The sequence below is a fragment of the Trichosurus vulpecula genome, chromosome 7 (assembly GCF_011100635.1).
Source record: "Trichosurus vulpecula isolate mTriVul1 chromosome 7, mTriVul1.pri, whole genome shotgun sequence".
In the NCBI taxonomy this organism is placed as follows: Eukaryota; Metazoa; Chordata; class Mammalia; order Diprotodontia; family Phalangeridae; genus Trichosurus; species Trichosurus vulpecula.
Window position 1 is genome coordinate 96447633 of NC_050579.1, and position 288358 is coordinate 96735990.

The 288358-nt window shown below is 38.7% G+C and overlaps 5 protein-coding genes across 8 annotated transcripts in view; 1 reads left to right on the top strand and 4 right to left on the bottom strand.

Annotated features, from left to right (window-relative positions):
• The window catches only part of SYTL3 (synaptotagmin like 3), an 81306-nt gene extending 58308 nt beyond the window's left edge, over window positions 1-22998 (bottom strand). The window contains exons 1-2 of the mRNA XM_036767692.1: window positions 22778-22998; window positions 18181-18399 (exon numbers count right to left, since the gene is read on the bottom strand). Of these exons, the coding sequence (XP_036623587.1) occupies window positions 18181-18399; window positions 22778-22887 (329 nt within the window). The 5' untranslated portion in view covers window positions 22888-22998. The remainder of the gene's footprint in view (window positions 1-18180; window positions 18400-22777) is intronic.
• Window positions 22999-54654: 31656 nt separating this feature from the next.
• DYNLT1 (dynein light chain Tctex-type 1) lies at window positions 54655-67325 on the top strand. The gene is made up of 5 exons (XM_036769176.1): window positions 54655-54796; window positions 58453-58494; window positions 63481-63604; window positions 63704-63781; window positions 66883-67325. The coding sequence occupies exons 1-5, from the start codon at window positions 54770-54772 to the stop codon at window positions 66951-66953; spliced, it is 342 nt and encodes a 113-aa protein (XP_036625071.1). The 5' UTR covers window positions 54655-54769; the 3' UTR covers window positions 66954-67325.
• A 1056-nt stretch (window positions 67326-68381) lies between these two features.
• TMEM181 (transmembrane protein 181) lies at window positions 68382-171303 on the bottom strand. 4 transcript variants are annotated; one of them, XM_036766570.1, is made up of 18 exons: window positions 171120-171303; window positions 129994-130080; window positions 125673-125776; window positions 106422-106480; window positions 100517-100607; window positions 100020-100141; window positions 97545-97664; window positions 94071-94151; window positions 87031-87130; window positions 86102-86232; window positions 85714-85805; window positions 83790-83847; window positions 78519-78621; window positions 77857-77908; window positions 74066-74148; window positions 72909-72998; window positions 72684-72750; window positions 68382-72243 (listed from the first exon to the last, which is right to left on the bottom strand). In XM_036766570.1, the coding sequence occupies exons 1-18, from the start codon at window positions 171248-171250 to the stop codon at window positions 72165-72167; spliced, it is 1650 nt and encodes a 549-aa protein (XP_036622465.1). In that variant the 5' UTR covers window positions 171251-171303; the 3' UTR covers window positions 68382-72164. The 4 variants fall into 4 exon arrangements, with proteins under 4 accessions (XP_036622465.1, XP_036622462.1, XP_036622464.1 ...); XM_036766567.1 differs by lacking the exon at window positions 171120-171303 and adding an exon at window positions 146649-146806; XM_036766569.1 differs by lacking the exon at window positions 171120-171303 and adding an exon at window positions 127784-127836 and having other exon boundaries at window positions 129994-130037.
• Window positions 171304-196723: 25420 nt separating this feature from the next.
• Window positions 196724-288358, bottom strand: part of TULP4 (TUB like protein 4) — a 205579-nt gene continuing 113944 nt past the window's right edge. Inside the window, exons 4-14 of the mRNA XM_036766111.1 lie at window positions 251486-251666; window positions 247860-247994; window positions 243743-243909; window positions 227149-227373; window positions 225719-225953; window positions 221243-221387; window positions 219267-219411; window positions 218351-218444; window positions 212633-212776; window positions 202893-205480; window positions 196724-197165 (exon numbers count right to left, since the gene is read on the bottom strand). Coding sequence (XP_036622006.1) covers window positions 197049-197165; window positions 202893-205480; window positions 212633-212776; window positions 218351-218444; window positions 219267-219411; window positions 221243-221387; window positions 225719-225953; window positions 227149-227373; window positions 243743-243909; window positions 247860-247994; window positions 251486-251666 — 4176 coding nt within the window. The 3' untranslated portion in view covers window positions 196724-197048. The remainder of the gene's footprint in view (window positions 197166-202892; window positions 205481-212632; window positions 212777-218350; window positions 218445-219266; window positions 219412-221242; window positions 221388-225718; window positions 225954-227148; window positions 227374-243742; window positions 243910-247859; window positions 247995-251485; window positions 251667-288358) is intronic.
• LOC118856406 (eukaryotic translation initiation factor 1-like) lies at window positions 282637-283114 on the bottom strand. Its single transcript, XM_036766693.1, has one exon. The coding sequence runs from the start codon at window positions 282994-282996 to the stop codon at window positions 282637-282639; it is 360 nt and encodes a 119-aa protein (XP_036622588.1). The 5' UTR covers window positions 282997-283114.

The following is a 288358-nucleotide window of genomic DNA, read 5'->3' on the forward strand; positions in this document are numbered from 1 at the left end:
TTTTTTAAAGCAATATTGAGTATCGAAGAAGGGATAGCACCACTGATGAAGGTAGGTAGGAAAATTATAAGCAATAATGCAGGCAAAGGTAGAACTGGCCAATTTTTATTGGGCTTCTGTCTCCTCTGCCAAGGAGATGGATATTTGGCTTGAAAGGAAGAGAACAACAGTGGCTAGAAGAAAGTTGATACCCAAGATAATAGAGAAGTCAGCAAGAGAACACCTTGTACCCCGCAATGAGTCCAAGTCACCTGGCCATTAGGATGCATCTTAGGACAAGGAATGAGGCAGCGGCAGGTGGGAGGTAGCGCTGAGCCATTGTTAGTGATCTTGGAAAGATTGTGGAGAACCAGAGGTGCCACAGGAACAGAATATAATAAGGGTTATCCCAGTTTTAAAAAAAAGCAGGGAAGGATATGGAATCTGTGCCAGTAAGCTTTGCTTTAATTCCTGGGAAAATTCTAGAGCTTAGGATTCTAGAGCAGAAGTGTCAAACATGTAGCAACACATTCCCTAGTGCAGCCAGAAAGGGACTAAACTGTAATTGGGAAATAAGTAACAAAATAAATAAAAATACAAAAAACATAGACAACATTACATTTTTAAACTCTCAGGGATCCTTATGTATAGATTAGTGGCCCTGTTCCTGTTTGAGCTTGACACCCCTGGTCGAGGTGACGGTTAATGAACACTTAGAAAAGGATGTGGTGATTACAAACAGCTGGCATGGCTTCATCAACAACAGGTCATGGCAGACTTTACATAGAGTTATTAGCCCGGTAGACAAGGATTCTGTACTAGAGATGTATTTTTATCTAGATTTTAGCAAAGTGTTTGATAGAGCCCATCATATTATTCTCGTGGACAAACTAGAGACACAGAGTAGAGAGCGCCATTAGGTGGATTCGGAGTTGGCTATATTGCTAGCCCAAAAAGAGTTGTCATTAACCATCTGATATTCACTTGAAAGGAGGCTCCAGCTGAGCAAGGGAGCCACCTGTTCATCAGCTACACCACACCCAGAAGTGCACCTGGTGGGGGAGTGTGTTTTAAGTTTGAGTAGACTTTCCCTGGGAACCAGGTGTCCAAGAGGTCTGTGTTTGGCTCGGTGGAAATATTTTTGTTAATTTCAGCATGGTGTTATGAAAAGAGCATTGGATTTGGAGGCAGAGAAATGGGGATTGAAATCCTGCTTTCTTCATTTATAACATATATTACCTTGGGCAAATCATATAATTTATCTGGGCCTCAGTTTCTTCATCTGTAAAATGAGGTTTGGATTAGAGATCTCTTCCAGATCTAAGGCTATGATCCTATGACTTGAATAAAGGGTAGGGGAGGGAATAAACATTTGTAAAGCACCTACTATGTGCCAAATGCTTTTATAAATATTATCCCATTTGATTCTCACAACAACCATGATAAGCATGTGATATTGTTATCCTCATTACATAGTTGAAGAAACTAAGGCAAACAGAAGTTAAGTGACTTGCCCAGTCATACAGCTACTAAGTATCTGAGGCTGGATTTGCACTCAGGTCTTCCTAACTCCAGGCACAGTAATCTATCCACTGAGCTACCAGCTGCCTCAAGGTAACAATACCATATTTGTAAAATTTTCAGATGGGAGCTGGGAGGTATAGTTAACACATTGGATCAGGAGTCACAGAGATCTTTCAGAAAAATTTAATAAAGTTAAATTTAATAATTCAGTAGGGATATATTTGAGTTAAAATCAAGTTTGCAGGTACAAAATGGAAGGAGGAATGTTTAGATAGCAGTTTGTCTGAAAAAGATCTGGGGATCTGGGGGTTTAAGTGGACTTCAAGTGCAACATGAGTCAGCAGTATAATATGGTAGCCAAGAAGCTAACGCAATCATATGCTGTGTTAAAAGAGGCATCGTGTCAAGAACCGGGAAGGTGATGGTTCCACAGTATTTGACCCCAGATGGACCTCATCTGGAGTGTTATATCCATTTCTGAATGCCATGTTTTAGAAGATGAGCTGGATAGTATGCAAATAAAGGCAACCAGGATGGCAAAGCACCTTGACTTCATGCAAATTGAGCGTCTTTTAAAGGAATTGGGGATTTTTAATCTGGAGAAGAGAAGATTTGGGGTACTATCAGTCAAAAAGTCAATAAGCACTCACTAAGCACCTACTAAGCGCTAGGGATTCAAAGACAAACAGGATAGCTCTCTTCAAGGTTTTTAAGGACTTTCAGGCAAAAGAGGGATTAGATTTGTTCTGCTTGGCTCCATTAGACAAATCTAGGAGCAATGTGTAAAAGTCTCAAAGGAGGTAAATTTAAGCTTGTTTTATAGCAAAAAAAAAAAAAAAAAAAACCAAACACAAAAAACGTCCTCACAATGAAAACTATCTAAAAGAAAAAGTGGAGCAGGTACCTGGCATATCATAGACACTTAATAAATGCTTATTCTCTTCCTCCTTGCCTTCCTCTAGTGCCTTCCCCTTTGCTAGAGATCTTCAAGCAAAGGATGGTCAGATATCTTGTAGAGAGAATTATTTTTTAGATATGAGTTGAATTCAGTACTCTCTGAAGTCCCTTCCAATTCTGAGATTTTATGATTTTTCTGACAAGTATACAATTCACATTATATTTATTTAAATATTGATTTGTAGTTTTTTATTAGTTGTTTCATATGTGTACATTCTGTTTATCCCAACTATTTTATAAACTCATTGGAGGGCAGGAACCATTTCTTCTATTTCTTTTGTATTCACATAGTAGGTGCTCAATATTTGCTTATTACGGAAACCTTAGATTTGTCCATTGTTAATTTCCATATGGTATCCTCTTAATAAGTGTTTGTCGACCTGAACCAAATAGAGTTTCTCTTTTGGCTTACTGGAGACACCATAAAGTATTCAGCTGTCTTGAACCTCACTAAGATCAGACTAATAATACCCCTAGGAGTGATACAACAAACATTTTTCTAAGCACTTGCTATGTGCAAAGGAATAATAAAAAATCATCATAACTCACATTTATAAAGCACTTTGAAGCTTAGAAATTGCCTTCTCCACAACAACTGTGTGATGTAGGTGATCCAGAAACAAATGCAAAAACAAAACAAGTGCTGTTCTCTAAAAGCTTGTATTCTGGCCAATGAGGAACTGGCCAATGAGGTCCCAGTCCTTAAGATATATACAATATTCTCTGCCTATTAGATTAGCCTGTTTCTGAAAATGCATGATGCAGGGGCCCTTTTCCTCATTGCTTTGGAGCAAGCACCATCCTAGATTACTTCAAGATGATGAAAAGTCTTTTAACTGGTTGCTGAGGCAGAAGTGATGTACATACAACAGGTTTGAACAGACGAACTTCCCTCCTTTTCTCTGGGGGCTCTCAAGTTCTGTGGGTCTCTAGTTGGGGGAGGGGCCTCAGGTCCTCTGTCTCTCACCCAGCTGCTATGTGGTTCTAAATGCATGGCTCTAATGCTTCTTTTGTCTCATAGTGTTAATCTTTTCTGATCATGGGAAAATGAGCGTCAGAGACAGAAAGGACCAGTTTACAACCTTGTGAGCCTAAAAAGGTTGAGAGAACCATCAGAAAGAAGTCCACCAGCTGGAGTTGGTAACAGAGTCTACCGGTAGTTTCATCATCTGAGCTTGGTGAGGAGACTGAGAAACAACTGATTTACTTGCTTGACATAGCCCACTGAGGAGCCAGTTCAACTGTTCAAGAGAGCCACTCATCCTTTAGCTACATCCTACCTAGAAGTGAACATGTTGGGGAGAATGTTTTGCAGGGGCTGCTTTAAGTTTGACTTGATTGTCCATAGGAAGTGAGTGGGTATATAGAGAAGTGAGTAAATACTGGTAGGAGATATTGCTGTACTTTAGTCCTTGCTTTACCTTCTCAATAAATATCCCTTTATAAAAGCTAATTGATATTAGTTGGATATTTAATACTGGGGAGAGATTAACTGACCAATTGATATTGGCAGGGGAATATCCCTAACCAAGGCTTACCCCTAGATCCCCAAGAGGAGAAATAGTAATCCCAGTCTGGGAACTTCTCTTATCCTTGTGAGTGGGGTTGGGAGAATGAGCCCAGAGTCTGTACTAGAGTTACAAGAAGGAGGAAGACTGACGGTGCTCGTTGTAATGATGGTAGTGCTGGTAGCAGAAGTAGTATCAAAAGTTAACAGCAGCAGCAGCAGCGGCAGCAGCTAATAGTTACATAGCTCTTTAGAATTTCCAAAAGGCTTTATAAACATTATCTCATTTGATCCTCACAATAATCCCGTGAGGTAGGTATTATTATGACTATTTTACAAATGGGGAAACTGAGTCTAAGAAAGGTTATGATTTGACTAGAGTCATATAGCTAGCTAATGAGGTGGAATTTGAACTCAAGTCTTCCTGACTCCAAATCCAGAGTTTTATCTGTTGTAGCAAAAATAAGGCTGAGAGTTTTCATAGGTGACATATGCGGAGAGCTTTAAATACTAAGATACAAAATTTATATTTTATCCTAGTCACCAAAGGTTTTTGTACAGGGGACCAATGTGGTTAGAACTGTAATTTAGGACAGATGGACTGAAGGGGAAAGAGAAAAGACAATGAAAAATGCGTGGGTTGGCTCTTAAAATTGGCCATAGGTGATAATGAAGATGCCTGTGCTGGGGTGATACCATTGCAAATAGAAAGGAAGAAGAGCTATGAGACATCCTGAATGTGCATTGATAACAGCTGGTAACTGCTGAGTATGAGATTAGAGGGAGGGATGATGCTAATGCACAGATATCAGTGTGTGTGTGTGTGTATACATACGTATATACAAAAATGTGTGGGTATATGTATATATGTGTGTGTGTATATATAATATGTAGGTATATATCTGTATATATAGGTTTATGTGTATGTATATTGCACATATATATTATGGGTATATACACATATGTGTGTATAAATATACTATATGTATGTTACATATATGTTATATAGATATGATGTATATCATATATTGTATTACGTATATAATATATGAATGAGAGACAGAGCTTTTTGGTGTGTTGTGTGGAGGGGTGGTAATACAGTACAAAGGCTATTAATGTAAGTAATAATAATTTGCCAGTTTTCATCAGCCTGTCTGTCCACCACAGAGTCACACTAACATCAAACACACACACACACACACACACACACACACACACACACACAGAGCTTCTTTTCTACTCATCTGGCACAAACTGTCAGAGTGTATTATGCATCAGTTGGCTGGTGACCATTCTCATTTCCGGGTAAAGGGTCCTCGGGAAATACTCATAGAGCATTTATCAGCTTCACAATATATTTGTAAGACAGTTCCTGCAGCCTGGAACTAAGAAATGTAAGGTTGAACAAAGGCATTGGCTCAGCTCTGATCCGTAGCGTGCAGAGGGTCAAACCCTCTAGGGCAACCTCAGGCTCCACACCACTCACATCTATTCCTTCCCTCTACAAAAGCCATTACCCTACTTCAGACCCTTACCACCTCTTACCCGAATTATGGCAATAACTCCTAATATAATAACTAATAACTCTGTGCCTCCGGTTTCCACCCTCTCCAATCTAGCCTTTATTATTTTGTCACCAAAATTATATGATGAAAATATAGGTCTGACCATGCTGCTCCCATGCTCAATAAGCTCTAGAGGTTCCCTATTTACCTCTAGAATAAAATACGAATGATTCTGTTTGGCAATGAAAGCCCTTCACAAGCTGGTTCTAGAGTCTTTCTAGCTTTTTTATACATTAATGCAGGGTCCTGTCGAACTCATCTTCTTGATTATCCTCATTCGTCCCATGCTACTTCTTGACTCTGCTCTTCTACCAGGCCTGTCCCCTTGGAATGCACTCCCTCCTCGTGTCTGCTTCTCACTTGCCTTAATTTCCTTCAAAGTTCAGCTCTGAAATGATCCCTCCATATGAGGCCTTTCTTGATCCTTCAACTGCTAGCAGCTTCTCTCCCCTCACCACCATAACTACCTTGCATTGATTTTGTCTATTTTGTTTCTATTTCATTGTGTCCTGAATAGAATGCCTTTCTTGAGGGCAGAGACTGTTTTCTTTTGCTTTGTACACATGCCCAGAACCTACCACAATACCAGGAAGGTAGTAGGTGCTTAATCAATGTTTGATTGATTTATAGAAGCTGCTTCCAACAGGAAAGAAACTTGACTCTCTATGATCTAAGCTAATATATTAATAAGGGCATATGAATCCAAACGTCCTCTTTTTCTTTCTAGCACTTAAAGGGAGGAACTATGCCAAGAAAGTGCAACAGAGACTAATGGCGTAGTAAATGCATTCTCATTCTAAGTGCCCTTTCTCTTACTACTTTCTATTACTAAGAATGTCTCTTTCATCCTAATAAACAGGACGTATTTCATCAGAGTGAGAATAAAACCAGCGTGCTGGACTGAGAAAACCTCCATCTGATGAATAGACTGACTTTCACATTCAGACATGACACTTTGGCTCTGGCTCAATACCCTTAATATTGGAGTTCTTTTTCTAATAGTGGTGATGGGCTCGGGGCTGATCCATTCAGCATCTTTCATCTACTCATCCTTGTGACCAACAGCATACATGTGTGAGACAAATGGATGACAAAGAATAGGGACGTGGTCTATGACTGTGGAAGAGCAAAGCTAAGTGCCCCGACCAGGAACTGGCCCCAAGATTTATAGCATTATGCAATTAAAAGGGGCCTCTAATAGGCCGTTTAGTCCAATGTAACCTGTTCAAGAATCCCTTCTAAAATGTTTCCAACAAAGGGCCATCTGGCCTCTGCCTGAAGATATCCAGCAAGAGGAAAAAGCCTGCTTCCACCAGAGGCAGCCCATCCCACTTTTGCACAGCTCTAACTGGACTTGTTCTTATTGTTATCAGGTTATAAACAACTGTGCAAACAAGACAGGCATCTCATAAATACCACTTATTCATCCTCCTAAAGACAAGAGCACCATGGGAAAAGTAAGGGGTGAGTATGTGGGGAGAAAGAAAATCACCTGTGGAGAAGCCACCCAATTTGCTAATGGCCTTCCTCTGATTCTTTAAATACAGGGTATCTTAAAAGTCTTAGGGCAGTCTGGTGGTACAGGGAATAAAGTGCTGGGCCTCCAGTCAGGAAGACTTGCCTTTGTGAGTTCAAATCTGGCCTCAAACACTTGCTAACTGTGTGATCCTGGGCAGGTCACTTAACCCTGTTTGCCTTAGTTCTTCATCTGTAAAATGAACTGGAGGAGGAAATAGCAAACCACTCCAGTATCTTTGCCAAGAAAATCCCAAATCCCCAAAAGAGTCAGACGTGATTGAAAAACAACTAAACAGCAATAGCACCCCTAAAGCTTTACTGCACTAAGACTTTGGGGACACACTGTATTTGGGAGTATCAGTACAGTATTCAGGCTGTCCATCTGTTATCCTTCATTCATCCTACATGATATCATATCTCCCACCGTATCTCCATTGCTCTTTGGTTCACCTACAATTTAGACACTTCTGAGAAAGATCTTCTGAGACTCACCGCCACATAGCATCACTAGGATAACCTAAGGCTTCAACCATCGGGCTTCTGTGGCATCAAGCAGATGGAGATTGTTAAAAATACTCTGTGCTTTCTCCAATACAATCCAACTCAGTCTTCTCCTTCTCAGTCTTAGCCCCAGCTAATCATCCACTTACAGCACTTGCAATTAACACAATGTCACCTTGTAAAGAACACTTTTTTTTTTGCAACACAAGAGAGCAAGTCAGGCAAGCATATTGGTACTCAGTCTACCATTTAACAGCCCTGTAAGTTGCATCTGTCAGTCATAAGATTTTAACCCATATGTGGAAAAAAACCTTTTTGAGGGCAGTCTTTAAGAATAGCCTTTGTTCTACCAAGTCATACTTAAAAAAAATAAACAAGGACTTCCAGCTAAAATGGCCAGCCTAGGACCTGTAAATCAAACCTCTGAAGTCCCAGCGCTGAGATTTTTGTCATCCTCCAAGTTAATTCATCTCTACTTAATATTTATCTGTAGGTTAAATTTGTGCAGAAAATAAAGAGCAGAGCAGCCAGGCTCTGTGAACTGAGATATGGATCAGGGTTGCTTCCTTTCCAATCTTGACTTACTACTGTATGACCTCAGGTGAGACATTAAATCTCTTTTCCAATCATTCAGGTATTTCTGGAGCTTATTTTCCATACTTTCCCCCCTCCATACACACCATATTTCTTGCCCAGTTACCTCAGTAATAATTTTTAAAAGCAGATCATTATCTTATGGGTATTTCAGAGACATGACTAGCAACTCTGATGTCCAAGATAAGTGAGGGGGAGGAGGGAAAGCACTCTAAAGTCAAAATTTAAAGACAAATTCAGTTGAGTTGGGGGTAAACTTCAGGTATAGGGATACAAAGCCCCATGGGGTGACACCATGAGGCTGCTACTGAGGAGATTATCACCAAAGAAAAGGAACAAGGTAGGATGAAAAGGGGAGGAGCTCACTGGGGAATGTGGAAGGAAGAAGGTAATACCATCAATCAATAAATAAATATTTTTAAGTGCCTACTCCATGCCAATTCTGCTAGTGGTTTCCAAATGAATCAACTAGCCTTTCTAACCAGTGCTAAATTCAACTGTTTCTACCAGTTGAAGTACAAGTACTTTAAACACCCTCTAAATTCCAGTGCTCTAGGGCAAAGCCCCAGTTTGCCAACCTTAGTTATGGCTCTAGGCTAGGGTGTTGTAAAGAATGATAGCTGAAAAAGTCCTTTGTAAATTTTATTCAATAAATATTTTCTAATAAAATGAATGAAGGTCCCCTAGCAGGAACATGAATTCCAGAATATTACCATTGCCAAACATGGAACCAAAAATGTTCGTAGAGCAATATTTTTATTTTACATCTGAAATTACTGCCTTTGGCAAGAACTTAAAACATCACCTCCCTGTTTTGCCCAGCAGGAAGATTCAGCACTTCATCCCTACAGTTCCATCAAATACTCCCATCATTTACTGGACAAGAGTAAAGAACCTGGTCTGCAGAGCTGGCATTCTTTAAAAGACTGAAATAACATTAGGCCTCCTGACTATGGGTTTGCTCTTTGACTAATATTCTAGCAGCTAGGAAACCCTGAACACCAGCTGGTCTGCCTCATTAGAATGGTTTAAACACCAAAAGCTTTTCAACATGATAGAACACTGCCAAATGGAGCCACATGCCTCTTTTATATCCCACATGTAGAGGGACATACTAATTTGCAGTAAGCTCAACAATCAACAACTAAAATAATTTTGTATGCATACATATTTGGACAATATCTTATGCTAAATTATCTTACATCTAAGTCAGTTTCCTTGTTACAAAAGTAACTAGGTTTCTCCCCATGCCCAGATTAGTTAATATGATATCAATAGTTTGTAGGGGAAAATAACTGATTATTGTGATTAAAACCCGGCAACTGTGGCAGGAGCTTGAGAAATAAGATGAAGATAAAGAAGCTATTTTTCTCAAGCTGATGAGGGAACATTCTGCAGTAAATTTGACAACTGCCTTCTATCTGACACCAGGGATACAGCTTTATCCAGCTATATCAGATGTGAAGAAACAATTCCACTTCTCTTAGTCACTGCCTTCTGTCAGCAGGCAGTCTTTCAAAAAGTCACTCCTTAGCAAAAAATTTCTAGGAATGATGATTTTCTCCCACCCCCAACCCCTGCATCTCTTTAGGTCACAATAGTCAGAGATTGCATTTAATTATATGGAAAAAATGGAGCTAAGGAAGAAGAAGGTGGAATCTGCCAAAAGCTAAAGAAGGGAATCGCTCTGAATCTGAATGGAGACAGTAAGGTATAAGAGAAAGACAGATGGATTGGAATCAGGAGGACCTGGGTTTGAATCCTGCCCCTCACATTTAATAACTATGTGACTGTACAAATTATTGAACCTCTCAAGGTCTGGTTTACCTTACCTGTAAATATGAACAATAATAGCACCTACCTAGCTTAATGTATGGAAAGTATGTTGTAAATCAGAAAGCATTAGATAAATGTCTGTTAATATTAATTAACTTAAAAGGAATGGATGTGCAATGAGAAATGTTGATATGTCTAGTGACTTTTTTTCTAAGAGTTGGTCAATTAGAAATGGTCTTTTGAGATATAATATATAAAAACCACGCATTTTTCATTGTGAAAATGTTGAGAGTTTTGTGAGGCAATTATGACATTGGGGAAAAATCTGAAGGGTCTCTCTGCTCAAAAGATTAGAAAATGAAAGCCAGAGGATCAAATTCTATAATGTATCTCTTATACCACCGATTACAGTTTCTTGAACCCAAATATCCCTCTCCACTGACTAATATCAATACAGTTCTGGCTCAGTACCGGAAAGTACAGCTCTAGACCCAGGTCCATCAATAGAATGTAAACTTCTTGAGGGCACGAACTATTTGTCCATAATTTGAGTCGTCAATCCCCAGTCTCAAAGAATGGTAGGAAACCAATTTGCTTTAGGGACTTATCTGAAAATGTGTTTCTACTCTGCTTTTAGAAATGCCAGATCCTATCTAGTTTGAAACCTCTGTAGTCATCCCAAAATCAGGCTCAGAAAGGACCCAAATTCTTGGCTCAGTTTTGGAATTGATCAGCCTTCCTACAAATCCAGGCCCATCCTCTGATGACCTGACATATACATACAACACTACTTTAAAAAATTCCAATTTCCTTTCCTTCTTCTCCTCTTCCTCCTTTTTCTCCTCTCCTCATTCCCAACCCTCACTCACCATCACAGCTAGAAGGGGCCTTTTCTACTTTGTCCTGCCCAATCCCGACTACAACTCAGGGCCAAACATTTTGTGCTTAGTTTCACAGTTTGTTAGGACTCCTTCACTTGAATAGTTTTACCAATAGTATTTCTGATAAATATCAGAGGGAAACAAAACTAAAAAGAAAACTTTCAGGTATCTGGGGTCATATATTCAATCTATTTTGGACCAGGACAGAAAAGCAAATTTCAGAAACTAGCTATTCAGTTTCTCTTTTTTCCCTCCCAAACCTCTCGTGTGATTTACAGTCATTGCCTCCACTTCCTAGCTATCCAATTCCATCATTTTAAAGTTATTTTTTTCAATGAGCAAGAATTTATTTTCTCTCCTTTCTACTTCCCTCTACTCGGGGGATGAAAAGAAAAACAAAATCCGTGTAACAAATGTGCATAGTCAACCTACCCTGTATTGGGGGATATCTGCTTTGCAATATTAAAACTGATCTCCCAAAGTCATCAAAGATTTTCTGGCCAAATCCAATGACTTTTTCTCATTAATTAACTAATTATTTAATTTACTCCCATCTTTCTGAACTGACTTCAAATTATTTACCCCCTCAGGCTTACTACATTTCAGCTAACCTGGCCTATTTGCTGTTCCCCAGACGTATGACAAGTTGGCCCCCATTCCAGAAATTCTCTTTCCTTCCTTCTCTTCTTGGAATCTCTCAATTCCTTTTTGGTTCAGTGGAAGTTCCAGTTGCTACATGAGGCCTTCTACCTGGCTTTTGAGACTCTAAATGATCTCCTTCCCTCTGCTTCCCCCCCAGTATCTAGCTAACCTTATTATGTCCCACTGCTACCAAGATTACAACCTCAGCCCTAGTCAGACAACTCTACTCAGGGTCCCCTCCACACACAAAGCCTGTTTTTATTGCTGTGCCTTTGCCCGTGCACTTCCCCTAACCCAAAATGTCATTCTGTCATTGCCTTCCGTGGCAAATCTAGATCTCATCCATCCTTCAAGGATCAACATGAGTTCCTCCTCCATAAAGCCTTTTCCACTTATTGAGTTTGACATTGATCTTTCCTTTTGCTGAACCCCTGCTGCCCTCCCAGTCAGCATCTCATAGCTCAGCACTTCACTGATATCTGATTTTTCCCCTATATATTCGTTTTCTCTCCCCAAATAGGTTGTGTGCATCTTGAGGCCAGTGAGTATGCCTTCTCCTTCTGCAGTATCTCCTTTGGTTTCTAGCTCCATTCTGAACACTGTGATTAAAATTTACAGACACAGCCCAAGTTTGCTATTCTCAGGCAATTTTAAAGTTATGTTTTTTTATTAGTATAGTTATAATTTTTAAATTTTCATATGTTTCATATGTTTTTCCTCATCCTACAACTGACACCAGGGCCCCTGTCCTGAAAGCAAACAGCCCAAAGAAGGGAAAAAACACAGAATTAAAGGAAAGGGTTGATGGTGAGACTCGCCATCTCGTCACAGTTAGGAGCATATTAGTATAAGACGGTAGCAGATACCAAATATTAAGAAGCTTTTAAAAGTTTAGCCTTCATTGATTTAAAAAAAAATTCTTTCCGAGTCAAAACAAGGTATGCAAAGTCTACTAGGAACAAATTTCCTTTTTTCTAAAGTGAACGGATTGAATGGGATACTCACACAACTTCCCACCTAGCTATAACATTCTATGATATTATAAATATTTTGTCAAATGTTAGAAAAGGCCTATGAGTAAATAAGTGAAATGGACACATTTCTGCTTCAATAGCAGAACCTCTGCAAGTTCACTATTGGTACTGCAACTATCTTGTGGATTTTGAAAAGTCTTATTTCAAAATAAGGAAGCTGGGGTTTTAGAAATCACATCTCATGTACTAGGAGGATAAAGCTTTAATGACATCTAAGCCCCAGTATATAGATTTCAAAATGGCAGCCTTCCTGGGAGATTGCCTCACCTGGTTGTTCAGTTTTGATTTCAGCATATCATCTCCGAGGAACAAAAAAAAATCCCTAAGTGTTATTTGGCACTCTACTCTTCAAGGTCCAGGAAACTTAACCTCAAAAGATAAAGTGCTCTTTGGTATGTGAAATGGAAAAATAAGATCTTGAAATCCTTCTTAATCAGGGTTTCCTAGAATTTTTTACATCATAGACCCCTCTGACAGTCTATTGAAGCCTGAGGATACATTCTCTGAATAATATTTTTAAATTCATAAAATGAAATACTTAGTATCCTAAGGTAAAGGATAAGGTAAAGGAATTAGATTGAAACACAATTATCAAAACATATATTTTTAAAAATCAAGTTCACAGAACCCAGGTTAAAAACTCCTATTCTAAACATTATCCAGTGGAATTATATATTTTCTTCAGAGCAAGGACCAGCCTGCCATTCAATATAAGTCCTTCTCATGGACTTGGCCTACCACAATAACTTTGTTTTTCCTTCAATAGATATTTAATTAGCTGAAATTAAGCCTGGGGAAAACTGAGTTGGGACAGAGAGGCACTTTACCTACATTATGTCATTTGATACTCATAATAACCCCATATGGCAGTTTTTTATGTGGAGCATTAGAGAGGGAGCACAGGGGACAGTACCACCTCGGGTATAGTTGTTCTGGGAGATGGAGACTCTCCCCCACAGAATCCTTTGGGACCAACTCTGTGCCATCCTTCTGGAGGAACATGAAGCGAGATTTGGAGATTGGAATATTCTTAGGGGATGGGAGCTTCCCATGGTAAGGAAATGTGCCTCCTAGAAAGAAAGCTCATTCCTTCCTCCAACTCCATTCCAATATCTGCCTTCTGAGCCAAAACCCTATTTGCCTATGCTAGTTTGGACTCTATTGTGTTTATTAAAGCACAAAGGGCACTAATCTAACCAAATCCAAGAAAAATGAGATATAGAGGGGTAGCTGTGTTACATGAGAGGCAATATGGTATAGTGACTTGAATGCTAGACAGACATAGAGTCAGGAGGCCTCAGTTCAAATCCAACCTCAAAAACTTTCTATCTTTGTGATACTGAGTAAGTTATTCAACTTCTCAGAGCCTCAATTTCCTCACCTATAAAATGAAGATTAACTATAACATTCTGTATAGGACTATTGTAAGGATCAAATGACATAATGTAGGTAAAGTGCTTTGTACTTACAATGCAATAGAAACATGAATTGTTAAAGGTCATTTGCTGTGGTTCAGTTGTGTTCAGATGACTTTTTGTGACTCCATTTGGGGTTTTCTTGGCAAAGATACTGGAGTGCGCTGCCATTTTCCTTCTCCAACTCATTTAGCAGAAGAGGAAACTGATCAGGGTTAAGTGACTTGCCCAGGGTCACACAGCTAGTAAGTGTCTGAGGCTGAATTTTAACTCATGAAGATGAGTTTTTCTGATTCCAAGCCCAGTGCTCTATCCAGTAGCTGCCCTGCTAAAGTTTATAGTGAATTGGTATAGTATAGAAACAGAGAAGATAGTTCCAATGGAAGAAGGTTAAACAATTTCACCTTTCTTTTTTGACTGAATGATTGAAATGAATGAAGCACCTGAAACGCAACTTAAGCAGATTTGTGTCATGAAGTCAATGAGTATAATACTTAAGGATTTAGAAGAAGTTAGAATTCAACTGCTATATCCACAATATATTAATGCCCTTAATATTCTTGTTCCCAGTGGGCCTCATATAGCTGTCGCTGCTTTATTTAGGGCACGTTTTTAAATCCTAGGGTTACAAACTTCTTTCCGAGACTCAGGCACTGTCAAATTCTAGCCCTTTTTCTTATTCTCTATAATCACACAAGCCACAGATCAAAAACACTGAAAAGCAAGCGAATTATGCCCTTGTGTACACAAACTCCTATGGACTCATGCACTGACTCTTCATTGATTAGCTGGCAGAATGCGATATAGGTTTGAGCTAAACACACCTTTGATCTCAGGACATCTTTGAATTCAGGATTCCTTGAATGGGTAATCCCCCAAAAGGGAATGGAAAACAATTCCTTATTTTAAAAACAAAACAAAATAAGGCAAAGACAATAATAAAGTTTTCTAGCCACTCCACGACAAAACATTTCCATTTTTTTACATGTATTATTTCGTCACTACTTCATAGATTACCAAGAACATAATCAACTATTTTTCTTTAAGTTTGAGGAAACAACATTGTCCCTTTGGGTTCTGACCCAGTCAATCACTCTACATAATTACTGTATACAATCAAGGAGGCAGTTCTCTGCATTAGGGCAGAAAGGTCATTCAAGACATGTCCTTCTGATTTCACATACAAACCCCAGCCTCAAGCACGCACCCTCTCTAATAAGATGTAATGAGGTTTCATCACCCTTTGTGTTCAAAAACCATGTTTTCAGGGCATCCCTTAACACAGCTAGAACTTAGCTGACCTTAGGCAAGTTGCTTAGGATTTTAGCTTCTTCATCTATAAAAGTCATCACAGTTCATGACAAGAGTGACAGATTTCATGTCAAAAGGCCTGGATTCAAATCCCTACTTTTCCACTTATACCCTATATGATCTTGGGCAAGTCACATCTCTTTTCTGGGCTTTAATTCCCTCATCCATGAAGTGATGGGGTTGGTTCTTGACAGAGAGAGATGAATTCGAGGTATATTTTTCATACATCAAAAATCTTCGATTTTCTTTTGCTTGAAAATGCATATTTGATACATTGGTTTTGATTCTTTCAAATTTTTGGAAGGGAAAGTGGGAAGAGGAAAGAAGGCTAGTGATAAGGTTACAAAATAAAATAAAGTTAGAAAAGAAGGTTGTTGAAGTATTTTTCAAATGTATAAAGGAGAACAGAGGGAAAGTGAATAGGAAATAGCCAAGCAGATCAATTTTGAAAATAACGTGTTAAGACTAAGGGGGTGCCCAAAAACTGGGAAATGGCTGAAAAAGTGTGATAAATGAATGTAATGATATACTATTGTGCTATAATAAATGATGAAAGGGGCAGTTTCAAAGAAATCTGAGACGACTTGTAGAACTGATGCAGAGAAAAGTAAGCAGAACCAGGAGAACATTGTATACAATAACAACAACATTGTAGACACAAACAACTTTTGAGAGACTTAAAATGACAACCACTACAACAAGGAATCCAAAGGACTGATGATGAAGTTAGCTGTTTACCTCCTGAAAGAGAGGTGATGAACTCAGGGTACAGAATAAGATATATGTTTGGATATGACTAACGCAGAAATCTGTTTTGCTTAATATGCATATTTGTCACAAGGGGTCTTTTTATGGGAAGAGAGAAGGGGGAGAGAAAACATATTTTTGTTCATTGAAAAAAATATTTTAAAAGCCTTTAAAAGAATCCATAAAGCATAAAAAAGAAAACAACAATAAAAGAATTAAATAAATTAAATTTATAAATATAATATAAATATAAATTTAAAATATATAACATATATGAAATCTATTATATATAATATAAAAATAAATATGAATATAATAAACTATACAAATAAATAAAAGAAAGAACTCAACAAGCTGTATATTACTCATATTTGCAGCTTCATGTACAGTCCTCTTTTTCTGTTCTATTTTGTATATATAAAATTTGCATATACAGAACTTGCATATGTCTCATTTGATCCTTGTCAAGTTCAGAATTTTTTAAAAAAAATAATAAATGTTGAAAAAAATAAATGAGTGGCTTGGATTAGATAGCCTCTAATATCCCCACCTACTCTAAATTCATGAGCCTACAAGCTTATGACAGGCCTCTTCCAGCTCTGGCATTCTGCATCTCCACTTGCATTCTGCCCTGATATCTGATTGTGTCTGGAATGTCACTCTGGGTCCTTACAGTGGAGCCAAAGCCCTGACAGATCTTTCCAAGCTGGAAAAGCTTGAATGGTCTTGTGACATAGGATAATTCTGTCGTCCCACAACCAGACTGCTTAGATCTGGAGAGAATCCACATCAGGTGATGAATTTATTTTGGGCACAGCAGCTCATGAAGGTGCAGAAAGGATGTAATCTCTGTCCTCATTCTCACAGGGGAAGTCACAGAGCTTCTGAAGTACTAAAGCTGAAATGTTAAAATCTGCACAACAGATTCCAAAGATCTCTTCCCTGATAGAGTCTAACCTTCCCAGAAAATAGTCAACTTTCTTCTAATGTAAGGGCTCTTAACCTGGAGCCCACATGCCCCAAGGGGTTTCTCCCAAGATTTCAGGGAGTCTGTGAACTTGTCTGGGGGGAAAATTCAAGCTCTGTGATTTCCCCACTGGGGATGAGGACAGAGATTGCATCCTCTTCACACTTTCATGAGCTGCTGTGGCCAAAATAAATTCACCACCTATTAAGCAATCTCTCCAGGCTGGTCATGGGATGACACAACAGATTTCAAAGATCTCTCCTTCCCTGATAAGAGTCTAGTCCTCCAAGAAAATAGCCAACTTCCCTCAAATTTGGGGGCTCTTGGGGGTTTATATGCCCCCAAACCCCCCCCAAAATTCTTGGAGGGTCCATGAAATTGTCTGCAGGGAAATTTCCTTTTATAGGCTTTACCTCATTGCCAAAAAGGTCTTTGACACAAAAAAAAATAAGAAACTCTGTTCCAATGTATGTTCATATGGATGTAATGTTAATTTGCCCTTCCCTTTATTTGTGTTTTTCACCTAATAAAGTTTCTATTACAACATTAGACAGCTAAGTGGTACAGTGGAAAGAGTCCTGGACTTGGAGTCAGGAATTCCTGAATTTGGATCTTTTCTCGGATACACTCTATGTGACTTTGGGCAAGTTACTTAACCTTTCTCAACCTTGGTTTTCTTGTCTGTAAAATGGGAATGATAATAGCACCTACCTCACTGAGTTGTTGTGGAGGTCATATGAGATAACATATATAAGGCACTTTGCAAATTTTAAAGCTCTGTACAAATGTTAGCTGTTATTTAATGGATGTTCCCCGTGCTTTGGGACCATAAAGCAATTAAGTGGAACAGTGGCTAGAGAGTCGGAACTGAAGTCAGCGAGACCCACGGCAGATGTACTCAGAACACTTGGAAAAGAAGTTCTTGTTTTCAGCTGTTTCTGCAGTGTTCTTTTCCAACCCCCAACTCTTTAGGGTCATTAAAAGATCAAGGGGAGAAAGAACTACACAAAGTCAAAGGAAGAGAAGAAGGAGCCGATCTACAGATGGATTCTAAGATATGGCTTTGCTATGACCAAGTAAAAGAACTTACACATGGTACCCTCTGTCTACATACCAAGATTAAGATAGATCTTTTGGATACCACTGACTTTGTTGTCCAGTACGTTAGCTGCCCCTCCCAGCTTTATGTCAAATAGACTTGGTAAGCACAGCAACAACTACCAGTTTGTAAATAACTTGGTTAACCAATCTGAACAGCTTACCCATCAGCAAAGCAGACAGTGCATTTCCACATGTAGGTTTTCCTCAGGAAGACCCGACACTCGGAACATACTCGATGGCTGCAGCCCTGGCATACACCTCCTCGGTTTATCACCAAGCCTAGAGATTTCTGGCATCGTGCACAGAACTTCTCTTTGTATTCCTGCTTTGTGTTCTTTGCTGGTCTCCATCGAAGATCCTGCAGGTGCAACTTCAGTTTCCTGTGAACCCAAGGGACCAAATGATAAAACATAATTTAGCACAAGTTGACACTACTCCTCAATTCTGTCTCTGAAGGGTAATTTTGTTCCATTCTCACCCCTTCCAAACAAGGCACGTAGGAATACAGAAGTAATATAGTATAATATATTCTTAATAACACTAATCTTAATTAATCTTAAAATGCCTTAATAGCATTACAATTAATATATGTAAAATGCATTGCATATTATAACAAATTATAATGCACATAATAACATAATTACACAATATATTACCTATACATATAAACACGTATTTCATGTTATAATATGTTGCAGTACATGTAATAATGTACTTATATATCATATATGTGTAAAATATGTATTAATATATCATAGTGCATATAATAGTATGCTTATAGTAATTATATAACATTAATACAATATATATTTGTATATTGTAAATTTATAATATATTATATTATGTGAATATATAAATATAATAAGCATATAATAATATGCTTACATAATATATTATATGTACATGTAAAATATGTGTTGCATAATTATGCTGAATATAATATAATTATATCATATAATATATTCCATATACATGTAATGATATGTATTATATATGATAATATATTACTACAATGCATAATAATATATAGTAGTATTACACTCCCCCCAAAAGAGAATAGTGAGAAAGAAAAATAGGAAAGACACGAAAAAAAACAATATAGTATTAAGTCTCAAGGGAAGGACAAATTTGCAATTCTCTAAGTCCCCTAATAATGAGAACTTGCATTACTATTTAGCTTACAGTGATGTTTTTTTTTTTCTCATAATAAGCTTATAAGGTAGAGAGTGAAATTGCTATTATCTCTGTCTTATGGATAAGTAAATTGGGACTTAGACTTGTTCTGAAATTTTTTGTATTGCTATCCAAAACACTTATGCCTAGCATACTTCAAACCTTTCTACTCCTTCATCAAATATTTATTTGGTGCCTAATATTAGCTTAAAGAAGTAACATTGTATGATAGAAGATTGACCTCTGAGTCAGAAAGATCTGGGTTCAAGTCCCACTTCTGAAATCCATACTGGCTGTGAGACCCTGGGCAAGTCATTTACCCTCTTAGTATCCCTAAGTTGAAGAACAGTTGCTGATCTGCATTGGTAGAGTGAACCTCCCTACATCAATGAAATCAAAAGGCCAGAACTAATGATAACAGCTTCTATTTATGTAGCATACAAAATGTTTTCCTTCCCAAAACCCCATGAGGAAGGCAATACAAGTATCATCCCCATTTTATGGTGGAGGAAAACAAGACTCAGGGGGGTAGTGTAACTTGCCCCCAACCTCATTAGGATCCAAAGCTTGCTGACTCCATCTTCTTTTCCACTCTGCTATTGAAGGGTTGTGTTTGGGCTAGGGGCATGAAAAAAATTAGCATTTATAGAGTGATAAGTGTCAAGCACTGTCTTTAAGGAAGATGGAAGTCTTATACTATAAGAGCTTTAAGGCACCCAGAAAAAAATCACAAGAAACCAAGCTCATATCAGGAATTTCTTTTTAAAAAAATTTCCCCCTAGATTATGTACTGGGGTTGGGATATTCTGAGAACAGTCTTCTTTTAGCCAAGTCATTTCTTTACTTTAGGTCTCAGTTTTGTGATCTGAAAAAAAGAGGGGACTGAGCTGAGTAATCTCTAAGATTGCTTCCAGCAAACAAAGTAGATGCCTATCAATATAGATGAATGTAGTGAAACATAGATGTGATGTAGGAAATAATGGGCATGATAGAGAGAAGCACAGAAAGACTACTATGAAAATTAACTGTGAAGTAAGCAGAACCAGGAAAATAATATACACAGTGACTATTATAATATGTATGGCAAGTGGAAAAAAAAATAAAACAGTTCAAACTGAATGCTACAAAATTATAATGATCTAGCTTGGCCTCAACACAAGGATGTGAAAAGGTATCTCCCCCACAGAAGTGGGGAATTATGGGTAAGCACTGTATATAATGTTAGACTTTCTCATTATGCTGGTTAGTTTTTGTGACCTTTTTCCCCCTTTCTATTAGAAAGGATACTTCTCTAGCTGGGAAAGGAGGAGGATACATTGGAAAATTAGATTATGTAAAAATAAGAGACATCAATAAAAATATATTTTAAAAAGGATTCTTTCCAGTCCTACCATTTTAGGATTCTATAATTCCTTTTCTTCTACAGCTATCTGTGTGACTAGATGATGAGAAATAATACTCAGAAAAATGGCTCCAAGCCACTGACAGCTTCCTGATGATAAAAGAAGACCTGATCTTCTCCAGTCATTCTACTCACTGATGCAGAAAAGTCTATGAATACATTTGGAAGGTTTTTCAATAGTAAGAACTGAAATTAAAATGGTTCACTGGATGGCTTCCAGATAATCAGAAAATTTGAATACCCTTTCTCTGAGTATTCAGATTCTGCAATGACATTATAAGCAGATTTCTTCCTTCGTATTTTTTCATTGTATCGACAGAGTCTAAAACTTCTGCCACTTAATCTGATGAAGAAAGGATTCATTGTAAGTGTTTTTCCCCTTTAATACCACATCTCTTTCAAAAGCATTAAGCACAAAGCACCAACATAATACTGGGTTTGTCTGAAAAAGCAGCATGTATATGCATATGTATTCGCACATACGTAAGAGCCCATATCTATTCAGTTATGAGCAGAAAGGTCAAAGGATCTACAGACAGGAGCGTGGAATTCAAGTTCTATCATGTACCAGCTGTATGGTTTGGGCAAATTATTTCATCTCTCATAATCTAAGTTTCCAAATCTTCAAGATGGGGCTAATAATATTTATGCTTCCTACCTGATGGGGGCCAAGGTGAGGGTCCAGATGGAAAATGTACATATATATATATATATATATAAACAAAGCACTTTGTAACTTTGAAGTACTTCACAAATGTGGGCATAGTTTAAATATGTACTAACATGGCCTTATTAAATGACAATGTTTGTTAAATAGTGGAAAAATGCTTATAATGACAGAAAGATGGAAGCAGTTTCTAGCAATAATTCTGTTCTCATTCATCTTTACAGATCAAGGAGATTTACATGCAATAATCGCCTTCCTCCTAGAAAGCAAAGAGAGAGGCAAGAAACATGAAAAAAAATGCCTCCTTTTATATTTTAAATAATATCTCCAGGCTGCTTGCTCATTTCATTGACCATTCCCCCACCCCACTCCTAAGCCTTGCTCCTGTCAAATGGACAAAAGAGCACACAGAATGACCTCTTTGAACGCCAGACCAGCAATTTTTAAGAAAAGGTCATTTTTTCACATTCACTCAATCCCTTCTCACTGTTGCTCCAGCTTTTTCTCCTTCCAATTCAAATGCCTCTCTAGGTCTCAGTTTTCTCATATGTAAAATGAAGAGGAAGCTGGACTTTATGATTCCCAAGGAGTAAAACTCTTTAAACTCTTAAGAACATACTGTAGAAAGAAGAGCAATAACTTTGGAGTCAGAGACCCTGGGTTTCTGTCCTGTCTCACCTACTACCTCAGTGTCCTTGAGCAACTCACTTAACCTCTCTGGGACTCAGCTGCTTCATCTGTAAAATAAGATTAGATTAGATTAGGTCCCTTCTAGCTCTAAATGCATAAAATCCTCCATATTTCCTTTTAAGTGAGCCCTTTAAATGAAGAGAAGACTAAAAACTGAAAAGGCAAGTCTACAAACTGTAATAGCTCCTCTTTTATCGGCTGGTAGGTATGGGGAAAAGTAAGTGTTGGGATCATATATGAATAAGCTTCTACCTCCCCCAAATCCAGAAGCTATGCTCTGCTGCAAAAATGAGGAGATACGGGCTTTGGGCTGACAAAGTGTTGCATGTCAAACTGGGTATTTCCCTGAGAGCTTGTTTATCGGTATGTATTGGCCTCTCACCACCTGAGTTGGCAGCCTACTCAGCACCAGGTTCCAGCTTTCTCTCAAGCAGTTTTGCACCTTTAACCAGCAAACTGCCACTTCTGCCACCAAATATTGGTGTGAAGAGTCCGTAACTGCAGAAGACTTGTCCTTTGAAGTATACTGAAGGACAGCCCCAGTCAGTGAAGCAACATTTGTTAGAGCACAGCACCATTGGAAATGGCTAAGAAAGACAGACCCCTAGTTCCTTGCCCACCTTTTGATTTCAGATAGACAGGGATGGTGACTTCCACCCTAACTCCTTCAATCTATGGACTTTCTCAGAGGCTAAGAACCACTTCCCCAAGTAACCCACCCTCTTGTTAGTTTCTCTAAGAGTAGCAGAAGAGAAAAAAAAATCCTATAAAGTGTGACACCAAGAAACAGAAAACAAAACCAGGACATGCTCAAATGCCAACATACCTTATCCTCTCCTCCTCAACCTTTTGCACCATCTGATCTCGGTAGAGGACCTGAAGTATTATCTCACGTTCCAGTTCCTTGAGGGAATTCAGGTTAACTTCTTGGGTCATCTTATTTTCCTTTATTTATCAGGTCCTGAACTTGGTTAGTTTTACCTCATTCCACCAAACAGTTCCCCCTGTTGTTTCGGCTTCGAAGCCTCCGAAGAATAGTGACTAAGAGTTCTTGAAAGAGCTAACCTCTCTTATTTCATTGGTGATTGTGGTTTTGTTCTTTGTTTTTTGTTCTTTTTTTTTCACTGTGTCATGCTCTTTGGGAGGGGAAAATATCAAGAGTTTGTCTCTGCCTAAGTCATTATTTCCAAAACTTCTCTGCCACCTGGGGAGTGTTTTCACTGGTCATCCTTCAAAGACAAAAACACCCCCACCTTGGGGAGGTGGTTCCAAAAGCAAGGTGTGGTCCCAGATAGATATTTTAGCAGGCAAAAAGCAATCTGCAAACTAACGGATATTTAAAAAAAACAATATAAATAGCTTATTTTACTTGCAATACTTCATCGAGCTCCCCATAGCTGGAAAAGACTAACCCTGCCAGGCATGATATGGACAGTAGACTTTCATGGGGTGGAAAGTTGGGCTAAATGACCTCCAAATGATCTTCCAACTCTTTCAGGAGTTTATATCAGCTGCCATGCAAATAAAAAGGTAGTCTGGTTCAAGACCTATAGGAAAACAAAGAAAAAACATTTTTTTCCTCTCATTTTCTTCACCTACAATAACCAAAGCCTTACTGAACAAACAGGTTGAAATGTTATGCACAAAGATGGAACTTTTGTTTTCTGATTCGCTGCTCTGAATTTTCAGAAGTATTAAATAGATGATCCCATATTTTAATGAACATCAGATTGCTCACATTTTAACTCCATGAATGTGTATGCTGGGACCTTAATACCCAAGTAGACATCTGTATAAAATATGATCCCTCCTGAACTTTTTGGTATTAGGAATTAGAAAAGAAATATTCTTAACCAGTTACTGAGTTATTATGTCAACATATCAGACAATACTATAACAAGCTTTGTACATAGAAGATGCTTAATAAAAATATTTGTTGAATTTAATATTTGATACTAAAATCATTTTTTTAAATCAAAGTTTCCCCAATTGGGAGTTGAGAATATAGAGATATTCAGAGGCATAAGGAGGCAGGGAGCCATCTTCATGTGGCAATTCTATCAATTATTATGGACTTTTCCAGTTTTTGCAGCCTGTCACATGAATCATGCCTTTTTTACTTCTGTTGGTACTAGATAAAAAGCTTTGCACATATTCTGCTTGCTATCTTTTCAAGCAACTTCTTACCCACATCCCCTTCCGTCCTTTCCTATCTCCGCTTAAAATAAAGCCAAAAGGACATTTAGTTCACGGTACAATGGATAAATGCAGGCTAATTAACTCATTTCATCAGATGCATTTGCTGCAAATAAGCATTTATTCCAGAGACCTTATCCAGCAAAATAAATACATTAGACCCTTTGGTGCTCTCTCCTTTCTCAAATGATTTACAAATAATTAGCAGTTACTTGTTGCATCCCCACTCATTCAACTAGCATTTATTAAATGACTACTATGTGCCAGGCACAGTGCTTAGTTCTGGGGCAGGGCTGTCCAACCTTAGGTTTTTATTGAAACAGTAGACAATATATTTTGATGTGCCATTTTAGTGAGAGCTCTGCGGTAGCTCAGCTTCATTTGCTAAAGTATTTATGTAAATTTCTATGCTTGTAGGTGGGCCGCATAAATCACCGCATTTTGGACAGCTCTGTTCTGGGGATATAAGGCAAAAGCAAGTCCCTTCTCTCAAGGAACTCAGTCATTACAATGGGAGAGGTTGAGGGGAAGGTATATTCAGGGTATAGGACTAAGAACAGGAACATTTCAGAATTAAACAGCCAGCACAATCATTGCTATTTTACAGAGAACAGAGAGGCTCCTGGAATGAGGATAAAATCATTTCTTTACTACGTCTCTCAATCCTTTTGTTTGGTTGAGGAAGTAGAGTTCTGGGGGAGATTTACCTCCGCTGAGGGGTAGGCAGGAGGGGTCTGGTAAGACCTAAGAACTACCACAAGTTTCTGACCATCAGTTATAAGACACAGCTGGAATAAGAGTCCCCAGGGAAGCGACAGAGGACGGTTTAGTTCAATTCAGAGCTGAAAAGGAGCAGTCGATAGAAGAGTTCTAAGAGAAGTTCAAAGGAGAGGTCTGATCTCAGCCTCTTGTCTCTAGCTCTTTGTACTTTCTGGTGCAGCCTGGCTGAGGGGAAGAGTGAGTTTCATAGACTTTGGCTGAGAATTATGTCTGAAGAGAGCTCCAGCCCTCTCTGGTTAGGAAAGGTTGACTAAGCACAGAATCTCCAATAGATGGACAAGGCCCAAGTATCCCTGAAGATGAAACTTGAGTTAAGGACTGCAAAATAGAAGTTGGACAGAGGATTGTCTTAAGAACAGAGATTGTCTTCCTTTTCCGCTTGTGTTCGCAATGTGCAGTGCAGGACTTGGCACATTGCAGTCACTTAATCAATGCTTTATCATTCCTTCATTTGTTCATTCATTTTTCTCCATTTTTAGATGTCTGATACAATTCCTATAGAGTATACCTCCTATAGAGAGAGGTACACTCAAGTCCACTCTCCCCACTAAGGATCTATATATTTGTAGGAGAGTAAGTTCAAGGTACGTTAAAGGAACGTACTGTGATGTAATTCATTAAACTGATATTTAATTGAAATACCACAAACTAAGTGAGTACTGCAGCCCACTGGTAAAACTAAAACGTATTGGTGGATGCTCAGGAGTATACTTTGGAGAACATTTTGACCCACAAATGCATAGAATCTGATGTAATTAACGGGAAGCCCAGAGTGGTGCTCCGTTGGCCACTTATGTGTATATAAGAAAATAATTTCTTAAATGACAAATCAAATGGCTTATTCTCAGTGTTCATCTTTCCTGAACCCTGCAGCATTTGGCACTGCTGACCTCCCCGTACACTGGGATATTCTCTCCTGCCTGGGATTTTGTGACACTGCTCTGCTCTGGTTCTTCTCCCATGGGACTGCTTTTCGGTCTCCTTTACAGAATCATCATCCATGTACATAACATACACATATAAAACATATATGTATATGTGTGTACACACATATGGGCCTGTGCTTTCACCGGTGTAGGGAACTTCTACCCATGTAGATCTGTAATTGCTATATAGGTTAGAGACCTAGAGAGTTGCCTGAGACATTGAGAAGTTAAGTGACTTGCCCAGGGTTACAAAGTCCAGAGGGTCCAAAAGTCAGGATCTGAACCTAAGCCTTCTGTATGCCAACTGGAGTCAGGAAGACCTGAGCTCAAATCCAGCCTCAGACACTTACTATCTCCATGACTCTGGCAAATCACTTAGCTTCTGTTTGCTTCAGTTTCCTCAACCATAAAATGGGGATAATAAAAGCAACTGTTTTGCAAAGCTATGAGGATTAAATTTGTAAAGTGCTTAGCAAAGTTCCACTTAGTTAAGTGGAACATAGTAGGCACTTTACATATACTCTCTCTCTGTCTCTCTCTTTCTCTCTCTCTCTGTCTTTCTCTCTCTCACACACACACACACACAGACACACACACACATATACACACATACATACATGCTTATTCCCTTCTTTCTTCCTTTTCAGTTCCTAAGTGGGGATTCTATCTACTGCCCCTCCTTTTCCTCTCTCTTTCTCCCTCTCTGTCTCCACATATATGTGTGTGTATGCATTATATATGTATGTGTATATGCATTATATATGTGTGTATGCATTATATATGTATGTACATGCATTATATGTGTGTGTATGTATATATACATATATCTTAAATAGCTTCTTCAAATAAATGGAAAATGAGCTGAAATCATAACCGAATATGGGGGGAAATGGCATGTGGTGAATATATAATGATATTAGAACCTCTTGGTTCTTTTGTTATTATTTTATTTTCTTTTTCGGGATAAGAGAAAGCTGGGTATATTTGTAGACATCAGGGAAGGAACTAATAGATGGTGAGATTAAAAATGGGAGAAAGGAGGCAAGCTGCTGGGTGAGATGGGTGGAAATTAGATTAAGGGCAGAGAGGTCTTGATCTTGGCTAGAAATAGGAACAAAGGAGGAGAGAATAGGGAATAATTTTAATGGATTTCGAGGTGTAGAATAGGTAAGATGATGGCCTCTATTTTTTCTATGAGATGAGACCTGGGTTCAAACCCCTATTGTAACTTCTCTGATTTAGACTCCTCATCAGTAAAATGAGGATAAAAATAGCAACTGTACCTACACCACATGGTGGTTGAGGATCCAATGAGATTATGCAAAACATTGTTCAGAACCTGAGTATGCCATAAGGTATCAGTTATTAGTATTAATTATTATTATTCCTGAATCCAAGTCCAGCATTGTACTCATCATGCCATACTTATGTTCACTACAGAAAGATGTACCACTAAAAAATGAGAGAATAGAAGGTTATATCCTTCAGAAATGTGGATGGGCATGAATTTAAAACTAGCACTGACATACTGAATATTATAACATGAAAACAGACTGTTTCAATTATATAAACATAAAGAAATGCAGCTAAAATACTAAGGAAAAATATGGACTGTGGGAAATCTTTGCCCAGAACATGACTGATAAAAATTTGTCATCCAAAATGCATTCGGAATTGACATAAATCTATAAAACTAAGAGCCATTCCCTAACAGTTGTGATAAAAGAATGTTAACAAATAGCTCTCAAAAGAAGCACACAAAACTACCCCCCCAAAATTTTAAAGTACTCAAGATTGCTAACAGAGAAATGCAAAGTAAAACAACTTTAGTAACACCTCATACCAGAATCAAAGCTAAAGTAGGCCAACTGGGGCTTTGCTCTAGGATACCTGACATTTTAGGGGTGGAACAATGTTTCCCACTGGTGTTTCTCCTGTACCTCTTCTGGTCCTTTTTCGACTTTGTACTATGACTCCCTCAATCTGTAGCACTAGCATTGCCACCTCCACCCCACTCCCATATACAGTGATGCTACTGCTGTATGGGTCATCCAGAGTTTAGTGACCCTCTGCTGTACTCAAGGCACAGTCTTGTTGCATCTTAGGTTGAAGGAGATAATTCTTGCCTCGATTTCCTTTACCATTCTGTTCTTGGCCTGATACCAGCCTCCTCAGGTTAAAGGCAGGTTTTCTGGGAAATGGGCCACCCCTCCATATACCAGACTGTGAATGACTCCCACAAAGGTTGCCTGTGGGGTAATAAAAGTGCGGATTGGCATATCCCAACTGTTGGATCATGAGGCCTTCCTGCAGCACAGATATACTCCTCCCTGCCCAGCCCACCCTGCTATAGCAGTGGTTTCCCCAGAAGTAGCCTTAGGGCATTCTTAAGATTCTATCTTCCCACCATAAGTAGTGTCCTGGGGTCTTTCTCTTAAGTTTAAGGTCTCTTCCTGAAGTCTCCAGGTACCAAAAATGCTTATTCCAGGTACTGGAATTGCTATTTACTTTTCTGTCTCATCCCTGTGGAGTTGGCAAATACAGCAAAAGTTGTACTTGTGGAATACTATTAAACTATAAGATTATGTACCATTGGTCACAATCACTCAGCTGCTTTACTAAACTGCTTTTTCATAATTATATAGTACATCATGAAAGATTCAGTTGGGAGCACACAGGAATTTTGTATGAGGTCTCAAACAAAATTTATCAATAAAATAAAATTTAAAAGGTAAATAGACAAAAATCCTACATGAAACCTACATGAAATTCAGGCCATGAAGGTCAAATCATTGTAGAAATGATGCCTCAAAAAAAAAAGTATGCAGGTGCATTGAAGCATGGTTCTGACAGGCTTGGGAGGTTCCAGGTGCCCATGTTGTCATTAAAAAGCCACTATTAACTTTATGTGGCTCTTTCTGTTGAACTATAACATCCATAGGACCACCTGACTGATGAATTTACAAACATATTCCCAAATAAATATAATACAAGATAATATAAAAGAGGCATGGAGTCCTGTGTGAAGTCCTTGAAAGACCAATCCTGACTGGCTATGGGATAGAAGAGAAACAGGAAAGGTTTTGTCAAAGAGGTGACATTTGAGCTGGACTTTAAAAAATGGGCAAGATTTCAACAGAGATGTGGGGGAAGACATTCTGGACATAGAGTACAAACAACATGTGCCAAGGTGTAGAAACAGGAAGGCATGGGGGGTGTATACAAGGGAGAGTGAGTTGTCCAGTTTGGCTAAAGCATAGATTATGAAGAGGGGAATAGCATGAGAGACTATTAGGGTAGGGTAGTGTCAGCTTGTAAAAGTTTTGAATGACAATCTAAGATGCTTCACCTTTATTTGGCAAGTCATCAGGGGCCATTGAAAGATTTTGAGCAGGGAAATGTCATGATCTATTTTTTGTATAAGGAAGATAAATTTAGCAGTGATGCAAAGAACAGATAGGAGGTGGGGAGGAAGTGGAGGTCAGAAAATTGGTTCAAAGACTGTTGTATCAGTGTAAAGGGGTAATAATGAAGGCATGTACTAGGGTAGAGGTAGTAGACAGAGAGGAGACATGCAAGAAACTAATAGAGTCCTAATGATTTGAGGCGGCCCAAGGTCAGTTTAAGGCTGAGAAGACCTACCTCCAGTTGGACCCGTCTAATCCAACAGCATAAGCTTCTTTTAAGGAACCTTGCAATGAGGGCTATTTAGACCCGAGTGCCTACATTGCGGAGCATAAATTGATGTTCCTTCACCTAAGATGGACAGTACTCTTGGATTTCTACTGTCACCCTGTAGTCTTTTTAATGCCCTTATGAACTAATAGTCAGCTATAAATTGGTTTTTGGATGATTCAAGTCATCTTTAAAAAACACCACCTGTTACATTTCAGAAGTGTAACTTCTTACTGTAGAATCTGATTGAAAGGGAATTATGAACTCACACCTGGGGAAAAAAACCCTCCATAACATACTGAAGCAGCAGTTACCCAGAATTAGTTCGAAGATCTCTAATAACAGGGAACTCAACAGAGGTTAAGTGACTTGCCTAAGGTCAAAAAGCTAGTAAGTGTCTGATGCTGTATATGATCTTGGGTCTTCCTGATTCTGAGCCCAGTACTCTAACCACTGTGCCATCTTGATGCAGATCTTGAATTTGTGCTGTAAGATGATTGGTTGAAGCAGGGAACTCACTGTCTTCTGAGGTAGCTCTAAATATTAAGAATTTTCGCTGACATCAAGCCTTCTTTTGTCTCTCTGTTTGCCTCAGTTTCCTCAATGGCAAATGGGGGTAATAATAGCCCCTAACTTCCCAGGCTATTCTGAGTATCAAATGAGATAATATTTGTAAAGTTCTTAACATGGTGCCTGGCATCCAAGAGGTACTATATAAATATATTTATAAGTGTATGTAAATAGAATTTTTTTTACTATAAATTTGTTGTTGAGCCATTTCAATCTTTTCTGACTCCAGTTTTCTTGGCAAAAAACAATGGAGTGGTTCGTCATTTCCTTCTTCAGCTCATTTTACAGATGAGGAACTGAAGCAAACAGGGTTAGTGACTTGCCCAGGGTCACACAGCTAGTAAGTGTCTGAGGCTGGATTTGAATTCAGGAAGGTGAGTCTTCCTGGCTCCAGGCCTGGCACCCTATCCCTGTGTCACCTAGCTGCCACTATATAAATGATAGCTAACTATTACTATCATTTTGTCTGCCGATCTCTGAATAATCTCCAGATGATAAAGACATTTCCTACGTAGAGTACCCAGAACTCAATACAATATTCAAGACAATTCCAGTTCATGAAATGACAGTCTACTAGATAGCTAATTTTAGTGTCTTGTAAACTCTGCTAGATTCAGACCACTTTTAAGAATACTGAGTCTTTGGGCTGTGAGGTTGCATTGATGTATTATGAAGCAATGTCAGGACATAAAGGTGTAATCTGAGGTCATCATGTTAGGGGTGGCCAAACGTCTGGATGCTACAAATAAATTACTGATCATGATAGAATTGCATATTTCTTTGAATGTAAGCTATGACTCAGAATTGTAGCTCTGAGTTCGTATCAACTAGGTTCAGTTTTAAGGGTTTTTTAATAAATATCTCTTGGTCCATTTTTCCACTTAGGGTTTTCCCTGAGAACATCTGAATTTGTCTCATTTTATCCTTATTTGTGGTTTCCCCTAGCAACATAAGAATTTGGCTTATATACAATTCTACCAAAAAAAAAAACCAGGCCCTCAAGTTTCTATGTATGTTCTCAGGCTAGTGACATTGAATGTAGGATAGGCTTTATTTAACCAAACAAAAAATTGCAAAATATCTGCATCTGAGCCCATAAATAGCTTAAGACATCTCCCTTTCCCCGCTTTCTCTGCCCTCCCCAGGGACCTATATAGTTCCCTAGACTTATAGTACTGTATTGGATACCTCAACCACCAAGGGAAAAGACTTAAGAAATTGCTGGAGAGTAAAGCTACATTTATCTCTGGTGAGCCTGTGGCTCCCTGTAGCATGGGGCCACAAAGGAAACCGAAAGTTGAATAGATTGATACAAACACATCAATAGCCCAAACTAGAAAAATGATTCAAAATATATAATATAGTCTTAGTATATCCACAGTGCCATGTCCACATAGAAAAGATGGCTCTTTGTTTATAAACTATCAGCATAAGTATGACATATTTGCCACTCAGCCCAGTATACTCCCCCATTCCATTTCTGCCTGTCATATGGCACCTTATCTATGAAGCCTTTCCTAATCTTCACTGGGAACAGGCATCTCTCCCCTTTGAATTCCATGGCATTTTATTTTTATGTCTCTTAGAACACTTATCACATGTTGCTTCGTATTAGAGCTATTTCTGTATACTTCTTATCTCTCCCACTGGTTTCTGAAGTGCAGGAATCATGTTTATTCATCTCTGAGTCTCCTTTATTGCCTAGCATCTTTACCTAACTCATAGTAGATGCTGAATAAATATTTATTGAATGAATGATTATAATGAATTTGAACCTGAGTATGAAACTACCTTATAAGAATATATATACACATATACAGTATATATGGACAATAGTGAATAAATTGTGGGAGAGCACATTATCGAACTCAAAAGATTATCAATATATATATATATTGATATATATATTGATATATAAAATATATATATATCTTTTCATAATGGATGGACCTAAAATGAATATATATGTGCTATATAAGTACCCTTTACATGTCAGTGCCCTGGGACAAATCCTGGATCACCCCTGGATCACAACCTTTTTTGATTAAAGCTTTGGTTTCCCATCATTTGAAGCAATTTAGTTGTACTCCTATGAAACTTCTTTATCTATGTTATACCTTTCTTGATAACCTTCAGAATCAGAGTCATCTACAGTATTCCAGCAGTATTTCTTTAAAAATAGAGCAGAATCATGTTTTCTCTTTGAAAAATGAGCTCCATTGAGGTTAAATGGCTTGCCTGGGATCATATAAGTAGCACCCAGCAATCAAATCCAGGGCCTCTGACATCAACTCCAGGCTTTTGAATTGTATCACTGTGCTTCATGATTTAGAATATTTCTTTAAAGTCAACAAAGTTTTCCTGGGGACAGTGAATAATAAACTAAGTTATAACTAGTTAGTTGTATTAAGTACTATGGGAATACTAAGAAAGAAAAGGACATTGCCTCAACCCCAAGATGCCCTATCTGTGTTTCTAGAGACAGAATGAGGTATCTAGGGGAGAATTTTTGGAGCTGGGAATGAAGGCTTAGTAGAAATGGGTGAGTCTCCATTAGTAGACTAGACCCCAGGGAAGTCAAAAACAGAAAAGTCCCATAGATACAAAAATATTTATAGCAGTTCTTTATGTAGAAGCAAAACAAAATAAAAAATCACTACCCAAACTAAACAAAACTAAAAAAAAAACAAAATGGTGCTCATTGATTAACAAATGACTAAATAAATTGTGGTACACGAATATCATGGAATATTACTGCACCATAAGAAATAGTAACTGTGGAGAAGCACAGCAATGTACATTATGATTATAACTATGTAAATGGAAAGGACAAAAAAAGGGAAACTACGTGTTCTGAAATTATAATGATCAAGCTTGGCCCCAAAGGAGAGATATGAGAATGTCATCTCCCTCCAATCTTTGCAAAGTGGAGGACTATGGATGTGGAACATTACATACACTATCAGAAGTAGTTAATGTAGTTTTGATGAACTGTTTTTTTCCCCTGACTTTTTGGTTTTTGTTAAAATGTTTAATCTCTGGTTGGGGAAAGGATATGTTGGGAAATGGAGGTGATATAAAAATAAGAGATATCAAAGTTTTTTAAAGTATGAGGGTAAAGAAATATTTTAGCCCCATTCTCTACTCCCAATGAAGCTGACAAAGCATCTAAGGCTAGATGGAAGGCAGATGAAGTAATTTCATAGTCATAGTTTATGTAGGAAGTAAAGACTTTAGTAGTCAGACACAAATCTGCAAATAGAAGTAAGGACACAGGCAGAAGTCAAGTTCCAAGGGAGCTAATAATGTTGGGAGGAGAGAAGTGAGAGAAAGTGGAAGAGGCAGAAAAAAGCACTTTCTTTTTCCATTTTTTTTACTCTTCTTTCCCCTGTTATTTAGTAACAATTCAGTTTAACAAATATTTCTAAGGACCTACTTTGTGCAAGGTACAAAGGAAGCAAAGTTAAAAGACAACAACAACAAATGTTTTCTTCCCTTGGGGAACTGTCATTGTACTGGAGGGATACAACATGCACTTATGTAAGGAAATACATAGTGTATTCAAAGTAATATAAAATAACTTCCGAAAGAAGAGAGTGCCAACAAGTGAGGAGATCATGAAAGGTTCATGAAGGAACATATCCCTATTTGGAAGGATATGTGGCACTACATCTAGTCACATGCTAGAATTTTGGAACTGTAACAGATTTTTGTTTTCAGCTAAAAGGAAGTAGAATATAGTGAACGGAATGTCTTGCTAAGAGTCAGAAAGGACTACATTCAAGTCCTGCCTCTTACAGAAACTAGCTTTAAGAAAATGAGCAAATTATTTAACCTCTCAGGAGCCCAGGCACCTTTCTGTAAGACGAAGTTATATAAACAAATTGCTAAGCTTTCTGGATGATTTTTCACTGATTAAATGGCAAATTGGATCCCCAAATTCCCTCCCCACACACATATTAGCCCACCTTTACTTGATTTGACAAATTGGAGAAAATATCAGGGCTGAAAGCAGGAAAAGCCAGAGTGGGAAAAAAAAGTCTTGCATTCTCAGGTAGTAGTTTCCTATTCTTTTCATCCAATAGGTCTATTACATGTGAAATTTTAGTCATCAGACCAAGGAAAAAGAAAGTATGACCAGGAAGTTAGAAAAAAAAATGACATTGAAATTGAGAAAGAACAAACTGGAGTAGATTTGTATAAATAATTACATTTTACTGCTGCCCAGGCCTTTGAGGAAAACAACAACGTACTCTCAAAGAGCACAAACCCACAGCCTCACGTCCACTCATATGGCAGATCATTTCAGAGAAATGGCCGCCCACTCCTTAGAATGGTTGTTCACCACAATCACTTCTGTGAGAATCTTTGCTGTTGAAGAACACAGCCATACCACTGACTTACAGTTTCAGAGGTCTGGGGAAATTTTGAATGACTAAATTGGCCTTGACATTTTACCAGTAATTGATGTGCATCATTTTTGGTTTTCTGTAAATGTGGTTAATGGCAGTTCTTGAATGTTCAACCAACCAAACCAGAAGAAGATAACCAGTGAAAAACTCTTTTCTTTGAAATCCCATAATCCCAAAGTTCCAAACCCAACTAGGATAAAATGTCTCTCTTCAAACTTACGTGCTAAAAGGGAGATTTTTTAATTTTTGTATTCCAGCTGATATTTTCCAAAGATGACTGATCACAAATACACATACAACTATGCCCTATATTTGTATCCTGATTAATGTGGTAGGACATAGATGACAATTGTACATAGGAGACTGAGAAGGAGTAGTGAGATGATTAGGAGGGGACCTGTATTAGGAGAGAGCAGCATTATAAAATCCAGAGGGGAAGAGAATATCTAGAAATTATATATCTAGAGTTTTAAATAACTTCATGGAGGTTTTAGTTTAGATAACATGGTAATATTAGGTGACATTTTGAGAAGACATTTGTTTCCTAAAACACTCTCACCCTTTCTTATTCAACTAAGCATATTGCTGTTTGAGAATCAGAAAAAAAAATGAGGACATAGAAGACAAAATGCGCTTTAGAGAAGCCAAAACATATAGATTTCCATGTGTTTATTTATAAGCTATAATTTTAGCCTAGATGAATTTGATGGGAAAGTTTCTGCAAGTAAAATTAGTTACAAATATGTCTATAGTTTTCCATATGTCAATGGAAGTAATTGAAGAATTTTTTCAAGACAGTTTCTAACTGTTATCTCCCAATTATTTATTGAAGTTCAGATTTACAATTGCACCATCTCAGATCAGCAAATCATCAATAACTTAGACAGGGGTGAGGAACTAGCAGCCTTGAGGCCACATGTGGCCCTCCAGGTCTTCAAGGGCAGCCCTTTGACTGAATCTAAATTTCACAGAACAAATCCCCTTAATAAAAGGATTTGTTCTATAAAGCTTGGACTCAGTCAAAAGGTATCACCCAAGGATCTAGAAGACCACATGTGGCCTTAAGGCCACAGGTTCCCCATCTTTTATAGGATCTTAAAGAATTATCTGGAGCCAACCCAGAGATTAGTTGACTCACCCAGGGTTAGAGCTAAGACTTGAACCTGTGTTTTTCTGAGGTTGAACCTCTACTATAACATATTTCTCAACTTTTTAGTAAATTTCTAAATTTTAATCTTCATTTTTTTTCCATTTCCCTCACTTTTCTTTTTTCTTCCTCTCCCCTATTAAGAAACATGGTAGAGGGGTTGGTATGGAAGAGAGGTGTTATCAACACTGAAACAAAGTTAGGAGGCAAATGCCAGCTCTTTGCTAACTTAAAAAAAAACCTCTGGTCCTTAAAATTGTGTATTCTTATAGGTTTGAGAGGTTAAGTGATTTGCCCATCACACAGGTGATAACAAAGTCAAGATTTGAACTCAAATCTTTTGACTCCAAATTCATACATCTATAATCCTGAGCATTTATAAAGCCTCTAGGAGAGAAGAATATAATGAGGCTGACTGATTCCTGAATATTCAATAATAAAATCCATCAAGACCTAGAAATCAAAGAAGTATCCAATAATATTGTATTAACACCTTTTTCACCTATAGCTACCAGACATGACATTTTCCTATTAATTTTATAAGAATGGACTTCAGAAGAGCTAGAAGGAACCTCAGAAGTCATCAAATCCATTTGCATTCATTTTATGGATGGGAAAGCGGAGGCCTATGGAGATTAAGTAACTTGCCCAAGATCACACAGCTACTGAAAGGTCAGATGTGGGATTTGAACCCAAGTTTGCTAACTCCAGAGCCAATGCACTCTCCATCCTACCATAGTGCTACCACCAATACCACTTCTTCCATGTCATTACAACTCTCCTTTTTCCATCTTATTTTTCACTTGGTAAGGTAAAATATTAAGGACATTTTTAGGATTCAAGACCAGGTCTTGTGCATCTACATCTAGCCACCTTTTCAGTACATCACTTTATCTCCCACCTAACCTACTATGTATTCAAGTTGCCAACTTAGATTGCCTCCCCTTTTACCAACTCAGCGATCTGGAAGATTTTACAGAAACAGTCTCACCAGAAAGTTGTTAAATTAGACTGAAAATGCCTGTCCTACCTTTTGATGTGCCTTAGGAGTGGAGCCCAGGGTAGCATGCCCTGGAGATGAGGAAGTCGCTCTTGCTTTTTGGTTTGAGAAACTGATTGTGTTCTCTTTCCTTCCTGTTGGGTCCAGAGCAGGGGTAGCACGTCCATGAACCACAGACTTCTAGCTCATGGGAGCTGTGACTACTATGGCTATTGTTGTAGATGGGGAGCACTCTATGTTGAATCGTTTCTGCTACCACAAGAACAAAGCAAAGACCAGTAACCACACCAAGGAGCTTTATAAGTGCCTATTTTTAAAAGTGAGGCTGGAGGAAGTACACAACTGATGTGAGCAAAATATTTTACTACTCTCAAGGAAATCCCAACCAAGCTCAGAGATTGCAAATATTCAAATCTTCTCATATTCATCATGCTTCAGGTTCACTGCAAGTCATTAGCCTGGTGTGGTGGAAAGCATCAAAGATTTGGAGTCAAAAGGCTTGGATTTGAATTTAGCCATTACAAGCTGTGTAACCTCGGGCAAATCTCTTAACCTCTCTGGTCTTTAGTTTCCTCATCTTCAGAATGAGGGGTTTAGAGAAGTTTCAAGGTCTCTTCTAGCTCTAAATCTTTCATCCTATAGATTGTACTTTTCAAAGGACTTCTCGGAAAACATAAATTTTACTTATACTTAGTTTCATGTAAATTTTATAATAATCTCAAATTAGTTTGCAAATATAAACTCTATAGAGTTTAAACTGCCTTAAGACTGTGACTTTAAGACTTTTTTGTGTCATTAATTTAGAGATGTTTCCTCATCTGTTATGAGATTATACTAGATCAAGGGTGTGAACCTGCAGCCTCAAGGCCACCCAGGTCCTTGGGTGAGGCCTTTTTGAGTGCAAGTTTTACAGAACAAATTCTTTTATTAAGGGGATTTGTTCTGTGAAGTTTGGATTCAGTCAAAGGGCTGCACTTGAGGACCTAGAGGGCCACATGTGGCCTCAAGTCCACAGGTTCCCCACCCCTGGACTAGATAATCTCTAAGGTTCCTTCCAGTTCAAAAATTCTAAAATCTATGATCTAAGACCATGAGGAGGAGAATGAATCATGGGTATGGGGTAATCTAGGAGACAGGAACTAAACCGAGAAATTTCTAAGAATGGATTTCGGGGGCAGCTAGGTGGCACAGCGAGTAGAGCACTGGCCCTGGAGTCAGGAAGACCTGATTTCAAATCCAGCCTCAGACACTTGACACATGTACTAGCTGTGTGACCTCGGGCAAATCACTTAACCCCAATTGCCCTGACCCCCCAAAAGAATGGATTTCAAGTGATACTTAAGGGGGATAAAACTTAACTAACCATATTCAGTTTGGGCTAACTACAGAGTCTATTAATAGGACACAAAACCATTCATGGTATGCACGCACATTCAAGGAGATGTGCTAATATATTTTATCATCATATAGGTCTCAATCTTTATTCTAGTTCTGAGAAATGAAGCAATAGACATCATAGATCAAAGAATATGGCCCTGCCCAGAACTACAGGCTAATTCTGAATTACCTACTAGGGATAGCATGGTCTCATGCCTAGAGGTATTAGCTCCCTTTACAAACATATGAATCAGTCAGGCAAGTCAGTAAATACTTATTAAGCACATACTATGGGGCAGACACTGCGCTAAACACTGGGAAAACAGTGTTTGCCCTCAAGGGACTCACAATCTAATGGGGGCGACAATAAGCAAACAAATACATACAAACTGTATACAGGATAAATGGGAAATAATTAAAAGAGAGAAGGCAGTAGAATTAAGAGGGCTTGGGAAAGGCTTCCTGGAGAAAATGGGATTTTAGTTGGGACTTGAAGGAAGCTTTGGAAGCCAGTAGGTGGATATAAGGAGGTAGAGCATTCCAGGCATGGGGACAGTCAGAGAACATGCCTAGCACTGAGAAATGAAGTGACTTCATGGAATAGCAAAGAGTACATAGTAGGGAGTAAGATATAAGAAGACTAGAAAGGGAATGGGGGCAAGGTTGTAAAAGGCTTTGAACACCAGAAGATTTTATATTTGATCTTGGAGGTGATATAGAGCCACTGCGGTTTATTGATTTTTTTATTTGCACCTCTACCTTTGAGCACAGTGCTTTACACATAGTAAGCACTTAATAAATGTTTTATTCATCCAGTTATCCATTTATTCATTCAATGTTGTACCTTTTATCAAATATTTATTTTATTTTGTTGGCATCGCTTTGTAAAATGTACTCCCAGATGCCAGGAAAGGCAAGAGAGAAAATGATATTTACCAAACCTAGGATGAAGCTGTCTTTGTATCTGAAGCATAGCCATGCTTACGTAAGCTCTCCATTATCTGATACAGAGCCTTGCACGTAGTAGGTGTTTAATAACTGTTGAAATGAATCAAAAAGTTGTGAAGGGTTACAGATTATAGCCAGAAGAGAAGTGTTGTCTGGCACTATTTCTTGTTAGGTCTAATTAATATCATCAGATTGGCACTACTCCTTAATAGAAAATAACTTCAAATATTGAAAACAGGCTCTTGAATCATAAAGTGAACACAATTATAGAAGCAGGTAGTAGCAGAGTTTAAGGGCAGTCTCTTACCCTCCAAAATCATCACTCATGAGTAGATTAGAGGGAAAGAGTTCTAGAGAGGGAGCAATGTATACTGGTAAAGGCCCCCCCCCCCAAATAATTCTGCTTGGATCACAAAATATGTTCTCTACTTCTAGAGGCATGGTTCACTTTAGGTTATTGATTTCTCTCTGCTACCAATGCTCCTGCTTATCACCTGACTAAAGAATAGTATCACAGATGCCAACGTGTTCATGATAACCAGGAGGAAATTGCTCACACTGCTATCTCTTTGTGGTATCTGTCTGGTTTCTATAGACTAGTCACTAGCCCATTCTTCCAAATCTTTATTGGCTCCATTAACATTAACTAAGCAATGAAGCCACTTTCTGTTCTTTACATAAAATGGGAAGAAGGGTAGCAAAAGGACGAGAGCAAAGGGGAGGGGTTTGGTTTTCTAGATATGCAATCAGGGCTGAATGCTTCTAGCTGCATAAGAAGCTTGTTGCTTTTTCTCCCTTTTCCTCTCAGGGGAGAAATCAAAGAAAAACTCCAAAAGAATAGGGCGGTTGCTTCCTTCCCCAACTTATCATGACCAGAAAAGGAAGTTGTTTGGAGGGGACTCGTGTCATCTCACTCACAAGGTCTGCATCAGTCCAGTAGCACACAACCATTACCCTTACTGCCATGACAGTAATAGCCACTGGTCTCAGTCTCCCTCCAAAGGGCAAAGTTGGGGAGTAGAATATGATTGGTGATGCCCAGTCACTTGATCCCAAAAGATGAAGCAAACTCCACTTTCTGTATTCCCAACTCAGTTCAACTCCTTCTGGCAACTTTCTCTCCTAAAAAGGAGTCAAAAATCAAAAAGTCAAAAGCAGGCTCCCCCTAAAAGCCCCATTGCCAGATTGCCATTAGTTGGTAGATTCTAAGGTAGCATCTCCATAGCAACATGGGTTATATTAATAAATCATTAAAACCAAGTAGTAACCAAAATAAGTTTCAAAATGTATATATTCAGAAAAAAAAATTTGGACCATGTACACTATTTAAGCTAGAAAAAAAAAAACTTAAGAGGTCATACAGTGCAATACCCTCATTTTACAGATGAAGAAACAGCTCCTGAGAAATGAGGGAACTTACCCAAGGTCACACAGGTGGTAGAAGTAACAAAGTCAGGATTTAGACCCACATCCTTATAAAAGATAAAAAAAAAAATTTCAAAAGTCCCTTATATTTTGAATTTTAGAAAGAGAGTTGAGATACAAATGCCACCTCTCACACTGTAACCTGTCCTGCTTCCAGTCCCAGGCCAATACAGGGGTTGGAATCGGAGTTTACTTGACAGACCTTCAAGCTGCCATTGCCATCTAGCTGAGGTCTCAGTTACTCCTGCTTCTATCCCTGTGAGCTAATGGACAATAGCATTTGTAAAAACAGCATCTAACCATCTCTCCCATCACACAACCCAAGTGGGTGGGGCAGCAACCCTCGAAGTGCTGCTACCGACACTGTCAACACCACTGTCCCAGCTTCAGCCATAGCCCCTGGCCAGGAGCTAGGATTTTGGTGGAGAGGGATGGTAGAGTAAGATGGCTGTGTGTTGCTTGAAGCTAGCAGCCTCCTTCACCACACAATCTTCTCAAACACCAAGAGCACTGACCCTCTTATCACCCATTCCTATCAAATGAGTATCCCTAATTTATGACACTTTTCCAGTCCCATTGCTAAGACACAAGGTGTCCCTCTAATGCCTGTGATTTGGGAATCACTGTCTACCAAGGCAAAGGCCCCTTTCCACCTGTGGTAGCTAGCTAGCATAGCATAGAGTGATGGACTTGGAGTCAAGAAGAACTGAGTTCAAATTCTGCCTCAGATCTCATTCTGCAACCTTGGGCAAGTCACTCAGCCTTTTTTTAGCCTCAGTGACCTCATCTGTGAAATGGGGATAATAATGGCACCTACCTCACAGGGTTGTTATAAGGATCAAGTGAGATGACATATAAGTATTTAGTAACCCAACCTTTAAATATAAATGTGAGCTATCATTATCATAATTTCCCCCAGTACCTCTTCCAGCTCTCTCCTCATTCAGAAACCCATCCTTCCTTGACGTTTACTTCATACACTTACATCATCTTGTCCATTTGCTGGTCATTGCCATCTGCCGGCCTCCAAGTCACTCTTACTTTCTCAAGATATTTAATTCTTGATTCATGGTTTTCCTATCTGCCCTATTTTCCTGCTTTGATTCACAAGGATGCCAGTATTCACACTGATGTTTCAGTGGTCACTCTGTTTATCTCAGTTTATCAACCTCTTTAACTCCCATGATCTCCACCTCAACTTTACTTAAGTTACCACAACGGTGATCATACCTTAAGCTTATCATCACCCCAAACCGTTCCACCTCTGTGATCTGGAAATTTCCCTCTCTTAAGCCTTAAGCAAGTATTTACTAAGGACCCACTACGTACCAAGTATTCCACTAAGTGCTTAGGACACAAAAACAAAAAAAATATTCCCACTCTTGAGTAGTTTTCCTTCTATTGGAAAATAATAGTGTATACAAAGAAAAATAAATAGATAGATAAATAAATAATATAGACAACATAGTTGTAATATGATCAGCCCCCTACTCCAACACATACCTCTTTCAAATCTTCCCTCCTAATACTATGCTTCGTCTACACCATGATCTCTGGTTCTTTCATCTCTCCTTGCTTTTAAAGTTCACATTTGTTTTCTGAACTAATCTTCTTTCCTTCAACTTTGACTCAGTTAACTGCCTTGACTCTCTTTCCTCTTTGACATTCCATTGTTCACACACTGCAATCATCAACCTTGGGCCTCCTCCAACACCTTCCTTTTCTTCTACTTTCAAGTTGTTAGAAATCATGTAGCTATGCTAACTGCATCCACTACAAATTAATTTTCTCTAGTTTCAGTTGAGTCCCCATTACTACATGACAATCCTTCAATGCTCCCCTTAGTGATTCTCTAATATACTTCTTTCCCCAAAGGGTTTTTATTCTATTTCCAATGGCTTTTCCAAACTATCTTCTCGGTCCTAAAGCCTTAAATACCACTCTAATCCTCTCTCCCTTGGCAGATGACCCTTCACAAACTGTTAGAAGGTATCCAACTCTTCCCTCCTTCATTTCTTTCCCATCTACTCAATTCTCAACTCCTACAATCTAGTTTCTGACCTGAGAATTTTATCAGAATTGCTTTCTCAAAAGTTACCAACATCCTCTGAATGTCTAAATCCAAAAACTTATTCTTAATCTTTATCCTGCTTGGCCTCTCTGCAGCTTTTGACTTGGCTGAATTCTTCTTGGATATTCTTTCCTTTGTTAATTTTCATGATATTGTTCTCTTCCAGTTTTCCACCTCCTGTCTGACCACTTCTTTGTGGTATGTTTTGCTAGACCATCTTCCATCTTCAACTCTGTAAATGTGGGCATCCCCTAAGGTTCTCTCATGGACTCTCTTTGCTTATCTCACTATACTTTCTCAATTGATGGTTTTATTAACTCCTATGGATTCAATTATCATCTCTATCCAGAGGACTTTGAAATTTATGTATCCATATCTATCCATTTCTCCTTCCTGGATTCTAGTCTCAGCTATCCAGCTGATTGCTGGATATCTTTATCTGGATCAAGAGGATGTGCTTCAAACTCAAAATGTCCAGGATGGAACTAATTTCCCAAAACCCACCTCTCCTCCATTTTCATATTTCTCTCAAGAAATGTTAAGAATCCCAACAAATAAGAATGGCCCCATCATTCTTCCAGTTACTCAGGCTTGAAGCTAATCAACTACTTTTGTCCTCTCCCTCTTTCTCAGGCTCTCATATCCTTCATTTGTAAAATCCTATTTAGTGATTCTACTTTTATAAGATTTCTTTTATCTGTCCATTTTCCCTAACTCATATGAACATCACCTGATTTCAGGTCATCACTACTTCTCATTTGACCTTTTACAATAGCCTCCTAATTGCTTTTGCTGCTCCCAGTCTCTTTCTGTCTCCAATCTATCATTCATATAGCTGTTAAAATAATCTTCCTAAGGCACAAGTCCATATCATTCACCTGTTTAAGCAGGGGTTCTGTTGACTATAGGAGAAAATACAAACTCTAGCCTGAGGTTTAAAGCCATCTATGATCTGACTCTTTTCCAGTCTTGTCACAATATCCATCTGCATTCCAGTTAAATAGGGTGATTAGCTGTTCCTCACATTTGATATTCTATTTCCCATCTGCCTAGAATGTTCTCACCTCTGCCTTTCCTCTAGATTCAGTCCTGGTGTCCCCTTTTCCATAGAGCCTTCCATGATCTCTCTAGTTGTTCATGTACCTTCACTGCCCAGATTTTCTTAGAGCATGTTATTTACTCTTCTACTTGCTATTTTTTATAACTTAGGCAGCTAGGAGGAACAGAGGATGGAGTGCCAGACCTGGAGTTAGGATGACTGATATTCCTGAGTTCTAATCTGGCCTTAGACACTGACTAGATGGGTAACACTGGGGAAGTCACTTAACCCTGTTTGCCTCAGTTTCTTCACCTGTAAAATGAGCTGGAGAAGGAAATGGCAAACCATTCCAGTATCTCTTCCAAGAAAATCCCAAATGAGGTCAGGAGAGGTTGAACAGACTAAACAACAAGAAATTAACAGTAACTATTCTCTCCCCTCTCCCCAGGAGTCAGGGGTGGTTTGTCTTTGTAATCCCAACATCTAAAACAGTGCCTTGTTCAAAATATGTGCTTGACAAATGTCTGATGAATTATATTAAAACATCCATTTAAGGCTAAGTGGTTAGTTCAATTCAAAAAACATTTATTAAGCATCTACTATATGTAGAAGATTGTACTAAGCATTAGCAAAGATACAAAAATTCAATGAGACTATACTTGCCTTAAGGGAAATTACATTGTAATACTCAAATAACTCAAAATATACACATAAAATAACCATAGAACACTTTCCAGAATGAGTGTGATGGTCCTTCTCTATATCCTTACCTGTTAAAATTCTTCTCTTCTTTCAAGGCCTGTGGTGCTAATGAGTCAATAGGCCTCAGGTGGAGCTAGTTAAGGGAAGCTTGATTAGGAGAGGCTTGCTTGTAGGCAGGCCCACAACCTTTTGCTATTAGGTACTAAGCCCCAGGCCTACACAGGGTATATTTACCCTGCGGGTAGCCATTAAGTTCAGACTAGGCAGCTGCGGAATTGAGAGACTTGTGGAGTTGAGAGAACTGCAAAGAAGACAGAACTGTGAGAAGAGAGAACTTCAAGGGAGAGAACCGGAAGGGCTCTGAGAACTACAAGCGCTTTCAGAACTGCAGGAGGAGAAGACACAGGCAAGAAGACAGTTAGGATTCATTCAAACATTCAAGTGTTTATGAGAAGGCCCCAGCAGAAGGGAAGGTTACAGGATGGCTTGGCTCTTTGTTGTGATACTATGTTTTCATCTCCTTGCTGTTACATTGAGATGTACTTAATGGTTTGGGGATACAAGTGTTGTTATGTTGAATTAGAATTATTGGTTTTGGGATTTGATCCTCTGGTGTCTAAATAAATGTTTTACTTCTTCTGCCTTCTACATAGAAAGCCTCTTATATTTTGTGATTCCGAACTATACAGGCATATTTGTGGTCACCATCATGAATCTCGCCTTACTGATACAAGGCCCAGCTCAGGTGCTATATCCTCTATTAAACCTTCCATGAATAGTCTATATTTAAGCAACCTCTATTTTTTATAACATCCCCCTTCCTCTCTATTTAAATTTCTCTAGTGTCACTTATAAAACTTGCATTTTAGTTGTTTATTTATCTTATCTTCCTTGAGAATGGATATTGTATCTTATTTCTTCTTATTTTGTCTCTAGAACCAGTATGGTCCATCCGGGGCACCTTAAAATTTTTCCACTTGGGACCCCTTTTCCTGTTTCAGCAGCATTCATTGGTGTTGAATGGCCTGAGGTCATGCACAGTGCAAAGTTTGAATGCTTTGTGTTCAGAACTGAGGCTGCAGTGAAGTTGTGATGCCACTGGGCAAGAGCTGCCAGAAACACCTTGGATTCATTACACATTTGATTTTTAATTAATTTTTGGTCATTGTATGTTCAGAAACCTTTTACTGTTGCCAAATTTTTTGCTACCCCATATGGTGTTATAACCCACAGTTTAAGAAGCTCTGATACACACATAGTAGGAATACATTTTTGCTGAATTAAATTCAAACCACAAATATTAGGTACCTATGATGTGTTGGGTGCTCGGGATAAAAATTCAAATGTGAGGATAGTCCTTGACTTCAAGTTTATCTCCTATTAGGGGAATATAATATGTTCACAGATAAGTAAATATAGGATATAAACAAAATAAATACCCAGTGATTTTATGGGGAATTAACAATTGCAGGAATTAGGAAAAGGCTATTGAAGGAGGTGGCACTTGAGCTAAACCTTCAAGGAAATTAGGTATTACAAGAGGCAAATGATATAGTAAGAAGAGTATTAACATGGGCCCTACTTAACCCTAAAACTCCTTGCTACTCTAGGTTCAAGATGGGAAGATGATTTGGGATTACCATGATTATACAAATGGGGCTGAAGCTCCCACCTGGGGCATTCTATAACAAATCCACAAAGCAGAAACCGGAAAGCAAATAAACAAGATGTTTAATTAAGACAGATTTGCAAAGTAAATAAGAAAAAGCAAGTAATAAAATCATTCTCAGTCTCTCGAACATGAAGGGGAACAATCTCATACAGTGGAGAACTGCTTCCGAGGGAACTTATAGTCCTAGGGAAGGAAAAGTCACATCATAGTTGAAACAGTTTCCACTTCTCTGACTGCAAGCAATTAGCTATGCCCAACTGCTTCTCATATCCACCCCTCATAGATCCCTGGGTGTGATCCCAGAGATCTTCATGCTATTCCCATTCTTTTCTACTTCCAAAGGTGTCATCTCCTGAAGCTCTACTCTACCCCTGTAACTATCTTTCGTCTTTACTTCTGAAGCATCCTCTGGAAATTTCTCCACTTAGTTGCTACTACCATCTGCTGGAGCTATCTACTGCTGGTGCTTCTTCAGCCTGAGTGTTATTGCTCTTTTGTGAGTCTGTCATGGGCCATTAGCAACACATTTTCAACTCTGTTAGAAATACCTACTCCACTCTTTGATCACACACCAAAGAGGTGCTCAGGTAGATCTCAAGGCCTTCCTTATTAATTCCCCCCTCTCAAAAAGGTCCCAGGGTCTCACTCCCAGCTGAATAAGGGAAAGTAAATTCCTTTCCCCTCTTCTGAGTGGACAATGTGTCCTAGCCCCATGTGATCTGCAGTCCATGTTGAGTCTTCTTTAAGCTGCAGATAAATGAATGTAACACTCTTCATTTGCCCTTTCAACTCTCATTATGGCCCTGGCCATGCAAATTTCCAAGATATTTCAATAATTTTCAAGGAAGTACTTAATTTCACTGGAGGAGAAGGGGGGAAGAATTAAAAACTTTTGATCTACATTCCTGCCATCACTCCAAAAATTCCCTGTCTCTATTGCATGTGTAACAAAGTTTTAGAAGAGAAAGTTATATGTGGTCCAAGGAAAGAAAGATTTTAACTGGAGGAGGATCACCTATGTCATATAACTTTTATGTAATTAAAAAGATGGTTGATAATTATTTTTACTCTGTATATTATACAAAATGAGACAGGATATTTGGTATTCATAAAAGAAGTGTTAATAGGAAAGTTGGCTCCACATCAGTTTTATTCTCTTCATACTGAATGTGAAACCCAACTGAGATTAAAAGGGTCATCTTTTAATACTAGACCATGCTTCCAAAGAAAATGTATTCAGAAGACTTGGCCCAGACCCAATCAATCAGTAGAGAAAGGTACTTGTATGCAGGAGCTGCCAACCTAAAGCTTTCTCCAAAATTGAAAAATAAACCTAAGTTTCACTCCATTGACTTATAGTGCAGAAACTAAACATTATTTTAAAATATGGTGAAATATCAATGATTTACGAGCTGCCATAGAGTCGGTGTGTTTTACACTCTGGTGCTTCTCAAAGACACTCTTCTTTGGAAAATTGGGTGAGCTAGTCAACTACTTGCTGCAAATGGCAGTGAGTGCACTGTCAAATGCTATAATTATTTTAAATTGCTTTGCCATATAGATTGCACATTGATTGGACAAGATAAAGCAGTGTATCACCATGACCTATTTCTGACTGAGTAAGACAGTCAGTCTCATTTAAGGCTGAAAAATTCAAAAGCTCCATTTTGGGAATCAGTTTAAAGAAATCTTGTGGGGAGAACTAAAAAAAAGTGATAAATATATTAAACAAAAAATCAAATTATATAATACTAATAGAAAAGAGGCGACCTGATGTAGAATATAAATTGTATTGCATATTGTAGGCATTTAATAAACATTTATATAATTAAATTAAATTGGATACAGTGGCAGGTTTAGAAACAAAGCAATGGATTTTTTTTGCTAGTGTTTATATATGCATAACACTTTAAGGTTTGCAAAATATTTCACAAATGTTATCTCCTTTTATCCACACAACAGCCTTAGAAGCTAGATGCTATTATTATAGCCTTTTTATGGATGAGGACACTAAGTCAAACACAAATTAAATAATTTGTCTAGGGTTGCACAGCTAAGAATTGTCTGAGGTCACATTTGAACACAGGTGTTCTTAAATCCAGGTCCAATACGCTATCAACCATGCCACCTACCTCAAACATTCAGTAGTTGGGAGATCCTGGGCCACTCATTTAAATTTGTTGTGCCTATGGCTTTATCCTCAATGGGATGTTCTTCAACTGGGAGGAATTAGGAAATTTATCTCTCATCTTTGTGCCTTTGCATGGATGTCCCCCATGTCTAAAACTCCCTCCCTCCTAACCTCCACTTCATAGAATATATCTCTCCAAGAGGCACCTTCTACACAAAGCCTTTCCTGGTCTCCCAATTGCTTCCCTAACTACTTTATATTTATTTTGTATCTAATTTGTACATGTTTATTCTATATTTACTTATATAGGTACGTGTTGTCTCACTTGATAGAATGTAAACTCCTTGATAGTAGGGCATATCTTTATATTCGTATCTTGCATCTTCAAAGTCTAGCATATTGTTTGACAAAGTAGATTCGTAATGAATTCTTGATTGATTGATACTGAGCAAATCACAGATCCTACACATTTTTGCAATAATAACCTAAAAGTATTATTAATTCATTTTGCAAGAGCAAATTCAAAAAACACTTATTAAGTGCGAACCTATTCTATCCACAGCACTGTGCTAGGTGTTTAAGAATATACAAAGTTTAGATAGGATATACTTTCTGTTGTCATAGAGCTTACAACCTGATAAGTAGATGACACAATTACAATATAATTATACATTATATCATAAAGTTACAATTATAATATAAAATACTACACCGGTCAATAAGTGAATTGACAGCCTATATCTGTAATGCTATCACCCACTTATATCTCTACAAGTGTATATATGATGGGAAACATGTGGCACACAATTCTGGTTACTGAGAAAATTTAAAGTTTAAAATTAGAAGAGAGGAAGAAAATTGCCATTCTGGACATTGCCAGAACATTTAGTCAGTCAATAAATATTTAAGCACCTATTATGTGCCAGGCAATGTGCTAAGTGCTGGCAATACAAAAGAGGCAGCCCTTACAAAGGATTTTAATTGAACTCAGCAGCTAGCTTACGGAAAAAAAAAAAAAAAACAATAAATACGAGCCAAATATCATCTTTCTTCTCACGGATCTACAATCTGAACATTGTGGGCATTCTTTCTATTGGTGCAAAGACAATCCATACATGTTTCTCATCTTAAGCAGTTTTAATCTGCCCTTCAGTGAATCTTCTATAGAAAATTCATCCAATATAGTAAGGCCTTCAACTAGGTCTTTTATTATTTTGTGGATATCAGTGTGATAATCATATGACAGTCCATATGCTTTTACTTTGCTGTCTCCATATCACCAGCTCTGTTCCTTTCTGGTAATACATGTATTTGACAATGTTAGAAACAGAAGATGCTAAGTTAACAGAAAAGAAGATTTAGTGAGGACATGATAGCTATATCTAGAATGCTGTTAGGGTGTTGAAAGGATTAGATCAGTTCTCACAGACTCCAGAGAGTAAGACTATAATTAATAGGTGGAAATTGTACAGAGTCTGATTTAGGCATAATGTAAGGAAAATTTTTCTAACAACTCTAGCAATCCAAAAATGGAAGAATGGATGCCTATGTAATACAAGGAAAATTAGGAACCCCTGAGAAACCCTTAGCTACTGACAAGCACCCCCAGAAAGAATGGACTCAGATATCTTTGGTATTTAGCAAACCCCCTGGGACTCCGTGGCTGCTCCAAGGAATGTCAATAGATAGGACCATCCCACTGAGAGATAACTTGACAGACCCTTCCTGGGAGATATCCCTGGGACTCCGTGACTCCACCAAGGAATGTAAATGAGATTATCCCATTAGTACGATAACCTCACTGAATCTTTTGATCAGCCAGGACCTTTGTTCCTGTTTCTTCCCCCACTCTGTACCCCCATATCCTATATAAGCCAAGCCATCACCCCAACACATTTTGCCATTGATTTGTGGTGCTGTACCCCAATGGCCGCCGGCTAATAAATTCTCCACTTAAAACTTATACTCTGTGGTGTGTCTCGCTCGCTTCTGGTACAACACCTAGGCAGGTGGTGAGTTGCCTGTTACTGCCAGTTTTCAAGCAAAGGCTTCATATTTCTGCTGTGTTGTAGCAACAATCTTGGTCAGGTATGGGTTGGACTAAATGTTCTCTGAGGCTGCTTCCAACTCTGAGTGTCTGTTACTGTGCATTTTTCATGCCAGTTCTTATGGACAAGCCCCATCCATGGAGATAGTACAGAGTCATAGACTCTCAGAGATAAAAGAGACCTTAGAGGAAACCTAGTCTGGCCGGTAGCTGAAAACAAATCCCTTCTACACACACAGATGGCCTTTGCCCTTGCATGAAGACCTCCAGCAAGAGAGAACCAACTAACTGTCAAGGAAGCCCATTCCACTTTTGAATGGCTCTACTTCTTGGGAAATTTTTTTACTTATATCAAATCTAGGTTTGTTTCTTTGCAACTTCCATTCACTGCTTCTAGGTCAGCAATCTGGGTCCAGTCGGAGGAAGTCTATTCTCTCTTCCATGTAACAGTCCTTCAAATACTAAAACACAGTCACAATCCATTCCCCATCCTCCAAGTCTTTTCTAGCTATAATATCTTTGGTTTCTTCAAACAATCTCCATAATTCATAATCTTGAGACTCTTCACTATTCTTCACTCTAGAAAATAGACATGAAGTTAATCTAGAATTGCCTGTTTTTGATGAAGCCATGCTGTCTTTTTTCTAGATGTCCACTCACCATTCCTTTGAAAATACATTCTAAGATTTTTTACCAAGATTTAAAGTCAATTTCACTAGCCCATAGTTTTCAGACTCTATTATCTTCCCTTTTAAGAAAATCAACATTTGCTTGTCTCCAATCCCATTGTACCTCTCTGTTAACATGTTTCATTTTATACCTTGTCTCTCATCTCTCTGCTAAATGGTCCATAATTGCTTCTTCATCAGTCCTCTGGAGAGTAATTGTTCATGGCGTTGATCAAAGTTCTTTGACCCACTCATTCTTTAGGATTAGATTATTTAGCTTCCAATTAGTCTATCTTCCCATGGTCCTTTATCACAAATAATTTTTATTGCACAGATCAAAATTCTTAAGTCTTTCAAAGTTCTTTTTCTTTACAGTGTTGTTACTGTATAAATTCTTCTCTTCAAACACTGTATGTACACAGTAACAGCAATATTGTAACAATAATCAATTGTGAAAGATTTAGCTATTCAGATCAATACAATGATCCCTGACAATTCCAAAGAACTCATGATGAAAAATGCTATTCACCTCCAGAGAGGGAAATGATGAGTGCAAATTGAAGCTTACTTTTTTCCACTTTCTTTTTCTTGCTTCCCCCTCCTCCCAACATGGTTAGTATGGAAATATGTTTTACCTGCCTTTTTATGTAAAATGGGTATCATATTTTTTGTCTTCTCAGTGAGTGGGGGAAGAAGTGGAAGGAGAGAATTTTGAATTGACAATGTTTTAAAATTTTATTTAAAAAATTATTCTCCTGGTTCTGCTCACTTAACTCTGAATCAGTTCATACAAATCTTTCCAGGTTTCTCTGAACTTCTTTTTTGTTCTTTCTTTCAGGGTAATAATATTCTGTATACTATAATTTTTTCAGCCATTCATAAATTAATGGGTAATCCTTTGTTTCCAGTTCTTTGCTACCAAAAAAAGTCATTATAAATATTTTTGCACATATGACTCTTTTTCCTCATTCTTTGAGCTCTTTAGGGTATAGGCATACTTGTCTCTTAAAAATCTAAGTCATTTGTTTAGTTCTTTGCGCATCAGTCTTCATGGGTAACTCCCTTTTCTTCCTTATCCTTCTAGAACTCTCTACAGTCTTTGATATTGCCAATCACCCTCTCCTCCTTGATATTCTCTTTTCTCTAGAGTTTTGTGAAACTGCTCTCTCCTGGTTCTCCTCCTACCTGTCTGACCACTCTTCTTCAGTCATGTTAGCTGGATCCAGGTCACACTCATTGGCCATGGATATCACTCAAGGCTCTCTCCTGGGTTCTCTTCTTTTGTCCCTCCATACCAGATGTCAAACTAGCAAAATGCCCAAGTGGAGCCTGAACTAGATTAAAATTTAATTGGGAAATATTTAACAAAATTTATAAAAATACAATAAAACAATGTTAATTTGTTTTCTGAGTGAATGTATGGCCCACAAGGATCCATTTCTGTTTGATTTTCATACAATTCTCTATACTGTTTCAGTTGGCGAGCTCATCACCCCATAATTTCAACTATCATTTTTGTTGAGATAATTATCATATTTATCCAGTCCTAACCTCTCTCCAGACCTCTAGTTTCACAACTCCAACTGCCTACAGGACATCTTGACCTGGATGTCTCCTAGACATCTTGAGTTCAACATGTCTAAAACTGAAAACTGAACTCACTATCTTTCCCTCCAATCTCTCCCCTCCTCCTAACTTCTCTATTACTGTCAAGGGCACAACAATCCTCCCAATCACCTGGGCTCCCATACCAGGCATCATTTTCAACTCCTTTATTTTTCCCACCCTCTCATCCAATCAATTGTCAAGTCCTGTCTTTTCTGCTTTTGTGACATCTCCAGTATACATACCCCTTCTCTCCTCTGATACTGCCTCCACCCTGGTGCAGGCCTTCATTACCTCATGTCTAGAATACTATCACTAATTGGTCTTCCTGACTTTTCTCTTTCCATTCCAATCTATCCTCCACTCAGCTGTCAAAGTGATCTTCTTAAAGTGCAGGTCTAACCATGTTTCTATTTCTGTTTGATCATTTCCAGTGATTCCCTATTGCCTGTAGGATCAACTATAAAACCCTCTGTTTGTCTTCTAAAGCCCCCCAAAACCTAGTGCTTTCCTATCTTTTCAGTTTCTTATGTTCTACACAGTACTCTCCCCACCTCATACTCTGGGATCCAGTAACACCAACTTCCTTGATGTTCCTCATGCCAACACTCTATTTCCTTACTCCAGACATTTTTACTGGCTGTTCTCTGTGCCTGGAACTCCCTCTGCCCTCACCTCTGTCTCCTAGCTTCCCTGGCTTGCATCAATTCTCAGCTAATGTTCTGTAAGAAGCCTTTTTGGATCCTTCTTAAAGCTAATGTCTTCCCTTGGATGATTATCTCTAATTTATCCCATTTATACCTTGTTTGTACATAGTTGTTTGCATAGTCTCTCCTCCATATTTGAATGTAAGCTCCTAGAGAACAGGAATTGTCTTTTCCCTTTCTTTATATCCCCAGAGATTAGCACAGTGCTTGGCACATAGTAGGTGCTTAATAAATAAGTTGAATGACTGATGATAATCTTTTATCAATACATCAGTACATCTTTCTTCAAGACTTACAATCCCTAACCGAGTCCTTTGTCCTTATTGTGACCTTTATTCCTTCCCCTCCTCTATTCTTTCCCAGCCTATCACACCTGCACTGACTGCATTCTCCTCTACTCTCTATCAAGACCCCTTGATGAACCAACTCAACTCTATACATTTCTCCATTCTTGAACCCCTTGCTGCCTTGGCCTATCACTGATCACACCCTAAAGGCCAATTCTGGTTTACTCCATCATCTGCATTTGCTCCTATTCATGGAGATGAACAGTATTAGAGAAAATCATAAAACCAGGCTGATTACATACACGACAAATTTGTGATCTAATTTCACCTAGTCCTGCCCTGCAGCAAGACAAAAGTTCTGTTTTCACTAATCAGTTTTCTATCCCACCCCTCACAGCAGCTATCCCTAACATTCTCATCTTTTTTAAGCCTCCCAAGGCAAGATTCTCAGCTAAGAAACTCACTTCATACTTCACTGAAAAAATTGGGACCGTTTGCCAAGAATATCTCCGTCTTCCTTTCTCCTCATCTCATTCAAAACTCTTCCTCCAGTCTTCTTGACACCGATCTCAGATAAAGAAGTGTCTTCTCATTGCCAAAGTCAATCCCTCCATACTCGTCTGGTCCCCATTCCTTCCCTACTTCTCCAGCAGATTGCCCTCATTCTCCTTTTATCTCTCTAATCTTCAGTCTCTCTCTATTGACCCATTCCCTTGAAGCATCACCGGGGCCTAACAATGCTTGGCGTATAACAGCTCTTAGTAAATGCTTGTTGATTGGTCAATACCGTTCAAGTGTCTTTGCCTGGAGGCTGCTTCTATTGAAAAAGTACTAAACTTTGTCTCACCAGCCCTCCCGCCGCACTTCGCTTTGCGGGCCATATGTGTTAAATAAAAGCTTGCTAAACAAAGAATGAATGAGCTCCCTAGCCTCCGCTGCGCTCATTCCTCCAAGTCCAGACAGACTCAAGGCCGGTCAGTGGATGCCGGAGGCTCAGGCATGCCTCCCCTGCAACACTGCCCCCGGGGGTAAGGCAAACGGCCCTGCCCTTCTAGCCCTGGTGTTTTGTTGTAGCTCCTCCACCGTAACCTGGCAACTGGGGAAGCCGTTCCCATGGGACCCATCAACTCTTCCAGCCCCTCAGCCTAGTCCACCCGCCCCGGGGAACTCGGGGAAGACCGCGCCTGCGCCTCAAGCCCCAGAATCCCAGTCTGAGCCCGGAGATTGACAGGTGAGTTTGAAAGTTGAGGCATCACAAAGCTTTGAGCCTCCCGAGCCCGCCGGCCCACAATGCCACGCGGGGCGGGACCGGGTCTCCGAGAAGGGGCGGGGCCTCTGGGGAGGCGGGGCCTCGGGGAGCGGCGTCCAGAAGGCACTACTGCGCAGGCGCAGTGGGTAGTACTCGCCCGGACAGCTGCGGCTGAAGAGGGAAGATGGACGATTTCCAGGCTTCCGAAGAGGTGAGGGGTCCAGGGTCTGGGGTGGGTCAGCGTCGGCCGAGGGGAGGTGACAGGCGGCGGCTAGGGGGAAGGGGAAAGGAGGGGAGGTGGTGGGTCTTGAAGGTCGGGGCGGGGGGCTCAGTCGCCTGCTTCTCCTTTGTCCCCGACCGGACGGACCCCGGCGGCCTCCGCCCCTCTAACCCCCACCCCACCGGCGGAACCTCGAGAGCTTGGAGCTGGGGGTCGGGGCCCCGCCCCCAACCGTAGCTCGGGAACCCTCGGGGGGCTGGAGACGTTGGGGGTGGGGGTCTCTGCATTGGGGGTTGAGGGAGATGGCCCCTCCTCACCCCACCCCACCCTCCCGAGTCATCGATTTAGAGAGAGGCTTGGGTGGGAAGCCGTAATCGGCTTTACTCCTAATGCTTATGATAATAGTTTAAACACTTTTTTAAAAATTGTCTTTGGTTTTTACATCTCCCTACCCTAGCGAGCCGTCCCTGGTAACCAGGATTATTAAAACAAAACAAACAAAAATGGCAGGTCACCCAAACCAATCCATACATCTTTAGTGTTTGACTGTGTTTGCAAATATGCGCCGCTTATTTTAAAAGAAGCCACCCCGGATCTTTATCTGTCGGGGCCTGAAAACGGGAAGGTGAACCCTTGTAAGCTCTGATTCCCCGGGAAGCCTTGCATCATGATTCTTGGTGCATTTTCCATCCTGCAGAAGACGAGTAGTAGTAGTAGTATATGCGGGGGACTCGCCCACCTCTGCGAGTGTTTAATATGCCTTAACCGTCCATCTAGATCCATTGATCTGCTTTAAGGAGCAGTAGAAGGGAAGAAATTACGCCTTCAACTCAGTAATGCTGAATCTTAGCCCCTACACCTTTTCCCCAATACTCTCATTTTTAGGGGCGTGGTAGCACAAAGCACCTGTCAGCTGTCCTGATCTTAAAGCAGACTACTTATTCCTTCAAAACAGCTTTTCTAACTGATAATATTCTGTTTCCAGGGATTTGGTAGCCCAAAGCAACCTGTCAGTCTGTCGTATTGGTCTTAGTGTAGACAAACGACTTATTCCTCTACGACAAATGATTCCTAGTTCCTTAAGATAGCCGTGGCTTTGCTATCTATATTGTCTGCACAGTGCAGAAAGTCTTAATATGAAGGGGCTTCCTTTGTTTTCCATCCTGTGAGGTACATCTAGGATTGGCCAGTAGTTTTTTGTATTTCGTTCCGGTTTTGATTTTGAAAACAGCATGATCTTTTGTTGCTTCTCCCCCAAAATACAGGAGGATTAATTTACATACCAGAAAATATTGATCTGTTACAGTGGGGTTTTTGCAATGTATGGTACCCAGTTAGTGTAATAGTAGATCTTAACTGTTTGGCAGTTACTCCTGCTGACATTTAAATTGTATTGTTTTGCTTAAAATTCAAACAAAAGGGTGCCCTATTGAAATTTATAGGTGAGTTTTTTAAAAGTGCTTACCACATTTTTTCATTTAAAAGAGTTTGAAAAGTTTGCATTTTAATAATTAAGATTGAATAATCTAATTTTCTATCTGTGCAACATAATATTTTTAATACTAGTATTAATGATAGTTAAAAGAATATTTGTGAAACTAACAAACCAAGGAAAATGTTTGGTATGCAGTTATAATCTTGGGGAATGGCATGGTACAATATGAATAATATATTTTTTTTGAAAACTGCATTTTTTTTCCCCTGGATATTCACCCAACAGTGTGGTCTTTTACAATTGTACTTTTATGTTATCTGATATGTTTTGTTGTAGAAATTACCCAAGTAAGTTTAAGGAAGGCCTGGGTTCAAGTAACATTTCTGATACTTAGTAGTTGTGGGATCTTGGCAAAGTCACTTAACTTCTCAATGCACTTTGTAATTCCCTTAGACTATTAGTGGCAAAAAAGTGCCAACCTGCAATGGTTGAGGAAGAGTTCCTCATTTTGAGAGTTCCCTGTGCCAGTTCCAGTCCTATCCTTTCCTATCCCTACTCCCTTAAAAGTTCTTTTTAAAGTCTCTTTCATATTCCAGTGTGTTGAAATTTGTACACATGGCTTTTCTGTCTTTCTCTCTCTCTTTCTTTTTTTTTCTTTTCTTTTCTTTCTTTCTTTTCAGATTTCATGAAAGGTGTTCCTCAAGGGTCATTTAGACCTCCTGGAGCAATAAAAATTTTTAGTTATATGGTCCTTTCCATTAACTAGATGGCTTTGTTTCTAATAAATTTTTTCCAGTGAATACTACAAGTCAGGTAAATATGCAGTCGGTTCTTATCTGCCAGTAAAGAGTGCATTGGTAAATATCTAAACACAAGAAAACAAAAAAACATCTCCCCAGTGTTAACTTCTGAGAGGCAAGGAACTTTGCTGGACCAAGGCCAGTAATGATAGCTAGGTTGTAGACAGCAACTGCTACTTAAAGGGTACATAATAAGGAATTGACTATTATCTAGTTGTTGCAAATTTTTCCGTTAATGATGATAAGTAGCAAATCTAACTTAATGTGTTTCTGTTGGGTTATGTTCACGAAAGTAAAATTTTAAGTTAGCACCTGCTAACTAAGTGCTGCCTCTTTTAAAGATATGTGGATAGATCACAATAAGCAACCGCTTGGGAGCTTATTACTAGTAACAGTTGCAAGAAGGCAATACAGGAAACCATCTAGAAAATTCAGCCTGAAGGTTTCTGACGTCTTAGATTTCGAGTTAGAAGACCTGAGTTCGTATTCTGGCTCTGTCATTTATGTAACATTGGGCAAGTCATTTACCCTTACCTTTTACATGAGAGTTTTGGATTAGATGACCTTTAAGGTCCTTTCTAACTCTTTAGGTCTGTGATAGGATCATAGACTCCTGTTATACTTATATTGAGGGAATGGGTCATGTGGAAAAGTATTAATGACTAAAGTTCTACTCTAATATCTTCTTGTAGAATGAAAGTAACTGGTTTCTCAGAGGCTTGGTGCTAGCAGTCCTTAAAGCTGTGACAGGTCCAACAAACTGGAAAGGCTTTTAGTATGAGCCTTGTGACAATGTGTGTGTGTCTCTCTCTCTCGTATATCAATAGAATTGGGCACAGGGCCATAATTTTTTGACCACAACAACATCTTTTCAAAGACCATCTACTAAACTGCAAAGCAGCTGGTTGATTTCACCATCAGTGAGAGGGTCCCATAACTAATAAAATTACAGTGTCTGTAAAATAAAAACTTCTCATGGTTTTCATTTTCAAAAAAAAAAAAAGGTTGCTTAAAGCTAGCAGGTCAAAATTTGCTTAGTTCACAGTGGCCTTTAAAATGCTAGGCTAAGTAACTTAAAAAGACTTTTTTTTAAATAATTAAGCTGTATAATTATAGATATAATCTGGTTTACAATAGTCTGGCAGTCTTTGGGTTTTGTTGTATAATTAAAAACAAAACAACTTGAAAAAAGTTCTGGGACCTTGGGAAAGTTATTTCACCTTCGAGTTTTTCCTCCATCTGTAAAATAGGGATGAGAGATAGGAAGAGATTGACCCTGATTTCCCTAAGATCGCTTCCATTTTTAAAAATTCTGTAATCATTATCTAACCTTGTATTAAGTGGGGAAACTTGGATAAAATGGAATTGCATCTTTTACACAGGTTTAATTTTCCTTTTTTTTTTCTTGGCAGACTTCTTTTGTGGTTGATGAAGTGAGTAACATTGTAAAAGAGGTAAGATATAAACAAGGAGTTTCTAAATTTTTGATTAATAGTTGGTAAAGTGGCAGCATTGGTGGTTTAAAATTCTCTATTAAGAAAGAGACTATTTCACAAACTTTTTTTGAAGTTGTTTCAAGTGGTAATATATATGTTCACTGTGACCTTCAAAATTTATTTTTTTACATGGATTTCTAAATTATGTATGGTGTTTACCCCATACATAGGATGTACATTTTGTATTTAAAAACGATGCTTTTATTGACTATAGGTTTTACTTAGGTGCCATAGATGGGAAATTCATTTGTACTAATAGTAAATAAATTTAAAGAAAAACAACTTCCTGTAATATAGAAACAAATTTGCCAGTAGCAGCACCCAATTCGAATATAAAATGAGGGTTAAAAGGAGATGGTAGGTTTAATGAGTAAAAAATCTAATAAATTTCATGATTAACTTGTCATCCTTAACTCCTAACTTTTCAGAACTGGCTTTCTAGTGTCTGGATTATTCATTTCCTTGTTACATCAGTAGCTTTTGAACTCTCAACTTTTGCCACTATCGATATTTGTTAGTATTTTTACTAAAAGATGGTGAAGTTAGGAGAAAAAAGAGGTCATAAAAATCAAAACTGGTCCTAATTATTCGATTTCATATGAGGTTTGTTAAAGTAATTGCAAATTATCTGAATTTACTTTTCTGTTCCTCTTTTCTGTCACCACACATAATTTAGAATTAATTCTAACATATAAATAATGGGTAAAGTAGTGAGTGGTGTACTAGAACTGTAAGAAGTCACATAAGAGATACCTTGAAAAGGTAAATTCTTTTTTCCTTGATAGTTAAAGGCACCGTATGTTAGCAGTGAAAATCAGACATTTCCATGTTGCCATAACAATTTATTGTTTTTCTAAATATATATAGACTAAGAAACCAGTTTATACAATTACTATAATAATGTTAATGAAAGCAAAACTAAAAGGCAGCTGAATTGTGATTAATTGGATTGACCAATATTCGTCCTGGAGAAGGGGAAGACTACAGGTGTAGAAGGTTGTATATGTTACTCCACAGGTCACCATATTGGTTTTGTATAGTTGTTTTTCTTTGTGATAATGGAAGTTTCAATGGGGTGGGTAATATGTGGGGAAATGATTGCTGTGTAAAAAAAGGCATTAACACAATTACATAAATGCCATATCAAGTACAAAAGTGAAATACACAGACACTTGGAAATGGGTATTATGCTGTAAACAGGAATTGTGCTGAATGAGGTTTATTAAAAAGTCAGACATGCCCCAGGGTATCTGCTGTATTGCAATGGTTTTTGGTAACTACACAATAGGCAAAGTGGAAAAAGGGATATATATTCTATATCAGTGGTATCAAACTGAAATACAAACAGATCTCAGTGACTGCATATTGGCTTAGAAAACATCAAATTATTATTTACCAGGTTGTATTGTATTTCTGCTTATTTTATTAAACACTTCTGGTTCCCAAGTTTGACCACGCTTTCTTCTAAATCAGTGTAGAGGAGCCGATTGACAATAAATTTGTGCCAGTTGGTGCATTAAAAAGCTAATTTTAAATAACTAGAATCTTGAACTATAACAGTTTCAACAATAAGTCTAATCTTTTGTTGCTTGTTACAGTATCATGAGCCCTTTATATTTAGGAATGGACCTGCTTACACTCAAATTATTTTCAGTCTCAGAAACTCCCTGTGTTACTTTAATCCTTGAAAGTATCCATCTCCTCTATTTCTTGGCTTAAAAGTTAGATGCAACTGTAGAGAGACCTGTGGACAAATGAATGAATGAATAATAAAACATTACCTTAACACTTATTATTTTCTGGCTGCCATACTAAGCATTTGGTAAACAAACAAGTATAAGGAAGCAAAACAGTCAAATGCTTACATTCTAATGGGGGAAGACAACAAATAAGGAGAGGATAGAAGGGTGTGGGGAGGCGGTATATGTGAGGTGGTTGATTCCATAGCAGCATGGTTTGGAAATGACCTAGAAGTGACATAGAGGCCTGGTTCTGGTAAAGAGAAGCTCAGAGTCCCAGGGGCAAAGGATGTGGGATGTAAATTAGGTATGAGGTCTTAGGTTTTAGAGGATCTCTTAAGAGCAAAGTATATTAGGGTATGTTCTGGCCATCAGACCCCATTCCATTACCTCCATACTCAGCCTAAATTTTGGAACTTGGTTCTTAAATGTGCTGGCTTGGAAATGGAAGGAGAGTGCTGGTCTATGCACATACAGATTTTAGCATAAAATTGTGGCAAAATGGTCAGACGGCACAGTTTGGTTCATCTGCATATTTTCAGACCAAATTAATCTTTACTAGTTTTTTGCATATACTCGTACCAGGACATAAGCTGATCCATTCCTAAAACATAGCACCTTTCCTTTGGTGAGTGTTTAATAAGTGTTTGAATTTAAGTCATCCAGGTTGATCTTTGTCATTATATTTTAGATGAATATTGTGGCCAATTCAGCTCTTTTCTAAGCTTAAATGTTTGGTATGATCATGTTACTACCTAGTCCTTTGGATACAGAACTACAGTGAATGTTCAATGCTTTACATACACATATATGCACACATGTGTAAGTATGAGAAGCATTGTGAACATAGTAGATAGCAGACTAGCCTTGGAGTAAGAAGAGACTTTGTTCAAATCCTCTTTCTGATATATCTTGACACTATGACCCTGGACAAGTAGAAACATCTCTCAGTGCCCCAGCCCCTCTCTGAGACTCAAAATTACAGATAGGTTGCTGGTCTGCATTAGTGGAGAGTGTGCACAGTACAGTCTTCATACTCTTGGAGTAGTGGAAATCATAGACATGGACCCCAGATATAGCTACATACATAATGCAATAGAAGTAACTTGGTATAGTAGGAAAACACTTTATTTCGATAGAGCCAGAAGTGATTTAAAGTTTGGACTTTTAGTGTACATACAGGATCCTACAACCAATGACACCTCACCTTTCTGAACTCTAAGACAGGATAATAGTAGTTGTAGAAAGGTTCAAATGAGATTAGGTATTTACTGAGTTGTGTTTGTCTTTGTATACCCAGCATCTAGCACAGTGCTGGTAGGCATTAGTAAATGCATATTTAAATGAATGAATGTGTTTGCGTCCAAACACATCTAATCCAAAAGGCTTTAAACCAAAAAGGTGGAGGGGGAAAACCAAGTGCCCCACTGTCAACACACACACACACACACACACACACACACACACACACGCTCTCTCTCTCACACTCACTCACACACTGAGTACCCCACTCTCAATACACACACCCTACCCCTACCAAACCACGGCCTCAAAGAGGCAGACTGCAGCTTATCTATCATAGAGACAGTAGCTACAAAATAGGAAGAATAGCAGAAATGGCCCAGGACACAAAATGCAAGAAAGCCTACAACGAAACCCATGGCCTTGGATGTCTGCACTAAAATATACCTTAGTATAGGCAAACAAGCTAGGTTAATGGACTTGAGATTCTAAAACAGAGAAGAAAATTTGATCCTATATGTATCCCTGAGAATTGATAGGAGACTCATGACTAGCATATGCCTCAAGAAGGGCATTCCTTATATTAAAGGATCATAAGATTATAGATGCAGCTTGGAGACTTCTGAGGCTGCCTTCTCATTTTTATAGAGGAAACTGAGGCCCAGAGAGTTAAGTGGAAAAAGCAGGTACAGATAGGATTCCATGAACTAAAATTCAATAGAAGTCAGCCCAGGTGTGATGAAATGCTCTCAAGAGTAAATTCTGAAAACACAAAGAAATAATTCTCATGAGGGGGAAAAGTGAGAGATGTCCAAAAAGACCAGACACTCATAAAGGTATATATAGTTTACTTGCCAAATCTCACATGACACAATGTTAGGAAGGATAGTCAACATAATGAATAAAGAATCAGGATCCCAACAGATCCGTTAGGCAGAAAATTGGGCTGAAACTAATAATATTTAGGATTATAAATTTAAAGCTGGAAAAGAGCCCTCTTTTTTAAGGATGAAGAACCTTAGGGTAAGGGAGTTTAAATGACTTGTCCAGTGTCACACAGGTGATGGAGTCAAGTGTTCAAATGCAAGACTTCTGACTCTAAATCCAGTGAGTCTTACACTCAAGTTTTAAAAAATCAGCTTCAAATGTACAAGAAGGGGGGAGACATAGTTAGAAAGCAGTTTATCTGAAAAAGATCTGATGGTTTTAGTATACTACAAGCTTCAACAGGAGTTTTAGGCTGTTTTATGAGGAAGGCTTTGTGTCTAGACATGTGGGGAACCAGTAGCCTCAAGTCTGCAGGTTCCCCATTCCTGGTCCAGGACTGTGGGACTGACAGCCTCTGGCCTGGTCTGACCCAAAGCATCATAATCGGTTCTGGGGACATATTTTAGGATTGATAAGCTTGAGAGTAGCCAGCTCAGCCAGAACGGTGACTGTGATTTCATGCTGTAATTGAGGTCACTTGAAGCTATGTAGATTGTTTAGCTTGAAGAAAGGAAGATCTAAGGGGGTCAAAGTAGCTGTCCTCAGATATTTAAAGGACTGTCATTTGAAAAATATTTATTCTACTTGGTCCTAGAAGGCATAACTTAGGAGAGTGAGTGGAAGTTGCAACAAGGAAAATTGAGGCTTGAGTAGAGAAAACCCTTCTAAGAATAAGAGTTGTCCAAAAGTGAAAGGAGCATCTTTGGAAGGAAAGTGGATCTTCAAAGGAAAAGCCACCTAATTATGTAGGATATATTCTTGGCATTTCTTGTTTAGGTAGAGGCTTAACTAAGTGGCCTCCAAAATCCCTTCCAACTCTGAGATTGTTTGAATAGTGGCATACACTCATTTTAAATATTCTTAAAAAAATAATAAAATTAATATTTACTTGTGTCATTGAAATTTACAAAAGCCAGATTTGTTCTAAACCACTTGGGTAATTATGTTAACTACACCCTGTGCTCTACTTCCCTAGGCCATAGAAAGTGCGATTGGTGGTAATGCTTATCAACACAGCAAAGTCAATCAGTGGACCACAAATGTAGTGGAACAGACTTTAAGTCAACTTACCAAGTTGGGGAAACCATTCAAGTACATTGGTAAGAACTTTAAAAAAAATACATTGAAAGTGGATGCACAGAAAACTAACATACCACCATCACACGGATTTCTCTAATGAAAGTTTCTCTTTTCTTAAGTGACCTGTGTGATTATGCAGAAGAATGGAGCGGGGCTGCATACAGCAAGCTCTTGCTTTTGGGATAACAGCAGTGATGGTATGAAATTATTTTAATTTTCTTGTATAAGAATTGTCATTTTCATTCTTAAAGTTTAAAAGATTAGGTTAAGAGAATTTGTTATAAATAATGTAGCATTTTTTCTTTTGATATGATTAAATTGCTGTATAATAATTATTTCCAGTCAAGGTTCTAACGTTTCTTTATGAGTAAATGTTTTGATTATTTGAAAATGTGACATGCTTTATATGTGGAGTTTTAAAATTCAAGAAACATTTATTCAATACTTATTTTGACAAGGTACTGGGGACACAGACCAGTCCCCATCCTCGTCCTCTACCAAATAACAAAGAGATATAACTTTCATCATGCAGATTATTTTTTCTTTTCTATTGTCCAGTTTTGTTTTGTTTTTAAATTAAGTTTACTATGTTTGAAGTGCTGTGTTGGGTACTTAGGATATGAGTCATATCCTGATTTAATGTTTGGAGGAGCAACACATGTACAAATACTTATGTGGGACAAGGTACTAAGTATGGAAAGGTCTAGGCAAAGAACTGAGAAATTTGAGAGAGGGAATACTTCTGGCTAGGAAGGGAGGGTTTCAAGGAAGGCTTCATGGAGGAAGCAGTGCCCGAGTTGAACCTTGAGGAAAAGGAGAGTCTTCAGAAGACAGACTGGGAGGGAAATCAATTCTAGGAGTGGATGGTGCTGTAGTCCAGTTTGACTAGAAAACAGAATATGAAAGGGACTGAACTTGATCATCTCTAAGGGTCTCTTCCATTTTTATATTGTATGAATCTGTGAGCAGAATGAGATAAAGGTGGAAAAAGGCTGGTACAAGTAAAGAGCAACCAGGAGGCTGTGGGTATTGGAGACCATTCCAGAGATCAGTTGATGGAACTGCATATACTTAGCTTAGAGGAGAGACTGAAGGGAGCATAATAGCTATTTTCAGATATTTGAAAAACTCATATGCTGCTTTACCTCAAGAATCCTATCATTCCTTTTCACTGGAGGGTGGAGGACCACTTGTTGGGGATCTTGCAGAAGGATGTTAACTTTTAGGTATAGGTTGGGCAAAAAATGACCCTCTGAAATTTCTTCCAACTTTGAGAAACTATGATTCAGATTTGGGTGGTCTTGTGTAACAGGATTAGGGGGCTTATATTTTATTAAGCATTAGGGAAATTTTTTGATTAGATGAGCATTAAGTTTCAAAGCAGTACATGAAAATTACTTGGGCAGTAATGTGAAGGATGGACTGGAGAGGCAGACTGGAAACTGGAAAACCAGTTAGGAGGCAATTATTAATAGTAGACTAGGTGAGAGATGAGGGCCTGAGTTAGGGTGGTAACAGTTGGGAGAGGTTGCACATGAGAAAAATTATGGAGATGGAATCAGTAAAACTTGGTAACTGTTTGCATGTGAGTGGAGGGAAAGAAGAGTCAAAGAGAAGTCCCAGGTTATAACTGCCTGTGGAGAAGTTGGGAAGATGGGGAGGTTTTGGGGAGTAGGAGATGTAAGTCCAGTTTAGGGCTTGTTGAATTGAGGTGCTGGTGGGACATCAAGGTGGAGATCCTCCAGCAGGCAGCTGGAAATATAATCCTGGGGTAGGGAGCTTGGGCATTGCAGATGTAAACTTGGAGAGAGAATTGAAGCCATTGGAGTGGGTAAGATCACCAAAGGGAAGTTACAGAGAAAGGACGGTGAAGGACAAAGCCTTGGGGTATCCAATTTACATTTATTTTTTACCAGACCTTTAATTTCATTGGTAAAGGGAACTTCTGGTTTTTTGTTTTGTTTTTGCTATGATTCCTACTCTTTATTGGAATGAGGTTCATACCTTTTATGCTAAGAGATCCTCTTTCAATTGCCTAATGTGGTAAACGCTAGGAAACAGGCCTAACGATCAAATGGATCCAACGTGGCTAGAAATACTGCATCACCTGCAAAGGATGAAGAGCTTCCTCTGTATTTAGACGATGAAATTGATTGCTTTTGTCCCAAAGTTGTGGGCTTTTTTTACCTAGATGATTTGAGGTAATGCTAGTCAGTGCTGATGAGCTTTAGCACTTGCTCTGTTTTAAGAAAGTTGTTTAGGGCTTTGAGAGGTTAAGGGGCTTGGCTGGAGTCACACAGCCCATGGTGTGCCAGAGCAGAGATTTCAATCGAAGTCTTCCTGACTCTGTGAGAAGACCAGCTCTCTATCAACTGTGCCATGCTTCTTCTTGGTACACTCACTTTTAGAAGGGTAAGGAGAACCATGGGAGTTCAATGTCATTCCCAGTAGCCATACCAAGAAGGAAAGGGGTGGTGGTATGCAGTATCAAATGCTGCATCAAGGTCAAGGGTAAAGACAGAAAAAATGATACCAGATTTAGTAGTAATATCACCAGAAATCTTGGAGAGCCATTTCTTTCTTAAAAATAACATTTTCATTTGTTTCCTTAAGTATTTCCCAATGACATTTTAAAAGAATTTTGAACTTTTTTAAGTTCTGAGCTCCAAATTCTCTTCCCCTACTCCAAGGCAAGCAACATATCAGTTAAACATGTGAAGGGATGCAAAACATATTTCCATATTAGCCATGTGCAAAAAAAAAGAAAACAAAAAACATGGAAAATAACTGAAAAAAAGTATGTTTTAGTTCAGTACAATTTCATAAAGAGTGATAGAAACCAGATGGAGAGTTGAGTATAGGTGAATGGTGAGGAAGTGGAAACAAGACATCTAGGCTAGTCTTACTACAATCTAGCAGTGAAGGAGAGGAGAGAAGGGACAATGATGACCTGAGGTTGGGACAGCAGAGTAAAAATGTTGTCTTTGTTTTAAAGAGGAGATCCATGTAAAGCAGCTAGTCAAGATGGAGGGATCAGAGACCCATTAAGAGTGGTTTCTTGCAGCTAGGTCATAGAGGGAGATGGGACAGGAAATGGGGGAGATCGGATTAGCCAAGAAAGGATCAATTGAGGACATTAAGAGGTGCAAAGAGGAGTTAAGATTTCAAATAGTGCTTAAATATATTCTGATCTTACTATATGTCAAATAGAAATACCAAAATTGTATTGTACATAGTCACTGAAATAACTTTTAAAATTTAAAATGCTTAAATGTGCTTTTTGTTGTTGTTTCCACAGGAAGCTGCACTGTGAGATGGGAGAATAAGACCATGTACTGTATAGTCAGTGCCTTTGGACTGTCCATTTAACTTTCTTGGAATTGTATAGCCTCCTCATTTTTTTCAGCCATTTCCATTCCATGGTCTATCTATGTACTGTGAATTCAGCAAACTTTTAAAAGGTTTTAAAAGTATCATATACTTTCAAACGTGGGGGGAAAAGTCCAAAATGGCCACTCTGTTACACGGGTTGCACACTTCACTTTGTTCACTGTAAGTTGGCATCATCCAGTATTGTTACTTTGTCTTAACTCCTCAATACTTCCAAGTATTCAAAGGTGCTAAAAATGAAATCTGCTGCAGCATGACACTTTTTCTAATTTCTGAAATGATTTATATAACACACTAACGTCCCACTTTATACTTTTCTTAGTAGAATAATAAATTATTAAAATTCACAAATTGCAGTGGTTTTTTTTTTTTTTAAGGTACTGGAAAATCAGAATTCATAGCCCTAGCCATCCAAATGAGAATTAGTTGTGGTAACTTATTTGACTATGCTATAATAAAAGGAATATGCAGTGCCTAGAAATGGGGTTACTTCACCTTTGGGTAGGGAGGTGTTAACATTTTATTTCTCGGAAGCCTTAAGCCATAAGGTGGTATGAGGCTGTTAGTGAAATTCCTCAGCTGCTAGAGTAGTCAAAAATGTGCCTGGGCTGCCACTGTGACAGCTGTTGTCCTGAGATCAACTAGATCAATGCTTCCCAATCAAAATAACAATTGTAGTATTAGAGCTAGAAGCTGGACTTGGGATTTCAAGCATATAGGGGTTTGCCAGGTGAGGAAACTCCTTCCAATGCATTATTTACACCTCTGCAACTTAGTTTCTTAGTAACCCAGAGCACTGCCCAGGGTCCTGATTGAACACCATCTTCCTGGTTTTAAAGCCAGCTTTTCACTATAACCTCTCAACATTACTGGATGTAGTACTGTGTCCTTTCCATTCCAAGTATATTAAACCATTCAGAAATGAAATACAGATTAATTCAGTTGACTTTTCAGCTGTTAGGAAGAGGTAGAAATATTTATGTAGCACTACAAGCAGACATATCCAACTCTAAATCTTTAAAGGAGCTGATTTTGCTCAGTGTTTAGTTTTTCTTACCCTGGGTTTGTAAAGGTTTGTGGGAACTAGAAGTGACTACGTAGACACAGGGATGGCCGTGCCCTTGAGTATCTGGAAAGCGTAGTCCCTTGTCATACCCTAACCTCAAATCTACTTTTTAGAGACTTAGAGTAAGTATATAATTTTCAAATTTTAACAACCTTTGAGGTGGGGAAAAGTTACACTTTATTGAAACAAAACCTGAAGTCAGTATTTGTAACAAACAATGAGAACAAGACCAATGGCTCTTTTCCCTAATGCCTTTAAATCCCTCATCCTGAGTGGGTCAAATTAATTGCGTAATACAAAGAAGGGGAACAAAGTATTGAAGTATAAAATCTAGATGCAAATTTGATGGCAGAATATATAAAAGTTTATTTATGATCTTAGGATGCACCCCCAAAATCAATGAGATTTGCTAAAAGCAAACAACTATTTGTCTGATTTGATATAACACCACCTCTTGAGTATAACAATCCTCCTCAAAAGTTGTGTTATAACAACACAGCTCGTTAATTTATCACTCATACAATTGTTCCTTTTGATATACAAGTTTAAATACAATTTTATTTTATAAATATTACAATTTTATTTAAAAAGTCAGTTTGTAGTAGTACAAGTCCCTTTCTGTATTTCACAGCACTATACACCTAGAATCAAGAACAAACAAGAATAAAAAGATGGCACTACATAAAATAAATTCCCTTTGACCTAGAGAAGGAATTATTAGAAGATTCTTATCTTTAAAAAAATTAAAAGGTCAATTTCAGAATCTTCCCTTTAAGAAAAAGTACACATAAGCATAAGAAGAGTTGGAAAAAAAAAATTCCCCAGGCAGCATTTTGAGTTAAATTTGTACACTTTAGTAAACAGTGTTAGTCCAAATATTAGGCTGAACCACTAAACTGTGATTTTTGAAAGTAAAAAATTTATAGGTAAACACTGAAAAACATGTTGCATTATAAGCCAAACTGATGAGGGATAGGAAAGAGAGGATGTTGGAGTAAAAATCCCAGTCTCTTCAGATTGATATACTGTAATTCTATAAACATTTAGGACCAATGACATTGTCCCTACAACAGATTACAACTGGCAAAAATGCTATGATCTCACATAATCAAGGAAAGAGCTACAAATGTAGTAGTACTCCAGCCTTTCTCAAATACACTATTATGCTTTCAGTTCCATTATTGGGGGAAAGATGACTAAACCAGGAAGGAAAAGTTCTTGCTGTGATTAAAAAATAAATATATCATGTATATTAAGTGAAAGCTCAATTTTTTCTCTGCCCCTCATGAAAACAAAACTGAGATGCTGGTGACCATCTTCTAGCATATACCCTCAGACTGGCCCAAAGTGCAAAATTCTCTCAAACTTGCCCAAAATGTCTCCATCCAGGCTGTTACTAAGGAAGAACGAGAGCCAGTTCTTTGGCTTTGTGGCATATATCTGCAAAGTTTGGATTCATGCTCCCAACCCTATGAAAAAAAATCAGGAATGTTCTTCCTACTGATAGTTCCCAACAAAATGTACTGTCTAGCGTAATTACTATGTGGTAAATATCCTATGTGTTGAATGCTGGATAACAGCAAATTTTTACATGACTGAATAATATAACACTTTTGAATATAAACATGTTGCTCCAAATAAAGAAATGGAAAGTGCCTGGTTTAACAAAAGGAACATTTTCCCCTTAAGTAGGACTCTTTCATACATAGTTGGAATATGGATAAAATTAAAACAAAGCATACATTTATTATGCAGGACTCTTTCATAAATAGTTGAAATATAAAAAAAATTTAAAGCATATATTCACTCTCCCATACTTTTTAAGTTCAATGATTTTGATGCCTGAAGAATAAAATTATAAAGATGTCTGTCAATAGCTGAATTTCATCTTGCAAGTAAAAAATGATCTTTTCAAAAAAAGGGATCTAAATATGGATTTCAAAATCCCCCCACTATTTACATGGATGAAGAAAACAAGGGCATTCCAAATCACAGATGACAATTATTTATAACAAAACTAGTGAAATATATTCTGGAATCTATCAACTGGCACAAGCCATATTTATCTTACCTAAATTATTTTTAAACTAGGCCCAATGGAAGATATATTAAAATCCTATTTTAAAAATTATTCTAATATCACCGACTACACAGAATAAAATGCCAAGTAACTGACATTACAGATATAAAAACTATGTAAACCTTGAATCATCTTTGTGATTTTACAGTAATTTTAATTCAAACATTGATTTTTTTTTTAAAACAAGACTTTTTAAAAACTACAGAAATCTAAGTGGAAGTCCATATTAAGCAACAGAGGTAATTAATGGTACCATCACATCACTAAAGGTTAACTTCTGAAGAAAGATTATTTTAGTGTATCACCATGAAGAACATGCCAATGGACATTTGAGGTCCTAGCACTACAGGGAAGAGAGCATAATTCTAATTGCACACAACAGTTATGTGAATGTGAGTATGCATAGGAAGAAGGGTACTGGGCTACTAAGCATGCATCATATATCATATTCTATCTACGCCTGTTCTCTAGGATATCATCTTGCAGGGGTTTCCACAGAGCACAACAGGTCAAAGATGAGTGCCAGAAAGGAAGATCCAAAAAGAAATGCAAAAGGTACACCTGGACTGTTTTTAAATTAATCCTCCAGGAAAAGGGGAGTTAAAAACTCATAGGTGCCTTCCACACTGTTACTATAGGACTGGAATTTCAAAACCATGACCCATAAACAGTGACTTTTTTTGTTTACACAAGCTCCAATTAGGTTTCTAAAGAGGATTTTCCCCAAAATTGGTTTTCTGAACAAATTTTGTTTCAAAACTGACATGAAAATTGTCTAATTTTATTGGTTTTTCGACAAAGAACTGAAAAAACTTTTGTGCATTCCATTCTAGGAATTGTTTCATTTGTGTAATGAAGCTTTAAAGCTACATAGCCTCTGATTTATTGGACTCATCACAATTTCCCTCCGCTAGCCCCAACCCCAACATGAGGAGGAAGAAGGACATGCAGGGATCATTTATACTTACATGTCCTGGACAAACTGCCCAGCAGCAGCACCTCTGCCACTGAAGCCATCAATGGTTCAATGCCTATTTCTTCCTATGAGGGGGTGGAAGGAACCTGCCTACCAGGTTGTACTGTGTACTCAGAGGTCCACAACACTCCCATTGGTATTTCATTGTTTGGGCTTCAGCAGAAGGCAGCAGCGGAGCCTCAGTTTAATGCTTTATTTCTAAACTGGAGAATGATTTAACTCAAGCTACTTTGTGACCTGGTGTGGTATTTGCCACCAAACAGCAGCATGCTGACCCCATGAGGCAGTCCAAGCAAGTTCCTAAGTTTCCCTTGGAGTTAGAGAGAGAACAATGTCTATGGAGAGAAGAAAGGAGAACACTGCCATTTTCCTGCATGACTTATCATCATATCCAGCATTTGTAAAGCACTGTAAGGTTTTCTAGCATCATCTCCTTCCAGCCTCACAACAACCTCGTGAGGTAGGTTCTATAATGATTCTCATTTGACAGGAGCTGTCAGAAGGTCCGGGACTTGCTCAGGGTCATACAGCCAATATAGGTGTCTGAGGCAAAACTCCAACATTCCACGGAGCCATTTAGTGGCTCCTAAGTGCTTCTCCATCACTTAAAGAGAACATGCTACAGAAGACTAGTGCATACATCTTTAGACTAAAAATGAGGGTGACTTAGAGGCCTGGGGAGCTCTGGGACGCCACAGCACTCTGAACCCTTCAGTTCAGGAGCAGCTACTTGAGCTCCAATGAAATGACACTCTAACATAAAAACTGTTTCCCCTAAAATTATTCAAAGAGGCATTTGGTTGCTAATCTTCACAACTTGCCTTTCTCCCGGCCTCATCCCCCTACCCTGGTAATGCCTTTGCCAACACTGTAATTTTTCCTTTGGTCCTGGTTGGTCTTTTAAAAATCTACTAGTAAACACAAAGAGGTAAAGGGAAAACTGCCTTTCTTGTGAGGAAATAATTCAGCTTTAAGCAGATGGCTTGGGAAGGCTGGAGAGTTGGAGCATTGAGGAAAACTGTCCAAGACCTTCTCTAGCCAGCCAAGCTGGTCTCTGCTGGAGCGCCATCAATCGCTGTCAGACTCTTCTTTGTATTTGGCTCTAATGGCCTGGCCATTCTGCAGGGGCATTTCTTCATAGTCACTCCTGTTAATAAAGAGATCTTTGAAAGCATTCTCTAACAACAGGTATATGTTTAGTTCTTATCTTCCATAATGACTCATCATTCTACATTGTAAGCATTTCAAGAGAGACTTTGTCTCCTTTTGTTATATCCAGTTTTTATGACCTACCCTCTCACCTCCCAACTCATCACACCCAACTCCACACATTCCTGAGAGAATGGCTCCTTATAGTGACCATCCATCTGAGCTTGTGCCAGGGCCCAGGAATAGAAACAGACTGCCCACTGGGCTAAGCCTACAGCCTGAAAAGTAGAAAATTGTGGAGAGCAATGAAATCCTATTACACAGTCTTGCTGGCTTGAGAATGTTTGAGAGAGATTGAAAAACAATGGAAATGCAAAAATGGCCAACTGAGGATCGCAATGTCCAATGCTGTTATTTCACAAGAGAAAAATACCTTACCCATAAATCACATCATCATCAGAGTCATTAAGCATGGAAAAGGCTGGATTATCTTTCAACTGTGACTCTGGAAAAAATTAACAAAATACAAAATTAACAAAAATTTAACAAAAATTTCTGTTTAACCAGAAAGCTTCTCATTGCTAGCCTAATGAAATATCCAGGTGCTTCTGCTGACTTCTATGCAGCTACCTGGCCAAGAACCTAGAAACTGAGGTCACTCACCATAGAGTGCATTCTTAGATGGTGAATACACAAAGGCTAAAGTGTAGAGATAAAAGTTCAGAAGGCCATAGAAAGATAAGAATTCCGCTGGTGAGATGAGTCAAGGTTAGTAATATACAGTTCAAGGGGTACTACAGTATTTCCAGAGTTTTCTCCTTCCAAGCTGTGATGCGCACTCTAAGCTAACTCTTCTTAATGAAGTGCAGTCAGCATGTATGTACGATATGGAACTCTAGGAAAAGATAAGTCCTTAAATTAATAACCTCAAATAGCCCTTGCAGTTTCCTGTGGAAATAAACAATAAAGATACAACCATCAAAAACATTACTCCTTAAAGACATTAACAAGTTATCTTGGAATCTATCACCAACTGCTTTGACAGCTTTAAATTCAGTTACTAAGCCTTGCGAAGCAAGAAGGCATCCTGGACAGAGAGCCAGGAACCTGAGTGAAAGTCCTGCCCCTGACACATCCTGGCTGTGTGACTCTGGGCAAGTCACTGAACCTCTCAATATTCTAGGCAACTTTCCAAGGCTCTAAGTTGCACAGAAAGTGCTAACCTTGTACTGGCAAAAGTTCTCTAGTTTGGGAGTTGCCTAAACCAATGAAATCATAGGTTTGATCCCCATGCCTAACACTTTCACTAGACAGTTAGATTTACATTGCTAACGATGGCCACAAATGTTAAAATTCCTTCATTAGAATAATAAAGGAAAAATATGGAATGCTCAGGACTGTTGTTATTACTTAGTTGTTCAGTCATGCCCAACTCTTCACGACCTCATATGGGATTTTCTTGGCAGAGACATCTTCTTCCCCATCTCAGTTTAAAGATGAGGAAACTGAGGCAAATGGGGTTAAGTGACTTGCCCAGAGTTACACAGCTAGCAAGTGTTTACACGCAGATTTAAACTCAGGTCTTCCTGACTCCTGATTGGTGCTCTATCCATTGAACCACCTAGCTTCCCCCACCCTCAGGATATCCAGCAACGAGACCAGACATGACTCAAATTAGTCCACTATTTATGTACCCCATTAGCTCAGATAATCCAGAATTTTATTTAAATTTTTTTTTCCTATTCTCACAAATATAAGCTGCAGACAATGGAACGACAACAAAGTCCTGAAGACTTAAGGACTTTCAATTTAAAGGATATAATTCTGGTAGCGATTTGACAGTTCAGCAACAAAATTGTCCTGTAACACTTGCGATCCAAACCTTAGATAGAGTATAACAATGCTGCAAAAGAAGAAAAAAGAAAACCAGGCAAGTAAACGTAAAGAATTGGAATCACAAGTTGTCACATCTGCAGTTTTAGCATGCATTTTGATCAGTATATTTTAACATGAGAATTTTTCCTTCCCCCTTTTCCATGACAGATATCCCTATCTATACTGTCATGCCCTCCTCTCTTCCTCTCCCTCACACATCACCTGCTTCTCTCTTAGAAGATGACCTTGCTTCCTACTTTATTAAAATGGAGGCCAACAGTCTTAGTCTCCCAGGAAAACACGCGACAACCATCCTTACCAGGCCTCTTTTCTCCTTTGTATCCTCCACTGGAAGATAGGGTGGCTGTCTCCACTGCCAACACTAATCCCTCACTCGTGCCCACCAGCCTATCCACTCTTGTGTCTTTCAAGACTGACCCATTTATTTGCTCCCTTACATCTTTCAATTTCTTTTTCTACTGGCTCCTTTCCTAACTGCCTACAAACATTCTCACGTCTCTCTAATACTAATAACCCTTCCTTGATCCTGCTACTCCTTCCAAGCTATCTTCTAACATCTTATTTCCCCTTTACTGCCAAACTGCTTGGAAAAAAAAAAGTCACCTGCCCATCCTTTCTCTGTTTTATTTCCTCACCACCCTCTCATTCTTCAACCCCTTGAAATCTGGCTTTTGACCCCACTACTCTACTGAAATGACTTTCAAAGGTCATCGATGACCTCTTAGTTACAAAATTCTATGGTCCTTACTCAGTTTTACTAGAATGCTATATACCATTGACCACCCCACCTTTTGCATGTTTTCTAGGAATCTGTCCATGGCTCTCATCTCACTTTCCTCTATACACTCTCTTCAGATGACTTTATCCACTCCCATTGTTTCATTTATCACCTCTTTGCAGATGGATTTATAGATATCTAGCTTCATTATCTCCCCTGACCTCCAGGCCTACTTCACCAGCTGCCCACTGGACACATCCACCTGTATGTTCTACCAACACCTCAACCTTCAACATCTGAAATGAAATTCATCTTCCTTCCCTCAACACCTAACCTTCCCAACTTTCTTATTGCTGTTGATTGCAACTGACTACACTCAAAAAAACCTCAATTATCTTTTGGTTTTTTTTGCCTTTCCTCCTTCCCTACATATAATCAAGAATCTCAGAGTTAGAAGGAACCTTCAACACCCTTCTAATTCAACTCATACCCCAAAAAGAATATCTATTACAACATGACAGTCAGCCTCTGCTCAGGAGAGAAAACTTGGTATTAGGAGGCTACCTCCTGGACAGCTCTATCAGCAGCCAAGCCACTATTCCTTTTGCATGTATCATCTCCTCTCCACCACACCGCCACGACCCTAGCTCAAGGTCTCCCAACTTCTTGTTTGGATTGTTGTAATAACAACAGTCCTGGTCCAAAAGACCAGTGCCTGGTCTCTCTGCCCTCCAGCCTCTTCCTCTTCATAATTCTTTTATGCAGCTGCCACTGTAATCCTTCTATTGCTTAGATGACTTATCACTTTCCTGCTCAAAAACTTTCATCAATTCTCTACTGTCTCTAGGACAAAAAATGCAAAATTCTCAGCCTAATACTTAACAGCTTTCAAAATGTGGTTCCCAATTACCTTTTTGGCCGCGCTGGGTTCCTCTGAACAACCTATGTTCCGGGCATGCTGGATGTCTGGCTGTTCCCCAATCTTGTCCTATACTTCCCTACCTCCAGGCACTCTTGCCCATCATCTCCGATGACCACAATGTATTCTCTACAGTCTGCCTACTGAAATCTTTCTCTGCTTCTCCTCAGCTGAAAGTGACTTCTCCATTCTTAAATTTCTCTAGAGCTCTTGTCTAGGTTTCTCTTTTAATCTCTGTCACATTGTGCTTATTTATGTCCATGACACATTCCCCAGGAGACTGTAAGCCCCTGGGGGGGAGGGGGAAGGCCTGAAGAAACTCTGTATTCCTAGTGTCTTGTCCATAGTAGGTGTTTAGTAAACGCTTGTAAATGAATAAATATCCACAAGATCCTACTCCACTAGCATCTCATTGTGTGGGGGAGGCAACCTAGAGGAGCACAAGCTCTACTCAAGCCTATAAGCCCAGGAACGGACAGATGTTGAGTATGATATCTGAGGATCACACTAGCCAAGCCCAGAGAGGCTTGCTACCTAAGTAGGGCACCAGGGGATGATGTTTTGGTCACAGTAACATGAAGAGGTTCAAATTTATGGAGGTGGAAGGAATATCCACACCAGGGAAATCATGTATCTTTCAAGGCACCATCAAAGTGTGTGCGTGTGTGTGTGTATACGTGTGCAACAGAGAGCTCTGATAATGTTTCAAATTTCATTTTGAGGGAAAAGTTCATTCTTTTCTACTCCAGTGTTCCCTAAGAAGCAAAGAGAGGTTCTGTGCAAAAACTGTAATGAGAATAATACTTTATCCTCTAAAATATTACATATGACATTATGTATTTACTACATAGCGCAATTTTCAGGATAGAAAAAGGCTTTAAACTCCTCTATTGTGTTCCAAAATTTCCCCAATCCTTCTTTGTCTAAGGAGCATCCAAGGGAAATATAATTTCTGTTGACATCTTTCAAGCCCCAAATTGTCTGGGGCCACACTGCTTTAGTCAAAATGACTCTATACTGCATATTACACATAGAAGGGCACACTAAAACACTAGGCCCCACTCTCCCGTATGGGTGTCTTTATAAGCAATGGCTTTTACCTTGAGAGGTCAAGGGACTCAGAAGTGATTATCCACTTCCTTTGAATCCTAGCTACCAGAAAACTATACTGTTCTTTCCTGTACTCTACTCTGAGCGGGGGGAACCACTGGCAAGAAAACGAGCCAAAATCTGGAATGATTTTTAAAAGTAATTTTCAGGGACAGAATGTTTGTCATATAAAAGTATCATATAATAAGACAGCATGCCCTAGTGATAGAAGGTGGGGCTGAAGTCTTGCCTTTGACACATACTGGCTGTGTGACCCTGGGCAAGTCACTAAAGTTCTCAGTGCCCAAGGCAACTCTCTAAAAGAATAGCCCATCTGCTTTGAGGGAGGGAAATTCCTTACTGGGATATCTCTATGCTGAAGAAACCACAGTTCTGCCCTTCCCATTCTACCTCCCCCTCCCCCCAATGTACCATATGGTGACAAGTCATATTCAGGGTGAATAAGCTGATGAAAAACATATTAGTGAGTGCCTCTCATGTGCCAAGCACCATGGTAAGTGCTGATGATACAAAAGAAATCACCATAACTGCAAAGTCCTGAAGAGCTAGGAGTGTTCAATGTGTTTACTGGGACTGAATCCTCTGAAAAATCACTACTCTCTATGGTATAGAGAGTAACTCCTGAAATATTTAGTGAATGAAAACACCCCATCCCACGACCATTCCAGACACCAGGGAGGTGAATGTCCTTGGCTTTGCCAGATGGATGGCAGCGGGCAATGGCTTCCCCTCTCTACCACCCACCTGCCTGGCACCTGGCATTCCTCTCTCTCACTTGGCATGAGGGACTTGGAAGTCCATCAGCACACACTGACATTCATTCTATCCAGCAGATGGGTAAGACACCATTTAGCCTTGAATACTGGGCTCGGACTTCTATGTTGAAATTCATTATTCAAAAGGAGAAAATAAAAACGAAAGACAAAGATTTTGGTTATTTTTTGTTTCTGGATAAAAGGTTTCCTTACCTAATGACAAGTACTACGAAAGTCAATGCAGTCAAGAATTTTAACCTGAGATCTGGAAATGACAAATCAAAAAATGACAATTAAAACAATCTTAGCAGTAAACATTCCCCCATCCGAAGGAAACTTTTTCAAGACAAACTCTCCTAATTTGGGCCCCTTCCTCTGAAGTCCAGAAAGGATGTTACTCAAGAATAACAGCTCAACTTTACACTGCACTTTAAGGTTTATAAAGGCAATACATCAGCTGTGCCTGAAGAGGGTCTTAGGTGAGTTTGGCAAAGATCCAAGTGAAGGAAGCCTTGGCTGGTCCTAAACAGCAGAAGCTTGGAAATGGCCCCAGCACTCTATCAGCACTCTGCTACAGCAGCAGTAGCAGACTTTAAATGGTCACAATGACTGTTTTAAAAAGCATCAGTCCAAAAAGGCCTGTCCAGGCCTCCTCAAGCCAGAAGGGCTTCCTCTGGACCCCTCCTGTGCTTCATAACTGGGCACTGTCTAGAACTCTGAGGGTTTCCTAGAAGCTACGGTAATCTAACCCATGTGTCTTGCTCATGGTAAGGTTAGGAGCACTCACAGAGGCCCCAGGAAAACCCTGCATCCATCTGGGCAACCATTAACTTCACCAGGCACAATCTTAGGAGCTTGGGAGAAGTGTCACTTACCAACATAAGGCATATGGCGAAGTTCTGAGCATGCCCTCACAATCAAGAACAAAAGGTATAAAATATACATGCCAGCTACCACCAGGAAAAAAACTTTCATCCCCTGGAAGCAAACAAGACAGAAGCGTCATTTAAACATATCAACCTCGGGTGATTCTTCTTCTGATGCTGTCCCTAGCACCAGGAGCGTAATCACATTTTCACAGAACAGGATCACATGATTACCAAATATTATGATGCTCAGAAGGGAGAGCAGGATAATAGATTTGGGCGCCTCAGAGGTCATCCAGGCCAACCTCTTCATTTTATGCACGCCCAAGGTCACACAGTTCTGTGAACAGAACCCATGCCTCACAACTTCCTGTTCATTACAATAAAATTGGCATTAGAATGTCCAAGGGCGAACTACCAAAAATAATGACCCTATATTGGGGTGCTGCCTGAGTTTCCCGCATGGCCTTTGGCAAATCATGTCATGCTTCCCTCCCATGCTAACTGGGCAGAGCCACCAAAAGGTATGTTTCCAGATGCTGGGCATTTTGTGCATCATTAGCAGCCTTAGAAAGAAGCAGACAGGAAGCAGAGCCAAAGCGCTCTGGATTTAGTGAGCAGTGGATGAAGCTGAGAACCCTAAACTAATAGATTCTACATGCCTTAGGTAAGAAAGTGAAACCTCAAACGCTTGGCTGACATACAGCAAATACAGGATTTCAACCATTACTAGGCCAGGTGCTACTGAGAAGCGTTAAAAAGGCAGAGCGGACAAAGGGCAGAAGAAGAGCTTCCAGCCTATCTCCCTGGTCTCACTGTTCTCCTTCCTAACGCTCGGCACCTCCTTTCTCCACTCACAACTCACTACTGACACACTTCCAACCACTCAGTGCAATGGGTGCCTTTCCTTAGACCATTTATATATCTCCTTCCTTCCCACCTCAAAACAAAAACAAAGCAAGCATTGCGCCACATACACCATGGGCACATAAATGATGCTGATGATGACTGACGGCTGCTGAGGATGCTCATGTGCAGCCAAATGGAGAGGCCTCTCTGACAGGATGTGATAGTCTAGGCCACACCAAGGGAAGACCGAACCCCTGGGGCCCCAAGCAACCTAGTGGCCAATTCTTAGGGGATGGAGATGTTGTCCAGGGCACCACGGTGTACGGGGTCCCTGTTGCTGGACATGGAATTGTCTCTAAGACAGAAGATCTACCATCTGGCCTTCCACCAGAAGCCCAAGACTGTGAGAGCTACACTCTCACATGGTAGCAGAGCAAAAAGAGCACTTGACTTGTTGTGAAAAGAAATATGAATTGGAATCCTAACTCCTTAGGAACTCTGTGACCATGGGCAACTTATTTCACCTCTTTCTGGGCCTCGATTTCCTCATCTGAGAAATGGGGATCATTAACTTGCCTCATGGAATTGTTGGGATGATCAAATGAGACATCGTACACAATGTACTCTGCAAATCTTATGACTCTACAAAAACACCAGATATTGTAATTATGGTTCCTATGACAGCCACTTCACCTGGTTGGAGGGGAAGGAAGTGGCTGGTCATGCCACAAGGGGAATGATCTGGGGGATGCTGGGGGTTTATGGACAAAGAGGGGTGTCCTGGTTCTGAAACTCTCCCTCCAGTGAGGACAAATTACTAGGATGGCCACGGGGGATACAGGCCTCCAGCTGGTAAGGAAATAGAGGGAAGAAAGCCTAGGATGTAAGAAGGATTTGTATAGGGCATACTTCCTGGGGATTAAGATGAATCTCAGTGGTCTCAGTCCAGTAACTACGGCCAAACATTATCACAGGCATGCGGGCACTACCTTTATCAAATAGGGGACAACTCCCTTAGGACAGACTAGGTATCTTGGTTCTTTGCCTTGTTTGTAAGAACGACTTTACTGCATGACAGAAAGAACACTGGACTGGGAGTTGGGAGGGAAGGAGGGAGGAGGCAGGGAAGGAGAAAGGAAGAGAGAAGGAAGGATCCGTTAAGTGCTTGCTATGTGCCAGGGCTGTGCTAAATGCTTTACAAAGCCTATCACATCTGATCCTCGCAACAACCCTGGGAGGGAGGTGCTGTTATTATCCTCATTTTACAGGTGAGGAAACCGAGGCAGACAGAAAGTTAAGAGACTTGCCCAGGGTCACGCAGCTAGTAAGTATCTGAGGCTGGATCTGACCTCAGAAATTCTGACTCCAGGCTCTGTCTACTGCACCACCTAGTTGCCCAGGAGGAGGTAACCACAGTTCTGGTCTTGGCACTCACAATAAGTAGCCGTGTGGTCTTTCATAAATCACTTAACTTATCTGGACTTCAAATTCCTCACCCATCAAGTAAGCTAATCCCTAAGGAGGCAACTAGGTGGCTCAGTGATAAAGGCCTGGACTCAGGAAGACCCGGGTTCGAATCCATCCTCGGACACTGACTGTATGACCCTAGACAAGTCACTCAGCCTCTGCGTGCCTCAGTTTCCTCATCTGTAAAGTGGAGATGATAATAGCACCTACCTCTCAAAATTGTTGGGAGGATAAAATGAGATAAAAGCTGAAAACACCTGGCTTAGGGCCTGGCACATGGCGCACGCTTCATAAATGCCTCCTCTCCTCCCTTTCCTTCTAGGATCTTTCCAACTTGAACATTCTATGGTCTTCTTCTGAAAAGGCTAGACTCCACTACCAGAAGTGCTATTTGGGGGATGGGTTCCGAAGAGTGCTCAGGAGCTCTGGCGTCATCAATATGATAAGAGACCTGTCAAGTGCTTCAGAAGCAAGAAGGACACACATCACCAGGAAACTTTGGCAAGGGACCAGTGAGTGACTCTGAAGCCCCCTAGTGGCTCGCTTTTCCACTGCAGCCCGAGTGGCAAGAAAATCATAGCCTTGATTAACTCTTCAAAGTTTACAAAGTGCTTTCTTCAGAATCACCTCCTTGAGAAAGGTAGTATGTATATCACTACCCCCATTTGCAGATTTTAAAAATGGGCATCAGAGAAGTTCAGTGTCTTACCAATGGTCACACAGCTAACACCACAGAACAGATCTGAATTCAAATCTCTTGACTCATAAGTACAGCCTCCTTTCTACTAGGCAATGGAAGAGCATACTCTATAAAATATAAAGCAAAATTCTCTCTTCAAGCGTATGAGTTCTGGTTGCCAAAGACCTCATGTGACCCATTACTGGGCTAAGGTCCTGGTACAGGAAGGCTCATACCAATTTTTCAAATAAACTCATCTTTCAATGAAGTCTCCACACACCTCTCAATCACAGAATCTTCTCAAAGTGGAAGAGGCTCAGAGACCATAGTCCAACTCCTACCTGAACAAAACCCCACTTCTCCAACACCCCAGACAGAAGTCAGCTGGCGTTTGCTTGAAGACCTCCAATGAGGAAGAACACACTCCCTTCCAAGGAAGCACGTTCCACTTACACGGAATTTAATTTAATCCCTCTTGCTCTTGACAGCCTTCAAATACTTGAACCCAGCTGTCATGTTCCCCTTGTATCTTCTATTTTTCAGGTGAAACAATCCCAATTCCTTCAACTAATCTTCACTTGGTATCATCTCAAGGCTCTTCAACATTCCAGCTGCTTTCTTCTGAATGTTCTCTAGTTTATCTTTGCCCTTCCAAAAACATGGCACCTAGGACTGAATGCGATATTCTAGGTGTGTTATGATCAGAACAAAGTACTACAGGACTATCACCTCTCCTCCATCATAGATGCTCTCTGCCTTTCTTAATACGTACTGAAATCACATTAGAGATTTTGGCTAAATTGCCTTATACTGACCTTGTAGTTCACGAAAACCCCCTTTTTGGATGAACTGATTTCTTTCTCCATCATCTACTCAGAAGTTGTTTTTTTAACCAAAGGTTAGACTTTACATGACTATTCCTATTAAATTTCATTTTATTACACTGGGCCCAACCTTTGGACTTATCAGAATCTTTTTGGAGTGTCTCTGTTCTCCAATGTAATAGCTGTCCCTCCTAACATTTCTTCTCTGGCCCCAAGTTTGGTAATTAAAATTATGATTAGTCAGTCAACAAGCATTTATTAAATGCTTCCTATGTGCCAGGCACTGGGCTAAGTATTGGGAGTACAAAGAAAGCCAAAAACATTTTCCCCACCCTCAAAGAGCTCACATTCTAATGAGGGAAACGATATCTAAATAACCACATACACACAAGAAGCGCACAGAATAGACGGAAAACAATCTCAGAGGGATGGTGCTAGCAGCAGAAGGAACCAGGAGAGACCTGCTGCAGGAGGTGGGATTTGAGCTGAGTCTTGAAGTGACAGGGAAGCAACAGGAGGAGTTGCAGAGGGAGAACATTCCAGGAATGGGGGACAGTGAAACGGCAGAGTCCAGAGACAGAACACTTTGTGCAAGTAGGCTAACATAGCTGGACTGGAGAGTGTGGAAGGGAGAAAGGTGTTAAGGAAAGTGGACAGGCAGGAAGGGAGCAGGTGTGAAGGGTTTAAATGCTAAACAGAGGGCTTTAGAGTTGTTCCTGGAGTTACTAGGAAGCCACTTGAGCATACAGTGTGAGAGTATGGGGCGAGGCCAAGTTCAGACCTGGGCTTTAGGAAAATCCCTTTGGCAATAAAATGGAAAATGGATTGAAGTAGAAGAGTTAGGGTCACCGAGGAACAGCCCAGCTCTGTTTATATACCCAAAAGGAAGAAATGAGTGTCAGAAACCTAGCTACCAACAGACAACATGAAGAATCACCAAATCATAGATACCTACCTTTCCACCCAACTAAACAACTGATTCAATGAACAATAAAACAAAGCTTGCTTTTAAGTTGGCTATGACTGGGTAAGAATACAAACAATTTTTTTTCTCTTTCTTGGCAGATCAGGAACAACCTATCAAGAATTCTGGGAAATGAAAAGCCCAGGTGAAGGATGATATTTCTTGCACACTTTTCTCAGGAAGTTTCCAATTTCAAAACTTTCCTTAACCCTTCTAGATATTAAATGACCCAGTTCCAAAAGACCGATTTAAAATAATACAATTCCAGGGGCAGCTAGGTGGCACAGTGAGTAGAGCACCAGCCCTGGAATCAGGAGGACCTGACTTCAAATGCAGCCTCAGACACTTGATACACTTACTAGCTGGGTGAACTTGGGCAAGTCACTTAACCCCAATTGCCCTGCCTTCCCCCCTCCAAAAAAAAAAAAAAGAAAGAAAAAAGAAAAAAAGTATACAATTCAAACACTACTTTATAAACTGATTTCACAAACACTTACCTGAAAATTGCCAGTGTCGACTCTATACTGGTACATTGGGTCATGTAATTCATTTACCCTAACAAAAAAAAAGTATCAAAGATCAGACATTAATATATACCTTTGCCCTCGATTATTCACTTTTAATAAGTGTCTGATTATGGCTGGCTAATATGACAAAAAAGGAAAATGATAAATGTTGGAGGGGATGTGGGAAAACCGGGACATTAATGGACTGTTGGTGGATTTGTGAACTGATCCAACCATTCAGGAGGGCAATTTGGAACTATGCCCAAAGTGCTATAAAACTGTGCATACCCTTTGATCCAGCAATACCACTGCTGGGTCTACATCCCAAAGACATAAGAAAAAGGGAAAAAGACCTATTTGTACAAAAGTATTTATAGCAGCTCTTTTTGTGGTGGCTATGTATTAGAAATTGAGAGGATGTTCATCAATTGGGGAATGGCTAAACAAGCTGTAACATATGATTGTGATGGAAAGTTATTGTACTATAAGAAATGACAAGCAGGCTGATTTCAGAAAAACCTGGAAAGACATATATGAATTGCTATAAAGTGAAGTGAACAGAACCAGAAGAACATTGTACACAGTAATAGCAATACTGTGCAATGAAGAACTGTAAGTGACTTAGCTCTTCTCAGCAATACAACGATCCAAGACAATCCCAAAGGATTTAGATGAAGCATGCTCTCTGCTTCCAGAGAAAGAACTGACACCGTCTGAATATGGACTGAAGCATGCTACTTTTCACTTTCTTTCCTTCTTTCTTACTCGAGTCTTCTTGTACAAAATGACTAATATCGAAATGTTGTACACTATTACTTACCATCTTAGGGAGGAGGGAAAGGATGGAAGGAGGAATAGAGTTTGTAACTCAAAACTTTCAAAAAATGTTAAAAACTGTTTTAACATTTAATTGAGGAAAAAATAAATATTTTAAAAGTTATCTTATTTTTAAAAAAACACCATCAACAAATTTAAAACTTTTTAAAAGCAATCCCAAGTTTTCCAGAAATCCTAACCTCATGCCTTACATTTAAAAAAAAAAAAAAGCAATTTTGTTAACTCAGGATAAGTTCACACAATTGGTGCTCTGCAGTCAATGGCAGAATATGGCTCTCAGTGAGAAATGTAGCATTTTCTTACTAAAGTTTCCAATTTAAAGACTGTTTCATCTGCAAGTCCTATATTTGACAATTCTTCCACAGACACCCTTTGACAATGTTGGTGTCCTTTCCCCCCAAAAGATGTGTCCAGCTACACAGTAGCACTGAAGGATAAAAGACCATAAAGAAAAATGACTAACCAGAGTAAAGGTCTAGAATAACTGGCTAACAATAATGATCTTATAGACAAACAAGAACTAAAAGGGAGTGAACAGTGAGGATGAGCTTAGAACTCTGTAACATCACTTGCTATGACATTGCATTGGACACAACATTGGCCAAAGCACGCTCTACAACCTAGCAACTACCTGAGCATCTCTAGCACCCAAGTTAAAAAAGGAACCCCATGGTTATACTATGTTTGCAGGAGAGCATAAATACTGACAAAGAACATCCACGGTAATCTGACTGGAAGAAGGGCTAAAGATACAACAAACAAGGCAATGCTAAATACATGAGTAACTAACATGGGACCAGTTTCACATCTTTTCTAAAATAAAGCATTTTGCTTGTACAGTCAGAGAAACCCAAAATGAAGCAGGTCTTCTCCATCTCTGGCTACCACCACCTCCTATATATCCCTTTAGTTCTGAGAATAAAACAGTCACTTCTTAGTACAGATATAAAATGTATTCCAGCAGGTTCCTCTTAGATGACCTTTCAACATATGAAGAGACTACAGATTTTTATGATGGCTGTCTTCCTTTCTCAAGGGCTTTTGGGCATTGCATTTAGTACACAATGAAATTACTCACGTTTGCCAAATTCCTAATGTGACAGACGCCAACCACAGTAGTCCAACAATAAAGAATTTAGGAAAATAGAATGTTAAACATTTTCTTTCTCCCTATTGAGACAAAAAGAAAGAAGAGAAACTCTTATTAGTGATATTAATTGCAGCAAAGACTTGCCTTTAGGTAATTTTAGATTATTATGATTTAACATTCATATAGTTTGTACAGAGCATTAAGCAGAGGACTGGACTGTCCCTGTAGATGTACTTGTCCTTGAAAAGCTAGGGCAGCCCAGAGCAAGACAGAAAAAAAGGCCACTGTGGAAATGCTACCACCTTAGCAGTAGGAAAGCAATGAATGGCTGACTTTTTACAGCTTCCTGCAGAATAGCTGACTGTCCTCTGCTCACCTGTACCCGGATCCCATGATAGACACACAGCCAGAAGAGTAACAACGCACAGAGGAACACAGACTGGAAGAGGTCATCCAGCATGCCAGGAAACCAACTGTTCACCAGGAAGGAGAGGGGGAAGAATGGATCTGGAAGATAATATTCAAATACATTACTACAAAAGGGCTAGTAATAACTCACATTTATAAAGTGCTTTACAAAGCACTTTCTTCATAATGACCCAGAGGTAAAGCAGGCAATGAAAAGTTTTATTACCCTCATTTTACAGATTGAGAAACTGAGGCATGGAGAAGTGACTTGCCCAAGGCCACATAGCTCCACGTAAACCATACTGCTTTCTCTGATCATTATTAAGAAGGCAAGAGGAGGGTGGGGAAAATTCATCACCTCCTTTTTCCCCCCAAGGCTGATCCAAAGGCTCTGGTTTTTTTTTTTTAAAAAACCTGAAAGCAAATTAACAGATTGTTCTAGCAATAATCACTGAGTGCCGTATGCTGTCGCCATTGGATCCCCGCTGCAGGCATGGGAATCCAGAATGCTGTCTGCACCGGGAGCACACCAATTTTGGAGCAGGTAATGAAGAGCAGACAGCAGCATTTGGCTACCTTCAGCAAAAATTCCTAGAACTGCTGTGTCTGTAGCTCTTCCAAATTTTAACTACCAAAAATGTCACTCATTTGTTAAGGATAATAACTACTAGCTACATGTCGTGCTAAACATGAACCACTAAGAGGCAGCACATCAGGGATTCAGGCTGGGTAACCATAAGATGAACATCTTATTTCTGAGCCCATGAGTTGGTATTAAAAGGTAGGAGATTAAATGACCTCTAAAGGGACCTTCCAATGCTAAATCTTAGGATGGTAGGTTCTATGAGATTTGTTGAAGTGAGTTATAGAAATGGGGGAGGGGGAGAAGGTACCCACCATTATAGAGCAGTAGCAGGGGCAACAATATGGACATCCATTTTTGTTCAATTCCCCAGTCTCTCATGGAGAATTTCCGGAGGGAATGTGCAAACAGGCACTGCAAACCAGACCAACAGCTCAGGTTAACTGCTAAAAAGAGACACATCTTTGCTCACATCTTATCAGTCATGGTGCTTGTTACAGCTGTCATTCTTTTCTGAGAGGCACTGTGCCCTGTCATTGTTCTAGCCTCCTGAATCAATCGATGGTTTGAGTACCAGACTAAGACCTCGCTGAGTTTCGTCCTGGGATAAATGAAGTACTGTCATCCCCTGGAGTAATCAACTGACAATGGAGATAACGATGGTGAAATCATTGCTAATGGGCCCCCCTAACGAGACAGGTCACAAATAGCTATCGTAAGGACACAGTCAGAAGCTGAAATGTAACGAACATAAATCACTTGGAACAAAATAATCAGCCCTCACCATCTCCCTCCTGAGGCAGGCTGATAACATTATTCCTGATTCAGAGATGGAACAGGCAAAGAAAGGAAGACGGGCTATTTGCTCAAAAGCCCAGATGCTAAATGGCAGGGCCAGTATTACATGGTATTCCTCAGTTAATTGAGCCACCTTGCCTCTCAAGACAGCCATCTATAGGGCTCCCCAAGCAGTTCTCATGAAGAAGCAGCAATTGGGCTCCTGCAGGAAAGGCGAAGATGAACAGATCTAGAGCCTGCCTCAGTTTAGGCATTTTCAAAATGCCTCCTTTAGAATACCTCCAAATGCTCAAAGCACTTGGCAGAAGCTTCTCCACTTTGGACTACTTTTAAAGAGTAAATGTCTTATAACAAGTTGGTCCTCCTGACCTTAACAAGCCTGAACCTATACCATCTCCCACATTGCCAACAGGATCAATGAAAATGGTTCACCTTCTGGCTTTGTGAATGAGCAAACTAAGCTATTATCAAAGTAGCTCACTTGTTGAAAAGGATGGGTATAAGAATTTTTTATGAAGTGACCTTTTAAAAAAAAATCTAATTTTGTGAAAACGGACCTGATACTGACCAATAAGGAGAAACTAGTTGTTGAAGTAGAAGTGGTAGGAATCTTGAGGGATGTCATTTGGGGTTTGTGATAGAGAAGGAATGGAAAGCTAGGCATAATCTAACACATATCCAGCATTTTATTAGAAGACATTTTGAAATGTTCAGAGAAAGGCTAGATAGGATTCTGTGGCCTAAAAATTCTCCAGGTAGGTTGACCCAGCATGGGAAGCTCTCAAGAATGAAATTTTGAAGACAGAAATACAAGTGATTCTCATCAAGAGGAGAAAGGGAAAATCTAACTTAAGAAAAATATGTGGATGAACACCAACTAAATCATATTTTTTAAAAATCAGGTATAGATTATGGCAGCTAAGCGACTGAGGACTGGCCCCAGTGAAAGCACGACTGCATAAAGGCAGTAACAAAAGCACTCAGGAGCTCCCTCTTAAGGTGCAGATCCAAATCCGAGTCACCAGTCTCTCCCAAGTCTGCCACAACCAGAAACCTTTCTCGCTTTCTCTTGACATTGTGAGAGTGCTATGCAACACTCTGGCTGTCCACCGCCCATCTTTCACTGCCACATGACCGATCCTTATTGTCTCTCATACTTGACGATATCTTTTAGTCTTGTTCTCCGGAGCTCCTCAGTGCTTGTGTTGGAGCCTGCTCACACTCACCGTACACTTTTCCACTGGATAACTATATTCCATGTCTAGCCACCATGTTGTAGTACCAGAAGAATGTTGATATTCAAACAGCAGGCTTTTGTTTTAATGGCAAGGAATAAGGAAGTTTTGCAATTTCCCGAGGGCAATCCAGTCTATTCTCCCTCCTCTTCAACTATGGATCCAACTCACTGTCCATCTGTATCGTCTATCCCATACGTATCTCCTGATGGGCAAGCTTCATGGTGTGCCTATCCAAATGAATGCTGAAATGTGGGCAATATTCTTCATCCACTTGGTCTTTGCTGAGTGGAGAGACAAGCCAAACTCCTCTGATACAAAGACAAAAGTGAAACAGTCCTTCTTCTCAAGGAGCTTACAATATATATAGCTAGGTCTGACTGTAGAGCTCTTGCAGGCGGCTCTGCAATACACTAACTGCATCAAGGCCCAGAATAATGTCATTCACAAATAAGCGTGTCTAGAGGACTTTACCATCCATAGAGAATCTGTCTTCTACTTGAATTCTTCACTGAGTCTTCTCCGTCATAGTGGTGAATATCTCTGGCAAGCATACATCTGCGTGCTTACTCCTCATCTGATGTTTATTATCAGTGATGTTGAATGGGTTTTTTTCTGGGATTATATCTTACAAGAAATCTTAAATGATGTTTACATACAACAAGATAACTTGCTGTTAAAGAGCCTAGGTGGCACTTTCTTTTCCCATATCAAATGCTTTTGAATCATAACAAATAATAAGCACATTGGGACCTTATATTCTTCTGCATCTTTTAGTTAATTGTGAAATGGTAACAACATGGTCCCTTGCTCAGAATACTGCTTATGAAAGCCTGCTTATTCCATATAAATATCCTCATTGAAGATGCCTTCGATTGGTATATAGACAACTCTCATAGACTTTGTTTAGATGGAAAAGTAGGCATAGCAGTTGGTAGCTATATTTAGTCACCTCCTTTTTCTTCCCATATTAATAAGGTCTGAGTGTTATTTGCCCATCTGAGACTTCATGTATTAGTTTCTTGATGCTCTCACAACTGTTCTACCTCAAGCACAGATCTCTTGACCACTATTTGGTCCAGTTCAGCTGCTTCCCCCATCTCTGTTCTCTGCAATGCCAGTTCTATCTCTTCTATAAGTATGTGTAGCACTGTGATATTAGGACCCAAATGTGGCAGTTCCATGGTCTGTGATGGAGAAAACAGTTTGTTATAATGACTTTTGCAAATCTCTTCTTCTGTCTGAAGTCCTTCCATTTTCACCCTTGAGTTCCCCTGGGATAATCTTATTTAGCTGGATATCTTGCCAAGCTTTCTTTAAACTGGCTTTACTCTGCAGGGCTTTTCTCTGCTTTATGAGATGGTACTGCTCATAATCATCTCTTTCCCTCCTTCAAAAGCTTTTACCAAAAAAGCGTATACGTTATCCCAATGATGCCTTTAGCACCCATCTTTCTCAGTTTGGCAAGAAAGCACTAAAGTACTTTCTGAGATCTTTTGTTCTCCTTGTGGCAATTAATTTACATTTTTCTACTTTAAAACTGAAGCTAAGCTACGTAAAGCTTAAGCTAAGTTAGGGACAAGAGGGAGACAAAGAATGTGATAAGCCCCACAGATAAAGGTAAATGGGACAGTGATAATGGAGTGAAAACACAATTAATTCAATTCTTACTTCATTTCTGGTTTTTTACTAAGTAAAATGACTTCTAGACTGAAAAGGACTAAACAAAAATGGTTCAAAGAAAACTGAAACCCAAGAGAAGTGGGGAGATGGAAAGAGAGCACCCAACTGCCCTCAAACTGTCACCAGACCTGGACGAGCTACATCCCAGACTACTAAAAGAACTGAAGGATATGGTTAATGAGCTCTTGTCTGCTGGGTTTCAACCTCAATAATAGTAAACAATGTAATAAAGCAGCTCCCCGCAAATGCTAATGTAATCTTGGGGAACATTAACAGAAGCATATTGTTGGTCTGTAGCTAGGTAGTTCCAAAATACTTTGCCTTTGCTGGGCTACATCTAGGATCACACGGGACCATAGGTTTACAGCTCAAGGGGGACTCACAGACTGTGTAGTCCAACCACCTCATTTTAAAACTGTGGAAAGTGAAGGCCAAAGGGGTCAGGTGAATGATTTGCTCAAGGTCACACAGGAAGTATGTGGCAGGGCTGGGATCCAAACCTCTGACTCCAAAACCAGTGCTCTTTCCACCACTAAGTCCTACGTACACACAACGTGTGAGCTGGAACAGACCTCAGAAATCATCTAATCCAGCCTCTTCCCTTGAGACTCAAGGAAACAGACCCAGAGAGGGGAATGGACTTACTGAAAGTCCTACAGCAACTCAGAAGTACAGCTTGAGCCCGGGAGCTAGGTCTCCAAATGACCAACCCACTACACTATGCAGTCTCTCTAGGGTGAATACTATATAAAGTCATTTTCTTTCCACCTAAGTGTTTAAAATGCAACTTTAAGTTAATACATAACAATATGGTTATATCATTTTTAAAGAGTAGCTTTTGGTTAAGAAGAGATTCTTACATTCTTAGACGTTTTTATTATAGTTAGCCAAACTGTAGAACCAACACGACTTACATTAAAAAAAAACACTAAAGCTAATGCATTTATTGGCCTTGGGCTTCATTAAAAGCAGCATGATGTCCGCAGCTAGGGAGTGACAGTCCCAAAACTGCAACTCCATATATACAATGCTAGAACTAGAGGGAACTTCAGAAATCTAGCTCACTCTCCCATATGAGAGGTAAGGAAATCCACAGTTTAAAAAAAAATGTTCAAAAGTCTAATCTATGAAATATAGCATAGAGATGATATCTTTAATGGAATGAGAACAATGGTTTGTGTTTTGTTCTGCTTTTTGAAGTGGTCTCTAACGATTTCCATTAGGCACCAATTTCACCAAAACAATAAAAGGAAACAAAACAATCAAATTCCCAATGGATTCTTATTTCCTATGATACAATTTCTAGCTCATTCTACCTGCCTTTCAAGTACCTGCGTGTGTGGCATGATTTCAGTCCTTTCATCATCCTGATCAGCCTTATCTGGATAGCAAGGAGTAGTGGGCTCAGGACGCCTGGCTTTGAAGCTGGCCTCATATACTTTACCAGTTGTGTGATCATGGAAAGTCCCATATTTTCTCAGACCCTCAGTTTCTTCATCTATAAAGTGAAGTTAATAATACCTGTACTACCTGCCTCACCTTAAAGTGTAATATGAGCCTAGTCATGATGATGTTCTGGGTTGTCAATGTCCTCCCCAAAACGTACCACCACCCATCTACCCATACTCCATATGGTCTGACTGGGACACTGGGGGATGGACACTGAGCCTCTATGAATGTGGCCGAATGAGGCTTGATTTAGAGCTTAGTCACAAGTACAGAGGCACTGGGGCATTGCTGCATTCACTAGAAGAGAGGAGTTCACCGGAAGCTCAGTCCTTCTTGCACATATCCTCAACTCCCAAACAGCTGCCACCAAATGAGGTCTATGATGAGGGGGAATCTAACATGGCAGAATCCAATCACATACTCACACAGCACCTTTGGGTCCTTTCCAACTCCTAAGTCTATAGCCTATGATCATGGAGTTAGAATGAGAAGGAACTTTAGAGTTCACAGAATCACAGAACCATAGATTTCAAGGTGAAAGGGATCCTAGAGGCCACTGAATGCAACCTCCTCATTTTAAGGAAACTGAGGTTAAGAGAGTTTAAGTGACTAGCCCAGAATCACACAACTAGTGAGTTATCACAGACAGGATTTGAACACAGGTCTTCCTGACTCCCAGTCCAGTTCTCTAGCCATTCTACCACACTGCCTCTGCCTCTCTCTAAGACCCCATCATGGATAACACCTGGGCAGTGCACTGAAATGGATCTGGAGCCCAGGGCCTCAGATTCCTAATTTGGTATTCTTTCCAGGCTACCATGTTGCCCCTCCCTTCAAGAAATTTATGAATCTCCCAAGTCTACCAAGCAGCAAGGTTCCCTTTAGTGGCACCTGGAGTAGGCACATACACTACTACTGGATGTATCTAGGGAATGATCCCTACTGCCCATCATATATCAGGGGAAAAAGCCAGTAAAGACAAAGTCCTCAATCACACCCCTTGGCACTGTGTCAGGGAATATCATTCTGCCAGAAGGAATATATCCCTTTCCATTTGTTGTGTATTTACTTCTTCAAAGAATAGGTCATTATGTCATTATGTTCACCTGTTATTTCCAAGTTCAGATAGTTTTCCTATAAATGTTCCTATGTGTTTTCTAACTTAGAAAACAAATTTGGCAAAGAACTCTGCAACGCATGCTTTCTAAAACCTCTACTCAATGCCTCATTTGCCATGGCAAGGCAAAGAGGAGGTTTCTAGTTTGGAAGCTCTTGCCAAGTTTGCCAAATAGAAAGCCAAGATGTGGTGGATCCAGAGTTGAAGAAAGCTCATTTTAAGTATACCATGTTTCCTTTGTGGCAGGTGAGAGTATGCATTACTTAATATGATAAGAATAATACCCTCCCCCCATCTAGCATAAATCTAGTTATAAAATAATTAGAGGGTGGAATTCTTAACCTCTTTTTGTGTCATGGACCTTTGGCAATTTGGTGAAGCCTATGAACCCTTTCTCAGAATAAAATAAAATACATAGAATCGATTACAAAGGAAACTAATTATACTGAAACATTCTCATTCTCTCTCTCTCTCTCCCCCTCTCCATATATATATATATATGTATATATATGTATAAATATTTAAAAAACAAGTGCACAGAGAACAAATTAAGAACCCTTCCTACAGGGGATAAAGGTAGAAGATGGGGATTAGACCTGTGATTTCACTGTTACAGAAAGGAAATCCCCTCAATCAATGCAGGTCAGTCCCTTCTCTGCCATTTATAGTCTTAAAGAGAGGTTAAATTAATTGCCTGGAGTCACACAGACAACACATGTCCAACGCGGGGCTTGATCCAAGATCTTTCTGGCCAGTTCTCTGTCTACTACACCACACTGCCTCTCCAGTAACTATGGCCATATTAAACCATAATCCTTACTAACAGATACCGTATTACTACTTGAGGGTACTCTTTTCCTTAAGGAACTGCAGTTTGCTACCAGACATATTAAGTATCTACTAACATATTACAAAATATCACTTCGTAGAAGATCCTAAAGAATTCAGTTACACGTTCTAAGTTGTTAGAAGTTGTTTTCTAAATAGCTCTTTTTTTAAATCACTAATTAAACTAGTTCTATACTCATTGGAAGAATTTTTAAATACAGATTGACAGATGAAGAGCACTTACAGTGACCATGAATGTAAACACCACAAAGACAAATCGGAACCAAATTTCCACTTGCGAAAAGGATGGATTGTAAGTCCTCCACTGTAAAGGAAAAAAAAAAGAGAATAATCTTAATTGATGTAGCTGAAAATGATTCAAAAAATGCTATTTCATAGGATGATAGATCTAGAACATGAAAGGCTTTTATAGGTGAACTAGTTCAACTCCTTTGTTTTACAGATTAGGAAAGTGAGGTCCAGAAAGTTTAAGCAATTTGTCTAAGATTGCAGAGTTTTAAGTAGCAGTGCTGAGAGTAAAACTCAGGTCCTCTTACTCCACATTCAGCATTCTTTTCACTGCACTACCCTGATTTTGGCAAGTCAACTCTCATGTGGATGTGGCATTATTTAAATTTCCATATACTAAGAGCATTTGTACATTAAGCATTTCACCAGAAAATGAACTCTGCCTGCCCTTTAAAGATGACAGATAATTTCTTTCATTAACCAATAAGCACTGGCCAAAAGCCTCTGCACGCTGCCACTTGGCACAGCAGAACAGAACTTCCTGAAGCAGCTGCCCCTATTTAGTAGCAGTATCACAAAAACTTACGGAGAAAACAGAGGCACTTTGCTACAGTGGAGAGATTAATTCGAACAGAGACTTTGCTCAAAGTGAAAATACTGGCTCTCTTAACAGCTGTGTGGTTTCACTTATGCTATATGGATGTTTTATAGAAATGGGATATTACTGCATGATGATTTGGCACCAGTACAAAAAGCAGGGCTGCAGCTAATCCTCGGTTTGATCACCAAATTTCTTTTTTTTCTTTTTTTGGGGGGGTGGTGGTGGTAGTGGTGGTGGTGGTCATGGGACCTAGAATTCACTGATACAGGGAACTCTCAGTGAATATATGTTAATATACAAAGTGTCATTTAACCCGCAACTTACAATCTGTTTATAGAATAGGCTGGGGCATTAAAAGGTTAAGTGACCTGCTGCGTCACAGCCTGTGTGACAGAAGTGAATTAATCCCCATGCCTTCCTCACTGTGAGGCCAGCACTCCAGCCCTGGTACAAACTGACTCTAGTAATCACCAAATGTCTCCCCTAACCACAGATGTCACTACCATCCATACAGTTGTAATGAGCTAATAATACCAGATGCATCTGAGCTATACAAACCCGGGGCAGTAGCTATCTTACTACAGTCATTATACCTGTGAGGATGTCACCAATAATTAGTAAATAAGAGAAGTGCGACCGTTAACTACCATGGATTTTCTGTAAAGGTGCTTAGCATCATATTTGGTACATTTAAGAAAGGAGAATCAAAGCCTCCTATATAAATAAAAAGGGGTAAAGTCAGAAGTTTCCTCTCTCAGGAGCTGGCCACCAACCATCCAAGAGTAACACATCCTGCTTTTACATACTCGACTTTTAGGAGTAGTAGTGCTGAAGCTACTTTCTCTCCAACTGCTCACTTAATGGAGAGATCTGGAAAGAAAAAGGAAAGGAACTGTGAAGGGGGAAGGAGAAGGAAGGACGGAGAAAAAAGTCAGGGAGCAGTGTTGTTGGTACTTCTCCTGAAGAACTGCACTCATTACACATTTTAAGAAATACCACAAATTCCTGGGTTTGTCATCTTTTCCCTTTACCCTGAATTTCAAGAATGTTTTCCTCCATCTAACTTTCCACCAATAAGCAGCTTCATCTGTAATGGCAGATAACTAGACATCTGAACTGGTTCCTTTGGGTATACAAGCACAGCCCCTCAGCTGAGTGTTCATTTGTGTCCGACCCTGGGGAGGATGCAAGACAATAGGGTAAGAACATCTAGTTATCTGGGCTCACTTGGGCACCAGAATACATCATCACAACCCCATGGAATACAAATTAGGTTCTCACTTAGCTGCCTGAAGTCAGATGACATTAGAAACAAAGAGATGCTCAAAGAGGTTAAATAGTTTGCCTAGAATCATGTAATTCATTAATATTAGAGTCGGGAACAGAACTTAGAAATAGTCCTTTCTGTTGTACAAGTAGATTTGCAAAAGTAAAAGCTTTTGAACTTCAAAGATCATTTTGGAAATAATGATTATTTTCCCATGGACCCTGAGCAGTGTCAGTCAATTTGCTAGCTCCAGCTTCAAAGTCCCTTTGCCATTCAAAAACTATAGGAAAGGCTTCACTTTCCTCTTTCAGGAAGAGAACCAGCTCATTTCATGATGCCTGAAGATCCCTTTTGAAACCAGCATTTTACCTCCTATTTTGAGCCATTCTGCATCACCACAACCCCCAACACAAAATCTTTTTGGTCTAATTGTATCCTTTTGGAGTAAAGGAATTCCCAAGCAGGCTGAGTGGAAACACCTCAAGGAATAACTAGGTTAATTGCTATGCACAGCTCTTCAAATGCTTTCATCTAACCTTCAGAGATTCTGCCCTGAACAGGAAAGCCACAGAGGCCACCAGGGGAGTCAATTATGCTTCCCTCTAAAGCTGCTGCCAACATGAGCTCAGACCTACTTGCAGATCAAATTCCTAATTTCTTCACTCAGAGATTTCAACAGGGAAACACCATAGTTTAAAGGGAAGCAAAAAGATCTCAAAGGAATATCTAGAAAAAAAAAACACAATACATTATTCCTGGCTTCAGAACCCTATAACCAAGCCTCTGCCACTGTTTCATTCTGGAACTTCCCACAGAACCTGGAGTCTACTTACCCAGAGCATCCAACTACCTCAGGAGCCCTTTCACCTTGGAAGGTCATTCTGTAAGGCCCACCCCCTTCTCCCACTTGTGAGTGCCTCCATTTTGTGGAGGAATCCAAGCTGTCACTCACTGCCTCCTGGGTCCATTCCTGGCTTTCAGACTTTATAACCAGGCTCTCTCTCATGCAGGACACACTGGATACCTTCATTTACACCCCAGGCCCTTGACACCCCCTCCCCCCACCTTCATACTTCCCCTTTTCAGCTCCCTTTGGGGTGTGGTCTTGTCTTTTTGTTTGTATTCATATGCCCAGCACTTAGTACAGTGCTTGGCACATAGTAAGTGCTTAAAAAAATCTGTTTCCTTCCTCCTAAATTTATAATCCTACCCTTCCTACACTAAACTTCAAGTCCAGGAACCAAAGCTTCCATTGCCAGTGTTGCCTCCTGAAAGCCCTATTTGGAATATATATGTAGAGCCTATATCAGGGGAGGCAGGAGGGAAGGGGAGAAAATTTAAAACTTGTGGAAGTGAATGTTGAAAACTAAAATTAAATAAACTAATAAAAAATTGCATTAAATTTTAAAAAAGTCCTATCTGCTTTGGTGTTTTATACAGGATCTGAGAATTTATAGTTAGGCTGGAAAGTACCCTAACCCCCTGATGCTTTTGGCTGGCCAGACTCAATCAATTCAGACACTGTCAACAGTTCAACTCTACAAAAGGCCCCAGAGCAGAGTGGAGGTAGGTGGGGATGTGTGCTACACTGGCGTACTTACTGTGAAGTTCACATCTTTGATGGGGATCTTCAGAGCTTTCATGTCCTCAAATCCCACGATGACAGTATACTGAGTGTAATTCAAATATCCAAGGTGAGCCACAATGATTTCAGCACATTTCTGTAAATAAAAGAAGTCCTGGCTAATTCAAGCTGTCATCCCCAAGATCTACTTTATAGGCAAGGAAATTCATGAAAAGCAAAATTTCAAAGACAAGGCAGAAGATCAGAACTAGACAGGAGGGAGCAACAGCAAAGAAACATAGTGACTGCCATCCAGCTTCCAGACAGGTAGCAAGGCAGTGGAGTGATCAGTACTGTGCTTAGAGTGAGCAAAACCTAAGTTCAGATCCAGCCTCAGACACTTTCTAGTTGTGTGACCTTGGGCAAGTCAAGCCACCTGGATTTGCCTCGGTTTCCTCAACTGCAAAGTGGTGATAACACCACCACCTACCTCGAAGAGTTGTTATGAGTCTCAAATAAGATACTGTCTGTAAGTGCTTTAGCACAGTGCCTGGCACATAGTAGGTGCTATTTAAATGCTTTCCCCCTTCTCTTCCCCTCCCCTCCATCCTACATGACTATCACATCTCCTTAAGTCTAAATTTTGGAAGAAAGGACAAAGTAGTGGCTTTTTTAAAAGTGTAAATGGCAGCATTTATGGCTTCTTAATACAACCCCTAAAAATTAAAAATAAAAGAACGATCACCTTGGAAAATCATCGGGAGACTGCTTCAAGCAGAGACTGGGTAAGCAGCTGGCAGAGATGGTGCTGAAGGGATTCATGTATAAAGAAGGGGTTAGACTAGATAGTCTCTCCTGATTCTACTATTAACATAAATGTAAAGGTGGGGAGTTTTTTGGTATAGACTTGTGATTTCATCAAGAACTCACAGTGAGGAAACTCCCTCTACCTCTACAAACCAATTATCATTCTGGAACTTAAAGTCTTAGAGAACTGCCTAGACTACTGAGAGGTTAAGAGAGTTTTATCCAGGGTCACAGAGCCAATGTGCATCAGAACCTAGTCTTGAATCTTCAGCCTTCAGGTCTTCTTGAATCCAAAATTCACTCTCTAACCCAGGCGTGGGGAGCCTACAGCCTGGAGGCCACATGTGGCCCTCTAGGTCCTCAAGTGTGGCCCTTCGACTGAATCCAAACTTCAGAGAACAAATCCCCTTAATAAAAAGATTTGTTCTATAAAATCTGGACTCAGTCAAAAGGTCGCACCTGAGGACCTAGAATGCCACATGTGGCTTTGAGGTCGCAGGTGCCCCACCTCTGGTCTATCCCATGCTGCCTCTCTACATTTCATAAACACATTAATGCAGTGGGGTGCAGAGAGACTGAAAGCTGAATAGTTAAAACAATCAACAAACTACCGCAATTAATTAGCCCCAGCTTGACCTTTTCTCCTAAATGTATTCTGGCAATTATAAATTTCAGTTAGTTCCAAGTTTGCTGATTTTTTCTCCCTTTTTAGAATGCTACATCTTGAGTTTCCCGAGCTAAATATCCTACATCTTGACCTGCATTAGACTGTCTAGTCTATACCAAACACAAAAGCTAGATAAGAATAACTGGGGCTTATTTACCAAGTGGGCTGGGTTTTTTAATTGTATTAAAATTAAGAATAGAAGCTCTTCGCCTTAGCCCCAATACTTCTATAGGTTTGTATCTATCCCAGAGCTCAGCAGGGCAGAGATTTAAAGCCAGTAAGAAAGACGGAGTACTTAGTAAAGGATACACACAACTGTGACCAAAAAGAAAGAAATAAAAAAAGGACAAGTTGTGAACTGTTATTGTTCAAGTTGTTTCAGTCGTGTCTGACTCTTTGCAACTCTCTTTTAGGTTTTCTTGGCAAAGATACTGGAGTGGTTTGTCATTTCCCTCTCCAGCTCTTTTTACAGATGAGGAACTGAGGCAAACAAGGTTAAGGGACAAAACTTCTGTTGATTAGAACTGATAAGAATATGAAGCTTTTAAGGGTGGGAAAGTATGTCCTCAACCCTTGGGATAAAAGACAAAATATTCCCTTAAGAAATTTAAAATTCTTCTACAGAAGGGCTTCTTAACCTGGGGTCTATGACTTTGATTTTTTTAGAAAACATTTTGATAACTGGATTTCAACATTATTGGCTTCCTTGGTCATCCTATATATTTTATTTTATGCTAAATTTAAAAATATCATCCTGAGAAGCAGAATGCCAAAGAAGATTAAGAACTTCTGTTCTAGGGGGATCTAACACGTATGTAAGCAAGTAACTACAAGGTAATTTCAAGCGGTAGATAGTACTAACAATTCAAGGAAATCAAGACAGGCCTTACTGAGGAGCTAGAAGCTGGGAGGGATTCTATGGAGCAGAAGTAAGAAGAGACCTCTTCCTAGACCACTTGGGTAAAGACATGTCAGCAGAGATGTAACTTCATATACAAGGAACAGGTTCAATTCCCATTAAGGATCCTTAGCACATACCCCGGCACAGCTGAGGGTCCTTGTCCGATTGTGAACTTTGTTATGTACAAATGTCTTGCTTGCACCTTGGGTCACACCATCTACTTTCACGGTCATATAAAAGCTTGTCTGGATTGTAGTGTCTACAAAAAGGAAAACGAAACAGAAGGAAAAAAGGAGCGTGTCAATAAGAGGTCAGGCCCTACCATGGGCACCAAATTTCCTATCAGTCTTGCTAATTGGCTAGTTACGGTCACCATGATAAACTGTAAAGGGCCCCAGTGATCTCAAGGTGGTGCTACTGAGTGCGTCTCAAATGGCTTTAGAAAGATACACTCCTATCCCCCATAGCTATCAACTGCAATAAACTCAAAAGCAAATTCTTTCATGAACAGTGATATTAGATTTTTTCCCTCCACATAATGTCTTCCCGCATGAGAGGGCCATTTTCAGTCTTTGTAGGACTAGAATATGATGCTTTACAGAAAGAAAAGCTGTCCCCCAATCAGTCTTCTTACCATCCGATTGATCCAGCTGAATAACACATGTCAGCCATAACTGTTGATTATAAGTAGAAAGTGGTCCTGAATTGAGAAGAAATGGCTTTAGCTGAGGAAAAAGGAGGGGGAAGAAAGAGCAAAGAGTCAGTCAATCAGCATAACTCCCTGATCCTGCTGAACAAATCACCCCAGCATAAAGGACTTACATTTTACCTTTCACATTGTGGGCTCCAGTTATTGTTCTGAAAATAGAAATATACACATTTTTCCCTTTGATGGTATAAATTAAATTATGCGCCAGTGACAAGGCTGAGGGCCTGACAATCTGCTCCGATCAATTTCATTCCCTTATTAGATCCTGAGCACAGTTTTCATAGCCTAGAGCTATTGGGAATAAGGGGGAGAGTCCTACTTTTAATCCAGAGAAAATGCAAAGTGTGAAGGAAACCAAGAAAAAAAAAGGAGAAAAAATAGCATACACAAAATAAAAACATACAACAAAGGAAATGTTTTCAATAGTTACAATTCAGTTTGTATCCAGAACCATTAATTCTGTACGCTGTTCTAAACCCATCTCTGATGATGCCTGGTTTTTTGTTTGCTCTGTGAAAGATTTGGTCTTCTCACCAAAGTTTACAGGGATTCACTCACAGGGTCAGGGTCAGGGTCAGGGTCATGGAGAGAGGCAATTAGGAGATTAGAATTCAATCCTAGCTCCAACAAAGAAGACTAGAGTTCAAATCCCAGCTCTGGTACTTATTATTATTTATTTATTACCTGGACAAATTATTTAACCCCTCTGGACCTCAGTTTCTTTATCTATAAAATGAGGCAGTTAGACTAAATGGCCTCTAATATCCCTCCCAGCTTTCAATCTAAATCCTATGAACGTTACTAGCTGAGTTAACCCCTAGGCGAATTTCTTAACCTCTCTACCTCAGCTTTCTCATTTGTCAATGGGGTAGTAACAGCACTTGTGTTACCTACTGCAAAGGAAAGCATTCTGAAAACCTTAGGGAGATAGTTCTGCTATAACACTTTTTTTTGAAAATGTGAATTTGTTCATGATCACTGTATTAGGGAACAATCTGAACATAATGGGAATTTCACATTTATTTGTTCTGTATTTTATGAGAAACAGCATGCACCCCTTCACAGTAAGTCATAAGCTGCAGCTCTTGTGATGCCCCAGCCCAGAGCTGGGAACTTCCAGCAGGAGGCTGAAGTGGTGGGCACCACCACAATCTAATGGAACAAAGATAGTTTTCAACATTCATTTTTATAAGACTTTGAGTCCCAAATTTTTTCTCTCTTCTTCCCCTCCCCAAGACAGTAAGCAATCTGATATAGGTTATACATGTACAATCATATTAAACAAATTTCCACATTAGTCATGTTGTGAAAGAAGAATCAGAACAAAAGGGAAAAACCATGAGAAAGAAAAAACAAAAAAAGTGAAAATAGTATGCTTTGATCTGAATTCAGACTCCATAGTGTTCTTTCTCTGGACGTGGATAGCATTTTCTATCATCTGTCTTCCAGAATTGCCTTGGATCATCATATTGCTGAGAAACGCTACGTCCATCACAGTTGATTATCATACAATGTTGCTGTTACTGTATACAATGTTCTCCTGGTTCTGCTCATTTCACTTTGCATCAGTTCATGTAAGTCTTTCCAGGTTTTTCTGAAATCTGCCAGCTCATCATTTCTTATAGCACAATAGTATTCCATTACACCCATATATCACAACTTGTTCAGCCATTCCCCAATTGATGGGCATTCCCTCAATTTCCTATTCTTTGCCACCATAAAAAGAGCTGCTATAAATATTTTTGTATATGTGGGTCCATGAATGTATTTCTTAACTATTTAACACACACAGAAATGCACTACCATTTTTATTAGGTTCCTATTTTTTTCCTATGTATCACTGACAAAATTTTTGAGTGCAGTGCTTCTAACCTCCTTTTCCCCATAAGACCTACAGTTTTTTATTTTAAGATTTTGTATAGCACAGTAATTTTTGGGAACTCATGCTGCTTTATAGTAGAACTGACTGTACAATAAATGTGAGTTATTATCATTATCATCATGAAGGATACTGAGTTTTCAAAAGCTACTGTACTAGCACCAGCACTTCAAAAGTGGATCTTTTACTAAGTGTAACTTGATGAACCTCACCCAGTTATAAAGAAAAAGTTCTATGCCGGGTTTTCTGAGTTTTTGGGGGATACAGAGATATACTGAGTCCAGTCATAGCTTGGCTATATGGAATCTCTCTGTGATTTGGTTCTTACCCAAAAGCTTCTGTTTTAGAGGCAATTCCCTCTAAAAGGACATCTGCCTAAGTATCATTCCATCTTTCCCTATATCTTACATACTCTAACTCCGTTCTTCCTCTTCACTAATACCTCTAATCTCTCCACCCCTCAGTTCTTTCCAAGACATCATCCCTACACAGGATATACTCTTCAACCTTCCCCTATTTTGACCTCTTGGTGAACCAACTCAACTCTAAACTATGCTCTTTGTCCCCTGGTACTATCTGATCACTCCCTGCAAAGCACGAGCCCTGAATTACTCCCACCATCTACCTCCTTTGCTCCTATGCACACCCTATGAATGGAGCTAAAGGAACTCACAAAACTAAGCTGAGTGGACCCTCTACAAATTTGTTATCTAATCTCAAATAGGCCTTTACTGCAGCCTTCTATTCCTCCCTAAACAATTCATTATCCCACTCTCTTCAGTAGCTGTTCCAAACCTTCCCATCTTTCTTCAAACTTCTCATGGTACTTGTTCCACTCACTCTCTTAACTCACTACATATTTCACTGAAGAAATTGAGACCATTCCCCTACAGCACTCCAATCTCTCTTCCTCTTCATCTCACCATTGAGACAGATTCCTCCACCATATTTTCCTTCACAAAGATCTCAGGTGAAGGAGTGGCTCTTCTTGCCAACGAAAACCCATCAAAAAAACTCAACAAGCATTTAAGTATCTGCTACATACATGCATGCACCCTTGATCCCATCCCCTCTCAGACTCTCCAGTAAATTGTTCCTACTATTATGTCCACTGTCTTATCTTCATACTCTTCCTAGCTACTGGTTCCTTTCTTGCTGCCTACAAATTTGCCTATGTTTCCCCCCATCCTTAAAACCCTCACTTGATCCTTCCATCTCTGTCAGTTATTGTCCTATATTCCTAAATTCCCCTTCCTGGCTAACTCTCCAAAGTTAATTGCCAGATCTAATGGCCTTTTCTCAATGATCTTTGCAACATTTGACACTGTTGCTTACCCTTTCCTCCTGACTACTCTCTATTTTCTAGGTTTTCATGACTCTGCTTTCTCATGACTCTCCTCTTATCTATTCAACTAGTCCTCCTCAGTTTCCTTTTCTGGTTCTTCCTCCAGGCTACCAAAGTTCTGTCCTGGGCCCTCTTCTCTTTTCTTCCTATACTATTTTCACTTGGTGAGCTAGTTCTTCAGATCCCATGAGTTCAATTACCATCTCTATGCAGATGACTTGCAGACATATATCCAGTTCTTTCTCCTGAGCTATAGTCATACATCTCCAATTGCCTCTTGAACATCTTAAAATGGATGTCCAACTAAACTCACTATGTCCAAAACAGAACTTGTCTTCCTTCCATTGCTGCCCTCCATGCATTCTACTATCCAGCTACACTGACACTTGTAGTTTCTCTCACAGGACACACCATGCTTTTGTACTTCCTGTACTCCATGCCTGAAATGCTCTCCCTCCTCACTTCACCTTTTAGATTCTTCGGCTTCCTTAAAGACTCTGCCTAAATCCTACCTTCTACAAGAGGTCTTTAATAATCCTCGTTATCACTAGTGCTTTCCCTCAGAAATTACCTTCCATCTACACTGTATATATCTTGTATTCATGTGGTTATTTACCTGTTGCCTCCTCCATTAGAATGTGAGTACAAAACCTTTCTTACTATCTCAGCACTTAGCACAGCCTAGAACAAAGTAAATACTTAATAAATCCTTATTAAGTGACTGACTTTGGATTTGGAATTTTATAGAGAAATGTACTATCTCACACTAACAAGAAAGGTGGCGTGACTGTGAAAGAAATGTTAAGGCAAATAAAATATTTATTTAAGAGGCAGTTAATGAAGGGGAGAGAATACTAGCCTTGGAATTAGAAAGATCTGGCTTCAAACCCCATGTCATACACTTTGATGCGTGACCCAAGGCCAGTCACACCACCTCCTGGAGCCTCAATCTCCTCACCTACAAAATGAGGTTAGACAAGATGGCCTCCAAGGCCTCTTAAAGCTTTAAATCTGTGATCCTAAACGTCAATAAGGACCTATAATTTCACCCTTGCAGGTACTCCACCCACTGACAGAAAATGAATCTCTTCACAGCTTAGTGGATGATATGGATAAATTGCATTAGGCCCCAAATTCCCTCACCAGTTAGCCAATTTTCTAGCGATGACTCTCTCTTAGCTAAACTGGCCTGTTCCTTGGGCCAAAATATGGTCCATTAATATGGGCCACAAATAAGCCTGCATTCCCAGCCCTTCAGATGAGACTAGCCAGAGCTTGAGCTTCCCTAGCATGGCCTAACTGGTGCCCCCATCTTAGGGGCTGAAGCATCCCTGGTTCTGGGGGCAGCCTTGCCCTCATGCAAAGCGGTCACGGGCTCAGCTCAGAACTTCCAACTTTTCATTTAGTTTGTCACTGCCTCCAGTTACAATCGTATGTATTAAAACTATCCCAGATAATTTACTCCAGAAAATACTAAGAAAATTGGACAAAACCTCTTAAAATATCATTGTGGACAACACAGAGGAAAAACAGACTAGATAGCAGTATAATTAGGTGGGGAAAAAAGAATCCAGCATCACCATCACACCAGAATGAGATGCCAGGGTTAAGACTTTTGTGGAGAAAGAAAAATAAAATGACATTTTAAAAAAGTGGCTATTTAAATAGCTGATCCTGAAAAGTAGATTGGTTCATAGACAAGGAGAAGGGTTCGCACAAACGCGTATGACAGTAGTACTCTTCATTAGGTATCCTTCCTTCCTAACTCAAAGAAAGTACAGGGAAGAAAATGTTATCCCTCTTCCCCTTACTCATGACTTCTACAACATATCACAAACAGTACTCCATCTGAGGTAAGTAAGGAGTTGGAATCAAACGATCAAATTTAAACTACAGATCTTATGCAATTGTGGAAGTTCCTGTGGCTTTAATTTAGAGATCAATACATTTGACGCAGAGAAAAAGTTCATTTGTACAGATTTTATTCAACAATCTCAGATAATAACCCACATTTAAATGGCACTTTCTGTATTACAAGACTCAATCTTCACAACAGCCCTAGGAGGTTGACAGTGTGAAGTAAAACTTGCTCCATTTTACAGATGAGAAAACTGACAGGGTGATTATGTGACCTGCCTAGGGGCACACATTCCATGTCAGAGCCAGAGTAAGGCCAAAAAAGTAAATCAGAATTGGAATCCAAAACTCTTTCTATGAATCACTACTAAGAACTGCCCATATTAGAAACTAGAAGAAGCTTCCAACTCCTGAGTCCCCCAGAGGTAAAGGTCCTAAGTAACCAAGTACCACACTGTATAAACTGGAATAGCTAAAATTTGTCATCCCCTAGAACTCGAGCCTTTCTTGAGCTTTTCTGGCAAGTTCTCCACTATGAGCTGGATGGATTCACTGAAATAGAAAAGGTAATTTTACCAAAGAATAACCTAAGGTCCACAGTTAACTATCCCCAAAGAGACAAGAAGCCGGCACTAGACTGAAAACCAAGCCGCAGATGCACAGCCGCCTCTATCGTCAGCATGTTCCGGGCTGGCACATTAGGATGATAGTTCACAGGCCCCCGCTGATCATCACTCAGACAGTCTTACCTTTAAGCTGCTGCTGTTCACTTGGTGGTCTTCTGAAGTAGACTGGATCGCTTGGGGACCTAAATTTTATCAGAATAAGAAGAAAAGCAAGTTGTTGAAAAGGATTTGATCAATCAATTCCAAGGCAAACTTTTGATGACAGGGGATAAGAGGTGGTCTTCTCCTCCTGGGCTGACCCACTTCAAAACCAGACTCATCTGAACACATTATTTAAGGCCAAAAGAGGGAAAAATAATAGGGACAACTGTGGTGATATGCAGTCCATTCTACCGAGCTTCTGGCCTTCCCCAAAGAGCCAAGTAAAGTATACGTCAATCCATTTAATAAGCATACTGTGATATATGACATAATGTTTCATGTTAACTTTGATGGATTTTTCCTTTGGGGCAGGAAACATCATTTCCTTTTCCTTTGGTAAGTTTTCTCAAGGAGCTGAGCACAATATGTGTCAGGTCCACAGGACACCCAGATTTCATGCTGTGAGAAAGCAAACAGCAGTGAAATAAAAAGATTCAATGAATATTTATTGGTGCCTACAATGTGCATAGCATTGTACCACATTCTGTGCAAGATATAAAGAAAAATAAAGAAAGGGTTGCAGACAGAAGTCAATGTTAATGAGATTTTAGAAATAGTTATGGGTCACCCCCAGGTCAACTAGTTAGCCAAGGTACTGACCAGCATCTGGCCTGCCAGATGTATATAGTTCCTAGCCTTAAGGAGTTTATAAATAAGGAATCAAGGTTTTTCTTGAGAGAAAAGATTAAATATACTAATAATATAACATTCAAGGTAGCTACTATACAAATTAAAGCAGAACAAGTCCAGTGAAGGGAAGGCAGGGGTTTGGTGAGCTTGGTTTTTTTGTTGTTGTTGTTGTTGTTGTTAAATTAGTCTTGGTACATCGATCTGTCAATTTTCGCTAGTCTTTTTCCAAGCAGAAAATGGAAACTCCAGAACTTGCCACCTCCATACAAGTGTGTCCGTGTAGTCCAGAGGTGATATATAACCAAAGCACTATGATATACAGGTAGTCTCTAATGTAAAAATAGGTTATAATGCACCAAGAGTTCTTTATAAGCCACTTTCATGGCACTCAAAATAAATTTTCCCATGGAAAGACTGTTATAAAAGGTATTACTGTTGAACAATAACAATATTTCAACTACCCACCACAGGGCTGTTCCGGGACTCAAATAAAATACTGCGTGTAAACTGCCTCACAAACTCTTAACCTAACTCCAATAATGCAGATCACAGTCCATATACACCTGCCCATTCTGGCAAGTCTTGTCCATTCCTCCCATACATCTGCCACAGCCTCCCCACCAGTCCTACTTCATGTGGTGGGGACTATACTCCAGATTTCTTGATATCATGGGAGTAGCAGTGGAGCAAACGGACTGTCCATTGGTTATCTCTATTTAGCCAGAAGACAAGGCCATCTTTTCCCCAGTCATATATTTTTCTGATGCCACCTTTTACACTACTTCTGCTGTTCAATTCCTTGTTTACAAGGTATGGCAGCCAACTCACCCCTACTCTTTTCATTGCCCTTTGGGTATTTGGGTATTGGTATCCTATTTTTAGAGCTTGTGTTATTCCATGACTTGTTTATACCACCTCTAGAAGAATACTGGCATTTTTTTAAAAATGGACTCTTGCTTCAGAATTCCCAAGGATTGCCTACTTTCCAAGTGCAACTCAGTCCGCTCTTCTCCTTTTCAATTCTGGGACCAGGTCATCATCCATTTGCAAAACTGATTATAAACAAAAGGCATTCATCATCCACTTGGTTTTTCTTGTGTGAATGGTTAGGTCAAATTTTCCAGTGCTTATGGATCTCACTTAGGATGTGCTATAGTATTCCACGGCTTGATACAATCAATACAACATCAACAAACAGGAAGATCTGGAAGACTTCTGTGTCTGCTATTTCTAATTCTGCTTTTTTCCCCTGAATGTGGACTCTACAATGGACGGCTTTTGTGACAGTAGCTTTGATGAGCGTACATCTTGCTGTTTTATGCCTTGCTTGATATTAATCATCTGAGGATCAAAGTTATCTCCTGTTACATCTTGCAAGGAACCTTCCATGATTTTTAAAACTTACATGGAAGAGACCTTGTCAGGAGTCTTCAAGGTGGCATTTTGATCTATTGAATCAAATGCCTTTTTTTTAATAGTCATAAACACTCTAAGATCTTATATTATCCACACTTTTTAGTCACTGGACTTTTAAGATGTTTTCTGCTATTAAATATCATTTGCAAATACCTTCCTGTTTCTTTCTCACACCTTCATCAAGAATGTACCCAATAAATATGCATATTATTCTCATTAAATTTTGTAGGAATAGAAAAATTGGCATACAGATTAATGGTTGTTGATATTTCCTCAACAAACTATCCTCTTTCAGCTTCCATGAGACTCAATCTTTCAAAGCTTTCAAAATGATGTCATCTTGAGCTGGGACCTTTTCTGCCCACTCCTGGTTTTATCCAGCTGCCTTTGCCATCTTTGTTTTCTTTGTTGTCATTTCCACTTCTTCATGCAGTACATGTGAGTCTCTGAAGCGGAGTTCAAATGTGGTGGCTTCATTGTCTTTGATAGTGAAGAGTCTGTTATAAAACTCCTTAGAGATCACTGATATTTTTCATCTATTTGCATTCCTTTTTCATTCTTTAAATGTGTTTCTTTAAGTGTTTAAGGGATGACTTACAGTAGTTTAACTGGTTATCTCACCAAGCTCTGGTTTTACTTTCACTGCTTCTCTCTATATAATGAAGCAAATCTTAAAGTGCTATATAAATACCAGCTGTTATTATTATTATTATCATTGTCACCACCATCAGTTAAATAAAGTCCTGTGGCTTGACCTCTATTACACACTGTACATCCCAGCCAAACTGGCCAATCTGTTATTTCTTTATATAATATTTTATCTCTTGTGTCTGTGCCTTGATATACCCTGTCACCAAGGTCTGAAATGAATCCTTCCTTGCCTCCTTTTCATAGCATCTCTAACCTCCTAGAAGGCTTAGTTTAAGAGACATCTCCTAGTTTGATCCCCTTAAGTGGCTAGTACACTTCCCCTCCCCAAATTATGCTTGCTTAGCTGTGTGTGTGTTATTCCCCTCCAACAGAATGGAAGCTCCAGGAGGTCAAGGTTTGCTTTGTTTTGTCTTTGTATCTTCAGAACTTAGCATGGTACCTCACATATAGGAGATGCTTAATAAATGCATGTTAAATGAAGGAATGCCTGGGAACCTAATGCTGATGAATACTACCTTTTCTAAAGTAAGTTGTGTTCTGTGTGGTGGAAAGGAAGTACATCAACATTTCTCTTCATTCCAACAGCCCTTGAGGAAAAGTGCCCTCTAGTGAGTAAATAGGGAGATGAAAACAGTGGTTCAAGTAACACTTCTTATTCCCAGAATCCCACTCGTGCAAGCGCATGCGTGCATCTGTGTGTGTGTATCTTTGTGTGTGTGTGTGTGTGTGTGTATCTTTGAAGGTCACAGAAATGTAGTACCAAGAGAGACTTCAAAAGGTTATCTGGGCCAGTTCTCATTTTCACCATAATCTCAGAATAAAAAAGAGCCTTTGAAGTCCAATTCTTACCTGAAGCATGAATTCGCTATAAAATATCCCTGCTAAATGGTCATCTAGCCTCTTTCTATAATACATTAATAGAAAACTCACTAAGTTGTAAGATAGCCCTCCCATTGTTCAACAGCAAAGGATTAGGAAGACAGCATGGTGCAGTGGTTAATGCACTGAACCTGGTGTCAGCGAGACCTGGTTTCAAATCCTGTGTCAAACATGCTAGCTCTGTGACCCTGGGCAAGCCACGTAACCTCTCTGTGCCTCAGTTTCCTCTTCTGTGAACCAAGAGATGTAGAACCAATGTCCTTTAAGGCTTCTTCAGCTTTAAATCTATTCTTCCTCAGTAGTTCCTTCCTTGCATTCAGCCACAATTTGCCTCCCTATAAATTTGTCCCGGTGACCCTAGTCCTCCTTCCTAGAGTCAATCAAACCTAATCTCTCTTCAATATAGCAGTACAGGTTTTCTAATTAAAGAGTCTGTCATTCAACCAATTCTCATATGAGAATTTCAAAATGCCTTGCCTTCCTGGATGCTTTCTTTTGTTTGGGGTTCTCTTTTTTCCCTACTGTTTCTCAAAAGCCCTTGGCAATATTCCCCCATTATCCAGCCAATCTCTCTATATTCTTGACAGTGTAATACAAGCACTTGGTCTATGTGAGCATTCATGGGAATATAGGTGAGTCACTTTACCTCACTCTAAGCCTTGGTTTTTTCATCTGTAAAATGGACAAAACTTGGGGGGGTAGAAACCTATGAGTTGAGTAGTACAGGGGTTATTATCTCCATTGTACAGATCAAGAAAGTGACCGTCAGAGAAATGATGTGACTTTCCCATGGTTAGCAAGTGTCAAGTTCAGGACTCAGAATTCCCAAACCAGTAGTCTTTTCACTATACTTACTGAATATTCTATGACAGTGATTCCAAACTGTTATGTGCACAAACTCCCTTGTATTTCCAAAAAGCCTTGAAATTACTGAGTAGAAACTGGGGGACAAAGTTTGGGGGTTGGGAGGATAGCATAGGGTGACATTGCCATCCTATGACTTGGAAGTTTTTATCCCCTAGTTGGGTTCCTCACTATACCTGTGGTAGGCAAAGGAATGTTTTCAGCAAAAGATTAAATCACAACATATTAACCAGTGAAATAAGTACCTACTATACTACAGAAAGAAAGAGGTGAAAGGGACAGGGAGAAGGGAACAGACTGAAAGAGGAAGAGGGGAGTATGCAGGTTCTTAACTTTTATTCTCTCATGGAACCCTCTGGCAATCTGGTGAAGCTTTTGGACTCCTCAGAATAAGGTCTTTAAATGAATAAAATAATCTACATAGGATTACAAAGAAAACCAAATGTACTGAAATATAATCATAAAAAAAAGTTTTAAACAACTTCACGCCTCTGTCTCAGTAGTCTTCTCACCCTGCAGGAGGCCTCTGCCCTCTGGCCCCCTCCTCTGATTGGTGAATCTGTCCCTGGAACCTCCACGTGAGGAAATGCCCAAATCAGCCCTATTCCACCCTGATGGCTTTCTGGACTTCTCCACCTTGCTCCTATTCAAGTGTCTTATTCCCCCCACCCCACTTGTCAGCTCCCTTTTATGTGTTATGTTCCCCCATTAGAATGTAAGCTCCTTGAGGTCAAGGACCTCTTTACCTTTTCCTTCATTTGTCATCCCAGAATGGAGCAGAGTGCCTAGCAAATACTAAATGCTTAATGCTTTACCTATCTTACTATCCATCCTTCTAGAGTTTCTCTCCCTAATCAGAACTTAGAGGATACTTTAAAAAAAAAAAAAAGAGAAAGCCTGGGGAGGAAGAGGTTTTATACCAGCAGCAACAGCTATAAGCACATGGTAAATGCTTGAAACCACAGCTGGTAGTAGTGACTGGCATTTAGATAGCATTTTCCATCTATCATCTCATTTGATTCTCAATAAAACCCCAAGAGGGAGGCAGGATACTGGTATCATCCTCATTTTACAGACAGGGAAACTAGGGATCAGACATTGAGTGATTTACCCAAGGTTACACAGCAACTTGTGGCAGAGACTTTGACTCTGAGTCTAGTGTCTTTTCCATTATACCACAGCAGCCTCCTTAAAATTAGTTTGTATGGTGTTATGAATTCAACCAGGAAATGCTATTGTTAAAAATCAGGATCTCAAATGTTCCTTTTTCCTTAACAAATGGCACTTTATATTCATTCAATATGATAAACAACGACAAAAAAATCTATCAAATGTGAAATTACATATAGCCTAAAAGGCAGTTATATTTATTGCCTTTTATTTCATTTTGCCATGATAAGGCTTTTACTCTTCAGAGAAATTAAAAACTATGCATAAACCACATTAGAAACCAACAATCTTTAGGAAATCCTGAAAAGCAACATAACAACACACTTATGAATGGGTTATAGTCAACCTATGAATGAGTTCTATTCAAAAAGTTCATTTTTAAGTCAGTCACTTTGAACTCAACGGGAATTTTCCCATAGAAACAATATCATAAATAAAGGTTAGGTTCCCAGGCTAGCCCCACAAAAACCTATTTATATTTTAAAAAGAGTGAAGCTGAATTAGATTAATAATTGTACTATAGAACAAGCGATGGAAGGGGAAGTTTCCAGTGAAGCAACTATTTAAATGTTACTCATGTAACTTATGGTCCTCATAAATGGAATATCTCCAAGTAACAGAAAGAGATACATAAAGTTTTATTCCTGACCTCGATTTGCTTAAAACACCACTGAGGACCCAAGGCACACAGAATCAGAGTTGAAAGGGACTTCCAACGTCCATCTAGTCCAACCTAATTCATGAAAAGAATCCTTACTGCAACACACTGGATAGGCAGGCAGCCAACCTCTGCTTGAAGACTTCCAATGAGAGAAGTCCACGTCCCCCAGGGCAGCTGATTGCCCTTTTGGATAGTTTCCAATATTGAGAAGTTTTTTCCTTATATCCAACCGAAATGTGCCTCTCTGCAAATTTCACACACTGCTTACACATATGCTCTAGAAACAGAATAAGTAGAATCTCCCTTCCATATGACAATCTTGCAAGTGACTGAAAATAAAAGCTCTCATGCCCTGCTCTCCCTGCTCCTCTCCAAGTTAAATAGATCTAATTTCTTCCCCTAATAATCATGTGACATGGACTTGAGGTCATTCACCATTCTAGCTGCCAATCTCTGGACACTCTCCTGCTTACCAATGTCTATCTTAAATTCTAGGGCCTAGAATTCAATCTGGTGAGCTAGATGTGTTCTCACTAGGACAGAGTCCAATGGGATGATCCCTTCATTATTCCCAGAAGCTGTGCCTCTCAAGCACCTATGAATGTTTTTAGCTCTCCTATCATATTGCTGACTTACACTGAGCTTGCAGTCCACTAAATCAGACAAAATGCTGTCTAACCAAGCCTCCTTGTATTTGGAAAGTCAATTTTTTTAACCCAAATATAAGATTTTGCATTTTCTTCAAGCAAGTCTATTTATCCTGCTAATTCAGATATTACTTCCTATGATATAGATCATAACTTTCCTATGCCCGTCCATCCTATTCAACTCTTGTATGTATTCTCCTAAAAATTCACTACAGTGTGGGGGGATAAGGACTTCCTCACTTTTTTTCTGTCACTGTGGGGACACTGGTGAAGAACTTCGTTTTTTTAATCATAAATGATATCCTTTACTCCAGTTCTTCAAATTTCCTTACTTGTTATATGTGGCATCCTACGCACACACTTTCCATTGCCTTCTATGTGCTACTCATTTTTAATTTTTTGATTACCTACTGTTCCATCGCTCACAGCCATACTACACCAGAAAGCTGGGATTTTTTTTTAAATGAGTCTTTTGTTTCAAGAAGAAATGTAGGGTCATTAAAGGAACAATTTTCTAAAGACAAGCAAATTCTCTTCCTCCTCCTATTTAATTCTGAGCCAAACTCCTTGTCCATTGGACGACTGATCCTGGACACACTGACAGACAAGTTCTTAAGATAGTCTGTGTAGCTGCAGGTTGTTAATCTGAAAAAGAGGCAGGCTACATCCACTTGGTTTTTCCTAGGTAGGATAGTTAGGTCAAACTCTTGAGTCTCATCTAGGAGGCTCTATAATATTTCAGCCCTTGATGCAAACCACATATTATCCACAAACAGGAGAATCAGAAAGAAAAGGGATCTCTCCTCGACTTGGACTCAGTATTGGTTCTCTGCCAAAGCAGGAGCACACACTTTTATTAAAGATAACATTCTCTGCTTTATGGCTGGCCTTATGATCACTGGTAACTAAACTAGATTCTTCTGTTTTATCTTTCAAGGAATCTTGCATAATTTGACAAAAGTAACACACATCTCTCTTCCATGTGCCCTTGTACTGGCAGTCCCCAATGTTTTTGGAATCCCTGGTTTTCTTCAAGATTCAGCTCAAGCATGACCTTCTACATAAAACCTTCCCCAACAGTGTACTTTCTCCCCAAACCATTCTGTATTTATTTTGCATATGTATTTACCTTTTAGAATGTCATATTCCATACTCTCTACTCCTAAAACATGGGAGCTGCTAAATATTTTGGTTCCCAGTACATGCACTTTTTCTTCTGGCTATATATAGTTGTATTTTCTAGGTTTTCACTATGACACTCCTGGGAGTTCTGACTTGGAGGTTTCTATCAGTAAGTGACTAGAAGAGTCTTTCTATCTTCACTTTGCCTTTGTGATTGGAGCAGTTTTCTTTCATGATTTATTGAAAAAGATGATGTCTAGTATCCTTTAGGGGCAGCTAGGTGGCACAGTGAATAGAGTGCCAGCTCTAGAATCAGGAGGACCTGAATTCAAATCTGGCTTCAGATATTACTGTTACTCTGGGCAAGTCACTTAAGCCTGTTTGTCTCAGTTTCCTCATCTATAAAATAACCTGGAAAAGCAAATGCCAAACCACTCCAGTATCTTTGCCAAGAACTCCAAATGGGGTCACAGAAAGACACAACTGAAATAACTCAACAACAGCCAAAAGGGTCTTTTTGGAGTGACTTTCAGGTAGTCTGACAGTTCTTAAGTTCTTTCTCCTTGATTTTTTTTCCAGGTCAGTTGGTTTTGGTATAAGATACTTTATATTTTCTTCTATTCTTTTTTCATATTTTTGACAATGTTTTGCAACAAACTTTTTTTTTCTTGTTTTTATTTAATATATTTAGTTTTCAGCATTGATTTTCAGAAGAGTTTGAATTACAAGTTTTCTCCCCATTTCTACCCTCCCCCCCGAAGATGGCGTATATTCTAGTTGCCCTGTTTCCCAGTCAGCCCTCCCTTCTGTCACCCCACTCCCCTCCCATCCCCTTTTCCCTTCCTTTCTTGTAGGGCAAGATAAATTTCTACGCCCCATTGCCTGTGTATCTTATTTTCTAGTTGCATGCAAAAACTTTTTTTTTTGAACACCTGTTTTTAAAACTTTGAGTTCCAAATTCTCTCCCCTCTTCCCTTCCCACCCACTCTCCCTAAGAAGTCAAGCAATTCAACATGGGCCACATGTGTATCATTATGTATAACCCTTCCACAATACTCATGTTGTGAAAGACTAACTATATTTTGCTCCTTCCTAACCTATCCCCCTTTACTGAATTTTCTCCCTTGACCCTGTCCCCTTTCAAAAGTGTTTGTTTTTGTTTACCTCCACCCCATCTGCCCTCCCTTCTATTATCCCCCCCTTTTTTTTTATCTTCTTCCTTCTTCTTTCCTGTGGGGTAAGATACCCAATTGAGTATGTATGGTATTCCCTCCTCAGGTCAAATCTGATGAGAGCAAGATTCACTCATTCCCCCCTCACCTGCCTTCTCTTCTCTTCCTACAGAACTTTTTCTTGCCACTTTTATGCGAGATAATTTACCCCATTCTATCTCTCCCTATCTCCCTCTCTCAATATATTCCTCTCTCATCCCTTAATTTGATTTTATTTCTTTTAGGTATCTTCCCTTCATCTTCAACTCACCCTGTGGCCTCTCTCTCTCTCTCTCTCTCTCTCTCTCTGTGTATGTATATATATATATATATATATATATATATATATATATATATATACATATATATATATATATATATATATACACATATACATATATACACATATACATATATACACATATACACATACATATTTACATACATACACATTCACTTATACATATATATACATAAGCATATATATACATACATATCTATATCTATATATATGCATATTCCCTTCAGCTACCCTAATACTGAGGTGTCATTAATCATACACATCATCTTTCCATGTATGAATGTAAACAAAACAGTTTAGCTTTAGTAAGTCCCTTGCAATTTCTTTTTCTTGTTCTTTTTCTTGATTACCTTTTCATGCTTCTCTTGATTCTTGCGTTTGAAAGTCAAATTTTCTATTCAGCTCTGGTCTTTTCACTGAGAAAGCTTGAAAGTCCTCTATTTTATTGAAAATCCATATTTTGCCTTGGAGCATGATACTCAGTTTTGCTGGGTAGGTGATTCTTGGTTTTAATCCTAGCTCCATTGACCTCTGGAATATCGTATTCCAAGCCCTTCGATCTCTTAATGTAGAAGCTGCCAGATCTTAGGTTATTCTGATTGTGTTTCCACAATACTCAAATCGTTTCTTTCTGGCTGCTTGCAGTATTTTCTCCTTGATCTGGGAGCTCTGCAATTTGGCGATAATATTCCTAGGAGATTTCTTTTTGGGATCTATTTGAGGAGGCGATTGGTGGATTCTTTCAATTTCTATTTTGCCCTCTGGCTCTAGAATATCAGGGCAGTTTTCCTTGATAATTTCTTGAAAGATGATATCTAGGCTCTTTTTTTGATCATGGCTTTCAGGTAGTCCAATAATTTTTAAATTATCTCTCCTGGATCTATTTTCCAGGTCAGTGGTTTTTCCAATGAGATATTTCACATTGTCTTCCACTTTTTCATTCCTTTGGTTCTGTTTTATAATATCTTAATTTCTCATAAAGTCACCAGCTTCCACTTGCTCCAATCTAATTTTTAAGGTACTATTTTCTTCAGTGGTCTTTTGGACCTCCTTTTCCATTTGGCTAATTCTGCCTTTCAAGGCATTTTTCTCCTCATTGGCTTTTTGGAGCTCTTTTGCCATTTGAGTTAGTCTATTTTTTAAGGTGTTGTTTTCTTCAGTATATTTTTCAGTATTTTTTTGGGTCTCCTTTAGCAAGTCATTGACTTGTTTTTCATGGTTTTCTTGCATCCTTCTCATTTCTCTTCCCAATTTTTCCTCTACTTCTCTAACTTGCTTTTCCAAATCCTTTTTGAGCTCTTCCATGGCCTGGGACCAGTTCATGTTTTCCTTGGAGGCTTTTGTTGTAGGCTCTTTGACTTTGTTAACTTCTTCTGTCTGTGTGTTTTGGTCTTTTCTGTCGCCAAAGAAAGAATCCAAAGTCTGAGACTGAATCTGGGTGCGTTTTCGCTGCCTGGCCACATTCCCAGCCAACTAACTTGATCTTTGAGTTTTTCAGTGGGGTATGACATGTTCCAAGCTTGGGGGGATGTGCCAGCTCTGCCACACTAGCACTCCTCCTTCCCCAAGAACCCCCAACCCGGACTGGACTTAGATCTTCAGCAGGCTCTTCACTCCTGCTCTGATCCGCCACTTAATTCCTCCCACCAGGTGGGCCTGGGGCCGGAAGCAACTGCAGCTGTACTTCTGTAGCTGCCCCACCTCTGCTGCCCCCGGGGCGGTAGCCCAACCTCTAACTCCTTCCACTCCCTCGGCTTTTCCCACTAACCTTCTCTGTTGTCTTTGGTGTTTGTGGGTTGAGAAGTCTGGTAACTGCTGCAGCTCACTGATTCAGGGCCCTACGGCACGCTCCACCCGGCTCCTGGTCTGGTTGGTCTGCGCCGCTCATGCTGGGCTCTGCTCCGCTCCCAGCTCCGTGCGGGATTGACCTCACCCAAAGACCATCCAGGCTGTCCTGGGCTGGAGCCCTGCTCCCCTCTGCTGTTTTGTGGGTTCCGCAGTTCTAGAATTGGTTCAGAGCCATTTTCTATAGGTTTTTGGAGTGACTCGGCAGGGAGCTCACGCTAGTCCCTGCTTTCCAGCCGCCATCTTGGCCCCGCCCCCCCATTCTGCAACAAACTCTTGACAAATCCTTGTTGACAGAACACTCGATGTGGATGACAGACACCATTGTGGAAGACTCCATATTTTGCTACTATTAAATAAAATGTTCTTTTATCATCAACAAACAATAAGCACAGAGGGATATTATATTCCCTGCATCTCTCAATCAATGTGTAATGATAAAGATGTGGTCTACTTTGGAACATTTCTTGCAAATGTCTGCCGCCTATTCTCTACAAATGCCCTTATCAACGATACCCTGAACACATGTGTAGATAATTCTCATAAAAATATCATGTAGATGGCAGAATAGGCAAACAAACTAGAAGCTGTCAATATTTTGTCAGTTTCCTTTTTGTGGCATATATAAGGTGAGATTTCCCTCCCAAGTTTTTGATGTCTTCCTCTCTTTTGTATACCTTATTGTTGTACCAGAAGCGAGCGAGACACACCACAGAGTATAAGTTTTAAGTGGAGAATTTATTAGCCGGCAGCCATTGGGGTACTGCACCACAAATCAAGGGTCATGTGTTGGGGTGATGGCTTGACCATCAGGATATGTGGGGGTACAGGGCAGGGAAACAGGAACAGAAGTCCTAGCTGATCAAAAGATTCAGTCAGGTTATCGTACTAGTGGGATAATCTCATTTACATTCCTTGGTGGAGTCACAGAGCGCCAGGGATTTCTGCTAGAAAGGGTCTGCCAGGTTATCCTTCAGTGGGATGGTCCTATCTATTGACATTCCTTGGTGGAGTCATGGAGTCCCAGGGGGTTTGCTAAATGCCAAAGATATCTGAGTCCATTCTTTCTGAGGGTGCTTGTCAGTAGCTAGGGGTTACTCAGGAGTTCCTAATTTTCCTTGTATTACATTATAAAAATATCCCCTCAACATTCTCATAATTCTGTTGTCTCTATCATGGAATTCCTCTATGTAGATCTGGTCTAATCTGGCTGTTTTCCCCATCTTTCTTGTCCTTAGTGGGAAGCTTCTATCTTAGTTTTTAATCATTCCTACAAGCACATCTGGGACTGTGATACGGGGGCCAAGTATGGTAATTATTCTGTCCTTGAGGATGGGGGAAAAATAAAAAGCTTAAATTTCATCTTATCAGATTTGGTCCAGTGGTGCAGCCTCTTACTATCTTTTAGTATCCTGAATGTCATCCAGTATGTTACTTGTAAAATGAATGAGTAGAAGAGACAATAACTGCTACAGTTCACAGAAAAAAATAACCATGATGGTGAGATGTCTAGAGAACAACGTAGAAACCAGTCTAGATTGCTTCTTTTTTCCTCTTAAATGACTTATGAATAACTTTAAACACTAAGAAAATCAATTAGATATATTCTATTAATATATGAATACATGTTACAATAAGATGATTTAATGGTCTATGCATAGTTTCTTCCTTCATAACTTTTAAACAGCAAGAAATGTACCAAATATACTAAAAGACAAAGGAAAAAAAAAAGAGTGGGGAAGGAAAAAAAAATCCTCATAAGGAAACTCCACAGAGTTGAATGGATTTTGGAAATGCAAGCTTAAAGAAACACTGCCCCCTACCCATCCAAAAAAAAAACCCCGAATGTATTATACATCCATAGAACATAAAAAGACCAAGTAATGAATCACTATTTATATACTACAAGGAAGTAGTAAGACTAACATCCCTTAGAAGTCCCACCAGCCAGGGATAATTGAAGGAACAAAAAGAGAACTACAGGTTCTGATGTTCAAAAAGAAGTATTCCAGAGGAAGGCAAAGAGGTGGGAGGAGCAGAAATGAAGGGACTTTATTTTTTTAGAAATCTGGGTTTTACAGGTGAAGTCACTCAAACAATGAGGTGGAAGATATGGGGGAAGAAAGAAAGCTCAGGACTCATACTCTCACCTAGGCTGAGCAGAGAAAATATAAAAAGGTATCAGTTAAAGTAGATCAAAGGAGGAGGGAAGAAGAGAGTGTCTACATAAAATAAGAAGCAGACTTCCAGATTTTTTTTTTTAAGTATGAACAACGGTCCGGACTGAGAGAAATGAGAGTAAGGTTTTACAGAGGAAATAGGGAGATAAAGATTACATGGTTTCAAATAAAACAAACAACAGGTACCAATTTCTTTTTAATTTTGATCTTAAAGACATAATTTAACAGAATTTGATGCAAGGGAAAACAATTCTAACCCTGAAATTAACAGATGGAATTATCCCATAAAAAAGAGCAAGTTACAGAATGGATTAGAAAACAATCCAATTATTTGTGGCATACAAGAAACACACCTACTACACAAAGGATCATATTAAAATGACAAACTGGAGCAAAATCTATTATCCACCTGAATCTAAAAAAATCAGAAGTAACAGTATGATTTCAGATAAGGCTACAATACAAAGACATACTATGTTGACAAAGAAATACATTACACTTAAAGGCACCATAGATAAACAAAACAAATCACACTGCCCTGGGCACTACAGATTCTACCTAGGCCTTGGGCCCTAAAAGGTTGAATAGTCCACAGGGCTTTAGTAATTCGAAGCTCACACACAGCCCATGGTCATGAAGACCAGAGACAAAGATATACGAAGCATCATAGTGGGGTATTCTTGAGATGATCAGCTACACCAAGGTCTATTTTTGGTGCAAGAGAATCCCATGAGCTAGCACTAATGCGATCTGAGAGAATCTGGATTGTCGTGTCTGTCAATGCACATTCTTGTTAAAGTATTTTTATCTTTGTTATCCAGTAAGAGAAGGTTTGGGGCCTTTGTGGGTTTTTTGGAGTTTTTTTCACTGTCTCACTGACTCAGTCTCAAAAAATCCTCTCCTTGCCCTTAGGACCAGCTTGCACCTGGCCCAGAGCAACAACCTATCCACTCCCTTTCATCTCATGCTTCACTATCTTCTGCCATAAATCCTTCACAAAAGGTTAATCTAATGTGTTAAGAGCTTCTCGCCAGATTAAATATTTAGAATTATGCTATTCACTGCATAGGTGTGCATGTAAATATTACTTATATTAATTCATTCATCTAAGAGGAATAAAATAATACCAATACTAAACTGTACATGTAATGAATGTCATAGTTATTTAAAACTTAAAGGAAAAGCATATTCAACTTCAAAGGCTTTAATACTAACACAATAATTCTCTAAATCACTAATAATAATATACATTAAAATCAAAACAACCTTGAGCTTCCACCTCACATTCAGAAAATTGGCAAGGTGAAAAAAAGGAGATGGTCAATTTCTGGGGGTTGTGAAAAGATATAGCACACTAATTTGTGGTTGGTGAAATTGTGAATCAGTATTAATTCTGGAAAACAATTTGGAATTATGCAAATAAAGCAGCTAAAATTCCATGCCCTTTGACCCAAAGATTCCACTAGTAGGTATATACTCCAATGAGGTCACTGACAAAAAGAAAGACTCTGCAAACACCAAAATATTTATAACAGTACATTTTGTGTACTTTGTGTACATCTCCAGCAAAGAACTGGAAACAAACTAGAGGCTTACTCATTGGAGAATGCTAAATAAATTGTGGTACATGAATGTAATGGAAGTGCTACTATGCTGTTTAAGATACAACTAAATGAGGAATATGTAAAAGCTTGGAAAGACTTATGTACGCAAAGTGAAGCAAGCAGAATCAACAAAACAATAGTATACAATGACTACAACAATGCAAATGGAAAGAACCACCACAGCAAAATAATCAAAAATGAATGTTGTGGAATTATAAAGAACAAGGTTGATGCCAAAGAAATCAAGTCAAATCAAATCAACAAGCATTTACCCTCCTGCTAAGTACTGGAGATACAAAGAAAGGCAAAAAACAATCCCTGATCTCAAGGAGGTCACAGTCTAATGGTGGAGATAACATGCAAAGGACTATATATAAAAGGGATATATACAGGATAAACTGAACATAATCTTGGAGGAAAGGGACTAAGATTAAGAAGGCCTGGGAAAGACTTCTTGAAGAAGGTGGGACTTTGGCTAAGACTTAAAAGCAAGCCGGTGATGAAGAGAGAAGAAAGACGTTCCAACTCCTTTGCATAACTTGAGAAGGGGAGTTCACAAGTGTGAAACATTGCATATAATGTCAGATTTTTTTTCTGATGCACTGATTGGCTTTAATTTTTATCTTCTACTTTTACAAAATGTTCGATGAGAGAGCTTTCTGGAAGGAGGAGGGGAAAACATAAAGGGAAAAATCAAGGGAATGTAAAAACAAAATCACTTAAAATCTATACTTTAAAAAGACAATAATTGTGCGTTACTTCAATTCACCTCTGTAAAAATCAGCAAATCTAACAGAAAGATAAACAAGAAAGAAATTATGGATCTGAACAGACATGACTGGCTTTTACAGATTAGTAAACAGAAAACTTCAGAACTATACATATTTTTGAGTCTCATGCCACCTTTACAAAAATGATCATGTGCTAATAACTCAAAATTAAATTCAGAAAATTGTGATAGAAATTCAGGGCTTTTTTATCTTCTGCTTTGTATACGAAAATGATCATTTTATCTGGTGCTTATTACAAGTTCAGAATTTAAAAATGAGTAAATAATTGCAAGAAAGACCAGAAATATTAAATACATCGTTTATAAATTATAATATGATAAAAATTTTTAAAAATAAGGACAGAAAGATGGAGTCAAATTAATGCTAACTACATGATGAAAGTAAAGAGCAAATTATAGAAACAATGAATATTTTAAAAGAAAATTATGACAATGAGAAAACATACCAAAATTTCTGAGATGAAGTCAAAGTAGTCCCTAGAGAAAAACAGATCTCCCTGAACACTTATACTGCCAGGAAAGAGAGAAAACAAATGAAATAAGCATGCAATTTTTTTAAAATTAGAAAACAACACATTGATGATCCCAAAGTGAGTACAAAAGTAGAAAACCTGAAAGCCAAAGGAAGTTAAACAAAACTCAAAACAAGGACTAAACCTGAATTTTTTAAGTGGAAAAAAACAAACAACAAAACTGATAAACAAAAAACTAATTCAAAAAAGAAAGAAAAACTAAATTACCAAGCTCAAAAATAAACATAGGGAATTAGTTAACAATGAAGGGCAAGGAAATAAAGTTATCTGAATACATCAATTTCAACATCTAAAACAACAATAACTGATCTCTACATAACGCTTTAAAGTTTAAATGTAAAGTGCTTTTATACTGTTTCATTTGATCCTTACCATAACCCTATGAGGTTGGCACCAACGAGGAAATTAAAGCTCAGAGATTAAATGAGCATCAGAGGCAGTATCTGAACCCAGGTTTTCCTGAGTCCATGTCTAAAACTTTATCCTACTATGTTAGTTGTGTCCCCTTTAATTTCCTCTCTGCAAACTAATCACTCTAAATGCTTATTTTTCCACTCACACATTTGTAGTCAACGTGTATCTTGTTCTTCTGGTTGCTTTCTTCATTTCACACTGTTTCATATGGATCTTTCCACATGGTCTTATATTCCTCATTCGCTTTCTCCCTGGGTTTTGATAACACTGCTCTGTTATGGCTTCCTTTCTACCTCTCTGACCAATTTATCTTAGTTTCATCTTTGTCTAGTTCTTCCCTATGTGTGGACATAACTCAGAACTTTGTTCTAAGTCCTCTTCTTTTCTTTCCCTATAGTCTTAGTGATCTTATCAGCATCCATGAGTTTAATTATCATCTCTATGCAAAAGATTCCCAAAACTACATATCCAGACCTCATCTCTCTTCTGATATCCACTTCTATCTCAAACTCAATATAATTAAAACAGAATTCATTTTCTTTTCTCCCAAATTTCTGACTCTTTCTAAAGTACTTTATTTGTATTAAGGGCACTGCCATCCTTCTAGTTACCCCAATTTGCACCCTGAGTCACCTTGAATTCTTTTTTCTCTCACCCTTCAAATAAAATCAGCTTCCAAGACTCACTGATTCTCCCTTCTGAGTATCGCCATCCCATCCTCTACACAGGGATGGTAACCACACTAGTTCAGGCCCTCCTCACCCATGCCCTGGACTGCTGTAACAATCTCCTAATTGGACTCTTTTGCTTTCAGTCTCTTCCTTTTCCAAATTGTCCTCCTTACAGCTGCTAAACTGATTCTACTAAATTCTACTACAGGAAGTACACGTCTAATTCTGGCACTCCTCAAAGCTTCAGTTGGCTGTCCACTGCCACTAGTATAAAATTCGAACTCCTCTGACATCGAAACCTCTCACGATATGCCTCAAGTATTTCTTTCCAGGGTGATTTAAACATTACTCCATCTCACACACATGTCAAACTAACCTACCTAATGTATACTGCATCTAAAATGTTCTCCCTCTTCACCACTATTCCTTAAAATTCGGAGATCCCTTCAGCTCAAGTACCACCTTCTTCAAGAGGCCTTTCCTGATTCTCTCAGCTGTTAATCCCCTCCCAGTCTGCCCCACACTCAGTCTCTTTGTATGTTTTAATATATTCTTACCTTTGAACATAGTATATTCCTTCCCCCTGCCCCACCTCCCAAGCAGAATTATAAGCTCTCTGAAAGCAAGAACCATGTTGATTTTATAATTTTATCCCCAGCACTTATCATAGTGTCTGATATAGAGTAGCTGCTTAATAAATGCTTGTCAATTGACTCATCAGTTATTAATATTTATGGCATTTCATTGTGTTGATAGGTTACTATTTACTCAGCTGTTCCCCTGGACATGTAGATAATTCACTTCTTTCCAATTCTTTGCAATAACAAACTGTTGTTATTTGTCCTTCGTTCTTGAAGAAGACCAATGACATCAGGAAGGTGATGTCTTGATGCAAGTGAACTGTATTTAAGTGAGACAGGGCTGTGCAAAGTCACCAGCCTCACTCTCTCCGTGGCAAGATATAGAACAGGATGACTACAGATGGCCCCAGATGCAGGGTGAGACCCTGGCCTTTTTAAGCTAAGGTCTTTCCCAGGTCTGAGTTTGTCTGAGGCAATACCCATTCGGTGATTAAGGCTGGTGTGCAATAACAAATGATGATGTTATAAAGATATTTGGCCAGACTGCATTTTTTTTAGTACTCTCAGGTATATTTCCAGTATCTCCCACACCTCCCATTCCTCAAAGCCCAGTCTGTATATATTCTCTTGAGGCCTCTTAAGACTGTTGTCTTAATAATTACTGCAGTAATACCAGTTAATGGCAAACAGTAGAATCAACTAGTTGAGAGTTAAGGCTTTCACTGAATCTTCAAGTGGGAAGGGGTCACTCAATCAAATCCCTACCTTAAACATGAATGCCACCTATAATATTCATAACCTCTGCCTAAGGATTTCCAGGGAAATTAATATGTAATAAGGCAGCCCACGCCATCACTGGGCAACTCTAAATCTCAGGAAATTTTTGTCCTTATATTAGCCCAACCCTGCTTCTCTGTAATTTAAAACTCAAAGATCTTCACTCTCACCACTAGGGCCAAGCAAAACTAGTTAATAATCCTTTGACCATCAAACAGAATCTTACCTGCAATTCCAATGAAGACTGTCAAGCCAAAACAAACGAAGAACACAACAAAGACCAGGACGAAGTGGCGTTTGGACAGGGTGTACAATCGCATGGGTGCCAACCTATAGAAAGCAAAAGTTAGTGAGTCAAGCCATGAGTGGTGTGCATACAGGGAAATACAATAATAAAGACCAACCACACCTCAAACACAAAAAGTGTTTTGTTATCAGCAAGAAGCAAGGGTATAAAGGACTTCAGTCAGCGAAATATCTCAACAGAAGGGGACTTACATAATATCCTCTGGCAGGTAAGAATACAGAGTGTCTCAAAAGAGTGCAGTTTTAAGCTACTGAAGCTAACTGCACTAAGATTTTTGGGACACCCTGCTATAAACTGACTTTTTTTTACATAGAGCTAACGTTATTCCTTTAAGTGCTAAATCAAATGTTCAATGCAAAACGTTCCTGCTATTTTGAAGTTTTTTCAAGGAAGGAAAACTCATTCCTTCCAGAAGAGAAAATTACATTATAGCTCAAATGTCAAATCTACTATTATGACCTTTGACAAAGAGAACAAAATAAAAGAACCTCCCATGTGTGGACACCATATCTTGAGATAAAGAGCATTAGGGTGTTCCTAAGGCTTGTGGTCCCCTCACTGCCTGCCTCATAAGAGTATAGGGAGGAAGTGCCTTGTAAGCCTTAGAGTACTATGAAATCAATGTGAACTGCTATTACCATAAGCCCCACAGACCACTTGATAATGGTTCCATGCAAATGCAACTAACTCCCACTTGAGAAAGGACTCATAGCTTTGCTGCTTGGTAAGCATACTAATTCATGATTTTGTTATTATTCTCTGAAAAATTATTTTTAAATTCAAGGCATTTTGTCCAGACCTTCACAATTTAGGTCAGTTCTCTTCCATTTCCTGACCCAGGATGTTACTTTGGAGTCTTAGGAAGTGTCCTCTATAGAGAGATAATAAGTCCTAAGTTCTGCTGGGGGAGTGGGGATGGGGGGATGAATTCTTTCCAAGGCAGTTGACTGGATACTTCACTGGAGGAATTTTGAAGGGTATGTCAAGTTTAAATAATGTCATGCTTGCTGTGCATAAACCAGCCTAAATATCAGTGGATGAAAGGACTTTTTAAAAGGACAAAGTACTTAGCAGCAAAAATCAATGCTTGGCAAGAGTTCTAAAAAGTGAGCATGAGGCTAGGAACCAAGAAGTCCTTCACAATCACACTCCTACTTACTTGTCCACCTCCTTTGGTCCAGCCAAATTGGGCCATCTTGCTACTGCCCCATACGAGACATTCCATCTCCCACCTTGAGGCCTTTGCAGAGGCTGTGAAATTCTTGCCTACCCAAAATCTCTTCTCCCTCAGCTTTTCAAAATCCTTAGTTTCTTCAAAACAGACCATGGTCACCCCCTCCATGAAATCTAGCTAGACCCTCATTCTTCATGACCCAGTGGCTACTGCGCTCTATCCCCAATTTTCCAAAATAGTGACTGTGTGTGTGTATATATACATATACACACAATGTATATGTGTGTATACACACACACACACACTCACACACACACACACTTTATTCATAGGTTGGTACTGGTTTTTCCCTTAGACTTTTTCTCTCTTCCTTCTACCTCAGAATATAAGATCCTTGAGGTCAGGAAATGTTGGTTTTTGTTTTATAAATATGCTGAATGAATTTTCTTATTTCTGCTCTCAGGGAAACTAAGAATTTGACAGAGTCCGCCTGTCTCTAACTAGCTACGGGAAAATCACCAGTTTGAGGGGCAAAAGAAAAAGAGAATAAAAAAAAACTAGTAATATAGGAAGAAAGTGGAAGATGGGAGGGAAAAGGAAAATAGGAAAGAGAAATATGCAAGAGTAGGAGATTACAAATTAGCTTTATATAATATTCAACCCCTCATTCCCTATGCATGAATGTTTCTGCATTAAGGTAACTTGTATTTGGTTGGGAAATAATTTGGAGGCACCAGGATTTTGAGGTCCCACATCCACTCAGAGGGTTTCCTGCCACCCCCCACCCATTAACCCCACCATTCAAAAAGACGAGGTCCCAAGTGCCCTGAGCCTGCTGGATGGCACTAAACCTCACCTTAGGGAATCAGGCAGTGGTTCTGAACAAACAGGGAAGTTGCTGCAGTAATTCTGTAATCCAAACCAATCAAGATTATATGGTTGACATGGTCTGGAGAAAACTTCTAACAAAATACTTCCATTCTTCTAAAGTAATTTTTTTAAAGAATGGCTCTTCTTACAGAAAAACCTCTCCTTGTTTTAAAATGAGTCTGATTTTGGAATTTGATAGGAGAGTGAACAGAAACTGTATCAGCAGAGAAAAGGCTACCCTAATCAAGAGCAAGCCCAGCTCCATATTCTTAAACTCCCTTCCTATTCATTCCTACAGTGCTACTAAAAATAAGTTGGCAGTAAGCTTTTTTTTGTTTTGGGTTTTTGTTTCTGGCCAGAGAAGTCTACAGTCAGTCAATCAATAAACATTTATTCAGTGTTTACTATGCCCCAAGTATAGCTGAGAAAGGAGACAAATCTAAAGTAATTTGTAAGGGCAGTTTCTGAACAAAAACTCTTTCAGGCATGGGCTCTTAACTGGGGTCCAAGGGGTCTGTGAACCTTTTAGGAAATATATTCTAATGACTATTTCAATATGAATGTTTCCTTTGTAATCCTATGTATTTTATTTTATGCATTTAAAACCATTACTCTGAGAAGGTACCCATATGTTTCTTGGGCCTGCCAAAGGGGTTCATGATGTAAAAAAAGGCTAAGAATGCATAATGTTAAGGTACAATAGCTCTCCTAATTGGAAGAAAGGGTTTTGCTGACACTTCCAGACACACACAATTGCTTATCAATGGCTTTAAGGTCTCACTGGAAACGATATATGTATGTACCTACCTGTATGTATGCATGTGTATATATGTATGTGTATATGCACACACACACATACACACATACACTAACCAAATCTGTTCACTGAGGGGAAAGAGGACTGAAGAGGCAGTTTACCAATGAAGGCAGAGTGTCTCACCCCCAGATTTGTTTATTCTATGGTTCATAATGACTAGGGGGTATCCTTTCTGACATTTTCCCTTGGCAGGGCCCCAGGATTTAGACTTAAACCATAGCCTGCTATGCTTTGTGCCCAGGTTTCTATTGTACAAAAAAAAAAAAAAATCCGTGGTTGATGAAACTAACAGAACTCCCACACAGCTGACAAGTAACAAAAATCTCTATGTCCTCCCACCCACCAGATTAACATGATTTGATCGCAAACAGAAGAAGTTTATTTTCTTTCATGGTATCCCTCCTCAGGAGAGAACCAGGCTACCCAAGGTGAGCAGAGTCTATAGGTAAATGTGAGTTATTCTCCTTCTGGACTTTACTGTTGGTGCCGACAGATTCTGCCAGCTCTGGACACACTTCTAACCCCTATGTTCGTTACCATGCCATTTTTTTTTAAGTCCATGTGTTTCAAATATGGACTGACGCTCAAACTTCTACAGCAGAAAACTAAGGAAACCATAAAGGCTGCTAGTTTGGGTGAAAGTCAAAAGCAATTTAACTGACCTCATTTTTAAGACTTTAATTTTAGAAGTCACAAAATACAGGAAGTTACAAAACCTCATGAAAGCACAGGATGTTAGAATCCAGCTCCTTCACTTTACAGGTGAAGAAACTAAGGCTTTTAAGTGACTTGCCCAAGGTCAAACAGTAACAAAGCTGGGACAAAAACCTGAAAAACTACTGTTGTCAAACATTGTCACTTATTTCTAAGAAAAGGGCTAAGAAGAATATGTCTTTTCAGATGAGTTCATAGGATCATAAATTAGTTACTGGAAGGAACCTTAAAGGTCATCTAGTTCAAATGCCTCATTTTACAGATGAGGAAACTGAGTTCCAGAGGTTAAATAACTTGCCCCAGGGTCTTAGAGGTAGTAAACAGAACTGGAATTTGAATTGAGGAACTCAAAATCTAACACTAGATGCCACTGCACCATACGTAGATGGAAATAATCAAGTTGAGGGAACTTGACATCACATAATTTCCACGGGAAAAAGGAAAGGCTAGCAGAACTCAGTCATCTACCCAAGCCACCTCTGTGTGCCTTTGCCTTCTTCAAATATTAAGTCCATTATTTACTTTCTTAAGGTGAAGAATTTAACACTTCTTTTCAATAATCTGCAGAAGGAAGAAATTTATAACTTCTCATCACATTCATGAAGCACAGGGTTATTTTCATTTTGAAAAATCACGCAGGCAAAGTATCTTTTATGTGCACTCACGTTACACTATTCTCAGGATAACCTGCCGCTCTGGAACAGATACTGTACCGAGATTCTGAGGAACACCAAGAGTTCCCCAAGCAGAGGCTGAAAGCAATAGGAAGAAGATATTACTTGGAGGAAGAAGAAAACTGAATGTGAAATGGAAACAATCATTTTTTTAGAGTAAAGTTTAAGGTTTGGAATAGAACACTGACACCTGGAAACCCGTTCTTTGGCAGAGAAGAAGAAATATTCAAAGGAAATTAGCAAAGAAAATGACACAGTATCACATATGCATTTCCAGGAAAGCCTACACAATGTATTTCCTGTTCAGTCTCAGGGAAGCTGATCTTTGGTCTCCTTTCAAATCTCCACAAATCATGAATGAATGCCTGGGTTGACCAACTGTACTTCACCTAACCCTGTGCTAAAAAAGAGGCAGCAATGAGCACAGTGGACAGTGCTGGGCTCTGAGGCAAGGAGACTTGCCTTCAAGGCCCAGTGCTCACAGAGTGGATTCATGACCCAGAGCAAGTCCCTTGGCCTCTCAGTACCCTACAAGCAATTTCTAAGGATGTAGTTGCAGATCAGTTGCTAACCCTCATGGGTGGAGGGAATTCCCTCACTGGGAGTTCTCTGAACCTAATGAAATCTCAAGTTGGGACCACAAACAAAACCAAAAAAAGAGTTGAGAAAAGAGGGAAAACAAAACGAAATTAGGTAAAATAAACTATCCTGGAACATTAAGGTTGTTTAGGGCCAAGTTGGCCACAGGATTAAATTGGCTCAAAGAACCTAACCTAGAAAGAAAAAGCAACTCTTCCCCTTGGCACTCCCTTTATCTCACTCAAATAATTAGCATATCTAGGCTCTATTCCTAGCAGGTCAGAGGTATGAACATTTGGACAGACTGTAATAACTGTATCAGATATCATTCCCTGTACTCTGTTCCCACTGTTCTCTAAGCCTAGTCTGAAAGGGCTATAAAAACAAAATTCTGAAACCTCGACAGCATCATTTTATTTAGAACAGACCATAGGTTGAAAACTGCGCCCCCCCCCCCCAACCAACTCTCAAAAAATTAAGGAAAACAGCAGGAAGAACCAGAGATATTTTCATCAGCACTGTCCTGACTGCAGTGAGGTGTGTGCCTCTGTTCTAAAATAATCAGGGCTGTGCTTTCTCCAACGTGTTCAATGTGTTCTCTGTACTAGCCCAGTTACCCTTCCCTAATTCATTTACTGTACTGAGTTTTGGAACTGATTGTGTGACATGGGAGACACTGGCACAGGACTGCTCAGCATGGCGTGCCCACATCAGAGAAGGTGCTGTGCTCTATGAGCAAATCAGGATTGAAACAGCTTAAAGGAAACACAGGATGAGCAAATTTAGAGAATCCACTCCAAATGTTCACGTGGACTATTTGTGCCCAATCAGTGGTAGAGCATTCCGAGTTCATATTGGTCTGATCAGCCACAGTCGGACACACTGAAACTTGGTCCTCTTGGAGAATAAAGGACAACAACCAACCAACTGCACTGAGCTAGGATGCTTCCTCTACTTCTCCTCCCACTGAAATTCTCCAGGAATTCTACAGGTCAAGCTAATTAATATCCAAGATCCCAAGCATATCTTGATAACCAACAAAGCTCTGCACTAAACCTGGCAAGCTGCCTCCCACTGAGGAGGATTATTTGGGTCACTGCTTTGATATGTCAAAGGATCTATGATCTCATCGTTAAGTATTCCCTCCAAAGAGGCAAAAGAGTCCATCTATGCCCTTCAATTCAACAAGCATTTTTAAATTATCAAACACTGGGATTACAATGACAAAAAAATGAATCATTTTTGCCTACCATCCTCTGGGAACTTAGTGACCACTTTACTCCCCAGTGCTCCCAAATCTATACCATTTATTCTATTTGAACTTTCCACACCCTCAGTCTCACCTTCTTTTACTCATTTTATTGCCCTAACCTGTAATAATCTCTTTTCTTCCAAATTCTACCTATCCTTCAAGACCCAATTTAAGGCTTATCACTCCATGAAGTCTTTCCTAAACATCTCAATCATCAGGTCCTCTCCTTTGATTTCCTACAGAACTTACAATCTAGTGCCCACACTATCAGTAGCACTCCTGTTGTCCTCCAGGGTTCTGTCACTGTTTCGTGGGTATGACTAGTATCAATTTACCAGGATTTTAAATTAAGTGCCAAAACTATACTTTAAAGCTTAAATTTTAAGCTTTTCCTACAGCACTTTATGCTGCAAGGAGTGTGAGGCAACTGCCCTACAAACAAACACCTATCTGCCACAACCAATTCATACCGGCTCAAGAGAGCTGATAGTTACATTTTTAGAATAAGTACTTACACCTTGGGAATCGGCAAATCCTACCCATTAGGACTGGGTTTATTGTTTGAGTAATGGAAAAAACGTTCACCATTTACCACCAACCCTGGATACAGCAGATGATATACATTCAGAATAAATCAGTCAGAAGCAGACTGTGGTCTCTCTCAGATGGTAGGATCCCCGTCAGTATCTCTTAAGGACATACGATCATAGGCTTAGAGCTAGAAGGCACCTTAAACGGTTATCTAGTTTAGTTTTCTTATTTCACAGATGAGGAGACTAAGGCCCAGGCACTCCAAATCCACACTCATTGTACCAGGGGGTCTCTCTCTATGCTAACAGTGAAGCACTCCAATATACGGTGCTTACCACGTGCCAGGCACTGTGCCAAGCGCTTCACTGTGATTATCTCATTTGAGTCTTACCACCACCCTAACAGGTAGGTGCTATAATTACTCCCACTTTGCAGATGAGGAAACCAGGGCAAACAGGGTTAAATGATTTGCCCAAGGTCACAATGAACCCGGGTCTTTCTGATGGAAGGCCTGGCTGGCACTTCATCCACTGCACCATGTGGCTGATGGTTAGTACATATAACCTTTTTTTGTTAACAGAACAACTTCCTTTTTCATAATCAGATCATTAACACATTCTCAAAACCCTGGCCAAATCTGGAAAGGTTTAGCCTGCCCCAGGAAGCTTCTCTCTAGACATACCAAATATAAAGTTGCAATATGTTCCCTGACAGACAATATACTGCCCTTTGCTGAAAGCTCTCTTTTCCAAATCATTTCCCATTTCTTGGATACGCAAACCCATCAGTAATCAACATTTCCTAGAAAGATCAAAAACATACTATATTAGGAAGGCAGAATTTATGATTTCAAAGAGAATCTCATATGTGCCTAAAAGGTCCGGAACCGCAGGATATAAGGAATTCTCTAGGCAGAAGGCAGGAGAACTAAAGCATGTATTTACACTCCACAATAACAAGCCCACAAACCAGCGTCCCCATTTTGATATTTTCATCAAAAGCTTCCAGGCCCAATAAGTCCGCCTTACAAGGGTAACCAGAAGGCCACAGAGAAGCGAGATGGTATAAGGCAAAATCGTATACATGCTTCCCCTCTACGGTAAGAAGATTACCCACTAGCCTCTAGTCAGCTCTGCTACCAGCAGCTCAGCTTCAGCTGTAGGTGTCTCTGGCTCCAACCGGAAAAGGAAAGGAGGATCTTCAAGCTGTCCTCTCCCCTCTTATAGAGTTTTTGACATCATCAAACGCCGCCTGAACGACCAGGGCTGATTGGTTCTTGACTTGGCCCTTCCCCCTAGCGTAGACCACGTTAACACACTTCCCCTCAGCCAGCCCCACAACTCATCACACAGGAAGCTCTGGTCCTGCCCCGGAAGAGCAAGCCCCAGCGTCCAGGGAAGCTCAACAGGGCAAGCTGAGTCATTCAAAGAAAACAAAGTCCATTCCGGCTACACATACTTACTGGAAGGCATACAAAATAAATTAGAAACATAAATCAAATCACCCCACATATGCTGTCTTCCCTCCACTGTACACCCTTAGCTTCATTCTCCAAGGGAACTCTTCCTAAGAAAGGTAAGTCAGGAGATCTATTGCCTCACAAGAAAACAGCTGAAAATAATTTAAAAGGGGCTCTCTTCTCCCTATCATAACCATTATTATTATCATCATTACCACTATTCTTTATCATATTGAATTTACACAATACCTCTTTAGAGATCAAAACATTTGCCATGTTATCTACAGCAATCTTGTGAAATATGGTAGATGGCAAAGAATGCAGCAATGTCACTTATACAGGATGACAGAGCAACTTGCTACCAGACTGAAAAACTGAATTTCCTGGCTCCCAATCCAGTATCAGGAATTCCCAAACCTAGGCTTTATTTATAAAGAATACCTTCTCTTAACAATAGTAATTCACATTTATAATAGAGCTTTAAGGTTTACAAAGTGTTTCTTCTTCACAGAAGAGAAAACTGAAGTTGAGAGATATAATATGGACTTGCCCAAAGGTCATACAAATAAATGATAAGACGAGAGGTCATATTTGAAACCAGATCCTCCTGACCTCAATTCTGGTACCCATTTAACAAGATGGAAGGACAGACAAGCAACAGGGAAGACAGATTTACCTCTGCCATTTCATCCCCAACAGCTTACATCCCTTCTTCATCTTGAAAGCATGTCTATGAGCATCTGAGGCCTTAAGGGTCCCTAAGCAGTGTTCTTGGAAAGGAATTAAGAAACAGCATCTTCCAGAAAGCCAAAAAAGGAAGTTTCAAGAGGATGTGAGTGTCCTCTGAGACCTCAAATAGCATAGCTATGAGAAAGGGCAGAATTAAGTATAAGGCAGCTAGGTGGTACAATGGTTAGAGCACTGGGCCTGGAGTCCTGAAGGATGGAATTCAAATCTGGTCTCACACACTTACTGTACGACCCTGGGTAAATCACTTAACCTCTGTTTACCTCAGTTTCCTCATAGTGCTATAGTTGAGGTAGTATCTATAAATGAGATAGTAATTGTAAAGTGTTTAGCACAGTGTGGCTAAATATACATATATATAAAATATATACATATATAAAACTATATATAATATATAAATATATTAAATTACATATATTATACATACTATGTATTATATGTTATATATAAATACATAAAACTATATGAGCACTATATAAAAGTTAGCCATTATAATAATAACTATTATTACCACCTTATTTTTGCAACCTCAACTATCAAGAATACAACCAAGAATCAGGAAATAAACATAAAAGGGCTTGGAATAAAAGTCACAAAAAAGGTTACAACATTAACATATTAAAACCCATCTGCTTTGCTCAAGGGGGAGCCCCTCAGAGCCACTGTACTCTTGCTTTGTGCACATTAAAAAGTGGAAGAAAGAGGTGAGGAAAAATAATTAACAGGCTGAAATAACAGAGACAGAACGATATGTAAGAAGGGAAAGTCTATATAATACATTTTAGAAAGAATTCAAACCAAAAGACATAATGCATTTTGATTGAATGAAAATGGTTAAAATCTTTTTTTAAAGAAAGTTTTGACCTTTTGTTGCAACAATTCGGCTAGCAGCTGCTATGGGGGTGAAAAACCAACACAAGCCCAACAACAACATGCTGCAGGCCCAAGTTCTTTTGATCTGCTTTACTAAGGAAAGAAACATTAAAGAGTTAACAATCTTACTTTAATCCAATATACAAATATCATTCACTCAGTTCAGGGGAAAAAGCCAGCATTCTGAACTTCAGAGCAAATACAAACAAATTACAAACATCAACAGATAGACCTTGTCTGATCCAAATCTCAATGCATAGTTAGTTACCAGAGTTTAACAAAGTCCGAACATCCAGGTTTACAAGCTGGAGGGCTCTTAACTATAGCTGCCCAGAGTCTCCACATCAGCACACCACCAAAACTGAGAACCCTAAGCAAATAGCTCTGTCTTCCCTTTTTATGCACTTTTTAGCCATCATCACACATCATCTGAGCAACCAGAACTTAAGCTCTTACTGTTGGCTCTGGTCTTAGCAACTCCCCTTAGGACCCTGGGAGCTTCACGCCCACATAGGCTTAGCACCTAGTATCTAGGGGTTTTGGGCCTACTTGGGAGCCAAGATATAATCAGACCTCCCTTCACTGGCCCTACCTGGAGTCCCACCTTAGTTACCAATGTACCTTTATGGAGTAATTTTCATAACTTGACCAATTTACTTAAACACCTCAGTCTCCAAATGATGCCAGAGTAAAAAAGTATCACTGTACTGTGATCCTCTGCATCTTCCTCCCCACAAACCAAGGCCTAAGAAAATCACATGCTTGTTTGTATTGCAGTTTTTCTACCTCTAAAATGGGCTAAGCTTTCTCAATTCCAATAAAGCATCCTCACAACACAGAAAAGGTAAAGACCCTATGTTCTCTGACTTTATTCTCACAACTGACAGGAAACTGAGAAACTACTGAAACATACCAAATCATCTGAAGTACAGGCTACTTTATCATCCAAGTGAGACTCCATGCAAGACTCCTATTAAAATATTTCTCTAGGCTCAGCACTAATTGATAACCAATAAGTGTCCCAGAGTCCACTTTTACTAGTACTGTACAAATGACAGGTCTATTACATATTAATATGTAAGTTTTTACATCACAATACTCTTCTATTTATCTATCCACATCATTTCAATGAGGGCACTAGAGAGAAAATTGTTTTCTTTAGCATACCCTGCAAATAAAGTAAAACCAAATCAAGGAGGCAAGAACTCCTGACAACACACTTATGTCTCACAACCCTTGTATCTGCCATAGAATGCTAGAGCAGGAGGGCCCTTATAGGGACCATCTGGTCCCATTCCCATTTTCACATGAAGATTACAGGATTTAGCACTGAAAGGCATCTTACAGGTAAGGATTTATTTCATATTTCAAGTAAGTGGAATTTTTTTTTCTAACCCACTGCAATGGTAAGGTTACTGCATGCAAGGATTATCATGATCAAGAGATAGTGATCAATAAACAGCAAGATATAATGGAGACAGTATTGGTCCTGTAATTCAAAGCCCTGAATTTGAGTCCTGCATTTCACACCTACTACCTGAGTAACCTGAAACAAAGTATTTCATGTCAGGTTCCTCATTTTTAAAATGAGGGAATAAAATACTATTTAACCAGCCCCACATAGCTGTTGGTAAGAAAAAATGCTTTGCAAAGTTTAAAGTATTCTATAAATGTGACTCATGATCGTCATTATTACCATTGGTGCATTTTCCAAATGCCTTGCCTTTGTTCGCACTATTTTCTTTCTCACCCTTCTTGATGTACCTAAATTCTGTGCATCTTCCAAGTCAACTTTAATTTTTCCTCTTCCTTCCTTGACTTCCCAAGAAACCTTTCAAGCCCAGCCTCACCAGGACATCCTTTCTCATCCTCAGAACTCATTCACCAGGTATTCATTCACTTCCCAGAACTTCAATCTATCTTTTCATATGAAAATGTCTCACCCCTCAAACTAGACTGTCAGCTCCTTAACCTACCTTATGGATTTCTGTATTCTCTCCAATGCCTAGCAAAGAGTAGGTGCTCAATAACTAGTTAATGTTATTGTCATTCACTGTCCTTTTGATTGTTTGAAATAAGTAGGGAGTATAAACACAACCTTGGCCCACCATCTTGAATCCCTTATTATTTGCCAAACATACTTTGCCAAGCCCTGCTGCTGAACATTCCTGGAGAAAGTTATGCAATTGTGTGACTCAGCTGACTATAAACTTGTTATCTAATTTCAACTGAGCCCTTTTATTTTCATACCAATCCTTTTATTCTTCTCATAGCAATTGTTATTGTGAACTTTAATGTCTCCTCAGGCACTTCTTCCTTACTCTTCTCAGAAGATCCTGCCTTTCCTTTACTAAGGAAAGAGAGGCCATCCACAGAGAATAAGCTCCATAGTGCAAAAGCCATCTTTTTTCATTCCTCATTCTCTTCCCCTTTGCTTCATTCTTTGAAGGGACAGGTATTCTCCTTGCGGAGGCAATTCCTCCACCAGTGCTCTTGGTGACTTCCCCTCCTCTCTCTTCCAGATGCTTATCCCTTGTCTCTCATCTTCAATATTTTCTTATTCACTGGCTTCTTCTCTGCCTTCTATAAAGATCTTTACCAATTTTAAAAACCTTTACTTGACTCTGTCATTTCCTCTAATTATTATCCTGTATCTCTTCTCCAATTCACAGTTAAATTCCCAGAAAGGGTCACAGACACTTTATTGTCTCCATTTCCTTAACTCCCACTCTCTTCTCAATTCCTGGTAATCAGGCACTCGAGTAAAGTATCTCTAGGGTTAAGAGTGATCTCTCAGCTGCTGAATCCAATGTCCTTTTCTAAGTCTTCATCCCTCCTGGCGTCTCTGCAGCTTTTGGTACAGCTTGCCTGACCATCCTCCTTGGCTTCTATGATACCACTCTAAGTGATCCTTCTCCTACTTGCCTAACCACTGCTCAGTCTCCTTTTCTGGATCATCCTCCTTTTGCCCATAGTGGGTATTCCCCAAGGCTCTGTCTAGAGTCCTCTTCTTTCTGCATTCTCCCTTGGTGATCTCATAAGCTTCCATAGGTGCAGTCATTTCTCTGGAAATGACTCCCAAATGTAGGACTAAACAGTCCCTAAAATCTCTCCTGAGCTCCAGTCTCACGTTGCCAAATGCCTGCTGGGAATCTAAGACACCTCAATCACCAAATGTCCACAACATTACTTATATTTTCCTTCAAAGCTCCCCCAAACTTGCCCATCTCTATTGATGAAACCATCATTTTTTCAGTCACTAAGGTTAATGATCTTGGACTCATCAATGACTTCCCTCTCCCTCAACTCTCATATAGTGCATCATTTGTCAAATCATGGCAGCCCCACAGCATCTCTCATATCTATCCCCTTCTCTCCATTCATGAAGCCTAATTCAGGCCCTGGTCCTACTGCAAAGGCTAGGGTAATAGCCACCTTATTGGTTTAACTCCCTCCAGTCTCATCCCTCTTGAATCCATCCTCCACATACCTACCAGATCCACACTCCTAAAAGAAATCCACACATGTCACCTTCTACTCAAAAATCTTCAGTGGCTCCCTACTGACTCAGAATAAAACATAAGCTTCTCCACTCACCATTTAGAACCTTTGACAGTCTTTTCCCACCTACTTTTCACAGACACAGATCCCGAGATGCCCTTTAGAGCTAACATATTAGACCTTTAGAACCCTAAGTGACTCTAGGGGACATCAGAGTCTGACAACTTCATTTAATAATTCAGGCTTCTTAAAGACTTACCTTCTGTGCATAAAGTTACACCCACTAGGACTGATAACCAATTTGGTTGGAGGGCAGAAGGTTAAGCATTAACTCAGTCACTAACAACTGAGTCCTCAAGGAAAATCTCTCAAAAAAAAAAAAACCTCACTTGGAAGTGTTAAGGACACAACTTTTAAAGGAGAAGACAAAGAATTCTCAAGTCTCAGTCTGCAAATACAAGCTTTTCCACTGAAGTGTCATATCCTTTAAGTCACCAAAGTCTCTGCCACCTACTTATGTTGCTCTCTGCCCATTCTTATTATCTCCCTGCACTGCACTGAATAAATGTCTGATGAACTCTGAAGTTCTTGATTATTTCCACTCCTGGCTCAAAGTCTCTCCCACGCCATCTCATCTTGAGCTTTCATCCTCATCCACTTCAACATCTCTTCAAGCACCCTGGATTCACAGTTCTTCAACTTCCTTGACTCAGATGATTTTCATTTCTACCCTACTTCAACCATGAACAAAATTAACCATACCCTGGCCCTTGCCCATCACTAGGAACTGTTCTACTTCCAAGATCTCAGAAGAAATCATAGCTGTAACACTTACTAGGGTGATAACAAACATGTCACTCAATTTCTTTGGGCCTCAGTTTCCTCATCTGTAAAATGGAGTATGTGTACCACCTTCCTCCCAGGATTATTCTGAGGAAAGCACTCTGTAAGCTATAAATGTAAGACATTACTGTTAAACCTGTTCTTCACATCCACTGAAGACAACAGTTCCTTGATTGTTTTCTCTTCTCCCAGATCTCCAGTTAACTTCTGGATTTACTTCTTTCCCTCTGATCAGTCTTTACGAGAATACTGTGGCTAATAGCCTAGAAACCCATGTTCTCTTTCGTTTCATCAGACCCACCACACCAATCCACAGCTCTAGGTAAACTCCACTGCCCACTTGTTCTATTCCTGTTGCCAGGAATTACTAAAAGGAGTTACTGTGAGCTCCTTGAAAGTAGGAACTGTCTTTTGCCTTTCTTTGCATCCCCAGTGCTTTGCACAGTGCCTGGCACATAAGAAGTTACTTAATAAATGCTCACTGACTAGTCTGGGCTGAGGCCCCACTTGGGGTTAGATACCATGAGTCTACAGTATAGCCAATGATGTTAAGGATCATCTCTGGTTGTCTCCCCATCCCATTCTCCATAGCTGATGTTCCAACTTCTTCTACTCTCCTTTTTGTTTGTATTTGTATCCCCAGAACTCCAGAGTGCCTGGCACATAACAAATACTTACTGACTAACTGAAGAGAAGCAGACATAGTGTGGAAAGTTAGAATAAGTGTTGATGCAGTTAGAGAATGGAAGCTCACCTGAGATGGTCTGCAGCTCTTCAGTGAGGTAGTAGGCTAGGTAAGGGGCCATAAGTGCTGGGATTAGAAGAGGAGGTAGAGTGAGAAGAAAAGGTCTGGGAAGATGCTCTCTATCCATTAGGCAACAATGCATCTCATGTCAATTGTGGCTGTTGTTGCTAATGAGAGTTTAAGCCCCATGTTCCTACATAGTGATACACTTTCCAAAGTTTAAAAAACACTAGACTAGCAGTCAGGACACCTAGATTCAAACTTTCTACCATTAGTAACTGACATATATATAGACACATGCACATATGTACATATGCATGCATGGACATATATCACTTCCTAGTTTTTAAAGCACTTGACATATATTATTCCATTTGACCCAGACTCTGTTCTAGGTCATCTTCTTTTCTCTCTCTATCCTATTTCACCTCGTGACCTAATCAGGTCTCATGGAGTCAACTAGTATCTCTATGCAGATGATTCCCAGGTCTGTCTGTCTAGCCTGCACCTCTCTCCTGACCAACATCTCTGTCTATTGGACATTTCAAACTGAATGGCTCATAGAAATCTTAAATTCAACACATCTAAAACTGAACTCATTATCTCTCCTCCAAAACGCTTCCCTCTTCCTAACTTCCCTCTTACTGTTGAGGCTATCATCATCTTCCCAGTGACCCAGAATTGAAATCTAAGGGGCATTCCTAGACTCCTCACTCTCTCTCACTACCACCACCCTCACAGCCAACCAGCTGCCATGTCCTCCATTTGTACCTTTGGAACGTCTCTTGGACATTCCCCCTTCTCTCCTGACTTGAAGGAAGCCAGGGAAGTGAGCATGCAGTCATCTCCCTCATCTCTGCCTACTGACTGGCTTCTCTGACCTCCTTGAGTCTCAGCTAAAATTTCACTTTCTGCAAGAAGCCTTTCACAACCTCCCTGCTAGGATTTTCCATCTATCGATAATCTCAATTTATGCTGCATATATCTAATGTTGGTACACAGTTATTAACAAGTTGTTTCCCTCTTCAGATTGTGAACTCCTTGAGAGCAAAGATTGTCTTCTGCCTTTCTTATATGCCTGGCACACAGTGGGCACTTAATAAACAGTAGCTGACTGACTAACCCTTACAATAACCCTGCAGGAATGTGTACTACAGGTAATAATCCCATTTTTTCAGATGAGGAAACTGAGGTTTAAAGGCTGTGATGCCCGTGATCAGAGAGCTAAGAAATATCAGAGGTACAACTTGAACTCATATCTTTCTAACCACAAGCTATTGCTAATTTCACTGGTGTTGGGGACTTTCAGATGAGAAAACTCCCCGCATTGGCAAAAAGGAATTTCCTCACCTGAAAGTTCCCCATTACTAACAAAGTCAAAGGTCCAGTGCCCTCCCCTATGTATACAGCACTTTAACATGCCCTAGAAATTCTTCCTATATTGCATCATTTGATTCTCCCAACAACCTAGAGGTCAATATCACTTCTGGTTTGGGATCAAACCTGTGACTGCAGTGACATAGGAAACTCCCAGTGAGGAACATCCTTGCACCAAGGCAGAAAGAACAGCAGCTCCTCGACAATTTACAATCTGGGAGTTTAAAGACTTGCCCAATAGTACTCTTCAGAAGCAGGACTTCAACCTAAGTCTTCCTAAGTTGGAGGTGAGATGGCTCTCGATCTATGATGACAAGTTACCTGCCACAGTTATCATAATTCCCATTATATCAGGTTTATTTTTGTTATTTACTAGGTTTTCTTTTCAACTGTGCAAAACATTTGCCAATTTGGACACAGATACAGACACAGCATGTTATAGCCAGAAGGAACTTTGTAGATCATCTTGTCTAACCTGCACTGTTAACAGCTAATTTGTAACAATAAAATCCAAAAAGGAATAATCCTTTAACTATACATCAAAATGTTCTGTTAATACCAAAGCTGCCAAGGAACATGAAAATGTCAAATCATGAACATGAGCAAAAAAACAACATATAACCAAAGCAGAAGCATTAGTAACTTTCAAACATTCTGTCCTCCCATCCTTCCTTGCCTTCTTCCTCCTTGGATGATTCGTGAGAGTACCTATCAGGCACTATTTTGGAATAAGCTGTTCCATATAACAACTGTCCAGGAATCTGCTAAACTTTTTTTTAAATTTTAATGTTTTTAATGGAAATCTTTCTAAAATGTGTTAAATACTTCCCTGTCTATGTAAGCAGGATCCACCACACAAGCCAACAAACATCTATTACACTGAATTTGATGTAGCCTTTTTGTGGAGTCAGTATTATAAGAATCAATTACAGCACTATGCTGTAAGAAAGGCCCTTAGGGGTTGGTAAGGTAGGCAGAGCACCTTGGCCCTAACTGTAGAGCTGTTGGGCTTTCCAGGAGTTTGCTCCCAACCCTTTTAAATGGCCAGTGTTTCTTTGTCGGACTTGTATTCCCTTAGTAATAGCTTATATTTACATAGCACTTTGGAGTTTTAAAACTGCTATATATTCATGATCTCTTTTGATTCTCACAACAAGCCTGTGAGGTAGGCAATGCAAACATTATCTTCATCTGACAGATGAGAAAAATGAAACCTCCAAGAGACTGTCTTGACTCCGTACACCCAGAAAATAACAGAGCTGAGATGAAAACTGAGATGAAGACTTCACACTGAGTGCACTTTCTACAACACAGCTGCCTCTACTTCTTCCAAACACTTGCTCTCTGAACTCAGTCTTAAATTAAAATGAAAACTAGTTAGGACAGCCCCTGGTGGCTAGCATGGCACTGATGTAGCTTCACAGTAGACAAAAAAGACTCCTCAGTGGCAGAACTTCTGGGTTACTGAGCAGAAATAAACACAAATCTCTTTTTTGGTAACATGGGCTGGCAAAAAAAAAAAAAAAGCTTCAGAGAGACCTTTTTATGTGTTGGCTTCCACCACTGGAATGTAAGCTACTTGAGCGCTGGGACTGTCTTTTTTTTTTTGCTTGGATTTATATTCCCAGCACTTAACACAATGCCTGGCATAGTAAGCACTTAATAGATGCTTATTTAACTTAACCAAGAATGTTGCTTCCCTGACGAAGTTTGCACACAGAAACAACATCCCAATCAGTACTGTTGAGATGAAAAATCATTACATTTCTAAAGACAGCATCATTGGAGACAGACATGACCTTGGTTTTATGTCATAGATGATACTGTACATAATAAAAACAAGAGCAGAAACTCAAGCTATCACATTATTTGTGACTTCTTGCAACTCTATTCACTGTGGAATCTCTTGATTCTCTTGTCTTCCTTTCTGGATGACTGCTGAAGGAACCCAAGTGACTGGTTCCTTCAAAGTAATCTCCACTTCGTGACAAAAGAGCTTTAGAAACTGACACTTTGGGACCTCAGGGAGGCAAGCCAATGAAACCCAGGAACTTTAGAGATGCAAACAGCTCAAAGCAAGCCACAAAGTCAGCAGTATTTTAATAGAAAAACTAATAAAACTCAAGGTTTTCCTAACTCAGTAAGGCTGGCTAAGGTCACCCAGCCCATCATCATCAAAAAGACATTTACAAAGTACTTAATTGTACCTGATGCTGGGCTAGGCACATATGTACAAAGAGTTACAGAAAGAAAATTCTGGCCATCTGAAAGCTTAATGTGTCGTGAATCCACCCCCACTCAAAGGGAAAGCCTAAAAATCACCTTTGAAACACAGGAGGTGGCGGGGGAAGGGCTGTAAGCAGTTAGAAGAAAGAAACAGCATGACAAAATTAATGAGTTAAAGGCAATACAGGAAAAACTGTAATGGTGCAGGATGCATGAAGGAAATGGGTGTGTATAATAATGAAATACATTTTTTTTTTCATAATGCCAGTTTACATTTGATTGTACCTCTCTTTGGATATTTCCTCAAGGCTTCACAAAAGCTTAACTATATGTACAGGCACCTGCAAGCACTTCATAGCCACCGAAGGCCTTTTCAATCACTTACTTTTAAATCACCCTTGATAATCAATCCCAGGCTTCACAAAACATTCCCTTAACATCAAGTCACATCATCCTATTCTACAAATCCGTAACTAAAAAACCCCAAATAAGGAAAAAAAAACCATCAGCTTAAGTAGTTCCCTCTTTTAACTACTAAATCTACCCTGGGTTATGAATATCATCAGGCTGTAGTTCAGAAATAAATACCCCAAAAGGGAGTTTACATTACAACTTCATTTTTCGTTATAAAACATCAATATTAATACCACCATCTCCCCACATAAACCAGGCCCTTCTATCTTCAAATCTCTTTTCCAAACAACTTCTTCCTCAAAATGATCTATTTCCTCACCTCAATATTTCGATTGTACTTTATTGTCAATCAATCAATCAGCATTTATTCTGTGTCAGGCACTGTGCTTAGCGATGGGAGAACAAAAAGAGGCAAAAGACAGTTTCTGCTTTCAAGGAGCTTACAGTCTAATGGGAGAGAGAATACAAAAACACAAATGTACAAAACAATCTATATACAGGATAAATAGGAAATAATAAACAGAAGGAATTAAGAGGAGTTGAAGAAAACTTCCTATAGAAGGGAGAATTTTAGTTGGGACTTAATGGAAACAAGGGAGGTTAGTAGGCAGAGTGGAGCAGGAAGGCTGCTCCAGGCATGGAGGACATCCAGAGAAAATGCTCAGGACCAAGAGATGGACTGCCTCTCGTGGAAGAACCAGGAAGCCAGTGTCACCTGATCAAAGAGTGTCTGTCAGGGAGTAAGGTGTAAGAAGAATGGAAAGGTACAAGGGGGATAGGTTATGAAGGGCTTTGAATGCCAGATGGCATTTTGTGTTTGATCCTGGAGGCAACAGGAAGCCACTTGAATACGACGATATGATCAGACCTGTGTTTTAGGAAAATCACTTTAGTGGTTGAATGGAAGATGGACAGGAGTGGTGAGACACTAGAGGTAGGCAGACCCACCAGCAGCTATTGCAACAGTACAGGTGTGAGGCGGTAAGGGCCCACACTAGAGGGGTGCTAGTGTCAGAAGAAGGGAAATACTGGAGAGATGCTGCAAAGGTGAAATCGACAAGCCTTGGCACAGATGGGATATGGGGGTGGGGGTGGCCAGAGATAGTGAGCAGTCCAGGATGACTCCTGGGGGAGTGGGGGTACCCGGCAGGTTGCAGGGGAGGGCTTGGGGGAAATCACAGATTTTGAACCGGAAGGAAATTTAAAAGCCATTCATTCCAACACTATCATTTGAGACAGGATCTGAACCCAGGTCTTCCCCACTCCAAGAGCCAAGCCCCAAACAACGCTGCCTTGAAAATGTCCCACATTACACACTGTGAACTACTTGAAGGCAGAGGCTGTGTCTTTGCATTCCCACAGTGCCTCGCACATACTTTTGATCCAGACCTGTGACTTCATCAAGCTAAGGACCTCCTAGTGTGGAAACTCCCCACGCCAAAGCAGAGCAGCAAACTTCTTTTGTAACTAAGTATCTTCTGGAGCACTGAAAAGTCATGAGACTTGCGCCTGGTCGCACAGCTAGTGTGCCAAACGCCACACTCGAACCCTGGTTTTCCTTTAGCCAAAGCCATCCCCTCCACCCACTAGTCCCTTAATAAATGCCTGCTTAACTGAACCCATTTTCCTCTAGAGACAGTGATAGTGCAGCTGTAGTTGTCCTCACACACCTAGGGATTCATCAGCTGGGCATCCCTGTGCCCTCCCCCTCGTCCCCGTCCCCGTCCCGGCCCTGATGCCCAGACCTTTAGTCGCTGGAGGTACGAAAGCTCCACGTGTATCAGGATTTCCCCCCTCCCCTGCCCTCCCCCTCCGACGGCTGCGTCTGCGCCTGCGCGGGGGAGGGAAGGGCGGCCCAATCTTGGGCCCCTCAGGTGGGGGGGGGGGGCACCTCAGGAACGACGCTCCGACCATACAGAGGGAGGATGGGGGAGGGGCTTGTTCATCCCAGAACGGGGCAGAAGGCGGGGGTCCTGGAAAGAAGAACTTGCCCACATGCAGACACAGAAGATGCCTCGGTCCCACCTGGGTCCCCTCCTCCCCCCGCCGTAGCCGGCCTGGGCCCCTCCCCCCTCCTTTCCCCTTCGCTGGGCACTCACGGCTCCATGTCCACGCGCCGCGGCGACTCCCGCCCGCGGGGGCTCCAGCGGCCCAGGCCCGGAGCGGCGCAGCCTGAGCCCGAGCCGGGGCAGAGGTAGCAACCGCAGTAGCCCGACCGGCCGGTTCCGTAAACTCATCAGAGTGCGACGCCCGCACGCCCGGAGCCGCCGCGTAGCGCGGTCACGTGGTGCGGAGACGGCTCCGGGAGGAGCGGGGGAGAAGGGGGGGGCGGTGTGAAGCGGAGGAGGGAGAGCCGCGTGCGGCTGGGCGCGCGGGGCGGTGCGGGAGGGCTGCGGCCCGTGTCCCCTACCCCGCCCGCCCCGGGCTCGCTAATCTAGGAAGGGGCCTTAACCCGAGGCCCGCGGACGGAGCTCCTGGAGCGCACGAACTTGGATGGCGGAAAAAAAATATATACAGCCTTATTTTCCTTGTAAACTGGAGTTTAGTCTTTCTTTGATGAATTTATTTAAAAACAAGTGAAAAAATAAAATTGACTTGTGTGTGTGTGTGCCCGCCCACATGAAGAAAGCTATATAGACAAAAATATATGGGGAATATATATGTATACATATACATACACACGCATATTTCATATATATCACATAGGGTGGCTAGATGGTTCAGTGTGTAGAGTCCTGGCCTTAGAATCAGAAAAATGAGTTCAGATCCCCACCTCAGACACTTCCTAGCTGTGTGACCCTGGGCAAGTCACTTCGCTCTGTTTGCCTCAGTTTCCTCATCTGTAAAATGAGCTGGAGAAGGAAATGGCAAACCCCTCCAGTATCTTTGCCAAGAAAACCAAATGGGGTCATGAAGAGCCAGATTCTGTTGAACGATACACATAGGAGAGAATATGTATCTATATCTATGCAATCTCCCAGTTTTCAGAGAGGACCGATGACAAAATCATCAGCCTCCAGAGTCCAGTAGCAGGACAGAAGTCAAGATGACTGGGGATTTCCAGGATGTAGTGAATAACCTTGGTATCTTCAATGTCTGACCAAGGTCTAAGTGCTCCACAGCACCTGCTTCAGCTTCGTGCCCATTGGAACAAGCGGTTCCTGTCCACCCCTTCAGAAAGAAGTCTGAACATGCTTGGGGTAGCCATCCCCTAACCCTCAGTTACCTCCTTAGTCTATCTGATAAGACGGTTTCACTTAGGGTGTGACTGATGTTCGTGCTACAGTTTCTCGGAGTCACAGGTGAGAGTAGGGTGACAGGAGAACACCAAAGGTGGATGAGCAGTTCTGAAAAGGGCTGGGCAATGATGTGAGGGTGCTAGACCTCCCTGAACAACCCATACACCCTGCCAAAGGATATATGTGTAAATACATATATGTATATACACATACAAAGGAACCTACCTATGTTTTCCCCCTAAATTCTAGCCAGAATTTAGCCTTTTGTGTGATGAATTTATTTAAAAGTAAATTTTAAAATAACACTATGATATGCATGTTTATATACGTACACAAATGTGTATATATGTGTGAAGATATAGGTGTGTGTATATATATACATATATATGGAGGGTATGGGAGTAATTGTTAATATAATAGCTCACATTAATAAAGAACATAGAGAGGCAATATGGCATGGTGGAAAACTGGTTTAAGTATTAGGAAGACTTTTGTTCAAGTCCTGCCTCTGACACATACTGGCTATGTGACCCTGGGCAAGTCACTAAACCTCTTAGTGCTCCAGTCAACTTCATTCAGTAAACATTTATTAAGTACTATTAAGTACCTACTATGTGCCAGGCACTATGCAAAGTGCTGGGGATACCAAAAGAGACAAAAGACAGTCCCTACCCTCAAGGAGCTTATAATCTAATGGGGGAGGCAATGAGCAAACAAATATATACAAAGCAAACGATATGCAGGATAAATAGGAAATAATTAAAAGAGGGGAAACACTAGAATAAAGAAGGGTTAGGGAAGACTTCCTGTAGGAGGTGGGATTTTAGCTGAGACATACTTTAAAAGATATAAGTTACAGAGAAGATGCCAGCTTGCATTGGTAGAGGGAATTGCATCATCCAGGAGTTTCCTATGCTAATTAAATCGTAAGTCTAGGCTGTAGCCCAGGTAGCACATTATATTTTTAAAAGTCCCTTCCTCATGGCAACCCCACAAAGTACCTACTGCAAATATGATTTGGAATTTGAGGCTCAATACACAAGAGGAAGGAGGAAATTACTTACCCAAGGCCACATAGTTACTAAATAACAGAGCCAGCCCTTGAATTCCAAGTCTTCTGACTCCAAATCTAGTGCTCTTTTCATTACCATGTGTTTCAACAATTCGGCTAGCAGCTGTTGTGGGGGTGAAAAACCAACACAAGCCCAACAACAACATGCTGCTAGCACAGGTTCTTTTGATTTGCTTTACTAAGGAAAGCAATGTTAAGGGGTTAACAATCATTTCAATCCAACATACAAATATCATTCACTTAGTTCAGGGGAAAAAGCCAGCACCCTGAACTTCAGAGCAAATACAAACAAATTACAAACATACATTAGAAACAGACCAAATCACAATTCGTAGTTACCAAGAAGGCATCAACATCTGAGTTCAGGAACCAGGGAGCTCATAACAATGGCTGGCCCAGAGTCACGGGCCACTCCTCCTGTGGCTCAGAGCCCCCAGCAAATAGCTCTGTTCTCTCTTTTTATACAGTCTTTGGACGTCATCGAATGTCATCTGAGCCACCAGAACTTAGGCTCCTGCTATTGGCTCTGGTCTTAGCAACTCCTCTTAGGACCCTGGGGACTTCATGCCCACATAGGCTTAGTACCTAGTAGATAGGGGTTTGGGCCTGGGACTTTGCACATAGTAAGGCTCAATCAAAGACACTTAATTGATTTATCATTCTAAAAGAGTAAAAAAAAAAAGTCCCAACTTAATTGATATTATACCATGCTCCCTGTGATTGCTATCAGTAATGATAATAGCAATGCCTTAAAAAAAATACGATTTCCTCACTGAGTGTTCCCTCTATCAATGCATGACAAAATCTCAGTACTAGTTTTATGATTTGTAATGACCACAAATATTCATCCCCTGCGGGCAGACTTTTGATGATGAATATTTCCAAACTCAATTAGATTGATTCTTCTCCTATGATAGACACACAGTCTATCATCATTCCCATATTCTTTCAAGTTGCTTTGTTTGTACCACACTGTCATAGCCTTTGAGAACCCAGGGTTACTTCTGTACCATTGAAATAAGACTTCACTGGAGCATAGTTGTAATCATAGTTAAAATTCTTCTAAGAATAGAATCTATTGTGTAGTTTTTCACCCTACAAAACTATCTAATGATGGAACTTCCTTAGAAGACTTTAAGGTGCTGGTGCCTCAGATTCTCTATGAAACATAGTCCCCAACAGACAATACCCCTCATTTTCTAACTAGACTTTTAAGTCTCCTATCTCTTGCACTCAAAGTTTCAGCTCTCCCAAGAGCATATCAGACATCAAAATCAGAGCATGAAAGGAGTCAGCGAATTGATGTCATAAACCTATTATATTAGGAAGCTAGTAATTGTGTACACATGTAAAAATAATCCTTCATTTCAAGAGCTGATAATACTTGAGATAAAGTGCTCATCAACTGAACATTAGTCTGATCACAATTAGATAAGATGTCCCTAAACAAAAGCAACTGAAAGCACACTTTTCTATCCATAGGGGAGCTGGGCTATTAAAATTGTAATAGTACAGCTTTGAAACGGTTGGGACATTTTAAAAAATTGTTTATGTTTAACACATTTTCTAGGAGACAGAATAGAGGAGAACAATGCTCCCCCTAGATTTACCCACCCACCTCCCTTATGTATCACGTATTCAGGAGCAAAAGCCATTAACATATGCATCTTTTGCATCTGGAGATTGGTTTCTGAAAATGGATAACTCCGTGACTCAGTAGATGACTCATTTTTTTTTTTCACCCAAGGACATTTTCCTATATAACAAAACTGCGTAGTGTCCCCAATAGGAACTGCAGGCTTCTCTTAAATGATGCAGATATTAATGCATAAGCCAGGTCTTCATAATTACTATTACCTAAAATATTTAGGCAAAAGACTCTCTCCTTTTGCCTGGTTTTCTGAACCAGTTAAACTAGGCTTTTTCCCCCCTTGAATCATCTGGATGTACACTTAGGAACTCAAGCAAATACAAGACTTTTTCTTTTCTGTGAGTTTATTAGCTATGCCCTCAGTGATACAGATGCAGTTGAGACAAAAGTAGTCATGGCTAGTCTGCTACTTCTAGAAAAGGATGCCACCTTGGTGGAAGATTTAGTGTGAGCCAAACCATCATTTTGGTAATCACTACATGCTCCTCCCTCCACAGTGTTACCAAACCTACTCTATGGGACACTGAACCTGGTTGGAGGCCACTTCTCTGACTCCATTTCACAACTCCTGCCTAACCCCTTAGTTTTGTTGATCCCAATGAACATTTGAAGAAGGGGGCAAAGTGCAAAGATAATGAGATCAATTTTGGATCTATTGTGTTTGAACTACTTATAGGTTATTCGAGTGGAACTGTCCATCAGGCAATTGATGATTTCGGACTGGAGCTCAGGAGAGAGAATAGGACTGGATATATAGATTTAGAAGCCACATGCAAACAGATGATGCTTAAAATCATGGGTGCAAAAGAGATCATCAAGGAACTCTTCCCATACCCAAGTGAGGAAAGAACTTGGGATTAGTAAACCATCTACATAATCATAACACTAATGAGGGACAAGGTATTCTCTTCCTCATGTAGATTCTGTGTCTTGTTGCTCTTCAGATCCAGCCCCTGCTTCATCCAAGAATTCTTCCACTAGATACACACAGCTTGGTTCAGAAACTCCTCCAAGTCTAGAAGGCTTGCTTAAGGAACTCCACTTGGTCCTGTCAAGATACTAGGAGACACCCTCTTTTCCAGAGCTAAGACCTAGCAAGCAAGTTGTGCCCTGAACTTGGCACACCAACAGTCTTTTGCACTCACCCTCTGGATGATCTCACGCTCTGGCAAAATCATATAATTATTGTATTGCTTCTACCAGCAGCAGCTGTTCTCTGAGCTTGGACAAGCACCTACTGTATACATGTTCTAATTGTGAAGCCCTGCTATGAATCAAACTTGTCTCACTGTTGCTGTTACCTCTCATTGTCAGGGCTACAGCTCACTGTGTAGCCATTGGTATAAGTATGGAGATCTCCTCACTTTGCCTTAGGTCTCCCCACTGGGGTGGGGCCCCAGTACATGTATCCAGATTCCCCCTTGCTTGCAAGCTGTTTCCCTCACTTTGAAACTAAACTTCCGTTTGATACCTGACTCTCCTGTCTCTGGCCTGCTCTGTTTGGCTCCAGTCATCCACATGTTGGAGGCCAGTTCAGTCTGGTTGGCATTAGTTGGTGTCAGAAGTAGGATTGGATATGGAACCGGGCCATCGGACTTTCCAGTACAAGCAGGAACAGAACAGGCACCACTGGAGATGTATTTCTCCAGGGTCCGACCCCTCTTGTCTTGTGAGTCCTCTGCCCTTGTCTCTGCTCCAATCCTCCAAATTCCCATGTTGGTCAAGCTCACCATTCTTTGTGAAGAAAACTCCAGGGCCCCTCTAGTTTGTCTTAGATCACTCTGGTAAGGATATTCTTTCTTAAACTGCACACCTCTGTTAATTGGTCTCTCTACATGCCTCTGATGGTTTTTTTGTTTTTTTTTTTACTGTATGCCTCTGTAAAATTATAGCTTCATGCCTCTTGTCCCTCTGTGTGCCTCTGTTGTTTTTTAAACTGTATGCCTCCGTAAAGTTGAAACTGCATGCCTTGGTAACTATGTGCCTCTGTCAAAAACTGGTAAAGTTAGGACTGTAACTGCATGCTTTGTTAAAACTATATCTGTTTGTATCTTGTCTTGTCATTTTGTCGGTATTTGTGTCTTTGTAAAATGTAAAATATCTGTGTTGTGTCGTAAGCTAGATTCTGTTACCTTGAAAGATTTAAAATGCAGGCAGCCAGAAAAACTTCCAAGGGCTATAGACAAAGAGTTTAGAACACTGTGAAAGATTAATGAACTTTCATACTTGAAGCAATTGTCCTAGTAGGCAGGACTAACTCCCACTTTAGGCTTTCTGAGGGAAGTTAGGTTGTAAGAAAAGAGAAAAAGAAAAAATCTGCAAGAAGCTTTTTCTGCTATTTCAGCTTTGGCTATGTTGGAATTATAGAAGTAAAGTCAGATAATCAAACTTTGTGGAACTACTAAAAACATTTTAGCAGATTAAGGAGTTTGAAGATTAATCATTTTAAGATTGCAGGGGAGAACTCCTGAGACCTTGGGGGTAATTCCAGGAACTCATTCCTTTCTGAAATATCTTAATAAATTTTGGGGTATCATTCTGGAGAATTTGTTTTAAGGAAAAATAAGGATTAGATTTTATGAAAGTTTTGAAAGTAAATGGCCAAGTCAATAGCTTCATTGTTCTAGGGCAATGAAGGAAAGCAGCTCATTTGGAAGTAATCCCAGAGTGAAGAAAGAAAAAAAAATAGGTAAATGGTTTACACCTTATAGCAACCTCTTGTTAACCTTTCTTTGACATTTCTGACCATGAAAAGAGAAAAGATTGTTTAAATTAGAGAGACTCCTGTGACTCCCTCAGGTCAGAGACCCTCTCCCTACTAATCCTACCCCCCCCCCATCCCAGATCAGATTCCCAAATGTAGGTTTTTTTTTAAATACTGGAAAAATGTAGGGAAACTTGAATTGCATTCTGGTTATAGAAAATTATTAGCTGTGTAATTTTAGGCAAGTTATCTTATCCCTGTTTGCCCCAGTTTCCTGATCTGTAAAAAGAAAAATAATAATGGTAGTTATCCCAGAGTCATTTTAGATCAAATGATATGATGATTGTAAAGTGCTTAACATAGCAACTGGCGTATTCTAAGCTCCACATTATTAGTATTATTTCTTTAATTGAATGTAATTATTCCATACTTGATAACTCTAAAGAGTTTTTAATATGCCAAAGGTAATAATAAGATCATTGATTTTTTACATATGATGATTTGGAAATGCAATTGATGTCATCTGAAGTTTTGCTTCAGGTTTTAAACGTTTATGTTATTATTGTATTTCTAAATTCTCTTATATTGTGAAATTTGAGAGACCATTATAACAGAAATGTTGTCAGACAAAACAACTTTTTAATCTGCATGCTGTTACCTATAAATTGGGCTTTAAAAAGGATGTGATAAAGTAGATATTTGAAAACTGTTAAATATTTAATAAGGTATATTTTGTTATAAAGCAGTTAATAAGTTTACTATAATAGCAAATTCTTGGCTATTATGAAAATGTTTCTGGTGGTTTAAAGATGTAGCTTAAACATATTAATGATGAACCAACTATCAGGTATTTGCTGTATGTCTGAAGCCTCAGAAACTGGGTAGTTTTAAATTATAAGTGAAGGATTAATGAAATGCTAACTGTTAGGGAAACATGAGGAAAGATATTCACGCCCTAAGTTGTGGTTAGCAAAATTTTGCTATTTAAGGTAAAAATTCTTGGGACTATAATTTGTTATTGTTTTGTGCTTTGATTATAGGGATAGTTCTCTGAATTTTCACGAAGCCAATAGGAGAAAATGGCATGTGCTGAATTCTGTTAAAGGTGGATGTCTATGCCTAGGAAGAGTTTAGGGTTGGGAATGGCTAAACAAATTGGGGCATATGAATGTAATGGAATACTACTGTGCTATAAGAAATGATGAGCAGGCAGATTTCAGGAAAACCTGGAAAGACTTACATGAACTGACACTCAATGAAGTAAGCAGAACCAGGAGAACTTTGTACACAGTAACGGCAACACTGTGCGATGATCACCTATGGTAGACTTAGCTCTTCTCAGCAATACAATGATCCAAGACAATTCCAAAAGACTCATGATGGAAAATACTATCCACATCTGGAGGAAGAATATGGAGTCTAAATGCAGATTGAAGCATACTATTTTCACTTTTTTGGTTTGTTTTTTCTTTCTCATGGTTTTTTCCCTTTTGTTCTGATTCTTCTTTCATGACATGACTAATGTGGAAATATATTTAATGTGATTATACATGTATAATCTATATCAGATTGCTTGCTCTCTTGGGGAGGGGGAGGAAAAGGAAGGAAGGAGAAAAATTTGAAACTCAAAATCTAACAAAAATGAATGTTGAAAACTGTCTTTACATGTAATTGGAAAAAAGTAAAATACTATTAAGTACGAAAAAAAAGAAAAGTTTTGGGGTTGACTTTGACACAGCTTAGGTAGGCTCCTCCTCCCTCTATTTCCCCGTTGTGCTATTTCCTTCCTGAAAAGGAAATTTCCCCAAATGGTTAATCCTGAGCCTTGATTTTAACACCCTGTGACTACACGATTGGCTGTTAGGTATGACTCATGCCTGGAATCAAGCAGAGCTAAGGGAATTTTTCCTCTTGTTCTGATATATGACATTGTTATAACTATGTCCCTCTTTTTCCTTTTATAGGAAATTTCTATAATCAAGAAGTTTTGTAAATATAATACTAAATCTATTAAATAATAGATTGATACTAGAACATCTCTGAGTTATTATAATAGGATGCAAGTATGAACATCTTACAATTTTAACCTGTATTTGTGGTCAAATTATATTATAGAAATGATTTCCTCCTAAGGGGAAAATGATTAGATAAAGTAATAAGACAAAGACGTAATGTAAAAAGTTTTCTAAGTAAATGGAATGGTGAATTTTGGGAAAGCAACAGGATTAGGCTGTTTTCTCTAAGAACTATATACATATGTATATGATTGGCTTCTAAATTTATTTATCATGGAAATTCAGGCTTTGAGTATGTTTTTGCAATAAGTTCTCAATTGGATTAAGGATTTATTAATTAAGTGCTAGAGGAGTTACACATAAATTGTATTAATAATGATAAAGAAAGTGAAATTATTCCCCCATTTTTAAGACATCTGTCTTATAAACTTAAAGGGCAGAAGAGTTCATTTTGCAGCTGGACACTCATAAATTTTTAAAAGATTCTTATATCAGGTATAGGATTTAGGTAAGGATAGAAACAGCAAATGGTATATAAACCGAAATTCTCTGAAGTTTCAGAATCATCTAGGAACCTCTAGATTTGGAACCAGAGAAGCAGAGCCCCCTTTAGAGCTGTCCTGACAATAAAGCCTATTGTCCAAGAAAATATATCTAGGGACCAGACAACTACATGAGACATCTGGGACTCAAGAAGTGCAGATTAAATGGACATCGAGAATGGGTTACTAGGACACAAGGAGACTTAATGTTAGTTAACATTGGTGATAATTTTTGTATTGCTTTGCATGGTTTATGTTTAAGTTTTCTTGGTTACCTTGGTGACATGTAAATCGCCCTTCTCAGAACTAGTCCATTGTGAGTCCTCTAAGTAGTTTGATCTGTACCTGACTTAATGTAATTATGCAATCATGGGAATTATAAGAAAACTTTTTTGCATTGTTTAAACCTAGCCCTATGTGGCTGGGAAACTATGTGCTGTTTAGGGACTCTTAACTAAGGACCTATGTTATACTGACCACAAACTCAGATTCAAAGATTGATGCAAGGAGTTTTCTCTAAGGGCCCGCACCAGATCCTTCTGACTACTCCCACAGCTGACAAACTTGTGGGTGTGGACTCCTGGATTATCTGAAGAAAGCCACTATTCTGAGTGAATTGCAGGACCCTCCAGGGACCTCAAGGTTTGTCTAGTATGGACCTAGACGCAGCCAACATCTGGATGAGGCAGCTGTCCCAAGATTCCAAATGAGTGCTGAGTATACTGTCTTAGTTTTTTTTCTCTCTTCCTTTTTGTTATGTGCCCAACCACCAAGGCCCTGATCAAGCATGTGTTGTCATTTTCTTGTGCCCCCTTTTTCGGCTTGCAAGCAAACAATGGCTAGAAAAGACCTTAGGCTCTTTGCCCTATTGGGAATTTTGCAATGATGTCTGGGACATACTTCCCAGATAGGTCCCCTCAAGGAACTAACCCCCTGAGCAACATCTTGTCCTGGTCCAACTGGCCTCTCATGGCATCTTAGCTTATATCTGCCTCTCCTTTATTGGCTGGAAGGAGAGAGTTTCATTCAGACTTCCTCCCTTTGGCCAAAATGGGGAAATATCAACATATTAGGAAACATCCTGCTTTCCAGAGCTAAGGACCAGCAAGCAAGCTGTGCCCTGAGCTTAGCATAACAACAGTCCTTTGCACTCACGCTCTAGATGATCTCACCCTCTGGCAAAATCGTATAATTATTATATTGCTTTGACCAGTACCAGGTGTTCTCTGAGTTCAGACAAGCACCTGCTATATCCGTGTTCCAGTCATGAAGCCCTGCTATGAATCAAACTTGTCTCATTGTTGGTGTTATTCCTCATTGTCAGAGCTACAGCTCACTGCATAGCCATTGGTATAAGTATTGAGATCTCCCCACACTGCCTTAAGTCCCCCCACTAGGGGCGGGGCCCCTTTACATGTGTCCTTGCTTGCAAGCTGCTTCCCTCACTTTAAAATTAAACTTCTATTTGATTCCTGATTCTCCTGCCTCTGGCCTACTCTGTTTGGCTCCAGCCCTTCACATGTTAGAGGCCACTTTGGTCTGGTTGACAGTCCTCTCTGTTCATCTGTTTCCTAAGGGGCCATATGCACTCCTCCATGCAGCTTTACTTCAGAAAATCAAGTTCTTACATGTGTTAAACAGCTTCTCTCCAATCTCCCAGATCTTCTCTTTCTCCCCTTCTGCTAATCCTTAAAAAAAAATTCAAGGGTATATCCTAGGGGTATGAACTGACCATAACTCAATCAGTTATCCCCAAGGGGGCAGCAGTGGAATAACCTAGGACAAGGCAAGGAGTTTACACCTTATTCTGAGGACATCACCAATACAAAAGAAAAAAAAAGTCCTCATCTGTGGAAGTAATGTTATATTTTATACCTTGGATAGGAAAATATCAATTCTAGAGCAAAGTCCACATCAGTAGAATAAAGTAAAAGTTTTGTACTTTGTATAAGGAGACGCCATCAATGCTAGAACAAAGTCTTCATTAGTGTAGGCAATAAAGACCCAGGAAAAGGTCTAGGTGCACTTATTTACACCACCTTTAAAGGATAGAGACAACAGTACAAGAAGCAATCAATAAATGAAATAAAGTATTAAAGGGAATCAGTCCTAGCTAGGGATCAATTAGATCCCCAGCTGAAAAGACAGTTACTTTTGTGTCCTTATAAGCAAGCAAGTCAGAGATTAGACAGATTTTTATTAGAGTAGAAACTATACCAAACAAAAAACCCCCCAAACTAAAAGTAGCACAATTTCATTACAAAGAAAGAACAGCTGTCCTCTGGGGAGATGCCTCCTACATATGCCTTTTGGAATTTAAGAAGCCACCTAAAACATCTGATGGAAACTTACACACTATTTCATAATGGTTAAAAAGGAAATGCAGATCTAAAAGAAGCTGCAGAGTAACACTATGCTAACGAAACATCATGATTCCACTAGGGTACCATATGGGTGATTCAGTACTAACATGCTTCCCTCCAAAGCAGAAGGCCTGGGTTCAATTCCCAGCCCATGCTTACATAATTTCCCCAGTGCCTTGTATATATTGGGCACTTAATAAATGCTTGTTGAGTTGATTTGAATGTCTGCCTGTGTGGAAATGCCTAAGTCTAAGAAGAAAAACCTTTAGGTAAAGGTAGACAAGGAATAGAATATAAAGAATCTCCCTTCATAGAATGCAGTCTCTACCTTGAAGGTAGAGAGTGTTTTGTTTTTATCTATGTGTCCCCCAGAGTCTAGAATAGTGCCTTGCACCATGTAGGTATTTAATAAGATTTTGTTGAATTTTCTGACTTGAAAGTTTTTAGAAAGAGAAGTAAATGATATTGTGGGAGTATAATGTATACCACTGAGACAGATGGAGGATATGGACAATGCTTTCCAGATACAGATAGTTAAAATAGCACAAAGACAAAATTTTGTAGTAATAAAGGATTTCAGCCAACTACACATTTGTCAGAAGTTTGATTCCGCTAAAAACAAAATATCTGAGAAATTATTGACTTATCTTTCTAACAATTTCATCCAAAATGTGGAAAATAAGGGAGATGGATGGGTTTAGGAGAAAGATAAGTTCTATTTTTTGGACTGTTTTAGATACCTACAGGACATCCAGGTTGGAATTATCCAATAGATATGTGGGACTTGAGCTCAGGGGAAAGACTAGAGCTTTACATATAACTCTGGGTTTCATCACCATAGAGATAATAACTGAATCCATGACAGATGATGATATAATTGAGATAGAGGGTATAGAGAGAGAATGGAAGAGGATATAGGACATAACCTTGTGATACAGTTACATGTTAGGGGTAGAATATGAATGATGATTCATCAAAGGAGACTGAGGAACATTAACCAGATATGTAGAAGGAAAACCAAGACATGGCAGAGTATGTAGGAATAGAGGATGATCAACAGTATCAAATGCTGCAGAGGTCAAGAAGGATGAGGAGTAAGGAAAGGCCATTGGATTTGTTGATTAAGAGGTCAATAGTTGCTTTGGAAAGCAGGCTTAATTGAGTAGCAAGGCTTGAAGCCAGAATACAAGGGGTGGAGAAATGAGTAAGAGAATTTCTGGTCAAAATGACTGCCTGGACAACCCCCTAACAGCCAAACCCTCAAAATCACACCAGACCAAATAATGAATGATCAAGAAATCCAGTGAGAAACTACTGTAAGTGACTTCTTCTGCGCAATAACTACACAAAAAGTCAGCCAGAAAAGAGGATATGGCCGGTAAAACTAAGTCTAGCTAACAAGCTGGAAGCCTCCCAGAATAAGCAAAAATTTGCCAGAGATATTTGTAACCTACAGATATCTGTATCCCAAGGCAATAATAGAGGAGGATTCTCCAGGAAAACTCCGATGTGTTAAATACCCTTAGCAGGGTTTTGGGAAGTATGATGATAGCAGTTCTCAGACAAGAAAACCCTAGGCCTAAAGATTCCAAGGTCCATAGCATTCTGTCCTGAAATGCCAGAGAGAACTATGAAGATCCAGAGCTTTTAAACTCAAAGATCCAGGAAGAACTATATTGTACTACATAGAATTTTATAATACATAAGATAGAGCTCTAGTGACTACTGAATTAAAATAGAAAAAAAATACATATGTCTCAGCTATATATAGGACCTTTATCAAAACTGACCATGTGTTAGGGTGTTAAAAAGTCCTCAAAAATAAATGCAGAAAAGCAGAAATATTAAACACATCCTTTACTGACCACAATACAAAAAACCTTATCCAATAAATGATCTTTGAAGAGAGGATTAAAATAAATTGAAGACCAAAATAGATGACTCATGGCACAAAGAACAAATCATACAGAAAAAACAAAAATTTATCAAAAAAATGAAAAAATGTGGGACAGAGGCCAAACTATCCTGAGAAGAAAACTGCATATCCACTTTTATCTATGAGAGAGAGAGAGAGAAAGAGACAGACAGAGAGAGAGAGAGAGAGAGAGAGAGAACACCTCAAAGGACCTGGCAACTTAAAAAAAAATACTGGAGTACCAACAAATTATAAACTCCAACTAAGCACTAAAATAGAAATTCTGAAAATCAAAGAAGAGTTCATAAAATTGAATGCAAAAAGACACTGAATTAATTAAATAAAACAATGTTTTTAGAAAAATGAAATAGATAAACTTTTATATAGTCTAATTAAAAAGAGAGAAAAACCAAATTTTTTATCAAAAATGAAAAAGGAGAAATCACAGTAAATAAATAAGAAATAAAGGAAATTATCTAAAACTATTTTGCCCACTTTATGACAGTAAAATTAACAATTTAAACAAAATGAATGAATATCTATGGAAATGTAACGTACTCAGATTAATGGAGCAAGAATTAGGGAATTTAATCAAGTCTCAGAAAAGTAAATAAAACCATCCACAAATGAAATATCCAAGGTGGGGGACCCAGATCCAGACAGAATTCCAAGTGAATTCTATCGAACATGTAAAAGACCATTTAATTCCAATACTATACAAGCTGCTTGCAAAATGGGAGTGGGGGGAGAGACAAAGGGGGTGAAAAGGTTCCTACCAAATTCTTTCTATTATAAAGTATGGTCTCAATACTTAAACCAGTGAGAGACAAGTGAGAGAAAGAAATACAGATGAATATCCCTAATGACTCTCAATGCAAATGTTAAATAAAATATTAGCAAAGAGGACACACCACACCAAAAGATTGTATGCTATGGCCAGACAATATTTATAACAAGAATGTAAGATTGGTTCAATATTAGGAAAACTATAAACATAATAGTCCATACCAAAAACCATAAAAACAGCCAGAATTGCATCAACAGCATGTTTTAGCTGCCTAAAAAGAAAGCTAATGCAAAATTAGTTTTAACAGAAGTAGCATGTTCTATAGAATAATACTGTGTTCTGTGCTGGTCAGACCACATGTCTGAGTATTATGATAAGTTCTGAGTGGGTAAAGGTAAGAACCTGGAGAACATTCTGATAAGGGTGTCTGAGGTGAGAAATCTGAAAATGAGGTCATGAATGGGTCTTGGCTGAACTGGGAATGTTTACCAGGGAAGGAAAAATGTAAAAGGGAGGGTATAGCTGTCTTCAAAAATTCGAAATATTTTCATGTGGAAGAGGGAATAGACTTGTCTTTCACTGTGCTAGAACACAGATCTAGGCCAAAAGGAGGAATATTTTGCCTTAACATAAAGAAAATACTAAATAGACATGACAATAGCCAGGAATACCTTGGAAAATTAGTGAGTTCCTTGTCACTAAGAGTGTTTAAGTAGAGGATCAATAATTACCTGTTCAAATATATCATAAAGAGGATACTTGTGGCTAGAGAGGTTGTGTTTGAGGTCCTTCTTAATTCAATTGTACACCCCCAAACTAAACTGTGAGCTCCATGAGGGCAGGGATTTCATCTTATCAAAACTTTGCATCTCACTAGGTGTCTAGAACATAGTTAATACTTAATAAATGTTTACTAAATTGAATTGAGCTTTGAGTTTATTCTATGAACAGAAAATATAAATAGCAATGTTCATACCTCAAAATAAATCTTTCCTTTTCTCAAAAGTTTTTTTGTTGTTATTATATTTGTAATTTGTTGTTTATCACACCTCCCTAAATAGAAGTTGTCTTCAAATAACTAAGCATAAACTTGATTTTTTTTTAGAAATCAACTAACTCACCATGTAGTCCTCTAGTATACCTGTGAATGTCTAGCACATCTAAGATGGACAAGAGAAATTGCCCACAGTTCTAAATACAGAAAACTAGGGAAGTACACACACAATCTTAGTGTTGGCTCTCCCTCACTGGCAGAAATGTCAGTCCCTGCTGAGCCTGGCAGAGCATCAGGGTTCTCCCAAAGAGCTTTGGATGCTTCCCACATAGGATGATTTACTTTCTCATAATTTTCCTACAAGGAAGACAAAATTTGAAAGTAGTTTTAGGTTCAATAATACTCCCATTTTGTGGCAATTAAACTTTTTAAAAAAATTTCAGAGATTGTGTGACATAGACCTGATTATACCATGAGTCAGTGGAACGTACAGGATTTCAGTTCAAAATTTCTCTACATGCCCAATTGCAAGATATCCACAAATATCACTAATTTTAAACTGGCACCTAGTTGTTGTTATGAAGGTGGGGCCCCATTGACTAGGTTACCCCACCTCATTTAAAAGTAATTACTTTTGTTAGGTAAGAACACTTCTAGATTGAATCAATCATTTGGGACAGAGAGTGAACAGGGTCTGAACACTTCCTTGAATCAGTCAAAGCCAAAGCCTTTGAATGAAGGACTTGATCACTTCCTAAGGGATTTGTATAAAAGGAAGGAGGTCTCAGAGCCAGATATCAAGATCCCAAGCACCTGAAATCATAGTCAAAAAGAGCAAGGAGCTGGTTGTGGTGCTAATGCAAACAAAGATTTTCCCTGCCCATTCAATAGGCCTCAGGTGGAGCTAGTTAAGGGAAGCTTGATTAGGAGAGGCTTGCTTATAGGCAGGCCCACGCCCTTTTGCTACTAGGTGCTAAGCCCCAGACCTACACAGGGTATATTTACCTTGGTAGCCATTAAGCTCATACTAGAGAGCTGTGGAGACTAGAGAGCTGTGGAGACTAGAGAGCTGCAGAGACCAGAGAGCTACAAGAAGAAGATGACAAAGGAGAGAGAATTGTAAGAGAGGACAGAGAACTGGAAGAGATGGAGAGATAGAGAGACAGAGAGAACTGGAAGGGCTCTGAGAATTGCAAGGGCTTTCAGAATTGCAGAAGGAGAAGATGCAGGCAAGCAGACAGTTAAGATTCGTGAGTGAGTGTTTATAGGAAAGCCCTAGCAGAAGGGAAGGTTACAGGATGGCTTGGCTCCTTGCTGTGATACTGTGTTTTAATCTCCTTGCTGTTACACTGAGGTAGACTTACTGGTTTTGGAATACAATTACTGCTATGTTGAATTGGGGTTATTGGTTTGGGGATTTGATCCTCTAGTATCTGAATAAATTTTTACGTCTTCTGTCATCTATACAGAGAATCTTTGTGATTCCAAACTATACAGGCATATTCATGGTCACCATCAATATCATGAATCTTGCCTTACTGATACACTAGTTCATCTAGAGCTGAGCCAAGAACCAGCAGCCTCAGGATAATCAGAGAATTCAAGAAAGAGGACATAAGTCCTCTATGGCAGAAAAGGGATAGGTCAAGAAGGCCATTGACTCTATAGGTACCTCGGAGCCCAAGACCTGGGTAGATATTATAAAAGTTCTTTCATACTCAAGGATGGAGGAAAATCCCAAGAAAAGACCTGCTTTCCACCAAAATTCCACTTCCAATGTCTGTCTAGCCACATACACTGTAATATAATCTGCCGTTTTGTTACCAGTGTTTCCGGTAATCTTAAGCACCGAGGCAAGGAGTTAATCATAGGTAAATATAAATGTAAGTTTAGAGAGTTCAATCTCTGCCTAAATGTGAAGAATTTTCTTAAATGGGGGCTCAGAGTGATTTTAATTGAACTCATAACTTTTGATCTAAAATAAACTCTCTAAAGCTGAAGAAAAGGGAACCAAGTGGACTTCACAGGCCATTATATTGCTCCTAGACTTAAAGTGAGCTAATTATCGTGACAGTGTATGTACATTATTGAAGAACCAAGAGTAGAAATTTGGATGTCCAGAAAAGGCTATTAGGTGACCCAAAACAGGCATTAGCATAAGGGCACTGCTGATAATACAACAAAAATTGCCCACACAATAGTAGGAAATCTACAACTTTGGGTTCGTAAGCATTGAGAGTCTTGGATCAGAGGAATTGTTTGTTCTATACATGACAATCCGGCTCCTATCTCCATTACTTTGCATACTCTGTAGCCAAAGCCTGGAATGCACTTTCTCACTCCTGCCTCTTTGACTCCCAAATTTCCTTCAAAGCTTAGCTCAAACATAGCCTTTTACCTGGACCTTTTGTGATGCCCTAAATTGCTAGTTCCTTCTCCCAAAAATTACCTTTCTTTTGTTTTGTATGGTATAGTGGATAGATAACTGGCCTCAGAACTGGGAAGACCTGGGTTCAAGTCCCTTCTTTGGAACTTAGTAAGTCACTTAACCTCTCAATGTACTGGCAAATTTTAGGACTCTCACTTGCAAAGAAAGTGCTATCTGTGGTAGAGGGAGTTTCCTCATCAATTATGGTGTTTTCTTTGCCATTGAAATCATAGGTCCAATACCTTTCCTTATTCCTATTTATTTGCATATATTTTGTACATATTATACATATATACACAATTACATATATACTACACCTATGTATATGTGTACGCATACATACATGTGTATATATAGATATATGCTGTCTCCCCAGCAGAATGGGAAATCCTTGAAGAAAGAGACTTTCATTTTTTATCTTTGTGTCTCCAACATCTAACTCAGTGGCAGACACATAGTAGACACTTAGTAAATGCTTGTCGATTGTTTGACTTGGAAGTTTTCAACGTCCTAGTCTTTGCCAATATTTTTCTCACATCTATTTTGGGGTATAGAATAGAGCTACTGAGTTTTAACCTTTTCTGGTTTCGTAAACTGAAGCTATAAGAAAGAAAGAAGAAAATGCTTCAGCTGTGAAAACCAGTTTTCTAATATGTTTTCTCCAATTGACCATGAGGGAGCAGTATGGCAGAGTAAAAAGGTTCCAGTATCTGGAGTCAGAAACATCAGGTTTGAATGTCCACTTAAGTAGCTGCATGACCCTGGGCAAGTCTCTTTATCTGTCTGAGCTCCAGCTTTCTCACCTGTAAAACCAGGATTTTAATGCTTTTCACTTCTTATCTTGTTTAAAGAATCATAGATGTCAGAATTGTAAGGAACCTCAGAAATCATGAGATCCAACTTATATCTAAGCAAGAATCCTCTTTACATCATACTCAACTATTGATAATCTTGCCTTTGCTCAATTTCCTCCAGCAAGAGGAAAATATCTACCTACTGAGGCAGCCTACATTCCACATTGGGATATCTCAAATTGTTAGTATTTCCTTGCATTAAATCTAAATGTGTTTGTCTACAACCTCTGCCCATTGCTTTGGCCCTCGGGGTAAAGCTGAACTTGGTTAATCCATCTTCCAGATACTAGAGGAGAGTTATTTTGTTGTCTCTAAATCTCTCTTCCAGGTTAAACCTCTCCAGTTCCTTCAATCAATCCTCATGAGACTCTCCAGGCCCTTCAAATGCAGTGCCCAGAAATCAACACAATATTCCAGATGTGGTCCAAACAGGACAGAGTAGGGCAAGATTGTCACATCACAGGGGTGATGTCACTTTATAAATGTGAACTAAAGGTGAACCAGCTTCTATTTTTGAGTCAGGCCAGTTTATCCAAAGAATAAGTAAAACCAGTTATAGAAACAGAAAAAAAAACCCTGATTCCTTTACTGAATTATTATTAATCCCTCATCTTTTCTATTATCATCTAAGGCCATGCAGTGCCATGGAAAAAAAAAACAACTCTGGAATCAGGGGGCCTGGGTTCAAATCTCACCTTGGGTGCTTTCTACCTATGTGACTCAGGGCAAGTCACTTAACCTCCACAGGCCTCACTTTTCTCATCTGTAAAATGTAGGAAGTGGGCTTTAAGGGCCCTTCTACCTCTAAATCTGGACTCTCATGTTTGTTCATCTACCCGATGTTCAGCCTTGCCAGGACCTGAAACTTTTTCTGGACAAAAAGAAGAGAAAAAGAAAGCAAGTTCTCTCACTGGGTCTGATTTACATGTGTAATGTTTATATTCTCATACATTTCAGCCTAGTGAATAATTCTGAAGTAACAGAAAGAGTAGAGAACTCCAAATTTCAGAGACACTGGAGGGGATGTCTACTAGGAGTGTGTATATTGAAACTGAGAAGAGAAACTTAGAGATAAAATTATATCTGAAAATTGTTGGCTTCAAATTCCCCAAGAACAGAGGGTCATGAGAAAAACCTACTAACTAAAATTCACAAGTCACTCATGTCTTGAACAGGGTCAAAAGTTCCTGTTCATTTCATAGGACTGACCATGAGTCCTTAGACCATACAGTTGTTTTTCAAAGGTACAGACTTACACAGCTAATATGCAACTAGTTGCAAAGTTAACTGATATGCAACTAGTTTTTCGGAAAAAGTGCCTTAACAGCCTTGTCTTTTCCCTTTCCTGGTTGCTAAGAAGTTGCCCAGCATTTTCTGAAAGTCCTGAGATCCCCCTGAAGAAAAAATACTAATCAGAGACATTACAGCAACATGGTGTCTGATTGCAAAATTTCCTGGAAGTCCTGAGGTCCCCCAGAGACAGTAGAAGTAGCTTGAAAATAGGGTCCAAAACTCTTGGGATCTAGTCATAACTCTGCAACTAATTAGCTGTGTGCTCTAGAACAAATCACTTCACCTCTCTGGTCTCGAGGTCTCCATTGGTAAAAGGAAAAGGCTGGATGACGTGATTTTTGAGGTTCTTCCCAGATCTAACATTGTGTGTCTGAGGAGTAGAGGAAGTGGCAGTCTTACTTTGTAGCCAGACTGCACACTCTCCAAATAGAAACCCAGTAATGCTAATAATACATACAATAGTTGTTTACATTTAACTTAGCATTTTTTTTACCCTAGAAGTTCAAATCATCTGTCTCTGTTACAATTATCCTATGCATTAAAATGATGGCCTATTTCAGAACTCTGATAGTTTTTTTCTTCTACAACCCTTTTTTTTTAATGAGTGACCATTGATGAGAATTTAGCACTTTCCTTTTTCACTAGGGACAATTTTCAATAGCATAAAGACAGTTAGATCGACTGAGATAAACAGTGGTGCTGGTCCTAGTGTCTAATGCAGCTAAGACTGAGCAAGTTCAGAGTTTGACATGATATTAGCCACAAAATTGGGTTCAAGTTGATAATTAAATGAATTATTATTTAAAGGAATGAGTTTTAAAATAATTGACCTCAACCTCCTCAGTAAAATATATTCGGCTCTGTTCACTATATTTAAACTGATGTTTATCCAGGATGCCAAAGACATTTGAAACCATATGGTACAAAGATTGATTGTTGCAAGTGGAGATTTTTAGTTTAGAGATGAAAAATTTGGGGAAGAGAGGCCATTATAGTAGCCTTCAAGTACTTGAATGACTGCCTTGTGGAAAGGGGATTAGATTATGTGACTTCAAAGTAAGCAAGAATTTCCTATTGATTAGAACCATCTATAAATGAAATGGGCTGTCTCTGAGATAGTGCACTGGAAGTATTGAAATAGAGATTGGATACTTTCTGAACATACTGTAGAAGGTATTCATGTATCAGATAAAGTTTGGACTATACAACCTCTGGGGTCCCTTCCAACTCTGAGACTGTATGATTCTATGCTTTCACAAAAAAAATTTGTGAGGAAAGTAGTGACAATATTATCAACCCATTTTGTAGCTAAAGAAACTGAGTTACAGAGAGATCAATTGACTTCCCTAAGATAACAAAATTCACAAGTGACTCAGTCAAAGCTAGGTGTTCTAGTTCTAAGTCTGGTGTTTTTTCATATTTTTGGTGTCTTGTTAGACAGAATATTTGGATAGAAGATGAGGGTCTTTTTTTCTTTTAGTGTAGAGATCAAAATTAAAAAAAAAATGTTCCCAGAGGAAACCCAGTGAAAAGACAACTGGATTTGGAGTCAGAGAACCTCAGCTCAAAACTGGGCTCTTTGGTCATAAGCAAGTTACTAAATCTCTATGGTCCTCAGTTTCCTCATTTATAAACTGTGGAACTTGGCCTAGTAACTCGTAAGGTCCTTTCTAGCCATACATCCATTATATATGAGTCTGAGAAATCCTAAGTGGCAAAATAAGCCAAATTCTTGTGTTTGCAGGAAGACGAAGAAGATTGGCCAAAGAAATACATGTGAGGCCCTGCTAAGATGGAACCCGCTTTATATGAACCCAGAGCATTATAATTGGCTACAGGTTACATTTGAAAGGGGGTGGATGTTTTATTTTGGGGGATCCTTAAAGAAATTTTTTAAAAGGATGATCACAAAATCATAGATTTATAACTAAAAGGAACCTTAGAAGTCCCCTATTCCACACCCAGCATTTTGCAGATGAAGAAACTGAAGCTCATCATTACCCTAGTGGTCGTTAAAATTCAAACTCAAGTCCTCTCACTCTAAATCTAGTGCCTTCCTTGGGTATGTACATGAAAAGTAGCTCAAGATGGTACCTCCACCAAGTTGGTACATTTCCCAGAAACCAGTCAATTAATTCAGGCAGCTAGGTGGTGCTGTGGTTAGATTGCTGGGCCTGGAGTTGAGAAGACTCATTTTCCTGAGTTCAAATCTGGCCTCAGACACTTTCTAGCTGTGTCATCCTGGGCAAGGCACTTAACCCTGTGTGCCTCAGTTTCCCCATATGTAAAATGAGCTGGAGAAGGAAATGGCAAATCACTCTAGTGTCTTTGCCAAGAAAACCTCAAATGCAGTAACGAAGAGTTTGACCTAACTGAAAAACAACAAAATCAATTAATTCATTTATCATCCTTAAAAGAAATAGCTATTAAAATTAGAATTGCAAATTTGGAAGAGATCTTAGAAATCACCTAATTCAACAATTTTACAGATGAGGAAAGGCATAAATGGTACATTTATCATAGGTAATAACAAAATAATAGGTAACACTTATAGCAATTAAAGGCTGGTAAAACACTTTGGTTGAATGATCATATTTGATCCTCACAACATAAAACTGGGAGAGACAGCTAACACACTGGAAGAGAGAGTTAGGATCCAAAGATTTTAATGGGCAAGGACACTGATACAAATATAAATTTAAGAGGAAAAGATCTAAAGTCTTCCACTTGGATTGAAAAAATCAACTATGCAAGTACAAGATTGGGGAGGTATGAGTGGATCATCTGAAAAAGACCTACAGGTTATGATAGATTGCATAATCAAATCCACAGTGTGATGAGGCAACCAAGGAAGATTAACTGATATTAGGGGGCATCAAGAGAGGCATAATGTCCAGGACTTGGCAGGTGATAGTGCCACTGTACTCTGCCCTGATCAGAACACATTTGGAGTATGGTTCAATGGTTTGGAGTGTGGTTCGATTCTATGGGCAGCTAAGTGACACAGTAGACAGAACATTGGGCTTGGAGTCAGGAAGACACCTGAATTCAAATCTGGTCTCAAACACTAGCTGTGTGACGCTGTACAAATCACTCAACACCATTTGTCTCAGTTTCCTCATCTCTGAAATGAGCTGGAGATGGAAATGGCAAACTATTCCAGTATCTTTGCCAAGAAACTCCCGAATGAGGTCATGAAGAACTGTACACAACTGAACAACAACATGGAATTCTGTGCACTATATTTTAGAAAGAACATTGACATGTAGGAGAATGTTCCAGAAGAGGGTGAAGTGCATGCCATATGAGGATCAGTAAAAAAAAATAGTGAGGATGTTTAGCCTGGTGGAAAAAGAAGACTTCAGAAGAACATGATAGCAGTCTCCAAATATTTGAAGGTGCATCTCATTATTTTGCTTGTCCCAGAGGGCAGAAGTAGGGCAATTGGTTAAAATTGCATTCAAGTAAATTTGGGCTTGGTGTAAGAAAAACTTAACAATTCGGGGTCTCTGAAAGTGGCGTGGGCTGCCTCCAGAGTTCCTCCTCTTTAGAAGTCTTCAAGCAAATGACAGCTCTCCAATATTTAGGTCTGCTGTAGTGGGGATCTTGTTAAGGTCTAGGCTGGACTAAATGGCCTATGAGGTCCTTTCCAATTCTGAAATTCTGTGATTCTTGGAAGGGATTCTATGATCACACTATAAAACATTTGATCAGAATCATATCATAGCAAATCTGGAACTAGAACCAAGTTCCAAGTTCTCATATCTAGTAAAAGCTCTGTTCCACTACACCAGCCTCTGTGCTAGAAAAATGTTCAAGCATTTGTGTGGTTGACTATGTTATAACTAAGATAGAATACTAGCCTGAGAAATTTTAGTGTCATGCTTTAAGTCTATGGAAATATTCTACAAGTTCTCACTTTGAGTATTCATTAAAATAATCAACAAATAAGAACAAAACAAAAGAAAACATAAAACACAAGGACAACCAATACAATCACTCTTCAAATATATCCTACCATGGACAAACAGTGTTCATAGGTGGCTCCAGCAGGCCTAAGGCAGAAGCAGGGAACAAGGACAGTGGAAATGATAGGAGGGCAGAAGAGAAAAGGAAGCAGGTGCTGACAGCAGGAGGAAAAGATGGTGGGAAAGTGGTCAGGGGGCCTCCGCAGAGATTGCCTAAGGAGTGGCCGCCCCCACACTTTTCCCAAGAATGAAGAATGGCCCTTCATAGACAGTTCCTGGGATCAATGCAGCAGGATTCCTAAATCAAGTCCTCCAGCCTCAAAAATATTTTGAGAACCCCAGATGGGCTAAGACTCGCCTGTCCAAGCTCCGCAGCCCTAACGGCAGGATTGGTAACGAACTGCTCCCGTTCCCAGACATGCTTTGGCAACTCAAAGGGTCGGAGAATACGGTTTCTCCTTCTCTCTGAGACCAGCCATTCCCCGGGAAAGAGGTAGGGGACTTTCATCAACCCCTATAGAACCACTGGACTTTCGGCACACACCATTTGCACTTCGACTAGCGTTCTGTACATCGCATTGGCAGACACCAGCAGCAGCTGCCCGACAGCCTCTCTCCCTCTCCTTCCCCAACCCATCTCCATGTTTCCCTGATGGTGGCAGCGGGCAAGACAGAGACAGCCCTTGTGCTGTCGCCGGGTGGGGCGTCGGAGAAGGGCACCCCACGGGCCGCTAGCTCACCCTACCTGTAGTAGCGATCATCTTTGTAAGGGGTGAGGTCCTCCTTCAGCTCTTGGTACGCCTCACCGAGCCTTTTGCAGAAATGCTTGAGCTCTCTGCAGAGAGGCTTCTCAAAGACAGGATAATCCGCGTCCATCCTCCCCCAGGTCTCGCTGTGCGCCTTCTCTTCCGCTTCGTGCTCCCTGACTCTAGTTACGCCCGGCTCTATCCCGGCAGTCGCTAACCTGGCCAGGCACAGCCAAGTCCCCCTGCTTAGTACCAGCCCAAGCCGCCTCTTCTTGTCTGTGCAGATGGTTGGGGCGCCCTCCTTCGTTCTCCTCTCCCTGCCTCTGGCTTTTCTCCTTGTTTCTCTTCTTGCCTCAGGGTTTGGAGTTCCACTGAGCAGTTAGAATTGAAGGGGAGGAGAAAGAGGAGGAGCAGGTAATGGAGGAAGGGAAGAAGGAAGGAGAAGAGGAAGAGGAAGAGGAAGAGAGTCTGTATTCAAAAGACCATCATCCCTTTTCTCCAATTCCAGCTTCACACTACAAGCGTCGCCCCTTAGGATAAACCTGTAGTCCTAGTAAGGGTAGGGTGGGGAATAGGGGGAAGGCACTGATGTCCTAGCGAGGGGGCGGACTGAGAAGGGGAGAGGGGCTGCGCCAGTTGATGATGCTGTATCTGCAGAGAAGAGGAGGGGGCCCGAAGGATCAGCATCAATCCGGCGCAAGTTCATTTTGTCGTTTTAATTCTCATTAGCTCATTAGAAAATGATAATAGACATCGATATTCCTCGTGTTGAAAGAAAGGAAGAAACTAGGAAACGAGGGGACGAGAAAGGAGAGGAGAAAGAGCCCCTTTTCCTGATGGGAGGGTACCTAAACTAACAGACTATATGTTTCAGCACCATGGACGGGGCTTTGGAGCCTTTCCATTCCTGTTCCTCCTCAACTTATTATGATTGTTATTATTAAAATAAATGTTTATTGATATTTTTGTTTTTACACCGTCTAATTTGTCTCTGTATCCCTCCCCTTCCTTCCCAGAGAGGCATTTCACATAACAAAGATTTTTTAAATAATTATTATTGTCATTTTAAAATGAGGTATACTATTGTACTAAGGAGAACAGACAAGATCCAGAAGTGAGCCTCTTAGCAGAAGATCCCAGGTGCTTCCTGTAAACCCAGATGTTGGGGGTAACAGAGAGGAAAGAGACATAAGATGCAGCATATTCCTTGATTTTTCCACCCTTTCCACCCTTGTAATTATGAAAGACACAAATACATCTCTATATAGATATATTTTGTAAAGGGAAGCATGGTGTAGTGGGAAGATGGTGCATTTGGAGCCAGAGAATCTGGGTTCAAATCTCCGTTCTGCCATCTGTGACCTTGGGTGAGTTGCTTCATCTGTCTGGGCTTTCATTTCCTCATCTGTAAAATGACAAGGTTGGGCTAGATGGCAACTAAGGTTTCTATCAGCTCAAGATCCATGATTCTAAAGCAAATTCTAAAGCACAAAGCCTGAGTTCAAATTTCTCCTATCCCTGATACTTACTACTTTTGTGACCTTGGGCAAGTGTCTTCTTCTTTGGCAGGCACCTCTTTGGGTCTTAATTCCTTCTTTAAAAATGAGGGGATTAGAGTTCCAGTTTTAAAACCTATGATCCTAGAATCCTAGATCCTAAATCCTAAATCCCCTAGATCCTAAAATAGTTAAATATTTAAAAAAAAAACAAAAATGCTTTCAACCATCTTCATTGGAATGCATTATTAAAGGAAGTTTTGAAATATCTCTTGTTTTTATTTCCCCTTCCAGAAAAAAGTGAGTAGACAAGTGAATGAGAGCTGTTCATGGATTCCTACTTAACTGCACAGATGAAAAGACTGGGCAATATGAAAATGTTTTTTACCTATGTCTCTGACCCAACCTCACTCAATACCATTACTCTTTCCTACTCACGGTAGCTCTGATGTTTTATTTCTTGCTTCCCACCACATTAGGAATAAGTTCCTATTTATTGTAGGAGATCCTACTTTTTTTTTTTGTAATTTTCCCCATAATTTCTGATTGTCTTAAGCTAAGAACACATAGTTTTTACACTTGAATTATTAACATAAACATTTACATTTCAGGAGGGCTGAAAATGGAGATTAGAGTTGCCGTTATCCAAAAGATGATGCTAAGAGAGCAGTGAAGAGAAGAGCTGTAACAGCAAGCACCCTAGTATACCCAGGACGGCCTCCTAGCACAGATTCTTTGATGTACTTTTAAAGGGGTCAACAATCTTGTTTTAATTAAACATATATATCATTCACTTAGTTCAGGGGAGAGGTCAGCACCCTGAATGTAGAGAAAATACAAGCAGAGAAATTAGCACAGATCAACAGACAATTGTCTGATCAAAGTAATCCATACATAGTCACCAGAGAGGGAAGCACCGCCATCTAGATTTTCAAAACTGGAGGGCTCCTTAACAGCTACCCAGAGTCTCATCTGGCCAAATCACATAAACATTCTTCCCATGAGTGAGCCCCAAAGCAAAATACCAATATATAACCAGAAGGCATCACAACCCTCATGTTTCAGTGCCTAATTACCAAAAGGTGTGAAAACCTTCCTACAAGCAAGCTTTCCCTAAGCAAGCTTTCCCTTAAGCAAGTTCCTCCCCCAATGGGCTCCATGTGACTCAGGATGTATCACAGCTGTGAGCTGGAGTTCAAAGCAGCAAAACATCTGTGACTGAGCACATGTGGTCACATTAGCCTATTAGTGGACAAGGAAGATCCTCCTATTCCATTGACATTACAAGAGATACTTTCTGAACACAAACATGCAGATTTGTTTTCCAGACTGTAATAGACTGTGAAGAGTGAATGTATTGTTTCAAATTTTAATATAGTAAGTTCCTTGATGAGATCCACTTTATAGCCTCTCATTCAGCTGCAGAAATATACTGTAGTATATTTAAAATCTTTCTTACAGCCTTTCCTGGCTACTGAAGTCTACATTCACCTCTCCTTTCTTTGCAATCCTAGAGTAGTGACAGCCTGGTTTGGTGGGGAAAGTACTCAACTAATAGCCACAAGATCCGGGTTTATACTTAATTCATCTACCACCTATTTGTGTGATTTGGATCAAATTGTCTCACTTCTCTGATCTCTACTTTCCTTTTCATTAAGGTTTTGAACTAGATTATCTTCAAGTGTCCATCTCTCAAGTTCAACAGTTCTCTTCAGAAATTGTTGTTGTTCAGTCATTTCAGTAGTGACCAACTTTTGGTGACTCCATCTGTGCTTTTCTTGGTGGAAACACTAGAGTCCTTTGCCATTTCCTTCTACAGATCATATTACAGATGAGGAAACTGAGGCAAACAAGGTTAAGTGACTTGTCCTTGGTAATGTAGCTAGTAAGTTCTGAGGTCAGATTTGAACTCAGGTCTTCCTGATTCCAGGCCTGGTGCTTTATCCACTATGCCACCTAGGTGTTCTCTCTTTCAAGATAGCACTATGCAATTAAACAGCTGAATGTATCCTCTTTCCCTTCCAAAAAAATTTCCTAGAGAACTTTGTCTGGATATTTTTCACACTACTTTCCATTATTCTCATCTATCTGCCTATGTATGTATGTATGTATGTGTATGTGTATTTACACACACATTTGTATGTACACACACACACACACACACACACGGATAGAATACTTGTGTGTGCCATGTGCATCCTATTCCCACCTACCCCAAACTAGAACGTAAGCTCACTGAGGGCAAGATTTGTGTCATTTTTAAAAATCTCGGTATCTTCATCACATTTGACATAGCAGATGCTTCATTAATGTTTATTGAATTGAGGATGCATTGATGATGTACTGTTTTGCATTGTTAACTAATTGTTTCATGCGTGTCGTCTCTTCAACTGGGTAATAAGTATCTTGAAAGTATGGACAGGGGATAATCTGGAAAAAAAGCAGTAAGCAGAAAGTTTATCTACGGTACACTCCTACTTCCCACTTCTTTCTGTCTATGCAGTCTCACCACTGCTGAACTCCACTCAGAATTGTTCTCCGCAGGCAGTGAGTGAGAGTCCTATGCTCTAAAGCTGTTTTTTTCTCTTCTTCACCCTTTAGAATCCTCATCCGTTCCATATAGTGATCTCGGCTACATATTGATAAGAAATCATGTATTTAATTAAGTCACATTAAATGTAAATGACTAATAGCACAAAGGGCTGTTATTTCACTTTTTGCACTTTGAAAGAGGATGCTTTTTAACCTAAAGGAATTAATATATAATGGTGAGATTTCAGAAGGCAGTTAAAAGGGGATGAGTGTGTGTGTGTATGATGCAAACTCATGTGCAATATTTTGCTTAGTAGGTGCCTTCTTGGAACCACTTTTCAAATCACATCAGGTATTTTACTTTGCCTACCTATAAGGTTGACCATGGCAGAAACTACATTTCATATTTATTCTAATGCCTAGTGCTGGGCAAATAACAAATGCCAAAAAGTACTCATTAGTCAATTGACTGAATATTATAACTTGTTCCCTTTGATTGGTGTAGAGATCCAGTCATAAATAAATGAGACTGGGGCGGAGCCAAGATGGCGGCTGGAAAGCAGGGACTTGTGTGAGTTCCCCCCCAGGTCCCTCCAAGCACCTATAAAAAATGGCTCTGAATAAATTCTAGAACTGCAGAACCCATGAAATAGCAGAGGGAAGCAGGGCTCCAGCCCAGGACAGCCTGGATGGTCGCTGGGTAAGGTCTATCACACAGAGCTGGGAGCAGAGCAGAGCCCAGCATGAGCTGCATCTGGACCAACCAGACCAGGAACCACGCAGAACAGGCCCTAGTGCCCTGAATCAGTGAGTTGTGGCAGTTACCAGACTTCTCAGCCCACAAATACCAAAGACAACAGAGAAGGTTAGTGGGAAAAGCTTCTGGGTCAGAGTGAAAGGAGTTCGCGGCTTGGCCACCACCCCAGGGGCAGCAGAAGTGGTGCAACTCTGAGGCTGCTTCCAGAGCTACAGCTGCAGTTGCTTCCAGCCCCAAGCCCACCTGATGGGAAGAATTAAGTGGTATATCTGAGCGGGAGTGCAGAGCCAGCTTAGATCTGAGTCCCGGTCTGGGTTGGCAGTTCTTGAGGGAGGAGTAGCACTGGTGTGGCAGAGCCTGCTGTGTAGAAATAGCTCTGAAAACAACAGCACAGCCCCTCAAGCTTGGGACAAAGTACTCTCTACTCTACAAGCAGTCATACCCCGACGAAAAACTCAAGAGTCAAGTAAGTTGGCTGGGAACATGGCCAGGCAGCAAAAACAGACTCAGATTCAGACTCAGACTTTGGAATCTTTCTTTGGTGACAAAGAAGACCAAAACATACAGCCTGAAGAAGTCAACAAAGTCAAAGAGCCTACATCAAAAGCCTCCAAGAAAAACATGAATTGGTCTCAGGCCATGGAAGAGCTCAAAAAGGATTTGGAAAAACAAGTTAGAGAAGTAGAGGAAAAATTGGGAAGAAAAATGAGAGTGATGCAAGAAAACCATGAAAAACAAGTCAAGGACTGGTTAAAGGAGACCCAAAAAATACTGAATAAAATAACACCTTAAAAAAATAGACTAAGTCAAATGGCAAAAGAGCTCCAAAAAGCCAATGAGGAGAAGAATGCCTTGAAAGGCAGAATTAGCCAAATGGAAAAGGAGGTCCAAAAGACCACTGAAGAAAATACAACCTTAAAAATTAGATTGGAGCAAGTGGAAGCTAGTGACTCTATGAGAAACCAAGACATTATAAAACAGAACCAAAGGAGTGAAAAGATGGAAGACAATGTGAAATATCTCGTTGGAAAAACCACTGACCTGGAAAATAGATCTAGGAGAGATAATTTAAAAATTATTGGACTACCTGAAAGCCATGATCAAAAAAAGAGCCTAGATATCATCTTTCAAGAAATTATCAAGGAGAACTGCCTTGATATTCTAGAACCAGAGGGTAAAATAGAAATTGAAGGAATCCACCAACTGCCTCTTGAAAAAATATCCCAAAAAGAAAACTCCTAGGAATATTGTCACCAAATTCCAGAGCTCCCAGATCAAGGAGAAAATACTGCAAGCAGCCAGTATTGATTATTTGAGTATTGTGGAAACACAATCAAAATAACACAAGATCTAGCAGCTTCTACATTAAGGGATCAAAGGGCTTGGAATATGATATTCTGGAGGTCAATGGAGCTAGGATTAAAACCAAGAATCACTTACCCAGCAGAACTGAGTATCATGCTGCAAAGCAAAATATGGACTTTCAATAAAATGGAAGACTTTCAAGCTTTCTCAGTGAAAAGACCAGAGCTGAATAGAAAATTTAACTTTCAAACACAAGAATCAAGAGAAGCATGAAAAGGTAAACAAGAAAGAGAAATCGTAAGGGACTTACTAAAGTTGAACTGTTTTGTTTACATTCCTACATGGAAAGATGATGTGTATAAGTCATGAGACCTCAGTATTAGGGTAACTGATGGGAATATACATATATAGAGAGACAGAGGGCACAGGGTGAGTTCAATATGAAGGGATGATATCTAAAAAAAAATCAAATTAAGGGATGAGAAAAGAACATATTGAGGAGGGAGAAAGGGAGAGATAGAATGGGGTAAATTATCTCACATAAAAGTGTCAAGAAAAAGCAGTTCTGTAGGAAGGGAAGAGGGGGCAGGTGAGGGGGAATGAGTGAATCTTGCTGTCATCATATTTGACCTGAGGAGGGAATAACACACACACTCAATTGGGTATCTTACCCCACAGGAAAGAAGAAAGAAGGAGATAAAAAAGGGGGGATGATAGAAGGGAGGGCAGATAGGGGGAGGAGGTAATCAACAGCAAACACTTTCAAAAAGGGACAGGGTCAAGGGAGAAAACTGAATAAAGGGGTATAGGATAGGAAGGAACAAAATATAGTTAGTCTCTCACAACATGAGTATTATGGAAGGGTTTTGCATAATGACATACATGTGGCCTACGTTGAATTGCTTGCCTTCTTAGGGAGGGTGGGTGGGGAGGGAAGAGGGCAAAGAGTTTGGAACTCAAAGTTTTAAAAACAGATGTTCAAAAAAAAAGTTTTTGCATGCAACTAGGAAATAAGATATACAGGCAATGGGGCATAGAAATCTATCTTGCCCTACAAGAAAGTAAGGGTAAAGGGGATGGTGGGGAGTGGGGTGACAGAAGGGAGAGCTGACTGGGGAATGGGGCAACCAGAACATATGCCATCTTGGAGTGGGGGGGGAGGGTAGAAATGGGGAGAAAATTTGTAATTCAAATTCTTGTGAAAATCAATGCTGAACACTAAAAATATTAAATACATTAAATAAAAAGCCCTCCCCCATAAATAGATAGATAGATAGATAGATAGATAGATAGATAGATAGATAGATAGATGAGACTAAAATAAAGCAGGAGGCACCTGATAGAAACACACAGTAGTCCTAGAGAGAGAGAGGGCAGAAAGTTTTAATATCATCTGGTTTGTATTTCTATTCCTACATCATCTCATCTTGTTAGGGGTCTCTATCTGAAATATTACTCATATTTGCTGGAGGCAGATGGTTTTTTTTTTCCTTCACTAACCCAATACTAAGTAGTTGTTGGTGGGAATAAAGTAGAGCAAGAGATAGGAAGACACTGGAGGATGGTGTGGAGGGAAATGCAAATGTTACAGGCTGAGTAGTTTGGGGAGACTAATCATTTTTGAAATCATTTGAAGGGAGATTTCAAAACGCATATGTGGAACTCCAGTGGGCACTGAAGCATGCAGGTGTCTGAAGAAAACAAGATCAGTTTTCATACTCAGCATATAAACACCACTAGTAACCCACACTCTAGGAGCTGGGCAATAGCATAATGAATCTCCCTCACTGGTGGTGACGGGAAGAAATGTGATTAATGTAATAATCATAATTGATGCTTTGAAAACAATACCCCTAGGAAGTTAGTGGGAGAATTTCCTGATTCAGGCATACAATGAAAATAGGTCATTGTAACAGGCTGGAGTGAAAATAATTGGTAGACATCAACTTTCACTGATGGATTTACAGGTCTGTTTGTTAAAGGTGGTTCTAAATCACTTCTAAATGATGTATTGTAATGAAAATGTATCAAACTCACCAATATATGCACCTTTACCTTTTTAAAATGATGGATGTAGATTTTTTTGGGGGGGTGGGGGGAGAAGACCTGTGATTTCATTAGTTCTGGGAAGTCCTCATGAGTGAACACCCTCTTCCAGAGCAGAGTGGCAATTTGTCTTGCCATTGAGAGTCTTAGAGAACTGCCTGGGGATACTGAGAGGCAAATGAGTTGCCCAGGGTCAAATAGCCAAAAGGTGTCCAAGATGGGACTCAATTCCAGTTCTTCCTGAATCTGAGGTTAGGTCTATCCAGGATACCATACTGCCTCTGTTTGTTTCTTTAACAGATAACAAACTTAATGTTTTGCAGAACTAGCCTTGCTTTCTAAAATGGGCAAGATGAAGAACTGTGGTCTGGGCATTAATGACATTAAGTGGCTTCAGACCTAGTTAAGTGTCTTGACCCAAAGAGCAGTCATTAATGGAATGCAGACTTGATTGTAAGTCTCTAAGGGAGTGATCCAAGGATCTGTGCTTTTTAACATTTTTCTTAATGACTTGTTTAAAGATACAGATGTAATCTTTGGTATGTTTGATAAATTTCCAGATGACATAAATCTAGGAGGTAGCTAAAATATTGCTAAAATACCAGTCAAAAGGATCCAAAAATATCTCAACAAGCTTGAATGTGGGGCTGAATTTACCAGAGGACTGGCCTGAGTCAAACCCAGCCCAGAAAGAGTGAAATAATTTAAATAGTCCCTCCATTCAGGCCACCATTCCACTCAATGAATACATATATATATATATATATATATATATATATATATATATATATATATATATATATATATATATATGTATGAAGCAAAGTAAGGTGGGAGAAATATATCTACTGTTTTCTCTATCAGTTTTTATTTCTGGTGCCCCTCATAATGTGAACATCTCAGTGTGATTCTAGAATCCCTATCTCTGTGTGTGGCTGAGAAGGGGTGGGGTAGAGAAACGGGTCATGGGAAGTGAGTAGGTAGAGGAAATGAATGATTAAGGTTTTTGAGGACGTGTCAATATGTATGTTGAAGTCCCCTAGTATGATGACAGGAGCTGAGGAGGAGAGAAAGATTGTGAGCCAGGTACTGAACTAACTGAAGAAGGAAGGGGAGTGACCTGGAGGTCTGTAAGCGATAACTATCAGAATTTTGATTGAGTGGAAAATGTGGATTGTACAGACCTCAAAAGAGAAGAGGTTACTGAGTGGAAGAAGGGAGATGACCTGGAAATGGCAATGGGGAACAAGGAGTATCTCTAACTCCCCTGTCTCAACCACTGAGCCAAGGAATAAAAGTGAAAGTGTAGTCAGTACTAGAAGGGGTGGCCAGGAAGGCTGTCATTAGTAGGAAGCCAGGCCTTGGTTATTGGTAGAAGATGAATAGAGTGGAATAGGAAAAGATTTAAGATGAAGGAGAGTTTATTGCCTATGGAATAGTCATTCCTGAGGGCACAATGGAACAGAAGGATTGGTTGAGACTTTGGGGTGGGGAAGGTTGAGGGGCATTGAAATGAGAAATCAGGTGGTGAGGAAGAGGGAATGGGGTTTGGATGATGACCTACAGGGGTTCAGACCACTAGTATGTGTAGGGTCCTTGCCAATAGGCTAGTAACTGGCATAGGAAGTTTAACCTAAGCCATCTGACTTCAGGTCCTATGCTCTTTTTATTTAAAAAAAATAACACTTTTGCCTTCCTTCCCTCACCATGGGCATTTTCTTGAAACAAAGAAAAACCATCTGTTCTTAACTCTTAGTCCTTCTTCACCTTTCTAAGGAAAGGAGAGGTGTGTATTTCCTCATGTTTTATGGAGCCAAGATTGGCTATTATAATACACAGAATTTACCTTTATTTTAGAGTTCACTTATGTTATTGTAGTAAGTGTACACTATTTTCCTAGCTTCACTTTTCATCAATGTATTTATCTTACCATATTTCTCTCAAATCTTTATATTCATTGTTTCTTATAGCACAACAATATTCCATTACATTCATATGCCATGATTTGTTCAGCCATCCCACAATCAATGAGCACCCATTTCCCCCCATGTTTTTGCTATCAGAGAAAGTACTGCTATGAATATTTTGGTATACACATGGAACCTTTTTGTCTGACCTTCTTGGGGGCATATTCCCCAAAATGTAATCTCTGAGTCAAATTTTCTCACATATACTTCCATAGTTCCTTCAGACATGGACTATTTCTGTCTTCTCTTAGCCTTGACAACTTGCTAAATGTGGGGTGAAAACACAGAATTGTTTTCATTTGTATTTCTCTTATTATTAGTTATTTGGAGTAATCTTTCATATCAAGGTTAATTATTTAGTTCATGTCCTTTCACCACTTATTTATTGAGAAATAGCTCTTGGCCTTTTATTTTTCTGATGGTTTCCTATTTACTTTCTTCAATTTTCCCCATCTACAACTTTGGGTAAATGACTTCCCTACAATAGTTGGGTGAAGACTAATTCATCACTGTTGGTCAAACATTTTTATTTTTTATTTATTTTTGGGGGGGCAAGGCAATTGGGGTTAAGTGACTTGCCCAAGGTCACACAGCTAGTACATGTGTCAAGTGTCTAAGGCCGGATTTGAACTGAGGTCCTCCTGACTCCAGGGCCAGTGCTCTACTGACTGTACCACCTAGCTACCCCAAGGTCAAACATTTTTAAAAACAAAACTACATATTTTAGTTTAAAAGCCCTTTTGGAATTGCGGGCTAGATGTTCTTTTGGTATTTTTCTTTTAAATTTTGTATTATTACAGATTTGTTTATGACATTTCCTGGGGATAAATAAAATATCTAGCAAATAAATTTACTTTTAACTCCATTTTTTCATCACATTGAAGGTTAAAAAGTAGTAGGCTGAAATCATCAAAGCTACTTGATGCTGGCTAAGAAATAGAGTGGTGGATCAGTGGAATAGGTTAGGCATACAAGACATAGTAGTCAATGACTATAGTAATCTACTGTTTGATACACCCAAAGCTCCACCTTCTGGGATAAGAACTCACCATTTAACAAAAACTGCTGAGAAAACTGGAAAATAATATGGCAGAAACTAGGCATAGATCAACATCTTACACTGTACACCAAGATAAAGTCAAAATGGGTACACAATTTAGATAAAAAGGCTGATACTATAAGCAGATTAGGAGAGCAAGAAATAGTTTACCTGTCAGATTTATGGAGAATGGAAGAATTTATGACCAAGCAAGAGATAGAGAACATCATGAAATGCAAAATGGATACTTTTAATTATATTAAATTGAAGTTTTTGCATGAACAAAGCCAATGCAACCAAGATTAAAAGGGAAGCAGAAGGCTGGAGAAAAAAAATTTCACAACCAGTGTCTCTGATAAAGGCCTCACTTCTAAAATATATAGAAAACTGAGTCAATTTATATCATTCCCCAACAGATAAGTGGTCAAAGGATATTATGCTCTCAGAAAAACCTAGAAAGACAACATCAACTGATGCTGAGTGAAGTGAGCAGAACCAGGAGAACAATGACACAGCAACAGCAACATTGTGCAATAACTAACTTTGATAGACTTAGCTCTTTTCAGCAATGCAAGGATCTAAGACAACTCCAAAAGACTCAAAATGGAAAATACTGTCCATATCCAGAAAGAGAACTATGCAGTCTGAATGCAGATCAAAGCATACTATTTGCTCTTTTTCTCTCTCTCTTTTTTGTTTTATTTCTTCTTTCTTATGCTTTCTTCCATTGGTTCTAATTCTTCTTTACAACATGACTAATGTGAAAATATCTTTAATGTGAATGTATATGTATAGCCTATATCAGATTGCATGCCATCTCGGGGAGGGGGAGAAAATTTAGAACTCAAACTCTTATGGAAATGAATGTTGAAAACTAAAAAGATGAGAGCTTACTGTTTTGCATCATACCTGTCTTTTCAGCCTACTACTTTTTAATTTATTCATTTTTAGCACATTCCTCTGTATTTTATAGTCTTCTAGGATTGCTAAGAGCACTGAAAAACTTAGTTAAGTGACTTGCCCAGGATCACATAGCCAAAGTATGTTAAAAGCAGAACTTGAACTCAGGTCTTCTTGGCTTTGAGGTCAGCTCTCTATTCACTATACCAGACTGCCTCGCTATTTATTTGTAATTTAATAGATCTAGAAGAGAATTTAAAAACCCCGGGGTCTAAGCCCCTCCTTTTATAGATAAGAAAACTGAAGCATTGATAGGTTTACAGACCACCCCAAGGCCACACCCTTAATTAGTGGCCCGAGCTAGGACCTAGTTCAGTGCTTTATCTTACAACAGGATAAATGCGTTGATCCCGAGTGCACTTAATGTTATCAGCACCAAGTGTCTTTCCAGAACATGAGTCAAATGGACCGATTGTTGATGGGAAGATAACCTGCAGGGAAGCCTTAAGTTAAACCTAAGGGATTTTGAGAAGACCAAAGTGAACAGGGAAATTTAGTGAGTTAAAAAGTATGCAGTTTGCTGGGACATTTTCCCTTCAAATTCTCCTGCAATCTGGATTATGAGTCAGGGACTCATACAGAGACAACTATCACTGCAGGAGATCAAAATCAGAACTGCGCTGGTTATTCTTTCTAAAGAAGTCTTTTGACTTTGCTTGAGTATTTCTTACTGAATCATTCGGTTGGGGGTTTCTTTTTTCATTTTGTTGTTTTGCTTTTTCAAAACCATTATCTTTTTGTTTCTTTTTTTAAAAGTTTAATTCATTCAAAATCTTATTTATGTATCTTTTGGTTTTGCATAACTTTTATTTCCAAATATACTCCTCTCACTTCATCCCTACTAAGAGAGCCATCCTTTGTAACAAAGAATAAAAAATTAAGTGGAAAAAAGGTTGATCAAGAAAATTAACCAACATATCAACAAAGTCTGATAGGATGTTTCATACCTATAGTCCTCCACTCCTGAAAAAAACAGAGGTATATTTTCTCATCTCTTCTTTAAGGACAAACTTTATCATTATAATTGCACTGTGTTCCTTTCTTTCTTTTTTTGTTCTTTCCATTTAAATGTTATAGTCCATATATATATTTTTTCCTGTTCTGCTTACTTCATATGTATTTTCATGCTGCTTCGAATTCTTCCTATTCATAGGAGAATAGATCTAGAGCTGGAAGAGATCTTGAAGTTTGTGTTGTCCAACCCCTTCATTTTGCACATGAAGAAACTGAAACCCAGGAAGGTTAAGTGACTTGCCCAAGGTCATATAAGTGACAGGTCTTAATAAGCAGTAACACTACAAGTCACTTTTATACAGGTGTATGCTAGTAAATGTTTTAAAACTGGGCTCTCTGGGGAGGAAAAGTATGTATACATACTTTTACATTTAATCTGCATTATTAACATTTTCTTAAGTCTAGAAAATCAGCAAAGCAATAAATCAAGCCCTGATTTTTAGTGATTGCCAGTTTCTGAGTTCATATGTGACAATTTGTTTAGTCATTTTCCAATCAATGGACATCAACTTTGTTTCCACTTCTTTGCTACTACTAAAAGTGCTACCATGAATATTTTGGTTTATATGGAACATGTTTTTGATATCCTCAGAATATATGCCTAGAATCTGACTCAAATGGTATGAACATTTTAACTACACTGTTAGCATAATTGCAGATTGCTAAAAGCTCTAATTTTACTACTTATCCCTGCCTTTAATTCTTTAGTAGGGTTTCACAACCATTCTGAGATTTCTTTCTTTTTAAATTTTTAAAGAGTTTTTTTTTAAATCAGCAAAAATCTGCTCTCTCTCCCTCATACCCCACCCCAATTGAGAACAAAACAAAAATCCATTACAAACATGTATATTCAAACACATTTCCACAGTCCATGTCTAAAAGAAAAAAAAAGTGTATATTTCTATATACACATGTGTATAGAGATACACACACATATAATATACATACATACATATATCAAACATTTATTAAGCACCTACTATGTGCCAGACACTAGGCTTAAGTGCTGGGTGTCTTGTTTTGCACTCTTGAGTCTTTCACCTTTCTCAGGAGAAAAACATTAGTCCTCTGAAATTGTAGTTGGACATTGTACCAGAATTCCTAATACTTTCAAAGCTTTTACAATATTGTTGTTATGGTATAAATTGTTTTCCTAGTTATGTTCACTTCACTCTGCATCAGATAATACAAGTCTTTCCAGGTTTCTCTGAAACTATTCCCTTCATCCATTTATTTTATTATTATTATTATTATGGTTTTTTATTTTTAGTTTACAACACTCAGTTCCGCATGATTTTGATTTCCAGATTTTCTTCCCTCCTTCCCCCCCCCCTCCCCAAGAAGGCATGGAATCTGATATATCTTCTACATATAACTTCACATTAAATTTATTTACACAATAGTCAAGTTGTAAAGAAGAATTATGACCAATGGAATGAATCATGAGAAAAAAGAAACAAAACCAAAAAACAAAAACAAAAGTGAAAAAAAAAAACAAAAGAAAAAAAAAAGGAGAGCAAATAGTTTGCCTCAATCTGCATTCAGACTCCATAGTTCTTTCTCTGGATGTAGATAGCTCTCTCCATCATGAGTCCTTCATCCATTTCTTAAAGAACAATAGTATTCCATCACATTTATAAACCATAACTTGTTCAACCATTTCCCAACTTATGGGCACTCCTCTAGATTCCCATTCTTCGGCACCTAAAAAAGCTATAAATATTTTTGTACTTCCTTTGTTTGTTTGGTTTAGGATTAATCCCTCTGTTAGTCTACCTTCCCCTTTATCCACCCCCCTTTCTTCTTTTCTCTAGTTTCTGGGCAGTGAAATGTATTTCTGTGTCCAACTCTGTTTTTCCTCCTTTGACTAGTTGAGAGGAGTGAGGTTCGAGCATCAGTTGCCCCTCAAACCCCTTCCTCCTTCTTTGTTTTTGCATAATTATTCCTTTCTTTTCCCTTCCCCCAACTCTAGTGCATTTCTCCCCCTGCCCCCACATCCCACCTTTTCATTTTTCTTTTAAGATAAGACATAACAGAACCATAAGACCTGCCTCATTAGTCTCCTATGACTCCTGATAATGATAGGATTTGGAGGGCACACATGTATCATTATCTAATATTTCAAAGTAAGGAGTTTATCATTTAGTTCTTTATCATTGTTCATATTTGTCCTTTCATGTTTCTCTTTACTCCTATGTTTGAACTTTAAAGTTTCTACATATATCTAATCATTTCATCAGCAAGGCTTAGGAATCCTTTTTCATTAATGATCCATTTCCTACCCCTCTCTCTGCTTGTCCTCCCCCACTTCCAGCTCCCAATAGGATTAGTCTCAGTTTTGCTGGGCAATTGTTGGCTGTACACCTTTATCCTTTGCCTATAAAATATGATATTCCAAGCTCTCTGTTCTTAAAGTGTGGTGACTGCTAAATTATGTGTGATCCTGATTGTGGTTCCTCAGAACTTAGATTCTTTATTTTATATTTCAGTATTTTTTTCTTTGGCCTGGAAGCTCTGGATGTTGCTTTTAATGTTTGCCTTCTGGTTTTATGAGAGCTGGGCAGTTTTCTTTTGAAATTTCTTACAATAACTAGGCTTTTTTTTTTTTGAGTCATCATGTTCAGGTAGTCCAATAATTCTTAATTTTTTTCTCCTCAATATGTTTTTGCTTAAGGGATATCTTGTATTTTCTCCTATTTTTTTTAAGTCTTTTGACTTTAACACTTCTTGTTATATCATGAAGTCATTGGCTTTTATTTGGTCCATTCTAATTTTCAAGGAGCTTGTTGCTTGGATAAGGTTTTGTACCTTTTGTGCCAAACTGCTCCTTTCCTTTCAATTCTTTCTTCTATAGCTCTCATTTCTTTTCCAATTTTTCCTCTAGTATTCTCATTTAGTTTATAAAAACTTAAAAAAAAAAAACCTCTGGCTTCCTCTCTCCCAGGAATTCTAGTTGAATTTGAACCCAGACTGTATTTTCCTTTGAAAATATTGTAGATGTTTTAGAATCATTTTCTTCTGGATTTGTGTCTTGAACATTTTTTTCACCATAGTTGTTTTTTGCATGTTCATTCTTCCAGCCTACATTCTGACATGGGCTTAATTTTAAGACCAGACTCTGAACAGTTCTGGAGAGAAGTTCTGGGATGGTCTTGTTGCTACTTTTTGGGGGATATTGAGTGCTCTTATTCCAGGCTATTAGGAACAATTCTGGCTGGAGATGTGCAAGCTTTCAGTGCTCTCAAAGTAGTGTGATCCAGGCATGTGCTTACATTTAACAACTGGTTCTCCTCTCTAAATGTATACATGATGCACTTTTAAGTTAAACCTGAATTTTATTAACATTTCCCCCATCATTTTCTTAAAACTAGACAATCAACAACACAACAAATCCCTTACTTGTAGTGTTTGTCTATTGCTGACGTGTAAATGCTCACATTTTAAATTGTTTAACAATAGGCTCTCCAGGTTGACCCAGCTCCAGTATTTCCCTGGATCTAGAATAAAGTCTTATCAAGCCACCCCATCCCACCCCAGTCAGTGTTCTATCACATTCCTGAGTGGGGTTTGGGTCTGAGGAACAGTAGACTGATGCTAGATTCAGTCTCATCTAGCTGGAACGCTCCACTAATTCAGATTGACAAAACTTTAGGCTCCCCTTTGCTTTGGGATTCCTATTCTAGTTAATACTTTGCAGTCTTCACATTGGGCTAGAAGCTAGGAGCTGAGATACAGTTCTGCTCCCAGAGTGTGAGCCATGTAGCTGCCACTTAACTTTTGAACTTGCTATACTACTTAGGGCCCCTAATTGATCCCTACCCCAGAACGCCATTTCTGGGCTCACATCCCTTCCCCAGTCTGCCCTGGATCCATGACCCAGAATAGGGTAGTGGGTGATATAATTGCTGCACAAAGTTGCAGTGCCCTAGTATAGATCTTGAACTGCTTCTTGACATAGCGCACGACCTTTTTCCTGTGCTGGAGTGCTCCATGGGCCATGTTCTTGGCCAGACCCTCCCTCTCTCTCTTTTTCCGGGTCTGCAGACCTCTTTTGTCTCCCTGTGCCAATCTGAGCTGAAAAAATAATCATGATTTTTTTCCCCCTTCAATTTCCCTTTCCGGGTTTGTTCTGGTGATTTCTAGAGGTTTAGAGAGGTCCTCCTCCCCACCTCCCACCCCGGAATTTACTGTTCTTCCTTCAATTCCATTATCCACTCTGGTATTTCTTGTATAATTTCATCTGGGGAGTTTAAGTTACTGCAGAATTCCTGAAATGCTAATATGAATGTAATGGAATACTATTGTGCTATAAGAAATGACGAGCAGGCAGATTTCAGAAAAACCTGGAAAGACTAACAGGAACTGATATGAGCAGAACTAGGAGAATACTGTACACAGTAACAGCAACATTATTCGATCATCAGCTATGACTGACTTAGCTCTTCTCAGCAATATAATGATCCAAGTCAATTCCAAAAGCCTCATGATGGAAAATGCTATCCATATCCAGACAAAGAAAAGATACAGTCTGAATGCAGATCAAAGCGTATTATTTTCACTTTTTTCCCATGTTTTTTTTTTCCTTTTGAAAACTCTAATTGTTTTGTAAACTGCTTCTTCTTTCACAACATGTCTAATGTGGACATAGGGTTTACATGATTGCATGTATATAACCTATATTCAATTGCTTACTGTCTGTCTTAGGTAGGGGAGAGAGTAGGGAGGGAGAAAATTTTGAACTCAAAATTTTATTAAAAATGTTAAAAATTGTTTTTACATGTAATTGGAAAAAATAAAACATTATTTAAAAGAGTATTCCTGTCATTGGGAACAATCTCCTTGCATTTTTTTTAAACCTCATAGTATTTCTTCATCGTATTAAGAAGTCTTTGCTCATTTGTTTAGTCACTTAATTTTTGTCAGGTTTTTCTTTTAAGATTGTCTTCTCTCCCACTCCCCTTCATTTTTCCTTTATTAGGTGCTTATCTAGCTGTTTTGATGTGATGGGTAGGAGACTGGTCTTAGATGTGAACACTTATGTCTTTATCTTGCTGGAATTCTATCTTATCTTTAAGCTGAATATACCTCCTAAAGAGATGAAATGCTTTAAAAACTAGGAGCTCAGAAGTGCCAGTTATTGGCATGGAGGTAGGCAATAGGGGCATTTTTCCCATATTCAGTTTAATTTCTTATTAGTGTCACATTCCTAAATTTCTATATTTTGTACTACTTATACCAACATTATTCTATTACGAACATTATGTAAAATAAGAATTAGTATCGTACCCTTCTTCCCTGAAATTTTCATGCGATAATTCATAGGAATAATTTCTAAGATTTGGAAAATGTGAATTGACAAATCACTGGCTTATTCCCATATGAAATCAATCTAGTAGCAAATGTTCTCCCTAATTCAAAAAATAAATTATTCAAACTTCATGATGTATAGTTCACATTATATAATGGAAAGACTTTCAGATTATATTCACTGATGTAGGATTTTTTTCCCTTATCTCCCACTGTAGTGTAGGAATGTTATGCTTGGAGTGGGGGAATGCAATTAGGAGTAGCTTATAGTAGGCACATCATTAACAAATACTGTAATAGGCAGGTAAGAAGGAAATTTTATGATACATACTTGGGACTCAGAAATTTCAAAATCTAATTCTCAGTCTGCTTTAGTTATGAAAAATCATTTCCTTTTTTTTAGACCTCTGATTTTCTTCTGGAAAGGAAAACTGTTGCCTGCTGAAGGGGATCATAAAGCTTACAGCTTCATTTGATACTCCCTAATCGATAAATCAATAACCATTTAGTAGGTTTTTACTATTGTGCTACACATTGCGCTCGGCACTTGGGATAGAAGTACCCAATGGTAAAAAATCTCCACTCACAAGGAGCTTACATCCTAATGTAATGAATCATTTTTCTTTTGCTTTGAATTTTTGAGGGGTAAATTTCTTCTCTATGGTTTTAAGATTATAAAGATAAGATACTACAAAACTAGATTATAGTTAGAATGTGTCATTTCCAAAGATTGCAAAAGTTCTTCGTGGAAAAGAGAATTTGCCAAAGTTTCTTTAGTTAGACTTAAAATCATACCAGAAGAGAAAGCCTCGGTGCAGGATTCCCATTGAGTAGCTTGATAGTAAAATGACAAGTCCATGAAGTTCAACAATGGATTTATTCTTGAGAGTTTACAATTACCATGTTTTTTGCTAGTCTTCCTTGCTACTTTATTTAGATGAGGAAATTCAGACTTTTACTTTATGGCTACAAAATTTACCATAAAACTTCCTTTGATTTCTGTTGCTGAGGGAATTATATGGCACTTTGTCAACCTCTAAAAGCAAAAATTGCCTTCTGTAACTACCATCATTGAAGAACATGGTTATGGCCCCATGGTTACTTTTAGACTGCAGGTGCAATGTGAATGTGTCAAAAGATCCTAGAAGAGGATACAAGAAATGACTCTTAGAGGTTTTCTTAGTGCAAAAAACTGTTTGATAGATGAACCCTATTTACATTAGTAGTATGTGTTATCCTCATGAAAGAAATATCTGCACAATGAGGACAATGGAATAGGTTGTATTCTCTCTGCCTCCTAAAATAAAGATTAATCTTGTCCTTTAAAGTCAAAATAGGAAGACACTGGAAAACATACATATCACTTCAGTCCTACCAACATTCTATCAAATTATGTAGTCTAAAGAAATTATAAGGAAGGGAAAATAGATTTTAATAATTGCTTGAGTTAGAAATAGAAAAGAATAAAAATGACTATGATTTTCTGAAAATTTACAAAAATGTATCAATTATTTATTACTTATGTTTGGCCAAGGGTTTTTAATCTGGGGCCCATGCACTTGTTTTTCTAGTATTTTCATAACTATATTTTAATAAAATGGGTTTCTTTGGTAATCATATATTTTTTCTTTTTCTTTAAAAATGTTATTCTGAGATGGGTACATATGTTTCATCAGACTGCCAAAGGGGTCTATCAAACAATAAAGGTTAAGAATACCAGTGTTAGATGCTCTTTAGACCACAGAATCTTATCTTTATCCTCCCATCACTCCAAAAAGCTTCCTACCCAAACACCAAATATAACATGGTTCTTTTTCTCTAAGAATTTACAGACTAATGACAAGGGTTTTAAAGTCCTATATGAACGACAGTAGATACGGTTCCAAATGGCTTAAACTGTAATCGCAAAATATGGTAGATACAAGAAAGTTAGTTATGGGGTATTCAAGACATTTCAATGAAGACGGTGATCTATTTTAAAAAGGATTTAAGACATTAAAAAAAGCATCTCAATTCTAAGGTTACCGATTTTTCTATTCTGCAAAATTTTATTAAGCAACAGCTGGACAACTCTTACAACTCCAAATCATCAAGGAAAAAAATAGGGCAATTGATCCATCTCAATAATAAAGACAGTAAAGAATTTAGACAAACCACATCTTTTAAAATGGAAACCATTAATACTTTCTAGGATACCTCCTTCACAATCTAATACACAAAATACATCAGGAGAGGCAGATTAGGGTGAGTCTTATCACAATGTAACGCAGGGTCTAACCAGCTCTTGGTTCAGGAAGTAAAAGAAAGCAAGGCAGTCAATTGAAATATGATGCTATATAATTATGGACGAGCACACAGCACAGGTGTACTCTGTTTCCCGAGGGACTGAAAATAGCATGCTGGTTTTGTTTGGTTTGGGACTTATGCACCTTCATAACTGCACACTTAATTTGAAAGAAAAAAGAAAGGAAGAAAAAACTAAAACAGTAGTAATAAACTCAGAAATAATGTACAAAGTTACAGTACCAAAGTAATGTATTTATAAACAAATGCAAAGAATATCCCTTTTGGTAAACAACAGTGCCTTTTTCAGTCAAATGCATACCCATGCTGTTCCACAACACTATATATATTTTTATCTACAACAAACAACAAGATCTTAAAGCCCCACCCCCACCCCAAACAGAAAGTTATAAGAAAAAAAAGAGAAAATATAATTGAAAGTGAAAACACAAATATAAACATATGCACATATATATGTATATATTTGGAAAAAGAAAATCTCTAAAGTTTTATAAAGCAGAGATATAAATACATAATGGAGACAAGTTATGAACTGTGTGCTATTATGAAATTTTATGAACTCAAATGTTATTCATTATATGAAAAACTTTTTTCTTTACAATTAAAAAAATTAACGTTATCTTGACTAGCCTTTCATTTACATGGCCAAATGTATGGTTCATTTTCCAAAGCTGCTGTGTAAGAAAAGAATCCTCTTACAAGCCAGCATAACAACGGAGAGAACACTTCAGAAATTCTAGGTCTTCTTGGACATACACATATGCATATGTATATGTATGTGTATATACACATACACACATATATATTTAATTCCATTCTACAATACACTATTTCTCAATGGAAATGATGCAAATAAGGAGTGGTGGTTTAATTGTCTTTCCGGCAGGGCTGACTACATAGGAAACAATCAGAAGGAGACTCCTGTGTCATCCTCTTTGGTTCTTCTGGAAGATTTTTAGAAAGCAAACACAATTCCAAATCAATTCTTTCCTAGTGACAAATCATTTAAAAGGATTACTTTTTAAAAATGAAATAGTTGGATTCCATACATACATTCATTAACAGTCCTGGAAAAAGATATTTCTCTTGATGGAATCTGTATTTCAAATCGCCTAAGTAGAACCTCCAAACTATACCACTTGAAACAACAGACTCTGTTAAGAGTTGGGAGGGACCTATCCTCTTATTTTTACAAATGAGAAAACTGAGTCCCAGAGAAGTCAAGTGACTTACCTGAAGCCACACAGCTAGAAAAGGGGTAAAGCTAGCATCAGAAGCCATTAGAAACTGGCTCACAGTTTAGTGCTCTTTGCATCATATCACAACAAGACAATGACACAAGTTTTTGCTTGTAGTTTAGTAGGATACTATACAATTAGCAACAGTCTAAGTCAAGAAGAATTAACCTGGAAAACATTTTAGTTTATAGCACAATAAAAACTCAGAAAAATGTTTACTTTATTGGTCTCAGTATCATGGTGACCTACATTTAAGGGGTATGTTTGCACACAAAATATTATTTTTCTTTGATTAAATTAGGGTAAAACAAATTTTAAATTGGTTTCTAGGTCAAATATATGCACCTTCTTCCGGGAAAAGAGTATATTATTCATGAAGCTGATTCATATGAGACTAATACTATTTTTTTAAATTTAGAGCTCCCATAAGGAATTTTCATGTGTGTGTGTGTGTGTGTGTGTGTGTGTGTGTGTGTGTGTGTGTGTGTGTGTGTGTATGGGTACGTTTATGTATACACACACATATAAACTTCTCAACAACTTAAAGTTATTAGGTCTCTGATGAAAATAACTCTTTTATGAGTAAAAGGATCAACTTTAATCTAAAAACACTCTAGATACAGCTATTGTAGACATAAATTTATGCTTTATTTTGGTACCAGATAATTCTGTCTCCTACACTTCCCAGAGCAGATGACAGGTGTTAAGTACTAGCTGCATGTTCCTTGGTATCCACCCAGACATCGAACTGCAGAGGTCCCAAATGAGGCTGAAGCGCTAAAAGGTACACAAAGTGATTTGGAGCAGAACCTATTTGTCTTTGGGGAGTAGGTTGAGAATTTGTTAAAAGGTGAATTTTCTTTACTACATAGTTTCCACACTCATCTGACATAAAAAATTTCAAACAATAATTCCAAAGAATTTCCTTGTGCATAAACCCTCATTTAGAAAGGCTTTTATTAGATAGTCTATATTTTATCCTTTTATGTGTCATATTTCAGAAATCAAACAGGGCTTTTAAAAATCTGAATCAGATTACTTAAAATTCTCTCCCTACTGCTATTCCCATTCTCTGACTTTTCCCCACTCAAAATATACTATCTTTATTAAAAAAAGAAAGTTCAACATAAAAGGAAAACATCTAGGTAAGTTACATCATCACAAGGAAACCAGAGTCTTAATGGAATACACTCAAAGATATTGTTGTTGTTTTTTAACTGCCTAATTAACAGGATTTTTTTCCTTAAATTATAAAAAGTTGCAAATTGTCCAGCAAAAACAAAATCTTTCTATACATATTCTGCAATTCTTGCAGCAAAATGTACTGCTACCAAATAATTAGTTACAAGGATGCTTTTATATAAATAAGAAAGTGGGTATAACTCACCAGTACATAGTAATAAAATAATCCCTAAAAACACTTATTACATTAAGCAAGATAAATAATTTGTCTCTAGGACAATAAGAGAATTTGCATTTAAATTATTTAAAAAACTAGGCTGTAACAATTATTGCACAACTAAAAATAAGCACTGAAAAGCCATTATCAGGCTACAGAAAACTAATGTATAAAAGAATTGGATAATTCTGAACACATTGCTAAATTCTTCCTAGAAGAATTTATCTACCAAAAAACTGGTTTGTAATGTTTAAATATAAAATGTTAAACTCAGTTTTGGCTGGCAAACAGTAACTTTCATAATGTTTTAAAACATATCAATGGTTTTTTTAGGGCCTGAAGAAAATGGCTATTGACAATATCTTGCTCTGAGCAATGAATGAGCCAGTTTTTGTTTCTAATTCTCATTCCTTAGATGCTGCTTTGCTATGCTCATAAAACCAAATAGGGAATTTAAAAATAAATGCTTAAATCATGAACATACCTATTTTAACTTTTTATAACATTTTCCACTTGACTATTTGGAAACAAAACCCAAATACAGGACCCTAAACCAGTAGACAAGTTAAAACTAACATTTTGCATGTTCCTAGGAACACTGTTTAGCAATATCAAACTTGTGTATTCAGAAAAAAAAATCAATTACAATCTTGGTTTCAGGGCCCAAACACTGCCCAAGAAATCCTTTTTCCACCTGAAGGTAGGAAGAGGTGCAGGATGAAGGTGATACAAAAAAGAAGCACTCTGCTATGGAGAGCCATCTTAATTTTGAGTTAGAGGAGGAAGGTCCTTGCTGAAGCGCAAAAATGACATTTATACAAGTGGTCCAAATGTTAAAAGAAGCATTTGTGATGGACCTGTTTGTACTGCACACAGCCATCATTCTGTCCTCCTTCCATTTAAGAAGCTTTCATTCAAGTGAATGTACAAATAAACCCGGGGTGGGCATAATGGCTTTCTTAACAGCAGCAAACCAGTGGAATAGAAATCCATTGAAAAAAGTTTAAGCAAGTTGTTGACAGTAATTCCTAGGGCTCTCTGTTACTGATTTTTGTAAAGGCTTTATTCCTCTGCAAAATACTCTGTACTATTAAATAAGTAACTTTATTCATGGGGAACAACAGGACAACTTTCAAAACTTAGTGAAACGAATATCTTTCACCACTCTGCTTAATATGTCCTTATAAATACGTGAGTCACAATTTCCATTCTAATGGAAAATTACTTCAAGGATTTTAGAATTTATATGTAGCAGAGAAGAGTAAAGCATATTTTCAAAGAAAAAATTGGTTAGGAAAATTTTTCTCTTTAAGAAAGAAAAAGCAGTGAAGAGACTTATGTGGAGGATAAGAGAAAATAGAAAACATACAGTAACCTCCTCTATGTAGCCCTGTCCCAACTTACAGGAGACTGGAGTTGGTTCTCAGCAGGAGTTACACACCACTGGTTTGAGAAAACTCACTATCTTCCCACTACAGAATCAGAATTACAGAGTTGGAAGGAAGCTCAGCAGCCATCTAATCCAACCCATACCACCCAAAAGTATTCTCAATATAACATACCCAGCAAGTGGTCATCTACCTAGAGCTCTCTGATTTTAGCCTCCTCACGTCCTTTCAGTCAATCATGCCAAACTATCATCATTGCTTTTAGTAAAGAAACTCTCACACATTATGCAACTCCTGACATCAATCATCTTAAACACTAAGCACTCAAAGAGGAGAGTAGCCCTTCAACTTGATCTACACTGAGACATAATAGGCCTCTCACTTACATGTACACACAATACTGTTAACAATGTTGGAAAATTGCAGTCCATTTCCCCGTCATGTTTCATCATAGAGGAAATCATATTTATCCCAGGTGATGATACCACCTCCTTTCAGAAGCAGATTTCTCTCATGTAGTTTGTTACCAAAATGTCCATTGGAATACAATTATTCTCTCTGTAGTAACAACCTAGAACTTAGAAATTACAGTTTGTTCCATCCACCCTAAAAAAAGTATTTTTCTGTGGGAGTTTGAAATTTGTTTTGCTTTTGTTTTCACACCATTGTCAATGTTGGTGTAGTGATAAAAAGTGGATGCAACGAGGGAATGAAAAATAACATGTATGTTCCATGTTTTTAAAAGAATAAGGTGATATAAGGCAGTCCATCCAAAAGGACAGTTGTCCTGTTCTCCCCCCCAACCACTTCCCAGCCCTCCCCCCCTTCCCCCACTAGCTTTACGTCAGTAAACACAATAGAACCATTACCACAAGCCAAAGCTACACTTCCCAACATAACAATGAATGGTTCCAGCCCTTTGCTCTCAAACACCAGCACTATATTTTGTTTTCATAAAAAAAAGATAAAGGATACTAAAAACCCAAATAAACAGTAACAATTAGAGTTCAGTGGCCTCTCTGGGGGGCCGGATAGACGTTTCCAGTTTGCTGTTGTCTTCTGGTCCGCACAGGCACCTCTGTTACACCCGACACTGGGTCTGCCAGCATTTTCTGGATCGGACTTCTGTGAAAAGGTTTCTTTGTGTTTCTTTCTCCTCTGAGTCATGTTTTTTTTTCATTTGAGGCGCTGAGTCACATTAGCCAGAGCAACTGCAAACGCCTGGACAGCAGAAAAGGGGTACTGAAAGTCCAAAATGTAAGCGTTGCCATCAATCCTTCCAAACTGCATTACCTACAATAGGGCAGTGGGGAAGGAGAAAGAAAATAAGGAATATAGTTAAAACTACAACACTAAAGAATTTTTAAAATGAAATTCAAACCTAAAGTTCACTAATTATGTGATCTATGAAAAAAAAATGAGTTCTCGTCTCAAAGAGTACTTCTCCAGCTGTCCTAACCACCAAAACCTCCTGAAGTTTGACATATTCAGTAATCTGTCCTTGTGAGAGACTGAAGCTGAAAGTTTGCATGACAATTGCTCTGCACAGTCCTTGGCAGGCCTCTATTTCAGGCTACTGCAACAACTGCTGGGATGACAGCAGTGAGAGATGGTTTTCAGTTTAGTTTCCTCAGTACTAACAAACCACCCCCTGCTAGACCAGTTTAATCTTGTTCCTCTAGGCAGTAACTGAAAACAACCCGGGTCCTCTCCTGATTGGGTGCCCCCATATTGGAGGATTGAAATATCACTCTCTGATAGGTTAAGGCTCTTTTGCTAATTGAGACTGAAGCCCTGCTTTTTGGTAGGTTAGAGTTCTCAAGCTATGAATAATCATGCTAATAAAGAACTGTAGACTGCAGCTTTCCTATAGGACGAAACCAGGCTGGGATTGAAATACTTTGCGCAGATTAGCTAACGCTAGAAGGAAGACTGTGAGCTCATTCTGCTAACCAACAGCAGAGTGAGACGGGGATTTAGGGGCTGGGTTAGGATAACGATAAAAGAAGCCTGCAAGCTTCTGTAATTTGCACTCCCTGCCATTGCTGCTTGAGCGACTGGGGCTTTGCCCTTTCTCATTGGAAAGAATAAAGACCTTTTCTAATCTCTGACTCATACTCCAAGCTGTAGCACACAATTTCTGAGCTGTAGCACACAGTGAATGTACATAAATATTTAGAAACTTTTTTAACTAAGGGACTGGTAACTATGAATAAAACATTAATATTTGGGTATATGAGGCTATCCCCAAAGATCAAAGAAAGAATCACAAATTCGGAGGAGGAAAGGCTCTTTAGAAGTTACCTACCAATCCTGCCCCCATCTCTCTGCTGACCTCTGCTCTTGAATCTCCAACTGCCTTTCAGACCTCTCAAGACAGGTATCCAGTAGACATTTTAAACTCAATATATCCAAAACTGAGCTAAGTACTTTTCCCTTTAAACTCCCCACCCTGCTCACCCCACACATATATTCTCTATTACAGTAGATCCTTCCTGTCCCTCAGACTTGCAAGCCAGGAGTCATCGTGGACTCATCACTACGCTCACTCTCTATTCATTCTATTGCCAAGGCCTGTCATTTTCACCTTTGTAACATCTCTCAAATTCATGCCCTTCTGTCCTCCAATGATGCCACCACTCAAAAGCTCACATCTGGACTGCTGCAATAACCTGTTGCCCCCCCTACTTGGTAAACTCCAGTGGCCCCCTATAGGCTACAGGATCAGATATGAAATCCTCTGGCATTGAAAGCCCTCCATAAACTCCCTCCCTCCTATCTTTCCAGTCTTCTTACACCTTATTCCCTAATGTGTACTCTGATCCAGGGACACTGGCTTGCTCAGGGTTTCATGAATAAGACACTCCATCTCGCGGCTCTAGTCATTTTCACTGAGTGTCCCCCATCCCCAGAATGTTCTCCTTCCTCATCTCTGCCTATGGGCTCCCCGGCTTCCTTTAAGTTCCTACCAAAAACCCATCTTCTCGAGGCAGCCCTTTCTTATCCCCCTTAATTCTAGTGCCTTCTCTCTGTCAATTATTTTCTATGTATCCTTATTTGCACATATCTGCTTGCTGTCTCCCCCATTAGATGGTGAGCTCCTCGAGAGCAGGAACTATCTTTTGCCTCTTTTTATGTCCTTAGGGCTTAGCACAGTGTCTGGTACATAGGAGGTACTTAACAAGTGTCTACTGTCTGAATGACCTAATCCAATTCCCTCCTTTTACAGATGAGGAAAATAAGATTCATGGAGCTCAGTTGACTCACCCATGGTCAACTATACAAGAAATAGCAGGCCTTCCTAGCTCACAATGATTAGAGATTGCTCAATTACAATGTGATCTTACATTTGTCAACAGGCAATCACAACTTCACAAAAGTTACATGAAAACTAAGTTTATTACAAGAGAAATGACCACGCTCGTGGAACCCAAGGAGTTTAAAATTCATATAGAAATTTGTATATTTATGACACCAAGACCAAGGAAGGAGGAGATATCAGAACCTCCACCTAAAGGGGCATGGCATAGGAGGGGAAAGGTTCAGTAAAGGTTGGAAAAGGACGAGACCCCGCCCAAAGGGGAGGAGCAAGGCAAGACACAAAAGTCTTTTTTCCCTTGGGAACTGCTAGACCATGAAGATATGATGGTCTCTTTATCTACAAGGGCCCAGCTGCACAAGCCTAGTACAGACTGCCTGGCACCTGTCTTGACTCCTAGGTCATACAGGGAGTCCAGTTTGGGATGCAAACAAAAATTTATGTCAGCTGGAAGGAGAGATTAGTCCTTGACACATTCAGAGATTCCTGTGTGCTCTGGGTCCAGTGTTTCTGGAAAATATGACAACTCAAAAATACAAGCTCCAGGGACCCCTTAACAGCCCTTAAAATATTCAACCAAAGATATTTTTATTGTAACTCTTTTATAAAAACTATGTAAAAAAAAAGTTACTTAAGGGAAGATATAAATTAAGTCAAAATTTGAAGTGAATTAACTAAAGTGAGATGAAAAATTCAATCTAGCAACTAAATCCCAGCTAATGCTAAATAGTAGCGATTAGAGCTTCCCCCCTCCCACCCCACCAAGTTTGAACAGAAAACAATAATATGATGCAGTTATATGGAGAAGGAGAAGGGGTCTCCCTCTCCCTCCCTTTCCTACTCTCCCTACCCAGGAGAATTTCATGGAACTTCTGAGAAATTTGCAAGCTAAACAAACCAGCATATAGAATCATAGGATTTAGAGCAAGAAGGAAACTTAGTGAGCACCTAGGTAAGTGTATTTTAGAGATCAGGAAACAGAGGTCCAGAGAAGGAAGGTGATTTTTCCTAGTCACACAGGCCATAGCTGCATTAGATGAGATCTGAACCCTCCTCTGACTTCACTGATATTCATTAACCATACTGCCATTTTGTTTCCTCCTTAATACTGGGGACAATTTCATAAGCTAGCTTTACCTCTACTGTGTATAGTTAATTTTCCTCTCTCTAAAAGATGACTCCCAGTCACTTAAAAAGGAATATTTGCTGGGCAAATTTCATGGGACACCCTTTGTGAAAAACTGTCCTTTGAAGCCCAATACCCTTTCAACCCAATTTTTAAAAGCCCTGTTGAAATACAAGGTGATTTTTTTTTTATTCTTGAATCTTGATCTTGAACAAGATTCTTAATGGCAAAAACATGGCTTAACAAGAGGGAATTTGGTAATTAATCCTCAAGGACCTGAAAAGGCTTCAGAACCTGGAAACAGACTATCACTTGAAGGTTCTTTTAGCAGAGCTCATCCTATTCCTGACCTACAAAGTCAAACTAAAAATTCCCAAATTTTGATATAAGTAGCTTATTTGTAATAAACTGCCATGTCTATTCCCTCTTCAAACTCAAAGAGTGTAAAGCAGGGCAGAAATGAAAGTTGAATGGGAAAAAAAAGACAGCTGAGATTTTTCAGAAGCTCAAAATACATTTATTTCTGACGATGGTTTAACAGGCTTTCAGTTATGCTTATTGGTCTATCCTTGAAAAATTTTCTACTCTGAATCACACAATGTTCAAAGAAGCACTCTTCTATCAGTTCTGCTAAAGTTCTTAACAGAATTTCCTAGAAACAAAAAAAATCAAAAGCAGACTTGTTTTTTTTTAATCTAAATATAGAAAGTTTAATTGCATAAAAAGGCGACAGTAAGGTAGAAAAACATTTTGTTACTTAAGGCTCAATATGCAGATTCATGAATATCTCTTGAAGTAAAATCTCACTGCCTTTAATAGAATTCACAGACCCTGAGTTTGACCACATTCAGTCAAAGTCAGCATGTAAAAGGAACTCTGCCAGACTGTATCCTATAACAAGGGGTGGAGTGTGTTGGCAACCAAAAATGGGCTCCTTAGCACTTAGTCAACAAGTGGCCTTGACTAGTTTGGCTTTTTCCCCTGAACTGAATGCTGTTTGTATGTTGGACTGGAGTAAGCTTGTCGGCCCCTTCACCTTGCTTCCCTTGCTTAAGCTGATGGAAAGAACCTGTGCTTTCCTGGTCAACCCCTTCACCTTGCTTAAGCAGATTGAAAGAACCTGTGCTTTCCCCAGCGTACCTCACACCCCTGCAGAAGCTGGATGGTTAAAAACAGCTTCCGTTGGAGCCAGAGGCTGCTACAGCCACAGCTACAGCCACAGCTACAGCCACAGCCGAAGCAGGAGCTGCCAGTGGCAGAGCTGACCTACAGGAGGAAGCTGAACAAGGACTTCAGGCCAGTGGGTAATCTTTTTACCATAGAGGGGGAAGCATGATTTTGCTTTACGCAATCATGCTTCTCTGTAGCCTCCTGGTTACTCTTTCAAGGCGTACTTATTGGGCCTGGAAGCTTTGATCAATATATCAAAATGGGGTTGCTGGTTCATGGGTTGGTTACTGTGGAGCCTAAATATATGTTTTGATTCTTCTGCCTTCTACTTTGAGAGTTTCTTATATCCGGCGGTTCCGAACCTTTCAGACACATATATGATCCTCTTTGAGATTATAAACTCTGCCCTCCTAATATACAGATCAAAGATAATTAGTTATTCAGAGAGCTATCAAATTGCTTATATTGACAGTCTCCCTTTGGGCCCTATTTAATTAATGGTTCAGCTACTGGCATGTAGAACAAAATTCTTGGGGTTAGCTTCCGTAGGAAGTTACATGAGCTGTCAGTATTACTGAAGATAATGAACACAATGAAGCCTTTTCATTGCTCTGACAGGAAAAGTGTAAAAACATGTACTGTCTGAATTCTCTCATAACTATACACTTTGTTTGATTAACTAACTGGTTTGTAATACTAGTTGTTAATCCACTGTACATAAAGAATTTTTTTAAAGAGGTAAAACATTTCTGTTTTTAAAATTAGTCCAAGTTAAGTGTGGTGGCAGGTGCCTGTGATCTCTGCTACTAGGTAGGCTGAGGCTGGTGGATCCCTGGAGCTTGGGGTTTCTGAGTTGTAGCAGAGATAACGCTGAATGGGTGTCCACACTAAGTTGTACTGACACAGGGGATCCCTGGAAAAAGGGGGCTACTTGGTTGCGTAAGGAAGGAGGAGTTAGCATATATCAGAAATGAAACAGGTCAAAGTTTCTATACCAATCAACTGTGGAATTGGCCCCATGAGTGGCTGCTGCATTTCTAACTTAGGAAAAATAAGGATAGGGAGAGAGGAAGGGATGGAAAGAAGAAGGAAAAGGAAGGAAGGGAGGGAGCGAGGACAAATCTCTTGTTAGAAAAGTGATGTGATACAGAATGAGACATGTATTTCTTGGACATGGCCAATGTGGGAATTTGTTTTGCTTGACCATACTTAAGGGTTACAAGAATTCTTTCTTTTCCTTTTCTTCTTAATAGGTGGTGGGAGAAGGGAGAGAAAATAATTTTTGTTAATTGAAAAAAAAAGTAATTTTAAAAAAGGAAGTGAGGCCAAAAAGGTGAAATATGATTTCTGGAACGGCATGTGTTTCTTCAAAATAAATTAGATACCACTTTTAAAGCAGTCTTACCTGCCTCCCTTCCAACTCAATCTGGAAGTTTTTTGCAGATTCTTGGGTCACTCGCCCTCCAAAGTCCAGCTGGTACACCTGTGTCGCCTCATTCCACAAAGGCTGCTTGTTAGCCATCACATACACAAATCCCTGACTCCCCAACCTCCCGTCCTCCTTTTCATTAGCTTTCCGGCACTTGAATTCCTCCAGCTCACTGGCTGTCCTCAGACTCCTTTTGGTTTTCCACCCCTTTTTGCTTCCTTGGCTCTGGTTCATTAGCTCGTCCCCACTGATAAACAGTTCTGGCTCACTCTCAGAGCTGTCCTGAAATTCATTTGTCTTATTGAGCTTCTTTGACTTCAACTGGTCCTTCTGGCTCTTCACTTTCTTTTTCTCTCTCCCAAGTCGGGGGCTGGAGATGAGGGAGTTGAAGTCACTCAAAGTCCTTGCCTCCTTCTTCCCCTTGCCCTCTGTGATGGCCTGGACGTTCCCTTCTTCAGCACGGCTGTCCAGGTGCTTACGGTTCTTCTTCCCAAATTTATCTGTCCTCTGTGGGATAGGGCTTTCTGTCAAGGAAAGGACTTCCTGGAAATTGTCTGCAGTCTCCACCATCACTTCTGTACCCAGGTGGCCTTGGTGCTCAGCTGGAGGTGGGGATACAATGGGCTTTTCCACAACCAAGTGTGATTTGGGAGGAAGAGTGCCCTGGGAGTTCTGTACAGGTGGGCACGCACTGTAAGAATTCCAAGGATGCAAGGCAATGGGTGGCAGCTGTAAACTAGAACATGTGCTGCTTCCTGGGTACATGGGTGGCAAGGGGCAATAGGAAAGGTTGGATGAGTACCCTGGCTGAAGTACTACAGTGGGCTCCTGTTGTGCAAATTGTGTTGGGGACAGGGCTTCTTTAGGGGAGCAGGGAGCCTGCATTCCCTGCAAAGGGGGATTATTATAGCTTCCTGGAAAAGGTACTCCCATCCCATAGCCTGTCTGGAAAGTGGCAGTAGGGCTGGTTGGAGACTTGGGGGAAACAAAGGGCACTCGGGACACATCTAGGTGCTGGGCCTGACCAATCATCAGAGGTGGTGGTTTCAGGGGGTTGGGCACTGAACTCTGTGCTGTCCTTTCCTGAGGAACCCAAATATCCTCTCCCAACACAGGGTCCCATTGGTAAGGGGGTGGCCGTTTCACTCCCATAGTTGCCTCAGCTAGAGCTGCATGCCTAACAGACTTTTCCACCTGACAGTGCTGGGAGAGGGCCTCATCCTCTGTGAAGGCAGAGTTGACATAGTCTGTCCGATCACGAGAGCTGTCAGGTGGGCTCAATAAATTGTATGAAGACTGGGAGGCCAAGGGTGAAGTGCTGACCGAGTGCGCTATGACTGAGCTGTGCTGGGAGCTGCCCACTGAGCTCAGGTCAGGCCGCATGCCACCACTGAGCCCGGATGTGCCACTGCTGGCACCAGCACTACCCACACTTCCTCCACCACTATTTGCACCACTTCCACCGCCACTGCACTGGCTACAGGTGTACAGAGCAGCGGGCGGCCTTGGCTGGTACTGGGCAGTTACCACACTACTCTTAGGCTTCGGTGGGTGCTGTAGGGTAGCCCGCTGACTATCTGCCAGTTGAGCCATCTTCTGAGCTACGTCTCGGTTGTTCCTGCGCAGCGTTGCGTGGATAAGGCTGCTATCTAATCTCTGGGCAGCTCCTCGCCCCTGTGCCAGCTGGCTAGCAATTTCTGGATATGGTGGTGGGTCCCCAGATGGGATGGAGTAGCGGGGGACAGTTAACCGGTTGAGGGTTGCACTGGAACAGGGCTGTGGGGCCTTCTTTTGAGTGGCCGTGATCCTCAAGGTGGCTGAGCTTCCAGGACCCGGAAGGGTATAAGTGTTCTGGGTACACAGCATCCGAGTCCGAGGCCGACACACTTCCTCCACATTACCACTGCTGTCAAAGGTGGTGATCCTCTCATAGCCGAGAGGGGTTTGGTAATGTCCTGAAGAGGGGAAAAGAGAGAAGTCTCCCTTTTTCAGACAAACATCCACAGGGGGCTGAGGTGGAGGCAGTGGTGGGGGAGGGGCTGCAGTAGTGGGAGCAGCTGGGATAGTTCCCGGGTAAGGGGGTGGTGGGTTCAATTTATTCATCTGGATCTCTTGAGTAGTGGTGAAGACCACAGCATCCCCTTCCGCTGCCAGCTGCTGTACTGGTCTCAGGGCCTTTGTTGCCTTCTGCAGGTGCTCATGTTCTCTGTCTCCATGATCCCCCATAGACAGCTGGATTGCCCCCTGTGGCGGGAGGGACAGCTGAGGAGGTGCCTGAATCATCCGTCCCATTTCTACTCCTCCAAAAATCACCTGTCCTGGGCTGGAATATCTATTGGGGACTGGGTACTGGATGGTGCTGTCACTGGCATGGTCAGCCGCTCCCACAGATGATGTTTGATTGGTTAGGACGTCCAACTGCACATTCTGATTTGCAAGTAGGGACTGTACCAGCCCTATGCTCTGTGTGGGAGACATAGCTTGTGCTGAGCTGTGAATAGGGGCAATGGGGATGTTCACGGTGCAAGGAGGATTGTTCTCAGGTACTCCAGATGCTCCAGGAACTAAAAGAAAGGGAAAAAAAAAACTGCTTACAAAATGATGAAATGAAATTCACAGAATAAGAATTACATGCCTGAATCTGGGGCTAAAATTATTTTCTTCAAGTTACAGAAAATCATCATGACTTGATACTTGGGATCTTAAGGCAGGATGAGCTCCTGGTGAATGGCAGCACCATTTTCCTGTGTCAGAATGGCCATAATGCTTTTTAAGTATGTGATGCTACTGACTTCAGCGACACTCCCAGCTCCCTGATTTCCTATCTCTTTGAGGTATTAGGGGATATGAGAAAACTGGTTTCTTTGCAATGATGAGCCCTTAGTAAGGGAGTGCTATGTACAAGCTCTGCACAAGGAGGACATTACTTTCATGGATGTACCTCCTCACTCTATGGCTCCTCTGAAGAAAAGAAGCATGCAAGTTGGTCTTGTTAGCTAAAAAACCTTTGCTGTTTCAGGGAAAAGAAGACTGGGGCCAGTAGTGGTAGGCTATATGCCACAGGAAGGATGAGTAATAGGTGAAAAAGGGGAAGAGAATATGCATTTATATAGGACCTACTATGTGTCAGACACTGTGCAAAGCACTTAACAATGATCTCATTTAATCCTCACAACCCTTGGAAAGTAGGTGCTAATATTATCCCCATTTTACAGTTGAAGAAACTGAGGCAAACTAGGGTTACATGAATTGCTCAGGGTCATGTAGCCACTAAGCGCCACCTCAAATGGTTTTTGGGAAGACTAAATTAAACAACATCTATTCTATCTTTCCCAACTGAGTGTAAGCACCTTTAAAACAGGGATTGTTCTGCTTTTATTTCTGGATCCACACTTATGATCAAATCTAGCACATAGGAGGGGCTTAATAAATGTTTGCTGATTGACTGGTGTGAAAAGTACTGGGCAGCTCCAAAGTGCTAGGAAACAGAAGCTACTTCCAGCCATGAGCTACTTCCATATGAAAGTCTGATATTAGTTACACAAACAAAAGACTGTGGAACATGAAGGCAATCTTGTCTCAGGGCAGGAGAGCAAGTGCACCTTCATAGAGACAAGCACCCTTTCAATTTCATCTGATGGTGGTGGAAATGAGTCTCCGGATTTTTGAAGTGAAATGCATTTCAGGTTTAAAATGATGTTTATGTTTAGCCCCTTCCTTCTGTTTTTCGTATAAGACAAAAAGACCTTGGATATGTACACTATCCTCTGGAGCAAAGGGCCAGTTTTTATAAACTGTACTGTCATTTCAGATTTTAGGCAATTCTGTACACACACCAACATAAAGAATCATTAATACTTCATCCTTGCTCTCTGTCAATGCCTAATTTTAAGAATTTTCATTTTTAAATAACGCATGTGAAAAATTTTGAAAGAATAAGAATAGAATTTCATGTGGCTAAGCACATTCTAAGAACTGCATCTTCAATTACATGATGGCAACAAGAAAAATTTCTGTAACAGGTGAAGTTATTACTTGATCTTTTCAAGCACTCAACTACATCAGGAAATAACATCTAATGCTTTATAATAGAACAGATCCCTATAACTTACCCAAATGGAAAGCAAAGAAGATAGGGGAAAATTAGAGACTTGGTTACGTATATCATACAGAATGCAATGATTATTATACCATCAAATTAGCTCCAATTTTATTAGCAGAGAAAGCCTGAAATAGCAGTCATCATGTATTTGGAGCTTTGTTGGGTATGTGACCTGAAACTTTAGGCAAGTAAGTCACTCTCCTTCCTAGTCTTCAATATCCCCAGAGTATGTCTATGTGTAAGGACCCACCTGGGAGTATAGCTATGTATTTGTATATTTATGTGTGTATATTACATATGTACATATATATATATAAAATATATACACACACACACACACTTACACATAAAATATTTGCATTGGGGTTCATTCAGGAAATAATAACATAGTAACATGATAGAAATGCAATTAAAAAGGAGCAATGTAAGACCAACATCTATGCTGGTTGAATAATCCATCTGTTAATTATCATAGATAAAATTTAGAGGAGTAAACACTGCATGAGATTGCTTTGGCCCAACAGCCAGCATGATGTCTATGCCCACAATAAAAAACTGAGAGACTTATACTATATAATGTAACTCAGCTGCATGAGAATTCCTAAGGACCATTATGGACCAACTAAATGGCAGGTAAGGTTTACTTTGTGAGAACTTTCTTCAGCACCTGAGTCCTTGTCACCTTGGAATGTCCAACTTCTCCTGGACAGCCTGCTCACTCTGGAACACCTTTCTACCAGGCTGGCTCTCTTCTTTCCCTGGTGAATCCCTCCAGTGGCCAGCCTCCATCTCCCTCCAAATTCTGTGTCTCACTTTCTAGACTCTGACACGATGCGTCCATGTAGGTGCTTCCCTCCCCCTACTTCTCAGCTCCTCCGTGCATACTTCACCGTCAGAAAGTAAGTTCCTCCAGGACGGGGATTGTTTGTCTTTTCCTTGTATTTGCATGCCTAGTGCTTAGCATAGTGCTTGGTATGCCAGAAGTGCTTAATGACTTATATAATAGGTATATCCCTGTAAACACCGGATAAATTGTATTTTTGCAAATGTAATTGTTTAAAATGTATTTGGGAAGCTGTCATTTAAAGAAATAATATAGTGAATCATTTTGCAAAGAAAATAATTATTTTGGCTGCTTTATAAATCTGGATTTGCAAAGATTAATGTTGCTTGTTGTTAAGGTGGTTTCAGTAGTGTCTGCCTCTCCGTGGCCCTATCCGGGACTCTTGGCAGTTTGCCATTTCCTTCTCCAGCTCATTTTATAGATGAAACCGAGGAAAACAGGGCTATGTGACCTGCCCAGGGTCACATAGCTAGCAAGTGAGGTACACTTGTTTAACTGGAAGAGAACTCTAAAAGAAATCTTTCAATCATTCGAGAGCACTACTTCTTCAAGTGAAAGTTATGTCTTTCCTCTATTCATATAAAGCTTAAATTTGAAATTAATAAGCCTCCCATAAGTGGATACATGAAACACATATTTTTAGGAATAAAACCGTTATTTCATACTTTGAGAATCTCTTGGGTGAGTATTTTGTCAATGTGGTGCATTTAAGTTTAGCGAGCTACTTTAATGGTTTCTTCCGCATAGTCAATAATACTTACCAAAATAGGAAAACCACAGAATAACAGAGCTGGAAGGGGTCCTAGAAGTCATAATCCAGCCCTTCATTTTAGATGAGAAAAGTAAAGTGATTTTCTCAAGGTCTCACACCTGGCCTAGAATTCAGATTTCCTGACTCTCCCAGACTGCCTCATATTCAACACGACAAACATTATGCCTATGGGCAATGCTGCACTACACTAACTGCTGAAGGACTAAAGACCAAAACGCAAGTCCCTGCTTCAAAGTAGTTACTATTTGATGCTGTGTCACCCCAGTGCTAGGAGCTTGGCAGATGTTCAATAAACACCCACTGACTAAGTGAATATTAAGGTCAGGGGTCCTCATACCAGCACTGCTCCAGAATGAAGCAACAACAGATTAGATTGCCAAAACAGATTAATTAGATGAAAGTAGATTAGTTTAACAAAATTCACACTAATCTTTTAATTCTTTGATACTATTTGCTCTTTGTTGTTGTTGCCAGTGTGACCTCAGAATTGACCACTGCATGTTTGTACTTCTTGGGGAAAAAAGGAATCTCCTCTTTTCCTAATTTTCCCTGTCCTTCTCCTCTAGATATATCTTATTTACTTATCTGTATGCAATGTTTAGGGTAGGCATGGTTCTCTGCTAAAGGAGACGGAAGTTATTTTGTCTTTTCACCATCATTACACGTGGGGCAATATGCTACTTTCTCTTTGGACTAACAATTGCAAAAACCTCAAGGATCTGTAATTCTGCTATGGGGGTACTTCTTCCCCTGATATACATCACAATCCCCTATAAATCTGTAAGTAGTCGTGCTGTGACAAAAAAAAAATTCATCAGCATGAGGCTAACCTTGGGATGAGTTTCTCTCAACTTTGCTAAACTGATCTCTGGACAACAAAAAACATGTACATCAAGAGGTCGATACCTGAAGCCTTTTCAGCTTGGTAGGGCTTTTCAGAGCCTGTGCTCCACTGACACTGCTTTTGAGAACCCAGGGTCACCTCCAGATTAAGACAGCCCACCACCCAAGTAGGCTTTTAGTGGAGGCATAACTGATAACAATGGATAGCAGTAACAAAAGATGATGACGATGATGATACAAACAATATCTACAACATTAAAAAACATCATAAAGCCACAGCAACCACAACTTATTTGGGGACTGAAGGAAAAAGTATCAAAATATTTGTAAATCTATGACAGCAGGCAAAGTTATGTTTGATTTTTTGCTTTTTAAATAAAATAAGTAATATCAATATTCATTAAAATTTTTTTAAAATACTGGGTCTATCTCATCCATGCTGGAAGTACTGGGGCTCATAGTGATGCCAAACTTAATGTGAACACCCAACTGGCAGCTCACAACTCCTGAGCTCGAGAGATCCACCAGCTTCAGGTACCTGGGAATATAGGCATGTGCCACTACACCTGGCATCTATTTTTTAAAAATCCCAAACAATAAATCATGTAGAAGTATGTAGAAAAATCCAATTAATTAGGAGTTACTAATACAAAATAAGCAATAATTTAGTGTCTAGACTTAAGTTTTCCTTTACACTAATTATGAAAGAAAGGGCTTTCTGAAAAAAAAAAAAACTAAACACCTTAAGGGACTGTTTTTGACTTTATTTGTATCCCCAATGTTTAGCATGCTGTCTGGCACATATTAATAAACGCTTGTCGATATTACTTCATTCGAGAACACCATTTTTCTAGGGCTTTTGAGCACTTTAGATTTAATACACACAAAAAAGGTCAATTTGAAATCAGTTTCATCCATTAATTAAATAGTGCCACTCTCCCAAATGATAACAGCAGCAATAAGAGCATTTTAATGTACAGCATTTTAAGGTTCGTACAGCACTTTATAAACATTATCTTATTTTACCCTTACAACAATCCTGGGAAGCAGGTCCTATTATGATCTTCATTTTACAGATAAGCAAATTGAGGTAGAGAGAAGTAAAGTGACTTGCCCAGAATCAGACAACTAGACAACAAATTTTTTTTTTGTTGTTTTTTTTTTTTTGGTTCTGTCTCGTCTTTCTCATGACTCATTCCATTGGTCATAATTATTCTCCACAACTTGACTAGTGTATAAATTAATTCAATGCAAACTTATACATGATAGTTATATGAGCTTCCATGCCGCCTTGGGGAGGGAGGGAGGAGGGAGGGGAGAAAATCTGGAACTCAAAATTATGTAGAACTGTGTGTGGTAAACTAAAAATAAAAAAAAAATTAAAAAAAAAATCAGACAACTAGAAAGCACTGAAGTCATGATTTGAACTCAGGACTGCCTGAATTTAGTCCAAAGCTTTATCCACAATGCCACCTAGTTGCTCAACTAATAATAAACATTTAGTAATTTAACTATATTGTATTTAATTTGCATATATTTTATATTTATTTGTATATGTATAAGCTCCTTGATGGCAGAAACTTTTGTTTTTGCCTTTGTACCCCTTGCATATAATAAATGTTTGATCGACTAAAGACAGATCATTTAAGAAACCCTACATTAGCCAATTAAAGTTTACCTAATGATCTCTCTAAAAACACTTTATAGGAACTTTTACTAATTCAGACTAATCATCTCCCCTTGAGCTAGTGCAGCATCACCTTACCCAAGGAATTAGAGGGTAGCTGGGAAGAATGCCTATAGGGTTAGGCAGCAATCTCTGAGTGTAACCTGATCCAAGTACTACAGGGACTATGATTGAGACCTTTCTTTCTCTTTACCTTAAAAGAGAAGGGAAAAGCTGAAATATCCTGACAAATGAGTAACAAGAGCCACATGGAGGGAGGACAGGACACGGTCAGGACAGCAGGTGGTACTATGGCTGCTACCACTGCCCTGAGTGTAGGAGCTGTAACGGAAATGAACCGAAGCCACATGGGGTATGATGAAGAATGGCTCTGGCTGTTGATGTTTTCTGAGAACAAAACTAGTAATGGCTTTGGTCCTTAATATAAAAATGAGATAAATGAGGAGAGAAATCACAGAAGAAATCAATATCATAACTGACACAAAATGTCCATAGTAAATATATTTTTGATAAAGTAATTTTGTAAGGCAGCATGATCTTACATAGTACATGGAGATGGCCTAGATGTCAGGAACAACTGAGTTCAACTCTCACCTCTGATACATACATCCCATGAGTCTCAGGACAAGTCACATAGTTTCTCAATGCTTAGGGCAGGTCTCTAAGGGTATTAGTTGAAGAGCAGGCACTGAACTGCAATGGTGGAAGGAGTTTTCTCACTAGGAGTTCCCCATGCTAATGGAAGGTCCAGTCAACCAAAAAATGTGGTTTTTGTGTGTAATTATTATTCAGTAGAGATCTATATATTTTTCCTTTGAAAAAGTTTTTTTCAGATTAATTGGGCTAGATACGAAAGAGCTTAGGGTGGCAACATGTTCTAGTAGGAGGGGGAAGTGGATTCGGAGTCAGAAGACCTAAGCCCAAAGACCATCTCTATTTCTCAGCAGTTTTTTGAAGGAATAAATCACTTAATCATTGAATTTGTGAAGTGGAGGATAATACTACTTATAATATCTACCTCAAAAGGTTGTTGTGGGGAAAGCCCTTTGTAAACTATAAAATGGTATGATTATTGTGGGGAGTAAAGTCCTATACGATGTAAGGTGTCATTTTCATGATCCCCACCCCCATTCATCTTCATCTTCTAACAGCTTCTCTTTACTGCAGACAAGACATTGTATGACACCTACTGGATACTGAAATGGCCTAAATACTTGCTGTGTGGACATCTTATGGCTTTCTACAAGACTATAAATCTATCATGAACATTAATATATGCTGTAATTTACAATGAGTTAGATTATTTTCCCTCTTTTAAAATCCATGGGTAAGGTTTCCATTTGGCATACTGTTATTAAAAAAGAAAATGTGTCTTCAACAATTGAGAGAAAGGAGTAAAGACAATTACAAATACACACCCACTCGTAAGACCTATTCATCTATACAGAAACTACTATATTTTGCGTACCTGGCAAATCATCTTCATCCTCACTGAAAACATTAGGGTTGAAGACAGGTAAATTAATATAATCCATGGAAATCTTGCGTACTTCTGGGAGATATATGGTCATCTGCCTAGGCTGAAGATGCAGCAGGCTGGTTTTATAGATTACTAATGGGAAGAAAGAATACAATGATTAACAGAGACAAATCATATGAGCACTTTCCAAGTGTTAGAAAATTCATGGGAATAAGAAGAGAAAGGTTGTTAACTCCTTTTAACTCTAAGCCAACACATATAAAAGAACTGCAAGATTCCTAATCTTGGCTCTGGCACTGGACCATGATGGGACTTGAGACAATAATGAATTAGATCTCTGAATTCAAACTACAAATTGTGGTTCTAGTTGTTAGTCTCACAACAAACACGAGAATATTTTACAAGAAGACACACAACTTAGGTAAATTATTCAAAACTTTAAGAGGTACAAAATCAATTGGAGATTTGATGATAATGATGTAAGAGAATAAAATAACTAATCAGCAATATAATTATACATATTTATGTTTAACAAAGATTGGAAACCATGGAAATTACAGTATAGGCTAGACCTCATTAGTATTAGAGTTGCTTTTTACTACGTATGATAATGTTTGCTCCTGGAACTTTGTACACTGGATTAAATTTGGTAGAATGTCTAAATTAGAAGATACTAGAAGTTCTTCCTGTGTGCTTCATCAGCAACTCACTAAAAAGGGAAAATTTTGGTGGGAAGTATCATGAGTAATATTTTGAAGCCATAATAATGGTTTTCAGTGGCACATCTCAACAATGAATGAGTCCCAGAAGCAGAAGGAAGGACTAGAGAAGTGGCACTAAGGTGGTGGGCAAGATTTTTCTGAACATCTATTGTCTTCCCTCCTTTGAACAAGGTAGTGTCTACCTGGATGACCCCAGGACTGATTACTGGTATTTTGTGAAGTGTGAATTCACGTTCAATAAATTAACAATTTGAAACTGAAATTTCTCTCAGGTTCTTAAACAGGATTAAAGTAAATTAGGCATAGCAGAAAAATATGCAAAGTCAGTCTGTAATTACAATATTGTAATTCAGTCAAAATCTGTAATGACCTGCCAGGACACGTATCAATATTATCCTGAGTCCCTCCTCTACTCATCTTGCCAATTTGATGGGATGAAATGGAACCTTAGAACTGTTTTAATTTGCATTTATCTTATTGTTAGTAATTTCTTCCCATGTTAATTCATAACTTGAATTTCTTCTTTTACAGCTTGCTTATTTATAACTTTTGACCACTAATCTACTAGGGAACAAATCTTACCTTATGTATTTATATTAGACTCTGTATGTCTTGGATTTCAGAAATTTGCTACAAATACTTTTCCTTTCCCTTCTAACTTTAACTACATTGATTCAATTTGTACAAAAACTTTCAGTGTTACATAATAAAAAAAATTTCAATTTTATCTCCTAAGCTCTCTGCTATCCCTTGTTGGGTTAAGTATCTTTCCTTTAATCATCATTGTGGAAGGTATTTCTATTGCCTGATCCTCTAATTTATGACATAATCTTTTATAACTAGGTCAGGCATTCATTTAAAGTTGTGTGAGATATTGCTCTGAGTCTGTTCTTCCAGACAGGTTTCTATTTTTCCAAGTAGTTTTTGTTCAAATAGTGAGTCCTTATTCTAGTAGTTAGTTTCCCTCAGTTTATTAAATAAACACTATGTTACTATGCTTTAGGAACTTGTATACCTAATCTGTTCCACTTATATACTTAAAATATTTTTTTATATGAGTACTAAGTTATTTTGAAAACTACAGCATTTGTGTCCCAAAGAAATCACAAAAATAGGAAAAGGACCCACATGTACAAAAATATTTACAACAGCTCTTTTTGTGGGGGCCAAGAACTGGAAGTTGAGGGGATGCCCATCAATTGAGGAATGGCTGAACAAGTTGTGGTATATGAATATAATGGAATACTCTTGTGCTATAAGAAATGATGAGCAGGCAGATTTCCGAAAAACCTGGAAAGACTTATGTGAATTGATGCTGAGTGAAGTGAGCAGAACCAGGATAACATGGTATATAGTAACAGCCACAGTGTGCAATGATGGACTTTGACAGACTTAGCTCTTCACAGCAATACAAGGACCTAAAACAATTCCAAAAGACTCATGATGGAAAATGCCATCCACATCTAGAAAAACAAATATGGAGTCTGAATGCAGAGTGAAGCAGACTATTTTCTTTTTTTGCTTTGCTTTTTTTCTCTCACGGTTCCTCCCATTCGTTCTAGTTCTTCTTTACAACATGACTAATGTGAAAATATGTTTAATAGGAATGTATGTGTAGAGCCTACATCAGATTGCATGCCAAACTGGGGAGGGGGGAAAGAAAGGGGAGGGAGAAAATTTAAAACTTACGGAAGTGAATGCTGAAAACTAAAAATAAATAAACATATATAAAAAAGAAAACTACAGCATTGTATTATTGTTTGAGATCTAGAACTTTTAGGTCCCCTTTCTTCCCACTTAAAAAAAATTGGTTCTCATAAGATTCTTGACCTTTTGGCACCTCTATAAGAATTTTGTTATAATTTTGTCTTGTTGTATAAAGTAATCACTTAGTAGATGATAGGAATAGCGTTGATTCTGCAAATTAATTTATGCAGTTATGTCATTTTTATTATATTAGCATGGTATAAACAAAAGCAATTAATTCTTCTCAAATTATTTAAGTATTTATTTCTGTAAAGAATGTTTTGTAGTTGTATTCGTATAATTCCTGTGTCTATCTTGATGAGTAGATTTCCAAACATTCTACACACTTTATAGTTATTTTGAATAGAATGTCTTTTTCTGTCTCTCATTTCTGGGTTTTGTTGGTAATATCAGAAAGGCTGAAGAGTTCTATGGGATTATTTTATATCCTACTACTTCACTAATGTTACTATTTCTGCTGATTTTTAACTGAATCTCTAGGGTTCTCTTAAGTAAATCAGATCATCTGCAAAAAAGTAATAATTTCATTTTTTCTCTGCCTATGTGTATTTTCTCATTCTTTTTCTTATTGGCATAAGTAGCATTTATAAAACCACTTCAAGCAATAGGATGAACAACAGCCATCCTTACTTTACCCAATCTAATTGCAAAGGTCTCTTAGCAATTTTCCTTTACCAACAATGCTATTTACTCTATTTAGGAAAAGTCCACTTATTCATTCCAGTATCTTCTAGTATTTTTAATACAAATGGGTATTATAGTTTGTTAAAAGTCCTTCCTAAATCTATTATTATAATAATATGATTCTGAGTGCTATTGTAATTAATATAGCTTATCATATTTATAATTTTCCTATTATTGAACTAACCTTGCATTTCTGGTTTAAATCCAACACCAAAATAGTGTGTTATTGTAGCCACTTTGCTTACATTTTAAAATTTTTAAAATTTTAATTTTTTATTCAGCATTTTCCTATCAATATTCAGGATGATGATCTACAGTTTTTTTTTCTAATTTCTTGCTCCCTGGTTTAGGTATCAGGACCATATTTGTCTCAAAAAAGGACTTTGGTAGGATAACAGCTTTTCCTATTTTTGCAAACATTTTATATAATTTTCCTTTGCATGTCTGATAGAATTCATTTGTAAGATCATCTGTCCTGGGATTTTTTTTGAAGAATTTATCTATAATTTATTTTCTCTCTCTTTTTTTTTAAAGACTGGGCTGTCTAAATTCTCTATTTCTTAATTAATTTGGGTATTTTATAGTCTTGTAAAATCATTTTATCTTATTTATGAGATTTATTGACATAATTGGGCAAAATAGTTTCAAATGATTTCTTTGTCCTTTCTTTTCCTGTGCTTCAACTGTCCATAACATATGAAGATGAATGCAGAGAGAGTAACACCTGATTTATGAAAATAGGCTTATAGGCTTTAATTATGCTGGAAGCTAGTTCTCCTAAGATAGACTTAGGATTTGAAAACCACACTGAACAAAACTAATAAGAAGAAAGCAGAACCAAAAGAACAATAACAATAATGACTCAATAGTGTAAATGAAAACAACTTTAAGATAACACAATTTGGATAAATACAATAGTCCCTAGAAGATATTCTAGAAGATATCATCAAGATAATACCAAAGATTAAGGGTACAAAATGCTACATATACCATCAGATGGAGGTGCTAGAAAGATGTTTTGCTTATTCTTTGTTAAAAGAGAAAGTTCTATAGGAGATATTGGATAATATTTAAAAACTAAAATTAAACTAAAATATCTAAAATAAAAACAAAAGGCATCAATAAAACATTTTAAAAAGTTATAGATAGCTTATTAAGACCAAATAGGAGTCAGTCTTCCACTTGAGAACTGTGGTAATATGGTATCATGTTATACTTCAATGAAGACCTACACATTCTTGAGTGACAATGCAACAAAGAATAATAATGCTTGTCAATATGATTTCTCAAACCAAAGAGAGACCTGTGTTAGGATTTGTTGTTGTTCACTTGTTTCAGTCATGTCCAATTCTTTGTGACCCCTTTTGGAGTTTTCTTGTCAAAGATATGGGAGTAGTTTGCCATTTCCTTCTCTAGCTCATTTTATAGATGAGGAAACTGAGGCAAACGGGGTAAGTGACTTGCCCAGGGTCACACAGTTGGTAAGTGTCTGGGGCTAGATTTGAACTTAGATCTTCCTGAGTCCAGGCCCACACTCTATCCACTGCACCGCTTTGCTACATGTTAGTATTAAATTGCCCTAAAAATGATCCTTTGGCATAAATCTTTATACTTAATGTACACACCTATTTATTATTATTAATGAAGCAATCAATGGAGACAAGGTAGATGAGCAAATAATGTGCCTGAGATCTATGTTCTCTAGTCCAATTTTGTCTTTAATTTATTCAGTGACCCTTGGGTAAGTTTTCACTCTTTCCCTTAGACAACATCTAAGGCAAAGATGATATAATTTGTCCCTAAGAAGATTAATTTATCAAGCTCAAGACTGTATTTATTAAGAATCGCTACCATGGGATTTAATACTAATTGGCCATATAATCCTTCTAGCACTGTTTGCTCTTTAGCGCCAAGATATCTTTCTTACTTTCTCTACTATTGGGTTTCTTTCGACTTATGAGTTGGAGATATCAGTACCATGAAGGTATCAAAAACAAACGTTCAAAAAATAAGTAAAATCCAGAACTTTCTTGTAGCTTTAATAGGATATTGTTTCTGTTATTTTAACCATAATCAAATATCAAAAAATGAAAAGTCTAATAGCCAAAAAAAGCCTTTTCTAAAATCAATTTACATCATCCTCTTTTATAATATGAGAGTTTTGAGAAACTATATTACCTCAAAGGAAAGGAATAAGCATTTATGCAATGCCTACTTTGTGCCAGGCATTTGCTAAGCACTTTACAAATACAATCTCATTTAATCTTCATCAACAACCCTGTGAGGTAAGTACTGTTATTATCCCCATTTTATAGGAGATGAAACTGAGGCAAAAGGTTAAGTGACTTGCCCAGGGTCACAGAGTCAGTAATTGTCTGAGGCTGGATTTGAACTCAGCTCTTCTTGACTCCAGTTCCAATTTTCGATTGATTGTGCCACCAGCTTAAGACTGAACAGTGGCATAGAAGTCCATTTTCCATTTCAAAACCAGATGTGTAGGTTAACAGACAGAGAACATCGAATAAATTTTTACCTGCACCAAGGTTAGTTGGCAGGAAAGTAGCCAAACCTACAATCTTAAATTTGGTTCCCCAGATATTAGATGTAACCTGAGCAAGATAGTTGTGCTGTGAAGAAAAGAAAAGAAGAATCACAAACTGATTTATTATTTTATCATTTGCCAGGAGCATTGAATACTATAATCAATTTTAAAAGCAAAGCATTTCTCAGAACAAACATCAACTCTCTAATATTTTCTCATATAAGCATTTCCTTTTCAGGGCTGAAGTATGCTAAGTAACACAGGAGAATCCCTTTTTTCTCTGGAGCAAAGAGAAAAATACCTTATTTGGGAACTTATCTTTAATCTTACTGTGCTGTCTTTTCCACTTTTGCTTTAGCTGGCCACTGTAACTCTATCTGAAAAATCAGCCAGGAGACATATCGTGACTTTGGAGCCTACTTCCCCACTGAAAACTGCTCGGATTTAATATTACATAATAAATCTTTATTAGTAAGTCTACATCTCTATTAAATAACACACATACTACATTGCTGATCTTCTTATAAGACAACAATCTGACTTCCCACTTTGTAAGTGCAGGTGAAGGGCCAGTCTGCTTCTGTAACTATTAGCTAGATTTGATTAGTTATCTTCTACTCAAAGAACATTTAACATCACTACTTTCCTTGTGGTCACCCTGTCACTTGCAACCTAGAAATGGAAGGGCTAGAGGAAAGACAGCATCTCACTCGTTGAACACATTTTATCTTTGATCGTTTCTGAGACTTACTGATACTGTAATGTCCATAAATTACCTCTCTCCACCTCACCAGCAATCAGCAAGTAAAAAACAGAAGCAAACTAAAAGAAGTATGTCAAGTTTAATGAAATCAGGCAGGTGTTATGGACACAAAAAGACAATGTAAGCCTGGAAGGTATACACTACCTGAGTGATATCTTCTAATGGAAACTCTCTCCGAGTTAGGCTTGGTGAGCCAATTGAAGGTTTCCTAATTGGTAACCTTGGGGACCTGGATATCTCTTGAGCAGCTCGGGATAACTTTGGAGATTTTCGGGCTTCAATGTTGATTCTGCCAGAAAGCAGGGTTAAATATGATCAGACATTCACAGGTAGAAATATTTAAACTACACAATCACTTATCAAATACTTGCCTCAAATCTACAAATTGTGACTTTTAATCCCCTCTTCCCATCTTAAATGATCATTTCTTTTTCTCATCTATGGTCAGTCCTAAAGGCTAGGCTCTCAATTTAACAAACTATATCAGTGGCATGGTATCCTATTTCCTATGCTTTATGAGGAAGAAAAGAAAACAATGACTAACTTATATCCAAATACATGACATCTACAATTCCTTCCAAGATGTATTGATACTAGATGGCATAGTGGATAAGCACCGGGCCTGGAAAGCCCTCAGTTAAAAATATGACCTTAGATGCCTACTAGCTGTGCGATCCTGGGAAAGCACACATACATATGTATGTATGTACATGTATGTGGGAATACCACACAAAAACAGAATTGAAGAAAATGAGGAAGAATGTGGCAGGAAGACATTTACTCTCATTAGTATAGAAAAAGAACATAAACCAAAAATTTATGTCCTTCATTGTTACACTGATACTTTATGCAACATTCTTGATTTTAACAGACTGAATTAATAGTTTTTTACTCCTAGCAACACATTTAAGCAAATCCCTGAGAACTAGTTTCTTCATTAAAACGTGAACATAACAGCATTTAATGAGAATCTTTCTCTAAGAAAATGTTATAAAGTTTAAAATTAATAGTTACAAAATACAATAGAAGAGGTTGCTTTGTTTAATTGTTTGGCAGCTATAACAATTCAATACATAATGCCTTAAGAAAAGCAACGTGCTTTCCTCATAACAGTCCTGTGAAGTATGTAGTGCCAATAGTATTTCCATTTTGCAGATGGAGAAACTGAGGTTCCAAGAGGCTAAGTGACTTGTCCTTTATCATACAGCTAGTGAGTTTCTGGGCAAGGCTTTGAATCCTGATGATCTGACTCAAAATTCTAGCACTCTATCTATTATAGCATGTGGTCATGAGTCTGTAAAATAAGGTAACGAAGGCTTACAAAAAAGGTATAACTATGTTATGGTAGTGTCTCATTTAGGTGGGAAAGATGCGTTATTAAGGGGTGAAATGCCTACACCATGAGATCAAGCACCATACTGATGATGTCAGAGCATTTTAGAACAGGAAAGGATTTTTGTGAACATCTAGTACAATCCTTCCATTTCAACAAATAAGAAAACTAAGACCCAGTGAAGGTAATTAACTTGCTGTTCACAATCACACAGCTAGTTAGCAGCAGAGATGGAGCAAAAGCCCAGGTCTCCTAACTCCCATTGCTTTGCTCTTTCCACTAACTGCACTCATTACCACAATGCATTGTCAGTCTTTAAGACAACTCCTTAGGAAGGCAGCAGCCACTAAACATTTTTCTTTTCAATATATTTCTTTCAGTTAGAGGGTTATTGGCATTTCATCTAAATATTCTCTATAATGTTAGACAAATCATGCCCTATCTTTGTTTCTAGTTTGAGTCAAAGGAGTATTCCTATATCGTCATTCTCACTAGTAACTACAGAGAAGAGTTTCAAGGGCTAGATAGGTTTCCTGAGTGACTTCTCTGTATAAGGGGGAAAAAAACCCCAAAGCTCTTATTTCATCTGGTAGAATCTTTCTAATGAAAGATCTTATAAAAAAATCTTTCCCTACCCCAGCCCTTGTCCACTCTTTGCTGTAACGGCTGTGACAATTACAATGACAAGTAACGATGTTTGAATATATATATATATATATATATATATATATATATCTGAATACACAGAGAGAGAGATACATACACAAGAAGACACACAAAATCTTACCGGGGGAGTTTAGGTGATTTGCTAGCCCTGGAGATTTTGGGAGATTTCTTGGCAGCCCAATCATCACTCAGCTCAATATCGCTGGAGTCTGAACAGTTACAGCTGTCAATCATGGTAGAAATCAAACTGTTTCCATAGATTTCATCTGAGAAGATAGAATACCACACCAAATTTAAGTGATATTATGGTAATGTTATGATTGCACTCTATTCAAAAAAATATTTATTAAGTGTCCAACAGATTATCTCCATAAGATAAGTCCTTTCACTTACTAAGGCTGGATGTAGAGAAGGGTATATTCTCTGGGGAATGAGGGTGGTGATTTCAATTTAATGCCTCACAGAATGTGCAAAATAGTATGGCAGTTTTATTCTGTTAACTGCTGGAACCAAAATGGCTGGACTGTCTATTGTGACTCAAGAGTCTAAGAGATACTCAATTGAGTTCACATCTGGCTGTCAGACACTTCCTTGAAATTTTCACTAATTCTAGGACCAATGGAGACTTCAGGTCTGGCCCCAGAGAGCTTGCTCTCTGTTAAATGTTGTGTAAGATTTTATTGCGTCCCAAGCATGTTAAAGATGAAAAGAAAAAAAGGGTCAAATTCAAGGATTCTCAAGGAATTGAGGATGTATTTATTTATAACATAACTAATTATGAAAAGAACAATGAAACTAATTGCTGAAAATGAAGCTGGAATGGCAGCAGGTCCAACCTGTATGATTTGAGGTCGTAATTATAGGGAGATATTTGTACAGAAGGCTTAAATAGACCTGAGCACTGGAAGGAGTCAGGTCCTCTAAGGTTACTCTGTCCAGCCAATTCCAAATCACCTTGCTAGATGGGTATCCTTGGGCTAAGTAAAAAACTTATTGAGGAAAAGGCAGTGCGGAAGGATGATTTTCAGTGGAAGGAACCCTGAGCAAAATTATATCGTTTATTTAGATTGTCTCCGGTACCCTTCCCACCACCCTTTCTGCACTGTATGGACTACCTCCACATCTCCAGTACAGTCTAAAGCTATCCATTTCATTTTTTGCAGCTCACTCAGGTTTGTCATCCCCTAAAGTACTCACTGGAAATTAAGACTGCCATTATCTCAAAGACTAAACCTTAGAGCAGCCTTAGGAGGAAAATAAAACAAAAATAGGTGATTCTATTTTTTTTTTTTTTACTTTTCATGGTAAGATGCAAATGACTGATAGGTCTCTTGGGACATTTGAATTTTAAGCCTCCCTTCTTAGCTTGAAAGAATTGACAAAAAAAAAGTGCTGGGAAGGGTAGTTTCTAAGACCAAGGACCTTTGGGGTCACCCCTGTTTAACCCAGATTTTCCTCCCCTTGTAAGTCCAAATGAGGGTCTGCAATTTGTTGTCTCACTTTTCAAAGGTTGAATCAACATTGTTCAAATCAAATTCATCACTGAATCCGAATTCGCCTGCTTTAGGTTTTGTATATTTTCAGCAGACAAAATGCAAAAATTTAATTCATAAGCTTTGTGAGTCTTAAATACACACTCCAGCTTCCACGGGAGAAGGAACAAGAGGAGAAGAAGCTGAAGAAGAAAAAGGAACTGTGAAAGCATTTAGAAAGGCTATGGAATTTTGAAGGGCAGAACCTGAATATGGGGAGGGAAAATCTGGGAGAATTTAGCAGAAATTGAAGAAAAATTAAAATAAGGACTCTAAGTGAAAAAGGGTTAGAACTAAAGAAAGAGAAGGACTAGGACCGAAGAAGACTAGGGAAATGGAAAAATATTAGTGCAGAAGGACATGAAAAGGAAGAGGAGGTACAGAGTGATAAGGGATTTCAGCTAAAGGATAAGAGTGAAGGCTCAGGACAGGATATACAGCTGTGTTATGAGAATTATTTATTTCTTTTTATTAATTTATATTATGAAGGAGGGGAGTTAACGACTGTTTCTCTTAGGAGGTTAATGAGCTGGCTGAAACCTGCCCCATGAAATGTGAAAATTTACTTAAGGCCTCAAACATTTCTCAGAAAATAAGTTAAAAGGGGAGTAAAGGCTTGCCTCATTTGAGGATCCCAACTCTCTCCAACTGTAGCCATCTTTGAGATGCTTAAATCTTGCCTCTCAAGGGCCCATTGTGAACCCTCCAAGTGTATGTTAATCTGTAACCTGACTTAGTTTATGTATAGAGTCTGTTTAACAGGTCTGTTTCCTTAGAGGATGTATGAAATTATGATTCTATTTAACTAAGTTTGTTCAACTTTTATGACCTAAGAGGATATGTGAAGTTGCTGGATGTCAAAAATTACCTCTCTCTCTAATATATATATTTTTGTCTTTAAAAAGTCCTCTAAAAATCCTGCTCCTTGATCAGAGTTATTTTTCTGAATCCTGAACCTGTGTTCAAGTATAGTAAAATCTAAGTTTGTTCCTCTATGATTTTTGCATTATGATATATTTATTCAGTAGCAGTAACCTAGCAAAACTCAAAGGAAAATATTCTTCTCCTAAGAGTTGGTAAGAGAAGGCAAGAGGTTAGTGAAAAGTAAGCTAGATGTGACTGTCAAATTGTTAATGAGGTGCTGACAAGTTAAGAAGGAAAATTAATTCTAGAGTTAAAGAAACACACAAGTGATTAGTCAGAGAAATTCTCTAGCAAGACAATAACTAAGGATCTCACTTTCCAAAATGAGAGCAGGGATAATTCTACAATGATGCACTGAATGTATGTTTATATTTCTCCCATGGCCGAGCGATTGATACCAGTGCTAAAAGTGTAGGTTCATAATCCTCCTAGAAAAGATTAAGAGACTCAGGGAGAGGAATCCCTCTCCCTTCTATGTGTTCCAGGTAAGAGATGATAAGGGCCTGGAACAAGAATGGTAGCCAAGTAAATGGAAATGAGGAGATGAGTATGAAAGATCTTTTTGGCAAATGACAGGATATGAAGAGTGAGGAAGAGGGGAGAGGCAAAAATGAGTTTAAAGCTGCAAACCTGGGAGATTGGAAAGATGGTGCTGCCCTAAGCAGAGATGGGTCCAAGAAGAGGGGAAGGTTTGAGGGGAACGATGATTTGTTCTGTTTAGACACAAGTTTGAAATATACAGTTGGAAACACCCAATGGACAGGTGGTGATGTGGTACTGAAGCTCAAGGGAAAGGCTAGGGCTCAATACATAGATCTGGAGGCCAGCTGTATAAAAATGAGAGGTGAACACATGTAAGCTGATGAGCTCACCAAGATAGAGAAGGTTGAGAGAAAAGAAAGCTCTATACTTACACATAGGAGATGAGATATGGATGATAATCCAGCAAGAGAGACCATGAAGCAGTGGCCAGATAGATAGGAGGGAACCAATTTCCTTTTCTATATTGGCGTAGCATATTTATATCTCATAAACTCTAAAGAGACTTTCTGTAGAAACTTTTTTTGCTAAACAAGAATTTCTGGGTTCTGATTTCAGAAGACAAATAATCATCTAAAGTAAAACTTGGTTTTGAATTTCAAATACAAAATAATATCACCATTTTTATTATTGTACAACCACTGTCTTCTTTAATCAGAAAATTCTTGCAACTGCAAAAGCTATTAGGCATTTAACATCATTCCTTAGACCCTAACTGCAATTTAAAAAATCTTAAAAGAAAAGTATACCGAAGTTTGAATAAAATTAGCTGTGCTGAGGAATTTACATATTGGTACTACATTTAAAGGCAGCTGAATGGCTCAGTGCATAGAGCACTGGTCCTGGAATCAGGAAGACCTATGTTCTGAGCTGAACTTAGACACTAGCTGTGGGACCCCAGGTAAGTCACTTAACCTCTGTTTGCCTTAATCCACTAGAGAAGGAAATGGCAAACCATTCCAGTATCCCTGCCAAGAAAAACCCTTGGACAGTATGGTCCATGGAGTCAGAAGAGTCAAACACAAGTGAATGAATGAACAACAACTAATTTTAAAAACCAGTATTCTCCAATTGAACTTTAAAAATTAGAGTGTACAAAGAACCTGAAAATCAAGTTTACACGGAAAATAATATTAAATCATTCTAGCCAAACTTTGGCAATAATTCTAGAGCAGAATAGTTTTTATAGATACTATCAAAGGCAGTGCTGAATAGGCACAATACTTCCAATAATTAAAATATACCTAAGGGGAATATGAAAATGTAAACCTGATGAAAAAGAGGGTGTATCAAACTCTAATTTTCTACAACTATATCCAAAGAAACTCTTGATCAGAGACCATGTATTACATTTTAGTGCTATAAATTTTTTTTAAAAAGGTTAGATTCACAGGCCTGAAAATGGAAAAGGAGAGATTTATGCTCTTGCTTTAGTGATTTTTTTTGTCCTTATTCACCAAGAACTTAACTTTTATAAATAAATACTTTTATATTCTAAACAGAGTAATTTCCTATGACCCTATATTAGAATAACATTTTTTACAAACATTATATAACTCTTTAAGGTTCTTAAAAATACCCTCCCCCCAAAGGCATCCCACCTGTTTTGCCATCTGTTTTTGGATCCATGATGACAAATTCTGGTCGAAGCTTGCTAATACGACGCCCTTTCAGGATGGGCACTAATCCACCAAGATATTCCAAGTAGAGTGTATAACAAGGGCCCCCGACTTCTGGGTCATCCTCGGTCCGTTTCATGGTGCAATGGAGTCTTTCGTTACCGGCAGTTGGGTAGCTGACAAAGTCTCTCATGTTGTTGGGGTCTGGGATAGGGGGCTAAAGGTGAACACAGGTAAGAACAGGTGTTACTTTAGTGAAGGGAGACAAAAGAAAGAAAATTAAGATCAAAATAGTTTCTTTTTGAAAAGAAATTCCTTTTTCATTATTGATAACATTGACTGCCATTCCTCCATTTCTGACAAAAAAAATTCCGATGCTAAGATTTCAAGTACTGGCCAGAATACAAGCATCAACTGTGCTGAGATGGCAAAAGATAAAAATTGTATTTTAAAATCTTTATAGGGTGTCAGTCAGCAATATAACTTAACACATTCAGTTATGCACTTCAATTTCTTTGGGGAAGGTAAGGTAATAAGACGGTGACAGCTGTTATGAATGTTAACTTGAACATAAGATATAAAAGGGACAACATGGAAAAGGGGAAAGGGGGCTAGATTTTTAATCAGGAGTTTAAATCCCAGTTCTTATCCTTTCTTTTTTCCCAGGTGACAAGCATCTCTTTTCTCTCCCTCACACTCCTACAAACCCCAATTAAATGATTTAAAAAAGGAAAAATAAAATGCTCCTAACAAATTAGCATAGACAAAACAATTTCCCATATTGCCCATGCGTGTCTCAATCTTCATTTTAAGGACATCAGCCCTCTGAAAAGATATGGGAAGCATGTTTCATCATAAGTCCTTGCACTGAGGAAAGTTCTTTCTTACATTTTCTATTTGAGTCCTTACCTGGATCTCTGCTTCCTCTTCTATAAAAAGACTATAAAATTCTACAAAATTACACTTCCTACTTCACCATCTGAACCTCACAACCACCCCGTGAGGAAGATGCTCTTATCATCCTTATTTTAAAGATGAGGAACTTGAGACAGAGAGAGGTTAAATCACTTTCCCAGGGGCACAGACATTAAGTGCAGGATCTGAACTCAAGTTTTCTTGACTCCAAGTCCAGCAGTTTACTACTGTGCAACCCAGCTGCTTCATGAGAAGTAAGGATTAACACTGAGATTAAATGCAGTAAGTAGGGAAAATGAAGTAGGACTTTGCTACAGTCCCTTTGCCCCCTGCTTTCCATTTTAATTTGCCCTTTAGCCAGCTTCAGCAGGTGGGTCTACTTTCTTTCTTCCATCAGCTGTCTCTGCCTTTGATTAGCATGCTTGTTTGGAGAGGGTGTGGAGGAAAGCAGAACAAGGTGTGTATATCAAGGGAGTGAGGTGTTAAGTTTGCTTTACCTTAATTGTTGGAATGAAGGCAGTAGTGAGGTATGAGCACAGCCTTGGTGGCAAGGTTAACTTGCTGATATCCTTGTCATCCCTAATGGAGCTGGCAATAGCCTGCTGGCACAGGAGTTGAAGACTAGAGACCCGGTGTTCTACACGAACCACATACAAGGCAGGTCCAGATGCCATAAGTAGGCGTGAGTCCCGGTGGCCCCAACAAATTGAGATTATGGGACGCTGTAGAAAGAAGATATTATAAAAGTTCACTATTTCCATTAAGTGGGAGGGTCAGGTTCCCAGACCTTTTCACAAAATCTATTTAACCAATAATGTATCTGAACTGTGTTAGGGCACAGTATATTTAGAATTCTAAATCTGATTCCCAAGAATATCTATTCTTTGACAACAAGGCACAGGGGAATGTCTGCTCCTTGAGGGTAGCAGTTATGAGATTTTAAACTTCTGTATTCCCCAGTGCCTAGCACATAGCAGGTAAATACGTGTGTATGTGTAGATGCATAGAATTAAACTGCGCAGCCCCAACAGCAAAAGTAGGGGTCGCCAAAGCTTCACAGTACTAGCTTCTGTTGCCTGGGGAAGGGGTTGTGTGAGGGCAAGGCAAGGTACTGAGATACTGAGAAATAATAAAAGTTTTCTTTCTTTTTACTGTCATGGATTACTATAGTGGGAAAAGGTCAAGGGGAAAACTTGGGGAAGGGGAGGAGGAAGATGATTTTGGGGCAATTTTGAATGTTTCACTTCTTATCTTCACTTCACTTCCCCTTCTTCACAGCTACTGACAATGTGGCCACAGATGGGGTATTGACAAGAGGGAAGATTCACAGCGTCAGGGAAAGTGAAATCTATGATACCTATATAAACCAAGACTGCTTCTCTTGAGAAAATCCCAAGCTCAAAGCTGCTATTTGATAAGATTAGTCCAGAGAGAAACATAATGGGAAGAAAATACAGGATAATTTATTAATTCTCATCCCAGCATATAGACTTCTAACTTCACTAAGGCCTTGAGGGGTTTCAAAGATCAGAAGGAAAAATCAGAAGGAAAAAAAGAGGAAAAAAATCAGTACAACTGATAAACATATCCAAAAAAACCCAAACAAAAAACTATGCAATGAACGCTTGTGCAAAAGGAGAGGATGAGGTTGTCTTCTCCTATCTTTTTTTTCCAGCCATGCTTGTTCTTTATAATTTTGAAACACTGACTTTTGATTTCTTTTCATGGTTGGTTTTTTTTGTTTGTTTACACAGCTGTAGTCATTGTGTATGCTGCTTTCTTGGCTCTGCTTAATTCACTCTGAAATCAGTTCATGTAGAGATTGCCATGCATATTTATCATATGCATAATTTCTTACAAATACAAATGACTGTTAGAATTATTCAAAAACAGTGAGGGGCACTGAAATCTCATGCAACTATTGGATCACTGCCTATGTCTTCTTAAGGGTTCTGTTAATTTTTCTTTTATTAATTTAGATACTGACTTTAAACAAGTTTAATATTGATACTGGTTTGTTTCCTATGGTTCCTTTAAATACAATGTAGTTTCCTTGTTAATCCATTTTTATGTTATGAATGTTCATTTTTATTTTGATAACCTAATGCATAGTAAATTTTTTTCCTGGCCTTTAATTTTTATTCTGTGATTAACTTTGTTTTTACATATGTTTCTTGTAAACGGTAATGGAATTGTTTAATCCATTTTACATCTGAGTTATAAGAATTAGGTTTATATTTTGTTTCTCATACACACACATACACACACACACACACACACAAGGATGTTTTCCCCTCTTTCTCCCCAAGCACAATGCCTTTTGTCTTTAGTTATTTGGGCCTAATCTATTTTAAAGCAACCTCATTCCCACTAGTTCTCTCCTTACCCCTAAGGTGCCCCCTCCCCAATTTTCTGTCTTTTCCCTTAGTTTTGCTTACCTTGTTAGTTTCTTTTTTCTTGCTTTTATGTATTTATTGTATTCATCCTCCCTCTTTTCCCCTCTCAGTTGAATAGTCCAATAAAATTCCCCTTCCTTTCCTGCCCTTTAGCTTGTTATTTAAACTTTTACAATTTCAATTTTTGCAAGTTTTCCTAAAAAGAATCTTTCCTTCACTTTGTTCATCATTTATCATTACTTTCTATTACAGTTTTATTCTGATTCATGGTTCTTACAGTTACTCCTTTATCCTCAATATTCCTCATGGAATTACATTTCTAAGCAGCTATTTGGGACTACCTTATTTTGGGCTTCATTATTAACTCTTGGCCTCTCCATGGTTATTTTTCCCCCTCTGTCACACAATCTCCCCACTAGGTCCATGCCCTCCCATTCTTCTGTGGGTTAGTTGCTCCCAGGACCTCTAATTCTCCTTCTCCTGAAGCACAATGAGTAGTGTTTCTAAGCACCGAATTCCTGAAGATTATATCCATCGTAAGGTTCCCATTTCCCTTTTCAGAATCTCTCTCTTCCCTCATGGAAGCACTGACCAGAGGTAGGTACCCCCTGCCTAGGTAGGTAGGTAGCACAGTGGATACAGTGCTGGGCCTAAAGTCAGTAGGAGCTGATTTCAAATGTGACCTCAGGCACTCACTAGCTTGTGGGATCCTGTGTAAGTCAATTAACTTTGTTTGCCTCACTCTCCTCATCTGTAAGAATGAGCTAGAGAAGACAATGTCAAAAGACTCTAGGATCTTTGCCAAGAACATGGTTGAACGATTCCCTCCACCGCCTCTCCTTGTTTCAGTCCCTCTTTTTGCCTCACCATCCATTCTCCCAGAGGCTCTCTTTTCCTGAAAAAATGACAGGATGTATTTTCTTGTATTTCTTTACTGTTAAGCCTTTGACTTGATGAGGGTATTCTTGAATATCCCCCTCTCCTCTCTGAGGCATCCTACACACACACACACACACATTGCACGTGGGGCGTTATGAGACTTCCTCCATAACATTTCAGGGCTGTTTGTTAACCATCACCTCTATGTGCCTTCTGCTTTCATCCTTGACTTTTTCTATACTGTCAGAAAAAACTTTCTTAAAGGTCTACCCATTGTTCCTTTGTTGCCGTTGTCCTTGATTACTGCATTTGTTTACCTTTCTTGTACTTTGGTTGTTTGGGAGTGTTTCAGAAACAAATAATCTTGCTTAGGTATGTTTTCCCCCCTAGAAAGGGTCTGAATGTCCATCTTTTAAAAAATTAATGCTTTAACTGGGAAATAGGATATATAGGCAATGGGGTATAGAAATCTATCTTGCCTCACAAGAAAGTAAGGAGAAAGAGGATGGGGGAGGGTCAAAGGGGGTGATAGAAAGGAGGACAATCAGAATACATGCCACCTTGGGATGGGGGAAAGGGTAGAGATGGAAGGAAAATTTGTAACTCAAAATCTTGTGGAAATGAATGCTGAAAACTAAAAATAAATTTAAAAAATTTAATAGAGGTAAAAATAAAATACAAAAAATACAAATTAACGCTTTGAATGTCTCTTTATTGAATGTCCATCTTTTTAAAAATTAATTCTCAGGCTCAAGTTAGCAAGCTAGGTCATGCTGGATGGCCTCTTGAGTTTCTTTGCTCTTTGTAACACATTACATTTCCTCCTGCGATTTCTGGTGGGTACAAAATACCTTGTATTACTCAAATTTCGTTTCCTTTATATTTCTATTCCTTTATGATTTCATTTTCTTATTATATTTAAAGCTGTTTCTCCTGGTTGCTTGATTAATTTGTTGACAGTGGAAATCTCATATTTAACAACCATCTGTTTTGGAGAGGGAGGGAAAGAGAGAGAGAGAGAGAGAGAGAGAGCTAGAGAGGTAGAGAGAGAGGGGGAGAGGGGGAGAGAGAGAGAGAGAGAGAGAGAGAGAGAGAGAGAGAGAGAGAGAGAGAGAGAGAGAGAGAGAGAGAGAGAGAATATTTTTTTTTCCTGGAAGAGATTTGTAGATTATTTCAAATTGGTAAAGGGGGTGGGGTTGGAAGGACAGGCATTTATTAAGTACCTTCTATGTGCCAGGCACTGTTCTGGGAGCTTTACAAATATCATCTCATTTGATAGATAGGCACAATATTCTCTGTGTTCAGAAGCTCTGGACAATTTTCTTATAATGTTCAGGTTTTCTGACTTTTGTTCTTCTGAGAGATCTGTAATTCTTAAGTTGTCTTTATGCATCCTATTTTCAAGATCAGTATGTTTTATTTATATGGATGCCATTTTTTCCTTTAACTTTATCGATTTTTGTTCTTTTCTTCCAAATTATCCTTCACTTCTATGAATCTGAATTCCATTATTCTCTTTTTCTGTTTTTTTGGAGAGACTTGCCACTGTGAATTCAAATTTTTCTATTCTGTCCATTATTTCTGTTGCTAAGGTCATAAATTCTGCTTTCAAAATTCTTATTTCTTTTTTAAACCATTCAGGAACATCCTGCTGTGGTTCCATGATAGCTTAGGAATTCATAAGATCCTCTGCCTCGCCATGTGTTAATTCATTTTCCTTTGTGTTACAATATTTATTCTTTGATGACTGTACTCTTTTAGCTTATCTGGAAGCTAAAGTTATTCTGTTATTACTATATTCCCTGTTAATCTGCTTATGAACAAAGTCTTTAATTGAATTTTCTTCCTCCTGAGATCTTTGGCAAGTTTTGTCTTTTTTCATTATTATCTCCTATTGCTCACTTTCTGATTCCTTCCCCTCTGATGGCAGTTTCCCTTGATACTGGATCTCAAAGCCTCCTTCCAAGCTGGGCCAACTTACATTTCATCTGTCTCAATCTCTGCCCCAAATAACTTCCACAGGAACAGAACTGGCCCCATATGGATGCTGGGTTCTTTCTATTAAGTTTAGTAAAGTGCTGAACTGTCCTGTTCCAGTTCCCAATGTTCCTCAGTTCCTTGACCAAGTACCGTTACATTAAGAATGCTGCTTTGCTGCTGTTGCAGTACAAGTGAGTTTCTGCCTTTAAATTTTCCCCAGCACTGGGAAGAGGAAGGGGTAGCATTGTGTTACTGAGTTTTTATGTCATTTAATTCACTGAGTTTTTACATCATTTGGATATCTTGGTGGTCTAAATCACTGAGACAGCTGAAATAGTTTCATTTCTTATGCATGATTTCTACCTTGGAGAAATCTGGGAGGTCATGAGGATAGAGAAAATGCCTAGTCCTCCATCCTATGGTCACATGACTCTGAATATGCACCATACATTTTAGATTTGTAAGGGGGAAGGGAAGGTAGTCAACTGAGCATAAATTATTCCACCTTTTCTGAAATAAACAACAAGATGTTATATTACAATACCTTTGTGAGTTAAGACTAAGTGAGCTGAGGTATGAAGTAGCTGTAAACAAAAAATAGGTATCAATCAATCATTATGTTTTCAACTATGCTTGAAAAATCCTTGAAAATTTCAAAGCCATCATAGCCATTAGATGAAGTGAAATGAAATCATACAGAAAGTGTGTTCAGCTTGACTAAGGAAACTTAGTTATGCCCTGAATATCTTTTATAAAATAAATGAATAAAATAAATGGATACCTATATGAATGGATAAAAAAATAGTAAAGCACTTCAGAACCCAGAGGATTAAGTGTATGCCAGCATAAAGGAAGTCTGACAAACTTCTGAGAAGAAAACAACTGGGAGTGAAAGGGAGAGAAGAATCATGACCTTGACCTTCATCTCTTCTCCTCTTTTCCCTTGACCAGAAGACAGTCTTATGAACTTTACAGAGCCTGGAATTCTGTACTTTCCATCAACATCCTACCCCTAGAATCATCCCTGGAACAGGTTACAGTGTTTGTGTTGGGAGCCAAGGACAAACTAGACACAATGAAATAAGGTAGCTTTAAGACATTTGAAGAATCTCAACAGAGAAGATACACTAAGCTAAAAGGAACTTTACTAGTATCCCATAAAGTGGAGAAAAGGACTTTTAGCAACCAGGAGCTATGAGTTTTCTCTGTGTGATATGGGTTCTTTAAGCTTGGGTCCATTTCCCCTAAGATTCTCCAGGTACTTGTAGGAGAGTGTATAACAAACATTTGAGGAGGGAGAAAATGCTATTTTGTGACAACTGTTATTACCACATCTTCTAAGTATATCTCTTTCTAAAATGAAATTCAGTTTGGCTAATTGATATCAATTGATAATCAAGGGAAGAAGAACATTTGTGGGGGCTTGTAAGTTACAGTATTCAATAACTGCCCTAGAATCCCTTAGAGTTACTCTGAGAGTATTGAGATTGGGTAAGAGCCATGTTCTTAAGCTTTAGTCTGTCATCAAAAATGGGCATTGAGTGGTCCTAGAGCATGTGGTACACATGAATGATGGATAAGGACTGTATGCTATATAATACTTCTGTGCTAAATAACAGATAAAGTGCAAGGATGAATATGTTGGCCCCAAAGTGTTCCCTATATCAACTAAGTTTCCTTGTAACTTGCAAAAAAAATATAAACTTTAGGCAAACAGCATCTTTCTCTTTCACTACATAAATCATTATTTAGCCTTTGGGTTATCTAATTCATAAATGGAGAGCATCAACCTGTAAAGTTTCCAACATGGAAAACTGGTGTATAGAGCAATTTGCTATAGGATATAATACATGATAAATCTGTCTTCAACCTTACTTAAGACTGTTAATTTCTGAACTATCCATTCCAAAAAAACAAAAACAAAAAACTAACCCATAACCTCCTAATAAGGTAAATTAACCTTCGTAAAGGGTCATAGAGGTAGTCTAATTAGACAGAAGGCCTGGGAGTGGTTGTTATGACTCATAATCTCAAGAATGAAAACAGAAGGGAAGACGATTACACTGGAAGGGAAGGTAAAAGAAGGTTGGGAAAATTATCTCAATCTGGCTGCTCAAGTAGAAGTCTCTCTTATGAACAAGGAGGAAGAGGTTGGGTGGGAACAGCTGACACCTGACCCTTACTCTCATCAGAACTGGTCAAAGGAGGGAAAAATACACACACACACACACACACACACACACACACACACACACACACACACAGAGTCGGGTACAGAAACACATTTTACTCAAAAGGAAAATAGGAGGCAAAAGGGAGGCTGGAAAAGGGAAATTAGAGCAAAGATAGATTGAGGGATTAAATCCTACCTAAAATACATTCTGAATAAAGATACATAAAATATTTATATCTCTTTTTGAGGTGACAAAGAATAGGAAATACAAAAGGAGTGCCTATAAATTAGGAAATGGCAGAACAAGTTGTTATATATAAACGTGGAATACTATTGTGCTATAAGAAATGATGAAGAAGATGATTTCAGAGGGAAGACTTATAAGAACTAATTCAGAGTGAAATGAACAGAACCAGAACGATTTATACAATGACAACAATATGATAATGATAAACAACTCTGAAAGAATTAGGAACTCTGAATAGCATAATGACCAACCATGATACCAAAAGACTAATGATTAAACACGCTACCCCCCTGCCAGATATCTACACTATGATCTCCCATTAACATCTTAAACTTAATATGTCCAAAAATGGAACATAGTATCTTCTTTCCAAATTCACTGTTATCCAAACTTCCTGTTCCTACGGAGGGCAACATCATCATTCTAGTAATACAAATGGACATGCCACTCTTCTTCACCTCAATATCCAATCCACTGACAAGTTTTGTTACTTCTATCTCTGCAACATTTGTTCTATACATCTCCTATCTCTTCATTCATACTACTTCAGGACCTCTTTAATTTTTTCATGGACTATTGCAATTGTTGAATAATTGATAATTATTTTTCACACACCTGCCTAAATAATCTTCTTAAAGTGCAGGTTTGACCATGCTTTCATTGGCAAAAGAATCTTCTGTGTCTTGCTAACGAAATAAATTTCTCAACTTCACTTTAATAGCCCTTTACTGACTGTCTCCAGCCTATCTTTCTAGATCTATTTCCCATTAATACACCCCTTCACATATATTCTGTTCTGGTCAAATGGGCCTTCTATCTGTTCCCTGAACTTTGTATTGCATTTTCTACCTTCATGTTTTTGTATAGACAGTTCCTCATCCCTGGAATTCATTCCCTCCTCCGCTCCCTCTCTTAAAATCCTCAGCACTGTGGGAGTGAGAGGGAGTTAAGATGATCTTAGTAGATGTAGAAAGAGAACTCCTTGAGAAAGCTCATTTAATTTTCTCTCTTCATCCACAGTACCTCACATGCTTTATATATAGTTGCTTAACAAGTACTTATTGAATTGAGTGGCAATAATTTAGTCTGAAGAAATGAAGACTAAGAACACTTAATAATAGTTTTAAAGAAATAACTATATAGAGCAGAGATTCTTAACATTTTAATTGGTCACAGACTTTTTGGGAAGTATAGGAAAACTATGGCCTATTTCTCATAACAGTATTTTAAATGCATACAATAAAAACATATAGGATTTTAAAGTTAGCTTTCACTTTCCCCCCATCTCCACATTTAGTATTTGCACACAATTGGTAAGCATTAAATAGCGGAGAAATTTTAACCTGAGTTTTTCTGACTCCAGGATTAATGCTATTTCCACTATACCAGGCCCCCCTAAAACATATTACTAAAGAACTTATATCAGATTAATTTGGGGCCTCTAATTGCCCATTTTTACAAGGAAATATACTGGGACAAGGGAAACAAATGCTAATTTAACTTGTTTCTCTTGGGAGCAAACCTCTACGGAAAAAAAAAGCTAGCAAAAGAAATGGTAAAGATAGAACATTTTTCCTAATTCTTTATACAGAAGCACTTCCAGTTAGTTAAGGTTATTGTCTCTAGAAGCTTCTGAAAATTCAACATTAATAAATGAATCATTATCCTGTTCTTAGGCAAAGGGATCACACATTTAGAAAGAATTCAACTTCATTTTACAGATGAAGAAATTGAGGCCCAGACGGAAAGTGGCTTGCCCAAGGTCACATGCCTAGTATCAGATGAAGGATTTGAACCCAGGTCTTGCTGGGAGTAAGTAGTCTATCCACTACCCACTGCCTTAGTGACCACCATAGATAGGGGTTCATATAAAATCTCTTTTAATTTTGATTCCATACTGAAATTCCTTGTGTAATAGGCCATCTCAGTGTTTTTCATTTTACTTACATTTCATTGTTGGTTAGTTTTCTTGGGCTATTCATTTGCTAGCCCAATCTGACTCTCTTGTATTATTTTTTATTAGCAAAATATGGAGCTCACAATTTGATAGAGCTCTTATTATGCTGTGTGCTCCTGGGTTTAAAAAAAGGACATGAATCGCATTAAACATTATTTTATCATATCAGGACTGCAGACAGTACCCAGGAGACCAGAACAAAGTCTCGTGTCACTTTTTAATGCCTCCCATTACTCAATCACCAGGATCAACTACTAAGAGTACTAGTCAACTGCTGGCTCATCATTAAGCTTAACCCAGACTCAATGTCTTCCTGAAACTCTCCACCTAGTAAGAGTAACATCTGCTTAAGGGAAAAATACCAACTATTCAATGTCAATAAACTTTGTAGAAGTACAATAATAAGGGATTAGTGTTTGTGCTTGGACAGTTGCTGCCTGATACAAAAAAACTCAACTATAAATTTTGGAATACACTCTTTTCCTCAAATTACACAAAGTTTCTATTTTCAGAACGGATACTTGAATCTATGAAGCTGATAACATCTAAGCCTATGTGAGGCCAGATAAGATCACATTCAAAACACATTGAAAACATATATTCAATGCAAGAAAAAAAAACTTACAAGGTAAACTACATTTTAGTGAGTGTGCTAACTGGACTTTATATAGTTTTTTCCTATTTTTAAAAGGACCTGTGGAAATAATGAGAAATCTTATAAAGCAAGAGAGAGCATTAATAGTTTGGAGTGGAAGAGAATTCATGTCTCAATAGACCTGTCAAAATACTTTCAAGTGGCTCCCAGGCAGTTTTATTATTCTTTAAGATTTTCAGATTTAGACAATTAAATGGACTGAAAATCACCTTGATACAAATTACCTGCATAGCTAGGGAATCTGAAGCTTATCAGTAGATAGTTCATCTAAGCAATCAGAGCTATGAAACAGAATTAGATATAAAATATTCATAGCATGACCTTAGTTGAATAAATACAATGCTGCATGACGTTCCTCAATATTAACAATGTCACCAGCAATAAAATGCTTACAGCAAAAAAGATAATTTTAAAGATTCATGTATGATGGAGGGAGAGCATACTAGGCATGGGGGAGGAGAGCCAGTGAAAATGTCTGGAGATAACAGCTGAGTGGAAGATGGCCTGGAGTGGGAAGAGACTTGTTTTTCTATTTTTTTTAAAGTTCCATGCTCAACTGAGTGATTTGCTCTTTTCTTTGTCTTTTGTTAATCACCATTGTTAGAGATACAGATTGTCCTCTAAAGTAGAGCCATGGCCTAGAATCAGATTAAAATGTAACTGAGAAAGATTTAACAAAATATAAACAAAATATAATTTGTGGTTTTCTAAATCCATGGGGATCTTTTTCTTTTTGAGTCTGACACCACCACTCTAAGGACAGCTTTGGCTATAGCCCACAAGTTTTGGCATACTATCTCACTATTGCAATTTTATTTCATTAAGTTTTCTAGTGTTTCTAAGATTTGTTCCTCAACTCGTTGATACTTTAGGCTTGTTATTTCATCTCAAATTAATTCTTTCTTCAAAGGTTCTTTTCCCTGATTAAAGTTTTATTGCATTGTGACCAGTAAAAGATGAGGTTAAATAAATTTTTCATCATTTTGGGTAGGATTTTTATGCCCTGGGAAATATTTAAACTTTTTCTCTTTCCACTTAGTAATCACCAGAGATCTATCATATCCAATAATATTTAATAAGTTCCATTTAGGTCCTTAACTTCTTTCTAATTTTTTTGTTAAATCTGTCTGTCTGAAAGGGATAAATGGAGATCAGTTTCACTGTTTGCCTTTTTTCCTCCCTGAAGTTCAAATAACTTTTCATGTAAGCATACAGATTCTATGTTGTTTGGTGGACATATATGTGAGTGTATGTGTATGTATGTATGTATGTATGAACAGGTAACATTATTTATGGTTGCTTTAAGCATAATGTATTTTCTCTGCTTATCTTGTTTTATTATGGCTATATTTACCAGCCTTATCTGAAATCATAATTGCTTCTCATTTTTTTGAGTTTGCCAGAAGCATAATAGATTCTAGTCTAGTTCCTTGTTTTAAATTTTTTAAAATCATGTTTCAAGTATGTTTCTTGTAAACAACATATTACTGGATGTTGCCTTTTAATTCATCCTATAATCATCTTCCATTTTAGGGATGAGTTCATCCCATTCACATCAATAGTCATTATTATTAATTTTGCATTTCCCTCCAATCTATCTTTTTTTTTAAACTTTTTCTTCTCTTTGTCCCCAGTGCCCTCTTTACAAATAAGAAGGTAGAAGAGTAGGAGTTTGCCTAACCCTTGTATTTTATAAACGAGTATCTGCTTCAGCTCTGTTCTTTTTCTCTTAGCCTCACTCTGGTCCCAGGTTTTTACTCTTATTTACTTTCTTAAACCTCTCCTAATCTCCCACACACTGAAATTGGAGTTTGTTTTCCTTATGATTAATCCATTACCTATTTTTCCTGCCCTTCCTCTTCAACCTCCCTGTCCTTTCCTATTTCCCTGTTGCGTTTAATGTATTTCTATGCCACAATCCTTGTGTGTCTCTGTTTGCATGTATATGTTTATTTGTTCAATTTTCCTTTGTGTAGTTCAGATGAAGGTCAAGTTTATGAGATGCATGCATACACATGAACGAACACCCTCCACATCCGAATACTTTTTTTTTAATTTTTATTTTTTTGGGGGCAGGGCAATTGTGGTTAAGTGACTTGTCCAAGGTCACACAGCTTGTACATGTGTTAAGTGTCTCAGGCCGGATTTGAACTCCGGTTCTCCTGACTCCAGGGCCGGTGCTCTACTCACTGCGCCACCTAGCTGCCCCCCGAATACTCTTTATCTCCATGCATCCTTACAACATGAGATAGTGATTTTGCTCTCCTCCCTCCTCCTTTCCTCTCCAGTGCAGAACTCTATATACATCAATTCCATTTCCTCCTGAGAGCACCAGCACAGAACAAAAACGCCCCCAAGTGCTTACCTTTTTCTATGACCCCCTGAAGATAAAAGGGTTCTGTACTTATTTCTCATATTGGCACGTAAAACTTTATTCATAAATAGTTCTTTTCAAGTGATCAAATGTTTTTGTACATTTCTATATTTCTTTGGACTTCTGAGTTTTTATTTCAAAGTATCTGCTCAGTTCTGGACTTTTTTTTAATCAGGAATATTTGTAATTTCTCTTTGTCATTAGAAGTGAATTATTTTCCCCTTGTAGGATTATACTGAATACTACTGGATAGATCATTCTTGGCTGTAAGTCTTTATATTTTACCTTCTAGAATTCCATATTGTAAACTCTACTCTCCTTGGTAGTGGCAACTGCAACATATTCAGTGATCCTGACCATGGGTTTTTTTTTTTTTTTTGGTTTTTTTCCAGGGCAATTGGGATTAGGTAACTTGCCCAAGGTCACACAGCCAGTACACGTGTCAAGTGTCTGAGGCCACATTTGAACTCAGGTCCTCCTACTCCAGGGCCAGTGCTCTACTCACTGTGTCACCTAGCTGCCCCTCTGACCATGGTTTTTAATTCTTTTTTTGGAAGGTGAGGGAAGGAAGTGAGGATTTGTTATTAGTACTTCCCATCACCCCCATTCAACCTGGAAGCTCTGGACTGGGGCTATGAAATTCCTGGGGTTTTCATTTTCTTTCAGGAAGTGACCCAGTGGTTCTAGAAATCTGGGCAATTCTCATTTATGATTTCTTGCAAAACTGTACCCAAGTCTGTCTGCTTGAGGTTTTTTGGTCATAATTTCAAGTGCTTTTTTTTTTAATTCTTAGATTATTTCTCTTTGATCTGATTTCATGGTCAGCTTTTTAAATATAATAAATTCCTTACATCATCTGCTTCTTTTTGTTCAATCTCTTGATTTTGTTTTTAATATTTCTTGTTGTCTGTTCGGTCCATTCTAATTTTCAGGGCATTTGGTTAATGGGCAAATTTTCTGCCTAAGATATTAATTCCCCTAGCCATTCTTTCCTCCCCTGCACATTTCATCTCTTTCATTTCTTCCTAGTAGTCCTGCAATCCTTGTGGACATGACAATTTTTTCTATTTGAGGCTATATTTGTATTTATTGTAGAGTTTCTCTCTTTTTCTGGATTTGACCTTTGGGTTTCTCTCACTCCAAGGCATTTCTTCGTTGTGTTTAGCACTTCTGCTTTCTGATATCTCTTGCCTTACTTTTTGGATTAGTATTTTGGTCAAACTCTGCTCACAAATTTACAAATTGAATCGGAGAACTGCTTGGTCCTAATTTTGGCAGCAAATATTAATCCCCATCTTCTGCAGGACTTGTCCAGCCTTGTCTCTTGTTCTATGCTCCCTAGACACATGTTAAGTACAGAATACCCGAATGCTATTTAAGACCCTTTTCTTTCAGGGGACTCTGAGACATCCATGAGCTGGGTACTGCTCTTAAGATCTTTCTCTTGCTGGATAATCCGTGGCTGCCCTGGGTGCAGATCTGAGTTGCTTCATACTGTGCCTTCCAACTACCCTGGCTTGTCTCTATTCAGGGCTTCTTCGGGATCCTGAGATGGAATGGAGTTTTTAATTATTTCCTTTAGTTTTTACCACTGTTTACGCTAGCATTTTTAGAGCTTTACCAGGCTTGTTTGTGGGGGATCTAGGGTCCTTTAGATCCTAATGCACCCCTACCCTTCCACCCTTCATTATTTCTCATCTGGTTGAGTGCAGCAGAGTCCTAACTGTTCTCTGCTTCAGGTCTCCCCTATCTCCAAACCATTCACCAAATAGCCAACAAAGAAATTTCCCTAAAGAGAAAATCTAATAACGCCATACACTTGCTCAAGCTCCAATGGCTCCCTACTTTCTCTAGAATCAAATGTGAACTCTTCTGGTTTGCACTTGGTGCTCTTTACAACCTGGCCCCTTCTGAGCTCTCCAGTTTTCTTACACTCTATTGTCCTACAACCCATCTCTACTCTTCCGTGGACTGTTGTGCACACAGGACATTCTATCTCCCATCTCCATGGCTTTGCATTTGGCTTCCTCTCCCATATGAAATGCACTCCCTACTCAACCCCACCTCTTGGGATCCCTAGTCTCCTCTAAGACTCAACTTAAGTGCCAATCTCTCCATGGTGCCTTCCTTTGTCCACTAAGATGCTAGTTCCCATCTTCCCATGAGCTCTTGTATTAATATATGCCTCATTCTACATCTCCAAACCATTCTCTCTCTCTTGAGAAGTGGGAAACATGTTTCAACATCAGTCCTTTGAAGTTACTTCATGAATCAAGAGTTTCTAAATTCTTTTACTTTGTATCATTATAGTAAGCATGTAAATTGTTCTGGTTATATTTATTTCATTCTGTATCAGTTCATTCAAGTTTTTCCAAGTTCTTTTGAATTCTTTTTTGCCATTTCTTATGGTCCAATACATACGCACTCAAAAGAGATTAGCCTAACCAGTCACCCAGAGGAAAAAACCAAACAAACCAATTTAAAAACTCTATTTGTCCAGACTATGACTTTCATCTAGATGGACAACCTATGGAAAGCCTGCCTACCACAAATGGATACTTTTGGACAAAAATTGCAAATGAACACAAATTCTACCCATAATTAAACAGGAGGAAGAAGAAAGGAGACTGGATGGACTTTCAAAAGTCAAGAGAGCTCATTCAGTGCTTTCAAACTTCTCCCTAAAATAAAGGTCCACCTTTTTAAAAAAATAAATTTTCATTTATATCTTTTAAAATATCACCTATTTTTACACTGAATCCCTTCTCACCCACACAGAGAGCCATCCTTCATAACAAAGAATAAAAGAGTTGGAAAAAAGCTCAGTAAAATAACAAACATATCAAAAGTGTGATATTATATGCAGTGTTTTAGACTCATAGTCCCCAAGCCCATCTTTTTAATACCAATAGTCTGCTGTTCACGTTGTGTGTCTATGAGTCACGTGCGACTACTGTCTCTGAAGAAATAAAACTGAGAAATACTGAGAGGACAATGGAGGTACATGGGAACAGGCTGCAACACATAACATATAGGAATTACAAAGAACCAGAAGAGGATTTCATTATGGAAAAATATAATTAAAAAAAAAAGATGGTCTAGTCATATGTCAAGAGTGGAGAATAACCTGTGGATGGGATGTGTGTTTCTATGATATCCTCATATTGTCAAGAGAGTAAGCCCTCCAGGGGCAAAACTGGAGAAAACACAGAAGAGAGATGCACAGGATGGGTAAGTAAGAATGGGCTGCAATCTGCAACACTGGAGGGAATATTCACACTGACAAGACTGCAGATTCATTTGACTACGAGTATCCCCAGCATCTGGCATAATGTCATATGCATAGTATGTGCAGAATAAATTCTTATGATGAAAGTGGAAAGAGACTATAAACAATAAAAATAGTCAGGAGGTCATTACAATAACCGAGGCAAGATAGGAAAAGAATCTTAATTATGATGGATCTGGTATGAAAAGTAAAGAAATGGGAAAGATAATGCATAGGTAGAAACTATATTATTTGACAAATAATTAGATATGGGGCAGAGAGGAAGGATGAAAAGATCAAAGACGATTCTGAGATACCATGCTTGGCATGAGGATGGTGGTGACACAGAAACAGGGTCTGGGGAAGGGCAAATCTTTTGGAAGCAACTTAGTTTTGGACAGAAGGACTCTCAAGTTAAGTTGGACATCTAGGGGGTGATACCTACCAGGAAGCTGGAGGCATGGAACTGGCATGCTAAAGAAAATTAAGGAGTGTAGAGAACAAATTTGGAGTAATCTACTTAGATATGATAAATGACACCACAAGAGTTGATGAATTTACCACAAAAGAGAGAAAAGCATAAGGAAATAAGAGGACTAAGTAAAGTGAAAGAGCCCCAAATTTAAGTGGTTTGAGAAAAATGAAAAGCCAGCCAATAAGACAAGAAATAGGTCAGAAAGCCTGGAAGAGAACTATGGGAATGTAATGTCACGGAATCCAAGGAGGATAAATTTAATGATGAAAGAGGTAGTCAATAGGACCAGATGCTGCAGAGAAGCCAAGTATAAATAAGGACTAAAAAGACCTTTGGATTTAGAGATAAGAAATTCCTTAAGATCTTTGGGAAGAACGATTTCAGCACAGTGATGAAATGGAAACCAGAATGTGATAGGATGAGGAGTGAAGAAGTAAAGTCAATAAGAACAGACTGATGTTTCTAGAATTTCTCTAATGAAACAAAGAAATTAAATATAATTAAATTAAATTAAATATATCACAATGTCAGTAATCTATCAATCGATACTTGTAGAGTTCAATTTTATTATACATTGTAAAACATTATATAGTTGTGAGCTATATAGTAGGTTTCTTTTTCCAGTCTGACAAATAACAAGAAGTACCAGTACTGACAACAGCACCCTGTTGTTATATATTTCCTTACTTGCACAGGTGTATCCAGCGTGAAGATGTGCTCTCCACGAACATTATAGAATTTGACCAGGGCACTCTTCAGAAAGGTACCACTGGCAATTTCAACTAGTTGGTTCTGTTTTTCCATGCCAGCTACTGCAAGCAAATCTCCCTGTGTGCACCACTGGACGACAACCTCTGAAATCACAAAGACATACTCAATCAAGAACAGGAAAAATTGATTCACTCTAAACTTATATACAAAAAAGAGTTATAAGCTTTTTAAGTATTTTTTAAATGGAAAATCTATGGTGGAAACAAGGGAGGGAAGAAGGGAGGGAGAAAGGATAGAAGGGGGAAGGGATGGATGAAAAGGGAGAAGAGGGAAAAGAGGGTGGGGGGAGGGAAGGATAGAGGGAGAAAGATCATGATTTTCACCAAAAGTATTCACTCTAGATAATTTTTACTACATTAGAATCCTGTGCAAAACATCTCTTTAAGTCAATTTGGAGATCCCATATGTAAAATTATACCCTCTGAAAAATAACTATAAAGGGTAAAAAAATCTGATGTAACACAGTTAGCATACATCATTGTGACCCTTTATCTTTCAGTAGCAGCATGATGAAGGAGTTCCGTTATATTTCTAGATAGGGACTCGGCTGAATATTTGCAGTAGAGGAAATAACTACACAGGTTGTACCTTGTAAATCACTTTTCTCACTGTTCTGTCTCCTCAAAATAACAATTTTTCTGAATGTTAAGATCAAACTAAGTTAAACATAAAATCAAATTATTATCCATTAGATTGCCACATGAGCATTTTGTCTTAAAGCAAATTGCTTTTCTCTCTCTTTCTTCACTCTTCTATTAACAAATATATATACTAAAAAATTTTATTCTGATTAGAACATGACCTTGAGAATCATTAGAAAATAGCATAATACATACTGGAATATAGAGGATATAGAATAATCTTATCACCTTTTAGAAATATATTTAGAAGAAGTCATTAATTAGTACCTTATAAAAATGAACTATCCAAAACAATGGCATAGTAGACAGAGGCCATAATTGGACATTGGAAGACCTGTGTCTGTCAGTTCTTGCTGTCTTTATAAATTGCTGGGTTTCTGCCTTACAAAACAGTCTTTTGTGAGTTTGTCAGTTAAGTTAACATGAATCCATGCATTTGCACCTTCCCAGAATGATAAGTATTAAAAAGCAGTTCTGAACCTTAAGAGGCAATGTGTAGTACTGGGTAGAGAGTTGGCTCAAAACCAGGAAGACTTAGGTTCAAAAACCAACTCTGACACATAATGGCTGTCTGACCATGGGTAAATCACTTAATCTCTCTGTTTCTAAGGCAACTCTCTAACATCTTAAGTTATAGAAAAGCTGCCAATTTGTACTTGTGGAAATTCTAAGTCATGTGACACATCAAAAAACAAGGCAAAACATGGTCCCTATCACTATTCACTGGGCAGAATGAGTTGGATGCTAAAAATTAAAAAATAAAAGTACAAAGTACAAAGTATAATTTTATGTTAAGCTATGGTCACATAAGCCATGTTGTAAAAGCTCTGGACCTGGGCTAAAAATCTAAATTTTTCATAAAAACTTTACACAAAAATGTTTATTAAATATGCAGCTAACACTAGATTGAAAAAAAATAGAGGGTCTCAGGAGCTAGCTTTGATTTTACTAACATAGATGTCTTTTGTCTTTCTTTGTAATTCAGTGCTTATCAGAGTGCCTGGTACATAATAGGTTTTAAATAAATAATAAATGTTTGCTAATTGACTAATAAACAGAACAGTTGGGAAAATCTGGAAACAAGGATTGACTTGAAATGCACATTTGTTATTTGTCCAGAAAAATGTCTCAAGGTACCCTTGTCCGTATGAGAGGCTGGAGTAGCATGATAGTCACCTTACTAAACTTAGAGATGGGATGATCTGGGTTTAAATCCTATCTCTGACTTTTATAAGCTGTGTGACCATGGGCAAATTACTTAATCAGAGATTCAGTTTCTTCATCTGAAAAATGGGGATAATATTTGTAGTACCTACCTCATAGGGGTGTTGTGAAATATGAATATAGTTGTATTAAAATATGAATATAGTCTCAAATATGAAAATAGCTGTAAAGCACTTTGTAAACTTTAAAACCCTACAGAAATATCAGTTATTGTTATTTATCTATTATTTTCTTTCTTAATCCTTAAATGGCATCTAGCTTAGAACTGCAATTTCCTGAAAAGAAATGATGGTACATTAAGTAAAATTCTCTTCATCTTTACTCAAGCAATTAGTATAGTAGTTCCATATACCCATGATAGTTCAAATGAAGTTTAATGAAGTTGGACAGACACCAGTGCAAGGCGAAAAACAGAAATGGAAAAAAATCTTTATTTTAAAATAGAGTGAAAACCAAAATAAATAAAAGATGTAAAATAATAAGCAAAATACGGTGCAGTACTATACATAAGCATGCTGGGAAAATACAAGTATAAAACATAGGTAGTAATTTCTATTCAGCACTGTCAAACCTGGACAAAGTTCAGATCTAGGATTTCTGTGGAGAAGCTCAAATCAACTGAGTTCAGCAGGCATTGATCCACTACCTACAATGTATAAGGTACTGTGGTAATGGCTGGATAAAGATTATTAGTGATTACTAAAAAGTTTAAAAATGGGATTTATAAAAACATGAATTTAAATTATCCTTTATTATGCTATACTATGAGTTGACCAGAGATGATCATCTGTGTAACACCTCCACTTCTAGCTTTTTTCACTGAAAATATGTAGCATTGTGCTTATCAAAGAGTGTATCAAAAGGGTAATAGATCCACCATGATAAAAAATACTTTTCAATGTCTTAGGTGTATACAGATCATTGTGAGATACTGTAAAAATAACTGCTTATTAGATAATCCCTGGATTTTAGGAGTTTATCATCTAATAAAGAATTCTCCGAAATTGAGTTTTAAAATACTGGGATGAGGTATCTAAGAGGAGTACTAAAATAAGTTTTTATTTCTTTTTCATTTTTGTATGCCGAGAACTTAGCACAGTGCTTATTAACTGCTTCCTGATCAATAGATTTTATGGAGGTCTTTTCAAAAATAGATGAAAGAAGTTATTATGTGTTTCTGCCAAAGAAGACAGACAACATTATTTGTAATAAACAGTATCATTACTGATCAGTGTAGGGAGTCAAGAAGACAACCACATGATAGCAAGTACTCATGTCACCTAATATAATGGAACTGGCCGATTTTGAAAGCTAAGAAGGGACTGTGTACTGTTTCAGCCTCAATCCTGACCTTATTTGGATCTTGATTCCCCAGGGACACTTGAGGCTGAGGACAGAAGGAAAGTCAGGCATGCAGTATTTTTAACATTCCTTCACCCCCAATCCCTTTGGGCACCATGTAGTATCACCTTCCCATTAAACAGATGGAATTACCTTCCAAAGATCATGTGGTAGTATTGCCAGTAGTAACAAATTTCAAAATGAAAAGCATTTTAACTGAACTATTTTTTGTGACTGATTTATTCTTGAAACAACAGTATTTCACAATTTTATTTGTGAGGGCTCCACTACTTTCACATCAGTGTTAAGTCTGACAATAGATAAAAATAAAATTTTGGCAAGCATTTCAAGGCTACTTTATTATATTATGACTTTTTTTCTTTAAAACATTAACCAGAATCTTAAAATTACAAGGTAATTCATTAAAAATCATATGTTCTTTACTGTTTGTAGCTATAAGCAACGACAGGAGCCAGAGTTAACTTATAGTATAAATACAATGTTAAGCCAGGTACAGGGAAAGAGCTGTACACTCAGGAGATGAATATTTTAATATTCTTGTATTAGTTGAGAGGAAGAATGAATGAAACTAATACCTGATTATTAGAAACACTTCTTGAAGATGAAACCAGATACTGATTCATCAATAAGGGACTTAATTGGGGTGTACTCTTCATTAAAAATAGACTCCATTAAGAACAAGACAAGTCATGCCAGATGACAGGAATCAATAAATACACACTCGGGAACGTAAGAATGCACATGATTTGTGAGGTGTGGAAGCTGGAGAGGAAGACAATACTGGAGACAGATTCACTCTTTTGTACCTTTCAACCCTGAGCGGATGACAGTAGGAGACAAATCATCATAGTTGTTCATTAAGCTAATGTCTCCCGAAGTGAAGCTGACAGTAAGCAATGGTTTGATGTTCTGCACCGGTATGGGATATGCTGCTGGACCATCTGCAGGAAGAAGAGTACAGAGTAAGCAAAAGGTGATGATTACATAACACAAATCCAGGTTCACAGTGCTATAATTCAGTATAGATCCACAGAAAACAACTGAAAACTTAGAATGGCTCTGGCTTAGGATGTTTTCATATAAGGCAAGGAGTTCAATATAGTTTTGGCACTTTCCATTTAGTATAAATGCATACTGCCTTTTACTGTAAACTAAACTGCTAGAGAAAAGGAGGTGATATACCGAGATATATGTTAGGGTTGCTTAGGGACAGGTAAGCTGCTCTTTTTCTGAGGGCCCTAAAATCAATTCAACTCTCAGAAGCTTTTCCAGACAAGAAGTAGCCTGGAACTGGATATCTCCCAGTCCACACCCAAACTGCTAGAGAGATTGTACAGTCTCCCCAATCATCCTAGGTTTTGGGGCACAGGCACTCCCAAGGACCCTAGCAATCTAAGTCCTTCTGGTATGACATGTAGAAGACTATTTCAGAAGCCCCATGAGGAATATCAAAATGATACTGCACTTCGGCAAGCAAAACTCAAAGTATACAAAGGGCCTCTGAGACATTATGAAAATTCAAGAACCCTGTATTGACAAGCAACAGTTATATATATAGTTTTTCTCATGAAGAGAATAGGAGTGTCCCCCAAAAGGAAGAAAAGCAAAGAATGAGGATGTCATAGTAACAGTACCAACACAAGAAACAAGCTAACCACCATACATAGGAGACTCTGACTGAAGTGCTACTATGGCTGTTTCAATCCCATGACCACAAACCAGCTGTAGCCTTCCAGAGACCAAGTGAAATGTAGTTGCCCCCATTACTTTGGAATTCCTTTCACTTTCATATTCATTTCTCAATTTACATATTTTTGACTTGTAAGAAATAGAGAATTCTCAGGCATCAGAAAGGTCTGAGAGTTTTCAGAGGGTTGTATCCTCAAGATAACTAAGGTCTTCCCAAAAACACCCTTTAGTATAAAACCTAAATAGGATAATTTATCTGTTTAATATCTGTGTTTCCAATTACATGAAAAAGTGAATACTTCAATCCCTTAATACAAGAAAGACAAGAGATCTAAGACTAATATCTTAATTTTATTTAGTCAAACATTCTGCATTAGAGAAGTTGTCTCACAACTTTAACATAATAATTAATTCAGTGGATATTAGCCTATAGCAGCAGCTGCAGCCATTATTTCTCTGATGACTTTTAACATATGGCACATAGCTTATAGATAGTGCTACAGTTGGATTCCAGATATTGGTGCCTTGCCCAAATCATGATGCCCCATGTGGTAAAATGGTTTCAAATACTCACACGGGACTGTAACCAGATTTGAAGAAAGATTTAATTCTAGGATATGTAAATGATGGTTTAAAAAATGCTGTTCATGTGGTTAGAAAAATCATTAAAGCCCTCCCACATGGCTGTGTGAGTCAGGGATATGACCATTAACAGTTTCTGATACACTCATAAAGCTTGATCCAGCAGACCATACTCATTGTGAACTAGCTATGAGAAGGCCTACGTGGAATTCATCCACTCAGAAATGATTCAGAAGTCCATGAAAGTATCAATTACTATTCTTCCTTGTGGCACTTTAAAGATGTTTTGGTTACATTATATTCTTTTAAATGTACTACGCCATGATGTTGTGCCAAGATTTTGTTATTTATTTGATTTTCTTTTAAGATACCCCAGTGCTTTTGAGAATGAACTAAATAATTCAATAAGAGCAACAGCCTCCAATTCTTTTTATTACTAAACTTGTTCTACAATTTGGTGAACATAAATTAAATCCTTATAGATCACCCCTGTATAAGTCTTTCAGCTAACTATAAAATGGAAATCATCTGTGGCATTGTGGTACATCACAAAGACCACTGGATAGGTATCACAAAAATGGGATCTGGTGATTTTCATTCCCAGAATCTCTATTCTGGTAATGGTCCTATTACTATTTTAATTGTAGGCAAATATCTCAACTTCTATGTACTTCATTTTCTTACGTATATTATGAGAGTGCTGAACTTAATTCTTTTTAATTTCACTATCAGCTCCAAAATTCTATACTATACTTTCCTCTACCTACTTCTGAGGGATTCTTTTTAAGAAATGTGCTGAATGTCCAGGATGAAGTACCATATAAGCATATTGATAACATTTTTTTCTAATTCCGGTAAGAGGATAATAAGAGAAGTACTAAAAGACACCTATCCAAAAATAACCTACTCACAGATACATTAAACACCACTACTCATTCCTTAGTATTATTCCTTAAAAGTATACTAGACTAAGATTTTTAAAGGTATGTATCCTTGGAGTATAGCAGCATGCACTTTTAGAATGGTGGCTATGTGTTATTGTTTATTTCCCCTACATAAAAATCCAGTGTTTACAGACATATTTATATACAAAAACACATCAACTGCTCCCTGCCACTCCAGATAGGAGTAATACATTAAATCCTAATACTTCTGAGAATGAATTTATGACAATGTTTTCTTCCATGGGTAGATGAAAAAAAGGCAGCATAAGAACACTAAGTATGTGAGGTAAAGAGGGATTCTGAAAAGAGAAAAGGTGGCAAAAGCTAATTTGCATCTCAATATTTAAGAGGGGCCAGGAAGGAGATATACTCAAAGCATTTATCTATAGCAGATGGTCTGTGCAGTAATAGGGAGGTAGAAAGACCTATCAATTTGCTGACTTAGAGAAATTTTGGAATGTCTTTGTTCAAATCTTCTCAAAATATTATCCCTATTAGATATATGTCCTTTTAAAAAGAATAGTAATGGTAATAAAGACCTATCTTAGGGGTACTCTATAGTTTAGTCTACTGATTGTAGCATCTGTCAGTATCTAATATGGAAAAAACAACATGTAACATTCTATATTCCAGGCAAAAAAACTATTACAACAGTAACAGTAGAGGAGAGTTAGACTGTATTGTTAAACTGATAAGTCTAATAGCTTTTATCTATAATAATGTGACAGGACACATATGGGATGCATCCCTTTTGTTTTAGTGATAGAACTACCGTTAAGTATAAGCAAAACTAATCCTTTTCTGATAAAATTTAAGTTACTCATCTTAAAATCAAAGGAGGTTTTAATCTATCACACTGTTCACTACATTAATAGATAACTTTTTCATTGACTTCTTTATACCTATTAACCAGCTATGCCTTACAGTATCACAGATACCATTTCACAATCCTCATTGGTTAGTCAGGGCAATTTATACTAAAGGAGACTAATCAACTAGGCCAGGGGTTTGTGTCAGAGACAGAAAGGAGAAATCAAGGACAAAAATCTGGGCACTACTTTTTGGAAGGTTTGGTTCTAGAATTTTTTCTAGGTCAGTTGAAACTATATAGTTTCTCTTCTTTTTTCTCTTTCGAAATACTTTTAAGGTTGTGATCAATAGTAGGTATGTATTTACTTTAAAAAATAATAAAGAAAATGAAAGGAGTCAGCTTCTACCTTGAGGTGGGGAATAGTCATCAGAATCTGTGTCACTTTCACTGCTATCTTCTACCAGGAAACTGGGATAGTTCCAGGACATGCTCAGGATTCCATCTGACTCATGAAGGAGAACATGTGCCAACATCCTGCCATGGCAGTCCATAACAATCACTTGCCCATCAGCAGTGCCAAACAGTACCTGAAAACAAAGTTACTAAAAAAGTTACTAAAATAGGAGGAGGAAGGGAACTTCTATTTCTAGCAAATGTGACTGCCTCAACTCAAGTATAAATGAGGATAGCTCATTAGGCACAGCACCAGAATTCTGGAGGAAGTGTGGTACGATGAGTGGTTTGAGTGCTAGGCATGGAGTCAGAAGACCCAGGTTTGAATCTCAGTACTGCTTCTGAGTGAGACTGGGCAAATCAATTCATCTCTCTAGGCTTCGGTTTCCTTATTTGTAAAATGAGGGAATTGGACAAAAGTAATAGTTTTACACACATGAGATCCTTACAACTACTCTGTGAGGTACAGATAATATTAACCCAATAGGAATCTGAGACTCAGAGAGATTAAGTGACTTACTTGTTGCTAGGTACTCCTCACTGCCAGTCCATCACTCTGCTCATTATGCCATACTATCTCTAGGCAGAGTTTAAGGACATAATAAGTTCATGAAATATTCTTTTGAGTATAACCTACATATTTTAAAAGACAACAAGGGGCTTTCTTACAGTGTCATAAGTAGGAGCAATAGATTAAAGATAAGAGAGTAAGAAAAATCAAGGCAGCAAGTAGTCTTAAAGTTAGGCAATAAAAGGAGAAAAGTAGATATGCAGCTAGATAGGATAAGAGGACCAAAAGGCATCTTCCAAGACAGAAAAGTCCTGTGTATGTTAGAAGACAGAAGAGAAGGAATGACTAGAGAGCAAGAGACTGGAAGAAACAGCAAACAAGAAAGGAAGTCGATCTGGCAACTGCGCAAAGAAGATTACAGATTTTAGCTTGGGGAACATGACGAAAGCCATAGGCAGAAAAAATTACTTCAAACAATAAGTCAATAAATATCTATTAAGTTTGCGATGTGCCAGAAACACAATGAGGAATTCACTTCACTCACAGATAATACCACTCCAGAGGAAACACCCAGCAACAGATATGTGGAGGAATTCAGAGGCTCAAGAATCTGAAGCAAAGGAACTGGATCTTCAGTTGTGATACACAAATGTTCAGAGCCATTTCATAACAGTTTGAAAAAAGTGTAAATGCTTTTGTGTTATAGGCGCTGATTCAAGGTTTTGAATATTCTCTGCCCACAAACAACTGTTCTTCTTGAGCTGTGTGAACTTTCCTACTTGAAAGCCTGAATGCTGATGTGGATCATGAGATGCTGAATTCTTGAAGGCTATGTTAGTGAAGCATAAACTCCAACAAGTTCTACCAGATTTCCAGGGCTGTGAGTATGATCCCAGTGACAGACTATTCCTGCTATCTGAGGACTAGATTAACTAGAGAAGCAAAGAATCATTACTGTAAGTTTGGCAACTACGTGATGAATTACTTGTCCACTTTGTCTCATGAAATTGGTAAAAAATACAAACTTGCCCTTGGTGCTGTGTGGCCCCTTCTACTATGGACATTTTCTGTGGAATTTCTACAGTGATCTGTTCTTAGCATTCATGCTTGAGAAAATGAACATGGACTTTAACATTTTAATGTACTATATGGGAAAGTTAAAATATCATTGAAGAAAATAAATTCAGAGCAGTAGTCAGATTTGGAGACATGTATGTATGTATGTGTTTGAGTGTGTATATGAAATTGTGTTCTTCACACAGTTTTCACATGCACATACATATATACATATAAGAAAACCATGTGTGAGGCAACATAATTTTTTAAAAATTTATTTATTTAACATATTTAGTTTTCAGCATTGATTTTCACAAGAGTTTGAATTACAAATTTTCTCCCGATTTCTACCCTCCCCCCTACTCCAAGATGACGTGTATTCTGGTTGCCCTGTTCCCCATTCAGCCCTCCCTTCTGTCACCCCACTCCCCTCCCATCCCCTTTTCCCTTCCTTTCTTGTAGGGCAAGATAAATTTCTACGCCCCATTGCCTGTGTATCTTATTTTCTAGTTGCATGCAAAAACTTTTTTTTGTTGTTTTTGAACATCTGTTTTTAAAACTTTGAGTTCCGAATTCTCTCCCCTCTTCCCTTTCCACCCACTCTCCCTAAGAAGTCAAGCAATTCAACATAGGCCACATGTGTATCATTATGTATAACCCTTCCACAATACTCATGTTGTGAAAGACTAACTATATTTTGCTCCTTCCCAACCCATCCCCCTTTATTGAATTTTCTCCCTTGACCCTGTCCCCTTTCCAAAGTGTTTGTTTTTGATTACCTCCACCCCCATCTGCCCTCCCCTCCATCATCCCCCCCCCTTTTTTTTTATCTTCTTCCCTCTTCTTTACTGTGGGGTAAGATACCCAATTGAGTATATATGGTATTCCCTCCTCAGGCCAAATTTGATGAGAGCAAGATTCACTCACTCCCCCCTCACCTGCCCTCTCCCCTCCTCCCACAGAACTGCTTCCTCTTGCCACCTTTATGCGAGATAATCCACCCCATTCTATCTCTCCCTATTTCCCTCTCTCATCCCTTAATTTGATTTCTTTTAGATATCTTCCCTTCATCTTCAATTCACCGTGTCCGCGCTCGCTCTCTCTCTCTCTCTCTCTCTCTCTCTCTCTCTATATATATATATATATATATATACATACATGCACATTCACTTATATATATATGTATAAACATAAACATATATATATGCATATTCCTTTCAGCTACTATGATATTGAGGTCTCATGAATCATACACATCATCTTTCTATGTAGGAATGTAAACAAAACAGTTCAACTTTAGTAAGTCCATTATGATTTCTCTTTCTTGTTTACCTTTTCATGCTTCTCTTGATTCTTGTGTTTGAAAGTCAAATTTTCTATTCAGCTCTGGTCTTTTCACTGAGAAAGCTTGAAAGTCCTCTATTTTATTGAAAATCCATATTTTGCCTTGGAGCATGATACTCAGTTTTGCTGGGTAGGTGATTCTTGGTTTTAATCCTAGCTCCATTGACCTCTGGAATATCGTATTCCAAGCCCTTCAATCTCTTAATGTAGAAGCTGCCAGATCTTGGGTTATTCTGATTGGGTTTCCACAATACTCAAATTGTTTCTTTCTGGCTGCTTGCAGTATTTTCTCCTTGATCTGGGTGCTCTGGAATTTGGTGACAATATTCCTAGGAGATTTCTTTTTGGGATCTATTTGAGGAGGCGATCGGTGGATTCTTTCAATTTCTATTTTGCCCTGTGGCTCTAGAATATCAGGGCAGTTCTGCTTGATAATTTCTTGAAAGATGATATCTAGGCTCTTTTTTTGATCATGGCTTTCAGGTAGTCCAATAATTTTTAAATTATCTCTCCTGGATCTATTTTCTAGGTCAGTGGTTTTTCCAATGAGATATTTCACATTGTCTTCCATTTTTTCATTCCTTTGGTTCTGTTTTATAATATCTTGATTTCTCATAAAGTCACTAGCTTCCACTTGCTCCAACCTAATTTTTTTTTTTTCCCCTTAGGAAATTTATTTATTTATTTTTTTAATGCAATTTATTTATTTAACATATTTGGTTTTCAGCATTGATTTTCACAACAGTTTGAATTACAAATTTTCTCCCCATTTCTGCCCTCCCCCCCCACTCCAAGATGGCGTATATTCTGGTTGCCCTGTTCCCCAGTCAGCCCTCCCCTCTATCACCCCCCTCTCTATCACCCCCCTCCCCTCTCATCCCCTTTTCCCTTCCTTCCTTGTAGGGCAAGATAAATTTCTACGCCCCATTGCCTGTGTATCTTATTTTTTAGTTGCATACAAAAAGTTTTTTTGTTTTTGAACATCTGATTTTAAAACTTTGAGTTCCAAATTCCCTTCCCTCTTCCCTTCCCACCCACCCTCCCTAAGAAGTTGAGCAATTCAACCTAGGCCACACATGTATTATTATGTATAACCCTTCCACAATATTCATGTTGTGAAAGGCTAACTACATTTTGCTCCTTCCCAACCCATCCCGCTTTACTGAATTTTCTTCCTTGACCCTGTCCCCTTTCCAAAGTGTTTGTTTTGATTACCTCCACCCCCATCTGCCCTCCCCTCCATCATCCCCCTGCCTTTTATTTTTTTTTTATCTTCCTCCCTCTTCTTTCCTGTGGGGTAAGATACCCAACTGAGTATGTATGGTATTCCCCCTCAGGCCAAATCTGATGAGAGCAAGGTTCACTCATTCCCCCCTCACCTGCCCACTCCCCTCCTCTCCTAGAACTGCTTCCTCTTGCCACCTTTATGGGAGATAATCCACCCCATTCTATCTCTCCCTATCTCCCTCTCTCAGTAAGTTACTCTCTCATCCCTTAATTTCATTTTATTTCTTTTAGCTATCTTCCCTTCATCCTCAACTCACCCTGTGTCTGCTCTCTTTCTTTTACATATATATATATACACATACATACACATACATACATATACACATAGATACATGCATACATACACATTCACTTATATATATACATAAACATATATATATGCATATATATATATGCATATTCCCTTCAACTACCCTAATACTGAGGTCTCATGAATCATACTCATCATCTTTCCATGTAGGAATGTAAACAAAACAGTTCAACTTTAGTAAGTCCCTTGCAATTTCCGTTTCTTGATTACCTTTTCATGCTTCTCTTGATTCTTGTGTTTGAAAGTCAAATTTTCTATTCAGTTCTGGTCTTTTCACTGAGAAAGCTTGAAAGTCCTCCATTTTATTGAAAGTCCATATTTTGCCTTGGAACATGATACTCAGTTTTGCTGGGTAGGTGATTCTAGGTTTTAATCCTAGCTCCATTGACCTCCGGAATATCGCATTCCAAGCCCTTCGATCTCTTAATGTAGAAGCTGCCAGGTCTTGGGTTATTCTGATTGGGTTTCCACAATATTCAAATTGTTTCTTTCTGGCTGCTTGCAGTATTTTCTCCTTGATCTGGGAGCTCTGGAATTTGGCAACAATATTCCTAGGAGATTTCTTTTTGGGATCTATTTGCGGAGGCGATCGATGGATTCTTTCAATTTCTATTTTGCCCTGTGGCTCTAGAATATCAGGGCAGTTCTCCTTGATAATTTCCTGAAAGATGGTATCTAGGCTCTTTTTTTGATCATGGCTTTCAGGTAGTCCAATAATTTTTAAATTATCTCTCCTGGATCTATTTTCCAGGTCAGTGGTTTTTCCAAGGAGATATTTCACATTGTCTTCCATTTTTTCATTCCTCTGGTTCTGTTTTATAATATCCTGATTTCTCATAAAGTCACTAGCTTCCACTTGCTCCAATCTAATTTTTAAAGTAGTATTTTCTTCAGTGGTCTTTTGGACCTCCTTTTCCATTTGGCTAATTCTGCCTTTCAAGGAATTCTTCTCCTCATTGGCTTTTTGGAGCTCTTTTGCCATTTGAGTTAGTCTATTTTGTAAGGTATTGTTTTCTTCAGTGTATTTTTCAGTATTTTTTTGGGTCTCCTTTAGCAAGTCATTGACTTGTTTTTCATGGTTTTCTCGCATCCTTCTTATTTCTCTTCCCAATTTTTCCTCTACTTCTCTAACTTGCTTTTCCAAATCCTTTTTGAGTTCTTCTATGGTCTGGGGCCAGTTCATGTTTTTCTTGGAGGCTTTGGTTGTAGGTTCTATGACTTTGCTGTCTTCTTTAGGCTGTATATTTTGGTCTTCTTTGTCACCAAAGAAAGAATCCAAAGTCTGAGACTGAATCTGGGCGCGTTTTCGCGTCCTGGCCATATTCCCAACCAACTAACTTGACCCTTGAGTTTTTCAGTGGGGTATGACTGCTTGTAGATTACAGAGTTCTATGTTCTACGTTTGGGGGGGAGGTGCCAGCTCTGTCAGAGCCGCACTCCTCCTTCCCCAAGGACCCCCAGTCCAGACTGGGCTCAGATCTTCGGCAGGCTGTGCACCCCTGCTGTGATCCGCCACTTAATTCCCCCCACCAGGTGGGCCTGGAGCCGGAAGTAACAACAGCTGTAGCTGCCCCACCTCCGCTGCCCCTGGGGCTGGAAGCCGAACCGCGAACTCCTTCCACTCCCGCAGCTTTTCCCACTAACCTTCTCCGCAGTCTTTGGTGTTTGTGGGTCGAGGGGTCTGGTAACTGCTCACGTATTCGGGGCGCTAGGGCCCCCTCCGCCCGGTTTCTGGTCTGGATCGTCCACGCCGCTCAGGCTGGGCTCTGCTCCACTCCGTTCCCAGCTCCCAGCTCCCAGCTCCCAGCTCCGTGTGGAATAGAGCTCACCCAGAGACCATCCGGGCTGTCCTGGGCTGGAGCCCTGCTTCCCTCTGCTGTTCTGTGGGTTCTGCCGTTCTAGAATTGGTTCAGAGCCATTTTTATAGGTTTTTGGAGGGACTCGGGTACGGAGCTCACTCTAGTCCGTGCTTACCAGCCGCCATCTTGGCTCCGCCCCCAACCTAATTTTTAAGGTAGTATTTTCTTCATTGGTCCATTGGACCTCCTTTTCCATTTGGCTAATTCTGCCTTTCAAGGCATTCTTCTCCTCATTGGCTTTTTGGAGCTCTTTTGCCATTTGAGTTAGTCTATTTTTTAAGGTGTTGTTTTCTTCAGTGTATTTTTCAGTATTTTTTTGGGTCTCCTTTAGCAAGTCATTGACTTGTTTTTCATGGTTTTCTCGCATCCTCCTCATTTCTCTTCCCAATTTTTCCTCTACTTCTCTAACTTGCTTTTCCAAATCCTTTTTGAGCTCTTCCATGGCCTGGGACCAGTTCATGTTTTTCTTGGAGGCTTTTGGTGTAGGCTCTTGCACTTTGTTGACTTCTTTAGGCTGTATGTTTTGGTCTTCTTTGTCACCAAAGAAAGAATCCAAAGTCTGAGACTGAATCTGGGTGTATTTTCGCTGCCTGGCCATATTCCCAACCAACTAACTTGACCCTTGAGTTTTTCAGCGGGGTATGACTGCTTGTAGACTAAAGAGTTCTATGTTCCACATTTGGTGGGTGTATATGAAATTGTGTTCTTCACACAGTTTTCACATGCACATACATATATACATATAAGAAAACCATGTGTGAGGCAACTTAATTTTTAAAATTATGTCACCTCACACATGGTCTTCAGATAGATAGACAAATAGGTGTACGTATACACATGCACACACACACACATATATGTAGGTATATACACACACATAAGAAAGCCATGTGCGAGGCGACATAATTTTTAAAACACTCAGGGTGCTTTTTTAAAATTTTATTTTTTAGATTAAACAAACAATTTTCTCTCCCTTCTACCTCCCCACCACTGAAAAAAGAAAAGAAAAAATATAGAGGCAAGCAAAAAAAAATTCCCATACTGTCAATATCCAAAAATTAATGTCTCATTCTGTATCTTGAATATTATCACCTTTCATGAGAAAGTAGGTAGCATGCATAATTATTAGTCCCTTGAAATCACAGTTGATCATTGCACTGCTCTGAGCTGCTATAAATATTTTTTGTACATGAGTCCTATTGTTCTTTCTTTTTTAAGGGCATAGGCCTAGTAGAGGTATTGCTGAGTCAACTCCTGAGTCCAACTTGCCAATTTAGAATTACACACAAAAAGTTACTAAACAGTGCAATGTCCTTTGATCTGGCTAGACTACTGCTAGGCCTATACCCCAAAAGAGATTCAAGAAAGAAGAGAAGGTCCTTTATGCGTACAAATATTTATATCAGCTCTTTTTGTGGTGGCAAAAGACTAGAAACTTAGGAGATGCCCATCACTTGGAGAACGGCTAAATAAAGTGGGTGGTTTGTGAATAAGATGAAATATTGTTCTGTAAGAAATGAAGAAGCAGATGATTTCCAAAAGACACATGAACTGATGCAGAGTGTGGTAGGGATAGCTAAAAGAACAATTTGTACTACAATATCAATAATTTAACAATGAACAATTCTGAGGACTTTTACAACCCGATAAAAAATGAAATGAACAGAATCAGGACAATTCATATGATAACAATGCAGTAAAAACACCAACTCTGAAAGCTTTAAGAGCTACGATAAGTACAATGTCCATCCATGAACCTAGAGAACTGATGATGAATCATGCTATCCATTACAGAGATGGTGGATTCTGGGTGTAGAATGTGACATATTTTTGTATGCAGTCTGCAGAACCTGTTTTGTCTGGCTATGCATATTTGTTACAAAATTTTGTTTTTCCTGAAAAAAACTGAAGTGAACTGATGCTGAGTGAAACGAGCAGAACCAGGAGAACATTGTACACAGTAACAGCAACATTATGCAATGACTAACTACGATAGACTTAGCTCTTCTCAGCAATACAAGGATCTAAGACAACTCCAAAAGACTAATGATGGAAAATGCTATCCACATCCAGAGAAAGAACTATGGAGTCCGAATGCAAATCGAAGCATATGCTATTCTCTCTCTCTCTCTCTCTCTCTGTTTCTTCTTTATCATGGTTCCTCCCATTGATTCTAATTCTTTTCTACAACATGACTAATGTGAAAATATGTTTAATATGAATGTATATGTAGAGCCTATATCAGATTGTACAACATTTTGGGGAGGGGGGAAGGGGGAGAAAATTTAGAACTCAAAATCCTATGGAAATGAATGTTGAAAACTAAAAATTAATTAATTTTAAAAAAAGAAACTTGCTTTCCTTTTTTCCCCCCAATGGTTGGGGTAGGAGAGAGAGAGAAATAAATTTCTGGTAATTTTTTTTAAAAACTAGAGAAACAAAATGTTGCATGCATTTTCAGACAAGGTCACTATTTGGTTTAAGTTTTATTGATGTGTTTTTACATTACAAACATTTATATATAACTCCCATGTTGTGAAAGGTGTTTTGTTACAAAATAATAGTCAATTAAACTGGGGAATCAGTGAATCTTTTACAACTTCCTTTCAGTCTTAATGAGCTAAGTATGGCCCACTTCAACCTCTTCCTTCTCTGTCATGTTAGCTGTCCTTTCATGTTCTCATTTCATTCTTTCCAGCTCAGCACACTAACTTTGAGGTAAGGACAAGGATGCTGTCTCCTTGCTTCTTTCTCTCTGCTCTATAACAGGCTGTGTGTCTCTTTTAAAAACTCCCAAACATAACTCAAGTTTCTTTTCTGAGTCAAAGACCTTGACAAACAAAATTGTTCTCAGGACTGCAAAAGAACTTATCCTTCTGAACTAAAAATGTCAAAATGCCAGTCAGTTTTCAAATCTCTATTATACATGTATTAGGCATCCTCCTATGTGCCAGGCTCTGGAGATATGTAGGCAAAAACAAAAACATCCCTCTGGGGAGAAAAATGCACACCTACATAAATAAGTACAAAACATGTATAAAATAAATACAAAGCAATGTAAGGGCCCTAAAAACAGGGGGATGGGAAAATACTTCTTGCTTTTGAGCCAAATCTTGAAGGAAGCTAAGTATTATATATTTTAAATTTCCTTATCTCAGTCTAACATACCTGAGTATCAAAGTCAAGGGTGGAAGAAGCAAAAGATTGACAAGAACATTAGAATTTTAAAGAAACTTTACAATAAGGTAAAAGAAGTACTTAGGGATGACATGTATAATTTATAAGAAGAATTTCACAGATAACTAAGGTATTTGTTATTCAACCTAAATTCAAGTTTTCTTTTTCCATAATTTTAGTTCTCTTCATATCTAACCATTTTGAGCTTAATTTACAAAAGTGAAGAGCAGATTTACTCTATCAACTGAACAAAAAACATTTCTTACAACTAACTTTGAGAGTCTGTATTTAATGGAAAAGACCTTTTCAGAAAAGCTTGCTATATAAAATCCTTAATCACAGAAAAATGTATCTTTTCAGTGATTTTCTTCTAGTTATACCCTTAACAACTTATCCTAAAGTGTGTCAATAATTAAGTTTCCTTTGAATCTGCAGAAGTCTTCTTTTCTCTGCTCTTTTGATTTCTTTGCTGGATCTTCTTTCTCCTCCTACCCTCTAATTTTGTACATTCCTCAGGATTCAGTCAGTAATTGGTTCCTTGATTTTTCTCCTAACTGGCATATCCATTTTATCAGACTCTCAAATCTGCATTTCCAGTCCCATTCTGTCACTTGATTTAGTGATTCAGTGATTCATTTCTCAAATGTTGCTACAATTACAAAGAAGAGATTGTAGAAGCAGAAATGAAAAAATAAGCTCGCAAAATCTTGTCTTTAAGCAGATAGGGTATTATTTCTATGTTACAGATGAAGCAAATGAGTTGTACTAGAGTGATTCACCATGACCAGTAAGTAGTAGGAGGTTAGGAGGAATGGAAAGAGGCAACAAAACTAAAATTTTCTTTCTTCACTTTCCCAGTTAGCAAATCTCAAAATCTTGACTCACTGCTTTGCTTTTTACCCACTCATTTACCTTAGTCACAAAGTTCTGTGAATCTTTCCTTCAAAATTTCATTTGTATACTTTCCTACATATCACTACTGGACTAATTTCCCTAATTTACAATTTCTGTCCTTGTTTTTACTGTTCCTTGTTGTTGCTGTTAAGTTATTAGATTATGTCTGACTCATGCTGAGCCCACAGACCAAAGTATGCCAGTACAATCCATGGGGTCTTCTTACAAAGATAATGGAGTGGTTTGCCATTTCCTTCTCCAGTAGATTAAGGCACATAAAGGTTAAGCAACTTTCCCAGGGTCACAAGGTCACTAAGTGTCTGAGGCTGGAATTGAACTCAGGTCTTCCTGATTCCAGGCCCAGCACTCACTCTATCCACTGAGCCACCTAGCTGTTTGACTTTTGTCCCACCCTTCCTCTAAATAAATGCCTTCAATAGCTCCTTAATTCCTACATCATTCAATCTCACCTGCCTGGATCTCAAGGCTTTTCATTATTTTGCCCCAGGTTTTCCTATTTAACCTTATTTTCCACTGCTGTCCAACATGACCTCTGCTATAATAGTACTGATCTCACTGTCCTATAAATATTACTTTCATTCATACACCCGAGCTTTTACACATAGACTCTTCCGCTCACGTTTCCATTTATCCAAATTCTGCCCATTCTTCAAAGTCTGATTCTGGATGGAATTTGCTCAACTACACCAAACCTCTCTCACCTTTATAACATTAATAATCAAATGGTTGTGTGACCTCATTTATCTGTGTAATCTTTTCAATGATGCAAATCTGAACCCATGCAGCTTTGCCACAGGGGGGGTCCCACTCAACATGCTAGAGGACTTACTTTTTCTTACTATCATATGGATGTTAATGGAGCACACAGAAGGTCCAGCTTCCTAGTCCAACTCTGGATCAAACTGAGTTTACACCACACGAACACGTATATGCAGTTGGACAGACAGATGGATGAACTTCTTAGGTTATTCAACCAACCACATATTAAAATCTAAATAACAGGTATTCATCATTTGGTTTTTCCTCTGAAAATAATCAAGAGACACTCTTCAGAGGGATTATTCATACATAAGAAGGTTCTGCAATGCTCCTGAGACTTCATGTAATGATGATAGTATCATTGCAAACAAGAGCCCGTGGGCAAACCCCTCATCTATGGAGAATCTCTCCTCCTCTGTGTGAGTAGCTAAGACTTACAGGGAGAATCCATATCTCCGTTTTAAGAATCTCTTGAGATTAATGATGAGAGCAACACCAAACAATGTTCTTGGTTGTTACATCTTTCATGGGATCTTATATAATTCTGACCTAGGAGATACATGTTGGAGAAGATCCTTTAAAGTGGTATTTTGCTCTACCAAATAAATTTTTCAAAGAATTTCCACAGCAAAGTGCAGGGGAATCTTGCATTTTCCGTATTCTGCAGTGAAATGTATGATGATAAAGATGTAGTCTTTTACAGAAAACTGCTTGTGAAAGCCTGCTTGTAATCTTCAAATCCTCTCACAAAAAGCGTGTATGTAAATTATTCTCTTAAAAAAATTCATAAAGATGGAGAAGTAGACCTATGGGTCTAAGACTTCTTTCCCATCCCCTCTGATACATTACCCTCCTTTCAGATTCTTCAATACCCTCAAAATGTGTCCCTTGTGCATGAACTCCTCTATGCGGACATGGTAGAAGACCATCTGATTTTCCTATCTACTTTTTCCAGTGCCATTCCCATTTTCACCATGAACATATCCAGGACTGTGGTGTCTAAATGAGGTAGCTCCACTATTTTTGAGGATTTTTTTTGAAATTATGATAAAATTTTTGCAGCTTATTCCTCTTCCTTCTCCTTCTGTCCTCATTTTAGTTGTTTCATCCTAAAAATCCCCTGGGAATGACTACTTAGTTGTACCTTTCACCAAGTCTTCCTTAAGCTAGTTGCTCCTGATTAAAAAATTCCATAAGATTTTCCAAACAAGTTTTTATTCTAATACCGCCTATAGTCACCATGTTTCCTTGCTTGGCAAGTAGGTCAAATATCTGTAAACTAAGGAAGTTGTTTTAGGCTCTTCTGGTCTTCTCCTCATGACAACTGTTTTAACAATGGTTAAACTTCGGTGTATCGTAATAATGCCAATAAATTAGTGTTCCCACTACTCTTGTTTTGTCATTGCAGAAGTGTGTGTCTGTATATATGTTGGGGAGGTGGTGGAAAGTCAAATAAAATTATAGGCCATTTGCAATTTTCTTTTTTTAGGAATTGGCACAGCCAAATTATTCATCACCAAGTAGCCAGCCTAATTGTGAGTCACTCCAAACATAGCTAGGTTGCTTTTCAAGAAGAAAAGCAAGAAGTCTTTCCCAATTCCTCTTAACTCTATAGTACCTTTTTTCTCTTATTTCCCATTTATCCTGTAAATAGCTTGTTTGTACATAGGTGTTTGCTCAACAAATGCTTATGGACTGACTAAGAGTACTAACAATAAAATCTTACCTAACCCTACCTTCTAGGGGAAGACTTTCCCAACCTCCCTTAACTCTAACGCCTTCCTTCTCTTAATTACTTCCTATTCACTGGCTACATGGTTTGTTTGTGCATATTTGTTTGCTTGTTTCTCCCCTACTGGATTGTGATCTCCTTAAAGGCAGAGACTACCTTTTGCCTCTTTTTATACCTCCAACACTTAGCACAGTACCGGGCACAAGACTGACTGACCGACAAAGTACAGTCTACAGCCAAGAGTAAACATTAGTTCAGTCTGTATTCCACTTTTTAAGCATTCAATTATACACCATATTCTATTTCTTGCTAACTGTTTCATGTACATTAATCTTGCCTCTCCAACTAGAGTCTAGTGTGCTCCTTCAGGGCACATCTTACTCCTCTGTTAATTAAATACAGAGAGTACCTTGATAGGGTTGATTACATAGTAGAAGGCACAGGGGACGGCCAACCTGAAGAATGGAAAATCTAGATAAGATATAAAAGCTATGTTCAAATATTTGAAGGGCTGCCAAATAGAAGAGAAATTGGACTTGTCCTGCCTGGATGCCAAGGGAAGAACTAGGAGCAATGATTAAAAGTTATAAATAAGGGATCGTAAATTTAATGTAAGGAAACATTTCCTAACAATGAGAGCCATCCAAAAACAGAATGGATTATGTACGGAGATAGTTTATTCCTGGTCACTGGAGATCTTGGAGAAAGGGTTGGCTGATAATACAGATACTGTAGAGGTATCCTTGTTCAGGCATATACTGGACAAGAAGGACTCTGAGGTCCCTTCCAACTCTAATATTCTATGATTCTCCTCAAATAATACTCACCTATTAACTACTTCTTTCCCTAAAACTTTGCTCTCATTCTCCTAAGCTTTGTGTTCTGTTCTCCACTTTCAGTTCTACTCCATTTTATCTTCTTTTTTCCAGTGTTCATTAGCATTACTACTCTTCTCTTTCCACCAATACTCATTTTCAACCCCTCTCGACTCTTGTCGAACATTTTCTATATACATAGTAATAACTTGTTTCCTGTCATTTTATACCTCCTTTTCTATAAATCAAAATTTATGACCACTTTCTATGAGGAATCCTTCCTTATTAACTTAACTCACAAACCTTCTGCAAAATCCTTACTTCTTATCAACTTTTGCAATTACTTGTTTTGTAAATTTGTTTTGATTAAGTACTTTCTGTTCTGTCTCCCCTTTTAGATTGCTGAAGAATCTACACTAGAACTAGAATCTAATCTACAACTGTGTTTTTTCTTCAATATGGATAAAAATTGCCTAATATATTACTAGGCACCTGAATATGTTCAGTCAACATGAGTTGAATGACTTCCTTTGTATCTTTAAATTTATTTTATACCATTATCTATGCTCAATATAATTCAATATCAATTACAATTTTCAGGAACCAGAGTCTTTTCTAATTCATTATTTTTTACTCCATGATACATTTAGGTACCGTAGTTTTAAAAGCTAGCACAAATATCACCACTGAAGATAAACAGAACCACAAAACCTCAAAATACATTAAAATTTCAGTATCTGGTAATACTTTTTTTTTCTTTTTTTTTTTAATGCAATTTATTTATTTAACATATTTGGTTTTCAGCATTGATTTTCACAACATTTTGAATTACAAATTTTCTCCCCATTTCTACCCTCCCCCCCACTCCAAAATGGCTTATATTCTGGTTGCCCTGTTCCCCAGTCAGCCCTCCCCTCTATCACCCCCCTCCCCTCTCATCCCCTTTTCCCTTCCTTTCTTGTAGGGCAAGATAAATCTCTACGCCCCATTGCCTGTGTATCTTATTTTTTAGTTGCATACAAAAACTTTTTTTGTTTTTGAACATCTGATTTTAAAACTTTGAGTTCCAAATTCTCTTCCCTCTTCCCTTCCCACCCACCCTCCCTAAGAAGTTGAGCAATTCAACCTAGGACACACATGTATTATTATGTATAACCCTTCCACAATACTCATGTTGTGAAAGGCTAACTACATTTTGCTCCTTCCCAACCCATCCCGCTTTATTGAATTTTCTCCCTTGACCCTGTCCCCTTTCCAAAGTGTTTGTTTTGATTACCTCCACCCCCATCTGCCCTCCCCTCCATCATCCTCCCCCTTTTATTTTTTTTTTATCTTCCTCCCTCTTCTTTCCTGTGGGGTAAGATACCCAACTGAGTATGTATGGTATTCCCCCTCAGGCCAAATCTGATGAGAGCAAGGTTCACTCATTCCCCCCTAACCTGCCCTCTCCCCTCCTCCCATAGAACTGCTTCCTCTTGCCACCTTTATGGGAGATAATCCACCCCATTCTATCTCTCCCTATCTCCCTCTCTCAGTATGTTACTCTCTCATCCCTTAATTTCATTTTATTTCTTTTAGATATCTTCCCTTCATCTTCAACTCACCCTGTGTCTGCTCTCTCTCTTTTATATATATATATATAAACACACATATATATATACACATACATACACATACATACACATTCACTTATATATATACCTAAACATATATATATATATGCATATTCCCTTCAACTACCCTAATACTGAGGTCTCATGAATCATACTCATCATCTTTCCATGTAGGAATGTAAACAAAACAGTTCAACTTTAGTAAGTCCCTTGCAATTTCCGTTTCTTGATTACCTTTTCATGCTTCTCTTGATTCTTGTGTTTGAAAGTCAAATTTTCTATTCAGTTCTGGTCTTTTCACTGAGAAAGCTTGAAAGTCCTCCATTTTATTGAAAGTCCATATTTTGCCTTGGAACATGATACTCAGTTTTGCTGGGTAGGTGATTCTAGGTTTTAATCCTAGCTCCATTGACCTCCGGAATATCGCATTCCAAGCCCTTCGATCTCTTAATGTAGAAGCTGCCAGATCTTGGATTATTCTGATTGGGTTTCCACAATACTCAAATTGTTTCTTTCTGGCTGCTTGCAGTATTTTCTCCTTGATCTGGGAGCTCTGGAATTTGGCAACAATATTCCTAGGAGATTTCTTTTTGGGATCTATTTGCGGAGGCGATCGATGGATTCTTTCAATTTCTATTTTGCCCTGTGGCTCTAGAATATCAGGGCAGTTCTCCTTGATAATTTCCTGAAAGATGGCATCTAGGCTCTTTTTTTGATCATGGCTTTCAGGTAGTCCTATAATTTTTAAATTATCTCTCCTGGATCTATTTTCCAGGTCAGTGGTTTTTCCAAGGAGATATTTCACATTGTCTTCCATTTTTTCATTCCTCTGGTTCTGTTTTATAATATCCTGATTTCTCATAAAGTCACTAGCTTCCACTTGCTCCAATCTAATTTTTAAAGTAGTATTTTCTTCAGTGGTCTTTTGGACCTCCTTTTCCATTTGGCTAATTCTGCCTTTCAAGGCATTCTTCTCCTCATTGGCTTTTTGGAGCTCTTTTGCCATTTGAGTTAGTCTGTTTTTTAAGGTGTTGTTTTCTTCAGTGTATTTTTCAGTATTTTTTTGGGTCTCCTTTAGCAAGTCATTGACTTGTTTTTCATGGTTTTCTCGCATCCTTCTCATTTCTCTTCCCAATTTTTCCTCTACTTCTCTAACTTGCTTTTCCAAATCCTTTTTGAGTTCTTCTATGGCCTGGGGCCAGTTCATGTTTTTCTTGGAGGCTTTGGTTGTAGGCTCTATGACTTTGTCATCTTCTTTAGGCTGTATGTTTTGGTCTTCTTTGTCACCAAAGAAAGAATCCAAAGTCTGAGACTGAATCTGGGCACGTTTTCGCTGCCTGGCCATATTCCCAACCAACTAACTTGACCCTTGAGTTTTTCAGTGGGGTATGACTGCTTGTAGATTACAGAGTTCTATGTTCTACGTTTGGGGGGGAGGTGCCAGCTCTGTCAGAGCCGCATTCCTCCTTCCCCAAGGACCCCCAGTCCAGACTGGACTTAGATCTTCAGCAGGCTGTTGCACTCCTGCTCTGATCCGCCACTTAATTCCTCCCACCAGGTGGGCCTGGAGCCGGAAGCAGCAGCAGCCGTAGCTGCCCCACCTCCGCTGCCCCCGGGGCTGGAAGCCGAACCGCGAACTCCTTCCACTCCTGCAGCTTTTCCCACTAACCTTCTCCGCAGTCTTTGGTGTTTGTGGGTCGAGGGGTCTGGTAACTGCTGCAGCTCACATATTCAGGGCGCTAGGGCCCCCTCCGCCCGGCTTCCGGTCTGGATCGTCCACGCCGCTCAGGCTGGGCTCTGCTCCACTCTGTTCCCAGCTCCCAGCTCCCAGCTCTGTGTGGAATAGACCTCGCCCAGAGACCATCCAGGCTGTCCTGGGCTGGAGCCCTGCTTCCCTCTGCTGTTCTGTGGGTTCTGCCGTTCTAGAATTGGTTCAGAGCCATTTTTATAGGTTTTTGGAGGGACTCGGGTACGGAGCTCACTCTAGTCCGTGCTTACCAGCCGCCATCTTGGCTCCGCCCCCCCAGTATCTGGTAATACAAGCTTATTCATATGAACACTGAAAAATTGTTATAGTGGGAAATCTCCATTATAAAAATAGATATTATTGCAAATGCTCAAATGCTTATTCTAGCTACATTAGAATTTAACTAGGAGTGTTGTTGCTAACTTGTGAACAAATTGTAATTTTCTTACTGGCTTTATTGAAATCTTAAAATAAAACACATTGCCAAATTGCTTCTAGGTTATCATTTTGGCAACTGGCACTCACACTTCTCTAAGATTACACCGAAACTCATTCCCTGAATATATGAGTTTTAAAACTATTTTTAAAGAGACTTTTTGATGGGATTTGGAGTAATTTAATTTAAAACCCAGGGATTGGTATCAAGATTAGAATGGTATATTTTGCATTGTAAAGTATAAAGCCACCAACAAACATCTGTGTAAAAAAAAAAACCTATTATACAACTAAATGTCAGAATTTTTCTGAGATATCAAGAAGGGGAATTTCAAAGATCTCACAGTTGATCAAACAATTTGTCAAGGGATATGTTAGATTACAGATCAATTCTTTCTCCTGAATTTCAACTGTGACTCTCCAACTGATTATTAAATATTTCAAATAGAATGAACTATAGGAATCCTTAACTCAATGTATCCAAAATCGAACTCATTATCTTTCCCAATAAATTCAATCCCCTTCCCAAACTTCTCTATAGTTTTTTTTCTTTTTTTGAGGGTACTACTATCCTTACATTCACATAGCTTCACAATCTCAGTGTTATCCCTGACTCTTCAAATTCTCCTTAACTTCAAATATATGATAAGTTGACAAACCATGACATTTCTACCTCCACACTATCTCTTGTATAAATACTCTTTTCTCTCCTTATTTGGCTAACAACCCAGCTAAGCTGGACCCTTATTACTTCTCACCTGGACAACAGCAAAAGAATCCTTCTAAGAAAGTGTCTCTATAACTACTTCAGTAACAAAATTCAATGTTTAACAACTCTGGATGCTTGAAAATTCTTCTTCAAATCTTTCAGTATCCACTGTGAGTTCGTTTCCACTTCTCTCAGTGAAGATCAAGAATAGCTGCTGTTTTGTTTGTTCTTTTCAAAAGCCATATATTTAAACACTGTTTTTATTCTTTCAGATTTTTTTATTTTTAGTTTACAACACTCAGCTCCACAGGTTTTTGAGTTCCAAATTTCTTCACCTCCCCTTCCCTTCCCCCCAAGACAGCATAGAATCGATATACATTCTACATGTACCTTCTCAAACTTATTTACACAACAGTCAAGTTGTGAAGAAGACTTATGACCAATGGAATGAATCATGAAAAAGAAGAAACAAAACCAAAAAAAAGAAGAGAAAAAAGAGAGAGAGAACAAATAGTTTGCCTCAATCTGCAATCAGACTCCATAATTCTTTCTCTGAATGTAGATATCTCTCTCCATCATGAGTCCTTTGGAGCTGTCTTTGAACCTGGTATTGCTGAGAAGAGCCAAGTCTATCAAAGTCAGTCATCACAGAAGCCATATGTCTGTGGTTGTGTACAATGTTCTCCTGGTTCTGCTCCCCTCACTCAGCATCATATTATGTAGGTCTTTCCAGTTAAATACTATTATTAAAAGAGCCTTCTTAGTTATCTCAGTCCAAGCTATCACTCACTGAAAAATTTTAGGGTAGAAAAACCATACACAGGAATTCAAAGATGCATTTAAACATAATTTATAGGAGGAAAAAAACATAAACAGGAAAAAAAAATCCCTCACTATGGGATTAAAAAGCAAGACTGAAATATATCAGGCATTTACTGAATGGGTTTTGGGATGGGGTAGGTGGAATTGATACTTCTTTCATTTTCCTATATGCAAAGAAGGAGTAGTATTTGTTTCACTTCTTAGGAACTTTGCCCTGTGAAATTTATATACTCTACTTAGTGACGTTAATTCAACCCTATTCAACAGACATTTCCCCTGAGTGGAACACTGGAATGGAAGTGAAAAGCCCTGGGCTCTAGTCTTGACCACACCAGTAACATGCTGTGAGACTTGAGACAAATCACTTAATCTTTCTGGGCTTCCATTTGCTCAACTGTAAAGGGAAGAAATTGAACTATATCATCTCCAAAACTCCATCCAGATCTAAAATTTTATTATTCTGAATAATATGAAAATGCCATTATTTCTACCTGCAATATCTCTTCTATAACAGGTCTAGAAATTTTTTTTTAATTTCCCCAGTGATTAGAACTCTTCTAAATGACAAAGAGATATCAAGATGTAGTAGTGACATGAAGGTGACTTTTATCTACTTTGGCAATAACACAAATGGGTAAGATAGTACACATCTCACTTCCTCCTCACCTAAGACATTAAATGCTTAGTACAGGTGCCCTGTCAAAACAGCAGTGTCCAATTCCAGAAAACTGCATGAGAAGCTGTGAAGCTCTGTTTATGTAATTCAGCCATCTGGCTAAATATTAGCATTCAAGCAAAGGCTCTGTGTTAGAAACCTTGCCACAACGCCATCATATTAATCAAGATAAATCTATTTTGGATAACTGAAGGTTAAACGAAATAGCAATGGATTTGGATTCAAAAATAGATTGCCTAGCAATATCTACTTAAACGAAGTAATTAATAGCAAAGCATGTGCTTTAGAAATTATTTCTCATAACTTTCTTTCCTAAAGTTAGTATAATGAAGGGAATATTAATTTTAGGAAAGAGATGATTTAAGATGTTTTTGCATTTAATTTTCCTGAAATAGTCTGCAATCTGTATACTCACAACTTCAGTATGATGATCTATGGATAATCTAGTCGCCATAATGCTTAGAGAAAACTTTACAATTTTAGCAACACCAAAGATGACTTGGGTATTCGATGTTCATTTATGCTTTGTATTCCATGTGTGTGCCTGCTTGTTTGTATACATGTAAATGGAAAAGAGAAACAAAAGAGAAAATTACTGCGAAAAGAAAAAGAAATGCTAATGGTTTATACTTGTGTCAATGAAGTTCTGTTTCCTCCCTTAAGGAATACTATAATCGAAGAAGTAGAATACATATTTTAAAAAAACTCTAAAAAAAACAACTTCAAAATTTGTACAATATTAACTAAGCAGGGTAGAGGGAAATTCTTATCTATCCTGTATCCCTTAATTTTCATTATTAGTTCCAAACTTTCCCTTGACTAATGGAATTTTGCCTAGATAAGTCAGAGGGGACAAGATAGCTATCTAAATAATAGACAGCTGTCAAATATAAGAGGTTCATTAAACTTATTCTTCTTTGTTCCAGAGGAAAGAACTAGAATGAAAGGATGAATTTAAAGGAAATCATGTCAAGTTAAATATTTATTAAGTTTCTACTGTGTACCAGGCACTTTACTATATGCTGAGGATACAGAAAAAGCCTAAAACAGTCTCTCCTCTCAATGAGCTCACAACCTAATGGGAGAGACTGAAAAAACAATACAAACAGGATAAATTGGAGGTAATCTCAGAGGAAAGACTTCTTGCACTGAGTGTGCTGGGAAGGCAACTGAATTGGCTGATTGCAGATAAATGTAAGAAAAAATACTGTAATAATAAGAGTACTTTTAAAAAAGGAATAAGCTCTCTTTTGAGATAATGACTTCCTTATCATTTAAGGGGTGGTTGCACTTGTTGAGAAAGCCACAGAAGGGGAATCATACCTTGGTTAGAAGATTGGACTAGGTAACTAAGGCTTGAAGTTCTTTTCAAATCTAAATTTTTTTTTTCAAAATCAGTTTTTAACTAGACATTTGCATGAATCTTATTCCTTTACATATGAATACAAGCATTGTATAGGGGGTATATTTCCTGTAAAGTGAATTTTAACTGTTTTGGGTCAAGAAGAGTAATAAATATGTGTGAGATCTCATTTCTTTCTTGTATTTACAAAAGAACCCTACCATGTTCTTTCTTGGCTGTTTTGAGTATAATAGCATTTAAAACTTTCAAAAGGAGTTAATATTGGCACATAGATACAAACTATATACTATAGAACTATATACAGAACATGATAACACTATATTTAGAACTATGCATATATAGAGATAACACTATATATAGAACTATATATAGAACATGATAACAAACTATAGAAAACTGTAACAAAATCAACACTACTATTGCCACTGGAAAGAAAGTATAAACTGTCCTATTGTTATAGTCACCATCCCACTCTCTGCCTAGAACTTCCCTTCTCTGGCCATTACTCCCTATCTGTGGCTGTCTTATCCTATCAGAATGTGAATTCCTTGAGGGTATGGACTGTGTAGTTCTTGCATTTATACTCCCAGTTCTTCAAAGTGTTTGACACAAAATAAGCACTTAATAAATGCTTCTTCATCCATTGATTCATCCATAAGATAGCAAAGATAAGATAGAAAATAGCAACTAACTAAGGATCATAAAGCAAGTGCATTAATTAGCAATAATTTCAAAATAACACTTTCAAGATTATACTACATGTTAAGTATGAGGAATAAAAATGAAGCAAAAGAGGTAGATTCTAAATATCTTTCTCTGCATTTCAGGTGAATTTTTCAAAAAGTAAGTTCTGTTTGCTCAAACTGACAGTAGTTCTCTTTAATTAAATAAGAAAAGGAAGCTTTTACAAGCTTAAGTGTAAACAGAGTCGAATGACCTGCCTTGCACTTTATGTTCGAAAATTCAGTTTCACAAATAAAAGATGGGGAGGCCTGAAGAGACAACAAACTGAGATGGCAACCACCCCTCAAAAAAAAGAATACAATTTTCAACTGCATTAAGTGTCCAGATAAAAGTTGGTAGTAGTTTCATACTATTTAGCCTGGACAGAACACACAAGAGGTACTACATTCAGTTATAGTTTACACTGTTATGGAAAGACATGACCGGGGAAAGGGGTCTACAACAGTGACAGGATTTGAGACAATGTCACATGATACTCAGTGAAAAAAAAAAAAGGTAACATTTAACTTTGGAGTGAGTGGAGGACAGAAATGATAGCTGTCATCAAGTATTTGAAGATCTATCTGGCTAAAGAATACTTTTACTGTTTGACCTGAGAAAACTAGGAGCAAGGTAGAAGGTTCACAAGTAGAATTAGGCTTATTATTTTAAAAGTAAACGTGATAACAATTGGAAATAACCAAAAGTGTACAATCAGCTGCCTCAAAGATAACTATTTTCCTCTCAGCAAGTATTCAACAAGCATAGTGTCTACTATGTGCTAGGTATTGAGATGGCATTTTGGAATGTAAAGATAAAAATGAAACAGTCCCTGGCCTCAAGAAGCTGACATTCTATTAAGGGAGACAACATATACACAGATAAGTAAACACAAACTCTTTACGAAGAAAATGTAAAATGACTTTTAGAAAGAAGAGTACTAGCAATGGGGTAGAACAGGTTGGACTTAGCATATGAGGTAGTACTTGAGCTGTGCCCTTAAGGCAATAAGTTCAGTCACTTTGACACAGTAGAGACTGCTTTTAGGCTTTTTTTTGGTATCCCCAGCATTTAGCAAAGTGCCTGGTACATAGTAGAAATGTAATAAATATTTATTTAACTTATTGTAGCCATGGCAACAGCCTATGCAAAGGACCAGTAGAGGGGAATGGGATGTTATGTACAGGCAATGGTAAAAAAGCCAGTTTGGCTGGAATGTAAAGTACATAGAGGAGACTGATATGTAATAAAACTGGAAAGGCAGACTACTGCCAGATTGTGAAGGGCTTTAAATGTCAAACAAATGAGTTTGTATTTTATCTCAGAGACAAGAGACAGCTTTGAGAAAAAAGGAAAGTGGCATGGTTGGAACTGCACTTTAAGAATATCAAACTGGCAGCTGAATGGAAACCAAATAGGAAGCAATTTAAAAGTGTGAAGATGTGATGTGAAGAGGGACTGAATCAGGTTGGTGGCTGCGTAAGTGGAGGAGACAGTACAGAAGGGAGAGACCATGTAGATAAAATCAAGAATGTTTGGCAACTGATTAGATATAAAGGGTAAGGAATAGAGATGCATAAGCCAGAGATGGTATATCTGGGTTACTCAACAGAAGTAGGGAACTTAGTGAGAGAGGCAACTTTAGGAGTGTAGGGAGGGCTATGCAAGAAAAGTGAGTTCTGTTTTGGACATGCGGCCTTTGAGATGCCTACAGGGCATTTAGAAATGTCTAATTTGCAGTTGGTGATATAGGAGTAGATTTCAAGGGGAAAAAATTAGGTCTGTGTATATAGATCTGGCAGTCATTTGCAAAGAGACCAGGATTGAATCACTGAAAACCAATAAGATCACCAAGATGTTAATGTTACTGGTGTGTGACTATAATAAACTTAATATAAATTATAATTATTTCTTATAATGAAAGTCTCCAATAATTTCTTTGATTTCACCTTCATTTGTTGTGAATTACTTTTCATTTTTGATACTCAATCAAATTAGGTAACGGTGTACGTTTTTTGGTTTGTGTTTTTGCTTTTATTTTCCCCAAAAGCCAGCTCCTAGTTTTTATTTATTAATTCAATGGATTTTTTTTACCTCCAAATTTACCAATTTTGTTCATTTTCAGAATATGTATTTTAATATTTAATTGTTTTAAAATTTTTGTTGGTTTTCTAGTTTTTTGTTGCATGCCCAAATTCAGTGATCTATTCTTTTGATTTTTCTTTTGAAGATCAAAATTTTTTTTTGTTTTTTTGTTGGAGCCTAAAAGTCAGTTCAAATCACCAAAAGAACAATATATTATTGAATTTTGCTCTTTAAGCTAACCTGTTACCTTATTCCATATTATGGGCAAGTTCATCCCATTAAATTAAAAGTTATGATTGTTAAATATGTATTTTCCTCCAATCCATTCTCTTATATTTTTCCTCTTTGCTTCTCATGTCCCTTTATTTAATCTTTTCAATCAACAAAAATATGTTTTATCTCTCTTCCATTTCCTTCTCCCACTGAGAAAGAAAAACAAAACCTGTTATAACCATGTACAATCAAGTAAATAAAATTCTCACATTCAATCCCTTCTTTATAAAGAGGGAACCAAAAGAAGTGTGCTCAGCACCAGTGTTCTATGTTTGATACAATGTGCAAAATTATGTTCCTTGATTGTCTTCTCCTCACCCAGGTCCCAATCACAGGGTCTTAGCACTTCTTTCTTTTTCAGCCTCTCTTAATAACCTTCTGTAACAACACTGTTGCTAGCGGCTACTGTGGCTGCCTAAAACCAGTAACAGCAGCACCCAGAAGGGCTGCTAACAAAGGTTCTTTGATCTGCTTTTCTAAGGAAAGCAACTTTAAGGGGCTAACAATCTTGGTTTAATTAAACATACATTTATCATTCACTTAGTTTGGGGGGAAAAGATCAGTCCCCTGAACTGAGCAAATACAAACAAATCAACAGACAGATCTTATCTGATCAAATCATAATAGTTACCAGAGAAGCACCAACATCTGGGTTATCAAAGCTGGGGTGGGCGGCTGTTTCAGTGGCTTGTCCAGAGTCTTGTCACCAACACTCTTTCAAAAGTCAACCTCTAACCTTCCAGTATATATACACTGTGCAGGGCCCTGGGGGCTCAGGGTCTACCATTTAGGATGTAGGAAATCACTAATACCAGGATGTGAGAAAGCTCTTCAATCACTAGTACCACATCATATACATTGTTTCCAAACAATGACTCCTGATTGCCTTAGTGCTGAAAAACACTCCAAAACAAAAAGATCGCACTTTACCTGCCCCATTCAAACAAAGGCAAGAATCATTAAAGGCACTTGGTTGCCTTAGCATCCCAAAAGAGAACGGCAAAAAATCCTGCCCTGATTACCATTACACCTTCCCAACCTAGTTTAGAGTATATTTCATTTATGATTTACATTTCCCTAAATCTACCCTTCCCTCTTATTTTTCTTTCTCCCCTTTCCTTCCTCTTTCCCTACTGGGTGGAATATACTCCAACTCACTGTATTGTGCATTTATCCTACCTTCCTTGGACCAGTTTGGATGAAAGTAAGATTCAAGTGTCACCTATTCACTCCTACTATTTCCTCCTTGTTTCTATAGTATTCTGTGTGAGCACTTTATATATGTGGTAAGAAGTAACACGTCACCTTTTCTTCCCCAATATATCTCTTTTTCTCTCTTTTCCAGTCTTCTTTCTAAGAGCATCAAAGCATAACAAAACTAATACTAGGACTTTTGTGTATTATTTAACTCCTTCTACAACCTCCCTGTGGTACTGGAGATTCTAAGGGTGAATACCAGTCCCTTCCCAATTTGAATGTAAAAACTTGTTTAATTTTTTATCACAAATCTATGCCACACTGGACTTTAAGTATATCTTTGACAAACTCTGATTTTCTAATTCTAGTTTTAATTATAGCCCATAGGTTTTCCTTTTTTTTTTATTCTGTACTTAAGAACAGCCAAAAAAAAGAGAATATTTCCACATGTAAAGTAGAACAGAAAAGGATGACTATACATGAAAATGAAAATCTCTACTATATATAGCTTGCTTTTAAAAAGTATGTAATAAATTCAACACCTTTTCAAAGATATCTTTGATGTTCTGAACTTTCTTTTGTTCTATGCATTTCATTTTAAATACAATTGTCCTCTTTTTTTTTTCATTTTTTTGAGACAGAGGAACACTATCACTAGCCCCCTTGGTTTTCTCCAAGGTTATGTAACATTAATGTGTAATAGACTCAGTCAGAATGGTTGTGCGATTTTTCTCCACCTTCATTAAGCAGTACACAGTAGGCACAAAGGTGACAAATGCTGGAAGTGATCCAAAATTGAGGCATGGCTTGGCATAATTGGCAACATGATGAGGGGGCTAGGGATTCAAGAGAGTACGACAGTCTAGAGTTGAATTGGTTCACCAAAGAGTCAAGAAGGGGAGAAGAGAAGAGTGGCTAGTGCAGGAGAGATGGCCTGGGAAAGAACTAAAGGATCAAGGGACTGGAGGTCACTGTGAGGATGAAGACGAGGGCTACAGAAGGGAAGGCAGAAGGAGAGATGAAAAGCCAATATGGTCAGATAAGAGGATTTTAGAACTGTGGGTGATGGCAAAAATCAAAGATATGATGATCATCTTTACGTATGGCTGAGGCAGAGTCAAGGGTAGCTCATGGGAGGTGAGTAGGTTTAGGGTATTTGTGGGAGAATCAATATGTATATTCAAGTTCCCTAGTAAGAGGACGGGAGCTGGGAAACAGAGAAAAATTGTAAGTCAGATATCAAAATCATTGAGAAAAGGAAAGGGAATGACCTGGAGTTCTGTACACAACTGTTACCAAGATTTTAACTGGGTGGTAGATATGAACAGCTTGAACCTCAAAGAAAGAGAGGTTACTGAGTAATGGAGGAAGGGGGAAAATCCAGAAGTGCAATAGGGAGCAAGGAGTAATCCAACTCCTCTGCCTCGAGCAGTAAGCCAAGGAAAATGAGTGAAGGTGTGGCCAGCACTGGAAAGAGCAGTCAGAGAAGCTGTGTCATCAGAGGGGAGCCAGGTTTTAATAAGAGCTAGTAGGTGGCAGGAGTGGGAGAAGAATAGATTTAAGATGAAAGGAAGTTCATGCCTATGCAATAGGCATTCCAGAAGGCAAACTGGAAGTGCTGGGTGGAATAAGGATGGAACTTTGGGGTGGGAAGAAATCGAGTGATTGGGGGTGTGCAATGGAGTTTGGATGATGATCTACAGGAGTTCAGAGTCACTGGGAGGGGAAGGCTATGACCAGCATGAGAATTTTCATCACTGAGTAGAGAGTACCACTCTTATATCCTCAAATGGGAAGCACCAAAGGAGATGGGAGGCCTGAAATCAGAGAGAGGGTTGCTGTTGTAGATAGGAATTGGTAAAAAGTTTGAATAGCTAGAAGAACAATAACGAGAAAAAGATGTCACACAATTGAAACAATTCTGAACTATTTAAACAAATATCTGACAATGAAAAACAGGAAGTAGACAACAGAAGTGACACTGCCTCCTATTATATTATTTTGATATGTAAGTTTAACTCATATAAATCAACTGTCACAAATACCAAGAGTACAAAAAGCACCTTATTTAGCAAACATTTGACTTAATTGCCAAGTGAAAAAAGAGGACTAGAAAAAGCAACTTGTTTGGAATAGAAACTCATTGGTAAAAATCTTACAAAAGAAGGATGATGGATGAATATGGCTAAGCAGAGAGAAGCAGTGGAAGGTAAAATTTGTATAAAGATGGCCAAGCATGTATTTCAGGCATTTTCTCTCCCAGAATATCCTAAGAAAATTATTGAAGAACCCAAATTTCATATAAGTATCTACTTTTCCTATCATCTACATGACCAGTTACCCTCTACACTGTATTTTAAAGGCCTTCTATCAAAACTTTTCTGCAAAAGATCACTCCTTCCTTTTCATGGTGCATAAGCCATCTGGGAGGAAATCAGTAGCTGGTTCATTGCTAAAATACTTTTGTATTAAGGGAAGTTGTATCTCTCTGCAGTAAAATTAATCTGAGAAGGCTTTAAATATGTGTTTAAGTAATGCTTTGAGAAATGTGATGTACAGTTTCCCAATAGATAAGGGTAATAAAAAATCTTTTATTTAATAAGTAATGGGGGAAAAAGGGCTTCATTTTTGCATAGATCCTACAAAGAATGATAGGCTACAAATGAGATAATCACACAAATTTACTCTTTGTAAACTAAAGGAAAAGTTATTTCCCTGACTAGCAATTCTATTTTGATAATACAGCAAACTCTATAGAAAGAAACGAAAACAAAGAAAAGAAAAGAGCTTCTGGTTGGGAATGCATCATCTTTCTAATTGCAGCTTGTCTCTAACACAGTCACAACTACCCTTCATCCATTATAGTCAATTAATAAACATTTATTAAGCACCTACTATATCCCAGTCAATGTATTAAGTGTCTGGGAATACAAATACAAGTTTAAAAAAAGCCTCAGCCCATTATAGTCCAATATTTACCCATTCTTGTTTGTTGACCAATTGACTGATTTTCTACATCTGTTCAAGCTCCTAAACTTTCCCCCTCTGAGCTGAGAATCTGCTTCTCAAAGCAGTTATAATCTTAACCCCTGCCCAAAATATCCACCAGGATTTTTAAAAAAACTGATATGGGCATAAGATCCAAAAAAGCTTACAGAACAGTGATCTAAACCCTAATGTGCAATCTGACCAGAAAGAAGAGAAAAAACTAGGAATGAAGTCCAGCATGTAGGAAACAGAAGAATGAATTTTGTTTCCACAGGATTAAAAGTACTCCTCCCAGCTTTGAGTGACAGCAGAATGTAAGTCTGGGGTGACTGGTTCTAAATAGAGCTGTGACCCAGTAGAACCAGGCTTCTGATGAGGTAAAAGGTTAGAAGCTTGTAAGCATGCTTAATGAGCTGTCTGAGGTGGGGCATGAAGTGGGCAGTTCAGGAGGTTGCATCTAGACAATGGAGAGCAAGGGGGGAAAGGGGAGCATTCAAAAGGTACCCATTCACTAGGAATGTAGACTAACTGGGTAAAATAAAATATTGTTCTTTCTAGACTAAGCATGTTTCTCACAATATGGGTGCTTGTCCAGAATCTAGCATCAGAAAAGGGGAACCACCACGGAGAACAGGAGGCACCCTTTGGTTTCCAACGGCGGAATATCTGCAAGGGGGAGTTTCCCCTCTTCAGACTGCTAAGTTCCCGGGACTATTTTTGGAATCGCTGTGAACCTAGGAACATGGGTCAAATAATTAGAGACATATATCCACAGCAACCACGAGACCATATGCATAGGTAAAAGTGAGAAAACTGACTAAGTATCACTTTGATGGTTGGGGCATCCTACAGGTCTGAGAGGGATTCTGGTAAAAGTGAGCAAACTGAAGGAGGATGGCTTATCAGGGCCTGTTTCATAAAAAGTGAACAGAAGGGAAAAGGCACAGTGAAACTGTAAGATTAAAAAGGTCTCAGTCCAGGAAGGTAGGATGGGAACAAGGAGAGAAAGGGACCCCTCCAAAAACAGTACCTTAGTGGAGGGTGTGGAAATATCTCAGCATGTCCATGGTGCTGGGGGAGGCAGACATCTCGGGAAGGATATCCTTCTGAAATTGGCTAGAAATCAGTCACAGTAAATTAGAACTCTTGAGTTTTTGACCAGTCTGAATTAGAGTTCTAAATTGGTTTCTAAATTGATGTGCACCCTGTAATGTCTTGTCTGTGTATCTGTGAAATGTTTCATGTTTTGTGGTGAGAGAATTTTTTTAAAAAGCATCTAGAAAAACCTTAAAGGAATTTTTTTTTTTAAAGCTCAGAGACTCTCCAGAGGCCAGAAGGTGGAGCTAGCAGCTTATAGAACCCAGACAGCCCAGATGAAACAAGGGCTGGGAGGAAGAGAAAAGCTGAGGGTTTGAATCCAGGTGTAATCACCTCACAAAGTTAAAGTTTGTATTTTAAGTTTGAATCAATGTATCTGATATCAGGCAACATGTTTAAAATTGCAAAACAAGGGGGAGAAATGCAGTTCTCTTGGTGTATAAATTGTTAGGCATTTAACTCTAGTTTTTAAGGTACAAAAAAGCTAGATAAAATTGGTGAGTATAAATTTTTTTTTTTGAAATGTAAAGGAGGGCGGAAGTGGTCTGAGTGAAGATTAGGAAAGAGAACGAAAACATGTGGAAGGTAGAATAGAAAAAGGAATGATTTAGATGGGGGTGGGACAGCAGTAAATCCATGTGCCCTCAGGCCCATGCACTCTTAGCCACTCCCTCCCCATCCTAAATCAGAAGATTTGGCTATGCTGAAAGAGTACAAGGAAATTTTGTTGTTGTTTTAAGTATCAGGTGCTGAAAATGAAAATTTGTGGCCTGATTTGTTAACTAACAGACAAAGTTATGGAAAGTTAGAAGGAATTATGTCTATCTGCCTTTCAGAATGGATCTATGGGAGGGTTTTATTGAATTCAGTTTTGGTATTGACTGTGGTAAAGAAATCAGCTCAATTAATCATTAAGGTTTCTTCTTGGAAGGGAAGCCAGCCACACCTTGTCAAATTCCTTAGGACTTTTGTATGGACTAAACCCTTTAGCTAATCTGACTCAAATTTTTTTGTAAAACCTCAGAAGAATAGCTTAAGGTGGTTTTTTTATCTGGGGAGACAGAACTGGGGAGGGGTTGTTCAGAGCTGGGAATATACAGCCCCCATTTCTTTTTGGGGGAATGTATGAATTTGTGGATGGTGTTTCCTTTTGAAGGGCCAGGAGTATTGGACTTTGAGAAGGAAGATATAACGATGTATATATATGTAATTGAAGTGTTTGCATACTTATTTGGCATTGTGATTATAAAGTGCTTAATACAAGGACTGGTATATGAAGACACAAGATTATTATTGTCTCTCTAATTTAAGGTAATTATTCAATGCCTGATAACTTTGAAGTGGTTTTTAAATACCAAAAGTAATAAGATTAATAATTTCTATGCAATTGATATCATCCGAAATTTATTGTTTGTGTTATTACTGTATTTCTTTTTTTTTTATTTTTTTTTATGGCTCTTTTCAGTTTATTACATGAATGAGTTACACTAGTCCAAGTTAAACAGCGGACCCCAAATGGTTACATTATACAAGCTGTGAGGTTTTTAAACTTGTGACAAGGGACAGAAGGGAATTTTTCTACTCATTGCAAGGAAATCCTCACTTAAGCTTCAGTGAGCCACAAACACTAAAAACCCATGAACCTTCAGCTGGTCGTCCTTAGCCAGTCCAATCTCCACGAGAAACTGGCATATGTTCTTGCGCTGGTCACCCTGTAACTGAATTACTTCTCCATATTCTGGACGCTCAATTACAGTACCATTGCAGGCAAATTTCTTCTTAAATGCCTTCACTAGTTTCTTTTTATCGTAATCATCAGCGATCCCCTGGACAGTAATGAGGGTCTTCCTGCCGTTTCTCTGTTGAATTCTTATATGGATATAATCCTCAGTCCCAGCAGGAAGCGGGTCATCACCCTTACTTGCATCAGCAAAGGGGTCGAAAGAGTGGAGGTTCTGGATAGCGGACATACGATACGATTCCTTTTCCTCGGTGGAAACGGCCTGCGGAAGGCGGTGGCGGGAGAAGGCGGGCGGGGGGGACGGAGCGTCGGGAAGCGAGGGGGCTCGAGGGGGAGGCTGCTGAGTCCTCGGCAGCGGCTCAGCGACTGGGGCCTATTACTGTATTTCTAAATTGTATTTCTAAAGTTATCTTACATTGTAAAATGAAAGACCACTGTGAGGTAGAAATGGTGTCAGAGCAATTTTAATCTGCAATTTGTTGCATGGGAATGGGGTTCTTTAAAAGAATGTGATAAAAATTTGATAATTTGAAACTGTTATATTTGGTTATAAACAAGTAGTGATGGTACTACTGATGTTGCTATTGTTGTACCAGAAGCGAGCGAGACACACCACAGAGTAGAAGTTTTAAGTGGAGAATTTATTAGCCGGCGGGCATCGGGGTACGGCACCACAAATCAATGGCAAATGTGTTGGGGTGATGGCTTGGCTTATATAGGATATGGGGGTACAGAGTTGGGGGGGGAAGAGGAACAAAGGTCCTGGCTGATCAAAAGATTCAGTCAGGTTATCCTACTAGTGGGATAATCTCATTTACATTCCTTGATGGAGTCACGGAGTCCCAGGGATATCTCCCAGGAAGGGTCGGTCAAGTTATCTCTCAGTGGGATGGTCCTATCTATTGAGATTCCTTGGTGGAGTCATGGAGTCCCAGAGGGTTTGCTAAATGCCAAAGATATCTGAGTTCATTCTTTCTGGGGGTCTTGTCAGTAGCTAGGGGTTACTCAGGGGTTCCTAATTTTCCTTGTATTACACTATGATGGCAGATTTTCCATTTGAAATCTTGGCTATTATGAAAATGTATACAGTGGTTTAGGGTGATAGTTTCTACCTGTAGGTGATGAGATGAATGATTCTCTATGCAAGGTGATTTAGAAATGGATTCATCTGAATTGATAATGTGTTATTTCAAGTTTTAAATACATAATTAGTTTAGGGCATTGTTATATTTCTATTAGGGTCTAAATGTTGTTAGAATTATATTGTCAGAGAAAAATGATAAATGGGTTAAGAAGCTGTTAAGTTTTTGACCACGTACTGTAATTTAAGAAATCATAAACTTCCAAATTTTGTCTTTATTTAAAAGGAAGTTTCAGTTAAAATTGTTTTGCTATAAATCAAGCATTTATAAAAGTATGTTTGTGAAAGGAACTTGGCAATTATGCAAGGAAAAGACCTTGTTTAAGATCTTCTCTTGTAATCTTTGTCAATTAGGCTCAAAAGGGTTTTGTGCCCAGAGAATTTAGGAATTTTGTGGTATTTAGGAATTAATAATATCAGGATAAATTGTAAACATTTTTTAAAAAAGGGAAATATTTTCATCAAGAAATGTTTTGTAAAATCTTTTGTGTAATTTTTAGAAGGCCTACTAAATTTCTATTTATAAGCTCATTTGTTGTAGTTCAAACCTACTGTGAATTTTCTGAGTTTCTGGGAGAGACCTTGATATTTAGGGAATTATGCTCATATAAAGGCTTACATAGAGGCCATATAGAGGATTAAAGATGGATGACAAAATGGGGAGACCAGGAGTTTTATGGTCCAGGATAAAGGGGAGGTTCTATGGCATTTCAAAATAAGGGGAAGAGACTTTGGCATGCCTTCAGGTTAGAGACTGGAAGTTTTGAGATTGAGAAAGGAGTTTTAAAAGGGCATCCTTACAGTTGCCTCGTTCCCCCCCCCCCTCCCCTCCCTGCCCCCTTAGTCTAGATAAGAAGAGAGAGCTTTACCTTTCCCCATCCGGCAAAAGGGAAGGAGAAGGAAGGGGCAACAGCTACAGAGATGGCCTCTGTAACAGCTAGAACCCTATCATACCCAGGATGGCCTACTAGCAGGTTCTTTGATCTGCTTTTAAAGGAAAGCAACTGTAAAGGGGTCAACAATCTTCTTTAATTACATTCACTATTTCAGGGGAAAAGTCAGCCCCCTTGATGTTAGAGAAAATACAGTAGAGAAATTAAAAAGACCAAAAGACAGGGCTCTTAAGTGCCTTAGCCAAAGCAATATTGCTATACACTTTACATACACCACTGGATAGAGAGAGCCTTTACATCTGAGCAGTCTGGGGATCTGAACCTATGGCTACTCAGAGTTTTGACCAGGAAATTAAAAGATTCTTCTCATAAGCGAGCCCCCAAAGCAAAATACCAACTCAAGAGTATACATACACTTCTCGGAGCCAGAAGGCATCACAACCCTTGTGACTCAGTGCCTAATTAACTTAGTACCAAAAGATTGCCTTCCTACAAACAAGCCTCCCCTCCCCCACCATGGGTTCTGTGACTCAGGATGTATCACAGCTGTGAGCTGGGCAAGTGCTCGAAGCAGGTCACAGAGGCCTATTAATGGATGGGGAAGATCTTCCTATCCCGTTAACATTACAGCGTCTGGGGCTGGAAAGCCTGGAAGCATCACCCAAGCGGCAGGAGGTTAGAAGCTGCATGCTTCAGACTTGGGTAAACTTGTTTTGTTAAAGTTGTAGTCTCTATGTAAAGTGTATCCAACAAAAATTGAAGTCAAGTGATCAAACTGGTAAACTTTTGTAAATGGAATTCCTAGACAAGGAACTCAGTTAGCTGAGAATTTGCAAATGATCTCTAGTGACTGGCTTTTAGGACAAATTTAAAATTTAAGATGCGAGTCCTGATAAAATTCTGATTAATGAAACTTGCCATCTGATGTAAAAGAACCTACCATCTGTAGGAGATGCCATTAGCTACTCAGAGAGAACAGGTGGAGTTTTGTATCTGGGAAAAAGCTGAAAGAACAATCCTAGCCTTGGCCTGGGATGGGATCCTCCTGAATAAGTTTCCCCATTGTGTCAAAAGGAATGTTTCCCACCTTACTATTCCTGAGTCTGGCTATAAAGTGAATGTGATACTGCATGTGGAAGGCTATGATGCTTTGTCTAATCAGGTCCCTGCCTTTCCTTTTTATACCAGATCTTTGTAATCAAAGCAAGTAGTTAGTGAAAAATGTGAGCATAATGCAAGTATGTGAAATCTTGCTGTTTTCAATCTGCATTGGTAGTCATAGTCATGTGAAAGAATAAAATCCCTGGAATAGAACATTCTTTCTGAGTGTTATGGGAATAATTAGATAAAGGGAAAAGAAATAAAGATACAACACAATGTTGAATCATTATCCCATAGACTAAGGCTGGGATACATTTAAGTTGTGGGACCCAAAGACCTAGAAGGTTTTATGGAAATGGGAAATTTGATTTTATGTTATTATTTAATCAGGAACTAGAACAAGTGTTGAAATGTATGTAAGCTACTTAAGGCTCACTTTAAAGATGCTCCTTAACCAATGTGCATGTCTGAAACTGATTACTGGAACTTGCTATTCAAGATTTTATAGGACTGTTAACTGTTATTCTGAGTTAGACACCAGGTATAATTATCAAGAAATGCTGTTGAGTCACTGATCCATGATGCCAGCAACCTTGTGAGGTGCACCTATGAGCTGCAGAGGGTGATCTCATGGGAAGGTTGGGAGAACAACTATTCCCCATGAGCTGAGGTAGGATTCTCCTAACTCAATTTTCCCATTATGACACCTGGCAGACTTTAAGCCTGGTTCAATGCAGTTGGCAGTTTACACAACTTCTGCCCGGAATTGACATGAAGTTAGGGAAATGTTGTTCCCTTGCTTTAGTTATATCTCTACTTTTATGGCAAATTTCTATAATCAAACATTTTGTAAGCATAATATCAAAGCTATTAAATAACATATTTGATACTAGAACATCTGAGGTTACTATACTAGTATATATATTCCTGTATAAGTGAGGGTCCTTTAATTCCTCGTAATGGTATGGAGACAATTAGGTCAAGGGCTTGTGAAATCAGGATATTATTCTGTTACTTAGTTAATATCATATTTGTTAGAATTAGTTAATGTTAAAAGAAGAATGGTTTGTGGTCTATCTTGTAATTGCTTTAAAAGAAGCATAGTATGACCAGAAGTTGGAATTATTTTTATGACTTGATATGTACTGTGTTAAAGCTGAATACTCAATGTATTTATGTATGTATTGGAGTCTGTTATTAATTCCTTAGGGGAATCTCATCCTCCTAATGGGGAATGAATAATGGACAATTGGCCAAGGTTCCAATTTTGATTCTATAAGAACAGAGACATACGGGTTGATCAGTTTTGTAGGAGAATGGACATAAGGAAGTGCATTTCTACAAGAAGATGACAAGATGATGCCGTGATGCTGTGCTGGATCAGAAAACTTCATCTTTACCAGACAGCTGTACGAGACAAGACTTCTGAATCTTAAAGGGAATAACTGATTTTTCATTATTGTTTTCCTTTGGGTCTCTGTATCTGACTGTCCCCTTTTTGATTTGTCAATGCATGGATCAACCTCTCCCCCTTCCTTCTTAAAGGGGAGATGGATAAGGGGAAGAATTCATACGAGAAAGAGAGAAAGGAAGTATTAAAGATGTGGAAACAAAATCTGAATAAAAGAAGAGAGAGGGAATTGTAGGAAACAAAAGAATGGATTTTGTTTCCACAGGATTAAAAGTACTGCTCCCAGCTTTGAATGATAGCAGAATGTAAGTCAGTGGTGACTGGTTCTAAATAGAGCTGTGACCCAGCAGAACCAGGCTTCTGATCAGGTAAAAGGTTAGAAGCTTGTAAGCATGCTTAACAAGCTGTTTGAGGTAGGGCATGAAGTGGGCAGTTCAGGAGGTTGCATCTAGCAAATTGGGAACAGTATAAAACAGTATAAAAAGCGTTGCATTTGTCTGAGCAAGTGTACTCTCCATTCATGAAGTTCCCATTCACTAGGAATGTAGAATAATTGGGTAAAATAAAACGAGAACTTTCCTGGTGTCACCATGAGTATTGTTCTTTCTAGACTGAGCATGTTTCTCACAAGCATAAGTTTAAGATTTACAGCAAAACAAGGAACAACATGGGTTACAAAATAGAAAATGTCATTTAAAAAGAGTATTTGCTTTTAATAAGTGTTCCAGCTTTGTTTTATTTTTGACACTTGAAATCTCTTTGCTTCACTTCCCATTATAACTACTTTTAGCCTTTATTTCTCTAAGTGTCTGCTTCCTTATCTATAAATGAAGGAATTGGAGTAGATGACCACTGAGTCCCTTATAGCTCTAAATCTGTAGTCCTATGATCCTAAGCAAGCCTGGTAAGAGACTCGACTATGAAAACTCATCCCAAGTCATTTTAGGATGAAAATGAAAGGAGGAAAACAAAATAAGAATGAAAAAGGTCTGCAAAGATTATTATAATCATTGTTGCGCAAACTGTCTTAGAGTCCAGACTAGCT

Excerpts from the sequence above, each read along its gene's own strand:
- DYNLT1 (XM_036769176.1), top strand. The coding sequence starts at position 54,770 with ATGGACGATTTCCAGGCTTCCGAAGAG. Across the intron at positions 54,797-58,452 it reads ATTTCCAGGCTTCCGAAGAG|ACTTCTTTTGTGGTTGATGA; the intron begins GTGAGGGGTCCA and ends TTTTCTTGGCAG. Across the intron at positions 63,605-63,703 it reads GAAACCATTCAAGTACATTG|TGACCTGTGTGATTATGCAG; the intron begins GTAAGAACTTTA and ends TCTTTTCTTAAG.
- LOC118856406 (XM_036766693.1), bottom strand. The coding sequence starts at position 282,996 with ATGTCCGCTATCCAGAACCTCCACTCTTTCGACCCCTTTGCTGATGCA.
- TMEM181 (XM_036766570.1), bottom strand. The coding sequence starts at position 171,250 with ATGGACGCGGATTATCCTGTCTTTGAGAAGCCTCTCTGCAGAGAGCTC. Across the intron at positions 130,081-171,119 it reads AAAGATGATCGCTACTACAG|CCTCTGCTTGGGGAACTCTT; the intron begins GTAGGGTGAGCT and ends TATTGCTTTCAG. Across the intron at positions 85,806-86,101 it reads ATCATGGGATCCGGGTACAG|GGAGAAAGAAAATGTTTAAC; the intron begins GTGAGCAGAGGA and ends TTGTCTCAATAG.